Here is a 234,182-nt window from a genome sequence, read left to right as displayed (position 1 = left end):
CATAATAATGAAGATCTTGCGAGCTGCTATGTAGATATAATAAAATATTGACAAAAATGTGAGGGGTGTACTCACATTTGTGAGATACTGTATATATATATATATATATATATATATATATATATATATATATATATATATATATATATATTTATATACAGTATCTCACAAATGTGAGTACACTCCTCACATTTTTGTCAATATTTTATTATATCTTTTCATGTGACAACACTGAAGAAAGGACACTTTGCTACAATGTAAAGTAGTGAGTGTATAGCTTGTATAACAGGGTACACTTTCTGTCCCCTCAAAATAACTCAACACAGCCATTAAAGTCTAAACCACTGGCAACAAAACTGAGTACACCCCTAAGTGACAATGTATAAATTGGGCCCAAAGTGTCAATATTCTGCATGGCCACCATTATTTTCCAGCACTATCTTAACCCTCTTGGGCATGGAGTTCATCAGAGCTTCACATGCTGCCACTGGAGTCCTCTTCTACTCCTGCATGACGACATCACAGAGCTGGTGGATGTTAGAGACCTTGCACTCCTCCACCTTCTGCTTGTGAATCCTCCGCAGATGCTCATAAGGGTTTAGGTCTGAAGATATGCTTGGCCAGTCCATCACCCTTACCTTCAGCTTCTTTAGCAAGGCAATGGTCATCTTGGAGGTGTGTTTGGGGTCATTATCTTGTTGGAATACTGCCCTGCGGCCCAGTCTCCGAAGGGAGGGGATCATGCTCTGCTTCAGTATGTCACAGTACATGTTGGCATTCATGGTTCCTTCAATGAACTGTAGCTCCCCAGTGCCAGCAGCACTCATGCAGTTCCAGACCATGACACTCCCAGCACCATGCTTGACTGTAGACAAGACACACACACGCTTGACACCATCTGAATCAAATAAATTTATCTTGGTCTCATCTGACCACAGGACATGGCTCCAGTAATCCATGTCCCTAGTCTGCTTGTCTTCAGCAAACTGTTTGCGTGCGGGCTTTCTTGTGCATCATCTTCCTTCTGAGACAACAGTCATGCAGACCAATTTAATGCAGTGTGTGGCGTATGGTCTGAGCACTGACAGGCTGATCCCCCACCCCTTCAACCTCTGCAGCAATGCTGGCAGCACTCGTACGTCTATTTCCCAAAGGCAACCTCTGGATATGATGCTGAGCACGTGCACTCGACTCCTTTAACCTGTCCTGTTAAACAGCTCTATGGTCTTGGCCATCGTGCTGCAGCTCAGTTTCAGGGTCTTGGCAATCTTCTTATAGCCTAGGCCATCTTTATGTAGAGCAACAATTCTTTTTTTTAGATCCTCAGAGAGTTCTATGCCATGAGGTGCCATGTTGAACTTCCAGTAACGAGCATGAGAGAGTGAGAGCGATAACACCAAATTTAACACACCTGCTCCCCATTCACACCTGAGACCTTGTAACACTAACAAGTCACATGACACCAGGGAGGGAAAATGGCTAATTGGGCCCAATTTTGACACTGTCACATGGGGGTGTACTCACTTTTGTTGCCAGCAGTTTAGACATTAATGTCTGTGTGTTGAGTAATTTTGAGGGGACATCAAATTTACACTGTCATACAAGCTGTACACTCACTACTTTACATTGTAGCAAAGTGTCAAAAAATATTTACAAAAATGTGAGGGGTGTACGTATATATGTATATATATATATATATATATATATATACATACATACAGTATCTCACAAAAGTGAGTACACCCCTCACATTTTTGTAAATATTTCATTATATCTTTTTTATATCTTTTCATGTGACAACAAGGAATTGCACTTCGCTACAATGTAAAGTAGTGAGTGTACAGCTTGTATAACAGTGTAAATTTGCTGTCCCCTCAAAATAACTCAACACACAGCCATTAATGTCTAAACCGCTGGCAACAAAAGTGACTATACCCCTAAGTGAAAAAACATTTTTTTTTTATATCTTTTCATGTGACAACAAGGAATTGCACTTCGCTACAATGTAAAGTAGTGAGTGTACAGCTTGTATAACAGTGTAAATTTGCTGTCCCCTCAAAATAACTCAACACACAGCCATTAATGTCTAAACCGCTGGCAACAAAAGTGACTATACCCCTAAGTGAAAAAACATTTTTCCCTCCCCGGTGTCATGTAACTGGTTAGTGTTACAAGGTCTCAGGTGTGAAGGGGGAGCAGGTATGTTAAATTGGGTGTTATCACTCTCACTCTCTCATACTCGTCATCGGAAGTTCAACATGACACCTCATGGTAAAGAACTCTCTGAGGAAATGAAAAAAAGAATTGTTATTCTACATAAAGATGGCCTAGGCTATAAGAAGATTGCCAAGACCCTGAAACTGAGCTGCAGCACGGTGGCCAAGACCTTACAAAAGTATAACAGGACAGGTTCCACTCAGAACAGGTCTCACCATGGTCAACCAAAGAAGTTGAGTGCCCGTGCTCAGCGTCATATCCACAGGTTGTCTTTGGGAAATAGACGTATGAGTGCTGCCAGCATTGCTGCAGAGCTTGAAAGGATAGGGGGGTCAGCCTGTCAGTGCTCAGACCAAAGGTCGCACACTGCATCAAATTGGTCTGCATGGCTGTTGTCCCAGAAGGAAGCCTCTTCTAAAGATGAAGCACAAGAAAGCCCGAAAACAGTTTGCTGAAGACAAGCAGACTAAGGACATGGATTACTGGAACCATGTCCTGTAGTCTGATGAGACCAAAATAAACGTATTTGGTTCAGATGGTTTCAAGCGTGTGTGGTGGCAATCAGGTGAGGAGTAGGGATGATCGAACGGTTCGGGTCGACCATCAGTTCGGCCCGAACATTGGGTGTTCGAGGTTCGGCCGAATTTAGAACTTTTTGCCCAAAAAGTTCGGAATTCGGCAACCAGAACCGACCAAAATGCAATGGTTCAGGAAATGGGCTTTAAAAGCCTGTGATTGGACCAGAACCATTAGCAAAAGCCAATTGAGGGGGCAGAAGAATGCTAGGAATGTGATTGGAGTGACTAGGGGGTCCATAGTCCAATCATTAGTGAATACGCCCCCCAGTATATAAGATAGCCCCCGCCAAATTCCTAGCATTGTTATACTGGACATGGAAGAGAGTGGAAGCAGTTCTGTTAATTTTACTTTAAAAGTGTCATTTAGCATTTATTAGTGTGAGGAAAGGCATATCTAGTGTAGTTAGAGTGCTCCTTTACACTTTAGTTAGCTTCAAAAATTTAGTTTCTGTAGGGAAAGTATGAAGTGTCAGGGTGACCATAATGTAGTGTAGGGTTAACTGACTGCTATGGCAGGATGACCGACTGACCAAACCCTTCCATACCAGGGTGACCGTAATGTAGTGTAGGGTGAACTGACAGTGACTGCTATGGCAGGGTGACCGAACCCTTCCATAGCAGGGTGACCGCTATAGAGAAAAGCTAGTTTCTCTGAAGTCACTTTCGTTTCCGTAATATGGCTTCGCCGCCGCCAGCATTTTTGGCTGCAGGCGTTGCTAGTGCTTTTTTGAGCACATGTTTGGAGTCAGACATGACATCTGAACATGTGTATAGGGGGTATATATATACACACACATGTCTGTATATATACACCTGCACATATATAGGTGTGAAAGGAGCAGAAAAAACGACTTGCGCTAATCAAATAATTAACACCAATATATTTCTGCTCCTATCACACCTATATATGTCTAGGTGTGTATATACATATAAGTATGTGTGTATATACACCACTATACACAAGTTCAGATGTTTTGTCTGCCTCCAAAGAACCCAAAAAAATGCCCAAAAAACGCTAGCGTCAAAAAAAAAAAAAAAACGCCCAGGTGTGATGTTGCAGGCATTTTTTGGGGGGTTTTTGGAGGCAGGCAAAACATCTGAACTTGTGTATAGTGTACCTGTGAAGTTTCAGCTCTGTAGCATGTCCAGAACCAGAAAAAAAGATTTTTCAGTAGAGCAGGGATGGTGGGACCATACTTTTACACCTATATGATCTTTTTTTTATGGTTCTGGACATGCTACAGAGCTAAAACTTCACAGGTACACCTTTTAGACCCCCAGACACAAAATCACACAAAAAAAGTTCTTAAAAATTGTCATTTTTGATAGATTTTTGATAGAGAGCCAATTATTGAAAAAATAAAGAAAAAATAAAAAATTAAAAAAAAAAAAAATTCTTTGGATTTAGTATCTGGGGCGTCTAAAAGTGTACCTGTGAAGTTTCAGCTCTGTAGCATGTCCAGAACCATAAAAAAAAGATTGTTTGTATTAGAACACTTTCAGCACAGGAGGTTGGCTTCTCGCTTTTCACACCTTGCCGGTTTAATAGCAGGCGTTTTTTTTGGGCATTTTTTTGGGTTCTTTTGAGGCAGAAAAACATCTGAACTTGTGTATAGTGCTATATATACCACTATACACAAGTTCAGATGTTTTGCCTGCCTCCAAAGAACCCAAAAAACTGCCCAAAAATGCGCTAGCGCCAAGAAAAAACGCCCAGGTGTGTTGTTGCAGGCATTTTTTGGGGATTTTTGGAGGCAGGCAAAACATCTGAACTTGTGTATATAGTACCACTATACACAAGTTCAGATGTTTTTCCTGACTCCAAAGAACCCAAAAAAATGCCCAAAAAAAACCGCCTGCTATTAAACCGGCAAGGTGTGAAAAGCGAGAAGCCATATTCCAGATCTATAATTGTACTAATACAAACAATCTTTTTTTTATGGTTCTGGACATGCTACAGAGCTGAAACTTCACAGGTACACTTTTTAGACCCCCCCAGATACTAAATCCAAAGAAATTTTTTTTTTTTTTCAATTTTTTTATTTTTTTTTATTTTTTCAATAATTGGCTCTCTATCAAAAATCTATCAAAAATGACAATTTTTAAGAACTTTTTTTTTTTTTTTGTGTGTGTGATTTTGTGTCTGGGGGGTCTAAAAGGTGTACCTGTGAAGTTTCAGCTCTGTAGCATGTCCAGAACCCCCAAAAAAGATCATATAGATGTAAAAGTGGGGTCCCACCATCCCTGCTCTAATGAAAAATTATCTTTTTTTCTGGTTCTGGACATGCTACAGAGCTGAAACTTCACAGGTACACTTTTTTAGACTCCCCAGATACTAAATCCAAAGTCAAAATAAAAAAATATCTTTTTTTTTTTTTTTAATTTTTCAATAATTGGCTTTTTTATCAAAAATTAAAATTTTTAAGAACTTTTTTTTGTGTGATTAATAGTCCCTGGGGCATGACCCAGAACCCTAGGCACTTTTTAGGGGCATTTCTTGGGTTTTAGGGCTTTAAAATTGTGTTTTTCGATTACCGAAGTTCGGGTCCATTGATTTCAATGCGGTTCTGAAATCCGGGCCGAACTTTCGGGTAGTTCGGATGTTCTGGCCTAACCGAACTTTTCAAAAGTTCGATCATCCCTAGTGAGGAGTACAAAGACAAGTGTGTCTTGCCTACAGTCAAGCAAGGTGGCGGGAGTGTCATGGCCTGGGGCTGCATGAGTGTTGCCGGCACTGCGAGCTACAGTTCATTGAGGGAACCATGAATGCCAACAAGTACTGTGACATACTGAAGCAGAGCATGATCCCCTCCCTTCGGAGACTGGGCCGCAGGGCAGTATTCCAACATTCCAACAACCCCAAACAGACCTCCAAGATGACCACTGCCTTGCTAAAGAAGCTGAGGGTAAAGGTGATGGACTGGCCAAGCATATTTTCAAACCTAAACCCTATTGAGCATCTGTGGGGCATCCTCAAATGAAAGGTAGAGGAGCGCAAGGTCTCTAACATCCACCAGCTCCGTGATGTCACCATGCAGGAGTGGAAAAGGGTTCCGGTGGAATCCTGTGAAGCTCTGGTAAACTCCATGCCCAAGAGGGTTAAGGCAGTGCTGGAAAATAATGGTGGCCACACAAAATATTGACACTGTGGGCCCAATTTGGACATTTTAATTTATGGGTGTACTCACTTTTCTTGCCAGCGGTTTAGACATTAATGGCTTTGTGTTGAGTTATTTTGAGGGGATAGAAAGTGTACACTGTTATACAGGCTGTACACTCACTACTTTACATTATAGCAAAGTGTCATTTCTTCAGTGTTTTCACATGAAAAGATATAATAAAATATTTACAAAAATGTGAGGGATGCACTCACTTTTGTGAGATACTGTGTGTATGTATATATATATATATATATATATATATATGTATATATATATATATATATATATATATATATATATATATATATATATATATATATATATATATATATATAGGTCTTTATGGACCTTGCTTTGTGCACTGGTGATTTTGGTGATAGGGAACTCTAAAGGTAAAGCGTACCAAGACATTTTGGACAATTTCATGCCCCCAACTTTGTGGGAACAGCTTGGGGTTGGCCATTCCTGTTTCAACATGACTGCATACCAGTATACAAATCAAATATATATACAGTATATGTATATCCACAGTATTACCCTCTCAAATAATGCAATGCGATTATTAGGGCTGGGGCTTTTAGCAGCTCTCTTCTCAGTGCTCAAGGCTGCTCAGCTGTCATTTAATTGAGTACCAGAGACTCATTGTTTCCATAGTAACTCACCTAGTTACCGTTACCTGCCTCATTAGTCCAGCCTACAGCCAGTCCCTTTTTTGCTAACTTACATCAATTAATTACTTTGAATTTGTTTTTCATGTAAGAACAGTACATAATCGAGCACACACCCCAATGTCACTAAAGGTAAATGTAAAAAAACAGTACCTTTTACTGTTTTACTTACGGTCTTTGAATCTGAGTGTGGGGAGCAAAGCCCTTTAAATCACAACCAATCGAATATCTAAGCTATATTAAAGAAGAAGTATAGCCAAAGCTTATTTGGTGGCGCTACCTCTGAAATAAAAATAAATATAAAGAATGCCCCTTGTGAAGTGTAAGGGGAAGTGTACTGGTAGACAATACCCACAAATGGTGCAATATCTAAAAATAATAATAAATGGATAACGAAGATATATTCAAATCAAATAATACATGCGAAGAAATTTTATATATATATATATAAACCGATGTTGTGACAAAAGACCCACAACCGAAGATATGTGAGTGATTTCCAAATGAATGTGCCACTTGGTCTGTGACAACGTGAGTGAAAGAAAACATATAAATTAAAATAAAAAAGTGGATAAGTGAAATTCCACGAGTGGCCACTAGGTGGCGCAAATAGCTTGGTACAACCTGTATGTTGATGTATGGAGATGTTCCTTTTCGAGATGAACGAGCAGTCAGAGTAGTCAGCGGCGGGTGCCCTGAGTGCTCACATGAAAGGAAAAAACCCCATGGTGAATAAAAGTAACATACAGTGGTAAATAAGCGGCGTAGTAGACTCACTCGTACAGTAGATCAGGGTCAGAATAGTCGTGTTTGCCGGGAGGCTTCCGCGTTCCACGGCCGACAACCGGAAGTGACGTTTGACGTCGGAGACTCCGCCCTACGCGTTTCGTCACAATGACGTCAACTGGAGCGGCGTCAACATAGCGTACTCCCGGAATATTTATAGCCGCCCGTATCCAGGTAACGGAGGGGACGGAACAAAACACCGCCATATTGCTACTCCCTCTCCGGAAGCCATATTACTCAGCCACTAGCTTCATTATGGATGTGCAGGGGAACGGCCATACTTCATCATATCTGATCTCATTAATTTGTCCGAGTGTGCTACGAGCCTTTAACTTACTAAAAACATAACTTTATTGTGATCATATAAAACATGCTAAAAAAGCCCGGATTATAAAAAGTGAAGAATAGATAAAAGAATATACATAAAAAAGAGGGCCATATCTACGTATATATCATACAAAGAATAAAAAAATATATATAAGTGTGAAGAAAAATTGTGAGATATATATACAAATATAAAAAATAAAAATACAAAATATAAAATATAAGAGAGTGTGAATACAGAAATCCTCGAACTATACAAGACAGGTCTTATGCAGTCTATGTAAACACGCAAGGGGCAACAAAAGTGGGGATGGTTCAGTGCGGATAAAAACTATATATTTTTGTGATACCTGTGCCTAGGATTCAGGACATGGAACAGTATGTGCATATATATGTGTCAATATTACTAGGTGAGGAGGAGAAACAAAAGAGGGTGGTGCACACCAATGTGTCAGCGATCGATGATGCTGGATGAGAAGGTCAGGTGCCATGAAAAAAGGAAACAAAAAAAGGGGACGAAAAGTCCACATGTATATCCAAAGGTGGATGCTGATGTAAAAGAAAATTGTAATAGATACATGAAAAAGAATACGTACAGTGCGGAGCAAGAAAAAAATTTTTTTTAAAAAAATATATAAATTTATTTCGATGAAACTGATAAGCTAAAAGAAGTAAAAAATATATATAGTATAAAATCAAATATAAAAAGGTAATTCATATAACTGTATCAAGGAGGGCATGCCCTCCTTGATACAGTTATATGAATTACCTTTTTATATTTGATTTTATACTATATATATTTTTTACTTCTTTTAGCTTATCAGTTTCATCGAAATAAATTTATATATTTTTTAAAAAAAATTTTTTTCTTGCTCCGCACTGTACGTATTCTTTTTCATGTATCTATTACAATTTTCTTTTACATCAGCATCCACCTTTGGATATACATGTGGACTTTTCGTCCCCTTTTTTTGTTTCCTTTTTTCATGGCACCTGACCTTCTCATCCAGCATCATCGATCGCTGACACATTGGTGTGCACCACCCTCTTTTGTTTCTCCTCCTCACCTAGTAATATTGACACATATATATGCACATACTGTTCCATGTCCTGAATCCTAGGCACAGGTATCACAAAAATATATAGTTTTTATCCGCACTGAACCATCCCCACTTTTGTTGCCCCTTGCGTGTTTACATAGACTGCATAAGACCTGTCTTGTATAGTTCGAGGATTTCTGTATTCACACTCTCTTATATTTTATATTTTGTATTTTTATTTTTTATATTTGTATATATATCTCACAATTTTTCTTCACACTTATATATATTTTTTTATTCTTTGTATGATATATACGTAGATATGGCCCTCTTTTTTATGTATATTCTTTTATCTATTCTTCACTTTTTATAATCCGGGCTTTTTTAGCATGTTTTATATGATCACAATAAAGTTATGTTTTTAGTAAGTTAAAGGCTCGTAGCACACTCGGACAAATTAATGAGATCAGATATGATGAAGTATGGCCGTTCCCCTGCACATCCATAATGAAGCTAGTGGCTGAGTAATATGGCTTCCGGAGAGGGAGTAGCAATATGGCGGTGTTTTGTTCCGTCCCCTCCGTTACCTGGATACGGGCGGCTATAAATATTCCGGGAGTACGCTATGTTGACGCCGCTCCAGTTGACGTCATTGTGACGAAACGCGTAGGGCGGAGTCTCCGACGTCAAACGTCACTTCCGGTTGTCGGCCGTGGAACGCGGAAGCCTCCCGGCAAACACGACTATTCTGACCCTGATCTACTGTACGAGTGAGTCTACTACGCCGCTTATTTACCACTGTATGTTACTTTTATTCACCATGGGGTTTTTTCCTTTCATGTGAGCACTCAGGGCACCCGCCGCTGACTACTCTGACTGCTCGTTCATCTCGAAAAGGAACATCTCCATACATCAACATACAGGTTGTACCAAGCTATTTGCGCCACCTAGTGGCCACTCGTGGAATTTCACTTATCCACTTTTTTATTTTAATTTATATGTTTTCTTTCACTCACGTTGTCACAGACCAAGTGGCACATTCATTTGGAAATCACTCACATATCTTCGGTTGTGGGTCTTTTGTCACAACATCGGTTTATATATATATATATAAAATTTCTTCGCATGTATTATTTGATTTGAATATATCTTCGTTATCCATTTATTATTATTTTTAGATATTGCACCATTTGTGGGTATTGTCTACCAGTACACTTCCCCTTACACTTCACAAGGGGCATTCTTTATATTTATTTTTATTTCAGAGGTAGCGCCACCACCAATCTTCACACTTCTTCTATAACACTTGCACCTTAACCCCAAGGTCTGATTGGGGCAGCTTACACCTCTATCTAATATATTTCTCTCCCAAACATCTAGTCCGTAGCGCTGGTCATATTTCTTTATTAAAGCTTATTTGGCTATACTTCTCCTATGGATCACAGGAGTGAAATTAGTTTTGCACTGAAGTCTGCTCTCTGCTGATGTCACAGAAGTCGGTCCAGGCATCAAGTCATCACGACAATGGAGTCTGGATCCGCCAAGTGCCTGGACTGACAGCCAGCTTAGTCGCTCAGGGAGCCGCTGAGCGCCTGAGCTGGCTGCTCCCTGCCCCTTCACAGCTCAGCGCTCCAATGAGTGAAGAGGGAGCAGAGCAGGGAGCTGCTGACTGACAGTCAGCAGCTCTCTGCTCCAGGAGCTGTGAGAACCGAGCGATTGGCGCTGTTAGATCGCTCAGTTTTCAGTACAGAGGCACCAGGGGACAGATGCAGCATCGGACCAATGCTGCAACCACCTAGGTAAGTATATTTTGAATTGTAGCACCCTCCTAGGTAGGTGCTAGTGAGAAAGTATAGTTTTGAGCCTTGTCTGCTTACCAGAGGGGCTGCAGGTAAATCTATATTGTTCTCTGCCTACCAGAGAGCAGGATCGGTTAGTAAGGTCTGCTCATTGTGCTTAACATGTGATTCATTGTGTCTAGAGAGAGTTTCACACTGGTCCAATAGGGAGGCATGTTGGATAGTAGGAAGAAACTTGATGAATAGATGCATAGGCTTTGATATAGTCCTGGTGATTGGCAGAGGGCAGGTCGCCTCAGTGCATTCTGGGATACTGTATAAAAGCCAGGAGCACATGTGCTTCTGGGTCTTTGGCTGGAGAGCAGAGTCCCGGAGGGAAGGGGCGGCTGCCTCCTCCTCTGTAGCAGTGGCATGTGGAAGCAGGAGGTTGTCCTTAGGACCAGAGGAACAGGTGAGAGGAGCTGAATCCAGAGGAACAGATGAGAGGAGCTGAATCCAGAAGTCCAGGAAAAGCTGACTGCGGGGGAGACACTGGAGACCCTGGGACCACAGTATCATGAGTACCTGCCGAGGGGCCTGACCTGAGGGGGGTCACCCCGAGTGTAGGATTGTCAGTGGATGGGTGTCGGCGGTGGATAGAAAGAGGATGCTAGAGAGGATTATAGAGAGAATATCCTAAAGGATAATTACAAGCTCACCAAGTCCTCTTAGGAAAGAGACTTACATAGTTACATAGTTCCCAAATTCACCTAGTGGCAGGGAGAATCAATAGCCTGATTGGCACTTTAATATTGCATACTATACACTGTTTGATATACGGAGTACAGTTTATGATTATATATTTGCGCAGCACTATTTATTTATTTAAGTTATATACACTGTTATGAGAAGTGGAGTGTCTGCAGCAGATAGCCTATTAATCTAGGACCTCAAGGTTGCTTGCAGGATTCATTTTTCTAGTAAAACAAAATGTCCTCATATCTAATCTATTTAATACCTTTGCAAAAAATATTAATATATGGTAATAATATGGGACTCAAATACCATACAATGATTAATTAAAACACATATAGTTGCCACCAATGAGTGTTAAGCAACAAGCCATCACTTATTGTGTATGTAAAACAACCTACGGTGAATAAAGCCACCACGGGGATCACCTAAATATGACCGAAGTACACCTCGTACACACATAAATCACAAAAATGTAATAAAAAAATTTAAATAAAAAAACGAAAAAAAAAAAAAAACCCCAAAAAACATATATATTCACATAATCATAAAACTTTAAAAATCATGTATCAGAAATAAAACAATTTACATTAAAATCCACATTAAGTCCTAGTGGAGTTAAGCTTTTGTTTTGTATATCCAAAAGGACTCTCTGCAGCTCAACTGGCGGATAAAGTTGCCACCCCTCCAATGGTGGGTCACCTTTTCTATTCCCCAGAATTTAAGTCCGCTTGGATTCTTCTGATGACACAATTTAAATTGCCTAGATACACTATGAGTAATCAAAGCTTTTTGGATATTATTGACATGCTCGCCTACTCATACATGCAGAGCGCGGGATGTCAGTCCAATATTTTGTGATCCGCACTTGCACTCGAGCATGTATACAACTCCTTGTGTGGTACATGTAATGAGGTTCTCTATTTTATAGGCTTTATTGGCTACTGTAGAGACAAACTCTTTTCTTTTCTTAATGTTTTTCCTGCAACCTTTGCATGTGGCACACTTGTAACAGGCATAAAAGCCTGCTAGAAAGGAAAAGAGATGAATTTGCTTCACCTTGGGAGGGTCAACGACCCCTGGGGTGATTTTATCCTGTAAGGAGGGAGCTTTTTTAGAAACAAACCTTGGGTACTCTGGCAGAGATGGACCCAGGATCCTATTCTGCCTAAGGATTTCCCAGTGTCTCTTAATGATCCATTCAACTATTTTATATTGAATGCTATAGTCTAAGATGATACGAAACTCATTGTTGACTTGTAATGACTTTTCCTTATTAAGTATTGATTGCCTAACCTGCTCTCTCACTCTTTTCAATTCCCTATCAATATCCTCCCTTTGAAATCCCTTTTGGAGAAACCTCTTGGCTAACTCCGCAGACTGTGAGGCAAAGTCAGCATCAGTGGTGCAGTTGCGTCTTATGCGCATGAACTGGCCCCGAGGAATGTTACACAGCCATAGTCTGTGGTGGCAGCTTTCTAGGGGGATATAAGCATTTCTATCTGTTGGTTTAAAGTGGTTGCGTGTCTTAAAAACACCCATCCTGCTTATAGCTCTCTAAATCGAGGAATACAATCTTCTCCATATTGATGTTTCATGTAAGGGAAATGTTCTTGTTGTTATCCATCCTACTCATAAAAGCCTGAAGGCTAGTCATATCTCCCTCCCAGATCATAAGCGGATCTTCAATGTAGCGCCTATAGCATATCAGCTGAGGGGGTGGGTCACAGAAGATGGTGTCTTCCTCCCAATGAGCCATAAACAAGTTGGCCACACTGGGAGCAAACCTTGTCCCCATTGCTACCCCTTTTGACTGCAGATAGAAAGTGCGGTCCTACCAAAAATAATTTCTACACAAGCAGAAATTAAGACCTCTATATAGGAACTTTTAATGTCTCCCAAAAAGGTCAGAATCAGCCAAGGCCCACTTCACAGCTTCAAGGGTGTCTGCGTATCCAATGATCGTGTATAAAGATCCGACATCTGCCGTGATCAATATACTTGAGGGAGAGCTGGACAAGGTATTCAAAATGTGGATAACATGTTTCGTGTCTTTAACCGCTTGCCGACTGCTCACAGTATATTTACTGCGGCAGTCAGCCCCTCACAGGCAGAGCGACGTAGGTCTACGTCGCTAGCCTGTGAGGCTCTGGGGAGCGAGCGCGCGCCGCCGGAGGCGCACTCCCGCGTGGTCACGGACCCCCCCCCGCGCGTGTGACCGGCGGACCCATTGGTACGAAGCATTTCCAGAATGGAGGTGTCGTGGATCCATAGGGTCAGAACTTATACCCCATATGGACTTAACGTTGATACTGATGTTAATGCATTCATTGACACGGCTTAAGGATATGTTCATGTTATTAATTTTAAGGATGGTGTTTTTTGTTCCTTGAAGAGGCTTTATGTGTTTAGGCATTGTATAAACTCTCTTAGGTTACGCAATTTTCCCTTTCTTGCTCCTCCCTATACGGTTCCAATTTAAGCGTGCTCGTTATTATTAATATTATTTTAATTATGTGATATCATCATTAGGCATGCATAATGTAACAATATTTTTACATTAATATGTATATATATATATCTGTTTTAACTGTTCAAGTGGCACTACACCCTATGTGGCCTGTGATCTATAAAATTAGATGGGATTTTAGTTTATATTTAGTAGCTATTTAGGTTACCGGTAGATGGCACTATTATTCAGTCGGTTTTGATCACTAATTCAATCAGGCCTTTAGAATTCATTACACTTCAAATGTGCCCATATTTGATTTTATATAAGAATATACACTTATGATGTTTTTTTAGTTAGTTATGGGGATTTTGCCTGTAATAGGGCATTATCGCTGTTTTACCTCACCTAAGATGGCAGTTTGATCCGCCCTGATGGTCACATGGGGCGCGAGTCCTATTGTTGGTGTTATTTAAGCGGTGTCGTCAGCACGCCGCCCGTACCTTGAGAACGTCACATCTGACGAAACGTACGTCGGTCTCGGCGTGCTGACGTCACCTTTCTGTGTCTGAGGACGGGCGGAGGAGCCGACCGGCCGGTGGCTCATTACAAACCCACGCTCTCAAACTTTTATGCTTGTAAGTTGCTTTCTTTTTTAAACTTATTAAATTGTTGGTTTTACACTATCGAGCGCTTTTGTCTTCTTATTGGTCTGTTGGAACTCGGAGATATCGATCGGTATCGGGATACCTTTGAAGACCATATGAGACTGTTTGGCATACAAATTATTAGTGTCTGGTAAGCGGCAGTGTTTTTGGTGGTGGGTTCCGCTTGCTCTTTGGTTTTTCCCCTTCACTTTGCACTGTATGCTTGATATCTGAGGCTGTCCTGGTACACTCTGAAGACATCCGTACTGTTTGACTTGCACAACATCAGTGTCTGGTAAGCAGCAGTGTTATCGGTGGTGGTCTCTTATCCATCTTGGTGGCTATTTGGCTGTCTCTCATCACTTTTTGCACTGTATATTTTGTCATCTGGTAAGCAGATTATATATAGGTGTGGTGGTCCTCTCTCCACCTATATCTATTGTTTGTCCGCTGGTGGCTCACACTTTGGGTGATCTAAATATTGGTAAAACAGTATTATGCTATGGAAGTTTATTTTTTCTTCACATGCATTTGATAGACATCACTGAGATACCACGCAAGTTCGTTGAACCTGAGGCTATAGGATCCAACACATCCTGGTGTCATTTGGGCGAACTTCCTTCCTTTGTCTGGTAAGGAGATTATATATCTGATGGTTCATTTTCCATTTGATGATTCCGGATTTCTAGATCAATTCTTGATATTTGGACATTTTTTTGGATACTTGGACAGTACATGTGGACATTTATTCACGATTTGATCACATATCAACAATATATGTTTATATCTGTCATCATCACGTGTTAGCGCAACTTACGTATCCCACCACAAATATATAATGGGTGTTCTGCAGAATAAAAGATCTAAATATAATGCATCCTTATGACTAAGAACACAATTTAGCTCTATTTTAGTGATCAGAGAATGTAGCACTTCTTTATAGCCCAACATGGGATCCCTTGGAAGGATTTGGTAGGTATCCCGATCACTAAGGAGCCTAGACATCTCCTCTCTATAATAGGTCCCACTAAGGACCACTAGGCCCCCACCCTTATCCGCAGGATGGATGACAATGTCACTGCGTTTTTCTAGAGATAGTACACCTCTCTTAATTTGTTGGGAATCAAAAGCTTTTTTGATCTTAAGCTTCTCTAAGTCATTACACACCATATTCTTAAACACCTCAAGATGCTTCACATCCAGACCTGGAGGGTTGAAGGTTGACCTATTTCTAAGATTTGAATGGTTACCCGAGGTGGGACCAGAGTTTCTAATAATGGGATTCGACAAAAAATATTTTATGATACTAAGTTGTCTAGTGAACTTCTGGATGTTCACATATGTATAGGACGGACATCCCGCACTCTGCATGTAAGAGTAGGCGAGCATGTCAATAATATCCGAAAAGCTTTGATTACTCATCGTGTATCTCGGCATTTTAAATTGTGTCATCAGAAGAATCCAAGCAGACTTAAATTCTGGGAAATAGAAAAGGTGATCCACCATTGGAGGGGTGGCAACTTTATCCGCCAGTTAAGCCACAGAGAGTCCTTTTGGATATACGAAACAAAAGTTTTGACTCCACTAGGACTCAACGTGGATTTTAATTTAAATTGTTTTATTTCTGAAAAATGATTTTTAAAGTTTTATGATTATGTAAATATATATATATGTTTTTTTTTTGTTTTTGTTTTTGTATTTAATTTTTGTGATTCATGTGTGTAAGAGGTGTATTTCAGTCATATTTAGGTGATCCCCATGGTGGCTTTAGTCACAGTATGTTATATTACATACACAATAAGTGATGGCTTGTTGCTTAACACTAATTGGTGGCAACTATATGTATTTTAATTAATCATTGAAAGGTATTTGAGTCCCATATTATTACCATATATTAATATTTTTTGTAAAGATATTAAATATATTAGATATGAGGACATTTTGTTTTACTGTTGTATTGATTTTGCATAATGAGTAGGTGTTATGGCCATAGCGTTACTTAGAACCTATCTGCCCGGTTTATTTACTTCCTGAAAGGAAGGGGGGAAGAGTATGAATCCTAGGTGCCCAGGGATGCTATTGCCAGTGTTTGTTGAATATAGGCGTGTCCTGGGAGGAGGAGCGCTCCCCGAAGGGCATGGCGATGTCTTTACTGCTTTGCTTGGAAGGCGCAATCTCAGCGCTTATAAGCCGTGTCTTCGTTTTGGTTCCTTATCCCCGCTGATGAAGTCCACGCCCACTACCAGACGTAACGTGTACGGGGAACCACGTGACTTGCGGCCATCTTGCTACACCTTTCTATGCTGAAGTACACCCAACCAGCTGATTTTATTTGCTCTGAAAACGCCTGCTGAAATGTAAGTTTTATATTGTCTAATCCCTTTTTAATAAATGGTCAAACCGGGAGCACAAGATTCTGCTTCCTTTTATTCATTTATGTACCATGGAGGATGTTTAAAGCAGCCTTTTCTGAGGTTTTGAAGATTGCAGTTTGAGTGATCATATAAGCTGTCTGACCCTGTGGGGTCTTGTTTCTGAGGTGAGCGCATATGCATGCCTTGGTGATGGGTTCATAACAGCACTCTGAACATCACTCATTTGATTCCAGGCACCTAGACTGCACTCCACAGAATATCTTCTTTGCATCTGACTGCATACCTCTATTAGGATTTACCTATGGACTGATATTTATTTGTTTTATATATATTATCCTATTGATCCATTTATACTGATTGGGGTTCATCTCTGACATACGTGTTAATGCATGTCACCCGCCATTATCCCATTGTTTGCACTTGTATGTTTGATGTTTCTGGAGGCTTTTTTGAGATTGACCTTTAGCTAGCAATCTAACACATCTGTTGAGAGTTCAGCGCTGAGTATATCTGCTTACTTGTATTTCTATACAAACCTACATATTATACATTTACAGGTAATTCTTTGGCTTTAAGCTCCTGATTAGTGTTGAGCGAACACGGACTGTATTATTCGTGTTCGTACCGAATAATTGGATTTTTGTTACCCGAACACGGACACGGACACTTTACTGTATGTTCGGGTAAAAAATCCGTGTTCGGTCGTTTTATTTCCGGGTTTTGCATGTTTTGGCGCTCTTTTCATGGCGGGCTTTCAACAGCCAATCAACAATCCTTTAACTGGTGTGCCTTAAGCTATCCCAGCCATGCCTGCAAATGTATGAGTAGCTGTGATTGGCTGTCTGAAGCATGTGACCAAGTCTTTATAAGTTCGAGGCAGCCGCAGCGGCGTCATTCTGCTGCTTAGCTCAGGGACAGAGCACACATACGTGCTGGCTGCTGATTAGGGAAAGACAGGCAGGGAAAACGAATTGGTGTCCGGATAGAATTTAGGGTCAGGTCGGAGTGTTTAGGCAGGGCGAGTTGTAGGCATTTTAGGGATAGAGTCTGCTGAATTATAGGGTCAGTGTGTTCTACAAACTACAATTGATATTGCTGTGTGGTGTGGGATAGGAGATAGGCAGGTGTCAGTGATCCACATCCATTTTTCTGTGTGTGGGCTGCAGTGAACACAATCTTTTTGGGGTGCAGTGAACACAATCCTTTTGGGGTGCAGTGAACAAAATCTTTGTGGGGTACAGTGAACACAATCTTTGTGGGGTGCAGTGAAGACAATCCTTGTGGGGTGCAGTGAAGACAATCCTTGTGGGGTACAGTGAACACAATCTTTGTGGGGTGCAGTGAAGACAATCCTTTTGGGGTGCAGTGAACACAATCTTTGTGGGGTGCAGTGAACAAAATCTTTGTGGGGTACAGTGAACACAATCTTTGTGGGGTACAGTGAACAAAATCTTTGTGGGGTACAGTGAACACAATCTTTGTGGGGTGCAGTGAAGACAATCCTTGTGGGGTGCAGTGAAGACAATCCTTGTGGGGTGCAGTGAACAAAATCTTTGGGGGGTACAGTGAACACAATCTTTGTGGGGTACAGTGAACACAATCTTTGTGGGGTGCAGTGAAGACAATCCTTGTGGGGTGCAGTGAAGACAATCCTTGTGGGGTGCAGTGAACAAAATCTTTGGGGGGTACAGTGAACACAATCTTTGTGGGGTACAGTGAACACAATCTTTGTGGGGTGCAGTGAAGACAATCCTTTTGGGGTGCAGTGAACACAATCTTTGTGGGGTACAGTGAACACAATCTTTGTGGGGTGCAGTGAAGACAATCCTTGTGGGGTGCAGTGAAGACAATCCTTGTGGGGTACAGTGAACACAATCTTTGTGGGGTGCAGTGAAGACAATCCTTTTGGGGTGCAGTGAACACAATCTTTGTGGGGTGCAGTGAACACAATCTTTGTGGGGTACAGTGAACACAATCTTTGTGGGGTGCAGTGAAGACAATCCTTGTGGGGTGCAGTGAACAAAATCTTTGGGGGTACAGTGAACACAATCTTTGTGGGGTGCAGTGAAGACAATCCTTGTGGGGTGCAGTGAAGACAATCCTTGTGGGGTACAGTGAACACAATCTTTGTGGGGTGCAGTGAAGACAATCCTTTTGGGGTGCAGTGAACACAATCTTTGTGGGGTGCAGTGAACAAAATATTTGTGGGGTACAGTGAACACAATCTTTGTGGGGTGCAGTGAAGACAATCCTTTTGTGGTGCAGTGAACACAATCTTTGTGGGGTACAGTGAACACAATCTTTGTGGGGTGCAGTGAAGACAATCCTTGTGGGGTACAGTGAACACAATCTTTGTGGGGTGCAGTGAAGACAATCCTTTTGGGGTGCAGTGAACACAATCTTTGTGGGGTACAGTGAACAAAATCTTTGTGGGGTACAGTGAACACAATCTTTGTGGGGTGCAGTGAAGACAATCCTTGTGGGGTGCAGTGAACAAAATCTTTGGGGGGTACAGTGAACACAATCTTTGTGGGGTACAGTGAACACAATCTTTGTGGGGTGCAGTGAAGAAAATCCTTTTGGGGTGCAGTGCACACAATCTTTGTGGGGTACAGTGAACACAATCTTTGTGGGGTGCAGTGAAGACAATCCTTGTGGGGTGCAGTGAACAAAATCTTTGTGGGGTACAGTGAACACAATCTTTGTGGATTACAGTGAACACAATCTTTGTGGGGTGCAGTGAAGACAATCCTTTTGGGGTGCAGTGAACACAATCTTTGTGGGGTACAGTGAACACATTCTTTGTGGGGTGCAGTGAAGACAATCCTTGTGGGGTGCAGTGAAGACAATCCTTGTGGGGTGCAGTGATCAAAATCTTTGTGGGGTACAGTGAACACAATCTTTGTGGGGTACAGTGAACACAATCTTTGTGGGGTGCAGTGAACAAAATCTTTGTGGGGTACAGTGAACACAATCTTTGTGGGGTACAGTGAACACAATCTTTGTGGGGTGCAGTGAAGACAATCCTTGTGGGGTGCAGTGAACACAATCCTTGTGGGGTACAGTGAACACAATCTTTGTGGGGTGCAGTGAAGACAATCCTTTTGGGGTGCAGTGAACACAATCTTTGTGGGGTGCAGTGAACAAAATCTTTGTGGGGTACAGTGAACACAATCTTTGTGGGGTACAGTGAACACAATCTTTGTGGGGTGCAGTGAAGACAATCCTTTTGTGGTGCAGTGAACACAATCTTTGTGGGGTACAGTGAACACAATCTTTGTGGGGTGCAGTGAAGACAATCCTTGTGGGGTGCAGTGAAGACAATCCTTGTGGGGTACAGTGAACACAATCTTTGTGGGGTGCAGTGAAGACAATCCTTTTGGGGTGCAGTGAACACAATCTTTGTGGGGTACAGTGAACACAATCTTTGTGGGGTACAGTGAACAAAATCTTTGTGGGGTACAGTGAACACAATCTTTGTGGGGTGCAGTGAAGACAATCCTTGTGGGGTGCAGTGAACAAAATCTTTGGGGGGTACAGTGAACACAATCTTTGTGGGGTACAGTGAACACAATCTTTGTGGGGTGCAGTGAAGAAAATCCTTTTGGGGTGCAGTGAACACAATCTTTGTGGGGTACAGTGAACACAATCTTTGTGGGGTGCAGTGAAGACAATCCTTGTGGGGTGCAGTGAAGACAATCCTTGTGGGGTGCAGTAAACAAAATCTTTGTGGGGTACAGTGAACACAATCTTTGTGGATTACAGTGAACACAATCTTTGTGGGGTGCAGTGAAGACAATCCTTTTGGGGTGCAGTGAACACAATCTTTGTGGGGTACAGTGAACACAATCTTTGTGGGGTGCAGTGAAGACAATCCTTGTGGGGTGCAGTGATCAAAATCTTTGTGGGGTACAGTGAACACAATCTTTGTGGGGTACAGTGAACACAATCTTTGTGGGGTGCAGTGAACAAAATCTTTGTGGGGTACAGTGAACACAATCTTTGTGGGGTGCAGTGAAGACAATCCTTTTGGGGTGCAGTGAACACAATCTTTGTGGGGTACAGTGAACACAATCTTTGTGGGGTGCAGTGAACAAAATCTTTGTGGGGTACAGTGAACACAATCTTTGTGGGGTGCAGTGAAGACAATCCTTTTGTGGTGCAGTGAACACAATCTTTGTGGGGTACAGTGAACACAATCTTTGTGGGGTGCAGTGAAGACAATCCTTGTGGGGTGCAGTGAAGACAATCCTTGTGGGGTACAGTGAACACAATCTTTGTGGGGTGCAGTGAAGACAATCCTTTTGGGGTGCAGTGAACACAATCTTTGTGGGGTGCAGTGAAGACAATCCTTGTGGGGTGCAGTGAAGACAATACTTGTGGGGTGCAGTGAACAAAATCTTTGGGGGGTACAGTGAGCACAATCTTTGTGGGGTACAGTGAACACAATCTTTGTGGGGTGCAGTGAAGACAATCCTTTTGGGGTGCAGTGAACACAATCTTTGTGGGGTACAGTGAACACAATCTTTGTGGGGTGCAGTGAAGACAATCCTTGTGGGGTGCAGTGAAGACAATCCTTGTGGGGTGCAGTGAACAAAATCTTTGTGGGGTACAGTGAACACAATCTTTGTGGGGTGCAGTGAACAAAATCTTTGGGGGGTACAGTGAACACAATCTTTGTGGATTACAGTGAACACAATCTTTGTGGGGTGCAGTGAAGACAATCCTTTTGGGGTGCAGTGAACACAATCTTTGTGGGGTACAGTGAACACAATCTCATACTTCTGAAGATTTGAGGGTGCTGCCTGTTTCATCCTCCTCCTCCTCATCCATCCTTTTAGGTGTACAAACAATAGTAATTGGGGCCTAGTGTGCTTCTGTACGTGTGAGATACATACACTTTTTTTGATCATATTTCCTATTCCGCTATTCAATAAAAACCTTTGGGGATCAATTAAATTGCGGAATAGTCTGTGTCGGTACGTGTGAGATCCACCTTTCCAAGTTTTTGGGGTTCATCTCATACTTCTGAAGCTTTGAGGGTGCTGCCTGTTCCATACTCCTCCTCCTCCTCCTCCATCCTTTTAGGTGTACAAACAATAGTAATTGGGGCCTAGTGTGCTTCTGTACGTGTGAGATACATACACTTTTTTTGATCATATTTCCTATTCCGCTATTCAATAAAAACCTTTGGGGAACAATTAAATTGCGGAATAGTCTGTGTTGGTATGTGTGAGATCCACCTTTCCAAGTTTTTGGGGTTCATCTCATACTTCTGAAGCTTTGAGGGTGCTGCCTGTTCCATACTCCTCCTCCTCCATCCTTTTAGGTGTACAAACAATAGTAATTGGGGCCTAGTGTGCTTCTGTACGTGTGAGATACATACACTTTTTTTGATCATATTTCCTATTCCGCTATTCAATAAAAACCTTTGGGGATCAATTAAATTGCGGAATAGTCTGTGTCGGTACGTGTGAGATCCACCTTTCCAAGTTTTTGGGGTTCATCTCATACTTCTGAAGCTTTGAGGGTGCTGCCTGTTCCATACTCCTCCTCCTCCTCCATCCTTTTAGGTGTACAAACAATAGTAATTGGGGCCTAGTGTGCTTCTGTACGTGTGAGATACATACACTTTTTTTGATCATATTTCCTATTCTGCTATTCAATAAAAACCTTTGGGGATCAATTAAATTGGGGAATAGTCTGTGTCGGTACGTGTGAGATCCACCTTTCCAAGTTTTTGAGGTTCATCTCATACTTCTGAAGATTTGAGGGTGCTGCCTGTTCCATACTCCTCCTCCTCCTCATCCATCCTTTTAGGTGTACAAACAATAGTAATTGGGGCCTAGTGTGCTTCTGTACGTGTGAGATACATACACTTTTTTTGATCATATTTCCCATTCCGCTATTCAATAAAAACCTTTGGGGATCAATTAAATTGCGGAATAGTCTGTGTCGGTACGTGTGAGATCCACCTTTCCAAGTTTTTGAGGTTCATCTCATACTTCTGAAGATTTGAGGGTGCTGCCTGTTCCATACTCCTCTTCCTCATCCTCCCTTTAGGGTAGGAAAAAATTTAATCGGGCCTAGTCTGTGTTTGTACGTGTGAGATACACAGTTTTTTATCCTATTCCGCTATTCAATACACACCCTTTTGGTGTAAAAAACATTAAATTGCGGCATAGTTTGCATATTTGACTGTGAGATACACCCGTGCGATACTGTTGTTCTTTTGTTCTGCTATTCAATAAAGACCTTTCTAGGGAAAGATCTTAAATTTCAGAAATATGAGGAGAGCGTCAAATAGGGGCCGTGGCGCTGCTGCTAGAGCTCCTGTTGCAAGGAGAGGACGTGGTCGATCTGTGCCAGCTACACGCACAAGTGAAACACCTTCCTCAAGTGTGAGTAGGCGACAGAACCTGCAGCAGTATTTGGTAGGGCATCATACGCCTCTAGAAGTGATGAGGCCAGAACACAGAGAGGCGATAGTAGATTGGTTTGCTGCTGACAGTGCCTCCAGTTCCTTCACATTGTCTCCCACCCAGTCTACTGCAGAAAAGTCAGAGTTGGCACCTGCAGCCAATGTCCAACCGTCTTTCACCTCACCCCCTTGCAAATCAGGCAAGCAGTCTGAGCCCCAAGCCATACAGCAGTCTCTTATTCTTTTTGAGGACTCTGTCAGCAGGGTTTCCCAGGGCCATCCACCTAGCCCTGCCCCAGAAGTGGAAGAGATTGAGTGCAGCGATGCCCAACCACTTATTTCTCAAGATGAGTACATGGAAGGACCATCACAGCACGTCTCCGATGATGACGAAACGCAGGTGCCAACTGCTGCGGCGTTCAGCATTGTGGAGACCGACAGGGAGGGCAGGGGTGAAGACTGGGTGGAAGATGATGTGGAGGACGATGAGGTCCTCGACCCCACATGGAATGAAGGTCATGCAGGTGACCTGAGTATTTTGGAGGAAGAGGCGGTGGTCGCACAGAGCCACCAGCACAGCAGAAGAGGGAGCAGGGTGCAGAAGCGGAGCGGCCGTGCCCTAGACACTACGCCTGCTACTGCCCAACGCAGCAAGGGAACGAGCGCACCAAAGTCAGCTCAAAAGAGTTCTCTAGCGTGGAAGTTCTTTAGAAAATGTGCTGATGACAGGACACGAGTGGTTTGCACCCTGTGCAATCAGAGCCTGAAGCGAGGCATAAACCTTCTCAACCTGAGCACAACCTGCATGATCAGGCATCTAAGTGCAAAGCACGAGCTGCAGTGGAGTACACACCTTCAAAACCAAGAAACGTCTCTGGCTCATCCTGCTTCCTCTTCTGCTGCAGTCTCGGCCGCTCCAGCCACCTCTGTAGTCATACCGGCACCTGCCACCCCGCAAACAGACGATCTGTCAGCAACACCACCACCTGGGTCACCAACAACCATCTCCACAATGTCCCGTGGAAGTGTTCAGCTTTCCATCTCCCAAACACTTGAGAGGAAGAGGAAGTACCCCCCTACCCACCCGCGATCCCTGGCCCTGAATGTCAGCATTTCACAATTATTGGCCTTTGAAATGCTGTCATTCCGTCTGGTGGAGACGCCCAGTTTTAAAAAGCTTATGTCAGTGGCTGTCCCACAGTACGTCGTGCCCAGCCGCCACTACTTTTCCAGGCAAGCCATCCCTTCCCTGCACAACCAAGTGGGGGAAAAAATCAGGTGTGCACTGCGCAACGCCATCTGTGCCAAGGTCCACCTAACTACCGATACGTGGACCAGTAAGCACGGTCAGGGGCGTTATATCTTCCTAACGGCACACTGGGTAAATGCAGTGGCGGATGGGCCTGAGGCGGATAGCAATTTGGCGCATGTCCTTCCACCACCGAGGATTGCAGGGCGCTTCAGTTTGCCTCCTGTTCCTAACTCATCCTACTCCGCTACCTCATCCTCTACCGCCTCCTCATCCGGACAGCGTAATACCTTCACCACCAACTTCAGCACGGCCAGGGCTAAACAACAGCAGGCAGTTTTACAACTTGCCTGTTTGGGGGACAAACCACACACCGCGCAGGAGTTGTGGAGGAGCATGGAACAGCAGACAAATGAGTGGTTGCTGCCAGCGAGCCTCAAGCCCGGCCTGGTGGTGTGCGATAATGGGCGAAATCTCATAGCAGCTCTGGGCCTAGCTGGTTTGACGCACATCCCTTGCCTGGCGCATGTGCTGAATTTGGTGGTGCAGAGGTTCCTTAAAAACTACCCCGATATGTCAGAGCTGCTGCAGAAAGTGCGGGCCGTCTGTGCGCACTTTCGGCGTTCTCACCCTGCTGCTGCTCGCCTGGCAGCGCTGCAGCGTAACTTCGGCCTTCCTGCTCACCGCCTCATATGTGACGTGCCCACAAGGTGGAACTCCACCTTGCACATGCTGCAAAGACTGTGCGAGCAGCAGCAGGCCATAGTGGAGTTTCAGCTGCAGCACGCACGCGTGAGTCGCTCTGCGGAACAGCACCACTTCACCACCAATAACTGGGCCTCCATGCGAGACCTGTGTGCCTTGTTATGCTGTTTTGAGTACTCCACCAACATGGCCAGTGGCAATGACGCCGTTCTCAGCTTAACTATCCCACTTCTATGCCTCCTTGAAAAAACAATTCGGGCGATGATGGAAGAGGATGTGGCACAGGATGAGGAGGAGGAGGAGGAGGATGAAGAGGTAACATTTCAAAGGCTTTCAGGGCAGTCATTCGCAAGGGGCTCCGAGGGTGGGTTCCTGCACACACAAATGCCAGGGACACAATTGTCCAGCAGGGGCACAGTTCTGGAGGATGAGGAGGAGGAGGAGCTGGAGGAGGAGCTGGAGGAGGAGATGGAACCATGTTCACAGCAGGGTGGCACCCAGGCCAGCTCATGGCCATCACTGGTGCGTGGCTGGGGGGATACAGAGGACACGGACGATACACCTCCCACAGAGGACAGCCTTTCGTCGCCTCTGGGCAGCCTGGCACACATGAGCGATTACATGCTGCAGTGTCTCCACAACGACCGCCGAGTTGCCCACATTCTAACTTGTGCTGATTACTGGGTGGCCACGCTGCTGGATCCCCGTTACAAGGACAACGTACCGTCCTTAATTCACTCACTGGAGCGCGATCGCAAGATGCGCGAGTACAAGAGCACGCTGGTAGATGCGATGCTGCTGGCATTCCCATCTGACAGCGGGGCCACAGTGGAAGCACAAGGCAGAGGAGGAGGAGGAGGAGGAGGAGGTCGCCAACGCAACCAGGGCACCGCCAGCACCTCAGAAGGCAGGGTTAGCATGGCCGAAATGTGGAAAAGCTTTTTCAGCACGCCACAACAAACAGCAGCACCAGCAGCTCAGATGGAACGTCTTAGCAGGAGGCAGCATTTTACCAACATGGTGGAGCAGTATGTGTGCACACGCCTACATGTAGTGAATGAGGGGTCTGCCCCCTTCAACTTCTGGGTCTCCAAATTGGGCACATGGCCTGAGCTTGCCCTTTACGCCTTGGAGGTGCTGGCGTGCCCTGCAGCCAGTGTATTATCTGAACGGGTATTTAGCACGGCTGGGGGCGTTATAACAGACAAGCGCAGCCGCCTGTCCATAGACAATGTGGACAAGCTCACGTTCATTAAAATGAACCAGGCATGGATCCCACGGGACTTTTCCGTACCTTGTGCAGAATAGCAATGGATACCGACCTTACCCACCCATTGTTCCATTTTTGCTCTTTCTCACTCTTTTGGGGTGTACCCTCATTTAAAATTTGTGAAAAGAAGCAGTGTTGGCTACCTCGTCCTCCTCCTCAGGGCCAGATTAACGTAGGGGCTATTGGAGCTGCAGCTCCAGGCCCCTAACTTTTATATAGGCCCCGGGTTGGCCATATTCACTGTGACCGCTCTTCTGTCACTTGTAAACACAGAAGTCTGGCTTCTATGCTCGCTTCCCCAGGCAGCACCCTCAGAACCTCCCCACACAGCGCGAAGGCCTGACAAGGAGGGACAGTTGCCGATGCATGGATGTGTTTATGGGCTTCAGAGACAGCATCCCATGTTGAATTAGGCATGCATGGCTGCACCCTTCCTCCTCTGGGTGCATGCCAAGGCACGGCCCTTAAGGCCCTTCAAAATCCTCAGCACCAAGACCATGATGCTCTTAATCCGGCCCTGGTCCTCCTCCACCGCCGCTTCCACCTACACCGCCCATAGGTGTGCACAGCCTATTGCATTAGGGTGTGCACCCCAAAGTTGAAATACACATGCATGTGTTTGCCTACATGTACATGGCCCCGATACATTACTCTCCCTGCTGGCAAAGAGAAATAGAGCAGAGCAGGTCCGAGGGAGATCTTTCCCATCTCCTCACTGGCAAACAGAGCGATAATGCTATGTGCCCTAGGTGATTAGGGTGTGCCCAGGTACACCCGGCACACCCTGTGCACACGCCTATGACACCGCCACATCCACCACCACCTCAACCTCCCTCCTACTCCATATGGGCCTCGTCCTTCAGAGATGAAGAACATTGTTTTATTTTTCTGTTTTTTTTTTTGTTGTTTTAAGTTATTTCCCTATCCACATTTGTTTGCAGAGCACTTGCCATGCTCTTAACTACGTTTTGCTGCCATTTGCAGCACTCTAGCCCTTTCCATTGGTGTTTTAGAGCCATTTTAGTGCCTTAAAGTTCGGGTCCCCATTGACTTCAATGGGGTTCGGTGTCCGGGAAAAGTTCGGTAAAAGTCCGGGACACGGACCCGGACTTTTTTTTAAAGTTCGGCCGAACCCGTCGAACACGGACATCTAGGTGTCCGCTCAACCCTACTCCTGATGAGTGGACAGGGATCCACAAAATGCGTAGAGCTACTTAGACCCATAGATGCAACATTTAGCGACGACCATGCACTTTTTTACTGAATATATCTTACTATTATAACAATGTTTTTACTATATGCATTTTTTTGTGTCAGCATTTTTTGTATACATGTCTGCATCATATTTTTAACTGATGTCAACATTTGTATCAATTGCTCTATGTATAATAAATTATTACGTTTATATTCTAATTTTATATACTGTATCTTAGTTCGTGACCTGCCTCATTTAAAGTCCCATGACCTCTGTGTTCTGTTTGCAAGTACAGATGAAGAGGGCAGATCTGTGTGTGTGCCGGTGAACAGTCTGCCACTAGGGATAAGCTTCGAGTTCGAGTCGAAGCTAAGTTTGACTCGAACATCGTTCGTTCGTCGAAATGACGAACGAATGTGCTTCTTCCCGGGAAATTCGAGATCCCATAATGCACTGTGTGCACGCGACGTGTGCAGCACTTTATGTGATTGGCCAAAGCATACACCCTGACCTCATGCTTTGGCCAATCAAATGATCTCTGCCATGATTGGACAAAAGGCAGGGAGAGAATAGTTTCTTTGCAGTTTGTCAGACAGTGTAGTGAGACATTCCTAGCAGGGAGGGAGAGGAACGTGTTTGAGGCAGGAAGAGAATCGTTTCTTTGCAGTTTGTCAGATAGTGCAGTGAGACATTCCTAGCAGTTTCGGGAGAAGAACGTGTTTGAGGCAGGGAGAGAATTGTTTTTTTGCAGTTTGTTAGACAGTGCAGTGAGACATTTGCTAGCAGTGTAGGGAGGGAGAGAGATTTGTGCTTTTTACAAGTTCAGAGATCAGATAGTGAAGTATATTCCATACCATACACCATATACCATACATAGATCTCTATCTATATATAGGGCTATCTATTACATCATATCAGGTCAATTACGGATTTTATCGGTCACTTGCGTATACTGTATATCCATCACATTTCTATCTATATATAGGGCTATCGATTACATCATATCAGGTGATTAAGTACTTTAACGGTCACTTGTGTATACCCTATATCCATCACATCTCTATCTATATATAGGGCTATCGATTACATCATATCAGGTGATAGAGTATTTTATCGGTCATTAGCGTATACTGTGTATACATCACATCTCCATCTATATATAGGGCTATCGATTACATTATATCAGGTGATTGAGTATTTTATCGGTCACTTGCATATACCCTATATCCATCTGATCTATATCTGTATGTAGGGCCAACGAATACATCATATCAGGTCATTGAGTATCTGTCGGTCAGTTGTGTATACCCTATATTGATCTCTATAAACATCATGTCCGAAAGGCCGACAAGGTGCAGTAGATGCTCACAGGCCCCGAAAAGAGGGCAAGCAGCCTCTGTGTCCACTGTGAAAAGTGGTGGTCACAGTCGACTTGGTGCATCCTCTGTAGGCGGGGCACGCCCGTCCTTTACTTTCGGTGTTGCCCATGTTATTCAGCCACAACATGTGGAAGAGTTGGAGGAGTGGATAAATAAGCCGTCCTCATCCTCTGACACCCATGCTCATAGTAGTTTGCCTTCCACCGCAGCTGCCAAAGTGGCCCGTTCCACAGGCTCCTTCTCCACAGCTACTCCTTCTGTCACCCCACCATCATGCACAGAGGAGTCACCTGTGCTATTCAATCATAGTGTCAGTGACATGCTGCTGGAGGATGCGCAGCAATTTGAAAGCTGTGTTGGTTCGCAGGTTGATGAAGGGAATAACATGAGCTTAGAGAGAGGGGGTGACAATGACGGAAAAGTGACAATGATGGACCAAGAAGAGAATCATTTGCCCACCAAAAAGACTGACATATGATGCTCTGGGTGAAAGTTCTGAAGAAGTCATTCTCACCTCTCAAAGAATTCTTGACACACCCAACCTTCCCACTACAGTTTTGGTGAGGGCGACCCCAACTCACCCCCTGGCACATCTAGCTGGGCCATCCCAAGGTGGCTTGTAGACAGAACAACCTCCCCTTTTCTGACCATTGGTGGAAGGTTCCTCTGTCAACTCAGTCATAATATGAGCTGTTTAAACCTAAGATCTAGTTAAAGAAATATTCTATGTGTATATGTATGAAAATGTCTTGCTTGTATTAACCTGTTTTGCATCCTGTTGTATTTTAAAAAGCATGTACAAGGTCATGGACTCTTAATATCCTTCAGAGGACTAAAGGTTCTTTGGGGGGGAGAGTAGATCCCGCCGCTGTTGCCAGACACTAGGCAGTGGTGCTGACAGGCATTAGGGCACAGAGCCTGTCAAAGCTGCAAGGAATTTCTCCCCCTCCCCTCTTATCTTTGTGCTGTTACAGTAGGCGAGTGGTGCTCACATGGATACCAGGCTGCTCTGCTCCCTCCCTGGCTTCCTCATTGGCAGGGGGAGCGAGCCAATCTCAGAGGAAGGACTGCAGAAGCAGAGCATTCTGGGACATGTACTCCAAGAGACAAGTGGCCCCATAGCAATCCCTGGGGGAAGACTACATACCCCAACATGCCCAGGGAGAGCTGGGAAAGTCAAGGAGAGGAGGAAACCAGTAAAACATCACAAGTCTGCTTGGAAACAAGGAGGGGAGACCACAAGACAACGGGACTGGATGCAGGAGAAGGAAGCTGTTATTCCAGGATGGCAGTGGCGGCCCGCCCATAGAGGGCGCAGGGGCGCCGCCCCCTCAAACAAGGCAGTAAAAAAAAAGATTAAATAAAAAAAGTCAATTTTTCGCCCACTAGGGGCGCCGGACTGTGTGCTGGGTATGGGGGGGGGTTTTGACCCCACCCTCACCCGGCAGAGGCGCCGATTGGCGCTCTTCTGGGGGTGTGTCGAGGCGCAGAGCATTGCGCCTTGACACACCCCACTTTCACGATGTCCGGGCTGTGATTGGTCCAGAGTCCAGCCTGGACCAATCACAGGAGGACATCGGACCTGGTGACGTGACGCCTGGGGGTGGTGCACCGCCCCGGCGTCACGTTCACCTTAAGTTCCTGCCCGCCGGTGAAGAGGAGACAGAGGAGCCGCATCCTGTCGCCGCCAGAAGAAGAAGTTTGCGTCACCGCACCGCATCCCGCCGCCGGAAGAAGAAGTTCGTGTCACCGCACCGCATCCTGCCGCCGCCCCGGGCCGACTCAGAGCAGCACGCCGTCCGTGACTAGTGAGGTAAGTGTCTGCTTTGAAGGGGGCACGCACGCTGATATCTGCATTGGGGACATAGCACTGGTCACTGACTGCATTGGAGGTACGAACGCTGATCTCTGCATTGGGGACATCGCACTGGTCACTGGCTGCATTGGGGGCACGCACGCTAATCTCTGCATTGGGGACATCGCATTGGTCACTGGCTGCATTGGAGGCACAAATGCTAATCTCTGCATTGGGGACATCGCACTGGTCACTGGCTGCATTGGGGGCATGCACGCTAATCTCTGCATTGGGGACATCGCACTGGTCACTGGCTGCATTGGGGGCATGCACGCTGATCTCTGCATTGGGGACATCGCACTGGTCACTGGCTGCATTGGGGGCACGCACGCTAATCTCTGCATTGGGGACATCGCATTGGTCACTGGCTGCATTGGAGGCACGCATGCTAATCTCTGCATTGGGGACATCGCACTGGTCACTGGCTGCATTGGGGGCATGCACGCTAATCTCTGCATTGGGGACATCGCACTGGTCACTGGCTGCCTTGGGGGCACGCACGCTAATCTCTGCATTGGGGACATTGCACTGGTTACTGGCTGCATTGGGGTCACGCACTCTAATCTCTGCATTGGGGACATTGCACTGGTCACTGGCTGCATTGGAGGCACGCACGCTGATCTCTGCATTGGGGACATCGCACTGGTCACTGGCTGCATTGGGGGCACGCACGCTTATCTCTGCATTCGGGACATGTATGCTGGTCACTGCATTGGAAGCACGCACACTGATCTCTGCATTGGGGACATGTACGCTGGTCACTGCATTGGGGACATGTACACTGGTCACTGGCTGCATTGGGGACATGTACGCTGGTCACTGCATTGGGGACATGTATGCTGGTCACTGCATTGGGGACATGTAAGCTGGTCACTGCATTGGGGACATGTATGCTGTTCACTGCATTGGGGGCATGTATGCTGGTCACTGCATTGGGGACATGTACGCTGATCTCTGCATTCGGGACATGTACACTGGCCACTGGCTGCATTGGGGACATGTACACTGGTCACTGCATTGGGGACATGTATGCTGGTCACTGCATTGGGGACATGTATGCTGGTCACTGCATTAGGGACATGTATGCTGGTCACTGCATTGGAAGCACGCATGCTGATCTCTGCATTAGGGACATGTACGCTGATCTCTACATTGGGGACATGTACACTGGTCACTGGCTGCATTGGGGACATGTACACTGGTCACTGCATTGGGGACATGTATGCTGGTCACTGCATTGGGGACATGTATGCTGGTCACTGCATTGGAAGCACGCATGTTGATCTCTGCATTAGGGACATGTACGCTGATCTCTGCATTGGGGACATGTACACTGGTCACTGGCTGCATTGGAGAAATGTACGCTGGTCACTGCATTGGGGACATGTATGCTGGTCACTGCATTGAAAGGGGGCATGTATACTGGTCACTACATTGAAGGGGGCATGTACTGTGCGGTTTGTGCTAGGGGGTCTGTACTGTGGGGTTTGTGCTAGGGGGTCTGTACTGTGGGGTTTGTGCTAGGGGGTCTGTACTGTGGGGTTTGTGCTAGGGGGGTTTGTGCTAGGGGGTCTGTACTGTGGGATTTGTGCCACTCTCAGTCAGTGTATCCCATAATAGGGTGTCTCTCACAGTATATCCCATAATAGGGCCCCTGCTCCCTATCATGGGATATACTAGTACTGATGGACCCCTTAATATGTGATATATTGGGAGAATTTTTTCACCCTCCTTTTAGGTAGGACACTGCATGCAGACACCTTTACTTTACTCACTTCATCAAGCCCTGTAAAAGGACATCTTGGCATCAGCTCTTTCATCTTGCTAAAAGAATTAACACATTTGTCAAGACATATTGGGCCCTTTTTAAGATCTAGCTGAAGATTCAAAGCCTCATCTCCAAGGACTCTTCTGTGTTGTTCAGACCTGCAGTGACTCAAGGACACACACTTATAACTCACTAAGGAGGAACTCTAACTTTTAGCAGTAAGTGGATATTGCAGATTGCTGCGTGTTTTAGCATACATTTGATATCCAGGGCCTGTGATTTCAGGGTTTTAGGGAAATAGACTAATCTACAACAAGTCATCCCTGTTTCCTTTTATGTCTGAGTACATAGGTCACATTTAATATATAATAAAAATTGCAAAAATATCATAAACCAATATTGTGATCTCCAAACAATTCAAAAGTAAATAAACATCCAATGTGTATATACACAAAAATATAAATGAAAATTAAGCAATAGATAATGTTAATATAACGATGTGAACAAAAATAGAATATATAGTGTGCCCAATGTGTAAATCAATAAATCACACATTAATAAATGAAAAATTGTCCATGCCAAATCTCACCAGACAAGTGCCGGTATATAGTAAACTCTTATAAAGTGCCTATAGTGCTAAATGAATACGACCACTACTGATAAATTAATGCAAAGTTCATTATGTGCAAAAAAGTCCTTGTTGAATCAGTGCAAATAAAAGAAATTCGGATTCTTCAAAGTGCCAATAGTGCTAAATAGTGCAGATGAGAGGGTCACATAAAAGTGACCAGTGCTTCCAAAGTGACGCGGTAATGAAGTGCCACAGCAAACCGTGCACCCCCTTGTGAGTGGGCGCTCACGTTATGACATGCGACTATGCGATTAAGCTATAGTCAGATATTGCTTAATGGGATCTCCTTAGTATTCACAGGTAAGGATTCTTCACAAACACCGGATCCTTCCACAAGCCCTCGGATGTATGCCATATGTAAGGAAGAAACTCAACCTCTTTCCTTATTACTTCCAGGTAAGGGTCCTCCACAACCATCAGCTCCTCCCACAAGTCATCAGATGTGTATCATATGCAAAGGAAGAAACTCACATAGTGCTGACATCCTTTAAACATATTTATTATGGAAAATAAAAATATTCACTCACATTTAAAAGGTGCTATCAAGTGCACCACTCTGTAAAAAGCCTTAGTCAGCCTCCCTTCCAGAAACGAATCGTGGTGGTGTGGGGAGAAACCGCCGCCCGATCCACTGGATAGCAGCCGGCAGCCTAACTGAGTAATTCAGTGTAGCGTTCCGTCCGTCCTTGCCCCTCCCCTATGCGTGACGACAAAAGGGACCACGTGTCTTCATCAGGGACATGTCGGCCGTGTTACCGGTGAGCGGACGGCACTTTGTCTAAGGTAAGTATTTCATAATAAGCTAGTATGCAATGCATATTAGCTCATTATGCCTTTGGCTTGCAGTTTTTTTTTTCTGAGATTTACAACCTCTTTAAGACTGCAGTCCTCTATTTGCGTGGTGTACGTGTACCTTATATGTGATTAAATTCTTCCTGAATGTTGCCTACATCTGCCCCACCATACCTACATTTTCTCTCTGTATCTCAGATCTGCAGAGAGATTAAATTAATGCACTTTTCAAATTAGCCTGATTTGAAATTTTTGTACTATTGTTTAGTACTACCCCCAAAGGAGCAGCTTGGTAATTTGGGTTCTCTGTTCTGTGCCTTGACTTTTAGAACAACCTTAGCTTCTCTGATACACCTAGTTATATGAAAGTTACTACAAGTACTTATAGGAACACAAGTGTAGATACCTTTTAACTTAGCTGGGAATTAGCACCAGGAAATTGACACAAGACCGTTTACTGGTAAATTTATTTAATGCACTGGTATGGGTTAGAATGAATGGTGGTTTCAGCATACATAAACACACAAAAAGATGGTTCAGATACAATATGGTAAACATTATAATCTCTATGCCAAGGCAACTAAGAATAAAGTTCTGTACCACTAGACTGGGATTAGTTCACAATTCAACAAAGTCAACAATAAACAATGCAAATAAGCATAAGTGTAATGTGAATAATAATACTATAACTAGTGTAGAGTGAAGTCTAGAAGAATAGCTAGGATATGGTGCCATGTCTCCAGAGAGGTACCTCTTAGCATACTGTTGGTGCACATGAGAATTGTCCCAGTCAGGCCTGCAAGCAGCAATAAAGCTACTAGATAGATGTATGGTTAGTTCTTAAATGTCTCAGTCTCTCTAGCAGCAGATCACAAACCCCTACAGCAGCAGCTCACCAGTCCCAGTGATATTGCAGCTCACCGTCCTGTCACACACAGTCCACTCTCTGCTCTACACCCAGGGGACTATGGCTGTCAGCACCTCTGAACTCAGTGCTCTGGATTCCACTCTGGCCAATAATATAAAGCAGTTACAGTGCACATGGGACAGCGATGTGCACTCTCCAGGCTCCCTCAGAGCAAGAGGAAGCTGTATCCTCTAGAGCTTGAGAAAAGGCAGCTTTTTCCCCTCCTCCTACTTCAAGTGTTTCTAAGGGCAGAAGATTTATACCTTAATTCATTCTATTCATGAAGGTTTGGGATTCAGCTCCTCCCCCCAGCCCACCCCTATACTTACCTGAGCCCCATCTCAATCCAGCGATGTTCATAAGAGCAGTGGCTCTCTGGTGTCTCTGTCTTTTCATTGGCTCACACAGGAGTGGGAACCATTGGCTCCTGCTACTGTCAAGAAAAAGCTAGTGAGAGAACAGGAAGCGGGGCCAAGCCAGGCTCCATGTGTAAATAGACAATGTCCATACCCAGGAGCATGGCTCAGGAGCGAGCCTGCTTGACTGTCCCCATGACAAGCGGCTTTCTATTGGGGGCACTCAGCTCAGAAGAGGGGAGGAGCCAGGATCACTGGAGGGGGACCCAAAAATAAGGGCTGCTCTGTGCCTCATCTTTGCACAGAGCAGGTAGATATAACATGTTTGTTATTTTTTTAAAAATACAATTTAAACCTTTAGAACCACTTTTAGGTCTGGTGGGGGCTGTAGTTCAGGCCCCATTACTTTCAGTGGGCAGACAAAGAGGACTACATGTCCCATGCTCCTAATCCATCCATTCCTAATTGGTTACTTTGCTGCTTGCCAGAAGTGAGGGGTAGCGAGTGGGGGATCACAGAGCAGCTCAAAGCTGCATAGCAGGGAAGCTGAGGGTAAGAGGCAGCGTCTGCACAAAGCCCGCTGTTTACACAGATCCCAGCAGCAGTGGAGGAAAGAGTGGGGCATTACGACAAGGCACCTGGCAACAGTAGTAAAAATACAGGAGTTAGAGGGGTGTTAGTGGGAGGGGTGTAAATAGGATTAATATTTCCAAGGCCATTTTATTTAAGTTTTAGGGGAAGGTTTAAAATCTATGTCAAGTTTTGTATTGATATCTGTCTTCCCACTAGGGAGATTAACTCTTATTATTTGTCCTGGTGATCACTTTCACTAGGACAGAGAGTGAGGGACAATCTGGAAATTTAAGCTGTCTCCATAACAATAGACGGCTAATCAATGAAGCACAGATGTTAAAAAAAAAAAGAAGAAAATTGAGAGAGATAAAAACAGGTGGCGCCAAACTAAGTGCAATACTGAATAAAGGAATACACATTTATAGAGGAATAGAGGCCTGAGGAAGGGGTATGCATGCTCCGAATGCACGCCATCCTGACTACTTCCATCGCTGCCTCCTAATCCTCCTGATGACGTTAGATTGATTAGTTCTCTGCCCACTACCCCAGAGCCCCAGTCTCAACCGACGTGGCCGGCAACTTGGGATGCCACAGGTGACAGCCCTAGACCTGGATCCTTGGCACACGGCGTGACTTATCTTTATAAGCCCTTTTACCTATCCACAAAGTGAGTGTAAATGTGTATTCTTTTATTCAATACTGTACTTAGATCGGCACCTCTTGTTTTTCACTGGGTATATGTAAAGGTGTTTTACCAATTTGCCACTTTTAGGCTTTGAAAATGAAAGCTAGAAGCTGATTGGATGTCATGAGCAGCTGCTCCAGATTCTGGCTGCTCTAGTTTTAATAATTTCCCCTCATTATGTATGTCTAAATTTGTATCAGAAAACACTTCAATGGTGCATGTGGGATTGATGGAGTGAGGAGATTTTTTTTACCTTTGCTAAATATTCTCTGGGGTTTTCTTCACCTTCCTCTGGATCTACAGAGCAATGATTTTTAAAAGGTGTTGTAAAGTCAGAGGGTTTTTTTTTTTTTATCTTAATGCATTAAGATAAAAAAAACCTACTGTGTGCAGCAGCCAACCTCAGCCACTCCCCCCCCCCCCCAATTTTTACCTGAGCCCATCTCGATTCAGCGATGTCCACGACTGTCTCAGCCATCCACAACTTTCTTCCTTATTGGCTAAGACACAGCAACGGTGCCATTGGCTCCGGCTGCTGTCAATCAAAGTCAGTTAGCCAATGAGGGGAGAGAGGGGGCGGGTCCAAACCACAGCTCTGTGTCTGAATGGATATACAGAGCTGTGTCTTGGCTCAGGTGCCCCTCTAGCAAGCTGCTTGTTGTGGGGGCACTGAAAAGGAGGGAAGGACCAGGAGAGCGGAAGAGAGACCCGGGAAGAGGAGGATCCAGGCTGCTCTGTGCAAAACCAACTGCACAGAGCAGGTAAGTATAACATTATTTTTATTGAAAAAAAAACAAGACTTTACAATCACTTTAAGGCTGGGTTCACATATGTGCGGCAGCGTGTTCGCGCCTGGGCTTCGGTGCATGTCTGTTCACCGGTTCAGGTCCGAATTTTTGCCTGATCTCACACCTGAACCAGACCCAAACACGCACAAGACCATTTTGCAATCTGGACCACGGCCACCCCGGAGCTGTGTAAACCGGCTCCATTGAGAGCCGGTCACACTCGCCTGTCATGCAAATTGGATGTGGGTTCACCATATATGTGAACCAAGCCTCGAGTGGTTGTAAACCGCAGAATTGAAAATCCCCTTTCTGCTATCTGCATGAGTCCCAAACAGAACTTTAAGCTAACACCTCAGCATTGCGGGAGATGGCTCCCCCCCAGCACATATTAGATTACTCATAAACTTTCTCTGCGAGCCTGTTTGAGGTAGGTGTGTCCCTTCACACCAATACGCTATCAGATTTCATGGAACTGTGTACTTCAGCTCTGCACTGTGTGTGATGATCCCCCCCCCCCACCCCCTCCCACTGAGGTATGCTGTGTTAAATGTGTGTTTTGAAAGACTGTACAGAAGATATGGCTGCAGATAAACAGGTACAATTTATGTAGGGAGATTTATTTCTTCTCTGTGTATCACCTGAGGCTAGTCACTTCACTGGATATTTTACAACAACTTTACAGCAGATCTCAAGGAAGCTCACTTATTGGTGAATTTGTTCATATGACTGCACCTCACTTGGAATGCACAGGTTCCCGTTAAAGGGGTATTTGAATCTCCCTGCCTTCCTATGTTGTCGCTGGGTTACAAAGTGATTGTCCCAGCAGGACAATTAAATGACTGATACACAAGGAAAGAGAAGATGGTATTCTTTTTCTCCCTTGATCTGAAGGGGTCTGCTCCTATTTACAAACTTGTGCTTCTGCAGCTTTAAAGACCTGTGATCCTGGCTGCAGTGTTTAGACAACAAGAGGGCACACTGGAGGATCTTCCGATGGGCCCAGGGCAGCTGCCCCTTTAAAAGGTCCATTCAGTGCAGAGGGTCTGAGCAGCCTGGGGTACAGCCAGTTGCAGGGTGCCATGCAATTGAAAGCAAAGTGGGGTAGATTGATATTCCTTCCAATGGTGCCTGCACAGAGCAGGATTTGCTAGGCTCCAACAGATGGCCTTCACATTCTATGAACTGCAATACCATTGTTTTCAACTCGATCATTATTACTTAGTTACATAGTAGTTGAGGTTGAATAAAGACAATAATCCATCAGTTCAACCTGTGTAGGTGTGTGTGACCGTAATCATCCCTCATACCCCCTTATGTTCTGATCCTTAAGATGTATGTCCAAAAGTCTTTTGAAAGTAGCCATACTTCCTGCAGAAACTACCTCTTGTGGTAGAGAATTCCACAATTTTGTAGCACTAACAGTAAAGAACCCCCTGCGTTGCCTGAAGTTAAAACACTTCTCCTCTAATCGCATTGTATGTCCTCGCGTCCTCATGCCATCCTTGCTACTAACTAGCTTTTTTTCTATGCTAAGATCACTATTGAGGTATTTGTAAATTGCTATCATGTCCCCTCTCAGGCGTCTCTTCTCCAGGGAGAATAAATTAAGCGATTGTAGACGCTCTTCATAATTAAGGTCCTCCAAACCCCTAATTAGTTTAGTTGCCCTTCTCTGGACTCTCTCCAGCTCCAACTCTCTCCATTACTCACTATTTACTGTTTAGTACATGTATACACTGATGGTGGTACACATAGTTACATAGTTAGTGAGGTTGAAAAAAGACATAAGTCCATCTGGCTCAACCAATTAAAAACAGAACTGTTTAATTTAATGAAATCAGCTTTATGTAATCACTTAAGATGTAGCGCGGCATTATTATCCTATTTGCATGTTCAATTACAGACAGACTGAGGTTCAGCAGCATGAAAACTGAGAAAAAAAAGTAATATCACAGATATCCAAGAAAGCTAAGGTGAGGGGTGTGTGTGTCTGTGAGATTTTCCGTACACCTATCAGTGTAGTACTATACATTTTTTGTTCATCACTGTGTAGTCATGGCTGCCATTGTCTGGTAGCGATTGCTCCACTGTTGCCTGCATATTGTCAAGATTGCCCATATATTGGAACAATTGCCTGTTTCCTACCTACATATTATGCTTTGTACACCACTGGACCAGTTTACTCTTTTTTGCTAGTTTGGATTTTGTTGCTTTCTCTTGCTTTGTGATGTGTACAGTTGAATAGTATACAGTATCTGGGCATAAAGCATACAGCAAGTCTATACAAATATTTCCGTGTAGTTTAGGCCCTTACCCCTATGAGAGAACAACAAAAAATAGGATAGAAAAAGATGGGGCTTTGCAGGCCAGTGGGAGTAGAAGGATCAGACGCAAAACCAATTTATATAAAACCAAAATACATTTTATTGATGGTTACAGGATAAAACTACGCATGGACAACCATGCATCAGACTGACATACAATACTAAAATCAAACATTTGAGAGTCACTAGCAATATAGAAACAAATCCCCTAAGGGGATATGACCAGAAAAAAAGCCTGTGTAGGATGGAAAGTGGGTCTCAAGCTGGATTCGGTCAAGGTAGGTCCCCAGCAAGCCCACGCGTTTCGCTCAAGGCTTCCTCAGGGCCTGAGAGACCATAACAGACCGGTATTTCCTTCTTGGTAGTGACTCATGCTAGACGACAAGGTTGTAGCGATACTAGATGCTGCTTGGAAGATGTTTCTTCCGTATTTCCAATATAAATTCTATACAAACGTCATAGACAGATTTATTGCACTGGATCCAATACTTAAAATCCAAACTGTGTCACCAAACGCAGGGCTTCTAGGTTTACCCTCACTGTAGCCTCCTGAACAGGGATCGCAGCCAGAAAGGGTAGGGGTCCTCTCCTTGGTATATTTCCAAATTATATGTATATATTCACCATAAGTATGATGGATCTAATATTATATAGAAGTGGCTTTGAGTAGGGACGAGAAGCAGCCTTTTCTGTGCGTTCCAGGAGATGCTATATTCCCAGCCTTTGGGCCCTGGATGGTAACAATGAATGACCTCTCCTTAGTATATGAAGTGCTTCAGGCAGGAAAGGGGGGCATATATGCGTATATATTTCAATTATAAGGACAGTCGGTCCTGGGCTACATAAGCCCTCCGTGATCAGTTCACAAAAACAACCTGCCCATACAGCAAGCTTCCTCCAAAAGAGAATTCTAATCACATGACGCTAAGTGCATGGGTTTTGTAGAAAAGAAAGTCATGATTCAAGTGTGCTTAGGACACATAATATATGTACAAGGAAATGCTATTATCAGACAAAAGGGCAATTTTAATACTTACAGTACATTTGTTAAGTGGTTGTAATAAAAATGCATTTATTGTTTTATTAAATGCTTTTTTTCTTTTTTTTTTTTTTTTTGCAAAAGGTTGCCTTGAGACCAGGAAACGGATACTGTTAGATAGATAGATAGATAGATCACATCAGTTTGAAAAGGAAGTCACACATTTCTCAAAGAAGTTGGAACTTCTGCTAAATGAGGACATAAAGATAAACCTAATTTTAGAACTACTTTATTAAATCTTCACTAATTTCATTTACTGGCATTGTATATACATTGATACCTGTAAGCATACAATTATTGTGTACTTTTTCACTTCTTCACAGTAGCAGCTAATGGGTATTTTGAAATCCCACAAATATTTTTTCCAAGAAAAATGTTAAAATACCCCTGTGAATTAAAAAATTAACATGTTATACTTTGAAATAAATGTACTACAAAAAATGTTATATTCACTTAAAACAGTTAGATGAGTGTATTGGGATTTTCAGCAAAAAGTAAAATGCATGATGGCAAGTCTGTGTTGCAGCTTTTGTTCCACCTGTGTAGTAATCCCTGAAGCAAAATAGTGAGGCATGCTCACTTTTTGTCACACTTTTGTGGGTATTTTTGACCTTTATGTGATGTTTATTGCTGTATAAATATTGATTTTATTTTTTAATAGGGGCTTCTGATATATTTCAAGTTGACAGTACAAAAAATTTGCTCTGTCAGTACATTTCCCACATTTTGCCATTAAAGGTTGTGGGAGTTGGGCAACCCTGGATCCCATGTCCATATACAAATCTTTTTTTTATTAGAATAACAAACATGTTATACTTACTTGCTCTTTGCAATGGTATCGCACAGAGCGGCCCCAAACCTCCTTTTTCTTCACCAGTGCTGTCCTCTCATCCTCTTCAGTGTCTGCCCCCATAGCAAGCACTTGATATAGGGGCAGACATGCAGGCTTGCTCCCGAGCTGGGCTCTGTGTGTCTAAAGACACATATAGCATGTCAGCCCCACCCCGTCCCCTCCCACCTCACTGAATTTTATTGACAACAGGAGGCAATGGTGAATATGGAGGAAGATATCACTAATGGAGCTAGGGAAGAGGTGGAATCCTTATCGGTAGAGTTTTAAAGGGAGGAAACTAAGGGGATAGTAATACTGGGTGTATGCTACAGGCCCCCTAACCTGAAGGTGGACCTCCTATCACAGCTTGGAATGGTGGTAAGGATGTGAAATGTCTTTATAATGGGGGATTTTAGTTATCCAGATATAGACTGGGCAGAAGGAAACACGCATTCGTCTAAGATTCGCCATTTCCTAAATGTCTTGCAGGAAAATTTCATGGGTCAGATGGTGAATGCACCAACAAGAAACAATGCATCACTAGGCCTACTCGTTATGAACAAGACAGACCTGATCGAGGACGTAGAAATGCGGGGCAACTTAGGAAACAGTGACCACAGGTCAATTTGTTTCAGTATAAATCACAGAAATAGGAAACACAAAGGGTAATACAAGAACACTGAATTTCAAAAGAGCCAACTTCCCTAAACTGTGCTCTTTGCTAGATTATATTACATGGGATAGAATCCTAGGAACAAAGAACACTGTGGAAAAATGGGAGTGCTTTAAGAGCATACAAATAAAGGTATTGGCCAGGGCATTCCAACAGGTAATAATTAAAAAAAAAAACCTAAAATAAATCCTGGGTGGCTAAACTCCAACATAAAAATGTATATAAAAACAAAAGAAAAGGCCTTTAAAAAATACAAGGCTGAGGGGTCATTGGCAGCATTCAAACATTACAAAGAATGGAATAAGAAACGTAAGAGCGCATTTAAGACGGTTAAGATAGAACATGAAAGGCACATAGCGGAAGAGAGTAAAAAAAAAACCCAAGAAATTCTTTAAGTATATAAATAGTAAGAAAGTGAGGCCAGAACATATTGGCCCCATAAAGGGTGATAAAGGGATTTTGGTTACAAAGGACAGAGAAGGCAAAGGTTTTGAATAAATTCTTCTCCTCGGTCTTCACAAAAGAACTGGGGGATACAGTACCCTAGACTGTAATGTTAATGTTAATAACATGCCACAGGAAGCACCCTCATGGTTACAAGAAGACAGACTCAGAAAAAGACTTGAAAAACTTAACATAAATAAGTCATCGGAACCAGATGCCTTACACCCGAGGGTCCCCAAGGAACTCAGCTAGGTAATAGCCAGACTATTGTTCCTAATTTTTATGGACAGTTTACTGACTGGAATGGTACCAGCTGATTGGAGAAAAGCCAACATGGCATCAATATTTAAAAAAGGGCCTAGATCAGTGGCGGCAGGTGCTCCATGGGCCGGGGGCGACAGATGGACCGCACCATAACCCCCCCCGGACCACACCAGGCCATGCATCATACCCCCCCCCCCGGACCACAGCAGGACAGGGGACAGGACACAGGGGACAGGAAAGAGGACAGGACCCCCCTTCCCCACTCACTCACCCTGCCTGGATATCTGCAGCAGCAGGCGGCAGCAGCTTCGGCTCCTTCCTCCTGTCTTCTGCATCTCCTCCCTCCTCCTCCATGCCCAATGGCATGGCTTCTCCTTTTGGCCAATCGGGAAACGGGTCTCAAGACCCGCTTCCTGATTGGCCAAGAGGAGGATCCATGTGACAATAGCAAATTTTCATTTACTATTGTCACACAACTGGGTGGGCTCGGGACGCAGTCCTCTGTGCCCCGAGACCACCCTTTTTTTAGCCTATTAGAGCCTCTGGCTCTAATCACATTGCTAAAAAAAAAAAAAAAGCCCCATTGAAGTCCATGCGTCCGGCACCCCGCATGTAGATTAGGGGGCCGGACACATGGATAGGGGGGCGGCGCCCCTGCGCCCCCAATGCACCAGCCACCACTGGCCTAGATATATCCCTGGGAACTACAAGCTGGTTAGCCTAACATCAATAGTCTGCAAGCTATTGGAGGGGATGATAAGGAACTATATACAAGATTTTATTAATGAATGAAAAAGGTATTATTAGTAGTAATCAGCATGGATTCATGAAGAATTGTTTTTGCTAGACCAATCTATTAACCTATCTATGAAGAAGTGAGCTGCCATCTAGATAAAGGAAGACCTGTAGATGTGGTGTATCTGGATTTTGAAAAGGCATTTGATACAGTTCTCCACAAATCTTTAATGTACAAACTAGGGTATGTAGGCATGGACCATAGGGTACCTGGATTGAAAACTGGCTTCAGGGGCGGGTCTAAAGGGTGGTGATAAATAGCGAGTACTCGGAATGGTCTGGTGTGGAAAGTAGGGTCCCCCAAGGATGGGACGAATCTTGTTTAACCACTTGCCGACCGCCCACCGTCAAATGACGGCGGGACGGTGCGGCCATTGTTCTGGGCGGACGTCATATGACGTCGGCCCATTCAGGCAGGGCGTCCGTGTGCATGCCGCCCTGCACTGTCGGTGGCGGCGTGTCCCCGGGACACAGCGCGTCACCGGCAGGGGGGAAACAGCCAATGGGCATGGCTGTTTCCCACGTGATCGGCTGTGTTCCAATCACACAGCCGATCACAATAGGAAAGCCCGGAAGAAGACCGCGCATGCACGATCGGGAGCGCGCAGCGCGGTCATGTCGGTGGCTCTGTGTTCCCTAGGAACACAACTAGTCACCGGCAGTAGTAAACAGTCACTGACAGTGGCTGTTTACTATGTGATCGGCTGTGAATCCATTCACAGCCGATCACAAATGTAAATACAGAGCAGTAACTCACTGTTACTAGATCTTCTCTCCTCACACAGTTTCCAGTGTGACGAGAGCAGAGCCAGAAACAGTGAGTTACTGCTCTGTATACCTGTCAAAGTAAAAGCACACCAATAAATGTCCCCACACAGTCCTCAGCCCCCCCCCCCAATTGCACCTGTCACCCAACAGTCACCTCATCAGTGCCCAGAAATTGCCACCCATAAGGCTACGTTTACATGTGAGCGTAGCGATCGCGGGCAGAATCACAGCGATTCTGCCCGTGATCCGGAAATCATTGCAAATCGCAGGACGCCTGTGCGTTGCCCGTGATTTGCAATAGCACCCCAAGCGCTGTGCGATGTTGCCGCGATTTCCACCTGCCGAATCGTGGTAACATCGCGCAAACAACGCATGACACCAAAAAAAGGTACAAGAGCTTCTTTGGGGCATCATGCGTTGTTTGTACGATGTTACCGCGATTCGGCAGGCGGAAATGGCGGCAACATTGCACAGCGTTTGGGGCTCTATTGCAAATCACGGGCAACGCACAGGCGTCCCGCAATTTGCAATGATTTCTGGATCGCGGGCAGAATCGCGGTGATTCTTCCCGCGATCGCTACGCTCACATGTGAACATAGCCTAAAGTGCACCTGTCACCCATCGGTGACCATCGCCCGTCACCTGTCACCCCATCAATCACCGTCACCTGTCACCCCATCAGTCATCGTCACCTGTCACCCCATCAATCATCGTCACTTGTCACCCCATCAGTGATCGTCACTTGTCACCCCATCAATCATCGTCACTTGTCACCCCATCAGTGATAGTCATCTGTCACCCCATCAATCATTGTCACTTGGCTGTCACCCCATCAGTGATCATCACCTGTCACCCCATCAATCATCATCACCTGTCACCCCATCAGTGATCGTCATCTGTCACCCCATCAATCATCGTCACCTGTCGCCCCATCAGTCATTGTCACCTGTCACCCCATCAGTCATTGTCATCTGTCACCCCATCAGTCATCATCACCTGTCACCCCATCAGTCATTGTCATCTGTCACCCCATCAGTCATCGTCACCTGTTACCCCATCAGTGATCGTCATCTGTCACCCCATCAGTGACCGTCACCTGCCACCCATCAGTGATCGTCACTTGCCACCCATCAGTGATCATCCGCAGTCAACCGTCACCCGCCGTCGCACAGCCCATCACAGCCAGCATGTCAAAAAGGATGTACAGCAGCGAGGAGGCCCTTCAGGTCCTCTCCATGACTGATGAGAGCACCGGGGAGCTCTCATCAGTATCTGAATCCGATTCGGAATTTGAAATCGCTAATAGTAGCGGATCGGAGATGGACTCGGACTATTCCTGTACACTTTCCTTTATAGAATGTATTTTGGGGTGCAATTTTTGCTATATACATGCAACCGCCTAACGACTATATACATCGGCCATTAAAAGCTAAATACTGGGGTTATGGCAGCAGATAGCTGCCATAACCCCGGTATTTTTTTAAACGGCGGGCAGTCACCTTTCAGATAAGGGTGGTCCCATTGTCAGATTCGCAGCGAAATTACCCTTATGGTGCAGGGGAAGAGGTGCCCCCGCCTCCCGCCGTGTCCCAGATGTTTTCCCAGCTTCACGGACCTTCCAGTAGCGGGGAAAACTATCCGGTCCCGGATCCTCAGAGACAGCAATTTGAGTGAGGGCAAGATGGCCCTCACTCGACTCTATGGTCTTGGAGGACCGGAGCTACGTCAAAAGTCGTTGCCTAGCAACCGGTTTAAAGGGCCAATTTTTTTTTTTTTTCTTTTTCAACAATATTTTTTTTTCTTTTTTAGTGTAGTTGTGAGGTGTGAGGTCTTTTTGACCCCAGATCTCACAATAAAGAGGACCTGTCATGCCTATTTCTATTACAAGGGATGTTTACATTCCTTGTAATAGGAATAAAAATGATCAAGACATTTTTTTTTTTTTTAAAACTGTGTAAAAATAAAAAATGAATAAATAAAATAAATAGGAAAAAAAATTAAAGCGTCCTGTCCCCGTTAGCTCGCACGCAGAAGCGAACGCATACGCAAGTCCCGCCCACATATGTAAACGGTATTCAAACCATACATGTGAGGTATCACCGCGATCGTTAGAGCAAGAGCAATAATTTGAGTCCTAGACCTCCTCTAGGAGCTGGTAACCTGAAGACATTTTTAAAAGGTTGCCTATGGGGATTTTTAAGTACCAATGTTTGGCGCCATTCTGTGAGTGTGCGCAATTTTAAAGCATGACATGTTGGGTATCTAATTACTCGGCGTAACATTATCTTTCACATTATGGAAAAAAATTGGGCTAAATTTACTGTTTTCTTATTTTTTTATTCAAAAAAGTACATTTTTTTCAAAAAAATTGCATGTGGAAGACTGCTGCGCAAATATGGTGTGATAAAAAATATTGCAACGATCTCCATTCTATTCTCTAGGGTCTCTGCTAAAAAATGTATATATATAATGTTTGGGGGTTCTAAGTAGTTTTCTAGCAAAAAAAAATATTTTAGCCTGTAAACACCAAGTGTCAAAAATAGGCCCAGTCTTAAAGTGGATAAATGGACAACTTTGTGAAAAGTGCTACTTGGATGTTAGGCATCTGTATGTGGCTAGGCTGTGTAAAAGTGTTACACATGTGGTATCGCCATACTCAGGTGGAATAGCAGAATGTATTTTGGGGTGCAATTTTTGCTATGTACATGCTATGTGTTAGAAATATTGCATAAATGGACAGCTTTATGTAAAAAAAATGTGTTTTCATTTTCTTTCCACATTTTCCAAAAACTTGTGGGAAAAAAATGACATATTCAATAGACTTATTATGCTTCAAAAATTATACGTTGGGCTGTTTGCTTTCCAAATTTGGGTGATTTTATGGGCGTTTCCATTGTCCTGGTGCTCCAGGGCCTTCAAAAGTGCAATAGGTTGTCAGGAAATTATATGTGTAATTTATGCTCCTAGAATGACGGACGGTGCTACTTGGATGTTAGGTCTTTGTATGTGGCTAGGCTGTGAAAAAGTCTCACACATGTGGTATCGCCATACTCAGGAGGAGTAGTAGAATGTGTTTTGGGGTGTAGTTGCAAGTATACATATGCTGTGTGAGAGAAATAACCCGTTAATACGTCAATTTGTAAAACAAAAAAAACAAAAAAAATCTTCATTTTGCAAAGAATTGTGGGAAAAAATTACAACTTCAAAAAACTCACCATGCCCCTTATTAAATACCTTGGAATGTCTACTTTCCAAAAAGGGGTCATTTGGGGGGTATTTGTACTTTCCTGACTTTTTAGTGTCTCAAGAAATGAGATAGGCCTTCAGTACATCGGGTGTGATCAAGTGTGATCAATTTTCAATGATTAGCGCCAAACTTGTGGACTCTATAACTTTCACAAAGACCAAATAATATACACTTATTTTGGGTATTTTTACCAAAGATAAGTAGCAGTATAAATTTTGGCCAAAATTTGTGAAGAAAAATGACTAATTTGCTAAATTTTATGACAGAAACAAAGAAAAATTCGTTTTTTCACAATATTTTCAGTCTTTTTTTATTTATAGCACAAAAAATAAAAAAGCCAGTAGTGATTAAATACCATCAAAAGAAAGCTCTATTTGTGTGGAAAAAAGGACATGATTTTTTTATGGGTACAGTGTTGCATGACTGAGTAATTGTCATTCAAAGTGTGAGAGCGCTGAAAGCTGAAAATCGGTCTGGGCAGGAAGGGGGTGAAAGTGCACTGTAGGCAAGTGGTTAATTTCTACATAAATGATCTAGAGCAGGGCTTCCCAAACTTTTTTGGGCCGAGACCCACTTTGGAATACAGTTATTTTTTGGGACCCACTTGCTTATAATTGAATATTGTAAAGTGCTACAGAATTTGTTGGCGCTATATAAATGCAAATAATAATAAAGATATAATATTAAATAAAAATAATACATAAAGTATTTACTTATGTGTGGCCACCATGTTCTAAGTGAGGGGGTCAGAAACCTGTGTCATGTGTGGCATATAAGCAGAGTTGTAAGTAATCAGCACCCTCATAGACAGTATAAGGCAGGCAGAGGACAGAAATCAACCACCCCAGGACAGTGATCAGCAGGCTATATGGCACTCACCCTCCTTCCTCTCCTAGTGGTCCACAGTGAAGGTGAAGCCCCTGTTTGCCCTTTCCAGGGCCCCAGCACACCTCACCCAGAGTCTCCATGCTGAGGAGCTCTAGGCTGGTCTTGGTGTTCTGACTCTTCTCCTTCAGATCCTCTACTGGGGGTCACAGAAGCTGCCACGAACTCCTGACACCGCCGGGCCACCTGGTTCTCCTATGAAACCGAGGCTGGGTCTCTGCCCCCTAGAGCTGAGAGAATCCCGCCGCCAGTCTAGCCACCACTGCTGCCGCCAGCAGGACCGAGGAGCTGGCTCTGCACCCCATGAACATATCCTACCTTCTACATAACAGCCCACATACATACTCACTGATGCAAGTATCCTCCTCGTGGGAAATGCAGACCAGCCTCCGTAAACTGCATGGGCAGGGTCCTAAATCCATCGCCATTTGACTGCTGTGGCTCTCCGTAATTTACACGGGCTTACACAGCACAATTTAAGGGGGACCTGCCCTCAGTGATTTCCGGCTCAGCGTGCCCCACTCAAACGCAGCTCGCAACCCACAAGTGGGTCCCGACCCACAGTTTGGGAACTCCTGATCTAGAGGATAGGATAAACAGCTCAATCTCAGTATTTGCGGACGATACTAAGCTAAGCAGGGCAATAACTTCTATGCAGGATGTGGAAACCTTACAAGAAGGCCTGAACAAAATAATGGGGTGGGCAACTACAAGAAATGAGGTTCAATGTTGGAAAATGTAAGGTAATGCATTTGGGTGCCAAAAATACTCACTTGGGGGAGAACCTCTGGGGGAATCTAGGATGGAAAAGGACCTGGGGGGTCCTAGTAGATGACAAGCAAAGCCAACAGAATACTGGCATGTATTAAAAAGGGGATTCACTCCAGAGATAAAACAGTAATTCTTAGCAACAAAGCTAATAAAGGGACTGGAGGATTTCAGCTATGAGGAACGATTACAAGCATTGAACTTATTCTCTCTGGAGAGGAGACACTTGAGAGGGGATAGGATATCAATATACAAATACCGTACTGGCGACCCTAGTATAAGGAACAAACTTTTTAGTGAAAGGGAATTTAAAAAGGCATGTGGCCATTTACTAAAATTAGAAGAGAAGCGGTTTAACCTTAAACTGCGTAAAGGGTTCTTTACTGTCAGAGCAGTAAGGATGCAGAATTCTCTTCCACAAGCAGTGGTATCAGCAGGGAGCATCGATAGTTTAAAAAAATGATTAGATAGGCACCATAACGTCCACAACCTACAGGGCTATGAAAAAACTGAAAGCAGGCAGGCTGTTTGTTGCAGAAAGGACATGCAATAAAATAAACCTACCTGTCTGCTCACAGTCTTCCTTGAATGTACACTGAGCTGCATTTGAATTCCAACACATAGCTTGTGTGTCGGGATAACTGCACCCCTGAACATGCACAGGCATGACATCATCCCACACCAGCCAATGAAGATGGCCGCTGTCAAACACCCAGCAAGGAACATTAGATCGTTAAAGGGAGGTAAGTATTGTGTAGTTTAGCTTTAAGCTTAGAACATTCATATATCCTACTGCCACTTCCCCAAACTATTAAACTGACAGTTCAGCCCAGCAGATTATTACAGAATTGCTTTCACTGTGTAATCTGCAGGACTGCAGTGTGATCAGTGCCATCTTAAGAGCATTAATGGGCCCCGGGCAATGCAGTGCACTGGGGCCCTGCCTACACAATCACCCAATAATAATAAAAATAATAATAAAAATGCACATTATCGATAAGGCGATATTTATTGGACCAGCAGTGCCAGGTTAATGACAGCTACAAAGTTTGGTGGCTGATTCCGGAAAACACACGAACGGGAGTCAGACTCGACTGTCCTGTGTGTGCCTGTTCCCGTGGAGGCGGACAGGCATTCCTGCAGTTGTGGGCTCCCCCTCCATGGTCTAAGAGGTCTGACAGCAGCGCAGGACCTACAGGCGCTTGCCAGCTGATAAGTTTGGCGGCGGGATGCACACGGGAATCGGGACTAATGCTTAACTAGGGCTGCGTCATTGGGCAGGTGAGGGCCCTCGGACAAGTGGGGCCCCTGGGCAAATGTCCAGCATGCCCATTCGATAAGATGGCACTGGTGTGACCTGTTGTATAATTTTTGGTGCGATTAAAAGTAGATGTGAAAGTATATCCTTATGACACAGAACTTCGGATACAGGCTTATTCTGATACCAATGCAGAGGGCTAGTAAACATAAAGAGGAAAGGACGGCTGCTTTGTGTCAGTGATCAGCAGTTCCCTGGTGCCATGCAGGTTTCCAGTAGATCTGCCAGTATCTGTGTGACAGTGCATTCCTTATGGGCTAGCAGATACAATCTGACAGGAAGAGATAATGAACTTCCACTGCACTCCACAGCGCCATGGTAATTCTTTGAAAACTACAAGCCAACAGGCACAAAGGCTGGCGGACCTTGTCGTTTTCTATACACTGGACACTGTAGGAGTGATGCGGCTGGGCTGTTTTTTTTTATATCTTTTTTTATTGTGACTGCTAGCGGGGGGTGGGGGAGGATGGGGGTGGAAGAAGATCCTCCGCTAGCTGTCAGATCGGGGTTCGGGAAGGTGCGGGAAAAATGAAGGCTTTACATTTTAATAAGTATAAGAACATCAGGTGAATGCAGTGTTTACCTTTTCTCCCCAGTTAGGACCATAGCTGTTCTTCACAATCCAGTAAGGAATATGTTTCTCTAAATGTAAAATATAGGTCTTGTTATGTCATGACAAAAGAAAATGTACATACATGTTAAAGCGGAGTTCCACTCATTTTTTGTGTATATTAAAAGTCCTTACAGTCCAGCGATGTCCTAAGCCTCGCTTCTCACCTTCTCCTCCCTGAGGCGCCAGCATTGCAAGGGCAGGCACCCGGCTGTGACAGCTTGCGGCTTCGCAGCCGGGTGTGCACTGTGCATGTGCAAGCCTCCCCATTGGTCGGCAATCTTTTGGGACTTGTGACGTGTTCCAGAAGATTTCAAGGAGAAAGGGGAAGAGGAGCAGCTCGAGCGGAACTAGGTACATGCCCCACCCCAAAAAAAATTATAATGCCAAATGTGGCATATTTGGGGGGGGGGAGTACATAATTAAATATGCTTATTTATGCTTATAACAAAATAATACAAAGACAAATTCCCATCCTCTGATAAAGTCCGTGACGATACGCATAAGGGCGTTACCACGCGGCTCTGTTAAGCAACTACGGACTATCATTACCATCTATCGCTTAGTTCTACTGCTGGTCGGTGATTGGGGGAGGATGTGTGATGCAGGTCCTGCTGTTCCTACGGCTTGATATATGCTTTTGTTTTATGATATTGCTGTAAGTGTAATAAGTGAGGGAGGTTTATATGGGAAAATAAAGTTAATATCTTACAACACTATGAGCGGCTCCCTCCCCTCTTTACATATCTTTCATGTCCTATGATTGGAATTGGTTCTGGAATTTTGGGTGGAGAGTGTGGCTAAGAATCCTGGTGATCCCCCTCTGTTTTTGGATTGAAGAGGAATGGTGGGGAGAGATTTGCTGATTCCAGGATAGCTGATCCTATCTGCCTAAGGATATCCAGTTTGGGGTGGCCAGTGAGGTCCCAGCTGCACCTGAGGGAAATGTTATGCCTTTGACCCATTGATTTCTGGTGAGTGCGGTACCATTGGGAGAGGCTGCACGTGGTGTGGTGGAGGATTATCTATATAGTTTATAAGAATCCCCTCACATGGTGTACTTCAGGATCATCCCATATTAAATGGACTGCATTTATCGAGCTTTGTTTTTTTATATATCATTGTATTTTATATATATATATATCTATATCTATATATATATATATATATATATATATATATTTTTTTTTTTTATTGTTGCATTATAAGTAGTCCTATTTACTGCATATTTTGTTTATTTCATTTATTTATTATTTGTGGCCTTTAATTATAGGTCATATCATTGTTGATCATTCTTTATGTATGATTGATCAGCGCCGCCTGGTGCTTTGGGTTATTTAATCTAATTCACCCTTTAGTTTATGTGTACATAATAGTTTCACCTTTAAAGGTTAGTCCACCAAAAAATGTCATTCCAGTTTCTGGTAGATGTGATAGTTTAGTTGTTGGGTCTGCTCACATGCTGTGCCCATTATTGGGTTTTTAATTTATTTTATAGCATTAAAAATGCAACAGGAGATGCTGGATTGTGGAAGGGAGAGCTTGCTGTTTAAGTATCTAAAACATAAAGGGAGACAGGGCCCAAATAAGTCTAAAATGATTTATCATAGTGTCATTTTTGGGTGGACTTACTCTTGAAGCCAATTGTATGTACAGCTGTCATGTTTCCCAAAGTCCTAATATTTTATAAAACAGTATATAATGTCCTTTAATGAGGAAAGGTATAGGCTGTCTTTTTTTTTTTATAGTTTTTTAAGCTAAATTGTGAACAGATATACAGTATATTAGTCTGCAGCTCTTTCATTGTCCAATCACAGGTTGAGGGGCAGAGATAAATCCTGGCAATTTTGGAAATAGATAGGGAAGTATATCAAATTAACTTTAAAACTTTTTTTTTTTTTTTTTACTTTTTCAGTTACTTTCTTGTTTCCATGCCTAGGCAAATTATGTCATACATCCCAGGAGTCTTCAGGAGAGGAGGGAGGGATCTCAGCTCAGCCTATGCCAGAGCTAAGAGCAGATGGAGTCCAGGAAGTAAATGATAAAGGACTTATCTGCCCTTACTCAAGATGGCCATGACCAGAAATGCTAGGGGGTGTTTTTCAAAATGATTTCTCAGCAAAATAAAGCATGAAGACATGGATGGATTGGGGAGATTTCTTTGAATAATACAAATTAATTAAATAGTATTTTTGGTTTGTGGTGCTCAGATGCAGTGCAATTCCACTGCTGTACAAAAAAGTCAGATAATTAGGTCCCTTTCAAATGGGTGGACATAGCACACCCAATCGGATCATCCATTGCCCTCTATGGATTGGCGGATGTAAATGGACATGTATCTGTTTACAACCACTGACATCCGATCTGATCCTATCCACTAAAAACACATGGATTGGGGATCGGTTCCCAATCTGTCTGATGGATCGGATCAGATTACAGTCAGAAACTGGAAAGAATTCCCCTGGAATGGGACTTTGAGGGTAATGACCAAACCTTGAGTAGTGAAATCAATACATAGTTTTATTAATTGTACAAAATATATATGGAAAAACATACAGAAAGAAAAAGACACAAAACAAAAAAGGACTTTAAAAGCATGTGGCCATGTGTTACATCACTTGGACTTGAGGTGACTGAGGGTTCCAAAGATGACCAGACGCGTTTCGGACAGTCGCCTTTTTCAAGGGTCAAGTGGAAATATATCTCAGACACAGGAGGTAGTCCATTGGATGTATATAGCCACAAATTTTAAAAGAAATAAGCAGAAATAAGTCTGCATCCAGAGGGACTGCTGTAGCCCTGACAGGCTCCAATATGGCTCAGTCAGAGAAAAAATGGAATGCTACAGCTAAACAAGAAAATCTATAGAAGTGACAGGACGTCATTTCAAAGCGGAAATAACCGCACTCCACCAGTAGTTCCCACGAGGATACCAGTGATCAATCCAAACAAAAAGGCGTTGTATTGTATATATAGATATGTCATAGTCCAGAAAATATGTAGAACTTGGAGTATTATTAGAGTAGCTGGTTTGCGAATCCTCTGGGTTTCTGGTGAAAAAGATTCCTATGGCGGTGCGCAGATTACAGTCAGATGTAAACAGACAAGCGGTCCATTTACATCCGACCGCCCATAGAGCATAAGGAGAGTAGACAAAGACCTGTCATCTGCCTGCTCAGCGGCGATCAGTGAACAGATACTCTGCTGAGCAGGCAGAGCTGCTGCCTGAGTCCACCTGTGTGAAAGAGCCCTTGTCCCAACTTGTTTACCAGGGTTATATAAATCTCAGTAATGGACAGACAGAAGAGCAAATAATTTGACGGTCAAAACCACTCCAAAATATGCCTTTAATGGTGTATTAATTTTAGTTTAAACATGCAAATGCTGACTTATCTTGTTTAGATCTGGTGTATAAGCTACTCTTATCTATATTATATACTCTATTTTAGTATACTCTAAAAAAGAATGTATTCAAATGTGTTTTTTCTGATGTGTCTAAGTAGACAATATTTATAATATGCTTTTACTTACTGTTAACATATCCTACTATTAAGACTACGTGATCGACATAATCTGGATTGCAGTTCTGGTGGATATTATGTATAATTCCATTTTTGTAATGCTGAGGGAAGAAAAATTAGGAGATCATGTGAACAACTTAGTTCCACAACCTTGATTCAATGCTTACTATATCATTGTCCACTAACCTGCAGCAGGACCTTGTTGATAATTACTGTCAGTGTTCCATGGTTTCCGACATAAGAGGTCATTTCTAGAAAAGAGTATCAAAAGATGGTACAAAGGTATAGTGGAAACCATATATATTACACCTGTTCAAGCTTTTTCATTATTTTTAGATTAGCAAAAGTGTGTTCATTCATGAAAGTGTTAGGAGTAATTCATAATGCACTGGTATGAGACCCTTGTCAATCAGGCAATTTTTTATCTGGACACAGGTTATTTTAGCCAAGTGTGTAAGCGGGGCCTAAGAAGAATGTACCCAACCCAGGAGAAACTATCACGTGGATACTGTATTTATCTTGTATTGGTTTAAACAGAGTTACAAACAGTTTAAGTAATGTACTGATGAGAGAGGAGCAACAGCACAGCAGTAACAATACTCAGCTCAGAAAAGACTGTCCCACGAATACAAGTACCGGAGGAGTGCTTCCACAGGGGAGGTGGTAATATTGTGCTATGTAACTGATCACAAAGCTCCCTGCTGTAAGAGGCAGTCCAATTTTTCTGTACTAGATACCAGAGTGTAATATACACAATGAGAGGACCCTGACCCTGTCCAGAACATTTCCCTGCTTTATTTATCCTGACCCTAGTCAGCAATCTGTCCCTGTTAACACACATGCTCCAGGCACACATAAATAATGTGGGATTTCAGTGTCAAAATCAGACAACTATCCTTTTCAAGATTGCTGCTGGAGCCCACAAGAGAAAACACTTTTCCTTTTAGAACTCCTCTCTACCTGGAGAAGTGGCATGCTGCCACTTACGGGCTGGTAGAATATGCAGCCTGCACCTGCCTCCCTTAACAGATGTAGTTCTTGGCATGACAAAAAAAATCAACACATAGGAAAACATTATACAGAAAAATATAGACAACCAGAATATTTCACAAAACATAGTCTGAATATTTAGCAGACCTGAGTTCCCTTTTAGCACTGGCAAGGAGGCATTTTTGATAGTGGGAGCTTGTTCTCAGTGGGCATTCTCCTAAGGTAGGGCTTCCTGGACCTGGGCAGCAAAATGTCCAGAGGCGGCTCCTGTTGAACCCCCAAACTGGTCTCTATTGGAGGTAAAAACCACTCTAGAGGACCCTTGCTGATCGGGGCAAGTCCCCATCTGGTGACCATAATGAACTGTAAGGGGTGAAGCAGAAGAGTGATCCGAATACACAAGGTCAGAGCAAATTTTGATGCAAGCATTCCGTAGTGTTCCACAACAACATTTCATACAGGCAACCATTCAAATGGTTGATTTTCAATGCAGTAGGGGCAAGGCTGCCAGCAGGACTTCAATTTCCAGGTTCCGCTGCATCCAAATGCAGATCTACAGGTACTGGACCACACCATCCAAACATCAGGAAAAGGGGTGTGTATCCTGTGGCTCTATGCACTGAGTGATTGTAGGCCTAAACCAAAACAACATATACTGAGGCCAGCACTCTTGATGGGCTTGTTCCAAAGTGCAAATCATCCCTAACAGAATTCAGTTAAAACACTCACACACCCCATTCCTTTGTGGATGCTAAAGTCACATACCACTTACCAATTCACACTCAACCAACACAACTCCAAAAAACTTGTGATTTAAAAGACCCTGATCGGAGGATCTGCTCTGGGCAACAATATAGCTGCACGTCATGTGTCCAGAAGAGCTTGGCTGTGGCGACAGCTGCTTTCTCCTGAACCTTTCTTTCTTACATGCATTTGCCAATAGCCACGAGCCACGCCCAGTTTCGAGAAGTAACAGGCTTGTCCTAGGGTTATCAAAGACTTCTTTTCCATCTGAATGGGTACATGTGTTTAACTTTTGATAACCAACACAGAAGTGTAAACTCCCATCTTTCTTCCTGACAAGAACTATGGGGGCAGTAGTCCAATTGAATACTGAAATCTTGTAAGATCTTTGGTGGCCATCTTAGTGTCGGACCTGATTAATAGGGTGCCTCATGTCATTTGGGTGTGCCTGGAGTGTGTTTGTGGACAGCTCGGAAGAAGAAGGGACAGATTAGGGTCCTTTCATTGCAGCAAATACTAGCATGTGTTTTTCCAATAACTGATGTAAGAGCTGTAGCTGATTAAATGAAAACTCATGCATTGGCAGAAACTGTTCCAACAAATACTGGTATTGAAAGTCCCCTAATATGGTAATGGCAGCTGTTAAAGAGGCACATGCAGCCTCTACCCCAGAACAGGAAATTTAAATACTTTTTTGGAAAGGTATACACATCAGCAATAACCAGCTGGGCCAACAACTGATTAGGAGTGGTAACCATATTGATCATTTGGACAAGCACCTTGCCACAATGCACTTTGGTTAGAGTCCTGGCTATCAACCTCTCACTTCTGGGTTCAGTGGATCCTTTTCTTAACCTCCCACAGGGAGTGGGCACATCATCTTCTGTCATGGTAGTCAGTGCCGAGGCAGTAATTGCACTATTCCCACCTTCTCTGGCTGACGGCTATCCTCTGTTAAGCTTGATAGGCATTGATTAGACTTTGAAGTCGAACTGCTCTCTAGGGTGCATGTTCAACTCGTGGCATTTCTAAGCATTTGCGTTAAATACAAATCCCATAGGGCTTTAATGTCCAGCTCATCTGGGCCGTTTGCTAAGGCTTATCCGCAGCATACCACCACCCCTATTTGATTTATTGTTTGATCAAACATCTTGAATGGACATCCAGCTGACTTCCTCTACTGGTATGGGGATATTCTTGGCAGCCTCCAGAGTCAGCCAGGATGAATCCAGGGTTGAGGCATGTCCCAATTGTTGCTAGCAGAAGGAAGAGTCCATGGTGGTCACTTTGAATGTGGTCACATTCAACATCGTGGGTACCAGGGGGTATGAATATATAATCTTTAAATCAAGCCCTGGGACTTGTTGAGGTAGTTCTTGCACATTGTTCCCCCACTCCCCACCCCCTATTCTCCTCCCTCCCATAATTCTTTGCTATTTGCTTCACTGGCTGCAACACCTCCAGGACTTGCCCAGGTCCTGCTGAAGGGGATTACTGAATGGAGTTGCCTGGCCCATTTCCCGTTTTACAGCAGAGACTTCTTGTCGGAAGAAAGCAAGGGACTCAATCAAATTTTTAATGGCAGTATCTAATGCAGAGAGAACATTTTCCATGGCTCCTAGTAACCTAGTAAGGACAATTGTATTGTGCATATATGAAAAAAGTTCCAGGGTGGATTAGCCAGTGGGAATGAGCTTCAAGTTTGGCTTGACCATTAGTTCAACTGAATTCCAAGTCATGTGTAGTTCAAGAAAATTTCAAACAAATGCAGCTGTAAATGTCTAGCGCATCCAATTACCGCATCCATTTACCAAAAATGAAGAGCCCCTCTTTATAAAAACCAGGGTTTCTAGCAGCCTATTGTCAGTTTGTGTGGAGGCAATAGGGACAGCTCATAGAATATTTCTATGGAAAGATAGTTATTGCTTCTGTATTTCAATACAGTATTGCTGCTGAATACTGATATATTATCAGTCAGTCACATACACACAGTCAGTTTGCGCTAAATACTTCAAGTAAACAGGGAAAGATCACAGTTTTAGTGGGGAGAGTTTATTGCTGTTATACTATACAGTTCTGCTGAAAAATGATGCACCCAGTTGTACCACATTACAATGAATTGCAGATTGGTGGGCTGCCTACAAAGTGTGTATTCTCCCCTTTGTTCACTGTGCTGTATGGTGCTCTAGCTTTTAAATATATTGTGGTTTCTGCTTCCATTGGTCAATTCAGGCCTAAAACAGGGAAACAGGTGCAGTGAATCACATTGGGCTGCTACTGATGCTGTATTTAAGCCCAGCAATAATGTAAAAGTAAAACAAAAATCAATTGTACATGCTAAATATGTGATGCCAGAATAAGGTGTCTCTGACACTCTCCAAGGGAATCATCCTGTTCTGTATCACCACATACAGCTTATAGGTGTTTTCTAAGCATGTGATTGAAAGAAATATTTTTTTCTCCCTGTTGCATATCCCCATTGCATGTTTGACAATCCCCTGCCTATTACCCTTGCAAATGGCCAGATTTGTTTTTTAGGATTTAACCCTATATAAACATTAATTAAATTTGGATTTAAGATCTAAGTTTTGCAACTTTCAGATGGATTTTAGAAGGGCTGACAAACACATTAAAAAGGTTTCTTCTATCCGGTTGTGGAGTATTGATCTACGGTATATTACGTACTTTTGTATGTGTTTCTAACTTTGTGCACCGTCAGTGTTTTCTGTGGATCTATAATCTTTGTCTTATGTTGCACAATGTTTAATTTTGGAACATGTGGGGTATTGGTTTGGGTAATTTCAGTGTTATCCTAGCACATCCCTTGCTGTTTCATTATTTTTTCATGGTACTAATTATGGGTGGTCCATGTTTCCCATGTGCAATGGCAGCCATCTTGTCAGTGTTTATAACATGCTTTGTTTTTTTCCACTTTTTCTGCATTTTGCCATTTATATGTAGGAGCTATTTTTGATTTAGGCTAGAATGTTGTTATTTTGCTTTTTTGAGGAACTATTGTGATGCATACTAGCACATTATGACATTACCTTTCAGGTAAGAAAAAAAAAAGTCCAGCAGTTTACAACCGCTTTAACCACTTAAGCCCCGGAGGATTTGGCTGCTAAAGGACCAGGGTTTTTTTTGCGATTTTTTACTGCGTGACTTTAACGGACAATTGCGCGGTCGTGCGACGCTGTACCTAAACAAATTTGACGTCCTTTTTTTCCCACAACCAGAGCTTTCTTTTGGTGGTATTTGATCACCTGTGCGATTTTTTGATCACGCGCTATAAACAAAAAAAGAGCGTAAATTTTGCAAAAATAACAATATTTTTCACATTTTTTTATATGAAATTCCCCAAAAAAAAAGTAAAAATCAAAATTTTTTAACATTTTTCGGCCAATTTGTTTTATGCTACCTATGTTTGGTAAAAAAAAATCGCAAAAAGCGTATTTTGATTGGTTTGCGCAAAAGTTATCGCGTTTACTAACAAAGGGAAAGATTTTTGTCATTTTTGGTGTTTTTTTTTTTAACGCGTAATGGCGGCGATCTGCGATTTTTTTTTTCGGTACTGCGACATTGCGGCGGACAGATCGGACCCTTGACTGACATTTTTGACACTTTTGGGGGTACCAGTGACATTACTGCAGTAATCAGTGCTATACATATGCACTGTTACTGCAAAAATGACACTGGCAGGGAAGGGGTTAACTTTATTGGACAGGGAGGGGTTAAGTGTGTCCTAGGGGCGTGATTCTAACTGTGTAGGGACATTCCTATTGGTGTAAAAGCAAAGATCAACCGTTCTACATAGTAGAACGGACAGATCTTCACTTTTACACAGGGAGAACTGACAGGCAGCTTGTTTACACAAGCTGCTCTGTCTTTCTCCCTTCACAGGAGCGATCGCAGTGTGACTGGCGGACATCGAGTCCGCCGGTCACACGCACTGACTTGTCTGTGAACGAGCCGCGGCGGGCGCGCGCCTCGGCGTGCGCGCGCCGGGCCGCGATAGGCTCGCAAGTCAGTGACAGGCGAGTGACGTACCGATACGTCACTCTGCCTGGCCGGGGCTGACCGCCGCAGTATATAGTCGTGCGGCGGTCGGCAACCGGTTAACTTATGCTTGGAACATAACTAACATGAATGAGCAGGTGTAGGTAAAGATAACAAAGCTCATGTGAACAAAAGAATTACCAAGTAAGAGGTCTTGAATATCTTTTTATTTGTTATAAATACTATCAGATTTAGATAGAAGAAAGTTAATGCCTTAATAGGACCATCCTCACCTGTCTCATTCTTTGCGAGCATCTGGAAATCATGGATCCATGCTATAGGTGAAAGACCTTTTCTACAGACCTGTCTTACAGCAGAATATGGGTATTCTTTCTCACTAACTAATCCTCCTTCAAAAAAAAGAAATGTATGTCAATCAGTACCAAAGGAATGCACAAAGAACTTAAAGCATATCTAAATCCAAAAACAATACATTGCAGTTTACCAATTCTTGGTTGCTGTGTTATTTTTTTTCCCTTCATTTTCAACTGGCAAACTAATACACTTCCTGTCCCTGGCTATGCGTGGATATGCTGACTGTATCCATGAAGGAAAGACATGGTAATGTTGCCATTCATTCCTGTGTAGCGGACTGTCATTCTTTAATAATGCAGATTTACCCCTTGTTTCTTCAGGCTGTGTGTGTGTGGACCTTTAAGACTGCTTCAGGGATTGTGTGAAATGTAGTTCTGAAGTGTGAGCAGGATTGCAGAAGAAACTACAATCTCAGGATGCAACCGGTAAAGGGAGGATCAGAGCAGGGCTAGACACTTGTCTGCTTCACAGCGTGTCGCTCTCTTCTCCTGGGGAACTCAGCAAGGACAGACCAGTCTGGAAGCTGTGCTGGGACACAGTTTATCGCTGCTCCTGATGACGTCATTGATGATGAAACGCGTAGAGCGTGGTCACGTCAGTTCCGCTGCCTTGTGAAGGAGACGCACATCCGGTCGGTGGAGCGCATTGCGTCCCGGAAGACACCGCTACACCGCTACACGAGGGATTTGCGGTCCCTAAGCACATACATGCATGTTTTCTTATTCCAAATGTGAGTACCATGTATTCTTTTAACCAATAAAGTGAAAAGTTACCAGCAATACTTCACTATTGGAGTTTCTCTCTTCTTTACATTTCCTGGATACTGTTCCCTTATACTATTGAATCGGTATACTAGTGAGGATTCACTGCCTAATATTTCTAATGGTGGAGAGAGTGTGAACGATTTATCTGGGATTGAGTGGATATCTGGCTGGCCATTGGAGGGACCCTCAGGAGAGACATAACACGCTGGTTACCCCTGTAGGGGTATTGCCCTCTGGTGAATGCGGGATCAATAGGAGGGGAGCACTTATTCCTTCATTGAGCACCCCCATCTTTACAGATCACCGGGTTTTCCTCACCCTCTCTGGATTTAAATATATCTGGTGTATGGACTCAATTGCGTTAATATTTCCATATATTTATTGTTGCTGACTTTTTATGGACTCTTTTAAGTTTTTTATCTGAGGCTATTTGATTTATACACGTTTTCTAAGTTGTTCTTTTGGAGCACTATAATGCACTTTATTTGATCACACCTGCTTTTGATACATGCACTTTATATTATTATTTATAGTCACCTTGAGTGGGTGTAGGATTGATTAATTTGATCACTTCTTTTATTGTGCATTTTAATATTTGTATATTTTTATGTTTTTGATATCACATACCCACATATATTTATCACCAATTTATTGATTATATCCACATAGCCATCAATTTTATGATCACTTAATTATTGCATTATACATATTTCCATTGCACGCACACTATTATTGTTTTTAGTCCACTAAATGCATTTTATTCTGTATATTTTGCACTAAACCCATTTATTGGCCCCAGATTTTAAACATATGTGTATCCCTTACCCATTTTTTTACTATCTAACTTGTGGCAGCGCCACTTACCTCCACGCTTACTTTTATATACTTGATATAGCTTCGCTATATTTTGAGGTTGGCTGCAGCCAGCTCTATTAACTTTAACCATAAGCGCGGAAATCTTTCACTCCTTCAACACAGTTTATGTTGGAGGCCTATGCATGCGGCCTGGAGAGAGAGCAGAGCCCGTCCTCAGCAGAGCGGATGCCGATGATCATACAGCGGTGACAGAGTCAGTGAAGCTGGATGGACTGTCTGAGGCAGCAGAGCATCAGAGGATTTGGTGAGAGACATCCAGTTACATTAACTATAGTTGTTCAATTGTCACAATAAGAAAGTCCTGTGACGCAGTATAGATCCTGAGGAGACGTTGCTGTGATATAGAGGCTGTCATAGGACACTTCAATATTATAAGTAGTTTGTGGCAGCTGAAGAGGCCTGAGTCATATACATACACAGACCTTTATTCTGCATATATGCTATACAGCGCCTGGATGTTAATACCTGCACTACTCTTGGCGGATCATAAATAGTTCATATCCATCTTGGAATACAAATATCACTTACCCAAGTGATTAAGAGCTCCGACCTGCCGGCGAAGAACCGTAAGACCTTGCAAAGGAGTGACTGCACCAGCTAATTCTTAAAGGGGGCTTCTGATCCTGTGTTTTGCCAATTGTTAAAATAGAGAGGTTATTACAGTAATTGCCTGAGTGTATTTGATTTCGGGTTGCTTAATAAGGGGATTATACCACATTGTTTATTAATCAATCTCACTAATTACAGCTTTGATATTTATAACTATATACTACCTTTTATGCATTGCTGAGTATCTTGTTTGAGTAATGTTGGCTTTCTAAGTCCTACATTCATTATTGGGACTTAGACGATCAAACTCCTTTTAATCTTTGATCCCATTTTCTGTTGTGCGGATTTGTATCTTTTTGCAATATTAATAGTTCCAGTAAATAATTAAACTGGTGCTTAATTGTGTCAAAGTGTATTCTTAAAGGTGCATACACCCAGAAAATCACCAGGTGTGTTAGAGGGGTGGAGCTTGATCTTGGGGGTTGAAAGGCGGAGCAAGGGACCCGGTTTACTTAAGCGGCTCCTGAGGGGGTAGCGCTACACTTGTTTCCCAGAGACAGTCCCCATTGTGAGTTTTTTTCTCGGGAGCTAGGCACTGTAAAGTTTGAAGCGCACAGGCTCTAACTCATTAGCTGCTTATGTGGCAATTCAAAAATAGAACCACTAGAACGACCTGCTTGCAATTCATGTTGCCACACATGCACAGACTTCTCCAGCTGTGCAGTTTTGGATTGATGCTTGCAATGTGATGAGTTGGACCCTGCGACTTGGAAAATTTACACTACAATATCTGGATCCCAGGGACGATGCTTGATCTCAACAGATGACATCCGCAATCTGTGAGCAACTGCTGACCTGATCACTTACTCCTGACCTCTGAACTCTCTGCATTATTTAACCCTGCCACGCCCCCCACAGTTAGAATCACTCCCCTAGGCTCACATTTAACCCATTGATCATCCACAGTGTTAACCCCTTCCCTGCCAGTGTCATTATTACAGTAACAGTGCATATTTTGAGCACTGATTACTGTAGTAATGTCACTGGTCCCCCCAAAAGTGTCAAAAATGTCAGTTAGGGGTCTGATCGGTCCGCTGCAATGCCGCAGTCCCGCTAAAAATCGCATATCGCCGCCATTACTAGTAAAAAAAAAAACTATAAAAATGACATAAATATTTCCCGTAGTTAGTAGACACAATAACTTTTGCAAAAAAACAGATGTGACCAGCGCTATGGAGAACCTAGGTGAGAAGGTCAGGTGTAAGCTGCCACCAACCTACCCCTAAGGGACTTAGGGTACAATGAATAAATGCAGTAAAGTGTTGGTATATGGCACTACCTGCTAAAGGGGAATGAAAATATAGTGACTTGGTGCACAGTGTGTGTATGTGTGCAAACAAAAATCTTTTAAACCGTAATATCCAAAACCATCCAAAAAATCAAAGACTACACCCCCTGCAAATTAGTTAGAATATAATAAATTAAATAATTATACAAAGGTGCACCGTGCTAAGTGAAAGAAGTTTGTATGCTTGCTGGGTGTCTGATTTTATTTTGCGCCTGCCAGACCCAGTGGATTTCCAGGAGGGGAATCATAGCTATTGTAGCCATGGACACCCCGGACATCCAGGACCCTGTGCAAGCAAGCCAAAAGATGGAATAGACATAGCCAGCACCCCTGTTGTAAGGGGAATTCCGTGGGGTGAGTGCAATACCTAGTGGGGGGCCACGGGTAAATGCACTGAAGCACCTGCACGGGACCCGGTTTGTTATCACCAGGATTAAATGCATACCCCACTGCCTGACACCAAGCGCAAGAGAACATTTATTCCACAATTCTCTATGCGAACATTTTACCTGGTCTGCACTACTGCACTTTTTATTTAATCATCACAACACCCCTTAGGAAGGGGGTATCACCCAGCACTGGTGGTATATTACTAAACATTTGACCTAATACATCTCAGCACAGCGAGCACGTGCAATATTAATTTCAATAAAGCTGTATATATTAGCACATTATCTGAGCACCAGTACAAATTTCTTTATCAGTTGAGCAGCTGCACTTGCACTAAGCATGTAGCACTTTTATAAGGGGTATCATCAGACACCCAGGAAGCATACAACCTTTTTTCACTTAGCACTAGGGATGCACCGAAATTTCGGCTACCGAAATTTTCGGCCGAAAATGGGTTAAAAATGCCGAAATTAATGGCCGCCGTGAGGAAGGAGGAGGGCGCAGCGCAGGTTTGAAAAGTCCCGCCTCTGACCGGCCGCCCGCCTCTCATTGATGTCCCTACTACTACGATCTGTGCATGAATGAACTAACACACCGGGCGGGAGGGCGGGTGAGCGACCGCTAATAGCTGTATCTATGTGAGCGCTTCACTTCCCTGTCAGCGGGACGATGTGCATGAATGAACTGACACACCAAGCGGGAGGGCGGGCGAGCGGCCGCTAATAGCTATAACTATGTGAGCGCTTCACTTCCTTGTCATGCGGGTATCTCCTCTGACAGGGAAGTGAAGCACTCACATAGTTATAGCTATTAGCTGCCGCTCGCCCGCACTCCCGCCCGGTGTGTCAGTTCATTCATACACAATTACACAGATCGTAGTAGTAGTGACATAACAGGGAGGCGGGCAGCCGGCCAGAGGCGTGTCTTTTGAAAGGAAGGACAGAGACCGGAGGAGCTGAGTGAGTAGGAGATTTTGCATCCTTGGCATGGGGAGGGATGCTGAGGCAGGGGGGGAAGGGTGTACTGACGAGAGGGACGCTGAGGCGTGGGAGGGGGGGGAGCTGAGGCGAGCTTACCAATGGTATTAGTATTATGCAGCATGAGGGGGTTAATGAGGGGGTTAATATGTTAATTAACACTGATACTGGTTGCACTAATGCAGCACAAAGGGGTTAATTACCTGCCACTGGTCGGTCACTAATGCATCAGTGACCAGCAGTGACAATATATTAACCCCCTCATGCTGCATAATACTAATACCATTGGTAATTAAGTTAACCACTTGCCAATCCGTCACAGTACATATACTGTGACAGGGTGGCAGCGACAGGTGTACGTCACTGCCTGCTTTTGGTGTATGCCCCTCTTCTATCTATTTTAAAATTATTTGGGGGAAAAAGTCATTTTCGGTTTCGGTTTTCGGCCAAGGGCATCCTGCATTTTCAGTTTCGGCCCAGAATTTTCATTTCGGTGCATCTCTACTTAGCACGATGCACCTTTGTATAATTATTTAATTTATTATATTCTAACTAATTTTCAGGGGGTGTATTCTTTGATTTTTTGGATGGTTTTGGATATTACGGTTTAAAAGATTTTCATTTGTACACATACACACACTGTGCACCAAGTCACTTTATTTTATTTATTTTTATTTTTTAATTTTTTTGGGAATGTTATATAGCAGAAAGTGAAAAATATATATATATTTTTTTTTTTCAGAATTGTCTCTTTTTTTTTTTGTTTATAGCGCAAAAAATAAAAATCGCAGAGGTGATCAAATAAGACCAAAAGAAAGCTCTATTTGTGGGGAAAAAAAGAACATCAATTTTATTTGGGTACAGCGTCGCCCGACCACGCAATTGTCCAGGTAGATTGACGCAGCTTAGTCATTAAGGGGGAAAATCTTCCGGTCCAGAAGTGTTTAATCATGGCCTCTGAACATTGTGCAATACTTAAGCTGGATACACACTATACATCTTTTGTTTGTAGCACCCCCCTAGGTAGGTGCTAGGAAAAAGCATTTATATGGCCCTGTCTGCTTATCAGGGGGACCTGATCATTCAGCTAGGCTGTCATGTGTTTCCAGGTGTGTCTGTTGAGTCTGGGGAGCCTCCCCACTGTGTCCAATGAGCACTCTTGTTGGGCAGTGGAGGAAACCTGGCCAATAGCACTCCAGGGTTTGTATCTATCTCAGTGGGCGGAGTCTGCCGCAATGTATTGCACATGACAGAGCGTCTTTGGCGGGAAGCAGAGTCCCAGGAGGAGGCTGACGGCTGTCACTCCTCCTGTCAGAGGAAGCAAGATGTCCTGGACGGTCGGCTTGGAGGACAGAGGATTGAGCTGGCCTGCAGAGAGGGATCCAGAGTGCTGTGGACCGAGTGGAGCTGCTGGGCAGAAGTTTCCAGGAAAACAGTGTTGTGAGTACTTGAAACTGCCCAGGGGTCTGCCTAGGAGAGGGGACCACTCCAGAAGGTCAAAGGGATCCGGGAGCCAGCTTAGAAAGGGGGTGCCAGTGTCTAAGCCCTGAAGATAAGAGAGTGAAAGGGGGCGCCGGTGCGGGCCCTGAAGTGTTAAGCAGTGCAGCAGTGTATACAAGTAGCTACTTCAGCAAGGAGTACTTAAGGAAGCTTAAAGAGGACTTCTTTATTCAGGAAAGCAGTCCAGAGTCAGTTCAACGTTAACAGGCATCAGTCCAGCGTTAACCAGCGTTAACCGGCATTGACCGGCATCCAGCCAGCGTCAAGTCAGCGCCAATCGGCATTTTTCGAGTGTCCCTAGCAATTTGTGCATAGTTGAGCCAAAGGAGTATCCCACTTATCCCTTTTCCTATCCAAGTTACAAAATAAATACAAAAACCCAAAGATACTGGACTGGTCATTGTTTCTGTGCTCACACTTGGAGAACATGCTTAAATGTGCTGTTACTAGCGGTAACCATAGGGGACCCATACCCCACAAAACAGCTGGGAATTTTTGCTACATGTTAGATTTCCTTTAGATTTACCTTCAACTATGTTGTGCAGGGGCCTGACTGATTGCATACAAATTGAAAGTGTTTAGGTGTGACCTCATATTATTTGGTTTTGGTAAATCTAAAGGAAAAAATCTAAAGATAATTGTGTATGGCCCATTACTCCTGGCCCCTGTACTCTGTGTGATACTTAATCCTGACCTCTGTACATTACCTAATTCTGACCCCTGAGCTGTGTGTATTACTTAATCCTGGCCCTTGCACTCTATGCTTTACACTCTCTTGACCCATAGCAGCAAAGGTTTAGGTTTTATTTAATGTGTAATTCCAGTCAAATTCTAACTAAGGTTACTCCCACCCCTATTCTAAGACTATTTTATCTCTAGACCCTACTCCCCCTCCCCCTAGCTTGAGCTTCCTTTAGCGCCATTTAGCTCTTTCTATTTCCACTTTTAATCCCTTTCTATGTTGTATTGCTATCCACAGGACACCTATATCAATATACCCCTTCATAGTTGGTAAGGCTGACAGCGACTGTTTCGACTGTTCCAACCTAAGAACCTAATTTCATTGTAATAGGGCCTTGCTCCAAATAGTGATATGCTTCTTTCCAGTATTTTATGTCCTGTGTTGCCTACAATTGAAACTTTACTACACAATTTTTTCAAAAATGTTCTTAGCATGGAAAAAGCAAAATACTAAAAAGGTGAAAACGAAAGCAGGTTTGATGAGCTGTAATTTCAGACATTTTTTGTTGTGTTTAGATGCCTGTTAAAGTGGTTTTAAAGGCAAAGGGTTTTGCATTAAGGTAAAAAGTATTTTAAAAGCTTCTCCCCCCACCTCCCCCCCACCCTTCTCCTTAAACACATACCTGAGCCTGATCTCGATCTAGCTCTGTGCCCATCTGCAGCAGCTCTTCTATAGTAGCAGAGGGGGTTGTTAATCAGTTTCAGCTACTTTAATGTTAATAAAATTAACAACAGCTGCACTAGATGGGCAACAATGAGAAAAACTCCAAAACAGAATGGTTTTACAGGTGGAGGGCACTGACATTTTTGTTCCCTGCTCATCTTTTCTGACTGTTTTTCACTAGTTTTGCATTTGGCTAGGGTCAGTGTCACTACTGGTAACACGAGGCGATACTTGGGCCCTATAGAGGTTGCACAGGCAGGCCAACTCCTCCAGGAAGTAACATCAATTCATGCCATTGCCAAAAGGTTTGCTGTGTCTCCCAGCACAGTCTCATGAGCATGGAGGAGATTCCAGGAGACAGGCAGTTACTCTAGGAGAGCTGGACAGGGTCACTGAAGGTCCTTAACCCATCAGTAGGATCGGCATCTGCTCCTTTGTGCAAGGAGGAACAGGATGAGCACTGCCAGACCCTTACAACTAACCAAACAATCAGAAACAAACTTTATGTTGGTGGCCTGAGGGCTCAATGTCTTCTAGTGCTCACTGCCCAGCACCGTGAAGCTCGATTGGTATTTGCCACTGAACATCAGAATTGGCAGGTCCGCCACTGGTGCCCTGTGCTTTTCACAGATGAGAGCAGATTTACCCTGAGCACATGTGACAGACATGAAAGGGTCTGGAGAAGCCCTGGAGAACTTTTTGCTGCCTGTAACATCATTCAGCATGACCAGTTTGGTGGTGGGTCAGTGATGGTCTGGGGAGGTATATCCATGGAGGGACACACAGACCTCTACAGGCTAGGCAATGGCACCCTGACTGCCATTAGGTATCCAGATAAAATCCTTGGGCTCATTGTTAAACCCTACGCCGGTGCAGTGGGTCCTGGGTTCCTCCTGGTGCACGATAATGCCCGGCCTCATGTGGCGAGAGTATGCAGCCAGTTCCTGGAGCATGAAGGAATTAATACCACTGAATGGCCCCCATGCTTGCCTGACCTAAATCCAATAGAATACCCTCTGGAAAATATATTTCGGTCCATCTGATGCTGCCAGGTTGCACCTCAGTCTGTTCAGGAGCTCAGTAATGCCCTTGTCCAGATGTGGAAGAAAATACCCAAGGACAACATCCGTCGTCTTATTATGAGCATGCCTCAACATTGTCAGGCATGCATTCAAGCACGTGGGGGCCAAACAAACTACTGAGTACCATTTTGAGTTGCTGCAATGAAATTTTAGCAATATGGATTGCCTGCTGCATCTTTTTTTCACTTTGATTTTCGGGGTATCTTTGAATTCAGCCCTCTGTAGGTTGATAATTTTCATCTCCATAAAACAATGTAGCATCCTTTCATTACTAACTTATTACTCAGTCCATTTCAGTATAGATATCCAGCATTATATTTTTCCCCATTGAGATCTGATGTGTTTTCAAAGTGTTCCTTTAATTTTTTTGAGCAGTGTATATTATAAGGGGGGGGCAGGCTCAACTGGTTTTGGCAATGGAAAGCCATGAATGTGACATGGAACCCAAGTAATAGTTCAAGCAGATTTGTCCTGCACTTTTAATCAGCAAGGCAGTAGACAAACACAGTTTTAATGCAGAACTTTGCATAGGATATTACAAACAAAGTTTCTGCTTGCCTGAGCCACTAATTCAACTTGTGACCGTTCCTGACTAACAGGGTGCCTCTTAATGGGTTCCCTAAAACAAACAAGCAGCTTTGTACTTTTTATTGTTCTGTCAGTAGTCAGCCTTTTCCCCCAGCAGCAGGTTCTCACGGCAAAAAAAGTGAGAGAGAGCAGTGAGCACCAGCCATCTTACTGACTGGACATAAATGCCTAATCTACAAACTGAGTTCTGTAGGCATGGACCATAGAGTTTGTTCATGGATAGAAAACTTGTTGCAGGATGTGTCCAAGGGGTGGTGATAAATAACGTGTGCTCAGACTGGTCTAGAATGGTAAGGGGGGTACCCCAAGGCTCTGCCCTGGGACCAATTCTGTTTCATTTATTCCTAAATGATACAGAGGTTGGTATAAATAGCTCAATCTTAATTTTTGCGGATGACACAAAAATAAGCAGGGCATTATATTTACATCAGGATATAGAAACTTTACAGAAAGACCTAAATAAAATAATGGGGTGGGCAACTACATGGCAAATGAGGTTTAATGTTGAAAAATGGTAGCTAAAAATATAAATGCAAACTACTCACTGTGACGGGAGTGACTTTGGGTGCGGGGCTTGTGGAACCCAACTTACCTTAGAGAGGTTGGGAAACCATGGTCTCAGCCCCACAGGCCCCTCTTATGTGTAAGTCACCCTGTGTCTATTAGTGGCACAGGGTGACAGAGAAAATGATGGACAACTACTTAATGGACACTGAGACTGTGGTTTGGACTACTTCAAATGGGACAATAATATTTATCATCAATATCCCTCAAGAATCCATGATACATTAGTTCCACTGTATCAGAATGTTGGAACATTGTGCTTTGCCTCATAAACTATTGTAGGTAGGAGCCGGACAGCCTGCTACTGGGGTCTCCTTTTACTGTCTGAAGCTGTGATGTGTTTTTTGCTCAAAACTCATGGTAGATAGTAATATCATCAACTCAACCACCTGTCTTCCACACATTGTTAATTGTGCTAATTAACACACCAATTGACTGCTAGCAAACTACTGTGGGGATGTGTTTATACTTGTAATAATTTGTATTGTATTTTGGGAGCTCGATGCCAGACAGTCTGACCTGGAATGAGATCCCTGATTGTTCAGGTGGCTAATTTAATTAACTTAATGATCAGGAGGGGGATGTCCTCCTGTGGGGTATATATTCTGTGTTGAGTTTGTTCAATAAAAAGTTCCAGTTTTGTAGCTAAAATGAGTTCTGCCTTGTTCATGGTTGCAATATGTGGCTATAATATCTAAATATCTATGTTTGAGACTGGAGAAAGTGGTATACTGACGGAAGCACTCAAGCACAGTGTGGGTGGGATTCCGTCAGACACTCATTAGGGGGAGAATCTCTGGGGGAATTAAGGGTGGAGAAAGATCTGGGGGTCCTGCTAGAAGACAGACTGGGCAATAGCAGGCAATACCCAGCTGCAACAAGCAAAACCAGCAAACTATTAGCATGCATAAAAAAGGGAATTTACTCCAGAGATAAAACGATAATCCCGCCACTTATAAAACTCTGGAAAGGCCACATCAGTCCAGTTCTTGTCACCATTCCTCAGGAAGGATGTGCTGGAGTTGGAAAGAGTCCAGAGAAGGGCATCAAAATTAAAGAGGAGTTTCAATACTGTTACCAGGGGTGTCAAACTCAATTTAATTGTGGGCCACATCAGCATTAGGGTTGCCCTCAATGGGCCGGTTGTATCTGTAAGACTATGTATCTACTTAGATACATAGGAGTACGCAGTGTACAGAGTGTAGAGTTCACAAGTGCGCTACATACAGATTGCAGAGTTCAGGGGTGCGCTGTGTACAGACTGCAGGGTTGAGGAGTGTATGATATACAGAGTAAAGGTTTTATGGGTGCACTACGTACAGAATGCAGAGATAAGAAGTACAGGACATGCAGAGTTCAGGAGTGTGCGGAGTACAGAGTGCCCCCCTACCCTCAAAACGCTTCCTCACATCTCATCAGCCTGGCTTTAGTAACTCCCAGCAGCATAGGTGGCTCCGCGTCTCTCTCTCTCACACTTTCAGGGGGGTCATTGGTTGGCACTGCTGTGCCCCACCATCAGTGCATGCAGGGATTTGCAAGAGCCAAAAGGTGGCAGCCTGGATTTCCACCCTATTCCACCTGAAAAAAAGCCCTGGTACGAGGGCCACATTAAATGGCCTGGCGGGCCGGATTCGGCCCGTGGGTCTTGTGTTTGATACCTGTACTGTAGCTGCTGACTTTTAATATAAGGACACTTAACTTAACCAGGGAGTCCACGATGTCGGCACCTCAAGCCGATCCGTCCATTGGCTCCGGGTGCAGGCGAAGGCATCTTCACAGCCTGTTTCCTACTGTGCATGCGCGAGTCCCTCTACTCTTTCTGACTGGCCCCGCTGTTTTCTGGGGCTTGTGTGTCTCCTAGAGGGCAGCTGGGAGGAAGGAAGAGGGGCCGGAAATTATGTAGATTGCTGCACGATTGCCAGGATTCTATCTGAAAATGGGAGAGGGTAGCTGGCTTCTCGACAGGTATCTGCTTCCCCATCCCCCTCCCCCCAAAAAGGTGCCAAATGTGGCAGTGGAGGGAAGCTAACAAGCAGAGCTTCCCCTTTTGCCTGCTTTATTTAGTAGGCCGGAAGACCTCAATTACGAGGATAGCATGCAGGTACTGAACTGATTCTCTCTGGAGAGGAGACGTAGGAGATATGATAGCAGTATATAAATAGGTCAATGGTAATCCCAGTGTAGGAAGAAAACTTTTCAGTCTCGGGGAGTGTAAGAGAACACATGGCCACACAAGGAGATTGGAGGAGAAGCTGTTTAACCTTAAGCTGTGTAGTGGGTTTTTCTCTGTTTTTCACTGTCAGGGCGATAAGAGTGTGGAACTCTCTTCCACAATTGGTGGTGTCAGTGAGGAATATTGATATTTTTTAAAAGACTCTTGGACGTGCATCTTAACCACTTTAAGACCGGAGGATTTGGCTGCTCAAAGACCAGGCCCTATTTTGTGATTCGGCACTGCGTGAATTTAACGGACAATTGTACGGTCATGCGACACTGTACCCAAACGAAATTTACGTTCTTTTTTCCCCACAAACAGAGCTTTCTTTTGGTGGTATTTGATCACCTGTGCGATTTTTATTTTTTGCGCTATATACAAAAAAAGAGCGACAATTTTGAAAAAATAACAATATTTTTCACATTTTTTATATGAAATTCTCAAAAATGAAAATGAAAAAATCTAAATTTTTTAACATTTTAGGCCAATTTGTCTTCTGCTACATATTTTTGGTAAAAAAAAAAAAAATCGCAATAAGCGTATTTTTCTTGGTTTGTGCAAAAGTTATTGCGTTTACTAACTACGGTAAAAATTTATGTCATTTTTATTGTTTTTTTTTTTAACTAGTAAAGGCGGCGATCTGCAATTTTTTTTTTTTGCAGGACTGCGACATTGCAACGGACAGATCGGACCCCTAACTGACATTTTTGACACTTTTGGGGGTACCAGTGACATTACTACAGTAATCAGTGCTATAAATATGCACTGTTCCTGTAAAAATGACACTGGCAGGGAAGGAGTTAACTTTACTGGTGATCAAGGGGTTAAGTGTGTCCCTAGGGGCGTGATTCTAACTTTCAGGAGGCGTGGCTTGTGAAGTAATCACAGAGACATGCAATCCTACACAGCAGGATCACATAGCCTCTGTCATTACTTCAGGGAGAATGACAGACGGCTGTGTTTACATGCTTACATGCTGCGGGAGATCGTGAGTGGCCGGCGGCCATCAGAGCCGCCAGTCACACGCGCTGGCTCCCCAGGAAACGAGCGAGGGCGGGAGCGCGCCGCCGGCGGAGCGTGCTCCCCCCTAGAGTCTCCTGAGCGAGCGGGGTAGTGCTACGTCGCTTTGCCCAGGAGCGGCTGCCTGCCACAGTAAAACTGCGGCGGGCAGTCGTTATGTGGTTAGTAAACACAACATACACAGATTTGGGAAACGACTATCAACAATTCACACACACATACGCCTACACAGGTTGAACTGGATGGACTATCGTCCTTATTCAACCTTACCCACTATGAAACTTTGAAATCCTGGAGCTCCTCACCATGTGTGGGTGAAAAACCTAGGTGACACATATATGCCGCCCACAACTTTACTAGCCAGTGCCTCATAGTATATATATGTTTAACTTTTACCTTCACTTAGAACAGTGATGTATGCATCCCATGTGTATCCTCCTCTACAGCCATCATCACATGGACCACAGTCTATAACCTCTGGGAACAGAACACAGAGTAAAACAGTGTCAGAGAGAAGAAGCAAAGACATGATCAGTTTTGATATTATACATATATAAACCAAGTTCATCCTGTTTTCTTAACAAACAGTGTTAATAGCATTAAAGTGTTTACAAAGGACAAATACACTATCTCACGTACAGCTCCATGTCAGGAGCTACTCGTCAACTTTTTGAAGTCGTAAAATCACTTCATGAAATAATAAATTGCAGTAATATCCTATTTGCAAGTGGAGGTAAAATACATTTTGAAAAAAAATTAAAAAATGTTATTTATCAATTGAATTGGATGAAGGTGCCCTATTATTTATCTAAATTATCAGCCATATGCAGTATTTTTTTCTATATATTTATATATATATATATATATATATATATATATATATATATACACAGTGCTTTGCGAAAGTATTCGGCCCCCTTGAACTTTTCGACCTTTTGCCACATTTCAGGCTTCAAACATAAAGATATAAAACTGTAATTTTTTGTGAAGAATCAACAACAAGTGGGACACAATCATGAAGTGGAACGAAATTTATTGGATATTTCAAACTTTTTAAACAAATAACTGAAAAATTGGGCGTGCAAAATTATTCAGCCCCCTTAAGTTCATACTTTGTAGCGCTACCTTTTGCTGCGATTACAGCTGTAAGTCGCTTGGGGTATGTCTCATCAGTTTTGCACATCGAGAGACTGAAATTTTTGCCCATTCCTCCTTGCAAAACAGCTCAAGCTCAGTGAGGTTGGATGGAGAGCGTTTGTGAACAGCAGTTTTCAGTTCTTTCCACAGATTCTCGATTGGATTCAGGTCTGGACTTTGACTTGGCCATTCTAACACCTGGATATGTTTATTTGTGAACCATTCCATTGTAGATTTTGCTTTATGTTTTGGATCATTGTCTTGTTGGAAGACAAATCTCCGTCCCAGTCTCAGGTCTCTTCCCATCAATTTTAACCATCTTCCCTGTCCCTGTTGAAGAAAAGCAGGCCCAAACCATGATGCTGCCACCACCATGTTTGACAGTGGGGATGGTGTGTTCAGGGTGATGAGCTGTGTTGCTTTTACGCCAAACATAAGGTTTTGCATTGTTGCCAAAAAGTTCGATTTTGGTTTCATCTGACCAGAGCACCTTCTTCCACAGTATACGACTGATTGTTGTCCTATGGACAGAGTCTCCCACCTCAGCTGTAGATCTCTGCAGTTCATCCAGAGTGATCATGGGCCTCTTGGCTGCATCTCTGATCAGTCTTCTCCTTGTATGAGCTGAAAGTTTAGAGGGACGGCCAGGTCTTCGTAGATTTGCAGTGGTCTGATACTCCTTCCATTTCAATATTATCTTAAAAGGTCTTATATAGACAGGTGTGTGGCTTTCCTAATCAAGTCCAATCAGTATAATCAAACACAGCTGGACTCAAATGAAGGTGTAGAACCATCTCAAGGATGATCAGAAGAAATGGAAAGCACCTGAGTTAAATATATGAGTGTCACAGCAAAGGGTCTGAATACTTAGGACCATGTGATATTTCAGTTTTTCTTTTTTAATAAATCTGCAACAATGTCAACAATTCTGTGTTTTTCTGTCAGTATGGGGTGCTATGTGTACATTCATGAGGAAGAAGAATGAACCTAAATGATTTTAGCAAATGGCTGCAATTGTCAACTTCTCACGTACCTGACTGATGAGCCCGATAGTGCAGAGGAAGGCCTCCCTTACGTATCTGACTCGCGGCCCCTGGTAGAGCAGACAGGTGGCACGGGAGAGCAGAATGGTATGAGGGCCTGGCGGGTCAGCTGTTGGACGGGTAGCTCCAAGGTCCCAGATGCTTTAAGAGGAGACAACCAGCAGGTAGAAGGATCCCAACAGCAGGCAGGCAGAAGGACGGAACATCCGAGTCCACACTCACTCAGGGGGTTCACAGGCAAACGGATCAGTTCACAGGCCGGGTCAACAACAGGCGGGCAGCGTGGAATCCAAAGGAGCATGCAGGTACAAGGTCAGAGGGGAGCCGAGGTCAGGTGCAGGCAGAAAGCAAGGGAAGTCCAAAGTCAAGCTGGGTCGTACAGGAGATCAATCACAGAAGCAGGTAAACAGGAGCAGGGGTCACAGGAAGCTGCAGATCAGACAGCAAGGACATAATGCTGCTGCAGAGTTTAAATAGAGCAGCCTGTTGCCAATCACTGCAATTAGGCTGCAGACTCTACACTAAGTTAACCCCTTAGGTAGCAGACCCATGACATTGCCCCCCCCTAAAGGGCAGCCTCCGGATGCCCAATTGAGCCAACTTCTCGGCATGGGATCTCTTGAAGGATTGCATTAGTTCCTTAGCATGAATATTGCTTTCAGGCTCCCAAGAGTTATCTTCTGGTCCATACCCCTTCCATTTAATTAGGTACTGAACCTGATTGTACCTCCTTCTACAATCCAAGATTGTTTCCACCTCAAATTCCTCCTCTCCATTGACCATTACAGGCTCTGGTGGACCAGTATTTCGTTCAGGAAAAGGATTCGGAACCACAGGTTTCAACAGAGTCACATGGAAGACGGGGTGAACTTTAAGTGAATCGGGTAATTCCAGCTCATAGGCTACATCATTGATCTTCCTCTTAACAGGGAAGGGACCCAAAAACTTAGGGCCCAATTTTTTTGAGGGGCAAGCCATTTTCAAGTTTACTGTAGACAACCATACCTGGTTGCCAGGTTCCAGAATTAGTTCTCCTCGCTTCTTCCTGTCAAAGATCTTTTTATTATACTCCTGTGTCTTGGCCATAGTCTCTTGTAAAAGTTTGTTTTCAGAGAAGAAATTCATTGTTTCAGAGACTGCAGGGATTGAGCATTCAGGTATAATACTAGGCAGGAAGGACGGGTGAAAGCCGTAATTAGCAAAAAACGGAGTTTGTTTGATGGCAGAATGAAAAGAGTTATTATAAGCAAACTCGGCAATGGGGAGTAAAGAGACCCAGTCATCTTGGGAGAAGGAAGAGAAGCAACGGAGGTACTGCTCCAGAGTCTGATTGGTTCTTTCTGTTTGTCCGTTCGTCTGAGGGTGGTATGCGGAGGAAAAAGCCAATTCAATCTCTAGAGAACCACACAGAGCTTTCCAGAACCTGGAGGTGAACTGGACACCCTGGTCGGACACGATGTTGGCTGGAACACCATGGAGCCTTACAATTTCTTTGACGAAAATTTTTGCAGTTTCCACAGCCGAGGGTGTACCTTTCATGGGCAAAAAATGGGCCATTTTGGACAGTCTGTCCACCACCACGAAGATGGTAGAAAAACCCTCTGCTGGGGGGAGTTCCACAATGAAGTCCATTGAGATCATTTTCCAGGGTCTCTCTGGAACGGGCAATGGCTTCAGTAAACCCCAGGCCTTTACCCTGCTGTTCTTGCTTCGGGAGCAAGTAGTACAAGACTCCACATAGCTCTTACAGTCGCCTACCACCTGAGGCCACCAGAACGTGCGTTGTACCAGTTCGGCCGTCTTCAGGGCACCGAAGTGTCCGGCCAGCTTGTGGTCATGACAGAGCTCTAACACCGTCATTCTTAAGTCCTTAGGTACAACAATTTTACCTTCATGCCACAGTAGGCCATCCTGTGCCTGTAAGCTGGTTTCAGAGGACGAAGCAATCTCAGCAGAAGCCTGTTTGAGTCGGGATAGGAGATTCTCCTGTAATACAAGAAAGTTTCCTGAGGGAAGGATGGTGTCTGGGAGTGTGGACCTTTCAGGGTCGTTGAACATACGTGAAAGTGCATCAGGTTTTGTATTCTTTGACCCTGGCCTGTACGTTATATGGAATGAGAATCTAGAGAAAAAAAGTGACCACCTTGCCTGCCGAGGTTTTAATCTCTTAGCCGTTCTCAGATATTCTAGATTCTTGTGGTCTGTATAGATAAGAATGGGATGTGCTGCACCTTCAAGTAAGTAACGCCATTCTTCCAATGCGGCCTTGATGGCCAAAAGCTCGCAGTCTCCCACATCATAATTTCTTTCTGCTATTGATAATTTGCGGGAAAAGAAAGCAACCGGGTAAAGTAGGGCTTTAGCTCCTTGCCGTTGAGACAGCACAGCCCCCACTGCAACTTCCGAGGCATCAACTTCAAGAACAAACGGTAAGGCAGGGTCAGGGTGCTTCAAGATGGGTGCTGACGTGAACAGCTTCTTGAGGGCTTCAAAAGCAGATTGCGCTTTGGGAGACCAGAGGAATCGGGTTCCTTGCTTAGTTAGTTCGGTAATGGGGGCGATAATAGCAGAGAACCCCCTAATAAACTTCCGGTAAAAGTTGGCAAACCCAATGAAGCGTTGAACCCCCTTTCTGTCCATAGGAGCTGGCCAATCTAAGATGGCGGTGACTTTCTGAGGGTCCATCTTAATGCCTTCAACAGAGATGATCAGACCTAAGAACTGGATACACTGAAGTTCAAAGTCGCACTTCTCCGGTTTGGCGTAGAGGCCATGTTGCCGTAGTCGGGTTAGCACATTTCGGACATGTCTACGGTGGTCATCAACAGAGGAGGAGAAAATCAGGATGTCATCCAGGTACACGATGACGTACAAGTCCAGATAGTCACGGAAAATGTCATTGACAAAGTGCTGAAAGGTGGCCGGTGCATTGCATAACCCAAAAGGCATGACTAGGTACTCAAAGTGCCCGAATCGAGTACGAAATGCCGTTTTCCATTCATCTCCTTCTCGAATACGGATTAGATTGTATGCTCCCCGCAGATCCAGTTTAGTGAAGATGACTGCAGCTCCCAGTCTTTGAAACAGTTCGGGCACAAGAGGCAGAGGATAACGGTTCTTTACAGTTATCTTGTTCAATTCTCTGTAGTCTATGCAGGGTCGCAGTGAATGGTCCTTCTTTTCAACAAAGAAGATGCCTGCACCAGCCGGAGAGGTAGATGGGCGAATAAACCCTTTTTTTAAGTTGTCATCAATATAGTCCTTTAGCGTGCCCAATTCAAGCTCAGTTAAAGGGTAAATCCTTCCGAAAGGGACCTCAGCCCCTGGTAACAGTTCAATAGGGCAGTCATAGGACCTATGAGGAGGGAGAGTCTCCGCACCCTTCTTACTGAATACGTCCAGAAAATCGTGGTATGCCACTGGGATTGATTTTTGTAATTCAAGGTCTGAGTCAAGGCAGAGTAAGGCTGAGGGGTTGACTGAAGGTTCTTGCAGGCAATGTTGCTGGCAATAGCTTGAAGGAAATGTGATTTCTCCAGTGGCCCAGTTGATTTGGGGGTTATGGGCCTGTAGCCAGGGCATACCTAGGATGATGGGGAACAGAGGTGATGAAATGGCATCCAGGCGTAAAAACTCTTGGTGATGGGAAGCAATGATAGTAAGCAAAGGGACCGTCTCTTGTGTGACTGGACCGGATTTAATGACGGAGCCATCAGCAAGATGTACAGCTAGTCCCCGGGCCTTTGGCTGAAGTGGAATGAGGTGTTTGGCTGCAAACGTCAAGTCTATGAAGCAGCTGCAGGCTCCGGAATCAATTATGACGGATACCTGGATACTCCTTCCTAGGAGCTGTAACATAATGGGGAGAGTAAGATGAGAGGCTTGGTTAGGTGAAACAGGAACATGCACTGAGGAGATTGAAAGGCACTTACGCATCTTTGCAGGGCAGGACCTCACATAATGCCCAGGGTTCCCCACAGTACATACAGAGGTTATTGATTCGTCTGCGCTGTCGTTCCTCCATGGTGAGAGAGGGACTAAGCAATCCCAACTGCATGGGTTCGGAGCTGTCCGGGCCCGGAGCGACTGGAGCAGAAGGAGTCTGGCTGGAGAAACTGGGAACTTTAGGTAGCATCCAAGTTGGCCGATATTGGCCTGAGGATCTTTCGGAGCGACGTTCCCTTAGACGTCGGTCAATCTGAATTGACAAGTTAATAAGTGCGTCCAGGGATTGGGGTATCCCAACTCATGCCAGTTCATCTTTTAAAGGATCAGATAGTCCCATCCGAAATTGGTAACGAAGGGCCGCATCGTTCCAATTGGTATCAGAACTCCAACGCCTGAACTCGGCCACGTAGTCTTCGGCGGCTCTGCGACCTTGTTGAAGTGCATGTATTGCGGCCTCAGCGGTCGCAGTCTGCTGGGGGTCCTCATAAAGTTGGGACATCGCTTCAAAGAACGTGGTGAGGTTGCTTAGCGATTCGGCCTTTTGTTCCAGAAGGCGATGTGCCCAGGCTTGGGGTTCTCCGGTCAACAGGGAGATAACGAAGCCCACTTTGGTTGCTTTCAAAGAAAAGGTGCGGGGTTGCAGGGCAAAATAGAGTTCGCAAGCATTATGAAAGGCTCTGTATTTGCTACGTTCACCCGCAAATCTTTCGGGTGTGGGTACCCTTGGTTCTGGTGGTAACATCACTACCGCAGGTGCGGATGAGGTAGCACCTGTGGTGTTGGCGGGAGATGACAGAATTTGAACTCGTTCTTCCAGCCGAGTATATCCCTCTTGTAAATCCTTAACAGCTTGTGTCAGACCCGCCAGATGTCGGCACAGTTCTTCCATGGGGGAGGTTCCTCGCTCAGGCTCAGACATGGCTGTCTGATACTGTCAACTTCTCACGTACCTGACTGATGAGCCCGATAGTGCAGAGGAAGGCCTCCCTTACGTATCTGACTCGCGGCCCCTGGTAGAGCAGACAGGTGGCACGGGAGAGCAGAATGGTATGAGGGCCTGGCGGGTCAGCTGTTGGACGGGTAGCTCCAAGGTCCCAGATGCTTTAAGAGGAGACAACCAGCAGGTAGAAGGATCCCAACAGCAGGCAGGCAGAAGGACGGAACATCCGAGTCCACACTCACTCAGGGGGTTCACAGGCAAACGGATCAGTTCACAGGCCGGGTCAACAACAGGCGGGCAGCGTGGAATCCAAACGAGCATGCAGGTACAAGGTCAGAGGGGAGCCGAGGTCAGGTGCAGGCAGAAAGCAAGGGAAGTCCAAAGTCAAGCCGGGTCGTACAGGAGATCAATCACAGAAGCAGGTAAACAGGAGCAGGGGTCACAGGAAGCTGCAGATCAGACAGCAAGGACATAATGCTGCTGCAGAGTTTAAATAGAGCAGCCTGTTGCCAATCACTGCAATTAGGCTGCAGACTCTACACTAAGTTAACCCCTTAGGTAGCAGACCCATGACAGCAATATAACAAAGAGTGAAAAATTTAAGGGGGTCTGAATACTTTCCGTACCCACTGTATGTAGCACACTCCTAGATAGGTGCTAGGCAAAGCATATGTGTGGCCCTGTTCTGCTTATCAGAGGGGTCTGATCTGTTAGTTAGCCTGTCACATGTTTCCAGGTGTGACCTGTTGAGTTTTGGGAGTCTCCCCACTGTATCCAATGAGAGACCTTGTTGGACAGTGGAGGAAACCTAGCCAATAGCACACCAGGGTTTATGACTGTCCTGATGGGTGGACATTGCTGTAATGCATCCTGGGATTGGGAATAAATCCCGAGGGAGCATGTGACAGGGTGTCTTTTGGCGGGAGCAAAGTCCCAGGAGGAGGTGGGCGGCTGTATCTCCTCCTGCTGAAGTGAGGAAGGTGGTCCAGGCAGTTGGCCTAGGGACCAGGGGTTGAGCTGTGCTGCAGAGGATCCAGTGTGCTGACCAAGTGAAGCTGCTGGGCAGAATACTTCTGCAAAAACAGTATCGTGAGTGCTCAAGAATCTGCCCAGGGGTCTGCATAGGAAAGGGGACGACTCCAGAGAGGTCAAGGAGATCAAGGAGCCAGCTAACCCAGTGTGTTACTGTAAAGGGGGTGCCAAGTTGTAAAGCCCTGAAGTTTAGGGATAAAGGGGGTGCCAGGAAAGGCCCTGAAGTTGCTCAGCAGTGCAGTCTACAATACAAGTCAGCTACCTCAGGAAAGGAGTACCTTAGGAAGCTAACAGGACTCTTTCACAGTCAAAGGTGAAGTAAAGTAAGCGGCCTAGCCGTGACTAGCTCAATCAGCGTTAACCAGCGCCAGTCAGCGTTAACCAGCGTCAGTCAGCGTTAACCAGCGTCAGTCAGCGTTAACCAGCGTTAATCAGCATTTTCTGTACAGTCCCTGCCTTTTTGTGCGTAGTTCAGTTCCAATGGAGTATCCCACTCATCCCTTCTCCTATCCAAGTTCCTAATAAAACAAAAAAAAAAAAACAAAGAAACTGGACTGGTCCTTGTTTGAGGTAAAAACACTTGGAAACATGTCTGAATGTTCTACTGTTGCTAATGGAAACCCAGGGGAACCCACACTCAGCAGCTCCCATGGGAGAAGTGCTACACATATACACACACACACACACACACACACACACTATATCTATATATATTTTTAGTTAAAGGTGAAAACTAGTAATTGATAGTGATACGTAATTACAACAACTTCGCTTCTGTTCACCTAAAGGTGTTGGTTGTCCCTACCCCTACTGCATTCTGCATAACATAAATGTGTACATCCTTTTGCATTAGGTTGTGCACCCCAAAGCTTTGTGTTCTAGACCCCATTACACCCTTTAGCCAGAGGTTGTCCCCTACAGCAGCCTGACCAGCTGGTACAGGCAATATGATTAAGGACTTTTGGTTATATGTTCTATTCTAGGTAATCTATGCTTAGACCCAGCTGGGGGGAAGTCAAGAGCAGGGAGGGGGGAGGGAGTTGTTTTTATTGGTTTTATATGCTTTATAGTAGTGATTGACCAATATAATTTTTTTAAAGCCGATACTGATACTGATATTTTGGCCATTGAATATTGGTATAGGCTGATATTTTTGTACATTTAAAACATTTTATTTCTTTTTCTTGACAGGTACTGATGTGGAATGATCTTGGGGTCTAAAAGACCCCAAGCAATTCCTTTGCACTTAAAAGCATTCAAAACGCCAAGTTTGGCTGTTTTGAATGCTGTCATTTTTTTTAATTTGGCGCAGAGTACCCGGAAGTGATGTCATGACATCACTTCCGGGTTTTTACATGGAGACCTGATCAGAGCCGAATGCGGCTTTGATCGGGTCTTCAGCGGCCATGTGGGATGGTTGCCCGGGTCTCCCGTTGGGACGGGAGACCCAGGCGAGCCGTGGAAGGCAGCAGGAGGGGGGGGGATGTCCCCTCCCGCTCCTTATAATGACAGCCGAGCTGCTTCTCAGCCGCATCGGTTTTATTACAAGACAGCCGACCGTCGGCTATGGACGCCAGTACCGGGGTGATGCCTCTAGCTGCAGGCATCAATCCGGTACAAGAACTTTCCGAAATATCAGCAATATCGGTAACCTCAGGGGCCGATTCCGATATATCGGGGAAAGAGTATTGTTAATCGGTCACTTGCGTACATACTATAACCACGACAGCTCGACATCTATAGGGCTATCGATTACATCACATCAGTGAGAGTATTGTTAATCGGTCACTTGCGTACATCCTATAAGCAGCACAGCTCATCTATAGGGCTATAGATCACATCATATCAGTGAGAGCATTGTTAATCAGTCACTTGTGTACATCTATAACCACCACAGCTCAACTATAGGGCTATCGATTACATCATATCAGGTCATTGAGTATCTATTGGTTAGTTGCGTATACCCTATATTGATCTGTATCAACATCATGTCCGAAAGGTTGACAAGGAGAGGCTGATGCTCACAGGCCACGAAAAGAGGGCAAGCAGCCTCTGTGTCCATTATGAAAAGTGGTGGTCACAGTCGAAATAGTGCATCCTCTGCAGGCGGGGCACGCCTGTCCTTTATTTTCGGTGCTGCCGGTGCTATTCAGCCAGAACATGTGGAAGAGTTGGTGGAGTGGATCAATAAGCCGTCCTCATCCTCCTCGTTCTCTGACACCCACGCTCACAGTAGTTTGCCTTCCACCACAACTGCCAAAGTGGCCCGTTCCACAGGCTTCTGTCGCCCCACCATCATGCACGGAGGAGTCACCTGAACTATTCGATCATAGTGTCAGTGACATGCTGCTGGAGGATGCACAGCAATTTGAAAGCTGTGATGTTGGTTCGAAGGTTAATGAAGGGAATAATGTGAGCCTAGAGAGAGGGGGTGACAATGACGGACAAGAAACCAGCAGTCGTGTTGCCACAGCTGAAGCATATTGCCAAGTTGGGGGACTTTAATAAGGTGTTAAACCCTAACCTGGACCATCTACCTCAGGGATCAAATTGAGCTTCCACAAAACACCCCACTAGATTAAGTCATCTCCTAACCAACTTTGCTCTCCCGGATTTATGGTCATATATGTAGCACCCTTGTCCTACACAGGGTTGCTAATAAATTTAGCTGTGCTAGGTGATACTTAGCCTGGCTGATTTGTAGTCTTTGTGATCATTGGATTTCCTTCTAATCCTGATTTAGCTGTGTTTCTCCCTTTTGTCAATAGGTGGCACTGTTACCTTTGGCATTAGTGTGATGAATTACAGTGAGTCAGGATATTAATATGTATACTTCTCTCAGCCAATTATACTGGTAGCTGTACAAGTATGTAGGTAATTTCCAGATAATGTGTTACCATAATCCCTTGGGAAATGTAAAGAAAGGAAACCCCCTAAAGCCTGTATACCACATATATCCCAGAATGGGAGGCTTCCAGGGAGATGGGTGGGAGGAGTTAATGTCAGACATTGAAAGCAAATTCCAACAAAAAGAACAGATAGAATCGGACATTTTTACTTTATTTTCTACTTTAAAACGTTTCTTAGAAAAAAAGTCAGCACTACACTGGCATATAAAATCTTTTGATAAATATGTGAAGGAAGGTCTGAATCCTTTGGGATTAAGGATTCAGATCTTCCCTACCCTTGAGAATATCTCGTCAGAACTTAAACAGGATTGGGAGAGAATTCTAAATGAATGCTCTAAGAATCTCATGATTCTCCTTCAAGCTGAATATCTAAAACAACTAAAACTTATTGAAACAGAAGTTTCTGCCATCAATAAACAATTAGCCCCAATAAAAACCTCTCCTCTATACATAGAACAAGAGAGCAAATTAAAAACATACTTAGAAGACTATAACAAAGTAATATTACAAAGGAAAGAGAAAAAATATTGGAGGGACATAACAGCTTTCAATGAAGGCAAAGCATATAGATGGAACCAAGGACAACGAGGCGTAGGAGTGAGTACAACAGGAGTGATAATCACTCCTCTGACTCCTCTGCCTCCAACTCTTCCCAAACAAACCCACGGGGACGCCCTAGAGGTGAATACCCACAATGGGGAAAAAACAAGGATAAAACTAAGAAAAAAACTAACATCCCTCAGGGATCAACATCCACACCCAAAAATAACGAGGGTACTAGCAGTGAAGCTGGGGTGGTTCCATTGAGAACCAAGACTCCACTCTTACACAATCTGATGGGGCGACAATCAATAAATCCCAAGGCACCAACAGTAAGGGTCCTTTTTTAGGAAGACCCCATACGAGACAGGCAGTCAAAACGCAAGTCAGTATGGATTCTTTCGCAGTCCGGGTAACCGAGAAAGTGGACTAACCATTATTAATTTATCATCTCATAATCTGACTAAAGGGGAGGAGGAATTATTAAGATTGGGTTTATCCTTTTGTCCCAGTCAACCTACAGATAGGTTTAGTGTCATTAAAGACATAAATCTATTTGCAAGGGACATTTTCTTTTAAAGCAAATACTTTAAACATACAGATAAAATGCAAAGACCAGACACTCAACTTAAAGCAGCAGAATATCGAGCCCTTCGGGACTTGAATCAGCTTCTGCAGGAGAGTGGCTATGACAATGAAGAAATTTGGGAAAATCTTAATAGCTCCTCAGATGAGGAATCTACACAAACACAGAATAAGGATAAAGTTCCTACCAAACGATTTAGGAGAAAATCTCCAAAATTTCCTCAATTTAATCAGAATCCAACAATAGCCCTCTTCGTTAGACAAGTCTCGAAGGACATTGATAAACTCAATATCCACTCTACCAAAGATAACCTCCCCCCTGACCAACGTAAAGCCTTAAAAACCCTCCAAAAAAATAACAATATCACTATTAAACCTAGTGATAAGGGAGGGAACATTGTTCTGATGGACAATGTAAATTATGAAAAAATGAGTTATCAATTTTTAGATAACAAAACATGTTATCAGAAAATATCAGCCCACACAATTTCAACATTTAATGATGAATATTATGCCATCATTGATGGAGCCAGGGAAATAGGTACAATAACGACAGAATTGTGGGAGTACATGAGGACACCATACCTCCGTACCCCCACTTTCTACTGTCTACCTAAGGTCCACAAAGACCTGGAGAATCCACCGGGCCGTCCTATAGTATCGGGTAATGGCAGCATCACGGAAACAGCAAGCCGTGTGGTGGATGCCCATCTAAGACCCCATGTCACTGGTCTAACCTTGTATACTAAGGACACCATCCACATGCTCCAAATTTTAGAAGATGTGACTATACCACCTAATGCTTTTCTTGCAACTATAGATGAGGAATGTCTATACAATTCTATACCACATGAGAAGGGTCTTCTGGCCATAACTAATATCCTGAAACAGCGAGGCCATCAGGAACAAAACTATGACAACTTCATCCTGGAAATCTTGAAATTTATTTTGGAACACAATGTGTTCTCTTTCCAAGGTTCCCACTACCTCCAGGTACAGGGTGTAGCGATGGGGACCTGCTGTGCCCCATCCTACGCAAACCTGTACCTGGGGGAGTGGGAACACAATATCATTACCAGTGAAGACTTGTCGATGTACTTCTGCCACATAGTCATGTGGCAGAGGTACATCGACGACATCTTCCTGGTATGGGACGGTCCGGTGGAACTTCTGGAAGAATGGCTTAGAAGACTAAACAATAACAACATGAACCTGTTTTTTACCATGCACTATGATTCAAAATCTGTGGACTTCCTAGATATTACTATCAACAAAAGTGACGAGGGTCAGATATCAACAACCCTATTTAGGAAATCCACAGCAGGGAACACCCTGCTACATGCAGCTAGTTTTCACCCCGAGCCTCTCAAGAGATCAATTCCGTATTCGCAATATCTAAGAATTAAGAGAAACTGTTCCTCAGAAGGGGACTTCAAGGAAAGGGCAGGAGAATTAACGCAGAGACTCCTTGAAAGAGGATACTCTAAGACCTGTCTTAGGAAAAACTTTAACAGAGTACAAACTATGAATAGACAGGATTTACTCTTTAAAATCCCCAAAAAAAGTGAAGCACCTCAAAAGAACCCACCAAGGATAATTCTTAACTACTCTAATGAACACGATAAAATCTATGGGATTCTTAAAAAGCACTGGGCAATACTTAGGGAGGACCCTATTCTCCAACAGATAGTAACACCTTCCCCTGCTATCACCTATAGAAGAGCCACTTCCATGAAGGACGATTTAGTCCAAAGTGAATATAAGGGCTCAGATAGAGGAGATCCTTGCCGGGACAAAGGGACATTTCCCTGCGGCAACTGTGACCAATGTAAAGTGATAGTCAGATGTAAAACCACAAGACTCCCTAATGGTGAATTATTTCACCCAAGACACTTTGTTAACTGCAAAACCAAGGGGGTCGTGTATCTGATGCGGTGCGAATGTAAGGCTTTTTATGTTGGGAAGACCAAACAAGAACTTGGCAAACGTATCAGCAAACATATGCAAAGCCTAAACATCGGTAATTTATATCTACCACTTGGCCAAAATATGGCCATCACCCACAGATACAGGACCCCCAAGGTTACTTTTTATGCCCTGGAAAGGGTGCACATTCCGGCCAGGGGGGGCGATTGGAACAAGCAGCTTCTCCAGCACGAAATGCGCTGGATTGCTAGACTTGGGGCAACGACCCCCCCTGGCCTGAATGAAATGGAAAGTTATAGACCCTTTTTGGAAGGATTCTTTTCAGGAAAGACGGACTAAAGGTCCTCTTACATACTTTTTTCACATCTATGTTTAAACGTTGATTTTCCTCTATTTTTCTGTTCCCCTTTCCCTCTGTCTGTTCTACATGCTTTGGATGTCTTCCCTGGTAATTCAGGGTTTACATCAAACATTCCCCCTTTCCCCCCCCCCTACCTCTTTGGAGGGTTTTCTTTTAAGTATTCTGAAGATATATAATACCAAGTATCTAACCTTTTTTAGGAAAACACATTTCTCTAAGTGGGTCTATTATTATTGATTCATTTGTAACACTAATGACACATTATATTTACTTTTATGGCACAAATTATGTGATTGCAGGGTGCGACTAACATTTTTTCCTCCAATACATAAAATCAATCAATTATCCCTATATACAACCAAATTCCCCCCCCCCCGTTTTTTTTTTTTTTTTTTTTTTCCCCCCACTTGGTGGGTCCGCTAGCCAGCAGTCCTGAAGTCACAACCATGCCAGTCTGCATGGCTATACATTTTTTCATGGGGAGATTACCCGCAGGTTAGGAGCCTGGCACGGGTGAGACATTTCTCCTAGGGACCCCCAATTCTTCCGGGTGTCCCACTTACATCTGGAGAAATATGCGTTATACAGCTGGATAAATCCCCTACTAGGTTTGTGGGATTTCCATGTCTGAACCCCGGGTGTTCCAGGGGGTAAAACGCTACCACCCGTGCCGGGGCGATATCTGATATGATTTCCCTTTGTTTTAACCGGCATCAGTATTTCCCCTACAATAGGGAATTTGAATATTCTTTAGGTTTCTTTTTAGAATCCTTATATTTTTGAACCTTTTGTTCATATATACACTGCTGGATCTGATCGTTTATTCAGAAATGTCCAATTGCCCTATTGTTCTATGCTTCTCTTGTGTGATACCTACGGACCACCAGAACTATGGGCGGATATGAATCCACACCCATCGGTGAGTTAGGGCGGAAGTCTATCACCGACGGTTGTCCCGTGGAGCGCTCTATGATATACCCAAACCGGATGTGATGTCACCGTCAAAACTCGCGGTATCTCCCGCGATATGAAAAGACGGAAATGACGACATCACAAAATGCCGATCATTAAATTATACGAAATCTCGCGATATTTGATGGGAAGTCACAAGCCTCGGTTTGTTACTCAAGGGAACGCCGAGAGTCAGTCCGGTGAGTGATCTCTCCGTGACAGGATAGGACCGATGTTCCTCTAAGCCTCCCTACAATTCAGTAAGTACATCTCGGGGGATTCTAACTGCTAAAGAGCTGATTGCACTGTAACTAAGGAGGACTTGTTTTCTGTTCCTCACATATTTTAGTGGGTGGATACTATTGGATGCACCAACAGCCCTAGGACCTTAGACCATCTATGCTGGCGGACAGTGCTATTAGATGTTTGTCGCTCTTCTTCCATCAAACGGTATTTATACTCTGCTTTACTGGGGATACCCATTGATGCCATAACACCATGGATGGGCAATTAGATGGACATACTATCTTTATATTTTAGGCGAAGTGAGGTATTGATACCGGAATTATTCTGGAACAGAAGTGCATTCCCCGGTGGACATTGCATCTTCTGAATTTGTCTGGATATTGTGGCTAATTCACCTTAATACTGAGGTAAGGCAATTAAATTGAAACAAACTCACTATTCAGTGGGGATATGCCTTTACTCCATTGATATACACATGAAGGTATACATATATATATATATGATATCCCTATATGTATTCTAGGCTAATGACATCAACCTGAAACTTTGGAATATATACTATATTCTTTCATATATATCCTTGTGGACATTCTATCCATCAAAGTCGCCTGAGACACCATGGTTGTTTCACTTCAATACGGAGGTAAGATACCCTAAATGATAAGGGTTTACTACATACTCCATTTGAGGTTTTTGGACACATTTACTCTGTCTGCTTTTTTAGTGTTTTTCTGTTTCTGTTTTTTCATCTTTTATCAGGGGTCACGACTCATTAAGTCCCAATAGGCACCCCCACTTGAGGACAACTACTGGAAAGGTGTTTGGAATCCTTTCCTTTATTTTAGTCTCGGACAGTACGGACTTATCTCCTCCCTGTTCCTACACACAATTTATAATTTTTTTGGATCATCACAACAGGTGAAGTGATCTGAAATATTTGATATATAGGGAATTTAATCCATCGAACCTGTCTCCCTGATATTGAATTATTATTTGTAGGTAAAGAAGATTTATGACCAAAAATATCTGACTCTAGCTCTTACCTTGCGGGATTTCATTATATCCCCCTTTGGACAATATGTGTGGCTCCGAGCTTCTGCGGGTATGTGAACCTTCACCGAGTGGTATTTTGTGTGTTTTGTGCTTTTTATTTATTTTTATTTATTTTTCTATTTATTTTATTTTATTTTCCCTTCTTTTCCTCTCCTCTTGATTTCTGCTCTTTTAATGGGGTGGAAAACTATGTTTTTGGTATATTTACTGTTAACCAACTAAATGTCATATTCTTGCAATAAGGTGGAATAATATGTTGTCGCAACTGCAAAAAAGTATTGATATGGATGACTTGATATACAATATGTATGTTATTATATTTTGTTTTTGTTTTCTTGGACTTATTTTTGGCATGTGATTATGCTTTCCAGGAAGACATGCAGACTCCCTGAGGAAGATTCTTGTACTACACAATCTCGAAACACGTTGGACTCTGCTATGTATCTGTAACTGTATTGTACCAGTATTTAGATTGTATCACAATTTATTTGGTTGATCCCTTTTACAATCACACTTGTTCTAATAAACTGTATATTTTATTCAATTCTATCTTTCTAATGAGAGATCTTTACTAGTTACCCTTAAAGTCCCACCCTTTTTAGGGGGTTTCCTTTCTTTTCATTATACTGGTAGCTAAGCATGCAGAGAGAAGCTATTTATTTAGAGGAAGTCAGGTGATCTGTGTCCTTTTTCTGGGTGGGTGTGTGAGGAAAAACAAGAAGAGAAAAGACCGGGCGCCGATCTAAGTGTAGCAATAAAAACTTTTAATAGCAATAGCAAGAGTACTACTCACAGGAGTATGTTAAAAACAGGCATCTCAATAGTGGGTGTGCAGAGTTCGTCCGGGGGGTCCTCCAAAAGTCCTGTTGGAACTGGTGCTGCGAGGGATATGCAGCGGCTTCCTGGTGCGGGACGCGCTGATCTCTCTGTGTTGATCCGGCAGCGTGGGTCCGTAGGATGGAGGGCCTATGGAGGGACACCACGGCCCTCCATCCTACGGACCCACGCTGCCGGATCAACACAGAGAGATCAGCGCGTCCCGCACCAGGAAGCCGCTGCATATCCCTCGCAGCACCAGTTCCAACAGGACTTTTGGAGGACCCCCCGGACGAACTCTGCACACCCACTATTGAGATGCCTGTTTTTAACATACTCCTGTGAGTAGTACTCTTGCTATTGCTATTAAAAGTTTTTATTGCTACACTTAGATCGGCGCCCGGTCTTTTCTCTTCTTGTTTTGGCTCATACAGGGTTACTTCACCCTTTACTGGAGGCGGCCATCGAAGTGTTCAGCAAGCCACACCGGACTTTGTACACTGAAGCCCACCTTGCCATACCTAGCTATATGCATAGAAACTGTTTACAGTTCTGATCATCTGATTGCGCCAATCTCTCCTCTCCTCCTGGGTGTGTGAGGAACAGCTGCTGCTGGGTAGGCCTGAAGCCTGAGGCCTAACCATGTGCTCAGGGCTCTGTAAGGGAGAGCCTGCGCACTTTGTGACAACAAGTCCTGAACAGCTTCAAAAAGGCCTTGAAGGCGATCCTTGGACAACCGCAAATTGGAAGGGAAGAACCTTGGCGGGGGCAAGGACCGAAACTCGATCTTGTAACCGGACCTAACCAACTCGAGAACCCATTTGTCTTGGATGAACGAGATCCATGGATCCTGAAAGAAACAAAGATGTCCCCCCACCCGAGAACAGGTGAGGGCGTCCCTTCAGGCAGAGGAGGGCTTCTCCGTGAGGTCGGAGGAACCTGTCTTGGACTTACCACCCCAGGGTCACTTGGGACCCCCTGAAGAAGGTCGAGATGGTTTAGACCCTTTGTCCTGCAACCCCGTGGGACGAAAGGGCCGCTTGTGAGCAGAAAAGACCGGACCACGTTTGCGGCGAAACTCTTTATTCTTAGCAACCTGAGGAAGCAAGGTACTCTTGCCTCCCGTGAGACCCTTAATGATCTGCTCCATGGAGGCTCCAAACAGACAGTCACCCACAAAGGAAAGATCCATCAGAACCTGTTTGGAAGCCTGGTCCGCAGACCAGCATTTCAACCAGATCATGTGGCGTAAAGTCACCGCCATCACCGATGCCCTGCAGGCTAATGGAGCTGCATCCAGGGAGGCATTGCAGATATATTGCAATCCCTGAATTTTTTGCTCCGCCATTTCCTGAGGATGCTGACACTCCTTTAAATCTTGGCGTAATAGCTTTGCTTACTCCGTCAAGGTCTGGGAGACCAAGGTAATGGCAAAAAGATGGCGTACCAGTGCTTCAGCCTTCCTATCTGCAGGGTCCTTAAAGGACGGAGCATCCTCCACAGGCAATAAAGTGGCTTTATTCAATCTAGAAACCTGGGAAGTCCACCACCGGTGGTATCGTCAGTTTCTTTACCAGAGACTCTTCAAAGGGATATCTCCTAGCGAAACGCTTAGGTATCCCAGCCATACGTTTCGGGGAGCCCCATTGACTAGAAACAATCTTGTCGAAATAGGCAGGGAAAGGAAACTCTTTAGTCACTCTGAAAGGTCTGCGGGTGCCATACTTGCACCGGCCTGTCCAACGCAGCATTAGCTGCGTCCTCCATTTTTAAAGTTTCCCACACTGACACAATCAGTGCCTCTACCAGCACTTTTTCCTGCACCGAGTTGGAGGAAAAGGAATCATCCTCACTGTCAGAACCACTCGAGATGCTTGGGATGTGGACCCTGTGGGGTGACTATCGTCCATGGTGGGCACATCCGCCTCAGATTCTGAGGAGGCAGATAAAACAGGAGAGGACAGCAGGCGCTTTTTGGCAGGTCTCTTTTGCAAAACCATGTCCACTTTTGACACTAAAGATTGTAGGACCGCCATCATAGAGTGGGACCCCAAAGATCCCCCTCGGAGAGTGGGTCTGGTGGTGAGACATGTTCGGCCGGCTCCATCCTGGTGCCGCAATGGGAACACAGTGAAAAGTTTCAACAGAGCTGTATTAATATTAAAACCCAAGCAATATTGATGCCTGTGGGACTACAGGTCCCAGAACACTGCAAATAGCCTGACCAGACAGAGAGATACTGCCCCAGGACTCACCACCACCCGCGTCTCCGCCATACAAGGAGCGTGGAGAAAAGGCGATAATTCTCTTGCAGCACGCTGCTCTGACTGAGGAGCGTCTGTGCTGCCACCAGAGGCCGCCTGCTGTCTATAGCGAAATGCAGTTACTAGAAAATGGCTGCTGCGCATGCGCATTAGTTCCGGCCACACCGGTCTTTGGGAAAATGGACCGAGCCACTACCAGTCTACAAGAAAGAGGCCGCCAAGCTGCCGCACATGCCAGACAATGGTGGCACCTGCAGGCATGAGGAATGCCCACCCAAACCCCTCAAAAGACCCACCTGGGACCCCCACAGTACAGTATGCACACCCAGCCCCCTAAAAACCACAGTGACTAGCCGTAGACTACCCACCGCACCCCATCACAGAAAAGAACACCCCTGGATGCCCCCCTTGGGGGGGGGGGATGGGGAAAATGCGAAGGGGGATAGGATGGGGGTGGGAGGGGGGTTGGTAAGGGATGGAAAAACCCCCATTGAGGTCAGATAAAAAAACTAGGGGAGGGCAGCTCACCTGTAAGACCACTGACCCCGGGAGGACCCACACTAGCCCCTAACGTCTCGAGGGAGAAAAGGGGGGGTTACTCACCATACCATTGGAGACTGGGTGGGATTCACTCCATGCAGGTCACCTCCTCATCTTGGAGGGGTGCTGCTGGCCCGAGAAACGCTGCAACTCCGGTCGTGACTAGGTTGTGTGCATCCATGCGAGGTGTCCCACTCGCAAGCCAGTCCCTCCAATGGGGGCATGTCGTGGCCGACCTAGCGTGGAGCTGAGATCTGCACGTGCTCACTGGTCGGACTGGAGTGACCATCAGGATCTAGAATATCCAGTCTGACAGTTGATTGTAGTTCTCACAGGAACAATTAAAAACTAGAAAATAACAAAAGAGAAAAACATCTAGTTGAAAAATGGCAAAAAATGCCAGGAGCAGAGATCCCAGCAAGAAGCTAGGTCCTTACTCCTGACTAGGCAGAAAAAAACGGAATCCTAGAGCAGGAAGTGGGGGTATACCACCTGGGACTGCCCCATGAGCGTAGTTAAAAGTTTTGTAAAATTTGATAACCCTTTTCCGCTTAGTGTCTTACTCCTAGGAAGCGCAGCATAACCCATTCGACTAATGAAGATATGTCGCTGTGTCTGTCAATGAATGAAAGAGAAACATAATTTCCTGCTTGTGTGATTGGCTCACCAATTTTCCTAGAAGTCTACATTAAGGTAAAAGTCAGATTTCTGGCATCCCCTGTAACAAAAATATAATTTTTGGTGAGATTCTCCCAATAGGAACACGTCTAAAGGGATGCAGGCCCAACAGATTTCCTCATTAGTGCTCTGCAGGTAACACAATTGATTGATAATTATGAAACCACTCCCATTAGACCCACTCAGCACAGAGGAACAAACAGTGATTTCTCCAGAATAACAAAATCTGCAACAAAGGTTTTTATAATCCTTGCAATGTTCATCACTCAGAGGGGAATGTTTTTTTTCTCATCAAAAGGTGGAGTTACCCTTTAACTTGTTCAAAAACAATATAGAGGTTGGAAATAGTTCAATCTCAGTGTTTGCTGATGATACAAAGCCAAGCAGGGCAATACCATCACAACAGGATATAGCAACATATTAAAAAGACCTAGCTAAAATAGAGAGGATGGCAGATGAGGATTATTATTGAAAAATATGAAGTATTACATTTGAGTTCTAAAAATATACATACAAGATACTCATTAGTGGGAGAACCTGTGGAGATGGAAAAGGATCTGGGGATCCTAGTAGATCATGCTGCAGGAAGCAAGGCTAGCAGACTACTAGCATGCAGACATGGGAGTAAGTCACACATGTGCAAGTCACAAGCAAGTCTCAAGTCTCAAGCAAGTCCCAAGTTACTGTGGCGAAAAGCAAACAAGTCAAGTCAAGTCCCTGCTAGAAGTCAAGCAAGTCAAGTCATTTATTTTGGTCAAGTCACAAATCAAGTTAAAATACTGATCTACCCCAATTTTCACCTTTAAATCAGTTAAAAGTCAGTGGTCAGGAAAGGTTTTGTTTTATTTTCAACATTAACAAAACTGCTTAGTGCTTTTTTCTTGGCATATTAGAGAAACACTTTGAATGCCCAAACAGCTCAAAATCCTTAGTCTGGTCATGTTTAAACACCACAGTCACTAAAACCATGTTAAGTATTTCCATTGTTAAACAGCCAGTGTCCTTAAAATCAGAACACACTAAGGTGTTTTAAGTGACTGTGGTGTCAGAAACATAACAGACACATTAGTTTTGCTTTAACACATCTTGCTAAAATGCAAATATTTAAAGCGGAGTTCAAGCCATTTCACTCACCTGTCCAACGGTCCAGCGATGCGGCCGCCCGAAGTCTCGATCCTCTCACCCTCGGCGCCGGCATCACTGCTGTGGGCACCCGGCTGTGACAGTTTGCGGCTTCACAGCCGTGTACGCACTGCGCATGCGCGAGTTGCGCTACGCACCGTGATTGGCCGGCAATCTTCTGGGACCTTTGACATGTCCCAGAAGATTGCAGGGAGGGAGGGGGGGAGGAGAACTTCCGCTCAGGGCGCCGCGGCGCTCCGAGCGGAAGTGGGACCGGGTACCTGTCAAAACTAGGTTCCTGCTCCCCCCCCCCAAAAAATGACATGCCAAATGTGGCATGTCAGGGGGTTAGGACCACCTAAAGCGGAAGTTCCACTTTTGGGTGGAACTCCGCTTTAATAACTTACAAAAGTAAAGTCATTTCGAGTCATATGTCTCAAGTCAAAGTCAAGTCTCAAGTCATGAATACCAAGTCAAAGTCAAGTCGAGTCTTTTATTCATTTTAGTCAAGCAAGTCTCAAGTCCTCAAACTGGTGACTTAAGTCTGACTTAAGTAAAGTCATGTGACTCAAGTCCCCCACCTCTGCTAGCATGCATTAAAAAGGGTATTTAGGTATAAAACTATAATTCTACCACTTTACAAAACTCTGGTTTGGCCACATCTTGAGTATGTGGTCCAGTTCTGGTCACCAATCCTGAGGAAGGATGTGTCTGAACTGGAGATAGTCCAGAGTAGGGCAACAAAGCTAATAAGGGGGCTATAGGACCTCACTTATGAAGAACAATTACAAACATTAAACTTATCCATCCCTGGAGAAGAGACACTCAGGAGTGAAAGCTATTGCAATATACCAATTTTTGAATGGTAACTCTAGCATTGGGAGGAAACTATTTAATTTAAGGTCTCTAAAAGAGACACACAGCCACACAATGAAGTTGGATGAGAAGCGGTTCAATCCTAAACTGTGTAAGGGGTTCTTTACTAAAGAGCAGTAAGGATGTGGAGCTCCCTTTCACAGCCGGTGGTGTCAGAGTGTAGAATAATTCAATAAACATTTAGATGTGTTTCTTAGCAAACACAATGTACAGGGATATGGAAAATGGTAGTGGCGTAACTACATACACACACGCACTCTCAAGTTGAACTGGATGGACTGTCGTTATTTAATCCTACCACCTATACTTGCACAACAATAGTTATGATGTAAGTGAGACCCTCCATAAAATAATAAAGGGGCCTGTAGCAGATTTTTATTCTTTCGCTAGTCTGGAAAATATTAAAATATTTGGAAAAGCACAGAGTAAAGAAGCATTGAAATATGCTCTAATTACCATGTTTAGATTCTACCTATAGAGAATATCTGAGTACAGAGGATGATGGTGATCTGTAGGATAAATTAAAAAAGTTTACGTTGTACTGAGAGGTTCCTGGGATATCCTTGAATTCCCCACTGTGCCTCAATGTTGCCAACTGCTGCAAATGCCCAACAGGATCCACACTGCCCCTGTTAATGAAATGGAAGCATTTATGATAAACAGAAAACTATTGCAAATCTTTGAACTTGTGATCAATAGCATTATAACAGCACTTTTTTTTTCTGTCTGAATGAACCCTATTGCATCGGTTTATTACCTGTCTATCCTGCCTGAAAATGTGTTATTTTTCCATGTTCTGTAACAGGCCAAGCTGTCCAGCAAAATTATCAGTTATAGTTATAGGACGTCCTAGTCTCAGCTGCTAAATGGCCAGAGCAGATGTTAATCAACTAGCAAGGTGCACATACTTCAGCCAAATAGATGAAAGAACAGCTTTAAAATGTTTGTAAAGGAATTTTTTTTTTTTAAATAGTAAACAGGTCATACGTACCCGCTCTGTGCGATGGTTTTGCACAGAACAGCCCCGATCCTCCTCTTCTTGGGTCCCCCGCTGGTGCACTGAGCCCCTCTCCCTTGCCAAGTGCCCCAAAAGCAAGTCGCTTGCTTTGGGGGCACTCATGTGTGCTCACTCCTAAGCTGGCTCTCTGTCTCCATAAGGCTGGGTTCACATATGTGCGAACTGAATGCGGGTTTCCTTTTATCCAATACGCATGACCAACTCTCAATGGAGCCAATTCACACAGGTCTGGGGCAGTTACAAAGCAGATTTCAGAAGGGTCCTGTGTGTGTGTTTGGGTCTGCTTCAGGTGTGAATTCAGGCAAAAATTCGGACCTGAATCACACCTGTGGCTGCAAATATGTGAACCCAGCCTAATGCCTCGTACACACACATCGATTATTGGCCGTGAATTTTCGGCCAACGTCCGATCGGCCGATTTTCGGCTTGTTAGTATGATGCTTTCGACAACCGACTCCGAATTTTCGGCCGAATAAAATCTGGTGTGCAGGCTATAAAATTTTTGTTGGCCGTCAACACAATGGCCGATTTTCGTGCAGTCAGTACAGATTTCGGCAGACAAAAATCTGATGAGCAAGACTGGGCATGCTCAGAGAAGAAAAAACACACAGAAAGTAAACCAGCACATGACATCACTTCTGAAGTTGATTTTTGTTGGCCGAGAAAATTCGTGTGCAGTCTAGAGCACATTCCAACCAACAAAACACAACTTGGACAAAAGACGGCCGATCGGTCGGCCGATAATCGTTGCGTGTGTACGAGGCATTAGACACACAGTACGGCTCAGCCCCGGCCACTACACCCGCCTCACTGGCTGTGATTGATGGTAGCGAGAACCAATTGCTCCTGCATCTCAGCAAATGAAGCGAGGGACACCCGGGACTCCTACCTCTAGGTGCCTAACAAATGGCCTGAACTTGAACCGTTTAATGGATATTAGCATTGGTCCCAGACAATGATGTCACTGGCTAATGTGCAGTACTCTCTGTATTTTTAGAACACTGAGTGTGTCATGACTGCAGAGAGCGCCAATGCCGCGACGATGACTCCAATGGCCAGAGATCGTGAATTTGGAGAGAAAACTGGGTGAAGATGGAATCGCCAGGAGCAGTGACAGCTCAGTGCTGGAGACCTCTGATTCAAAGGTAACTCTGTCATAATGTGCTAGTATGGGGTGCATACTAGGACATTGTGGCAAAAACCTGCAGGGTAGCCAATTAAAATGTTGAATATTTATATATTTTTTTATTATTTATATTTTTACATTCTTTATTTATAGACATCAACAAGTTTGCATGAGTGTGAGAAACAGGTTATGATGCAGCTTACGCCAAAGGCATTCCGTGTTGACAAAAGACATATACAGTATCTCACAAAACTTAGTACCCCTCACATTTTTGTAAATACAGTATTTTATTATATCTGTTCATGTGACAACACTGAAAAAATGACACTTTGCTACAATGTAAAGAAGTGAGTGTTTAGCTTTACAGTGTAAATTTTCTGTCCTCTCAAAATAGGGCTACTAAATCTCTCTCTATGATTCTAGGCTAGCTCTCTAGGTACTCTGTGCCATGAGATTGGTCCCAGTATGTGGGGAACTGGTCACTAGTGAAGGGGCCAAGCATAACCCCCCTTCACTACCAGAGCATTCATTGCCCATGACAAGTCATCCATTTCCTGGCTGTTTGGCTGTATTAACAATTGACACTAATATGGTAGTTGTTAATGATGACAGTATAACCTCCTTAGGACAACTTCTCTGCTCATTAGACTTCTGTACTTTATCTTCTCTAAACTCCCTAGTCCCCTGTTGTAAGCCCTGTTCTTTTTATATACCTAAAATGCACCCCTTTAATGACTTCAGACCAGGCAATTTAAATAAACAACAAAGGTTCTTTACTGAGGTAGTTAAATTAGACATTTGAGCAGTACTTTGAACAGTGGAAACCCTGACTGGGCTCTCCCCAATGGATGGGTCAGACCAACAGCATACCAGGTAGATTTTTTAGTCTTTGCCCAGCTATCCCTCTAGGGCACTCACGAGTCCCTAATTATAAGGTAGGACCTGCAGGGGGCAGTAACCTTCCTAAAAAGAGCAGGAAAACCTGGCGGCAGTGTTAACCATTCCTTCCCAGGAGTGGACCCTCCAGCTCAACAGGTCAACCAAGGACACGATGCAATAAACCTACATTGTAGTAATGGTTCCTATACCCCAATACAACTGAAATAACCAACCCCAGAGCAGATAATACAACACAAGAATACCTTTGACATAGACAGAACATTTTGAAAGTACCTGCTTACAAGCTGGCCATAGATGATTTGTTTTTTTTTTGTTCAGCCAGAAGGCTGAACAAATATAAAAAGGACAGATTTCTCTACCCACACAAGCAAATGATAGACCACAACTAGAGCACTGTATTCTGATAGCAGATTCTAAGGATCAACTTCTCTCAAACAAAAATGGCTACAGATGGATCAAAAATTGACTGGTGCCTGCTGAACGGACCAAATTTCGATCCATGTATGGCCAACTTAAGAGTTAAGCCTCGTACACACGCAACGAATTTCCGCTGACCGCTCGTCCGTCTTTTGTCCAGAGTGGTGTCTGTTGGTTGGAATGTGCTCTAGACTGCACACGAATTTTCCCGCACCACAGAATTCTACTTCAGAAGTGATGTCATGTGTTGGATTGCTTTGTATGTGTTCTTTCATCTCTGAGCATGCCTAGTCTTGCTCATAAGATTTTTCCCCATCGAAATCTGTACTAATGAGGCGAAAATCGGACGTGTTTTGACAGAGGACAAAAATTTTATAGCCTGCACACCAGGATTTTTTCGGCCGAAAAGTCGGAGTCGGTTGTCGAGAGCACCATACCAACAAGCTGAAAATCGGCGGACGAAAATTCCCGGCCGAATTTCCACTCGTGTGTACGGGCCTTTCTGCTCTAGAGAAACTTTCCCCTTGAATAATGGGAGAATAAAATTGGGAAGAGGGGTGAGAAGGTTAGACCTTTCAATTAGTTACATTTAAAAAAAAAAAAAGGTATCAAAATATATTAAAAAAAAAAAAAAACCTTGCCCCAACTACAATGAAAAGGCAAAATTTGGAAGGGGGTTGTGGGCAGGTTTAAGCTTACTTAGGAATAGGCTGGACTTTAGAAGTATATTTATAAACCATTAAATATCCGAGTTACAAAACATTCCCTGCAGATGAATCAGATGCACCAGGAAGATACATCTGCAGGGAAGGTTTTATGAAGGTCACATTTTATAAATATACCCCTAAGTCTTCGGTCACACTAAATCTAACTTTTAAATTTTGTGACTTGAAGCCGCATGATTTCAAAGTCTCATGTCAGTGCAATTTTAGGTGGGACTTGGAAGAAATCTGTGTGACTTCATTCACAGGTGTCTATGCAAGTTGTACCTGAACTTGCAAAAAATTAGTGCAGGAACTACTTTTAAAATCGCACCGATTTGACGGCTTCCATTGCGGACAATAAGGTGCGACTTGTCATGAAATTTGAAACTTTCAAATCGCATGACAAGTCGCATCGGTGTGACCGGGGATTAATCTGTTTTGTTGTTTATATCTTTCAGGTTAACGGCTGATAATCTCCAGCAGAAGGCACAGAATGGAGATGTCTCCAGACTTTTCTCAGAGCCTGCTCCAAGCACAGCCTAACAAATGTCTTCACTGTTGAAAGGAGCGTTGGCACAAGTTGGGCTTTAACAGCATCAGTAAAGTATGTTTTATTCCATTTCCTTAAACTAACAGACATTTCTTACCTGATCTTTCACTTCTGAAATAACTCCCATTTTCCTCCAATCACGACTGAATGGAAATGTAGCTCTTGTTACTGCTTGCTTTAGATTGGATAAATCCATACCAATACTGGCTTTTTTCCCATGACTCTTAAATTCTTCAGCTATGGAAAAAGTACAAATTACAATCAGTTTCCTGGAACTAGGGCTCTTTCACACACTGAGTCCGTTGGACGGACTCCGCTTTTCTCAGCGGGGGATTGATTCGCTGATCCCCAGCTGAGCAGGAGGATGACAGCTGTGTCTCTGCGCTGTGTGCGGAGACACAGCTGTCAGTTCCCCATGCATCTATATGGGGGAAATTGGATGGGAACGGACCGTCGGTCTGTTCTCATCCGATCCCATCCGATCCGATCCGCTGGACGGATGGAAAATATGGTTTCCATCCGTCCAGATTTGACAGATCGGATCGGATGTCAGAGGACATGTCTCTGCTGACATCCGATGGCCCATAGGGATGCATTGGGGGACCGTTCAGATCCGCCAAAAAAAACGTGTGAAAGGGGCCTAAGAGTCTTAACTGGTAAATCTACACTGAGCAAGGTAATAAATGGTATTACTTTCTTACAACATCCTTCTTTCATTGATGGATATAAACATGGGCTACTAGTCAGATTACTAGAAATGCAATGAACAAAAAGACTATGTCAAGAGTAATTTATCACTATGAATACAGAATTGTTTGTTACTAGCTATATCCCATATGCTATTCATAAATAGTGTTGAGCGAACACGGACTGTATTATTCGTGTTCGTACCGAATAATTGGATTTTTTGGACACGGACACTTTACTGTATGTTCGGGTAAAAATCCGTGTTCGGTCGTTTTATTTCCGGGTTTTGCATGCTTTGGCGCTCTTTTCATGGCGGGCTTTCAACAGCCAATCAACAATCGTTTAACTGGTGTGCCTTAAGCCATCCCAGCCATGCCTGCAAATGTCTTAGTAGCTGTGATTGGCCGTCTGAAGCATGTGACCAAGTCTTTATAAGTTCGAGGCAGCCGCAGCGGCGTCATTATGCTGCTTATATCAGGGACAGAGCACACATCAACGTGCTGGCTGCTGATTAGGGAAAGATAGGCAGGAAAAAACCATTTGTGTCCGGATAGAATTGAGGGACAGGTCGGAGTGTTTAGGCAGGGCGAGTTGTAGGCATTTTAGGGATAGAGTCTGCTGAATTATAGGGTCAGTGTCTTCTACAAACTACAATCGATATTGCTGTGTGGGGGGTGGGGTGAATCTGCACTCAATCCTGATCTACGATCTCTTCTCAATCCTGTTAGGGACAGAGTCTGCTGAATTTTAGGGAAACTGTGTTCTACAAACTACAATCGATATTGCTGTGTGGTGTGGGATTGGAGATAGGCAGGTGTCAGTGATCCACATCCATTTTTCTGTGTGTGAGCTGCAGTGAACACAATCTTTTTGGGCTGCAGTGAACACAATCTTTTTGGGCTGCAGTGAACACAATCTTTTTGGGCTGCAGTGAACACAATCTTTTTGGGCTGCAGTGAACACAATCTTTTTGGGCTGCAGTGAACACAATCTTTTTGGGGTGCAGTGAACAAAATCTTTTTGGGGTGCAGTGAACACAATCCTTTTTGGTGTGCAGTGAACACAATCTTTGTGGGGTGCAGTGAACAAAATCCTTTGTGGGGTGCAGTGAACACAATCTTTTTGGGGTGCAGTGAACAAAATCCTTTTTGGGGTGCAGTGAACAACATCCTTTTTGGGGTGCAGTGAACACAATCTTTTTGGGGTGCAGTGAACAAAATCCTTTGTGGGGTGCAGTGAACACAATCTTTTTGGGGTGCAGTGAACACAATCTTTTTGGGGTGGAGTGAACAACATCCTTTTTGGGGTGCAGTGAACAAAATCCTTTTTGGGGTGCAGTGAACAAAATCATTTTTGGGGTGCAGTGAACACAATCTTTTTGGGGTGCAGTGAACACAATCTTTGTGGGGTGCAGTGAACACAATCTTTTTGGGGTGGAGTGAACAACATCCTTTTTGGGGTGCAGTGAACAACATCCTTTTTGGGGTGCAGTGAACACAATCTTTTTGGGGTGCAGTGAACACAATCTTTGTGGGGTACAGTGAACAGAATCTTTGTGGGGTGCAGTGAACACAATCTTTGGGGGGTACAGTGAACACAATCTTTTTGGGGTGCAGTGAACACAATCTTTGTGGGGTGCAGTGAACACAATCTTTTTGGGGTGGAGTGAACAAAATCATTTTTGGGGTGCAGTGAACAACATCCTTTTTGGGGTGCAGTGATCAAAATCCTTTTTGGGGTGCAGTGAACACAATCTTTTTGGGGTGCAGTGAACAAAATCCTTTGTGGGGTGCAGTGAACAGAATCTTTGTGGGGTGCAGTGAACACAATCTTTGGGGGGGTACAGTGAACACAATCTTTTTGGGGTGCAGTGAACACAATCTTTGTGGGGTACAGTGAACAGAATCTTTGTGGGGTGCAGTGAACACAATCTTTGGGGGGTACAGTGAACACAATCTTTTTGGGGTGCAGTGAACACAATCTTTGGGGGGTACAGTGAACACAATCTTTTTGGGGTGCAGTGAACACAATCTTTGTGGGGTGCAGTGAACACAATCTTTGGGGGGGTACAGTGAACACAATCTTTTTGGGGTGCAGTGAACAACATCCTTTTAGGGTGCAGTGAACACAATCTTTGTGGGGTGCAGTGAACAACATCCTTTTAGGGTGCAGTGAACACAATCTTTGTGGGGTACAGTGAACAGAATCTTTGTGGGGTGCAGTGAACACAATCTTTGGGGGGTACAGTGAACACAATCTTTGTGAGGTGCAGTGAACACAATCTTTGTGGGGTGCAGTGAACACAATCATTGTGGGGTGCAGTGAACTCAATCTTTGTGGGGTACAGTGAACACAATCTCATACTTCTGAAGATTTGAGGGTGCTGCCTGTTCCATACTCCCCCTACTCCTCATCTAGCCTTTTAGGGGTACAAACAATAGTAATTGGGGCCTAGTGTGGTTGTGTACGTGTGATATACATACACTTTTTTTGGATCATATTTTCTATTCCGCTATTTAATCAAAAACCTTTGGGGATCAGTTAAATTGGGGGATAGTCTGTGTTGGTACGTGTGAGAGAGATCCACCTTTCCAAGTTGTTGGGGTTCATCTCATACTTCTGAAGGTTTGAGGGTGCTGCCTGTTCCATACTCCCCCTACTCCTAGCCTTTTAGGGGTACAAACAATAGTAATTGGGGCCTAGTGTGGTTGTGTACGTGTGATATACATACACTTTTTTTGGATCATATTTTCTATTCCGCTATTTAATCAAAAACCTTTGGGGATCAGTTAAATTGGGGGATAGTCTGTGTTGGTACGTGTGAGAGAGATCCACCTTTCCAAGTTGTTGGGGTTCATCTCATACTTCTGAAGGTTTGAGGGTGCTGCCTGTTCCATACCCCCCCTACTCCTCATCTAGCCTTTTAGGGGTACAAACAATAGTAATTGGGGCCTAGTGTGGTTGTGTACGTGTGATATACATACACTTTTTTTGGATCATATTTTCTATTCCGCTATTTAATCAAAAACCTTTGGGGATCAGTTAAATTGGGGGATAGTCTGTGTTGGTACGTGTGAGAGAGATCCACCTTTCCAAGTTGTTGGGGTTCATCTCATACTTCTGAAGGTTTGAGGGTGCTGCCTGTTCCATACCCCCCCTACTCCTCATCTAGCCTTTTAGGGGTACAAACAATAGTAATTGGGGCCTAGTGTGGTTGTGTACGTGTGATATACATACACTTTTTTTGGATCATATTTTCTATTCCGCTATTTAATCAAAAACCTTTGGGGATCAGTTAAATTGGGGGATAGTCTGTGTTGGTACGTGTGAGAGAGATCCACCTTTCCAAGTTGTTGGGGTTCATCTCATACTTCTGAAGGTTTGAGGGTGCTGCCTGTTCCATACCCCCCCTACTCCTCATCTAGCCTTTTAGGGGTACAAACAATAGTAATTGGGGCCTAGTGTGGTTGTGTACGTGTGATATACATACACTTTTTTTGGATCATATTTTCTATTCCGCTATTTAATCAAAAACCTTTGGGGATCAGTTAAATTGGGGGATAGTCTGTGTTGGTACGTGTGAGAGAGATCCACCTTTCCAAGTTTTTGGGGTTCATCTCATACTTCTGAAGATTTGAGGGTGCTGCCTGTTCCATACCCCCCCTACTCCTCATCTAGCCTTTTAGGGGTACAAACAATAGTAATTGGGGCCTAGTGTGGTTGTGTACGTGTGATATACATACACTTTTTTTGGATCATATTTTCTATTCCGCTATTTAATCAAAAACCTTTGGGGATCAGTTAAATTGGGGGATAGTCTGTGTTGGTACGTGTGAGAGAGATCCACCTTTCCAAGTTTTTGGGGTTCATCTCATACTTCTGAAGATTTGAGGGTGCTGCCTGTTCCATACCCCCCCTACTCCTCATCTAGCCTTTTAGGGGTACAAACAATAGTAATTGGGGCCTAGTGTGGTTGTGTACGTGTGATATACATACACTTTTTTTGGATCATATTTTCTATTCCGCTATTTAATCAAAAACCTTTGGGGATCAGTTAAATTGGGGGATAGTCTGTGTTGGTACGTGTGAGAGAGATCCACCTTTCCAAGTTGTTGGGGTTCATCTCATACTTCTGAAGGTTTGAGGGTGCTGCCTGTTCCATACTCCCCCTACTCCTAGCCTTTTAGGGGTACAAACAATAGTAATTGGGGCCTAGTGTGGTTGTGTACGTGTGATATACATACACTTTTTTTGGATCATATTTTCTATTCCGCTATTTAATCAAAAACCTTTGGGGATCAGTTAAATTGGGGGATAGTCTGTGTTGGTACGTGTGAGAGAGATCCACCTTTCCAAGTTGTTGGGGTTCATCTCATACTTCTGAAGGTTTGAGGGTGCTGCCTGTTCCATACTCCCCCTACTCCTAGCCTTTTAGGGGTACAAACAATAGTAATTGGGGCCTAGTGTGGTTGTGTACGTGTGATATACATACACTTTTTTTGGATCATATTTTCTATTCCGCTATTTAATCAAAAACCTTTGGGGATCAGTTAAATTGGGGGATAGTCTGTGTTGGTACGTGTGAGAGAGATCCACCTTTCCAAGTTGTTGGGGTTCATCTCATACTTCTGAAGGTTTGAGGGTGCTGCCTGTTCCATACCCCCCCTACTCCTCATCTAGCCTTTTAGGGGTACAAACAATAGTAATTGGGGCCTAGTGTGGTTGTGTACGTGTGATATACATACACTTTTTTTGGATCATATTTTCTATTCCGCTATTTAATCAAAAACCTTTGGGGATCAGTTAAATTGGGGGATAGTCTGTGTTGGTACGTGTGAGAGAGATCCACCTTTCCAAGTTGTTGGGGTTCATCTCATACTTCTGAAGGTTTGAGGGTGCTGCCTGTTCCATACCCCCCCTACTCCTCATCTAGCCTTTTAGGGGTACAAACAATAGTAATTGGGGCCTAGTGTGGTTGTGTACGTGTGATATACATACACTTTTTTTGGATCATATTTTCTATTCCGCTATTTAATCAAAAACCTTTGGGGATCAGTTAAATTGGGGGATAGTCTGTGTTGGTACGTGTGAGAGAGATCCACCTTTCCAAGTTTTTGGGGTTCATCTCATACTTCTGAAGATTTGAGGGTGCTGCCTGTTCCATACCCCCCTACTCCTCATCTAGCCTTTTAGGGGTACAAACAATAGTAATTGGGGCCTAGTGTGGTTGTGTACGTGTGATATACATACACTTTTTTTGGATCATATTTTCTATTCCGCTATTTAATCAAAAACCTTTGGGGATCAGTTAAATTGGGGGATAGTCTGTGTTGGTACGTGTGAGAGAGATCCACCTTTCCAAGTTGTTGGGGTTCATCTCATACTTCTGAAGGTTTGAGGGTGCTGCCTGTTCCATACCCCCCCTACTCCTCATCTAGCCTTTTAGGGGTACAAACAATAGTAATTGGGGCCTAGTGTGGTTGTGTACGTGTGATATACATACACTTTTTTTGGATCATATTTTCTATTCCGCTATTTAATCAAAAACCTTTGGGGATCAGTTAAATTGGGGGATAGTCTGTGTTGGTACGTGTGAGAGAGATCCACCTTTCCAAGTTTTTGGGGTTCATCTCATACTTCTGAAGATTTGAGGGTGCTGCCTGTTCCATACCCCCCTACTCCTCATCTAGCCTTTTAGGGGTACAAACAATAGTAATTGGGGCCTAGTGTGGTTGTGTACGTGTGATATACATACACTTTTTTTGGATCATATTTTCTATTCCGCTATTTAATCAAAAACCTTTGGGGATCAGTTAAATTGGGGGATAGTCTGTGTTGGTACGTGTGAGAGAGATCCACCTTTCCAAGTTTTTGGGGTTCATCTCATACTTCTGAAGATTTGAGGGTGCTGCCTGTTCCATACCCCCCCTACTCCTCATCTAGCCTTTTAGGGGTACAAACAATAGTAATTGGGGCCTAGTGTGGTTGTGTACGTGTGATATACATACACTTTTTTTGGATCATATTTTCTATTCCGCTATTTAATCAAAAACCTTTGGGGATCAGTTAAATTGGGGGATAGTCTGTGTTGGTACGTGTGAGAGAGATCCACCTTTCCAAGTTGTTGGGGTTCATCTCATACTTCTGAAGGTTTGAGGGTGCTGCCTGTTCCATACTCCCCCTACTCCTAGCCTTTTAGGGGTACAAACAATAGTAATTGGGGCCTAGTGTGGTTGTGTACGTGTGATATACATACACTTTTTTTGGATCATATTTTCTATTCCGCTATTTAATCAAAAACCTTTGGGGATCAGTTAAATTGGGGGATAGTCTGTGTTGGTACGTGTGAGAGAGATCCACCTTTCCAAGTTGTTGGGGTTCATCTCATACTTCTGAAGGTTTGAGGGTGCTGCCTGTTCCATACTCCCCCTACTCCTAGCCTTTTAGGGGTACAAACAATAGTAATTGGGGCCTAGTGTGGTTGTGTACGTGTGATATACATACACTTTTTTTGGATCATATTTTCTATTCCGCTATTTAATCAAAAACCTTTGGGGATCAGTTAAATTGGGGGATAGTCTGTGTTGGTACGTGTGAGAGAGATCCACCTTTCCAAGTTGTTGGGGTTCATCTCATACTTCTGAAGGTTTGAGGGTGCTGCCTGTTCCATACCCCCCCTACTCCTCATCTAGCCTTTTAGGGGTACAAACAATAGTAATTGGGGCCTAGTGTGGTTGTGTACGTGTGATATACATACACTTTTTTTGGATCATATTTTCTATTCCGCTATTTAATCAAAAACCTTTGGGGATCAGTTAAATTGGGGGATAGTCTGTGTTGGTACGTGTGAGAGAGATCCACCTTTCCAAGTTGTTGGGGTTCATCTCATACTTCTGAAGGTTTGAGGGTGCTGCCTGTTCCATACCCCCCCTACTCCTCATCTAGCCTTTTAGGGGTACAAACAATAGTAATTGGGGCCTAGTGTGGTTGTGTACGTGTGATATACATACACTTTTTTTGGATCATATTTTCTATTCCGCTATTTAATCAAAAACCTTTGGGGATCAGTTAAATTGGGGGATAGTCTGTGTTGGTACGTGTGAGAGAGATCCACCTTTCCAAGTTTTTGGGGTTCATCTCATACTTCTGAAGATTTGAGGGTGCTGCCTGTTCCATACCCCCCCTACTCCTCATCTAGCCTTTTAGGGGTACAAACAATAGTAATTGGGGCCTAGTGTGGTTGTGTACGTGTGATATACATACACTTTTTTTGGATCATATTTTCTATTCCGCTATTTAATCAAAAACCTTTGGGGATCAGTTAAATTGGGGGATAGTCTGTGTTGGTACGTGTGAGAGAGATCCACCTTTCCAAGTTTTTGGGGTTCATCTCATACTTCTGAAGATTTGAGGGTGCTGCCTGTTCCATACCCCCCCTACTCCTCATCTAGCCTTTTAGGGGTACAAACAATAGTAATTGGGGCCTAGTGTGGTTGTGTACGTGTGATATACATACACTTTTTTTGGATCATATTTTCTATTCCGCTATTTAATCAAAAACCTTTGGGGATCAGTTAAATTGGGGGATAGTCTGTGTTGGTACGTGTGAGAGAGATCCACCTTTCCAAGTTGTTGGGGTTCATCTCATACTTCTGAAGGTTTGAGGGTGCTGCCTGTTCCATACTCCCCCTACTCCTAGCCTTTTAGGGGTACAAACAATAGTAATTGGGGCCTAGTGTGGTTGTGTACGTGTGATATACATACACTTTTTTTGGATCATATTTTCTATTCCGCTATTTAATCAAAAACCTTTGGGGATCAGTTAAATTGGGGGATAGTCTGTGTTGGTACGTGTGAGAGAGATCCACCTTTCCAAGTTGTTGGGGTTCATCTCATACTTCTGAAGGTTTGAGGGTGCTGCCTGTTCCATACTCCCCCTACTCCTAGCCTTTTAGGGGTACAAACAATAGTAATTGGGGCCTAGTGTGGTTGTGTACGTGTGATATACATACACTTTTTTTGGATCATATTTTCTATTCCGCTATTTAATCAAAAACCTTTGGGGATCAGTTAAATTGGGGGATAGTCTGTGTTGGTACGTGTGAGAGAGATCCACCTTTCCAAGTTGTTGGGGTTCATCTCATACTTCTGAAGGTTTGAGGGTGCTGCCTGTTCCATACCCCCCCTACTCCTCATCTAGCCTTTTAGGGGTACAAACAATAGTAATTGGGGCCTAGTGTGGTTGTGTACGTGTGATATACATACACTTTTTTTGGATCATATTTTCTATTCCGCTATTTAATCAAAAACCTTTGGGGATCAGTTAAATTGGGGGATAGTCTGTGTTGGTACGTGTGAGAGAGATCCACCTTTCCAAGTTGTTGGGGTTCATCTCATACTTCTGAAGGTTTGAGGGTGCTGCCTGTTCCATACCCCCCCTACTCCTCATCTAGCCTTTTAGGGGTACAAACAATAGTAATTGGGGCCTAGTGTGGTTGTGTACGTGTGATATACATACACTTTTTTTGGATCATATTTTCTATTCCGCTATTTAATCAAAAACCTTTGGGGATCAGTTAAATTGGGGGATAGTCTGTGTTGGTACGTGTGAGAGAGATCCACCTTTCCAAGTTGTTGGGGTTCATCTCATACTTCTGAAGGTTTGAGGGTGCTGCCTGTTCCATACCCCCCCTACTCCTCATCTAGCCTTTTAGGGGTACAAACAATAGTAATTGGGGCCTAGTGTGGTTGTGTACGTGTGATATACATACACTTTTTTTGGATCATATTTTCTATTCCGCTATTTAATCAAAAACCTTTGGGGATCAGTTAAATTGGGGGATAGTCTGTGTTGGTACGTGTGAGAGAGATCCACCTTTCCAAGTTTTTGGGGTTCATCTCATACTTCTGAAGATTTGAGGGTGCTGCCTGTTCCATACCCCCCTACTCCTCATCTAGCCTTTTAGGGGTACAAACAATAGTAATTGGGGCCTAGTGTGGTTGTGTACGTGTGATATACATACACTTTTTTTGGATCATATTTTCTATTCCGCTATTTAATCAAAAACCTTTGGGGATCAGTTAAATTGGGGGATAGTCTGTGTTGGTACGTGTGAGAGAGATCCACCTTTCCAAGTTTTTGGGGTTCATCTCATACTTCTGAAGATTTGAGGGTGCTGCCTGTTCCATACCCCCCCTACTCCTCATCTAGCCTTTTAGGGGTACAAACAATAGTAATTGGGGCCTAGTGTGGTTGTGTACGTGTGATATACATACACTTTTTTTGGATCATATTTTCTATTCCGCTATTTAATCAAAAACCTTTGGGGATCAGTTAAATTGGGGGATAGTTTGTGTTGGTACGTGTGAGAGAGATCCACCTTTCCAAGTTGTTGGGGTTCATCTCATACTTCTGAAGGTTTGAGGGTGCTGCCTGTTCCATACTCCCCCTACTCCTAGCCTTTTAGGGGTACAAACAATAGTAATTGGGGCCTAGTGTGGTTGTGTACGTGTGATATACATACACTTTTTTTGGATCATATTTTCTATTCCGCTATTTAATCAAAAACCTTTGGGGATCAGTTAAATTGGGGGATAGTCTGTGTTGGTACGTGTGAGAGAGATCCACCTTTCCAAGTTGTTGGGGTTCATCTCATACTTCTGAAGGTTTGAGGGTGCTGCCTGTTCCATACTCCCCCTACTCCTAGCCTTTTAGGGGTACAAACAATAGTAATTGGGGCCTAGTGTGGTTGTGTACGTGTGATATACATACACTTTTTTTGGATCATATTTTCTATTCCGCTATTTAATCAAAAACCTTTGGGGATCAGTTAAATTGGGGGATAGTCTGTGTTGGTACGTGTGAGAGAGATCCACCTTTCCAAGTTTTTGGGGTTCATCTCATACTTCTGAAGATTTGAGGGTGCTGCCTGTTCCATACCCCCCCTACTCCTCATCTAGCCTTTTAGGGGTACAAACAATAGTAATTGGGGCCTAGTGTGGTTGTGTACGTGTGATATACATACACTTTTTTTGGATCATATTTTCTATTCCGCTATTTAATCAAAAACCTTTGGGGATCAGTTAAATTGGGGGATAGTCTGTGTTGGTACGTGTGAGAGAGATCCACCTTTCCAAGTTTTTGGGGTTCATCTCATACTTCTGAAGATTTGAGGGTGCTGCCTGTTCCATACCCCCCCTACTCCTCATCTAGCCTTTTAGGGGTACAAACAATAGTAATTGGGGCCTAGTGTGGTTGTGTACGTGTGATATACATACACTTTTTTTGGATCATATTTTCTATTCCGCTATTTAATCAAAAACCTTTGGGGATCAGTTAAATTGGGGGATAGTCTGTGTTGGTACGTGTGAGAGAGATCCACCTTTCCAAGTTGTTGGGGTTCATCTCATACTTCTGAAGGTTTGAGGGTGCTGCCTGTTCCATACTCCCCCTACTCCTAGCCTTTTAGGGGTACAAACAATAGTAATTGGGGCCTAGTGTGGTTGTGTACGTGTGATATACATACACTTTTTTTGGATCATATTTTCTATTCCGCTATTTAATCAAAAACCTTTGGGGATCAGTTAAATTGGGGGATAGTCTGTGTTGGTACGTGTGAGAGAGATCCACCTTTCCAAGTTGTTGGGGTTCATCTCATACTTCTGAAGGTTTGAGGGTGCTGCCTGTTCCATACTCCCCCTACTCCTAGCCTTTTAGGGGTACAAACAATAGTAATTGGGGCCTAGTGTGGTTGTGTACGTGTGATATACATACACTTTTTTTGGATCATATTTTCTATTCCGCTATTTAATCAAAAACCTTTGGGGATCAGTTAAATTGGGGGATAGTCTGTGTTGGTACGTGTGAGAGAGATCCACCTTTCCAAGTTTTTGGGGTTCATCTCATACTTCTGAAGATTTGAGGGTGCTGCCTGTTCCATACCCCCCCTACTCCTCATCTAGCCTTTTAGGGGTACAAACAATAGTAATTGGGGCCTAGTGTGGTTGTGTACGTGTGATATACATACACTTTTTTTGGATCATATTTTCTATTCCGCTATTTAATCAAAAACCTTTGGGGATCAGTTAAATTGGGGGATAGTCTGTGTTGGTACGTGTGAGAGAGATCCACCTTTCCAAGTTGTTGGGGTTCATCTCATACTTCTGAAGGTTTGAGGGTGCTGCCTGTTCCATACTCCCCCTACTCCTCATCTAGCCTTTTAGGGGTACAAACAATAGTAATTGGGGCCTAGTGTGGTTGTGTACGTGTGATATACATACACTTTTTTTGGATCATATTTTCTATTCCGCTATTTAATCAAAAACCTTTGGGGATCAGTTAAATTGGGGGATAGTCTGTGTTGGTACGTGTGAGAGAGATCCACCTTTCCAAGTTGTTGGGGTTCATCTCATACTTCTGAAGGTTTGAGGGTGCTGCCTGTTCCATACTCCCCCTACTCCTAGCCTTTTAGGGGTACAAACAATAGTAATTGGGGCCTAGTGTGGTTGTGTACGTGTGATATACATACACTTTTTTTGGATCATATTTTCTATTCCGCTATTTAATCAAAAACCTTTGGGGATCAGTTAAATTGGGGGATAGTCTGTGTTGGTACGTGTGAGAGAGATCCACCTTTCCAAGTTGTTGGGGTTCATCTCATACTTCTGAAGGTTTGAGGGTGCTGCCTGTTCCATACCCCCCCTACTCCTAGCCTTTTAGGGGTACAAACAATAGTAATTGGGGCCTAGTGTGGTTGTGTACGTGTGATATACATACACTTTTTTTGGATCATATTTTCTATTCCGCTATTTAATCAAAAACCTTTGGGGATCAGTTAAATTGGGGGATAGTCTGTGTTGGTACGTGTGAGAGAGATCCACCTTTCCAAGTTGTTGGGGTTCATCTCATACTTCTGAAGGTTTGAGGGTGCTGCCTGTTCCATACTCCCCCTACTCCTCATCTAGCCTTTTAGGGGTACAAACAATAGTAATTGGGGCCCAGTGTGGTTGTGTACGTGTGATATACATACACTTTTTTTGGATCATATTTTCTATTCCGCTATTTAATCAAAAACCTTTGGGGATCAGTTAAATTGGGGGATAGTCTGTGTTGGTACGTGTGAGAGAGATCCACCTTTCCAAGTTGTTGGGGTTCATCTCATACTTCTGAAGGTTTGAGGGTGCTGCCTGTTCCATACCCCCCCTACTCCTCATCTAGCCTTTTAGGGGTACAAACAATAGTAATTGGGGCCTAGTGTGGTTGTGTACGTGTGATATACATACACTTTTTTTGGATCATATTTTCTATTCCGCTATTTAATCAAAAACCTTTGGGGATCAGTTAAATTGGGGGATAGTCTGTGTTGGTACGTGTGAGAGAGATCCACCTTTCCAAGTTGTTGGGGTTCATCTCATACTTCTGAAGGTTTGAGGGTGCTGCCTGTTCCATACTCCCCCTACTCCTCATCTAGCCTTTTAGGGGTACAAACAATAGTAATTGGGGCCTAGTGTGGTTGTGTACGTGTGATATACATACACTTTTTTTGGATCATATTTTCTATTCCGCTATTTAATCAAAAACCTTTGGGGATCAGTTAAATTGGGGGATAGTCTGTGTTGGTACGTGTGAGAGAGATCCACCTTTCCAAGTTGTTGGGGTTCATCTCATACTTCTGAAGGTTTGAGGGTGCTGCCTGTTCCATACTCCCCCTACTCCTCATCTAGCCTTTTAGGGGTACAAACAATAGTAATTGGGGCCCAGTGTGGTTGTGTACGTGTGATATACATACACTTTTTTTGGATCATATTTTCTATTCCGCTATTTAATCAAAAACCTTTGGGGATCAGTTAAATTGGGGGATAGTCTGTGTTGGTACGTGTGAGAGAGATCCACCTTTCCAAGTTGTTGGGGTTCATCTCATACTTCTGAAGGTTTGAGGGTGCTGCCTGTTCCATACCCCCCCTACTCCTCATCTAGCCTTTTAGGGGTACAAACAATAGTAATTGGGGCCTAGTGTGGTTGTGTACGTGTGATATACATACACTTTTTTTGGATCATATTTTCTATTCCGCTATTTAATCAAAAACCTTTGGGGATCAGTTAAATTGGGGGATAGTCTGTGTTGGTACGTGTGAGAGAGATCCACCTTTCCAAGTTGTTGGGGTTCATCTCATACTTCTGAAGATTTGAGGGTGCTGCCTGTTCCATACCCCCCCTACTCCTCATCTAGCCTTTTAGGGGTACAAACAATAGTAATTGGGGCCTAGTGTGGTTGTGTACGTGTGATATACATACACTTTTTTTGGATCATATTTTCTATTCCGCTATTTAATCAAAAACCTTTGGGGATCAGTTAAATTGGGGGATAGTCTGTGTTGGTACGTGTGAGAGAGATCCACCTTTCCAAGTTTTTGGGGTTCATCTCATACTTCTGAAGATTTGAGGGTGCTGCCTGTTCCATACCCCCCCTACTCCTCATCTAGCCTTTTAGGGGTACAAACAATAGTAATTGGGGCCTAGTGTGGTTGTGTACGTGTGATATACATACACTTTTTTTGGATCATATTTTCTATTCCGCTATTTAATCAAAAACCTTTGGGGATCAGTTAAATTGGGGGATAGTCTGTGTTGGTACGTGTGAGAGAGATCCACCTTTCCAAGTTTTTGGGGTTCATCTCATACTTCTGAAGATTTGAGGGTGCTGCCTGTTCCATACCCCCCCTACTCCTCATCTAGCCTTTTAGGGGTACAAACAATAGTAATTGGGGCCTAGTGTGGTTGTGTACGTGTGATATACATACACTTTTTTTGGATCATATTTTCTATTCCGCTATTTAATCAAAAACCTTTGGGGATCAGTTAAATTGGGGGATAGTCTGTGTTGGTACGTGTGAGAGAGATCCACCTTTCCAAGTTTTTGGGGTTCATCTCATACTTCTGAAGATTTGAGGGTGCTGCCTGTTCCATACTCCTCCTCCTACTGCTCAACCATCCTTTTAGGGGTACAAACAATAGTAGTTGGGGCCTAGTGTGGTGGTGTACGTGCGAGATACATACACTTTCTTTTTGATCATATTTTCTATTCCGCTATTCAATTAAAACCTTTGGGGATCAATTCAATTGCGAGATAGTCTGTGTCGGTACGTGTGAGATCCACCTTTCCAAGTTGTTGGGGTTCATCTCATACTTCTGAAGATTTGAGGGTGCTGCCTGTTCCATACTCCTGCTCCTACTGCTCAACCATCCTTTTAGGGGTACAAACAATAGTAATTGGGGCCTAGTGTGGTTGTGTACGTGCGAGATACATACACTTTTTTTGATCATATTTCCTATTCCGCTATTCAATAAAAACCTTTGAGGATCAATTGAATTGCGGGATAGTCTGTGTCGGTACGTGTGAGATCCACCTTTCCAAGTTTTTGGGGTTCATCTCATACTTCTGAAGATTTGAGGGTGCTGCCTGTTCCATACTCCTCCTCCTACTCCTCATCCATCCTTTTAGGGGTACAAACAATAGTAATTGGGGCCTAGTGTGGTTGTGTACGTGCGAGATACATACACTTTTTTTGATCATATTTCCTATTCCGCTATTCAATAAAAACCTTTGAGGATCAATTGAATTGCGGGATAGTCTGTGTCGGTACGTGTGAGATCCACCTTTCCAAGTTTTTGGGGTTCATCTCATACTTCTGAAGATTTGAGGGTGCTGCCTGTTCCATACTCCTCCTCCTACTCCTCATCCATCCTTTTAGGGGTACAAACAATAGTAATTGGGGCCTAGTGTGGTTGTGTACGTGCGAGATACATACACTTTTTTTGATCATATTTCCTATTCCGCTATTCAATAAAAACCTTTGAGGATCAATTGAATTGCGGGATAGTCTGTGTCGGTACGTGTGAGATCCACCTTTCCAAGTTTTTGGGGTTCATCTCATACTTCTGAAGATTTGAGGGTGCTGTCTGTTCCATACTCCTCCTACTCCTCATCCATCCTTTTAGGGGTAGAAACAATAGTAATTGGGGCCTAGTGTGGTTTTGTACGTGCGAGATACATACACTTTTTTGGATCATATTTCCTATTCCGCTATTCAATAAAAACCTTTCTAGGGCAAGATCTTAAATTACAGAAATATGAGGAGACCGTCAAATAAGGGCCGTGGCCTGGGTCGTGGTGCTGCTGGTAGAGCTCCTGTTGCAAGGAGAGGACGTGGTCGATCTGTGCCAGCTACACGCACAAGTGAAACACCTTCCTCAAGTGTGAGTAGGCGACAGAACCTGCATCAGTATTTGGTAGGGCATCAAACGCCCCTAGAAGTGATGAGGCCAGAACAAGTTGAGGCGATAGTAGATTGGTTTGCTGCTGACAGTGCCTCCAGTTCCTTCACATTGTCTCCCACCCAGTCTACTGCAGAAAGGTCAGAGTTGGCACCTGCAGCCAATGTCCAACCGTCTTTCACCTCACCCCCTTACAAATCAGGCCAGCAGTCTGAGCCCCAAGCCATACAGCAGTCTCTTATTCTTTTTGAGGACTCTGTCAGCAGGGTTTCCCAGGGCCATCCACCTAGCCCTGCCCCAGAAGTGGAAGAGATTGAGTGCAGCGATGCCCAACCACTTATTTCTCAAGATGAGTACATGCAAGGATCATCGCAGCACGTCTCCGATGATGACGAAACGCAGGTGCCAACTGCTGCGGCGTTCAGCATTGTGGAGACCGACAAGGAGGGCAGGGGTGAAGACTGGGTGGAAGATGATGTGGAGGACGATGAGGTCCTCGACCCCACATGGAATGAACGTCATGCAGGTGACCTGAGTAGTTTGGAGGAAGAGGCGGTGGTCGCACAGAGCCACCAGCACAGCAGAAGAGGGAGCAGGGTGCAGAAGCGGAGCGGCCGTGCCCTAGACACTACGCCCGCTACTGCCCAACGCAGCAAGGGAACGAGCGCACCAAAGTCAGCTCAAAGGAGTTCTCTAGCGTGGAAGTTCTTTAGAAAATGTGCTGATGACAGGACACGAGTGGTTTGCACCCTGTGCAATCAGAGCTTGAAGCGAGGCATAAACCTTCTCAACCTGAGCACAACCTGCATGATCAGGCATCTAAGTGCAAAGCACGAGCTGCAGTGGAGTACACACCTTCAAAACCAAGAAACGTCTCTGGCTCATCCTGCTTCCTCTTCTGCTGCAGTCTCGGCCGCTCCAGCCACATCTGTAGTGATACCGGCACCTGCCACCCCGCAAACAGACGATCTGTCAGCAACACCACCACCTGGGTCACCAACAACCATCTCCACAATGTCCCGTGGAAGCGTTCAGCTTTCCATCTCCCAAACACTTGAGAGGAAGAGGAAGTACCCCCCTACCCACCCGCGATCCCTGGCCCTGAATGCCAGCATTTCAAAATTATTGGCCTTTGAAATGCTGTCATTCCGTCTGGTGGAGACGCACAGTTTTAAAAACCTTATGTCGGTGGCTGTCCCACAGTACGTCGTGCCCAGCCGCCACTACTTTTCCAGGCAAGCCATCCCTTCCCTGCACAACCAAGTGGGGGAAAATATCAGGTGTGCACTGCGCAACGCCATCTGTGCCAAGGTCCACCTAACTACGGATACGTGGACCAGTAAGCACGGTCAGGGGCGTTATATCTCCCTAACGGCACACTGGGTAAATGCAGTGGCGGATGGGCCTGAGGCGGATAGCAATTTGGCGCATGTCCTTCCACCACCGAGGATTGCAGGGCGCTTCAGTTTGCCTCCTGTTCCTAACTCCTCCTACTCCGCTTCCTCATCCTCTACCGCCTCCTCATCCGGACAGCGTAACACCTTCACCACCAACTTCAGCACGGCCAGGGGTAAACGACAGCAGGCAGTTTTACAACTTGCCTGTTTGGGGGACAAACCACACACCGCGCAGGAGTTGTGGAGGAGCATGGAACAGCAGACAAATGAGTGGTTGCTGCCAGCGAGCCTCAAGCCCGGCCTGGTGGTGTGCGATAACGGGCGAAATCTCATAGCAGCTCTGGGCCTAGCCGGTTTGACGCACATCCCTTGCCTGGCGCATGTGCTGAATTTGGTGGTGCAGAGGTTCCTTAAAAACTACCCCGATATGTCAGAGCTGCTGCAGAAAGTGCGGGCCGTTTGTGCGCACTTTCGGCGTTCTCACCCTGCTGCTGCTCGCCTGGCAGCGCTGCAGCGTAACTTCGGCCTTCCCGCTCACCGCCTCATATGTGACGTGCCCACAAGGTGGAACTCCACCTTGCACATGCTGGAAAGACTGTGCGAGCAGCAGCAGGCCATAGTGGAGTTTCAGCTGCAGCACGCACGCGTGAGTCGCTCTGCGGAACAGCACCACTTCACCACCAATAACTGGGCCTCCATGCGAGACCTGTGTGCCTTGTTGCGCTGTTTTGAGTACTCCACCAACATGGCCAGTGGCAATGACGCCGTTCTCAGCTTAACTATCCCACTTCTATGCCTCCTTGAAAAAACAATTCGGGCGATGATGGAAGAGGATGTGGCACAGGATGAGGAGGAGGAGGAGGATGAAGAGGTAACATTTCCAAGGCTTTCAGGGCAGTCATTCGCAAGGGGCTCCGAGGGTGGGTTCCTGCACACGCAAACGCCAGGGACGCAATTGTCCAGCAGGGGCACAGTTCTGGAGGATGAGGAGGATGAGGAGGAGGAGGAGCTGGAGGAGGAGATGGAACCATGTTCACAGCAGGGTGGCACCCAGGCCAGCTCATGGCCATCACTGGTGCGTGGCTGGGGGGATACAGAGGACACGGACGATACACCTCCCACAGAGGACAGCCTTTCGTCGCCTCTGGGCAGCCTGGCACACATGAGCGATTACATGCTGCAGTGTCTCCACAACGACCGCCGAGTTGCCCACATTCTAACTTGTGCTGATTACTGGGTGGCCACGCTGCTGGATCCCCGTTACAAGGACAACGTACCGTCCTTAATTCACTCACTGGAGCGCGATCGCAAGATGCGCGAGTACAAGCGCACGCTGGTAGACGCCATGCTGCTGGCATTCCCATCTGACAGCGGGGCCACAGTGGAAGCACAAGGCAGAGGAGGAGGAGGAGGAGGTCGCCAACGCAACCAGGGCACCGCCAGCACCTCAGAAGGCAGGGTTAGCATGGCCGAAATGTGGAAAAGCTTTGTCAGCACGCCACAACAAACAGCAGCACCAGCAGCTCAGATGGAACGTCTTAGCAGGAGGCAGCATTTTACCAACATGGTGGAGCAGTATGTGTGCACACGCCTACATGTAGTGAATGACGGGTCTGCCCCCTTCAACTTCTGGGTCTCCAAATTGGGCACATGGCCTGAGCTTGCCCTTTACGCCTTGGAGGTGCTGGCGTGCCCTGCAGCCAGTGTATTATCTGAACGGGTATTTAGCACGGCTGGGGGCGTTATAACAGACAAGCGCAGCCGCCTGTCCAGAGACAATGTGGACAAGCTCACGTTCATTAAAATGAACCAGGCATGGATCCCACGGGACTTTTCCGTACCTTATGCAGAATAGCAATGGATACCGACCTTACCCACCCATTGTTCCATTTTTGCTCTTTCTCACTCTTTTGGGGTGTACCCTCATTTAAAATTTTTGAAAAGAAGCAGTGTTGGCTACCTCGTCCTCCTCCTCAGGGCCAGATTAATGTAGGGGCTATTGGAGCTGCAGCTCCAGGCCCCTACCTTTTATATAGGCCCCGGGTTGGCCATATTCACTGTTACCGCTCTTCTGTCACTTGTAAACACAGAAGTCTGGCTTCTATGCTCGCTTCCCCAGGCAGCACCCTCAGAACCTCCCCACACAGCGTGAAGGCCGGACAAGGAGGGACAGTTGGCGATGCATGGATGTGTTTATGGGCTTCAGAGACAGCATCCCATGTTGAATTAGGCATGCATGGCTGCACCCTTCCTCCTCTGGGTGCATGGCAAGGCACGGCCCTTAAGGCCCTTCAAAATCCTCAGCACCAAGCCCATGATGCTGTTAATCCGGCCCTGGTCCTCCTCCACCGCCGCTTCCACCTACACCGCCCATAGGTGTGCGCAGCCTATTGCATTAAGGTGTGCACCCCAAAGTTGAAATACACATGCATGTGTTTGCCAGCAGGGAGAGTAATGTATCGGGGCCATGTACCTGTAGGCAAGGAGAAATAGAGCAGAGCAGGTCCCAGGGAGATCTTTCCCATCTCCTCACTGGCAATGCTATGTGCCCTAGGTGATTAGGGTGTGCCCAGGCACACCCAGCACACCCTGTGCGCACGCCTATGTCACCGCCACATCCACCACCACCTCAACCTCCCTCCTACTCCATATGGGCCTCGTCCTTCAGAGATGAAGAAGAACATTGTTTTATTTTTCTGTTTTTTTTTGTTGTTTTAAGTTATTTCCCTATCCACATTTGTTTGCAGAGCACTTGCCATGCTCTTAATTACGTTTTGCTGCCATTTGCAGCACTCTAGCCCTTTCCTTTGGTGTTTTAGAGCCATTTTAGTGCCTTAAAGTTCGGGTCCCCATTGACTTCAATGGGGTTCGGTGTCCGGGAAAAGTTCGGTAAAAGTCCGGGACACGGACCCGGACTTTTTTTTAAAGTTCGGCCGAACCCGTCGAACACGGACATCTAGGTGTCCGCTCAACCCTATTCATAAATTCCAGCCGAAACATTTTTTTTTTCATTTTGGATAGAGTATAGAAGGGTAAAGCTGTCAAGAGATGGATGGAAATTCAGCTGGTTCAGCCGGGACTGGCTGAATTTTGATCCATCTATGACTGTTCCCGTTTGGCTGCAATGCTGATCAGTGTATTCTGATGGCAGGGGAGTCCCTACTGTCAGAATACAAAAGCGCAGGGGGGAGGATTACCTCATCCACCTCGAATGTGTTGATGGGGCAACCGGTTTGGATTTTTTTGATTAGCCAGGATGGCTGACCAAAAATAAAAAAAAAATCCATCTATGGCCAGCTTTAAAACCTCTACCAGGTTGTATTGCTGTCTATGTCAACATTGGGAAGATTTGCTTTCCTGGCAGGACAGGCATATTAATGCAAAAACACATTTTAGTAGACAGAGAAAGGGTTAAAAATGAAGATATATTTGAGAGCACTGTACATTAAGGCCCATTTCACACGGCTCCGTTCCATCGATGGAGCCGTTCTGCTCAGCGGGGGATCAATCCGCTGATCCCCACTGAGCAGGCGGATGACAGCTCTGTCTCTGCTCTGTGTGTGGAGACGGAGGTGTCAGGTCCCCGCTGTCCTCTATGGATACTAGCACCTTATGACATTATAATAGTGAAAAAAAAATCTGCGCTATCCCTGTGTATAAACGTATTACTCAACTCTTTATACTATAGGAAGCAGCTAGCACAACTATGCATCCAACTACCTGTACAAAATGCAATAAATATATATAGTCACAAAAAAGTGCAGCGCTCTCCTTCAATAAAGTGCTTTCAAATTATAGTGCATAAATACATATCTGAAAACAGTGTAAAAATCATCTATATATAATAAATTTATGTGAGTCCAGCTTTTCTTTTAAATATACAGTATATCCAGTCCATCAATAAATGATTCAACGTCAGTAAAAAAAAAGTGCAGTCCCATACACTAGAAACTCTTCAGTGATTGCCTCTGATCACTACAGTGCCCTTCACCCCACCTATGGGTGTCTTCTCACCTGCTTAAATGTTCTTCACTAATTAACTACTTGCCGACCAGCCACCACTAGTAGTGCACGCTCCCATTCGCCACAGGGGAAGCTGATGAGCGGGTCTGGTGGCACCTGCGATCGCTCACTTTGGAGACAGAACGGCGGTCTGCCGCTGTAAACACGGCAGACTACTGTTCTGTCAGTTATGAACACAGGGATCCTGTGTTTCTCTTATTCAGGAACAAAGATCTCTGTCTTCATGCAGCAAGCCCATACCCCCCACAGTTAGAAAGCACCCCCTAGGGACACATTTAACCCTGTGATCGTCCCTGGTGTTAACCCCTTCCCTGCCAGTGTCATTAGTACAGTAATAGTGCATATTTTTAGCACTGATTACTGTAGTAATGTCACTGGTACCCCCAAAAGTGTCAAAAATGTCAGTTAGGTGTCCAATCTGTCCACCGCAATGTCACAGTTCCGCGAAAAATCGCTGATTGCCGCCATTACTAGTAAAAAAAATTAAATAAATGAAAAGGACAAATCTTTCCCCTAGTTTTTAGACGCGATAACTTTTGCGCAAGCCAATCAATATACACTTATTGAGATTTTTTTTTTACCAAAAATATGTAGCAAAATACAAAATACTAAAATTATGAAAAAAAATTGATTTTTACTTTTTTTTATTGGGAATGTTATATAGCAGAAAGTAAAAAATATTGTTTCTTTCTTCAGAATTGTCGCTCTTTTTTTGTTTATAGCACAAAAAATAAAAATCACACAGGTCATCAAATACCACCAAAAGAAAGCTCTATTTGTGGGGTAAAAAAAGAACATCAATTTTATTTGGGTACATCGTCGCACGACCGCATAATTGTCAGGTAAAATAACACAGTGCCGTATTGCAAAAAATGGCCTGGTCATTAAGGGGGTAAATCCTTCCGGTCCAGAAGTGGTTAAAGGAGATCTATATGTGCTTTGCAGTGTTATTAGTGGCCCTGCTCTCACTTGGCTGTACACTCCAAATCCGTGGTGTCAATTATATAGGAGGCAAGAGGAAAGAACCATAGTGCAAATCGCTAATAAAAAAGTATTTATTTCTATATACAAATCAACTCACATTTCAGAATAAAAAAACAAGCATTTCGCAATACAATCCTTGGCATACACAGCTCCACCCTGTCCCAGCGTGATTACGTCACCGCCCACCTCACACATAGAGAAAGAAAAGCCCATTGGGCGCTATGCCTGAGGTGGGGGGTGAAGTAAAAGTGCATATAGACCTCCTTTAATTAGTGAGGTCCATTTAAGCAGGTGAGAAGACACCTTAGGTGGGGTGAAGGGCGCTGTAGTGATCAGAGGGAGTTACTGAAGAGTTTCTGGTGTATGGGATTGCACTATTTTTTTTCATGGACATTGAATCATTTACTAATGACTAGTGTTGAGCGAACACGGACTGTATTATTCGTGTTCGTACCGAATAATTGGATTTTTTGTACCCGAACACGGACACGGACACTTTACTGTATGTTCGGGTAAAAATCCGTGTTCGGTCGTTTTATTTCCGGGTTTTGCATGCTTTGGCGCTCTTTTCATGGCGGGCTTTCAACAGCCAATCAACAATCGTTTAACTGGTGTGCCTTAAGCCATCCCAGCCATGCCTGCAAATGTCTCAGTAGCTGTGATTGGCCGTCTGAAGCATGTGACCAAGTCTTTATAAGTTCGAGGCAGCCGCAGCGGCGTCATTATGCTGCTTAGATTCAGGGACAGAGCACACATCAACGTGCTGGCTGCTGATTAGGGAAAGATAGGCAGGAAAAAACCATTTGTGTCCGGATAGAATTGAGGGACAGGTCGGAGTGTTTAGGCAGGGCGAGTTGTAGGCATTTTAGGGATAGAGTCTGCTGAATTATATAGGGTCAGTGTCTTCTACAAACTACAATCGATATTGCTGTGTGGGGGGTGGGGTGAATCTGCACTCAATCCTGATCTACGATCTCTTCTCAATCCTGTTAGGGACAGAGTCTGCTGAATTTTAGGGAAACTGTGTTCTACAAACTACAATCGATATTGCTGTGTGGGGGGTGGGGTGAATCTGCACTCAATCCTGATCTACGATCTCTTCTCAATCCTGTTAGGGACAGAGTCTGCTGAATTTTAGGGAAACTGTGTTCTACAAACTACAATCGATATTGCTGTGTGGGGGGTGGGGTGAATCTGCACTCAATCCTGATCTACGATCTCTTCTCAATCCTGTTAGGGACAGAGTCTGCTGAATTTTAGGGAAACTGTGTTCTACAAACTACAATCGATATTGCTGTGTGGTGTGGGATTGGAGATAGGCAGGTGTCAGTGATCCACATCCATTTTTCTGTGTGTGAGCTGCAGTGAACACAATCTTTTTGGGCTGCAGTGAACACAATCTTTTTGGGCTGCAGTGAACACAATCTTTTTGGGCTGCAGTGAACACAATCTTTTTGGGCTGCAGTGAACACAATCTTTTTGGGGTGCAGTGAACAAAATCTTTTTGGGGTGCAGTGAACACAATCCTTTTTGGTGTGCAGTGAACACAATCTTTGTGGGGTGCAGTGAACAAAATCCTTTGTGGGGTGCAGTGAACACAATCTTTTTGGGGTGCAGTGAACAAAATCCTTTTTGGGGTGCAGTGAACAACATCCTTTTTGGGGTGCAGTGAACACAATCTTTTTGGGGTGCAGTGAACAAAATCCTTTGTGGGGTGCAGTGAACACAATCTTTTTGGGGTGCAGTGAACACAATCTTTTTGGGGTGGAGTGAACAACATCCTTTTTGGGGTGCAGTGAACAAAATCCTTTTTGGGGTGCAGTGAACAAAATCATTTTTGGGGTGCAGTGAACACAATCTTTTTGGGGTGCAGTGAACACAATCTTTGTGGGGTGCAGTGAACACAATCTTTTTGGGGTGGAGTGAACAACATCCTTTTTGGGGTGCAGTGAACAACATCCTTTTTGGGGTGCAGTGAACACAATCTTTTTGGGGTGCAGTGAACACAATCTTTGTGGGGTACAGTGAACAGAATCTTTGTGGGGTGCAGTGAACACAATCTTTGGGGGGTACAGTGAACACAATCTTTGTGAGGTGCAGTGAACACAATCTTTGTGGGGTGCAGTGAACACAATCATTGTGGGGTGCAGTGAACTCAATCTTTGTGGGGTACAGTGAACACAATCTCATACTGAAGGTTTGAGGGTGCTGCCTGTTCCATACTCCCCCTACTCCTCATCTAGCCTTTTAGGGGTACAAACAATAGTAATTGGGGCCTAGTGTGGTTGTGTACGTGTGATATACATACACTTTTTTGGGATCATATTTTCTATTCCGCTATTTAATCAAAAACCTTTGGGGATCAGTTAAATTGGGGGATAGTCTGTGTTGGTACGTGTGAGAGAGATCCACCTTTCCAAGTTGTTGGGGTTCATCTCATACTTCTGAAGGTTTGAGGGTGCTGCCTGTTCCATACTCCCCCTACTCCTAGCCTTTTAGGGGTACAAACAATAGTAATTGGGGCCTAGTGTGGTTGTGTACGTGTGATATACATACACTTTTTTGGGATCATATTTTCTATTCCGCTATTTAATCAAAAACCTTTGGGGATCAGTTAAATTGGGGGATAGTCTGTGTTGGTACGTGTGAGAGAGATCCACCTTTCCAAGTTGTTGGGGTTCATCTCATACTTCTGAAGGTTTGAGGGTGCTGCCTGTTCCATACTCCCCCTACTCCTAGCCTTTTAGGGGTACAAACAATAGTAATTGGGGCCTAGTGTGGTTGTGTACGTGTGATATACATACACTTTTTTGGGATCATATTTTCTATTCCGCTATTTAATCAAAAACCTTTGGGGATCAGTTAAATTGGGGGATAGTCTGTGTTGGTACGTGTGAGAGAGATCCACCTTTCCAAGTTGTTGGGGTTCATCTCATACTTCTGAAGGTTTGAGGGTGCTGCCTGTTCCATACTCCCCCTACTCCTAGCCTTTTAGGGGTACAAACAATAGTAATTGGGGCCTAGTGTGGTTGTGTACGTGTGATATACATACACTTTTTTGGGATCATATTTTCTATTCCGCTATTTAATCAAAAACCTTTGGGGATCAGTTAAATTGGGGGATAGTCTGTGTTGGTACGTGTGAGAGAGATCCACCTTTCCAAGTTGTTGGGGTTCATCTCATACTTCTGAAGGTTTGAGGGTGCTGCCTGTTCCATACTCCCCCTACTCCTAGCCTTTTAGGGGTACAAACAATAGTAATTGGGGCCTAGTGTGGTTGTGTACGTGTGATATACATACACTTTTTTGGGATCATATTTTCTATTCCGCTATTTAATCAAAAACCTTTGGGGATCAGTTAAATTGGGGGATAGTCTGTGTTGGTACGTGTGAGAGAGATCCACCTTTCCAAGTTGTTGGGGTTCATCTCATACTTCTGAAGGTTTGAGGGTGCTGCCTGTTCCATACTCCCCCTACTCCTAGCCTTTTAGGGGTACAAACAATAGTAATTGGGGCCTAGTGTGGTTGTGTACGTGTGATATACATACACTTTTTTGGGATCATATTTTCTATTCCGCTATTTAATCAAAAACCTTTGGGGATCAGTTAAATTGGGGGATAGTCTGTGTTGGTACGTGTGAGAGAGATCCACCTTTCCAAGTTGTTGGGGTTCATCTCATACTTCTGAAGGTTTGAGGGTGCTGCCTGTTCCATACTCCCCCTACTCCTAGCCTTTTAGGGGTACAAACAATAGTAATTGGGGCCTAGTGTGGTTGTGTACGTGTGATATACATACACTTTTTTGGGATCATATTTTCTATTCCGCTATTTAATCAAAAACCTTTGGGGATCAGTTAAATTGGGGGATAGTCTGTGTTGGTACGTGTGAGAGAGATCCACCTTTCCAAGTTGTTGGGGTTCATCTCATACTTCTGAAGGTTTGAGGGTGCTGCCTGTTCCATACTCCCCCTACTCCTAGCCTTTTAGGGGTACAAACAATAGTAATTGGGGCCTAGTGTGGTTGTGTACGTGTGATATACATACACTTTTTTGGGATCATATTTTCTATTCCGCTATTTAATCAAAAACCTTTGGGGATCAGTTAAATTGGGGGATAGTCTGTGTTGGTACGTGTGAGAGAGATCCACCTTTCCAAGTTGTTGGGGTTCATCTCATACTTCTGAAGGTTTGAGGGTGCTGCCTGTTCCATACTCCCCCTACTCCTAGCCTTTTAGGGGTACAAACAATAGTAATTGGGGCCTAGTGTGGTTGTGTACGTGCGAGATACATACACTTTTTTTGATCATATTTCCTATTCCGCTATTCAATAAAAACCTTTGAGGATCAATTGAATTGCGGGATAGTCTGTGTCGGTACGTGTGAGAGAGATCCACCTTTCCAAGTTGTTGGGGTTCATCTCATACTTCTGAAGGTTTGAGGGTGCTGCCTGTTCCATACCCCCCCTACTCCTCATCTAGCCTTTTAGGGGTACAAACAATAGTAATTGGGGCCTAGTGTGGTTGTGTACGTGCGAGATACATACACTTTTTTTGATCATATTTCCTATTCCGCTATTCAATAAAAACCTTTGAGGATCAATTGAATTGCGGGATAGTCTGTGTCGGTACGTGTGAGAGAGATCCACCTTTCCAAGTTGTTGGGGTTCATCTCATACTTCTGAAGGTTTGAGGGTGCTGCCTGTTCCATACCCCCCCTACTCCTCATCTAGCCTTTTAGGGGTACAAACAATAGTAATTGGGGCCTAGTGTGGTTGTGTACGTGTGATATACATACACTTTTTTTGGATCATATTTTCTATTCCGCTATTTAATCAAAAACCTTTGGGGATCAGTTAAATTGGGGGATAGTCTGTGTCGGTACGTGTGAGAGAGATCCACCTTTCCAAGTTGTTGGGGTTCATCTCATACTTCTGAAGGTTTGAGGGTGCTGCCTGTTCCATACCCCCCCTACTCCTCATCTAGCCTTTTAGGGGTACAAACAATAGTAATTGGGGCCTAGTGTGGTTGTGTACGTGCGAGATACATACACTTTTTTTGATCATATTTCCTATTCCGCTATTCAATAAAAACCTTTGAGGATCAATTGAATTGCGGGATAGTCTGTGTCGGTACGTGTGAGAGAGATCCACCTTTCCAAGTTGTTGGGGTTCATCTCATACTTCTGAAGGTTTGAGGGTGCTGCCTGTTCCATACTCCCCCTACTCCTCATCTAGCCTTTTAGGGGTACAAACAATAGTAATTGGGGCCCAGTGTGGTTGTGTACGTGTGATATACATACACTTTTTTTGGATCATATTTTCTATTCCGCTATTTAATTTAACTGGGCCTCCATGCGAGACCTGTGTGCCTTGTTGCGCTGTTTTGAGTACTCCACCAACATGGCCAGTGGCAATGACGCCGTTCTCAGCTTAACTATCCCACTTCTATGCCTCCTTGAAAAAACAATTCGGGCGATGATGGAAGAGGATGTGGCACAGGATGAGGAGGAGGAGGAGGATGAAGAGGTAACATTTCCAAGGCTTTCAGGGCAGTCATTCGCAAGGGGCTCCGAGGGTGGGTTCCTGCACACGCAAACGCCAGGGACGCAATTGTCCAGCAGGGGCACAGTTCTGGAGGATGAGGAGGATGAGGAGGAGGAGGAGCTGGAGGAGGAGATGGAACCATGTTCACAGCAGGGTGGCACCCAGGCCAGCTCATGGCCATCACTGGTGCGTGGCTGGGGGGATACAGAGGACACGGACGATACACCTCCCACAGAGGACAGCCTTTCGTTGCCTCTGGGCAGCCTGGCACACATGAGCGATTACATGCTGCAGTGTCTCCACAACGACCGCCGAGTTGCCCACATTCTAACTTGTGCTGATTACTGGGTGGCCACGCTGCTGGATCCCCGTTACAAGGACAACGTACCGTCCTTAATTCACTCACTGGAGCGCGATCGCAAGATGCGCGAGTACAAGCGCACGCTGGTAGACGCCATGCTGCTGGCATTCCCATCTGACAGCGGGGCCACAGTGGAAGCACAAGGCAGAGGAGGAGGAGGTCGCCAACGCAACCAGGGCACCGCCAGCACCTCAGAAGGCAGGGTTAGCATGGCCGAAATGTGGAAAAGCTTTGTCAGCACGCCACAACAAACAGCAGCACCAGCAGCTCAGATGGAACGTCTTAGCAGGAGGCAGCATTTTACCAACATGGTGGAGCAGTATGTGTGCACACGCCTACATGTAGTGAATGACGGGTCTGCCCCCTTCAACTTCTGGGTCTCCAAATTGGGCACATGGCTTGAGCTTGCCCTTTACGCCTTGGAGGTGCTGGCGTGCCCTGCAGCCAGTGTATTATCTGAACGGGTATTTAGCACGGCTGGGGGCGTTATAACAGACAAGCGCAGCCGCCTGTCCAGAGACAATGTGGACAAGCTCACGTTCATTAAAATGAACCAGGCATGGATCCCACGGGACTTTTCCGTACCTTATGCAGAATAGCAATGGATACCGACCTTACCCACCCATTGTTCCATTTTTGCTCTTTCTCACTCTTTTGGGGTGTACCCTCATTTAAAATTTTTGAAAAGAAGCAGTGTTGGCTACCTCGTCCTCCTCCTCAGGGCCAGATTAATGTAGGGGCTATTGGAGCTGCAGCTCCAGGCCCCTACCTTTTATATAGGCCCCGGGTTGGCCATATTCACTGTTACCGCTCTTCTGTCACTTGTAAACACAGAAGTCTGGCTTCTATGCTCGCTTCCCCAGGCAGCACCCTCAGAACCTCCCCACACAGCGTGAAGGCCGGACAAGGAGGGACAGTTGGCGATGCATGGATGTGTTTATGGGCTTCAGAGACAGCATCCCATGTTGAATTAGGCATGCATGGCTGCACCCTTCCTCCTCTGGGTGCATGGCAAGGCACGGCCCTTAAGGCCCTTCAAAATCCTCAGCACCAAGCCCATGATGCTGTTAATCCGGCCCTGGTCCTCCTCCACCGCCGCTTCCACCTACACCGCCCATAGGTGTGCGCAGCCTATTGCATTAAGGTGTGCACCCCAAAGTTGAAATACACATGCATGTGTTTGCCAGCAGGGAGAGTAATGTATCGGGGCCATGTACCTGTAGGCAAGGAGAAATAGAGCAGAGCAGGTCCCAGGGAGATCTTTCCCATCTCCTCACTGGCAATGCTATGTGCCCTAGGTGATTAGGGTGTGCCCAGGCACACCCAGCACACCCTGTGCGCACGCCTATGTCACCGCTAGGCTTGTGACGGTATCAGATTTTCATGCTGCGATTAATTGATTAAGGTTTTGCCACGGTATACGGTATTATCACGGTATTCTATTATTAAATTTAAATTATTAAATTTCCACCTCACTTCAATTTCATTGCTGAATTTAGGGGCTTTGGTTCACTTATGCACATTATTATATAGTCAGTCAGTACAGACTCTGTGAACCAGGCCTAAAATAGGTCATCAAGCAGTGTCTGGCCTAACTGGTGATAACTGGTTCTGGCGCTCGGCTCCGATCCGATGGCCTGGTCATTAAGAGGGCAAATCCTTGTGGTCAAGAAGTGGTTAAACCTGAAGGAGGTGTTGTTTATAAATTACTTTACTATTGCTTTAGGCCTGGTTCACATGTATGCGGGTTGGTGGTTCACATTTGCACAGGCATAGCAGCCCATTGATTTGAATGGGCTGCTATGCCCTCATTTTCCGCAGAAAAAAGGTGCATGCAGCATTTTTTTAAAATTCAGTGGCCTTGAAATCCATCCTGCTTTTGCACCATGCGACTAACCTGCAGTTCCTGCTCTGGCAAGCTTTCTGCATTTTTTGTATACGTGGGCACGGCATTTAAAAATAAACAGTTTGCGTGTGCAGCAACGGCAGGTAAGTCGCATGGTGCAAAAGAAGGATGGATTTCATGGCCACTGCATTTTTTTAAATTCTGCATGCACCTTTTTTCAGCTGAAAACGCAGGCATAGCAGCTCAAGCCCATTCACATCAATGGGCTGCTATGCCTGTGCAAATGTGGGCCCCCAACCCGCATACATGTGAACCAGGCCTAAAGCAATAGTAAAGTCATTAATTGGTTAAACCTGCAGGAGGACCGGTGTTTTTATCTATTAATGACTTTACTATTGCTTTAGGCCTGGTTCACATGTATGCGGGTTGGGGGCCCACATTTGCACAGGCATAGCAGCCCATTGATGTGAATGGGCTTGAGCTGCTATGCCTGCGTTTTCAGCTGAAAAAAGGTGCATGCAGAATTTAAAAAAATGCAGTGGCCATGAAATCCATCCTTCTTTTGCACCATGCGACTTACCTGCCGTTGCTGCACACGCAAACTGTTTATTTTTAAATGCCGTGCCCACGTATACAAAAAATGCAGAAAGCTTGCCAGAGCAGGAACTGCAGGTTAGTCGCATGGTGCAAAAGCAGGATGGATTTCAAGGCCACTGAATTTAAAAAAAATGCTGCATGCACCTTTTTTCTGCGGAAAATGAGGGCATAGCAGCCCGTTCAAATCAATGGGCTGCTATGCCTGTGCAAATGTGGGCCGCCAACCCGCATACATGTGAACCGCCAACCCGCATACATGTGAACCACCAACCCGCATACATGTGAACCAGGCCTAAAGCAATAGTAAAGTCATTAATAGATAAAAACACCGGTCCTCCTGCAGGTTTAACCACTTCTGGATCGCAAGGATTTGCCCCTTTAAAGACCAGGCCATCGGATCAGAGCGCCAGGACCAGTCATCACCAGGTAGGCCAGACACTGCTTGATGGCTATATAATAATGTAATGTGGGCTGCTAGGCGTGTGTGTGTGTATATATATATTTATTAGAGCTGCACGATTCTGGCCAAAATGAAAATCACGATTTTTTAGCTTGGAATAAAGATCACGATTCTCTCACGATTCTCTGTGTAACAAAAAAAAAAAAAAATTGGGATAACTTTACTGTTACGTTTTTTTTTTTTTTTTTATTCATTAAAGTCTAATCATTGCGTTTGAAAGACTGCTGCGCAAATACAGTGTGACATAAAATATTACAACAATCGCCATTTTATTCTGTAGGGTCTCTGCTAAAAAAATATATAAAATGTTTGGGGGTTCTAAGTACTTTTCTAGCAAAAAAAAAACTGATTTTAACTTGCAAGCAGCAAGTGTCAGAAAAAGATCCAGTCTTTAAGAGGTTAAACTTCCTTTCTCCCTGGCAGAGGGAAGGAAAAGATACAAATGTAATCATTTTTGTTTATAGTTAGGAGACTTAATGCTGAAAGGTGTTAGCTGAGTGAGTGAATGAGTCATCCAGCTCACTGAAATGTATCAATTCACAAGTCAGGCAGACTTGACAGAGAAACTCGGTATTTTAAAAATGCCACAATAACAATACCGTGGCTATGCAATACCGCGATATATCGAATTACCGAAAACCGGCATATGTCTAGTCACCGCCACATCCACCACCACCTCAACCTCCCTCCTACTCCATATGGGCCTCGTCCTTCAGAGATGAAGAAGAACATTGTTTTATTTTTCTGTTTTTTTTTGTTGTTTTAAGTTATTTCCCTATCCACATTTGTTTGCAGAGCACTTGCCATGCTCTTAATTACGTTTTTGCAGCACTCTAGCCCTTTCCTTTGGTGTTTTAGAGCCATTTTAGTGCCTTAAAGTTCGGGTCCCCATTGACTTCAATGGGGTTCGGTGTCCGGGAAAAGTTCGGTAAAAGTCCGGGACACGGACCCGGACTTTTTTTTAAAGTTCGGCCGAACCCGTCGAACACGGACATCTAGGTGTTCGCTCAACCCTACTAATGACCTCCAATTTTTGTAAATATTTTATTTTATCTTTTCATGTGACAACGCTGAAGAAATGACACTTTGCTACAATGTAAAGTAGTGAGTGTACAGCTTGTATAACAGTGTAAATTTGCTGTCCCCTCAAAATAACTCAACACACAGCCATTAATGTTCAAACCGCTGGCAACAAAAGTGAGTACACCCCTAAGTTTAAAACCCCGTTCACATTAGGTCGCTCCAACTTAGGGGGTGACCTGTGAAGTCCCGTGCAGCGCGTCTTCGGCGCGACTTGCATGGACTTCATAATATGAATGTCTATGCAAGTCGCCCCAAAGTAGTACAGGACCCTTTTTCTAAGTCGGAGCGACTTGTGTCGCTCCTATTACAACGGCTCCTGTTCTACACAGTGGGAGCGTGAGGACTGCGACTTGTCAGGCTGACAAGTCGCCTGACAAGTCGGATCAATGTGAATGGACACAAAATGTCCAAATTGGGCCTAAAGTGTCAATATTTTGTGTGACCACCATTATTTTCCAGCACTGCCTTAACCCTTTTGGGCATGGAGTTCACAAGAGCATCACAGGTTGCCACTGGAGTCCTCTTCCACTCCTGGTGGATGTTAAAGACTTTGCACTCCTCCACCTCCCATTTGAGGATGTCCCACAGATGCTCAATAGGGTTTAGGTCTAGAGACATGCTTGGCCAGTCCGTCACCTTTACCCTCAGCTTCTTTAGCAAAGCAGTGGTAATCTTGGAAATGTGTTTGGGGTCGTTATCATGATGGAATACTGCCCTGCAGCCCAGTCTCCGAAGGGAGGGGATCATGTTCTGCCTCAGTATGTCCCAGTACATGTTGGCATTCATGGTTCCCTCAATGAACTGTAGCTCCCCAGTGCCAGCAGCACTCATGCAGCTCCAGGCCGTGACACTCCCACCACCATGCTTCACTATAGGCAGACTTGTATAAAGTACTCAAAATTTCTACTTGAGTAAAAGTACAAGTGCTTGATCAAAAAGTGACTTGAGTAGAAGTGGAAGTGCTCGCAGAAAAAGTTACTTAAGTAGAAGTACTAAAGTATTCAACATTTTTTTTACTTAAGTATTGCAAGTAGTTTTTTCAAAAAATTTGCTACTTAAGTACTAAAAGTAAAAAGTACCAGTAGTTTTGAAAAAAAATTTCTACTCAAGTACTGAAAGTAGAAGTACAAGTACTGTGTTATGTAGTTATTAAAGAAAGAAGTCAAAAGTTTGAACATCATATTGTTTTTTATTATTTCAAATGATTTATTCAAATGATTAACCTAAAGGGCAATCACAATTCCTTAGGCTGTAACTTTTTGTAAACAAAAAACAGATAAAGTATGTCCCTCCCTTCCCCTTTTAAAGCATCCACCTTTTAAAGCCAGGGGTGGTCTCCTTCCTGAGCTTCCTCACTCTCACAGCCAGGCAGATCACTTGAAGTTGAAGGGCCAGGGGTGGAAGGTGGTGTTTTTGGTACGTCCATCTTTTCAGCTGATCAAAAGGCAGAACAGGAGCATGCGCAGTCTTCTTAATCGCGGTTTGATTTGATTTGCTCAAATGATGATGTGCCAGGCCAGCTTCATCAAACCTACAACGCTTAAAGTGAAAAATGCATCAAAAACTACTAACAAAGTGGCTGTGCTAAAAATGCTAATAAAGTGCCTGCAATTATATATATATTCTTCTTGTATTCAAAATCATCGCCCACAGTATCAAAAATAAAGTGACATGTCTGTGCTAAATGCAGTGCAAATTATTCCTACAATGTAAATGTAATTCATATAAAATATATATGACAATACCGCAATAAAATAAGTTGTGATTGTGAATAAGTTAGGTGCAAGTTTAAGTGTGTAAACTAAACTTTATAAGGAAAAGTCCATAACTGAATTCCAGTGTGCAATCTAAGAAGTGCTTGTCACTTGCTGTCAGATGCTTCCACCTTTCTTCTGTGATCTGCTCAATAAAGTGGTGGACTGGATAGCCTCTCTCTCTGCCTCTCACCTTAGTAGCACTGGCACTGCACTGGTTCAAAAAGCTGTCTATATTATTTTCATTATAAGAACTTGTCAGAACATGCTTCCACCACCTGTCCTTCACACTAGTAGTGCTCATTTGCTTTGCTCAAGTCAAGTTCCACTGCCAGTGGCCACTGCAGTGCAGGCACAGCCGCACAGGCAGAGGCAGGCCGCAGGAAGCACAGGCACCACCAACACAACACTTATGGTCCATGGACCATGGATGGTCGGATAATCATCATAGCCGTCAGTCTCACTCTTCTTGGTTCAAAAAAGCCACCCATGATCCGTGTGTATATAATATATTAATATTTTATATTGATTATTTGATTCTCAAATGGCACATTTGCCATGGCAAGGATTAGGCCCTCTCCACGGTCCACCTCACTCACCTCATAGAGAAGAAGATGAGATAACGAAGAAAATGCTCCGAGTCCTGCTCCCGCGTCCGGCCGCCCGCGTCACAACTCCTCTCAGTAAGGGCCCTAAGGGGTGGAGTCTGAGTGACACACAACACGTCTAGAGGCAGAGACCTCGAGCGGGAAGACGGCAGCATGGCTCCTCCTGTGCGGTCTTAACTTGATGATCATGACAGTGATTCCGCAGGCCGCGGCGCGAGCGAGGCTGTGGGATTGATTGAATTGAGTTGTGCTGCCTACTGCTACACGCTATCTACTACTACTAAATTGTGAGTCAGTATATTTTATTTCATTTTTATATATAAAAGCGGTATTGTTGAGCACTACTAGCCACTAGATCTCCTGGCTGTCACTTTGTCACATGTTGGGGAATCACAGCGGCTCGGCTCCAGAAGTGGCGGGTGTCCCCGTCCTCCTGCCAGGGCCGCCAAGAAGTTCATCAACTAATCTTAAGTTATTAATATCTTATGAGGAGAGGACCAATGAGATTGAGAATTGAAATAATTAAATATATATGGCTTTTTGAACCAGTGCAGTCAGTGCCAGTGCCACAGTGCCACCCAGACGCTATCCACCAGTGCCACCACCATTAAGTGTGTTGGTCGGTCACTCGAGCACTGAAGGAGGTGGAAGCATCTGACAAGTGAAGTGACACTTTAGATTTGCACACTGGAATTCATTCATGGACTTTTCGTTATAGATAGGTTTACACACTTCAACTTGTTGCACGCACCTGACCTAACTTATTTCATAACTTATTTTATTGTGATTTATTGTCATATTTTATATGAATTGAATTTACTGTTACATTGTGGGAATAATTATTTTCATTGCATTTAGGCTTTAGCACATTCATGTCACTTTATTTTTGATACTGTGTGGAGTGTGGGCAGGGCACTGGGGGCAACGATGATATATCGATTGCACAGGCACTTTATTCGCACAGCCAAGTTGTGTTTGTTAGTAGTTTCTTGATGCACTTTAAGCGCTGTAGCACCATTTATTTGTTTGTTTCATATTTTCTTTTTATTGGAAAGATTTGGTATAGCAGCTTTTATTATACACAGCCTTTATTTTCGTATGCGCTGATTTACAAATTACATTATACACATTTTTTTGAGCTTTATGCAACCTGCCATCTACTGTTCTGGCAGTGGTAATTTTTTTAAAAGTAACGAGTAACTATGCAGCACAAAAAAAAAATACTTGAGTAGAAGTATCGAAATCATCAAAAAAATGTAGTGAAGTAAAAGTAGAAGTAGGAGAAAAAAATTCTACTCTAGGAAAGTACAGATACCGCATTTCGGTACTTAAGTATAGTACTTAAGTAGTTCTACTTCGTTACTATACATCTCTGACTATAGGCAAGACACATTTGTCTTTGTATTCCTCACCTGGTTGCCGCCACACATGCTTGATACCATCTGAACCAAATAAATTTATCTGCTTGTCTTCAGCAAACTGTTTGCTGGCTTTCTTGTGCATCATCTTTAGAGGAGGCTTCCTTCTGGGACAACAGCCATGCAGACCAATTTGATGCAGTGTGCGGCATATGGTCTGAGTACTGAAAGGCTGACCCCCCCACCACTTCAACCACTGGCAGCACTCATACCTCTATTCCCCAAAGACAACCTCTGGATATGACGCTGAGCACATGCACTCAACTTCTTTGTTCTGAGTGGAACCTGTCCTGTTAAACCACTGTATGGTCTTGGCCACCATGCTGCAGCTCAGTTTCAGGGTCTTGGCAATCTTCTTATAGCCTAGGCCAGTGATGGCGAACCTTGGCACCCCAGATGTTTTGGAACTACATTTCCCATGATGCTCATGCACTCTGTAGTGTAGTAGAGCATCATGGGAAATGAAGTTCCAAAGCATCTGGGGTGCCAAGGTTTGCCATCACTGTCCTAGGCCATCTTTATGTAGAGCAACAATTCTTTTTGTTTCAGATCCTCAGAGAATTCTTTGCCATGAGGTGCCATGTTGAACTTCCAGTGACCAGTATGAGAGAGTGAGAGCGATAACACCAAATTTAACACACCTGCTCCCCATTCACACTTGAGACTTTGTAACACTAACGAGTCACATGACACCAGGGAGGGAAAATGGCAAATTGGGCCCAATTTGGACATTTTAAATTAGGGGTGTACTCACTTTTAATGCCAGCGGTGTAGACATTAATGGCTGTGTTTGAGTTATTTTGTTATTTTGAGGGGACAGCAAATTGATACTGTTATACAAGCTGTACATTGTAGCAAAGTGTCATATCTTCAGTGTTGTCCCATTAAAAGATATAATAAAATATTAACAAAAATGTGAGGGGTGTACTCACTTTTGTGAGATAATATATATATATATATATATATATATATATTCAAAAGAAGAGATGGACTCACGTAAATGTAATATATATATATATATATATATATATATATATATATATATATATATGATTTTTACACTGTTTTCAGATATTTATTCACTATAATTGAATGCACTTTATTAAAAGGAGAGCGCTGCACTTTTTTGTGACAAATTATGACATTACCTTGCAGAGTGTTGCCTTATGAGTTTATGTGTAATCTCCATTACTGTGTTGCCAGCAGAGTTATGTATAAATCTCCATTAGTGACTGTATATAGATGGGTGTAAATATATATATATGAGTTTTGATTTTACATTTAGTTGATATATGATTATCAATTATATGAAGTTGTGTGACTTCAGTCTGCAGGCAATAGTAACTTGATTAACAAGTCCGTTTGAAATGCCAGCCCTGCTATTTGCACTAGAAAACAAACTGATATGCAGAATAGTACCATCCTGTACTTAAGTTCCTGTTAGCCAGACATTACGGGGGCCAGAAAATAATTGATGATCGTCCATGACAGGTCATTCCTTTATCTCGCCCTCTACTTCAAAGACTGTCCGTTTTAGATATGCAATGAAGATGGACTATCTGTTGTAGGGTTGGACAATGTGCTCCGGAGATGAACCTTGCATATCTTAATTTTCAATTTCAGAGCAAACCAACAGGTATAAATAAATTCTCCCTCCAACAGAGAGGAGGGGTTAGCAAGGGGCTGAATTATGCTAAACTAGGCGAGGAGGAAGTTGTCCAATCCTGAACGAGATACGCCCAGAGGGAGGAACAGGGCAGGATAGCTGAACCAATCAGAATAGCCCTATACAAGTCTATGCGATATAGATCTATAAGAGTGAAGGTAAAGGGAGAGGAACTTGCTCTTGCATTATGGAACTCCGATAGGGAGGGTAACTATAGACTTTTAAGGTATACATTGCTTGTCCTCTTTGTGTTGGTAGTGCTGTGTTTGTATATGAGTATCAGACTCTATATTTGTTTAGTTAAACTAGTAATATTTTCCATTTTTATATCTACTATAGATAGATTGTTATAAATTAATTTAGGCTTTCAGGCTATATACCAATAAAACTAATATTGCTGTTTTGAAACTTTCACTCATGGTCAAAGAACTCTCATTTAACCCGAATATTGTCTGAGGTAAATTACATCTCATATCTTCTGGGTAACATAATTGGCGATCATGAAGCGTTGACCAGACTTAGAGTATTTAATACAGCAATACCGAGATTTGTGTTATACAAATTACAGTTATTGGGTTGGGTTAAAACTGTTACAGTTTACCGGTAGTTTGAAGGCCACAGCAATTTAATCTAGGAAAAACAATAAAAATTTGTTTTTAGTGGGTATTAGAAGAACTCTAAAGAAAGAGGGAGGATACACCACAGAGTTTTTTTTTAAATATATCCCGTAATTATTGTTACATAGTATGTTGGATGAACCCTTTCAAAACCGGTAAATGTAAAGGGAGAGGATATACTGAGCGGGAAAATTATTCTTTGCTTTTTTTGTTGCTGTTGTGCTTATCAAGCCTCATGTCTTGAGGTTGCTTGAGGGTGACTACACATGTGTTTTATTTGAAAGACACTGAAAAAGTGTCATTTGTATTGTTGGTTGGAAAATTTTACAATTTACTTTTTTTTCTTTTTGTTTTTAAAGACTCAAAAGAATAACTTGATAAGCTTGTTTTCTTTTTGTATTCTGTGTTTAAAAAGGTTCAACAAGTCTTGTTTTTTTTTTTTTTTTTATTTTAATTTTTTTTTTTTTTCTCTGTTTGTTTTTAAAGACTCAAAAGAATAACTTGATAAGCTTGTTTTCTTTTTGTGTTCTTTGTTGGAAAAGTTCAACAAATCTTGGTTGGGCGTTAGATTCTGTGTCCGCTAGAGGCATTGTATTAAAACTAAGTCACAGAGAGTTTTGAGGAATGTACAAGTTGTAATATTTCCCTTTTGGTCAAAGTGGAAATTTAGAGCAGTAACTTGCAAGAAGATAGGTTCTGATGTTTTAGTTAAATGATCAAAGGTTCTAGAGGTATGTAAATGTGGATCAGATAAATATTATCTGAACTGTACAATTGATTTAATATTTTCTAAATCAGTCACACTGAGTATACTGTACTTCGTATGTGGTTTAGACTATTGCTTTTTTTTTTATTTTTATATGGCAGTGCATGCTGCTTAAAGTTTTGAAGCCAAAATTTTTTTTGTGTGTTTGTAGATTTTTTTTGTTCTCTCCACTTAGTATAAATGGAATTGGGGGTAGTCCATTGGTATAAACACCACATTGTTTACCCTTCTATTGTCTACCTAGAGCAGTGATGGAGAACCTTGGCACCCCAGATGTTTTGGAAATACATTTCCCATGATGCTCAACTACACTGCAGAGTGCATGAGCATGATGGGAAATGTAGTTCCAAAACATCTGGGGTGCCAAGGTTCGCCATCACTGACCTAGAGGCTTGTCCACTCTATTGTTTCTGGTGAACTCGCTATTGTTTGTATTTGTCTACCTGGTCTATTGTGTTTTGGGAGGAGATTCAGCCTAGCCAAGAAGATACTATTGTTATCTTAATTTTTGTGTCTCCACCCCGTTGCATATTCTAGTTTTAAACATCTGTGGTGTTACAGTAGCACAGTTTGGCCAAGAACTACACACATTTAATGTTGCAAAATACATCCTTAAAAGAGGATCTGGAATTAGCCAAAAATACCATTAGTAACTTACAAGTTGCTATAACAAATTCTAATGTTAGCCACCAGCAAACAACCATAGACAACAATAAAGGCCTGGGAGAGGTTGACCAGCTAGCACATAGCCATTTAAATGGTTGTCTGCACCTTCATGTCAGGAGCAGCTAGTACAATTTCCCCATACCAGGGATTGCAATGCAACTGGTTTGGATATTCCTAGAGGCAACAGAAAATTATCCTCATCTGGAACTTGTGCTAGATTGAGCAACTCATTTGAAGGGGTGAGCTCTTCTGAGAGTGCCCCACTATCTGGTACACTGCCAGAAAGAGTTGCTACCGTAATCCAGTTTTAGGCATCGAGTGTTCACAGTCTATAACTACACCAGTGGTTAAGAGATGCTTTAAAACTTTACAACAGATAAAATGCTACACATGTGGATTATTTGGCCACATTGCCAATTTTTGTTTGTCTCCTGGTGAAGAGATAGTGACACCCAATTAATATAGAACCCAGAGGTGGGACGTTGAAGTGTATTCACCACACTGGGGAACTTGGCCTAGAAGTACTAAATATGAAAAGATCAGATCAGGCATTCCTTCCTCAACTATTCACGCCGAGAATGAGTTTTTACGGTATGAAATTCAACAACTAAAAGTGGAAAGAGATGATTTTGTCAGAGAATTCCACACTTTTAAAAAAACATTTATTGAATCCTTGAATTTGAAAGATAAGGAAGGAGGAATTTGCACAGTGGGAAGATCCCAAACAGGAATAGGGAAACAGAGAATATAATGCCTATTTCGGTGGTCTAGAATGTTGTATGGTTTGATTTCAGTATGTTTTATGGAAAATGGCTAGATTACTAACTTTCATCTATAAGTTTATATTTTATAGGTTCAGTGAACTCATAAAAAAAATACTTACATATAAAGCAGGTGTGCGTATATAGATGTGTATATATATACCTAAAAACACACACCTAACAAAGGTAATGTATTCTAGGCTAGGTACTCGGGTTTCATTGTTTTATTTTTTTTTTTGTTTCTCTTTCTTTCAGAAAAGTTAAAATCTGGCAAAACAACAGACTAGCTGGGTCTGTGTTGTTTTATGCCATAGTTAAATTACATTTAAGTTTTTTTCCATGTTTATTTCTTAATTTATGGTTCTTTTCTCTACTCTCTTAGTCTCCTGTTGCAGGAAACCCATAACAATACATTAATAAATACATGCGTTTTACCTATCCATAACGTATTGGATTCAATCTCAATGAATGGGTGTGTCTGTGTGATGTAATGGATATGTATGAACTGTCTATGGGTAAACAAACATTTTTTTTTTCCCAGGGGTCTGAACATACCATGGGTCAATGGCCATTAATAAGAATTGTGATCACAATAACGCTAATGCTTTTAACTTATAATTTTATTTTATAATGAGCTCAGTACTGGTACCAAAAGGTTTTTAAATTTTCAAAAAAAATAACCTGCGCACAGATAGGAGATCTCAATCATTATAACATGCAGTAACTGTAGGAATTTTTTTGTTTCTCCTTTGTCTTTTCCTGGGGCTCGGAGTGAAGTTTCATTCACTCTGATACTCAGAAACTACATAACACATCATTTTGTACCTTATGGCATCTTATGGATTCAGTATGTTGTGTTTTGTTTTTTGTTCTCTTCCAAATTGTCGCATGTCCTTTTATCAACAGAGTGTAGGTATGTGGGTTTGTCTTAACATTGTTTTTTTTAAATGAATGTACTGTCGAGACTGACTCATTACCTCTGCTGGAAGTCTGTTCCAAGCATCCACTACTATTTTAGTACATTAGGAACCTCTCAGAGAGGTTGAGTGAGGTGTTATTAATCATTTCTTAGTCTTGTATTTTAGGAACAATGCACAAACAAACATTGGTGGACAAGGCAGATATGTCCCAGACATGGCAATATACTTTAGGGAAAAAAATAACACAGGGGACCGTATAGCATGGTTTTTTATGCTTGCTTTAAGGAGAAGCCTCTGAATTGGAGTAATTACAGTCAGGCCTACCTAAATTCTAAAATAATTTTTTTGTCTCTTTCATTAACCAGAGTTTCTCTCTGTATGTTTTTTTTTTTTTTGTTCAAAGCCTGACTTACACAGTTGTGTTTTGTCTCTTTCATTAACTAGAGTTTCTCTCTGTATGTTTTTTTTTTTTTTGCTCAAAGTCTGACTTACACAGTCGTGTTAAAAGAGGACCAATTGGTATGGTAATACCTACCATACAGAGAGTGTCTTTTGGATAGCTGCAAAGTTTGCAAGCATTTTGATTTTTTTTTAACTAACATACAGCTTCAATTCTCTTTAAAAAGAGAAAGGTGTAGGGCAAATGTAATGTTGAGCCAGCACCAAATCTGTACTTTTTTTTTTTTTTATTAATCTTAATTTAAATTTTTTTAATTTTTAATCTTTATTTTTTTATTATTATTTTTTTATTTTTTTTTCTTATTTTTATCTTTTTCTTTTCTTTATCACCTTAAATTTGGGGTGATTCCCAAGTTTGGTTTTGCTAAAAAAAAAAAAAAGAGGGGAGTATGGGGAACATTATAGTGAGAACATTTAAAAATATTGGTATAGAATATTAAAGCTCCCATAGAGCATTTTGTGTATGGGCCAATTCCCAACAGTTTTGTATCCCTTCCACCATTGAATAATTGCTTTATATACATTGATTGAAGCTTCCTCTTGTCATTTAGCTATTACCAACTATGGCAATAGTAACAATAACACCAGGTTTTGGCAACAGTCATTCAACAATTGTTTGTTTTTTACATGTTACACATAGTCCGCTCTACAGCCCAGATATGTGGTCAGTGTTTTTTTTTTTCTCTCCAAGTTAAAATCATTGGTCAATTCTTTTTTTTGGGTGCCATGATTAAGTTCAAAGAGCAACCTTGAATATCATATAGATATACTGGGACTTGTGAGACTCATAGTGATTGGCAAATAGCTGGCCTGGTATAGTACAATTGTACTTAAATTTAATTTAATTTAGTTTAGTTATTCCTGAAGCCACGAGTAACTGGGGACATCACACTTCTCCGCATTCTGACATTACGTTATTTTGTCTGCTTGGTTGACACTGCCTACTCTGTTCGGAGCCTACTAAAGGAATGACCTCTGTCTCACAGCCTGCAAAAGGCATGACTCCTACAGTAGCTACATACGGTAGCAAAGGACGAAACTACGTGCACAATTGTGTGGCACCAGTCAAGGTTAGCCCATCAGGGTTTGGATAACTGAACACAGTTTCAGTAAACGGAGTCAGTGGTGAGTCGTGGATAGCAACCAAACCCCCCTGTAGACTTGAAAGGTCACACACAACACAGTGGTAACCAGCAGAAGGCATGGCAGAGTTATCTGCAGGCATATGACAATGGATGAATAAAGGGGGTGATGAAAATCTAGAAGCACCTGGCTGAAGGGTCAACTATTCAAATTGTTAAACATTTCAATAGGAGAGGGTCTCATTATTATGTTGCAGTAAATCTATAGCAAGACTAAACAAAGGTCCTTACTACTCAGAATTACAAGATAAGCAGTAATTTGAATGCATATGTCTTAAAAGTACACGTGTTTCTTTCCCTACCTGTGTCCACATTAATAAAGTATAATCACAGAAAGCCAGGAAAGCTGGTCCAAAGTCTGTTGCGGAATACGCTGTATCCAGTTGGAATCCCCATGGAAGGCTGTCCCAGAAGCAAGAGCAACAGGACTAGATTTGCATTATGGACTTTCGTACTATTATTATTGGACTATTGAGAACTAAGATCCTCATTTTTTTTTTGTAGTTTGGTCTCTTATTATTCTTTTTTTTATGGAGTTATTACATCCAGAACAAGTAATGAACTGCTGATACGGAGATCCAGGAATGTGGGCTGTAGAGACGGAGAGTTTATTGAGTTTTTTTTTTTCTCAACTAGTTTTATTTCAGATAGCACTGACAAAAACTCAAAAGGAGATTACACCTAAACCATTATTTTATGTGGGGCCTTTGCTTTCTGCAGGCCCCAAGCGGGCATCTGTTGCCTTTTGAGTTTATGTGTAATCTCCATTACTGTGTTGCCGATGAGGAGTTATGTATAAATCTCCATTAGTGACTGTATATAGATGGGTTTAAATATATATATGTACGAGATATTGAGTTTTGATTTTACATTTAGTTGATATATGATTATCAATTATACGAAGTTGTGTGACTTCAGTCTGCAGGCAATAGTAACTTGATTAACAAGTCTTTTTGAAATGCCAGCCCTGCTATTTGCACTAGAAAACAAACTGATATGCAGAATAGTACCATAGTGTACTTAAGTTCCTGTTAGCCAGACATTACGGGCCAGAAAATAATTGATAATCGTCCATGACAGGTCATTCCTTTATCTCGCCCTCTACTTCAAAGACTGTCCCTTTAGATATGCAATGAAGATGGACTATCTGTTGTAGGGTTGGACAATGTGCACCGGAGATTAACCTTGCATATCTTAATTTTCAATTCCAATGCAAACCAACAGGTATAATTAAATTCTCCCTCCAACAGAGAGGAGGGGTTAGCAAGGGGCTGAATTATGCTAAACTAGGCGAGGAGGAAGTTGTCCAATCCTGAACGAGATACGCCCAGAGGGAGAAACAGGGCAGGATAGCTGAACCAATCAGAATAGCCCTATACAAGTCTATGCGATATTGATCTATAAGAGTGAAGGTAAAGGGAGAGGAACTTCCTCTTGCATTATGGAACTCCGATAGGAAGGGTAACTATAGACTTTTAAGGTATACATTGCTTGTCCTCCTTGTGCTGGTAGTGCTGTGTTTGTATATGAGTATCATACTCTATATTTGTTCAGTTAAACTAGGAATATTTTCCATTTTTGTATGTACTATTGATAGATTGTTGTAAATTAATTTAGTCTTTCAGGCTATATACCAATAAAACTAATATTGCTGTTTTGAAACTTTCACTCATGGTCAAAGAACTCTCATTTAACCCGAATATTGTCTGAGGTAAATTACATCTCATATCTTCTGGGTAACACAGAGTAAGAACAAAAAAAAATGTCCAGCGGTTTACAGCTACTTTAAGGCAACTGTATGTGAATGGGTGGTGCTACAGCTACAGCTTAAAAACATTTTCACTTATGTGGTAAACCTTCCCCGACGCACTGTTCCACACAGACTATTTAAGATACATACAGAAACCATTAGCATAGTCACAACAAAATGTAATAAAAAATAGAATTAACAGGAAACCATCAAATGAAATGAATTTTCATGCAGTAACTGGTATTTGTATCTTATACACATTAAATATTACACAGGTGACAGGTTCAAAAGGTGGTAAGTATTTCCGCCAGTGTGAAAGAACACTAAGGGCATATAGACATTTCCACAGGTAAACCTTTCTTGTTGAATAATGGTCTTTTTTTTATACATCAATGAGAAGAATATCCCCAATCATGTTTCTGCCCCTTTAGGGCACAACAATTAAAGCGGCCCTATACAGTCGGAGTCCTGAACTGTTAGTTGGTGATGTTACTGATACTGAAATGAACAAAAGACCATTACTCTACAAAAAAGGTTTACTGGTGGAAATGTCTATATGCCCTTAGTGTTCTTTACAAGAAAGGTGTCTAGGTGAGGGGAGGGAAATATATGTCCGTAAAGAAGAAAGCACCATCACTCCAGTCTTCTACAGTACCCTGAAATTATTGAGCATTTATCTCTATGCAGTGGATAGTACTCGCATGCTTACCTGTGAGATCACTAAATTTGGTCACACCATACTCTGCTGTTCCCATCTCATCTCTCTGTAAACGAGCTGCCTCCTCCATGTTCTTGGAAAATACAGATAGGCGGTACGAGAATTCTGTGATAAAGAAAATCACAAGCTGGAGTTGGTTAGTATGTGGTTAGACATACTTGAACATATGGATAATCCAGGCTATTCTACTGACAGAAAATGCAACCCCAGGGAGGGCCAAGAAAAAACACTGAAAGACCAGGTGCTGCTACAAGAAAAATATTTAATAATATGACAAAGCTGAGGACAAAACTGAAGCTCCTATTAGGTTATATTGAGATGACCTCACATCCAGTTTATAGTGTTTAATTAAGGTATTTGGAGAACTCCAGCTCACCGCCTTACAGACCACAACATCCCACACCTTGGACCAAGCTGCCCAGGAGGACAAAACCATCCTTGTGGAGTGCCCCCGGGTCTCCTGAGTGGGGGGGGGGGTGTGGGTGGGGAGGCCTTGCATGGAGTAGGCTGCCCAGATTGTCTTCGCTATCAATGTAGGAATGGTAGAAATGTCTCTCAAGGGGCCACTGTGCCCATTCTGGGACCTTGTGTAAATACAAAGAGAGCATCAGTCCTCCGGAGTGATTCAGTCCTTGCTAAGTACGTTTGAAGTATCAATTTAAGGTCTAATCCCTCCAGACAGAAGGTGGAAAGAATGGAAAGACTGATTACCAATTAAAATGTAATTCCATTGAAACCTTGGGTAGAAAACTCAGCGTGGTGTTAAGGCCCTCCCTATCTGGAAGGAAAGTACAGTATGGCTCTTTGCAGCAGAATGCTGCGATGTCGAAGAGCCGCCTTGCTAAGACTATGACCGTGAGCAATACTGTCTTCAGAGTGAGATACCATAATGGACTATTCAAATCTGGGAAGAAGAGTGTCTTCAACAATCATCTCAAAACTAATGGCAGTAGAAGAAAGGACGTATAGGAGGGCGAATCTTGATTACTGCTTTGAGAAATCGGATCGCCAGAAATTTCTTAGACCACAATGAATCTGTAAGAGCCGAAAGTGCTGACACCTGAACCTTAAGGGTGTTGTGGCCACACCCCATGTCCAGCCCAGTTTGTATAAAGTCCAGCACATTAGGCACCATGGGGAAGCGAAAGGCAAATTCACGTTAAACACGTTTAATTCAAGTTATTCTATAATAAGTTATCTTGATACAAACCAGCCGACAGGAGGGTGGACATTAATGACTCACAGAAATTCAGACCTGGAAGTTTGGTTCTTTCAAATTCCACAGTAAAAACCAGACGGGCTGGGTTGGGGTGACTTGGTTGTTAAAAAGGAGTTAATCTCAGGCTTGAGGCAGCCTGATAGAATGGCAAACCATGGCCTCCTCGGCCAGAAGGGAACAATCATGATAACAAACACTTCTTCCTCCATTATCTTGATCAAGGATTTGAAAATTGGAGCCGCTGGGGGAAACAGGTAGACCTGCCTGAAGTTCCAACTCTGAGAGAGGGCATCCAGGGCTAGAACTTATGAAAAGAAGTAGCGGGAGAAAAATAGAGGTACCTGGCATTTGAATGGCGTTGCAATCAAATCTACCGTATACTGGGTACTTCCTACTGAGTGAACACTTTCAATAAAATACTTTGGATTCAGGATCCATTTCTTTTGGAGTGAAAACCTGCTCAACTGATCCACCAGAGAGTTCTGAGGACCCGGTAGACACGATGCAGAAAGGTCCTATAAATTGGCTTCCGCTAACACAAAAATCTCAGTTGTGACCTGGAGAAGCTGCAAACTCTTTGTGCCCTCTTGCCTCAATATGTATGATACTGCCAACACATTGTCTGCCAACACATTATCCATCAGAAGTCTGACCCTCATGCCCCGAATGATGGGCAAAAATGTCCATGCTTCCCTGGCCACTCTCAGTTCCAGGAGATTGGAGGAACATGGCAGAAATGGAAGCTCTCAAATCTAGACAATGATCCCCCCAACCATGGAGACTGGCATCTGACATAATCGTCATCCAGTCTCCAGAGTTAAAGGCAACAATATCTCTCCTGCGCTCGAGTGGTATGCAGAAGGTGAATGTTCTAGGTGGTTTTATGACACAAATGAAGTGGTCTTGCTGCCCCCATCAGGACCAAGGGTATCCAAAAGGCACTACAAGAAAACAACAAGAGAAGGGCGCACCGACCTTGTGCATTACCACTTAAAAGTTTATTAGAATCAAAGAAGGGTAGCGTACCATATACTCAAAAACGTAGCATATGAACAAGCATATAGGAAATGGGCACCGCTCGCTTCCAGGACACTTCTCTACTGCTGGATAGCTTGATGGCGTCCTCAAAACCTGGCGATTTTGGCTCTGAGGAAGAGGGTCCTCCCTCGAAACACGTAAGCCACATCAGGTTTTGAGGACGCCATCACGCTATCCAGCAGTAGAGAAGTGTCCTGGAAGCGAGCGGTGCCCATTTCCTATATGCTTGTTCATATGCTACGTTTGTGAGTATATTGTACGCTACCCTTCTTTGATTCTTATTAACTTTTAAGTGGTAATGCACAAGGTCGGTGCGCCCTTCTCTTGTTGTTTTCTTCCAGGGATAAAGGGCCTGCCCGGAGAGAGACTGCTCCTCTTGGTCCAACATAGAAGGTCTTCGCAGCTGAAGCAAGGAATCGGCAACTTCTAAATCAAGGGGCCTTGATGCCACTTAACAGGCAGAACTAAAACCTCTTTGCGTGCCATTGTGCCCAAGGGATCGCAGCGATACCTGCTGTCAGGTCTTGGTAAAAACTCATCCCTTGATGCACCATTATCAGGAATAAAGATATACTGTATAATCTTCATGGATTCTGAACAAACTCGATCGATCTTGTCCTCTGGAAGGTAAATCCTGGAGCAAACCGCGTTGAAGGCCATACCCAGGTATGTAAGGTTCTGAGAAGGAATGAGCTGGCTTTTTTCTGAGTTCCCCATCCAACCGAATTCTGCCAGGGTGCACAGCACTTGATCTCGGTGTTGCATGAGTAGCTTCTTTGACTGGGCCAGGACAAGGACATTGTGCATACAATGGTATATACCAATGTGCTTTCCCACAGGTAGGCAACAACTGTTACTAGAACTTTTGAAAAGGTTCTTGGGGCTGAACAGAGGCCAAACGGTAGGCACCTAAACTGAAAGTGGCTGCCTTTGAAGTGGAACCTTGGATATTGCTGATGATTCTTTGCCATTGGAATATGGAAATAAGCATTTTCTAGATTTATGGATATCATCCAGTCATTTCTCTGAATCACATCAGTTATGGTCTTGAGACACTCAATGCGAAATGATTGCTGCTTGAGGAATGAATTCAGGTACTTGAGGTCCAAAACAGGCCGCCACTTGCCCGATGCTTTCCGCACGAGAAATAGACGGAAATACATGCTTTTCCCTTTCTCTAACCTTGAAAGAGGAGTCATGGCCTGCTATCTTAGCAACTCTTATGTAAAGATCTAGTTTTGCCTTCTTTGAAGACCTAGGGATCTTTGTTGAAACAAAGAAATGTACTGAAGGCGTGTTTTCAAATTTGAAGGCGAAGCCCCCTGTAAACTACCTTCAGTAATCACTCATCCCTAATCCTTTCCATCCAAACCTCGCCAAAGAGAGCAAGCCTTGCTGCTGCAGGCTAACTCCGTATGGGCAAACCTTCAGAAAGACTTAGCTGCTGTCTTGGAGGATTGGGTGGACTTCTCTTCCTATGCAGTAAGATCTAGCATCATTGAATTGATCCTGACTTTTCCTATTTGATTGAAAGGACTGCATCCGTCATCTCTGATCCTGGGGAAGAAGGCCAGATTTCTCCCCAGTCATCGGTGGATCGCATCCTCCAATATTTTACCAAACAATGTCCCACCTGTGAATAGGATAGAACAAAGATCTTGCTTGGAAGCCGAATCTACCCACCAGTGTCAGGCATGATCACGCATGAACATGAATGCAACATTAACAGACAGAGTAGAATTGACAGGGTGTGCATAGATCATACCATCTAAAAGTAATTCCCCTATTTGTGCCTATAGAGTTGCGAACATGGACATGAGTACACAATTTGGAGTCACGCATGGACATGAGTGCAATGTATGTTGATGCAATTGGGAAGGAAAAGGGGTACGTAGGCACAAAAACCAACAATCGATATCTAACAACTGTTTACGTACATACACTATTTTATAAGTATGGAGGGGTTTCATATGACCAGAGAAATAAGTGCTAGTGCATATTCCACGGATTGGGGCATGTTATGCACGTGCAATGATAAAATATGATTGCAAAGGGGAACATTTTGTTGTAAGACAGTGCTGGGTTTCACAAACAGCATTTTTAAGGGACATTACACCCTTTATTCTTGCAGCAGTCTATAGCTTTACAATTAAAATAATAGCCACACCGTAGTGCCGGAACACCAATGCCAGAAAAACAAAGTATAGTCCACCTGGTTGCACTAGGTAGCTGCGATGTTATATACAGTTTTACTAACACAAGTTGCAAAATTGTGTACAGACGTTAGGATTAGTTTTACCCTCCATCATGAAGGGGTTACTAAAGGACTTTGCAAATGTGTTGTGTGCTTACCTATTACCTAATTTTTTTGTTAAATGAGTAACTAGGAATGCTATATACCCCATAATCATTCATGTGAAGGAGGCATATATCTAGGTTCACCTGTTATTTTAAGGGGGTTCCATATTTTAACCCCCCCCATTTAGAACTCGCTTGCCCCCCATCAATCTGCATTAAGTTCCCACCTTAAAGGTTCAAAGTTTGGATATCAGGACCTGGAGATGTCTTCTCTTTTTTTTCTAAGTATGACTAAAGGCAAAACTTTTTTTTTTAGTTTTGGCTGGAGTGGAGAGGGATGAGAATACCTGTCAGGTTTATATTTCTGTTTGTGTCCCTGTTAGGGAGATCACCCTCTCTATTTGTTCTGTTTACCATTATCATTGAAAGTGAAAGGAAAAAAAAATCCCAAATTTTGGGTTGTTCCAAGAAAAGAAATAGAGAAAAAGAAATCCTCCAATGGAGACATTCGTTTTGCTGACCTGGGGGTCCCCCAAGGAATTTTCTTAATTTGAAGGGATTTCCTCTAACTTCCTGTTTGGCTATGGGACAGGAAGTGAAGGGAAATCTCTGCAATGGGACACAGATGGCAAAATAAATCTGATCCTCCCTTGCTCTATCCAAAATTTAAAAAAAATGTTGCCTATAGTTTTACTTTAACTTATGTGTATGAACATTTTGCTGTGTACACGGTATGTCTTTATGATGTTCACATGAAAAACTTTATTATTTATGTGGCAATGGAGATTATACATTTATTATGATCTATAATACAGATAAGAACTTCCTGAAGAAGGGGTTGATGCCCAAGAAACGCATTGAAATTCCACAACCCCACAGTTATTTTTCCTGCAACAATGGAACATCTAATGTGGTTCATGTCCATCTTTATTTATTTGGGGTATCTGAGGTATATGTACTAAGATTGTTATATACAAACCCGATTCCAAAAAAGTTGGGAGGCTGGGACACTGTACAAATTGTGAGTAAAAAAGAAATGGACTAATTTACAAATCTCATAAACTTATATTTTATTTACAATATAATATAGATAACATATCAAATGTTGAAAGTGAGACATTTTGAAATGGCATGCCAAATATTGGCTCATTTTGGATTTCATGAGAGCTACACATTCCAAATAAGTTGGGACAGGTAGCAATAGGAGGCTGGAAAAGTTAAATGTACATAAAAGGAACAGCTGGAGGACCAATTTGCAACTTATTAGGTCAATTGGCAACATGATTGGGTATAAAAAGAGCCTCTCAGAGTGGCAATGTCTCTCAGAAGTCAAGATGGGCAAAGGATCACCAATTCCCCCAATGCTGCGGCGAAAAATAGTGGAGCAATATCAGAAAGGAGTTTTTCAGAGAAAAATTGCAAAGAGTTTGAAATTATCATCATCTACAGTGCATAATATCATCCAAAGATTCAGAGAATCTGGAACAATCTCTGTGCGTAAGGGTCAAGGCCAGAAAACCATACTGGATGCCCGTGATCTTTGGGCTCTAGACGGCACTGCATCACATACAGGAATGCTACTGTAATGGAAATCACAACATGGGCTCAGGAATACTTCTAGAAAACATTGTCGGTGAACACAATACACCGTGCCATTCGCTGTTCCCGCTAAAACTCTATAGGCCAAAAAAGAAGCCATATCTAAACATGATCCAGAAGCGCAGGCGTTTTCTCTGGGCCAAGGCTAGTTTAAAATGGACTGTGGCAAAGTGGAGAACTGTTCTGCGGTGAGACAAATCAAAATTTGAAGTTCTTTTTGGAAAACTAGAACGCCATGTCATCCCTACTAAAGAGGACAAGGACAACCCAAGTTGTTATCAGCGCTCAGTTCAGAAGCCTGCATCTCTGATGGTATGGGGTTGCATGAGTGTGTGTGACATGGGCAGCTTACACATCCGGAAAGGGACCATCAATGCTGAAAGGTATATCCAAGTTCTAGAACAACATATGCTCCCATCCAGACATCGTCTCTTTCAGGGAAGACCTTGCATTTTCCAACATGACAATGCCAGACCACATGCTGCATCAATTACAACATCATGGCTGTGTAGAGGAAGGATCCGGGTACTGAAATGGCCAGCCTGCAGTCCAGATCTTTCACCCATAGAAAACATTTGGCACATCATAAAGAGGAAGATGCGACAAAGAAGACCTAAGACAGTTGAGCAACTAGAAGCCTGTATTAGACAAGAATGGGACAACATTCCTATTCCTAAACTTGAGCAACTTGTCTCCTCAGTCCCCAGACGTTTGCAGACTGTTATAAAAAGAAGAGGGGATGCCACAGTGGTAAACATGGCCTTGTCCCAACTTTTTTGAGATGTGTTGATGCCATGAAATTTAAAATCAACTTATTTTTCCCTTAAAATTATACATTTGATATGTCATCTATGTTGTATTCTGAATAAAATATTGAAATTTGAAACTTCCACATCATTGCATTCTGTTTTTATTAACAATCTGTACAGTGTCCCAACTTTTTCGGAATCTGGTTTGTACATTTTCAGCAACATGACCATAGTAATATTTTTTAATGTAACTTTTTACTGAACTGAATAAAAATTGTTTATTTTATGAAACCTTGTTATATATTGATACCTTGAAAGTCCTGTAGTTTTTTTTTTTATATACTGTATAAGTTTGAGCACATGGTACCTTTTAGGATTGAATGTAAAAGCCCTCCTGTCCCTTCTGCATTGTACTGTAATTATACTGTCCCCCCTCTACATTGTAAAGCACTGCACAAACAGTTGGCACTATATAAATCCTGTATTATAATAATAATAATAAAGATGGTATTTCTACCCAATTTCTTTGGTTGAGTTTGATCTTAATTGTTTTTTTTTTTTTTGTCTTTGTAGAAGCATGAAAAGAAAGAATTGAAAGAATCAGAAATTTCTTCAAGAGGTGAAAATATTTTTTTTTAATTCAGGCTCCATTCACAACTAGGCATTTTTGGTTGATTTTCCTGATGCCAACATGGCATACTTATGATATAGCTCCACTCCTATATCCACCCACAGGACCTGTTTAACTCTATAAAAGTCGGACTGAGAGCAACCTCCCCCATTCTCCTTTTTGTCCTCAAAGATCAACACCTACAGACCGTTCCACTCAGGTTAAGCTCTTACCTGCCGACTACGTCGGAGTCCGTCTGGGTTCAGCCTTTCCCAGACGCAGTCCCACATCTTAGGCTTCTAAATGCACCAACAAGGTGGGGAGTGCCTTCTGGTGGTCTTCTGGGGCCGAGGTGTTCTCTATTCAGAGACAGTATTCCTCTTGTGGCATGCCTGCTGTGAAGTCTGGATCCAGCAGCTGTGAAATCCGGATCCAGCAGCTGGGACCGCATGTCGTCTGTGTTCCTGTGTATGCCCCTTACAGTGTCCTTGTGGCTACTGCCGGGTCTTTCAGGTCTACTTTTTTGCGATCCCGCTCCTCCACGCATGCGCGGTAGTCTCCGGCGGCCATGTTTTTGGGGCCTAGAGACCCCGGCGCATGCATGATGCGCTACAAGGATGCAGCAGCCATCTTGGATGAGGGAAAAGTCTTCCCTCAATTGACGTGGCCTTCCTGGATAGGAGGGAAGAAGAAAGAGGGAGAGGTGGAGCCTTTTATGAAGCGCCCTCTTTAAAGGGCACACAGATTTAGTAATGGATGCCTTTTCAGTCAGGCATCCAGACCAGCGGGTACTAGCAGTAGCAAGCAGAGTTCAAGTAAGGCTTGCTGGAAGAATAATGATTGGGGGGGGGGTGACTGTTGTTGAGGGGGTTCTGTGCAGATTCCTCCTTGGAAATAAATATAAAAAAAAGAGTTAAAAAGGTGTGTGTAAAGGAGTGTGGGTGTATAAACTGTGTGTATATATATATATATGTAGCACCCTACAGGTAGGTGCTAGGTAAATGCATAATGGGCCTTGTCTGCCTAACAGCAGGGCCATGATTTCTTTTGGTAGGGTGTCATGGTTTGCAGGTGTGTCTGCTGAAGGGGGAGTCACCCCACTGGCTCTGTGAGAGACTTCTCATAGGGCAGTGGAGGAAACCCAATCAGGGATACATTTAGGCTTGTAACTACCCCAGAAGGCAGATTCTGCTGCAAAGGATTCTGGGAGTGGGTATAAGTTTGAGGGAGAGCATGACTCATTGTCTTTGGCGGGAAGCAGAGTCCCAGGAGGGAGAGGACGGCTGTCTATCCTCTTGTCAGAGGAGGCAGATGTCTCGGGTGCTGCCTGAGAATCCAGAGAGCACTGAGTTGAGCTGAGGGGATCTCGTGTGCCGAGAACCAGCGGAGAGTGAGAGGGGTCCAGTCCCAGGAAAGCCTACACAGGTTGTGAGTACTGAGGATTGCCCCTGGGGGTCTGCCTAGAGTCAGTGGGGACCACTCCGGTGAAGTTTCTAGGATCCAAGTGTCAGCTAGCTGTAAAGGGGGCACCTAGTCAGAGGACCCTAAAGTGATAGAGGGAGTACCTAGGTTGAGGACCCTGAAGTGGCAAAGGGGGCGTCTGCAGTTGGGCCCTGAAGAGTTATTGCACAGTGTGAGTGCATCAGTTGAGAGTTGCAGCCATACAGGAATACACGGCAAGCTACCTCAAGCCAGGGCAAGGCTGGAGAGAGTAGTCAGTGACTTTGCAGTGCAAGCAGTGTCAGATGTTCAAGGTTCTACAGTACAGTCCTGGATCTGCTAGACTTAAGTCGGGGTTCCAGCACAGCTTTCAGAGATACAGTGTGTTCAAAGCATTAGTAAGCGTTGGCTAGCGTCGGCTGGCGTCAAGACAGTGCTAATGGGCATTTTTGCTACAAAAGTCCCAGAATTGTACATAGTCGAGCCAAAGGAGTATCGCACTCATTCCCTTCTCCCATCCCCTAAAACTACAATAAAACAACCAAACAAAGATGCCGGAGTTGTCAATGTCTCAGTTCTCACACCCAGGGTTGCAGCTCACAAGGGCTGGAGAGGTATATATATATATATATATATATATATATATATATATATATATATATGTGTGTGTGTGTCTTTTCCTCTCTTATTTTCATTTCTATTGCTATACAGTCCCCTTTGTACATTTTGGTTCTTCTGCCAGCATGAGCCTACCGCCACATAGCCAGGACCAGCGCAATATCAGATAAGTACCGCCTTTGGGTAAGTAAGCAGATGAGGGACAAAAGAGTGCATTATGTCCTGATGAGCGTGCCTTCTTTTATTTATTTCAGCCCCGGCCACTCACACTCCTGCTCTAGGAGGTCAAGAGGTTCTCTGGATTATCAGGACTTTCCCAGGGCAGAGAGTGACTCTTGCAGTCCTGGCAGATCCCAGTATAAAGGGCGCAAATGTACGCGAGAAAGCACACGGCTTAACCTCCAAGGGGCTCAACGGCCAAGAGGCAAATGTTGGTCATGTGGAGATGGCCTGTTTCCAGGAAAGCTGGTTTGTAGCCACTGCTTCAAGAAGCTTGCTAGAGACCAGGAGTACGAGAGTCATCAGGTGTCAACACTGTTTAAAAGATTAGTCTCCCTGGCGGAATTTTCCCGGTCGTCTTGGACAACCAGGGACAGAAACGGACGGACAGAATATCGACCCTGTACCAGCTCTAGGCCAAACCACTGAACCCTCTCTAACCAGAGAGGTACCAGGCACTTCGGGGGTGACTACAGCTCAGCGTACTAGCCAGGCTGATTCGCCAGGTCCAGCAATTCAACCAACCTTCCAGGACGAGGGAGAAGATACAGCTTCCTCCTCGCCTGAGGAGCCGGAGGGTTCAGGCTTTGAATTTGCTATGGTGCCACCATAACCATCCGCTGCACTGGAATGGGAGGATCCTGAGCCTCCTCCAAAGAAAGAAAATACTTAATATCCCCACCTAAAGAAACAGGTAGCTACCTTTCCTCTTATGACAGAAATAAGAGGCCTGTTTTAAGAGGATTGGGAGAAAGGAGAGAGAAAATCCTGCTCGACCAATAGGTTACAGAAATTATACCCTTTATCAGAGGAGGATGGAGCACCTTTATCTAACCCCTCAATGGTGGATGCGGCAGTCACTAGACTGGCCAAGAATGAAATGTAACACTTCCAATGGAAGACTCTTCTTCTTTTCGCGATGTCCTGAACAGACGTATTGATACGGACTTGAGAAAGTCCTATCTCACAGCAGGCAGCCATAGACATCATTCGATGGTCGGTGACAGCCAAAAGAGCTTTGTGGCTAAAACCCTGGGTGGCGGATCCTTCCTCACAGCAGAATTGCTGCAAATTGCCTTTTGATGGGAAGGCCCTGTTTGACCAAAAGCTGGAGACAGCCATCTCCAGGGTTACAGGAGGAAGATCAGGTCTTCTACCCCAAGATTGAAGGTCTAGATGCAAGAGAGGGCGACCAACCAGAGGAGCCCCTAACAGGTAGCAGGATTTTGGAAGTTTTCACCCTAGAAGAAACTGGAGGGGTACACAATCAACCTTCATACGGTCAGAGAGAGCTAAGGTAGGTACCCAGAAGTCCTTTTGACGTCAGGCCAGGGGGGGTGGGGGGGGGGGTGTGCAGTTGGAGCGAGGCTGCTCAGATTTGCCCAGTTCTGGCAAGATCACTGCCAAGATCGCTGAGTTCAGTCCACAGTAATGCAAGGCCATTATTGGCCATTCAAACGACAACCCCCAGAAGACTCCTTTACCTCCACCTAGACAACCTAGTCGACCCTAAAGTTATCTGCTCTTCAAGAGTACATCAATATCTTGCTGGGTCAAGGGGCGATCATAGCAGTTCTGGCCTGTCAAAGGTTTACAGACTTCTACTTGCCTCTATTTCTGGTACAGAAAAAGACGGGGGGCTTCAGACCAGTAATCGATCTCAAGAAATGTAATTGATTTATTCAGATAGAGAGATTCAAAATGGAGTCCCTCAATACTTTAATCCAGGTAATTCAACCAGGGGGCTGGATGATTTTGGTGGACTTGTATGATGCCTACCTGCATGTCCTGATCATCAATCATAACATAGGTTCCTCAGGTTTGCACTAGGAGACAGACATTACCAATTTTTCTGCTTGCCCTTTGGGCTATCCACTTCTCCTTAAACCTTCACCAAGGTTCTGATTGCGGTTTTAGCCCCTCTGAGGGAGAAGGGGCTCAGAGTCCATCATTTCTTGGATGATATCATCCTCATGGCCCAGAACCAAGAACTCTTGCGGAGAGAGCTCCTACTGTACACCTTACTGGCATTTGGTTGGATAGTCAATCTTCAAAAGAGCTAACTGGAGCCAACACAGAGTATGATCTATCTGGGGGCCCAGTTCAATACTTGGGAGGCCACAGTTTCCTCGCCTCTTCGAAAGCTCCCCAAGATCAGGGAGAAATTCCAGCAAGCATTGGTAGCACCAGTATATATATACGTGTAGCCATAAGTGATAGGTAAACTATAATAGTTCACTGTAAACAATCAAAGTGACAAATAAACCATATCAGTTCATTTATAAGCAATCAGAATGAGTGATAGAAAAATATAAATGAGTGAGTCCCATGTGTATAGGTGAAATATTAACATCCAAGGTGATAAAGGTGGTCACAGTGTTTGGCAGATCCCGACACCATTAGGGGGAATTAAATATGCACTCACCAGATAATGTGGACCCAAAATACCATACAGTATATGGGTCAAATGAGGCTCACAAAATAGATCCTGGATTCCTCTGGATAAGACTGTAACCACGGATGCTCCAAGGGTGAGTATCAGGTAGAATGAAGGGAGAATGAAGCTCTCAATCAGCCGATGACATGAAGATACAAACCAAAGGAGACAGACATAGTGTAAAACCGCTAAAACCAATTTATTATAAAAACGGAAATGCACTTACAAACATCCAGCGGCAAACAGTAAGCAAGCAAATCAAGCTGTCTATGGCGAGATCCTGACATTCTCAAAGGATATTGCCGGCACCAGTATTGTCAGCATCCCAGTGCATGAGTCCTTGGAATGATGGCCTCGTGTATCTCGATGATCCCCTGAGTGAACTGGAAACTCTGAGTTTTTCAACAAGGATTCCTGAGGCAGTGGAAGAAAGTGCATCAATCCCAGCCAATCAGGATCAACAACCAGATACGCCAGAGTCTCTGGTGGTGGATAAATCAAAAACACTATTACAGCATCGTCCTTCGGGGTCACAACAATGAATCATTGTTACCACAGACGCCAGCGCAGCGCCACCTGCGAACACCACAAGATCTAGAGCAGATGGGAATTTTCTTTTCAGGGCCTAGTCTCCAACATCCTGGAACCTGGAGCAGCCTTTATGGTGTTAGCCACCTTACTGCTTTACATACAAGGTCAACCAGTCCTGCTCCATATGGACAACACAGCAGCAGTATCTTACATACAGAGTCAAGGACACACAGTCTATTTCTTGAGAGAGGTGGAGCCGATCATGTCATTGGCACAACAACATCTACCTGATTTGAGGGCCATATATCTTCCAGGCTGTCAGAACCTGGAAGCAGATTGCCTATCCAGGCAATTCAATGACCCCACCGAGTGGGCCCTTCACCTCGAAGGGTTCAAGCAGATTGTCCACCAGTGGGGACATCCGTAAATTGATCTTTTTGCCTCTTCAACCAACTGCAAGGTGAGCCGATTGCTCTCATGCTATCCACATCAAATGGCAGAGGGGACAGACGTCTTGACCCATCCTTGGGTGTCACAACTGGCATATGCCTTCCCTCCAATTTCTTTGATATTGAAATTTCTAAAGAGATTGTTGGCAGATAATCTGACAGTCATTGCGATATTGCCCTACTGGTTCGCAGACCATGGTTCTCACTGGCAATGGATCTCAGCAGGTGCCCTCAGATCATGCTGCCAGTGACTCCTCATCTTCTGTTGCAGGGAGAAATCCTGCATCCACATCCATCAAGGCTGGGTCTAGTGACCTGGAAATTGAAAGGCAGGGGTTTCAAGTATTAGGATGTTTCCCTGAGGTTATCAGAACCTGACAGAGCTCCAGAAAAGGGTCTACCAATTCCATATATTCCAGGATATGGGATAGGTTTGCGAGCTTTGCGGTCAGATGTCTGTTTGACCCCAATAACCCTAATGTGTCCCAAGTCCTTTCTTTTCTGCAATCCGTACTGGAATTAGGACTTAGCCTGAGTTCGCTGTAGATCTCGGCCATCTCAGCATTTATCCTATGGAAATGAGCAGAAAGCCCACTTGTGGAGTGCTTCATGAGAGACTCAGACTACGCCCTCAAAAAATAAATAGGTTCCCTCAATGGGACCTGGCAATAGTCCTCAATTTTCTGGGAAACCCTCCTTGTGCTCCTACGGAGAATTGTTCACTATGGGACATCACCTTGAAAACAACTTTTCTAATAGCCATAACCTCATGGGGAGGAGTGTCGGAACTCCAAGCACTGGAAGCTACTGAGCCTTATACTGTGTTCTTCCCAGACAGGGTTGTGCTGAGACCATTGGATCACTTTATCCCAAAATTAGTTTTAATATTTCACCTTTCCAGTGAATGGGTGCTTCCAGCCTTCCCAGAAGAATCAGGAGCTGACCAGCATGAACTGGACATTCCAAAAGTCCTCGAGTCCTATCTCCAGGCTACTTCTGCATTCAGATGTTCTGACAGGCTTTTCATCCTACCTACTGGAAAATTGAAAGGTAAGGAACCTTCGGCCAGAACCATTTTTTCTGGATAGTTAAAACTATTCATCGAGTATAAAGAGCAGCCAGGAAGGATCCTCCAGAGGAGGTTAGAGCTCACTCAACCAGGGTGATGTCTTCTTCTTGGGCAGCACGCTCAGGAGTGTCTCTGGAGACAGTCTGCAGAGCGGCAAGCTGGTCTTCACATCATACGTTCTTAAAACACTACAAAGTGGATCCAGCAGCTCTCACTACAGTAGAGTTTGGGAGGAAAACTATTTACGCTCATATGTCCATTGTCGAATAAAGACTAAGTTTGCAACATTAAACCCTCCCTCTCAAATACTCATTATTTATCATATGTATGCTGCCATGTTGGCATCAGGAAAAAGGAAAATTATATCAAATGCTTGCTGTAATTTTCCTTTCCTTATGCCAATGCGTGGCAGCATATCAACCCTCCCTCTGATCTTTCTGCTTAATTTGGAAAATAGGGGAGGTTGCTCTCAATCAGACTTTTATAGATTTAAACAGGTCCTGTGGGTGGATATAGGGGCAGAGCTATATCATATGTATGCTGCAATGTACAGTATCTCACAAATGTACATTTGCTGTCGACCTCAAAATAACTCAACACACAGACATTACTTTCTAAACCGCTGGCAACAAAAGTAAGTACACCGCTAAGTAAAAATGTCTAAATTGAGTCCAATTAGCCTTTTTCCCTCCCTTGTGACTCATTAGTGTTACAAGGTCTCAGGTGTGAATGGGGAGCAGATGTGTTAAATTTTGTGTTATCACTCTCACTCTCTCATACTGGTCACTGGAACTCTCTGAGGAACTGAAAAAAAGAATTGTTGCTCTACATAAAAATGGCCTAGGATATAAGAAGATTGCCAAGACCCTGAAACTGAGCTTCAGCACGGTGGCCAAGGCCATACAGCGGCTTAGCAGGACAGGTTCCACTCAGAACAGGCCTCGCTATGGTTGACCAAGGAAGATGAGTGCACATGCTCAGCATCATATCCAGAGGTTGTCTTTGGGAAATAGATGTATGAGTGCTGCCAGCATTGCTGAAGAGGTTAAAGGGGTGTGGGGGGGGTGGGTCAGCCTGTCAGTGCTCAGACCATATGCCGCACACTGCACCAAATTGGTCTGCATTGCTGTTGTCCTAGAAGGAAGCCTCTTCTAAAGATGATGCACAAGAAAGCCTGCAAACAGTTTGCTGAAGACAAGCAAACTAAGGACATGGATTCCTGGAACCATGTCCTGTGCTCTTATAAGACCAAGATAAACTTATTTGGTTTAAAGGGTGTCAAGGGTGTGTGGCGGCAAACAGGTGAGGAGTACAAAGACAAGTGCATCTTTCCTGCAGTCAAGCATGGTGGTGGGAGTGTCATGGTCTGGGGCTGCATACGTGCTGCCGGCACTGGGAAGCTACAGTTTAATGAGGGAACCATGAATGCCAATATGTACTGTGACATACTGAAGCAGAGCATGAACCTCTCCCTTTGGAGACTGGGCCACAGGGCAGAATTCCAACATGATAACGACCCCAAACACTCCTCCAAGACGACCATTGCCTTGCTAAAGAAGCTGACGGTAAAGGTGATGGACTGGCCAAGCATGTCTCCAGACCTAAACCCTATTGAGCATCTGTGGGGCATAATCAAACGGAAGGTGGAGGAGCGCAAAGTCTCTAACATCCACCAGCTCCGTGATGTCATCATGGAGGAGTGGAAGAGGACTCCAGTGACAACCTGTACAGCTCTGGTGAACTCCATGCCCAAGAGGGTTAAGGCAGTGCTGGAAAATAATGGTGGCAACACAAAATATTGACACTTTGGGCCCAATTTGGACATTTTCACTTCGGGGTGTACTCACTTTTGTTGCCTACGGTTTAGACATTAATGGCTGTGTGTTGAGTTTTTTTGAAGGGACAGCAAATTTACACTGTTATACAAGCTGTACACTCACTACTTTACATTGTAGCAAAGTGCCATTATTTCAGTGTTGTCACATTTTGTGAGATACTGTACTGGCATCAGGAAAGGAAAATTACGGTAAGTATTTGATACAATTTTTGCAAAAACACCAGAAAAACGCCTGTAAAATAGAAACCCCTAGATGTGAATGGAGCCTAAATGTGGCGATATTGCTTTGCAAAAAATGCTTCTGTTTTGGGTTCCGAATGGCTTCAGTCAGCACTTGCTAAGAGCATACATTACTGCTTTACATTTACTTCTATTTGTTGCTTTTTAATCCAGCACAAAATACTTAAATCAATTTTTTACTTGGAGAAACTAAAAATAAGGTCATAGAAATGTAAATAATCATTGTGTGCTACAGCATTGTATTTGCTCTCTCATTTTTTTTTTTTTTATTGGTTGAACTGAATAGATTTGTGTCTTTTTTAACCTAACTATGTAACAACATACTTGAAAGCAGCATTTTGTACTGTATATAACAATATATAATATAACAAAAAAACACAGAGCTAAAGACAGTGCATAATTTTATGTAATACATATTTATGAAATATTTTATTAAAAACATATTTATGCATCATTTATATTGACTTGGTCTGTGCGCAGTATTATCATCGTTTTCTCAGCATATCCTCTGCTTGATTATTAAACTTTTTTTAGTTATTAGCTAATTTTTTAAACACTTTATAGGATTGTAACAAAGTTTATGTAACATATTTTTTAGGATTATATATATATTTTAGGATTGTAATAAGTATATATGCACTTTATTTTTCATTTATGGAGAAATAATTTTATAAGATGCTAAGGTTGTTAAACAGGAAGTGAAGGTGTATTTGAAGCTAGTAGACACCAAACAGGAAATCAGCCCTGGGGTCATGTGATCGCCACAGGTAGTATAAATTACTTGCTGAGAAGCTGGTCTGATATGTCTTTGAAAACGCCCACTGGGAGGGGCGTAATGCGTCAATGTAATTCCGGTCTTGTCAGCAACATCATACGTCACTTCCGGTAAGGTGGAATGCAAGCGGAAGCGCGGTGAAACACACGCTGCTTGTCACTGCACAGACAGCGAGAGCAGTATGCTGTGGCCACTTCATGGACACCTTGGAGGTTAGCCGTGCTATACATGATGAGCCCATGAATATTGATAACATTGTAAGTGTATATCTGCACGTTTTTATCAATAAAACCGTATTGGAACGTATTACACTATTTGGAGTTTTTTTTATCTGTCTTCCCATATCGAGGAGAGAATACTTAAAGGGAGTCCCTACCTACAATTGCTTACCAGTACCAAGCCTTTTAGACCCCTATGCTGTACAGCCTAGGGGTCCACACTTTCTGGTAAGTGAATTCACTGTTGGGGGAGGAGTGAACACGGGATCCACGATCCACAAGAAGTCACTTGGATGTTCCCATTTTTTGAGCACCAGTCACGTTTAATCACTGGATGATCACTGGACACATATATATCTATTTTTGATTTACTGGAATACCTATTTATACTCATTAACATTTTATATATTTTTTTTCTGTCACTGGGGTCTTATTAGTGAAATATATATTCATATTATTATTATTTCAGGTACTGTATTTTCTGGCGTATAAGACTACTTTTGAACCTCAAAAAAATCGCCCAAAAATGGGGGGTCGTCTTATACGCTGGGTATAATATCTCCAAGGTAACCTAAGTATAAGTATTACTGGTAGATGAAAATTAGGGGGGTCGTCTTATACGCCCAGTCGTCTTATACGCCGGAAAATACGGTACTTATATAGCGCTGTCAATTTACGCAGCGCTTTACATATACATTGTACATTCACATGAGTTATAAATCACTTATTTATTAGCACTGGGATTGTTTAATAATTTATTCACCATTGCCCACACTGGGTTTTATTGCACTCATTCACGAGAAGTAAGGTACAGTGTTCGAATTCACTGGATTAAGTTCTTTTTCGGTTATTTGATGTGAGATTATGCACTGTCTTTAGCGCTGTGTTTTTTTTTTTGTTATATTATTTTTTCATTTTTTTGATGAGCAGCAGCGGCAGTATTGTATTTTCTTTTTGATTATTTGTTGCCTAGCGCAGGGTGGACTCGGAATTTAGAGTCATTATCACAGCATTTTGTATATACTTTAATAAAAAAGAATGCATATGAAAAACTTTTAATGTTGCCAGCATTAATTAGTGGATATTAATACAACAGCAAGTTATTAACTACTACAACTACTTATTTGTTTTTTTTGTTTTTATGGAAATCTCAAGACAATAATAAACTATTTCCAACATATATAAATCATTTTTAAATGTGTATTTTTTTTTATATACACAAAATTAAAAAATAAAAAGGAATGAAAATAAAAAAAATGATTGTAAAATACAATTAAAATAAAATTGCAAAAACTATCAAAAAATGCTAAAGGGGGAGGGGTTAGTTTTAATTAAAGTTATTTAGGATAACTAAGGTTTACTTAGAAACCTCTTTATTAAAACTTATTAAATCTGCTGGGCTACTTGAAGCCAAGCAGCCTAAAGAAGTTTTGAATTAGCGTATTATCAATTACATGTCTTTACATTTGGAAGCACTGCTATTACTGCATTTGTACAAGTTTTTTAATAACCATATGGAAAGATTTAGTAAATCACTAACTGCAGTTTACTTTCATTCATTGTCATCATTAAGTTTATTTGATTTTTTTACATGTATTCTATTTATTAACACCTTCGAAAATAGTGACACATGATGACTATGACTGTTCTATAAATCATGATATTATGGCCCCATTCTTATATATGTAACCCACTTGCATATTGGACACCATGTTAAACTAAAATAATTGAAGGTGAAGTTTGTACCTAAGCATATTCAACTTTATTCTTAAGTGTAGTAACCCAAAGCAACAAATTAGACCCCCCCCCCTTGTATTTACCCAAAAAGTGAATTCCAATAGTTTTTGGACTTTAGAGTTAAAACATAAGAATTAAAGACTATTTTTTAAATAAAACAGACTGTGTGGGTTTGACTTTGGTGTTTGTAGGCCTAAAAGCTCAGACACTAATTGAATGGGAACACACAACAAACAAATAGTGGATGATTTTTCTCAAAAATTTGACTGTAAAAGTGGATATACGCTTCAAAGTGGTATTAAACCCGAAAACAAACATTTATTATATTACAGTCTACCAATTATTTCTTTCCTTTATATTTCCCTGGTGATCTTACCAGCAAGTCTGTTATTTTTCAACAGAAGAAGCTCCTCTGCAAATGTAGTATTTAGAGGGCTGAGAGAAACCATTTACCACTGACAGAGGTGCTTACTATATTCAGCTTTTAATTATTTACATAAACTGTTTGCTGTAACTGATTGTGTAACTGCAGTTTGACCTGGAGTTTGGCTTCCATTTGTTAGTGTATCTAAATCTGCTAGTACATCCAACACTCCCCCCCCCCAGACTGACAATGCTGCAGTCCAAAGATGTTCCTAAGCTCATTCATCCAGAGTAGGAGCCCTCTAATACAGGAGGTGTGTTACTGGCCAGATCACGCCATGAAAACAGAGGGAAAAAGCCTAAAAAAAGAAAAAGTAATGCAGCCACCACATCTAAGAAGGAAAGAAAATGGCTTCTGCCCCCACCTATAACTGGCCTTCATAGCAAAGAACACATGGAAGGGCAACGCACATGAGACAAATACAGATAAAAATTTCCCAGTTCAATTTGCTAACCAGTTTGCTTACCAGCTGTTATAAGGCAGGTGGAAGCCTGTCGTGCAGAGAAGGCTTACCGTTGCCGGTGGGCGGAGCTTGGTTGGAAACCCGAGGAGAGTAGCACAGGCTAACCTGAGGTGCGGGGTCTAAGCATCCACCGGTCTTCACCAGAGCCTCTGAAGGTGAGGATGGATTTGGCTGCAGGTGGATACCAGGTCGCGGTCCCCAGGGTCGCCCCACCAGGGGGTAACCGGTCAAGGTCCGAAGGTGGATGAGCCGACAAGGAGAATCCAGAAGAGTAGTCAAAACGAGCCGGGATCAGGACAGGCAGCAAACAAGCGAAGTCAGGGACGAGCCAAAGGTCAACAGGTATCAGACAGGAAATCAACAGGAAGCAGGTTCAGAACACAGGAAGCTGAAGACAACACAGCAATGTGCAGTGCTGTTGAGCTGTTTAAATAAGGCAGCCTGTTTGCCAATCACTGCAATTAGTCTGCTCTGGATTAACCCTTTAGGTTGCAGACAGCACATCATGACACACATCAGTGTGCTCAGGAAGCGTTCCTAACATTGCCCCCCCCTTAAGGGCAACCTCCGGGTGCCCAACAAACTGCTTTTTTGAGGATGGGCAAGAAAAAACGCCTGGATTAAATCTGCAGCATGGATGTTCCTCTCCGGTTCCCAGGAATTTTCTTCCGGCCCATAGCCTTTCCACTTGATCAGGTACTGGAGCTGGTTACCTCTCTTCCGACAGTCAAGTATGGCCTCCACTTCATACTCCACGTCTCCATCAATAATCACAGGTTCGGGAGGTCCAGAATTTCTGCCAGGGAAGGCATCAGGAACCACGGGCTTTAAGAGGGTGACATGGAATACAGGATGGATCCGCAGGGTATCAGGTAAGGATAGTTCGTAAGCAACGGCATTGAGTCTCCTTTTAACTGAAAATGGGCCGATAAATTTGGGAGCCAACTTCTTGGACGGGCAGGCCAAGCGGAGGTTAGCTGTGGACAGCAAAACCCGATCACCGGGCTGGAGGATTAACTCTCCCCTCTTTTTCTCGTCAAAGGTTTTCTTGGACGCTGCCTGAGCCTTGCTCAACGTTTCCCGCAGAAGTTTGTTATTGCTGGTGACAAAGTTGAAAATGTCCTGGACTGCGGGAACTCCAGATTCAGAGGAGATGTCAGGCAGGAAGGAGGGATGGAACCCGTAATTGGCGAAGAAGGGGGATTGCCCGGTGACGGAATGTTTGGAATTATTATATGCGAATTCCGCAAATGGCAATAAGGTTACCCAGTCATCCTGGACAAATGTAGTGAAGCAACGGAGGTATTGCTCCAGGGTCTGGTTAGTCCTCTCGGTTTGACCGTTAGTCTGTGGATGGTAGGATGAGGACATAGCCAGGTCGATCTTCAGGAGCCCACATAATGCCTTCCAGAAACGGGACGTGAATTGCACCCCTCTGTCAGAGATGATACTGGTAGGTACACCATGTAGTCTTACTACCTCCTTGAGAAAGATGTCTGCGGTCTCTTTCGTGGTGGGAGTACCCTTGAGGGGTAAAAAGTGGGCCATCTTGGAAAGCCGGTCTACGACCACAAAGATGGCAGAGCACCCTCCTGAAAGAGGCAGTTCCACAATGAAGTCCATGGCGATTGTCTGCCAGGGCCGGTCAGGAACTGGGAGTGGTCTGAGAAGCCCCCAAGCCTTGCTTCTTGCGGTCTTACTCCGGGAACAAGTGGTGCAGGAAAGGACATAGTGTCTGCAGTTCTTTTCCATCTCGGGCCACCAAAAGGTGCGCTGCAGAAGGTCAAGAGTTCTTTGGATGCCAAAATGACCGGCTAGAAGATGATCATGACAGGCACCCAGAACTGCCACTCGGACGTCCTCTGGAACAAAAATCTTGTCCCCGGCCCATAACAAGCCATCCCTGCGTGACAGGAGAGTTCCCGGTGGGTCAGAAATTTTAGCCGAGGCTTGTTCGAGACGGGACCTCAGACCTGTGAGAAGAAGCAGAAAGTTCTTTTCAGACAGAATGGTGTCAGGTACTGGGACCTCTTTAGGGTTGTCAAACATCCTAGACAGGGCGTCTGGTTTGACATTTTTGGATCCAGGTCGGTAGGTAATGTGGAACGAAAACCTAGAGAAGAACAGTGCCCATCGTGCCTGACGGGGTCGCAGACGTTTGGCAGATCTCAGGTACTCAAGGTTTTTATGGTCCGTGAAAATGAGAATAGGGTGTGCCGCACCCTCAAGCAGATATCGCCATTCTTCCAGGGCGGCTTTAATAGCCAAAAGTTCCCGGTCTCCCACATCATAATTCCTCTCCGCCGTGGAGAGTTTTCGGGAAAAGAAAGCTATTGGGTGCATCAGGTCCTTGACCCCCTGTCTTTGGGAGATGACTGCCCCAATAGCGACTTCTGAGGCATCTACCTCAAGGAGGTAGGGTAAGGTGGGATCTGGATGGCTCAGGATAGGAGCAGATGTAAAGAGCTTCTTTAAAATCATGAAAGCGGACTGGGCCTCAGGAGTCCAAGAATAACGGACATCTTTCTTGGTGAGCTGGGTGATAGGGGAAATGATGTTGGAGAATCCCCTTATGAACCTCCTATAAAAATTGGCAAAGCCGACAAAGCGCTGCACTCCTTTCTTATCAGATGGCGGAGGCCAATCCAGAATAGCAGAAACTTTCTGGGGGTCCATCTTTATTCCTTCCGTGGAAATTATTAGCCCCAAAAATGAAATGCTGCTTTGCTCGAAGTCGCATTTTTCAGCCTTGGCATATAGACCATGCTGGCGGAGGCGGCTGAGAACATTTCGGACATGCTCGCGGTGTTGTTCCAGGGATGCGGAAAAAATCAAAATGTCATCCAGGTATACAATGACAAAGATGTCCAACCAATCCCTGAAGATGTCGTTCACGAAATGTTGGAACGTAGCCGGAGCATTACATAGGCCGAACGGCATCACTAGATACTCAAAATGTCCGAACCGGGTGCGGAAAGCCGTCTTCCACTCGTCCCCCTCTCGGATGCGGACTAGGTTATAGGCCCCACGAAGGTCCAATTTTGTAAACAGGGCAGCGGACCTGAGTCTCTGAAAAAGCTCGGGAACCAGAGGAAGGGGGTAGCGGTTCTTAATAGTGATCTTGTTTAGATCCCTGTAGTCAATACAAGGTCGGAGAGAGTGATCTTTTTTTTCCACGAAGAAAATACCTGCTCCCGCCGGAGAAGTGGATGGGCGGATGAACCCTTTCTTTAGGTTTTCGTCCACATAATCCTTCAGCACGTCCAGTTCCCGTTCAGATAAGGGATAGATCCGGCCGAACGGAATCGCAGCCCCAGGCAGCAGTTCGATGGGACAGTCATACGGACGATGCGGGGGCAAGGTCTCTGCGCCCCGTTTACTAAACACATCCAGAAAGTCGTGGTAGGCCTGGGGCACGACGGAGCGTAGTTCAGGCTCAGACTCGAGACAGAGTAGGGCTTTGGAAGCTTGGAGCGGCATGGGTAGGCAGGAGTTTCTGCAATATGATGACGGGAATTGGATGGCTCCTGTGGTCCAATCGATCTGCGGGTTGTGGGCCTGCAACCACGGCAACCCCAGGATAACGGGAAATAAGGGAGATGCAATAATGTCCAGACTTATCATCTCCTTGTGGCCAGACGAGGAGACCATGGGAAGAGGAGGGGTTTCCTGGGTCACAGGTCCGGATTTAATGTGGGATCCGTCAGCCAGAAAGATGGTGAGGCCTTGGGTCTTCGGCTGGAGAGGTATGCCGTGTTGAGCAGCGAAGGTGCGATCAATAAAGCAGCTGCAGGCTCCTGAATCAATGATCGCTGTAACCGGGACGGGACCTTCCGAGAGCTGCAATGACACAGGGAAAGCTAGGTGAGAGGTATTGGTAACAGATGCCACACAACTGGGTGGAGGAACAGAACGAAACTTGCAGAGTTTTACAGGGCAGGAACGCACATAATGGCCGGCTTCTCCACAATAGAGACAGAGGTTACCCATTTGCCGACGACACCTCTCTTCTGGAGACAGGGCTGGTCGCATGATCCTGAGTTGCATGGGTTCAGGCATATCTGGAGTGGCACCGGTAGGAGCAGGACAGACAGGGACTGGTCCAGTCGGGGAAAAACGTGCGGGAGTAGTCACCCGTGGCAGCATCCAGGTTGGCCGAAACTGTTGTGGAGGCCGCTCTGCCCGGCGCTCCCGGAGCCGGCGGTCGATCCGAATGACCTGGGAAATCAGATCTTCCAGGGTGTCAGGTATACCCACTCGGGCTAGTTCATCCTTCAGTCCTTCAGATAAGCCCAGGCGGAACTGGTAGCGCAGTGCCGCCTCGTTCCAGGAGGTATCGGAACTCAGGCGGCGGAAGTCGGTGACGTAGTCCTCGACGGGCCTGCGACCCTGCTGGAGAACGTGAAGTGCAGCTTCTGCGGTGGAGGACCGCTGCGGATCATCATAAAGTTGAGCCATGGCCGTAAAAAATGATGATAATGAGTCCAGATGGGGACTGCTCTCCTCTAGAAGCCGATGGGCCCAGGATTGAGGCTCGCCTAGGAGCAAAGAAACAACAAACCCCACCTTGGTGACCTCCAGGGAAAAGGTCCGGGGCTGCAAGGAGAAGTACAATTGGCAGGCATTACGGAAGGCTCGGAATTTACCCCGGTCTCCGGAGAATTTTTCGGGGTTCGGAACACGGGGTTCCGGTGGCAACATCACTACCGTGGGACTAGGAGCAGATCCTGTGGACGCTGCAGAGGTGGACGGAGCTGATAACACTGGAGGGTTCCCCGGGAGAGTGGCGGATTGTAATCGTCCCTCTAGCTGTGTGTAACCATCCCGGAGGGTCTTCACGGCTTGTGACAGGACTGCGAGGTGCTGGCAAATTTCCTCCAACGGTGAGGCCTCTCTTGCAGGCTCCGACATGGCTGTGTTGTACTGTTATAAGGCAGGTGGAAGCCTGTCGTGCAGAGAAGGCTTACCGTTGCCGGTGGGCGGAGCTTGGTTGGAAACCCGAGGAGAGTAGCACAGGCTAACCTGAGGTGCGGGGTCTAAGCATCCACCGGTCTTCACCAGAGCCTCTGAAGGTGAGGATGGATTTGGCTGCAGGTGGATACCAGGTCGCGGTCCCCAGGGTCGCCCCACCAGGGGGTAACCGGTCAAGGTCCGAAGGTGGATGAGCCGACAAGGAGAATCCAGAAGAGTAGTCAAAACGAGCCGGGATCAGGACAGGCAGCAAACAAGCGAAGTCAGGGACGAGCCAAAGGTCAACAGGTATCAGACAGGAAATCAACAGGAAGCAGGTTCAGAACACAGGAAGCTGAAGACAACACAGCAATGTGCAGTGCTGTTGAGCTGTTTAAATAAGGCAGCCTGTTTGCCAATCACTGCAATTAGTCTGCTCTGGATTAACCCTTTAGGTTGCAGACAGCACATCATGACACACATCAGTGTGCTCAGGAAGCGTTCCTAACACCAGCCAAATTAACCTGTCTAACAGTTTGCGTCAAAACAGGGGTTTAGTTAGCACACATTTGCAAACGCATGTGTAAGCTGCAGGGACACTCCACGGCACCCTGTATTACCTGCAGTCCTAACTCTTGTACATTTATGAGAGTCTTCACAGTGGAAGCACATGCAAGCTAATGGATAGATAGGGGGCAGGTGAGCCTGGAGGTGGCCCAACCCTCCTAAAGGTACTTGGGGGCACAATAGATGCCCAGCCAATAGCACAACAGCAAAGGCATCTAGTGTGTCCACTCACCAGTATACATGAACAACAAAGAAAATGGCCTCTGCCCCCACCTATAACTGCCCTTCATAGCAAAGGACACATGGAAGGACAACGCACATGAGACAAATACAGATAAAATTTTTCCAGTTCAATTTGCTAACCAGTTTGCATACCAACCAAATTAACATTTCTAACAGTTTGCATCAAAACAGGGGTTTAGTTAGCAAACATTTACAAACACATGTGTAAGCTGCAGGGCCACTCCACAGCACCCTGTATTACCTGCAGTCCTAACTTTTGTAAATTCATCAGAGTCTCCACAGTGGAAGCACATGCAATCTAATGGATAGATAGGGGGCAGGTGAGCCTGGAGCTGGCCTTCATAGCAAAGGACACACGGAAGGCCAAGGCACATGAGACAAATACAGATAAAAATTTCCCAGTTCAACTGGGAAATGGGAAATTTTTATCTGTATTTGTCTCAGCCACCACATCTAACAATTAGTAAGCTGCAATATATTACATTTTTTGGTATTGGGTTTAATACCACTTTAAGCATGTTTTATTATAATACAGACATTTTTGGACTGACTGATTATTATCCTGACCCATTGTTTTTAAGTTACAGTTATTTAAAAGTGCCCCAAATTATTAAGGAAAAACAATCTAAGTTAAAAGTATGATTTAAAATTTAACAAAATAATAGTTAACAAGCAAAACTATAGTTTTGAACCTAAGACCAACTTAAGAACTGTTACTGCATCTCAGAGACAAATCTTCCCTATGGTTTTACCTTCAGGACTTCTGTAGCTCTTGTTAAACTGCTGTATGAAGTTTGCAAATTGAACCTAAAACAAATGAACAATAAACCGTAACCAGCAAAAATCACAATATTAATTATTTCAGTTGCCATTTATTCACTGAATTTAATGGGCACTCACCATTTCGGAGCTTGTACAGGATGGGTCTGGGAAAAGGACCATGACAGCACTGATAGCACAAAGCAGTAGCATACTGATACTTTCATGCAAAAGACCTAAATGCTGGAGTGAATAATTGAATATTCAAGGTAAGATAAAGAATAGGTGCTTAGTAAAAGTGAAAGTGAGGTGATTATCAACAAAGGAAACCAAGCATAAAAACCACAAAATAAATGGAAACAACTGAGCAAAAATCAAACTAAAAACAGAGGTGCTACATCTTCTATTACTGGTATCCGGTGTTGTTAAAGACCATCCTATTGATCAAGCTATTTTCATTTGGTCAGATTTCCCGCATATATTAGAAAAAACACTTACAGGAGGGGGGGTCTTCAGACACATACAACTATACAGGAAAGGTCTGAGATTCCAAACTTATGTTTTATTATGCCCAAGGCAGAAGATTGCTACATAGTACACATTTATTGTTGCTTTTAAATAGAGTCCATCCACACTTAGGCTGCATTAAAAATGGAGCTGAACGTCTTTAGTCATTTATAAAGCCTTGTTTTTAATGTTTGTACAGGCTTTTTTGAGCATTTTTAAGGCGTTTTTGTTTAGGTGATTTTTTTTGGTCTCCTAATTCATTTTAGCCAATGGAAAGCTAGTTACTAAGGAGAAAAAAAAAACTGTAATGCAAAAGCTTTTATGCATCTTTCAGGCTTTCGCATTGTTGTCTGTTGGGGTAAAAAATTCTTATCGCTAGTAGCTCAAAAGAAGCTCATGCACTTTTTCAAGGTACAACCTTCAAGAGACACTATGCTCAAGTGTGAAAAGGCACAACAGAAAACTATGGGATTTTGGATGTTGAATGTTTTGGAGCTTTGAACTTCTAGTTTCAAAATGCTCAGGTGTAAATGGGGCCATACAGATTTTACAATACACAACTGCTGATGAATAAGTGCCTCTCAGCCTGGTGCTGTCACTTTGCAGATCCTCCTCTCCTGTCTGACTCAGACATGAAAGTCAATTATTACAAAATAATCTGGAGTGGGTGACTGGGGACAAAGAGAAGGCAAATTTATTAAATACTTTCTTCAGCTCTGTGTATACAAAGGAGCATGGGGGAGCTCATGACCATAATGGGAATGGTATTGACACCTAAATGATCCACAATGGTTTAAAATTGATGTGGTCCAAAAATATTTAGACAGAATAAAGGTGGATAAAGCACCTGGACCGGAGGGCATGCACCCATGGATACTAAAATAATTGAGCTCTGTCGTGTCGAAGCTAATTTCTAATTTTTATGGCCTCTTTAATGACTGGAATAGTACCATTGGATTGGCGTAGGGTCAATGTCTTTACCAAGTAACTATAGACCTGTTAGTTTAACTTCTATAGTCAGGAAGATACTGGAGAGTTTATTAAAAGACCACATAGATGAGTTCTTGCTGGAAAAAAAATATTTTAAGCAATAGACAGCATGGATTATTTTTATGAGGAGGTAAGTAAAACCTTAGACAGAGGGGTGGCTGTGGACGTAGTATACTTGGATTTTGTAAAAGCATTTGACACAGTTCCCCACACACACAGCTAATGTGTAGGCTAATGTCTACAGGCTTGGAAAAATCCGTTTGTAAATTGATAGAAAACTGGCTAAAAGACCGTATTCAGAAAGTAGTGGTTAATAATTCATACTCTAAATGGTCTAAGGTTATCAGTGGTGTACCCCAAGGTTCAGCGTTGGGACCCTTCATTTTTAATATTTTTATAAATGATATACAGTCTGGGATTGAAAGTACCATTTCAGTCTTTGCAGATGACACCAAGCTATGCAGTGGGATCACTTCCTTACAGGATGTCTCCAACTTCCAAGCCAACCTCAGTACACTGTTTTATTGGGCAACAATGTGGCAAATGAGGTTTAATGTAAAGTTATGCACTTTGGGGGGAAAATATGAGAGAGAGAGCGAGAGAGATCAAGAATAGACTGCCTCCAGAGGTGATTCTGGCCAGCTTAGTAGATTGCTTTAAAAAAGATCTGGATTCTTTCCTCAGTGTACATAACATACAGTGCCTTGTGAAAGTATTCGGCCCCCTTGAAATTGCAACCTTTTGGCACATTTCAGGCTTCAAACCTAAAGATATAAAACTGTAATTTTTTGTGAAGAATCAACAACAAGTGGGACACAATCATGAAGTGGAACGAAATTTATTGGATATTTCAAACTTTGTTAACAAATAAAAAACTGAAAAATTGGCCGTGCAAAATTATTCAGCCCCTTTACTTTCAGTGCAGCAAACTCTCTCCAGAAGTTCAATGAGGATCTCTGAATGATCCAATGTTGACCTAAATGACTAATGATGATAAATAGAATCCACCTCTGTGTAATCAAGTCTCCGTATAAATGCACCTGCACTGTGATAGTCTCAGAGGTCCGTTTAAAGTTCAGAGAGCATCATGAAGAACAAGGAACACACCAGGCAGGTCTGAGATACTGTTGTGGAGAAATTTAAAGCCGGATTTGGATACAAAAAGATTTCCCAAGCTTTAAACATCCCAAGGAGCACTGTGCGAGCGATAATATTGAAATGGAAGGAGTATCAGACCACTGCAAATCTACGAAGACCTGGCCGTCCCTCTAAACTTTCAGCTCATACAAGGAGAAGACTGATCAGAGATGCAGCCAAGAGGCCTATGATCACTCTGGATGAACTGCAGAGATCTACAGCTGAGGTGGGAGACTCTGTCCATAGGACAACAATCAGTCGTATACTGCACAAATCTGGCCTTTATGGAAGATTGGCAAGAAGAAAGCCATTTCTTAAAGATATCCATAAAAAGTGTCATTTAAAGTTTGCCACAATCCACCTGGGAGACACACCAAACATGTGGAAGAATGTGCTCTGGTCAGATGGAACTCAAACTTTTTGGCAACAATGCAAAACATTATGTTTGGCGTAAAAACAACACAGCTCATCACCCTGAACACACCATCCCCACTGTCAGACATGGTGGTGGCAGCATCATGGTTTGGGTCTGCTTTTCTTCAGCAGGGACAGGGAAGATGGTTAAAATTGATGGGAAGATGGATGGCGCATCAAACCATTCTTGAAGAAAACCTGATGGAGTCTGCAAAAGACCTGAGACTGGGACGGAGATTTGTCTTCCAACAAGACAATGATCCAAAACATAAAGCAAAATCTACAATGGAATGGTTCACAAATAAACATATCCAGGTGCTAGAATGGCCAAGTCAAAGTCCAGACCTGAATCCAATCGAGAATCTGTGGAAAGAACTGAAAACTGCTGTTCCCAAACGCTCTCCATCCAATCTCACTGAGCTCGAGCTGTTTTGCAAGGAGGAATGGGCAAAAATTTCAGTCTCTCCATGTGCGAAACTGATAGAGACATACCCCAAGCGACTACAGCTGTAATTGCAGCAAAAGGTGGCGCTACAAAGTATTAACTTAAGGGGGCTGAATAATTTTACACGCCCAATTTTTCCGTTTTTTATTTGTTAATTAAGTTTGAAATATCCAATAAATTTCGTTCCACTTCATGATTGTGTCCCACTTGTTGTTGATTCTTCAAAAATAAAAATTACAGTTTTATATCTTCATGTTTGAAGCCTGAAATGTGGAAAAAGGTTGCAAAGTTCAAGGGGGCCGAATACTTTCGCAAGGCACTGTAACTGGATACTAACATGTATAGGTAAAGTTGATCCAGGGAATATCCGATTGACTCTGGGGGGATCAGGAAATAATTCCCCCCCCCCCCCCTCACTGGAGCAAATTGGATCATGCTTTGTTGAGTTTTTTTCTGCCTTACTATGGATAAACTGTGTCCATAGGATTGTATATATAAGATTGCATCTTCTTTTTTTTCCCTTTTATTGATTGAACTAGATGGACTTTTTTCAACCAGACTGACTATGTAACTATATGTAACTATAAATTGTCTATATGTAGTGTTGAGCGAACACGGACTGCATTATTCCTGTTCGTACCGAATAATTGGATTTTTGTTACCCAAACACGGACCCGAAAACTTTACTGTATGTTCGGGTTTAAAATCCGTATTCGGTCATTTTATTTCCTGTTTTGTATGTAATGGCGCGCTTTTAATGGCGGGCTTTCAACAGCCAATCAGCAAGCGTTTAACTGGTGTGCCTAAAGCCATCCCAGCCATGCCTACTAATGTATTAGTAGCTGTGATTGACCATCTGAAGCATGCTCTGCGTCATTCTGCTGTAGTTTAGGGAGAGAGCACACATCATACGTGCTGGCTGCTGATTAGGGACAGACAGTGAAAAATTGTGTCCAAAAAGAATGCAGGGACAGGTCGGAGTGTAGGCAGGGACAGTTATTTGAGCATTTTAGGGATAGGCTGCAGAGATTAGGCAGGGTCAGTCTACATCGATTTTGCTGTGTGGGGGGTGGTGCAGTGAACAATCTTTTTGAGCATTTTAGGGACAGGCTGGAGAGTGGAGAGATTAGGCAGGGACAGTCTACATCGATTTTGCTGTGTGGGGGGTGGTGCAGTGAACAATCTTTTTGAGCATTTTAGGGACAGGCTGGAGAGTGGAGAGATTAGGCAGGGACAGTCTACATCGATTTTGCTGTGTGGGGGGTGGTGCAGTGAACAATATTTTTGCCCTCATTTGAGCCCACTGAGGAGGAGGGAGAAAAAAATCTATTTTTATCAGTCAGTTGTGTGCAGCGTTCATCAGCTATATTTTACTACAAGTTAACCACTTAAGCCCCGGAGGATTTGGCTGCTAAACGACCAGAGGGTATTTTGCGATTCGGCACTGCGTGACTTTAACGGACAATTGCGCGGTCGTGCGACGCTGTACCTAAACGAATTTGGCGTCCTTTTTTTCCCACAAACAGAGCTTTCTTTTGGCGGTATTTGATCACCTGTGCGATTTTTTGATCACGCGCTATAAACAAAAAAAGAGCGTAAATTTTGCAAAAATAGCAATATTTTTCCCTTTTTTTTATATGAAATTCCCCCCAAAAAAAATGTTAAAATCAAACTTTTTTAATATTTTCGGCCAATTTGTTTTATGCTACCTATGTTTGGTAAAAAAAATCGCAAAAAGCGTATTTTGATTGGTTTGCGCAAAAGTTATTGCGTTTACTAACAAAGGGAAAGATTTTTGTCATTTTTGTTGTTTTTTTTTTTAACGCGTAATGGCGGCGATCTGCGATTTTTTTGCGGTACTGTGACATTGCGGCGGACAGATCGGACCCTTGACTGACATTTTTGACACTTTTGGGGTTACCAGTGACATTTCTACAGTAATCAGTGCTATATATATGCACTGTTACTGTAAAAATACACTGGTAGTGAAGGGGTTAACTTTATTTGAGAGGGAGGGGCTGTGTGTGTCCCTAGGGGCGTGATTCTAACTGTGATTGGCTGTGGCTTCAACTGTATGCAGAGTGATCAATGGATCTACATAGTAGATCCATGTGATCATCTCTCATACAGAGAGGAGAATGACAGGCAGCTTGTTTACACAAGCTGCCTGACTTTCTCCCTCTCCCCCGCCGATCGCAGAGTGGCCGGCGGCGATCGGGTCCGCCGGTCACACGCGCGGGGGGGTCCGTGACCACGCGGGAGCGGGAGCGCGCCTCCGGCGGCGCGCGCTCGCTCCCTAAACCCTCACAGGCGAGCGACGTAGACCTACGTCACTTTGCCTGTGAGGGGCTGACCGCCGCCGTAGATAGTCGTGCGGCGGTCGGCAAGTGGTTAAAGGGGAATTTTTTTTTTCCCCCCTTTATAGCCTGCTTGCTGCTGACTCTGAGCTGACCGTGACATTAGACACTGCTGTGTTGTTCACATGTGCTATTGAGTGATTTTCAATTTTATACACTTTTTTCTATTCCACTATTCAATATACACCCTTTTGGGTTAAAAAAAATTTAATTGTGGCATAGTCTGTACTAATCTATTTAAAAATTACAAACTTAAAGGGGAATTTTCTTTTTTATTCCCTTCATAGCCTGCTGCAGAACTGACCGTGACATAAAACATAAGACACTGCTGTGTTCACATGTGCTATTGAAAAATCACCAATTTTATATCATATTTTCTATTCCGCTATTCAATCTACACCCTTTGGGGTAAAAATAATTAAATTGCGGCATAGTCTGTTTCGGTACGTGTGAGATACACCTTCCAAAGTTTTGGGGTGCATCTTCCACCGCCGAGGATTGCAGGGTGCTTCAGTTTGCCTCCTGCCTGTTCCGAACTCCTCCTACTCCTCATCCTGCCTTTAGGGTACAAAAAATAGTAATCGGGGCCTAGTCTGGATCTGTACGTGTGAGATAGATACACCTTTTGATATCATATTTTCTATTCCGCTATTCAATCTACACCCTTTGGGGTAAAAAGAATTAAATTGCTGCATAGTCTGTATCGGTACGTGTGAGATACACCTTCCAAATTTTTGGGGAGCATCTTCCACCGCCGAGGATTGCAGGGTGCTTCAGTTTGCCTCCTGCCTGTTCCGAACTCCTCCTACTCCTCATCCTGCCTTTAGGGTACAAAAAATAGTAATCGGGGCCTAGTCTGGGTCTGTACGTGTGAGATAGATACACCTTTTGATATCATATTTTCTATTCCGCTATTCAATCTACACCCTTTGGGGTAAAAAGAATTAAATTGCAGCATAGTCTGTATCGGTACGTGTGAGATACACCTTTCCAATTTTTTGGGCGCATCTTACACCGCCGAGGATTGCAGGGTGCTTCAGTTTGCCTCCTGCCTGTTCCGAACTCCTCCTACTCCTCATCCTGCCTTTAGGGTACAAAAAATAGTAATCGGGGCCTAGTCTGGGTCTGTACGTGTGAGATAGACACACCTTTTGACATCATATTTTCTATTCCGCTATTCAATCTACACCCTTTGGGGTAAAAAGAATTAAATTGCGGCATAGTCTGTATCGGTACGTGTGAGATACACCTTTCCAATTTTTGGGGCGTATCTTCCACCGCCGAGGATTGCAGGGTGCTTCAGTTTGCCTCCTGTTCCGAACTCCTCCTACTCCTCATCCTGCCTTTAGGGTACAAAAAATTGTAATCGGGGCCTAGTCTGTGTTTGTACGTGTGAGATACAACGTTTTATAAAATTTTTCCTATTCCGCTATTCAATATACACCCTTTTGGAGTGTAAAAAATTAAATTACGGCATAGTCTGTATCGGTACATGTGAGATACACCTTTTAAATTTGTTTGGCGCATCTCCTTCCACCGCCGAGGATTGCAGGACGCTTCAGTTTGCCTCCTGTTCCGAACTCCTCCTACTCCTCTTCCTCATCCTCATCCTCCCTTTAGGGTACAAAAAATGGTAATTGGGGCCTAGTCTGTGTTTGTACGTGTGAGATACAATGTTTTATAAATTTTTTTCTATTCCGCTATTCAATATACACCCTTTTGGGGTGAAAAAAATTAAATTACGGCATAGTGTGTATCGGTACGTGTGAGATACACCTTTTAAATTTGTTTGGCGCATCTCCTTCCACCGCCAAGGATTGCAGGGCACTTCAGTTTGCCTCCTGTTCCGAGCTCCTCCTACTCCTCTTCCTCATCCTCCCTTTAGGGTACAAAAAATTGTAATCGGGGCCTAGTCTGTGTTTGTATGTGTGAGATACACCGTTTTATAAAATATTTCCTAATCCGCTATTCAATATACACCCTTTTGGAGTGTAAAAAATTAAATTACGGCATAGTCTGTATCGGTACGTGTGAGATACACCTTTTAAATTTGTTTGGCGCATCTTGTTCCACCGCCGAGGATTGCAGGGCGCTTCAGTTTGCCTCCTGTTCCGAACTCCTCCTACTCCTCTTCCTCATCCTCATCCTCCCTTTAGGGTACAAAAAAATTGTAATCGGGGCCTAGTCTGTGTTTGTACGTGTGAGATACAACGTTTTATAAAATTTTTCCTATTCCGCTATTCAATATACACCCTTTTGGAGTGTAAAAAATTAAATTACGGCATAGTCTGTATCGGTACATGTGAGATACACCTTTTAAATTTGTTTGGCGCATCTCCTTCCACCGCCGAGGATTGCAGGGCGCTTCAGTTTGCCTCCTGTTCCGAACTCCTCCTACTCCTCTTCCTCATCCTCATCCTCCCTTTAGGGTACAAAAAATGGTAATTGGGGCCTAGTCTGTGTTTGTACGTGTGAGATACAACGTTTTATAAATTTTTTTCTATTCCGCTATTCAATATACACCCTTTTGGGGTGAAAAAAATTAAATTACGGCATAGTCTGTATCGGTACATGTGAGATACACCATTTAAATTTGTTTGGTGCATCTCCTTCCACCGCCGAGGATTGCAGGGCACTTCAATTTGCCTCCTGTTCCGAGCTCCTCCTACTCCTCTTCCTCATCCTCCCTTTAGGGTACAAAAAATTGTAATCGGGGCCTAGTCTGTGTTTGTATGTGTGAGATACACCGTTTTATAAAATTTTTCCTATTCCGCTATTCAATATACACCCTTTTGGAGTGTAAAAAATTAAATTACGGCATAGTCTGTATCGGTACGTGTGAGATACACCTTTTAAATTTGTTTGGCGCATCTCGTTCCACCGCCGAGGATTGCAGGGCGCTTCAGTTTGCCTCCTGCTCCGAACTCCTCCTACTCCTCTTCCTCATCCTCATCATCCCTTTAGGGTACAAAAAATTGTAATCGGGGCCTAGTCTGTGTTTGTACGTGTGAGATACAACGTTTTATAAAAATTTTCCTATTCCGCTATTCAATATACACCCTTTTGGAGTGTAAAAAATTAAATTACGGCATAGTCTGTATCGGTACATGTGAGATACACCTTTTAAATTTGTTTGGCACATCTCCTTCCACCGCCGAGGATTGCAGGGCGCTTCAGTTTGCCTCCTGTTCCGAACTCCTCCTACTCCTCTTCCTCATCCTCATCCTCCCTTTAGGGTACAAAAAATGGTAATTGGGGCCTAGTCTGTGTTTGTACGTGTGAGATACAACGTTTTATAAATTTTTTTCTATTCCGCTATTCAATATACACCCTTTTGGGGTGAAAAAAATTAAATTACGGCATAGTCTGTATCGGTACGTGTGAGATACACCTTTTAAATTTGTTTGGCGCATCTCCTTCCACCGCCAAGGATTGCAGGGCACTTCAGTTTGCCTCCTGTTCCGAGCTCCTCCTACTCCTCTTCCTCATCCTCCCTTTAGGGTACAAAAAATTGTAATCGGGGCCTAGTCTGTGTTTGTATGTGTGAGATACACCGTTTTATATCCTTTTTTCTATTCCACTATTCAATATACACCCTTTTGGGGTGAAAAAATAAAATTGCGGCATACTTTGCATATTTGACTGTGAGATACACCTGTTGTATTTGTATACTGTTTTTCTATTCCGCTAATTAATAAACACCCTTTTGGGGTAAAAAAAATTAAATTGCGGCATAGTTTGCATATTTGACTGTGAGATACACCCGTGCAATACTGTTGTTGTTTTGTTCCGCTATTCAATAAACACCTTTCTAGGGCAAGATCATAAATTACAGAAATATAAGGAGCCTATCAAATAGGGGCCGTGGCCTGGGTCGTGGTGCTGCTGGTAGAGCTCCTGTTGCAAGGAGAGGACGTGGTCGATCTGTGCCAGCTACACGCACAAGTGAAACACCTTCCTCAAGTGTGAGTAGGTGACAGAATCTGCAGCAGTATTTGTTAGGGCATCATGCGCCTCTAGAAGTGATGAGGCCGGAACAAGTAGAGGCGATAGTAGATTGGTTTGCTGCTGACAGTGCCTCCAGTTCCTTCACATTGTCTCCCACCCAGTCTACTGCAGAAAGGTCAGAGTTGGCACCTGCAGCCGATGTCCAACCGTCTTTCACCTCACCCCCTTGCAAATCAGGCAAGCAGTCTGAGCCCCAAGTCATGCAGCAGTCTCTTCTTCTTTTTGATGACTCTGTCAGCAGGGTTTCCCAGGGCCATCCACCTAGCCCTGCCCCAGAAGTGGAAGAGATTGAGTGCAGCGATGCCCAACCACTTATTTCTCAAGATGAGTACATGGAAGGACCATCGCAGCACGTCTCCGATGATGACGAAACGCAGGTGCCAACTGCTGCGGCACTCAGAATTGTGGAGACCGACAAGGAGGGCAGGGGTGAAGACTGGGTGGAAGATGATGTGGAGGACGATGAGGTCCTCGACCCCACATGGAATGAAGGTCATGAGTAGTTTGGAGGAAGAGGCGGTGGTCACACAGAGCCACCAGCACAGCAGAAGAGGGAGCAGGGTGCAGAAGCGGAGCGGCCGTGCCCTAAACACTACGCCTGCTACTGCCCAACGCAGCAAGGGACCGAGCGCACCAAAGCCAGCTCAAAGGAGTTCTCTAGCTTGGAAGTTCTTCAGAAAATGTGCTGATGACAGGACACGAGTGGTTTGCACCCTGTGCAATCAGAGCCTGAAGCGAGGCATAAACCTTCTCAACCTGAGCACAACCTGTATGATCAGGCATCTAAGTGCAAAGCACGAGCTGCAGTGGAGTAGACACCTTCCAAACCAAGAAAGGTCTCTGGCTCCTCCTGCTTCCTCTTCTGCTGCAGTCTCGGCCTCTTCATCCACCCCTGTAGTGATACTGGCACCTGCCACCCCGCAAACAGACGATCTGTCAGCAACACCACCACCTGAGTCACCAACCATCTCCACAATGTCCCGTGGAAGCGTTCAGCTTTCCATCTCCCAAACACTTGAGAGGAAGAGGAAGTACCCCCCTACCCACCCGCGATCCCTGGCCCTGAATGCCAGCATTTCAAAATTCTTGGCCTTTGAAATGCTATCATTCCGTCTGGTGGAGACCATTCCGTTTTAAAAGCCTTATGTCGGTGGCTGTCCCACAGTACGTCGTGCCCAGCCGCCACTACTTTTCCAGGCAAGCCATCCCTTCCCTGCACAACCAAGTGGGGGAAAAAATCAGGTGTGCACTGCGCAACGCCATCTGTGCCAAGGTCCACCTAACTACCGATACGTGGACCAGTAAGCACGGTCAGGGGCGTTATATCTCCCTAACGGCACACTGGGTAAATGCAGTGGCGGATGGGCCTGAGGCGGATAGCAATTTGGCGCATGTACTTCCACCACCGAGGATTGCAGGGCGCTTCAGTTTGCCTCCTGTTCCTAACTCCTCCTACTCCGCTTCCTCATCCTCTACCGCCTCCTCATCCGGTCAGCGTAACACCTTCACCACCAACTTCAGCACAGCCAGGGGTAAACGACAGCAGGCAGTTTTAAAACTTGCCTGTTTGGGGGAAAAACCACACACCGCGCAGGAGTTGTGGAGGAGCATGGAACAGCAGACAAATGAGTGGTTGCTGCCAGCGAGCCTCAAGCCCGGCCTAGTGGTGTGCGATAACGGGCGAAATCTCATAGCAGCTCTGGGCCTAGCCGGTTTGACGCACATCCCTTGCCTGGCGCATGTGCTGAATTTGGTGGTGCAGAGGTTCCTTAAAAATTACCCCGATATATCAGAGCTGCTGCAGAAAGTGCGGGCCGTCTGTGCGCACTTTCGGCGTTCTCACCCTGCTGCTGCTCGCCTGTCCGCGCTGCAGCATAACTTCGGCCTTCCCGCTCACCGCCTCATATGTGACGTGCCCACAAGATGGAACTCCACCTTGCACATGCTGGAAAGACTGCGAGCAGCAGCAGGCCATAGTGGAGTTTCAGCTGCAGCACGCACGCGTGAGTCGCTCTGCGGAACAGCACCACTTCACCACCAATAATTGGGCCACCATGCGAGACCTGTGTGCCTTGTTGCGCTGTTTTGAGTACTCCACCAACATGGCCAGTGCCAATGACGCCGTTGTCAGCTTAACTATACCACTTCTATGCCTCCTTCAAAAAACGATTCGGGCGATGATGGAAGAGGATGTGGCACAGGATGAGGAGGAGGAGGAGGAGGATGAAGAGGTAACATTTCCAAGGCTTTCAGGGCAGTCATTCGCAAGTGGCTCCGAGGGTGGGTTCCTGCACACACAAACGCCAGGGACACAATTGTCCAGCAGGGGCACAGTTCTGGAGGATGAGGAGGATGAGGAGGAGGAGATGAAGGAGGAGATGGAACCATGTTCACAGCAGGGTGGCACCCAGGCCAGCTCATGGCCATCACTGGTGCGTGGCTGGAGGGATACAGAGGACACAGACGATACACCTCCCAAAAAGGACAGCCTTTCGTTGCCTCTGGGCAGCCTGGCACACATGAGCGATTACATGCTGCAGTGTCTCCACAACGACCGCCGAGTTGCCCACCTTCTAACTTGTGCTGATTACTGGATGGCCACGCTGCTGGATCCCCGTTACAAGGACAACATACCGTCCTTAATTCACTCACTGGAGTGCGATCGCAAGATGCGCGAGTACAAGCGCACGCTGGTAGACGCGATGCTGCTGGCATTCCCACCTGACAGCGGGGCCAAAGTGGAAGCACAAGGCCAAGGCAGAGGAGGCGGAGGAAGAGGTCGCCAACGCAACCAGGGCACCGTCAGCACCTCAGAAGGCAGGGTTAGCATGGCCGAAATGTGGAAAAGCTTTGTCAGCATGCCACAACAAACAGCAGCACCAGCAGCTCATATGGAACGTCTTAGCAGGAGGCAGCATTTCACCAACATGGTGGAGCAGTATGTGTGCACACGCCTACATGTAGTGAATGACGGGTCTGCCCCCTTCAACTTCTGGGTCTCCAAATTGGGCACATGGCCTGAGCTTGCCCTTTACGCCTTGGAGGTGCTGGCGTGCCCTGCAGCCAGTGTATTATCTGAACGTGTATTTAGCGCGGCTGGGGGCGTTATCACAGACAAGCGCAGCCGCCTTTCCAGAGACAATGTGGACAAGCTCACGTTCATTAAAATGAACCAGGCATGGATCCCACGGGACTTTTCCGTACCTTGTGCAGAATAGAGATGGATACCGACCTTACCCAGCCATTGTTATATTTTTGATCTTTCTCACTCTTTTTGGGTGTACCCTCATTTAAAATGACTGAAAAAAAGCAGTGTTGACTACCTCGTCCTCCTCCACCGCCGCTTCCACCTACACCACCACATCCACCACCACCTCAACCTCCCTCCTACTCCATATGGGCCTCGTCCTTCACAGATGAAGAAAATTGTTTTATTTTTCTGTGTTTTTTTTTGTTGTTTTAAGTTATTTCCCTATCCACATTTGTTTGCAGAGCACTTGCCATGCTCTTAACTACGTTTTGCTGCCATTTGCAGCACTCTAGCCCTTTCCATTGGTGTTTTAGAGCCATTTTAGTGCCTGAAAGTTTGGGTCCCCATTGACTTGGGGTTCGGTGTCCGGGTAAAGTTCGGAAAAAGTCCGGGACACGGACCCGGACTTTTTTTTCAAGTTCGGGTGAACCCGCCGAACACGGACATCCAGGTGTCCGCTCAACTCTATCTATATGTACATTTGTCCATCTGTACGGATATATACACTTTATTTTGTTTATTTTTATTTTAGATTGAGGGTGACTTATTTAATAATACGTATGCTATACTGCACTATTGTATCTATATTAAATATTTTTTGTTTTTCATTATTTATTTTTTCATGTACTGTAGATTGTATTCATTAACCACTTAAGGACCAGAAGGTTTTACCCCCTTTATGACCAGGCCATTTTTTGCGATACCGTACTGCGTTATTTTAACTGACAATTGCGCGTCGTGCGACATGGATGCGGTTGTGCACGTAGCACGCCGCACATGCGCAGTAACAAGCGCAAATGGCGTGGCTTTTAAGGAAGTGTCCCCAGAGTGTGAGCTTCTGTGGGAGGCTGGAGGGGGTGCAGAGCAACAGCAGCTGGGTGCGTGAGTCACTGTGGTTGCATGTTTACAGATACAGAGGTATCATTCTCTGCCTCTCTATTCCAAAGATTGTCAATTCAGTCTTTTAGTACTTATCTTCAGGGCACACACCAAGTATGCCCTTTCTATCCACCAGCTGACACCCGTCCACTGACTATTCTACTCTGGAGTGGCCCCCTTCCTGGTCAGGCCCTTAGGCTCGATCCTCTGTACTCACGATACTGCTTTCCAGGTTCTGCAGTGCCTCAACTCCTTCAGTCAGCTCTCCTGGACCTCTGGGTTCAGCTCCACACTTCTGGATCACCAGGACGACTGCCTGTGACCATACACCAACTGCTGCAGAAGAGGAGGCAGCCGCCACCCTCCTTCTGGGACTCTGCTCACCAGCCAAAGACCTTGAGCACATGTGCCCCTGGCTTTATATACTAAACCCCACAATGCACAGAGACAGCAGTCTTGTGCCAATCACTGGGGCTGTATCAAAGCCTGTGTGTCCATTGGTCAGGTTTCCTCCACTGTGCAATATACCTCACTATTGGACCAGTGGGGACACTCCCTCAGACCACATGAATCACACACTGAGCACACTGAGCAGACCTAACTTACAGATTCTGCTCCCTGTTAAGCAGAGAGGATATAGAATGTACCTGCTGCTCCTCTGATAGGCAGACAGAGCCAAAAACTATACTCACTCGCTAGTACTTATCTAGGAAGGTGCTACAAATTAATTTCTTTGAGTACATCACGGGACACAGAGGTCCCTCCCCTCTTGTCTGGCTGTTTATTGCTTACTACAAAACTGAGGTACTTCTTGTATAGAAGGGGTTATGTAGAGGGGGACTTCCTGTCCTAATTGATTGCCAGTGTCCATTTACCTAAAGGTGGTGTATAACTCAGATAGTAATGAATATGGCTGCTCTGTGTCCTGTGATGTACTCCAAGAAATGGATTTTACAGGTAAGCTGTAGGAAGAATCTACGTTTTAGTCTCATCTGACCGGATCACCTTCTTCCATGTTTGCTGTGTCCCCCACATGGCTTCTTGCAAAATGCAAATGGCATTTCTTATGGCTTTCTTTCAGCAATGGCTTTCTTCTTGCCATTCTTTCATAAAGGCCAGATCTGTGGAGTGCATGACTAATAGTTGTCCTGTGGACAGATTCTCCCACCTGAGCTGTGGATGTCTGTAGCTCCTCCAGAGTTACCATGGGCCTCTTAGCTGATTCTCTGATTAATGCTCTCCATGCGTGGCTTGTCAGTTTAGGTGGATGGCCATGTCTTGGTAGGTTCGCAGTTGTGCCATACTCTTTCCATTTTCAGATGATGGATTGAACAGTGCTCCGTAAGATGTTCAAAGCTTGGGATTTTTTTTTTATAACCTAACCCTGCTTTAACCACAGCTTTTTTCCTGACCTGTCTAGTGAGTTTCTTGGCCTTCATGATGCTGTTTGTTCACTTAGGTTCTCTAACAAATCTCTGAGGTCTTCACAGAACAGCTGTATTTATACAGAGACTAAATTACATACAGGTGGACTCTCTTTGGTAATTAAGTGACCTCTGAAGGCAATTGGTTCCACTAGATTTTAGTTAGAGGTATCAGAATAAAGATGCTGAATAACAATGCACACCACACTTTTAACATATTTATTTGTAAAAAAAAAATGTAAAAACCATTTATCATTTTCCTTCCACTTTACAATAATGTGCCACTTTGTGTTGGTCTATCACATAAAATCCCAATAAAATACATTTGCATTTTTGGTTGTAGCATGACAAAATGTGAAAAATTTCAAGGGGTATAAATACTTTTTCAAGGCACTGTAGTTTAGATTAGTCTCTACCCTCTGCACCTTCTTGGCGCTATGCACCTGACCTCCTCTGAGCCCTAGGTGAATCATCTGCTGCTCCCATAGTGTTGACAGCCAGGAAACAGTTCTGAATTTTGCTCTGGTTGATGTTCAAAACCCCTCCACCCCTAAGATTTGATACCCAGAGATCTTGTAATGATATAACAAACATGTTACAATGGGATTATGTAAATATTCTAATATTATATGTTTTCAATCCAGATGTCCTCATTCCCTGAGGAAGATTCTGATTATTGGAATTGAAACGCGTTGGGATTCTTTTTTTGGGCAGGTGTACAATTTTTTTTTTAAGAAGTTTGTTTCCTGCCTTTTGCTTATAGGACATAATTTATTGCAATTGGGTATGCTAGAGCTCATATTTTAAACCATGTGTGCATTTGAATTTTAATGTTTGTACCAATAAAAACTACTACATTAAATATTGTTGTGCTTCTATTTGATTTATCTTTGCTGCACAAATGGGAGAAACTTCACTGTAATTATATTAACCCATTATTGTATGCAATGTGAATGAGCATGCGACTGCAGCCTGAAGCGAGGGACCAAAGTGATCGCACAGAGCCTGCCGGAGCAAGAAGTAAGGTAAGTATTTCTCTTTCTCTGTGCACCCCAAGACATAATGAGCATTTAACCCCTGCAGTGATGGAGAGAGTGATAGAGATTAGTAGTTCTGACATTTTAAGTGATCACTCACTTTTAGTGGCTAATCTTCAAGTCTCTATATTTAATACTGTAACAATTACTCAAAATATATGCTCAATAAATTATATTCTCTCTTTAAAGTGGAAGTCTAGTTTAAACATAACTAAGGTAAACCTGCTCCCTCCCCCATTCTAATCTGTATACTAACTACCCTGTAAAGGAAAGATGTTTATACCTAACTAGTCAATGGGTGCTCTGGTCTAGTCACGTGATCTTCCCAGCGGCCAGCGTCAGGGGAGAGGAGAGCGCAGCGTAAACGGCTGCAGTGCCGATGTTACCCATACAGTTACTGTGCGCAACACATAGTGCATGGAGATTGTTACTGCAACTTGTGGCCAAATATACAGTACATAACATTCAGAGCAGTGGTACACAATACAGTCCCAAAATCAGAGGGAAAAACGAAAGAAAGAGGACTAATTTGGCTCCAGACTCTACGGGACATAGGGAGGACTCCCCACATACTTGCGATTACACACAGAGTCCCCGTACCAGAGTAACTTAAACAGAAGCAATGGTAATAAATGCAACGTGAGAAAATAGAGGATATGTCTAGATGCACGTCTCCAGGGCCTGAACCCACCTATCCCAGATTTTATTGTATTTGGACGGACAGCCTCGGTGAGCGTAGATCAGCTTCTTATAGGGCAGGGTGGTATTGACTTCCCGAAGCCAGTCAGTAAGGGAGGGAGGGGTGGCCCGCATCCATTGTCGTGCAATGCACTTCCTGGCTAGGAACAATGTCTCATGCAGAAATTGGGCAGTAAATTTGTTGATGCTGACATCTGGGAAAATTCCAAGCAGACAGGGCTTAGGGGCCAGCTGCAAGGGGGAGCCCATGTTGTCATGTAGGAACCCCACCACTTGTTTCCAGAAACCCTGCAACTTTGGGCAGCTTCAAAGTAGATGGTAAAATGTGCCCGACTCCCCACCACACAGAGGACACGTTCCCGAGGCGTCCCGATGGTATTTAGCCATCATGATTGGCGTCAAATAGGCCCTATGTATCACAAACAGCTCAGTCAAGCGATCCGACAACTTCGGGGACACCAATTTGCAATTATCAAGGGCATCTTCCCACTCCTCATCCTCCAAGGGACCCACATCTCCCTCCCACTTAGATTTGACAGCATAGGCTAACACCGTTGAAGATGGGAGGAGGAGAGCATTGTAGAGATGTGAAATGAGTTGCTTAGACTCGGACCCCCTGACTACCTCAATAATAGAGATCGGAGCTATGTCTGGCACAGGCTGAGGGAATTGGGAGAAGAAGGGGTGGCGGACCTGCAGGAACCTGAAAAACATGATTGGGAAGATTAAACTGTCGCTTTAGGACATCAAATTGTTTGAGTCTGCCATCCGTTAGAATTTGCGCGAGAAAGAGAACTCCGTGCTAGGTCCAGGCGTGCGCGTCAGGGATAGCTGCCAGCTCAGGGAGGTTGGCATTACGCCAAAGTGGCCTGTGTTCATGGAGCAAGGGGAGGTCCAGCTTTGCGGATACCACATCCCAAACTCGTCGGTACTGAAATAGCATAGACGACCTATCTCCCCGAGATGCAGCCCCCCGGACACCAGTGAGAATCAATGACAAGGGGTCAGCGGACGCGTGGTCCAAGGACGGAGTCAGAAGGTCCAAGAACCTGTCTCTATCTGAGTTATGGAGGTGGAAAAAATTAGACAACTGTGATGCCAGATAATACATATTAAAGTCTGGGAGTGCCAGACCGCCCAGGTCCGTGAGATTCTTAAGTTTCCGCCAAGCAAGCTTGTGGCGGCTGGACCCCCAGATAAAAGGTTTTAGGATAGAGTCAAATTGTAGGAAATACTTGAGGGGTATATAAATCGGGGTGTGCCACAGAACGTAGAGGAGCTTGGGCAATAAAACCATCTTAACCAAGTTGACCCTACCCCTGACCCCCAATGGAAGACGCGCCCACGTCTGAGTTTTAGATTTAAGCAATGCAAAAAGAGGCTGCAGATTATCCGGCAGGTACGCTTTGGGGGAGCTAGCTACTTGTATCCCAAGGTATTTAATACGCTCTACCTTTTGCAGTGGGAACCTGGGGTCCACAGAGCAGGGGGAAACATCATCTATGGGCAGGATTTGGGACGTGTCCCAATTAATTGTTAGACCTGAGAAGCGGCCGAAGTGTTCAATGAGGGCCAGAGCATTGTGTAGGGACTCATCCGGATCAAGGCTGGGTTCACACTTATGTAAATTGGATGCAGGTTTCCCGGCATCCAATTCGCATGTCAGGAGCCTGTGACTGGCTCTCAATGGAGTCGGTTCACACAGCTCCAGGAGGGCGGCAGAGTGAATTGTGCAGGGGTCCTTTGCATCTTCTGGTCCATTTCAGGTCCAAATTCAGGAAATTTGGACAGAAATCACACCTAAAACGGTGAACAGGGACACACCCGACCCCTGCTGTGAACTACTCTGCACGGAGATGTGAACCCAGCCTTACAAGGTAGTTAGTATAGGGTTTAGAATGGGGGTGGGAGCAAGTGTAGACTTAGGTTTTGACCAGACTTCTACTTTAAGTAGTACAGCTTCTCTATGATAGAATGGGCTATTAGTTACAGTGTATAAATCATTCACAATTCATTTTCTCCATTTACTGTAATCAATTGCTGTTTCAAGACAATATTGGACACTTGCCTTTATTTTCTCTTCATGTTACATAGTTAGTCAGGTTGAAAAAAGTCCACAAAGTCCATCTGGTTCAACCAATAAAAAACAAAAAACAGTAAAGAAAACCCAACCATAAAGTCCCATATACACACAATCCTATACCCGCAGTTGAACCAGAGGAAGGCGAAAAAACCCCAGTAAAGCATGGTTCATTTGCTACAGCAGGGGAAAAAAAATCCTTCCTGATCCCCCCAGAGGCAATCAGATATTCCCTGTATCAACTTTACCTCTAAATATTAGTACCCATTTAGATTATGTACACCTAGGAAAGAAACCAGGCCTTTTTTAAAGCAATCTAGTGAGCTAGCCAAAACCACCTCTGGAGGGAGTCTATTCCACATTTTCCCAGCTCTTATGGTGAAGAAACCTTTCCGTATTTGGAGACGAAATCTGTTTTCCTCTAGATGTAGAGTGCCCCCTTGTCCTCTGTGTTGACCTTAAAGTGAATAACTCAACAACAAGTTCACTATATAGACCCCTTATGTATTTATACATGTTGATCATATCCCCCCATAATCTCCTCTTCTCAAGAGAGAATACATTCAGTTCCTCTAATCTTTCCTCATAGCTGATCTCCTCCATGCCTCTTATCGGTTTGTTTGCCCTTCTCTGCACTTTCTCCAGTTCCCCAATATCCTTTTTGAGAACTGGTGCCCAAAACTGAACTGCATGTTCCAGATGAGGTCTTACTAATGATTTGTACAGGGGCAAGATTATATCACTCTCTGGAGTCCATGCCTCTGTTAATACAAGAAAGGACTTTGCTTGCTTTGGAAACCACAGCTTGGCATTGCATGCTATTATTAGGCTTAGGATCTACCAGAACACCCAGATCCTTCTCCGCTATGGATTCCCCCAGTTCTACTCCCCCTAGTTTGTATGATGCATGCATCTTCTTAGTCCCCAAGTGCATAACTTTACATTTATCAACATTATACCTCATTTGCCACATAGTTGCCCAATGAAACAGTGCATTGAGGTCAGCTTGTAACTTGGAGACCTCCTGTAAGGAAGTTATTCCACTGCAAAGCTTGGTGTCATCTGCAAAGACTGGAATGGTACTTTTTTTTTTTTTTTTTTTTATATTTATAATTTTATTTAGAATTTTCAGAGGAAAAAAGAAAGAACATTACAGAATATATAACTCCTTAATAAGTAAATAGCTTACAAAGACATCAACCACATCATTTTTCTCATCACCTAGGTCTAATAAAGACCTCTGGAGATTCCGGACTCATTAATATATAATCATTTGTCAAATATTCAGCTAGGACAAGATATTGTTAGGTCATCAAGTCTCCGTCTCTATTCCCACTCATTTAATCCTTACCTCTCTTTACTTCCTTATACTTTAACTTGAATAACCTAGCCTTTAATCTTGTCTTAGTTTCCCCTTCTTCTTCTGTCTGTTCATTCCCTTCCTTTTCTATATTACCCCCCCCCCTCTCTCTCCTCATTCATACCCACTGTCCACACCACCCATACACAAAAAAAAAAAAAAAAAAAGTTCTCCTTCCCTCTCTCCCCTCTCCCCCCCCTCTCAAGGAGTGGCAAAGAACCCCTCCCCTCTCATACATCTCCTACACTCTGAGATGGGGGCCCCAGCAATTGTTTGCCCGCATCTGAGGATATAAACAAATTCCATGTTCTCCATGTTTTTTTGTATTGTTCCTGTTTGTGTTGTGAGGAAAGCACGAGATCCTCCATTTTATTAATATGTTCTAATTTTCTAGCCCAATCGAACACCATTGGCGCTTGTCTATTTCTCCAATGTTGGGGTATACATGCTCTTGCGGCATTCATCATGTGCGGTAGTACTGATCTTGCATATTTCCTCTCTGACTGATCTGATATTTGCAGGAGGCAGAAGGCAGCTTCTTCCTTGATTTTATAGTCTGTTACTTTTTGGACTATATCACCAATCTCTGACCAAAATTTCTTTATCTCTGGACAGTTCCAGAAAATATGATATATTGTGCCTTCCCCTTCTCCGCATCTCCAGCACCTATCCGATTCTTGAATGTACCACTTATGCAATTTATCTGGTGTGTTATACCACCTAGTCAGGATTTTATAATTTATTTCCTGCATTTTCGTGCATTTAGTTGGTCTAAATATTGCCCTAAACATTCTTTGCTTCTGTGTGTCCGTTATGTCTATATTTAGATCCACTTTCCATTTTTCCAACCATTTCAGATTCGGTTGGACCAATGGGGTGTTCAACATTCTATATAGAATCGACAATGGGCGGTATACACCTCCTGTTTTCTTACATAGTTTTTCAAAGTGTGTCAGTGGTTTCTTAAATTTTTCCGGCTCCGGCAGCGACTCTAAAAAGTGTCGCAGTTGCAATGCCTCCCATAAAAGTAGCCTATATGGACCCTCCTCATCTATTAGTCTACCGATTGAAGGCCATATCTGCTGGCTTGTAAAATTTTTGATGCCATCTTGTCCTGTTTCCCACAATTTTTTAAAATGCTGTCTCTCTAAACCTGGGGTAAATTTAGGGTTTCCCAAGATCGGATATAATGGGGATTCCATTGAGGTTAAATTTTGTCTCAGGGTCTGATGAAACCCTATTCTTATTGTATTTCCCAGCAAGGGATGTAACTTCAAGGGTTTAGGAAGCGTCTTATAGCACCAGATTGCCCTCTTTAATGAGACCGCTGTTTGTGCTTGTTCCATTTGAACCCATCTTTTCGATTCCCAATGGTGCCACCAGTCCAATATTCTATTTAAATGGATGGCGTGGTAGTATCTACGCAGGTCGGGTATAGCCAACCCCCCCATGTTTTTGGGGAGTGTTAGCGTATTGCATGCTATACGTGGTTTTTTACCCACCCAGATGTATCCACCAATCACACCCTGGATAGTTTTGAAGAAACTATTAGGAATTTTGACTGGGAGCGCTCTCATGATATATAAGTATTTTGGCAGGATGTTCATTTTGATTAAATTTCCTCTTCCAAACCATGACTGGAGGCCTCCCCTCCATTGTTCCAGAGTTTTCTTTGTCTCTCCAATCAAAGGGGTGAAGTTTAGTTCATAGATCTGGGCTAAATTAGCGGATATATACGTCCCTAGATATTTCACTGCTTTCTCTACCCATGAGAATCCGAAGTTGCTCTTTATTCTGTCTTTATTTGTTTGTGATATTCCCACTCCCATTGCTTCAGATTTCCTATAGTTTATTTTGAAATTTGATAACTCTCCATATTGTTTAATTTCCTCTAAGAGTACTGGTAGGGAAATTTCTGGTTCTGTCAGAGTAAACAGTAAGTCGTCTGCATACGCTGCAGTCTTGTATTGTTCCTTACCTACTGTGATTCCCTTTATGTCCTGATTCAATCGAACTTTATTCAAGAAGGGCTCTAATGTCAGCACGAACAACAGGGGAGATAGTGGGCAACCTTGTCTTGTGCCATTTTTTATACTAAGAGGTTTCGACAACACACCATTTGCCTTCACTCTTGCGGTTGGGTTGGAATAAACCCTAGTTATTCTTTCCCGCATTATTTCGCCTACTCCTATATACTTGAGCACCGACTGCATAAAGGTCCATTCAACTCTGTCAAAAGCCTTTTCTGCGTCGGTGTTCAGTATGATGCATGGTAGTTCTTCTTTGGTGGCTATATGAATTAAGTTGAGAACTCTTGTAGTGCTGTCCTTTGCTTCCCTCGCCACCATGAAACCCACTTGGTCTAAGTGTATTATTTTAGGGAGTACCTTTGCCATCCTTGCCGCTAAGATTTTTGTGAAAATTTTTAGGTCCGTATTTAAAAGCGAAATGGGCCTATAACTTCCGCACTTTGAGGGATCTTTACCCTCTTTTAAGATTAGCGTTATATACGCCATTAACGTATCCCTAGGTAGCGTCCCCTCTATTCCTCTCTCATTAAACAGTCTCTCCATGTATGGTCCCAAGATGGGGGCCAATACATGGAAATACTGTATTGTCAAGCCATCAGGGCCTGGCGCTTTACCACTTTTCATACTTTTTATGGCCTGATCTATTTCCATCTGTGAGATGTGCCTTTCCAAGTCATCCTTATCTTCTTCAGAAAGTTTCGGTAGACCTGATTGTGCCATATAGTCGTCCATTTCCTTTTGCGATTTTCCTATTTCCGGTAAATTATATAGTAATGAGTAGAAATTCCTAAATTCTTCCGTTATTTGATCAGGCAATATTTTTTTAACTCCTTCTGGGGATAGAACTTGTGGTATATATGATCTTACTTTTTGATTGTGGACAGATCTTGCTAATACTTTACCGCATTTATTCCCTGATTCGTATGTGATTTTCTTTGATATTTGTATCGCGACTTTCGCTTTATAGTGCAACAAATCCAGTATCTGCTTTCTTACTAGTGTCAGTTCACCTATTGCTATATTTGCCTTTTTCTTTTTGTGTTCTGTTTCCATTATTTTGAGCTTATCTAGTAATCCTAGCAATTGTTTATTTCTTTCCCTTTTTATTCTTGCACCATGCTTAATTAGAATTCCCCTTATTACTGACTTATGTGCCTCCCACAGCGTGCCTATCGCACAGCCAGGTAGATCGTTAAGATCAAAGTAATCCTTAAGTTCTTTTTGTACCTCTGACCTTACTTCCTCTATCTGTAGCAGACTTTCATTTAATTTCCAAAATCTTTGTTTAGTTGATTTAATTGTGGAAATATTGTAAACCATTGACACCATTGCATGGTCTGACCATGAGATGTTGTCAATGTCGGTGTGTACCACCGCCCGGAGATGCGCATGTGGCACTAGAAAGAAATCTATTCTCGAGTAGGTCTCATGCGGATGTGAAAAAAATGTGAACTCTTTTTCGGTTGGGTGCTGGAGACGCCATACATCTATCAATTGTTCCTTATATATATTCTTCCTCATCCGCCGACACATCGCTTCTGAGGAAGTATATTTAGTTTTAGAGGTATCAGCCACGGGAGACAGCGGTATATTGAAATCTCCTCCCACTATCAATTGTCCTTGAGTGAATTCTCTGAGTATATTTAATGTTCTGGCGACAAATCTATCTTGTTGCTTGTTAGGGGAGTATAAGGTTGCCAATGTCATCTGTGTTTCTCCTATTATACCTTTTAGGAAGAGATATCTACCGCTGTCATCGCATAGCTTCTCCTCCATCTGCCATGGTGTCTTACTGTCAATTAATATTGATACCCCTCTTGATTTTGATTGTGTGTAAGTTGAATGATATATATATGGAAATGCATTATTTTTTAAGTATGGTAAATTCCCTGATCTAAAATGCGTCTCTTGTATAAACGCTATATTCGCCTTAACTCTTTTGAGTTCTGATAATAATATTCGCCTTTTTTCAGGCGTATTTAGGCCCTTTGCATTAATTGAAACAATCTTTATATTCTGCATTTTAAACTTATCAGATTATATAAGTAAGTGGAGACTACAGATCGTGGGAGAAGGAGAAGAAGAGAAGAAAAAAAAAAAAAAAGAAAAACCCCCCCCAAAAATCTCACAACCTACTATCGACAGTCACTCACTCGATCTCTTGTCCACACACCTCACACTAATCCAATCACTCCTATGCCCTTCCCTGTGGATCCTACCCTGCCGGTTGGAGCAAAAAAGCTCTTCCCGGTCGGATCCCCAGGTCGGATTTTTAAATCCTTCCAACACACGGCATTTTACTGCCACCTGTGTGTTCTAAACTTTTTACAGGGAATTACCTGAGGTCATACCCTCTGTCCCCGCATTCTCCCTCCCTATTCTTACTTATATGCTTTTATTTCTCTATCTCCACTGCCCATCCTTTCTTCCTCTACCCCTCTAGCCTCTGGTTTTCTGTGCCCTTGAGAGACTCCCCTCCTAGAGCTCTATGAGTATTTTAAGAGCCTTGATATCTAACAATAGCTTCCACTTTACAACACACCGATAAAGACAGGGGAAAAAAAAAAAAAAAAAAAAAAACTCAGCTTGCCCCACTAACGTATAGGATTCCCATTCCCCTTAAAACTTAGTTAACTCTATTTAATAGGGGCTATTGTGCCCCACATTAACACCGTACCATATATATAAAAAAAAAAACAAAAAAATTAAAATTTGTGATCCCTTGTATGGGGTATTACACCCTTTAATTTCCTTGTGCCAAGAAAAAAAAAAAAAATTAAAAAAGTTTGGGGCCGCCAGTTACGACCCACTTTGTGATCCCTTGTATGGGGTATTACACCCTTTAATTTCCTTGTGCCAAGAAAAAAAAAAAAATTAAAAAAGTTTGGGGCCGCCAGTTACGACCTACTTTGTGATCCCTTGTATGGGGTATTTAAACCCTTTAATTTCATTGTACACCCAAAAAAAAAAAAAAAAAAGGAAAAAAAAAAAGGGGGGGTAAATATTGAAAACTGGAGGAGTGGGGGGGGCAGTGCAGAGAATGACATATCCCCTATGTGGTTTTCACCTTTAGCCTTACTGGCCCACTCTTATTTCCTCATAGTAATACTGGGTTTCTCTGACCCCCCTTCCCTGCTAAGTTCTACTGATCTTCCGGGGTCTATAGCTGAGGGGAGGGGGTTTGGAGGCTCAGGTCTCTAATGCATCCTTCAATTTCTATTGGTATGTTCTATATTTAATTCAATACTTCCCACCAGAGAAAAAAAAATTCTTCCCTTCTCTTTTTCTTTTTCCCCTTCTCTTCCCCTTCCCCTTTCCTTTAAAACCTAAATACATCCTTCAAATGTCAGTGTATATTACACCCAAACTTAACCGTGAAAAAAAAAAAAAAAAAAAACAAAACAAAACAGTGCAAGAGATACCCTTAACACTTTAACACTTCTACTAAGACTCCAGTGCCTTATTTCAGTCGGGTAAGTTAAACCCCTGCGTTCCACTGTAGTCTTCGTGGAAGGGGAGAAAAAAAAAAAGATAAAAATTACAACCTCCTTTCTATTAATACCCCGATAAGTGACTTCATTCAGTAGGGGAGATTATGCCCCTAATTTCCACTGTGCTTTTAGTGTAAGAAAAAAAAAAAAAAAAAGGGGAACCCACCACCTCTCCGCAGGTTATGCAGAGAGGGGCTTAGATGTGGAGGTCTTATCCCCTCATCCCCGGCCCCTCCCATATACCAACAGGATTGCATCTTTCTTCATCTTTATTAGCCTCCAAATCCCCTCGGAAAACTCAATCCCCCCCATCCCCAATGTGATGCCCCTAGACTTTAATCCCTACCCTCCCTCCTCCCTCCTATCTCCCGAGGTTGTGTTAGCTCTCTGCGTGTATTTCCCTCGATTTCCCCCAACCAGTTTGGGGTCTCTATCGCCGGTACCCCCAGAAAGTCAAAAAAAGCCACCCTGTCTTGAAAATTACGCATCGTGAAGAAACGGCCATCCCTGTTAAATGTTACTGTAAAGGGGAACCCCCATCTATAAGTACATCCCTTTTGCTTAGCCAATTCCAAAATGGGTTTCAGCATGGCTCTTCTCTTTAGGGTCCCTTTGGAGATGTCTGAAAAAACCTGTATGGTCATTCCTTCCATTTTCCACTCTCTGGTGTCCCTGGCCGATCTTAGTATCAGTTCTTTTTGGGTGTAATAATGCAGTTTGCAGATTACATCCCTTGGCCTTTCCTGGTCTCTCTTCATTTGGCCGGGAACCCTATGTATTCTGTCAAACTCGATTTTACCCGGATAACTTGCCCCTAAGATAACCTTAAATAGATTATTTACTGATTCTTCCAACTGTGTATTTTTGAGTGTTTCTGTTAGGCCTCGGATTCTTAAATTATTGCGACAGCTTCGATTTTCCATGTCTTCAATCTGTAGCTGTAGCCTAGCCTCTTTTTCTCCCTGTTGTTCTGCATTCCTCTCCAGGACTGTTAGCCGCTCCTTTATTGCAACAATTTCTGCATCCTCTTTTCTTTGATTAGTGGATAGTGCTTGGATCTCATTTTTAATAAGCTGAATTTCCTTTTTATGTGTCTCCTCTACCCGGTTCACTAGCTGTTCCATGTCCTTTTTAGTTGGGAGCGAACTAATCATGGCTCTGAATTCCGCCATTTGCGCTGCCCATTCAGCATTCGGGGAGGGTGTAGTCTGTTCTTTCTGGGATTTAAAGTTGAGAATCGGGGCTCTGTCCTCTAGGGGTGATGTGGCCCTTGATTCTGTGATATCACTAGAGTCCCAATCTGTCTGGGTGTCTCCTGGCTCCGCCATGCTGTTCACTGTTGTAGTTGTAAGGCTGGTAGAGAGGAATTTCCTTATCTCTCCTTCTGATTTTCCTTCTGTTTTCCCGGTGTTTTTTTTGACCTTCCGTTTTTTTGTGAGAGTCATACTAACTCCCTATCCTGTGAGAGCCAGTGGTGTGGTTTGGAGTTAACTGGGTCCTTCGGTCTTCTGGGGTACTCTATCCAGTCCTATATACCTCCAGGCTCCATATGTTAAAGTCCCAACTCCACTTTATCACTCCTCCACCTCTCTGATAACCTTCCTCCTTTGCTCTCCCACAATCTTCTGCTGGTAGGGGGACTTGATTTATGTTTCCTATTTCACCATTTACCTCCTCATCTGTCCCCTTCCATCTTATATCCCCAATATGACCATATGCCTGTGTGATACTAATATGTCTCTAACAGTCAATTATTGCTGGTACATATGGGTGAAATAGGAAAAATAGAAGGTATTCACTCACGCTTTGCGCTGGCAGTCTCTTCTCCGTTATTGCTTTTCTGGGGATCCGGTGCTTATATGTATGCGTTCCTCGCCGGCTCCCTTTTCCATGCCGTGTGGTCGGGAGATTTGGGAGTGCGGGCAGGCTCCTGCGACTACCCCCCTCCTTCACTTTCACCAACCTGCCGGCAAACTTCCTCGTGGGGCCCGTTCCGGACTTCCTGCTAAGGGCCACTGTGTAGGTTCCCTTCCAGGTTCCTGTTGCTCTCGGCTGGTATCCGTAACACCAGTGCGGGGGCGGGGAGAGTGTTAGCACCCCAACTCTGCTGACCGTGTACCCGGTCGTCAGACGGGAAACCCCATAGACACCGGCAGGGGCCGCCGCTGTATCTTAGTCTGCCTGGTGCTGCCTCTCCTTGGTCACACCTTCGGGAGGCGTCCGCTGCCGGCCCTCCTCTCATAGCCCCGGTCTCAATCTGGCCGCTGGCGTGTGGTCTGCAGCGGGAGCAGGTATCTTTCTGGTTCTCTGCAGTCTTACCCGGTCATTCAGTTCAGCTGTCGGGGGTGATAAGAAGCGGGTCCGCGGCTTTCCTATCTCACCGCCGCCCAGCGTGCAGTTCTCCCGCTCGGTTCTCGGATGGGCTCCATGTTAGGGAGGGAGTTTTCCCGCGAGGCACCCAGAGCACAACCTCACATGATCACTTCCGGGTCCGCCCTGGAATGGTACTTTTAATCACAGACCCTATATCATTTATAAAGATTTTCAAAAGTAAGAGTCCCAACACTGAGCCTTTCGATACACCACTGAAAACCTTAGACCATTCAGATTAAGAATCATTACCCATTACTCTCTGAATTCTATCTTTTAGCAAATCTTCTATCCATTTACAAATTGATCTTTCCAGGCCTGTAGACTTTACCTTACACATTATCCGTGTTTGGGGAACTGTGGCAAATGCTTTTGCAAAATCCAAGTATACTATGTCCACAGCCGGTAAAATCCCCCATTATTATCACTGTCCCAGCCCTTGCAGCCCTTTCTATCTGTGCCAGGAGCTGAGTCTCCATCTCCTCATTAATACGGGGAGGTCTATAACAAACTCCAATGATAGTTTTAGTATTACGCACACCCATGTACACTTCCACCCATACTACTTCAGACTCATCACCCTCTCCATCAACTAGGTTCTCTTTCACACTCACTTTGAGATCACTTTTCACATAGAGACAGACATCACCACCCCTCCGTTTTACCCTGTCTTTCCGGAAGAGAGCATAGCCAGGAATATTAATTGCCCAGTCATGTGAAGAATGAAGCTAAGATTCAGCAATACCAATTAAATCATAGTTCTCCTCGTGCACCAAGCTTTTAACCCACCTATGTTGCTTGGCAGACTTTTGCCATTGGTGAACAAATACTTACACTCATTGTCACATTTTGCACACTTATTTTGCATATTTTTCATTTTGGTACAAATAGTGCTATTTCCAATTATTGTTTTTAACTTGGGAGCCTTCTTATCCTCTGCCATAACTCCCCCCCCCCCCATCTTTCCCCATTCCACCCACTAATAGGGGCTGACCCCTGTCTGATCAGTCTGCCCCATTATAATCTAATTCACCCTCCCCCCTCAATCCTAGTTTAAAATCCTAGTTTAAAAACTCCTCCAGCCTTCCCATAAACCTCTCCCCTAGAACAAAAGGCCCCCTTCCATTTAAGTGCAAACCATCTTTAGCATACACCCTAATGAAACGTGAGCCCAGTGCTCTAAAAAAAAAAAAACAATTCCCTCCTTCTTACACCAGGTCTTTAGCCATGCATTCAGCTCTCTAATCTCCCCCATTCTTTGTGTCCCTGTGTTGCGCATGGTACAGGCAATATTTCAGAGAATATCACCTTGGAGGTCCTTCCCTTTAACTTGCAGCCTAGTTCATTAAATTGGTTCTTAAGGAGCCTCTGCCTTCCATATATTCTGTCATTGGTTCCAATGTGGACCAAGACAGCTGGGTTATGCCCTGCCCCTCCTAGTTATTTTTTCAACCCGGTCCACCACATGCTGAACCCTGGCACCAGGGAGACAGCAAACCATTCGGTTGAGGTGATCCTGGTAAAAAATTATTCTATCAGCCCTTCTGATTTAGAATGCCAAATTACCACAAACTGTCTAGGCTTCCTAGCTCTCCCGGCTGTTAGGGATATCAGTGACCTCTACGGCTGCTACCTCTGAGCTTGCCACCTCCACATCTTCACCCAACATGGCAAATCTGTTAGGGTGCTCTAACCTAGGGCTGGCCTTCCTGTTCTGTGAGCCCCTACCACTCCCTCTGACTGTATTAACCTATCTTCCTACCTGATAATCCTGACTTAACCCTCCATCCTCCCCATTAACCCCCCTAACCACCTGCTCAGCGAGCAGAGGATCCCTTTCAAGGTTGTCAGTTCTGCCGAGTGTTGCAATTTGCTCCTCCAGATCTCTAATGTGAGCTTTCAAAAGGGCAACCCGCTGTCTCAGAGGTATCCATCCTGGAGCGGTTGCTCCGTTATTGTATACATGCGGCACACTGCACTGCACAAAACCTTCAATCGTGCTAGCACACATTTTCCCAGTTACAACAATAATACCACTAATAAAAAACTTCAGATGTTACTTACTAGTCTGAAGACTCCTATTATAAACTCTGTTTTTTAACTCACCACTTAGTCAAGGTCCACTTACTCAGAGATCCAGCAAGCAAAAAAGTGGCAAGCTCAAGAAAGAGAAAGCTCAGAAATGAGTCCTGCAGAAATTTATATAGGACCTGAAGCACCTGTGGACAATTAACCACTCCCCTTAATTAGTTGTCTGAAAAGAAGAAAAAAAGAAAAAAAAAGGCAATTTAAAAAGTGACAGAATAGGAGTACAAAAAAAAGGAAAGGAAAAACCCCCTAAAAATGCAAACAACAATCACCAGCAGTCTAAAACAAAACTGTTTATCACTCTCCACTCAAATTTCCCACTCTTCAGCCTTCAAACAGCAAATCTGGCAAGTGATTTGTGATACCACCATTAGTCATGCAGTACAACTAAATGCTCCTGCATGACAGTCTAAACAATTTCTAAATGCAGATCATTTATTAACCTCTTCATGCCTACAGTATACAAATATGCGGCCCTACCAAACTGGACTTTTTTCCGTGGGGCCACATATTTGCGTATCTCCCTTTGTGCTAGGAGCGCACCGCACCGCCAGTAGCCCGGGGCCCCATTCTAACTATCGGGACCCAGAACATCCGGTTCTGGGTCACCTGATCGCTGTGATAGCTGACTGGCTTTAACTGTGATCAGTCATTGTGAAGCCCGTCCACGTATTTTCTGTCTCTGTGAATGGATGGGAGAGACACATTGTATTATGCCTCGTACACACGTGCAGATCGTCGGCCGAACGATCGGCCGTCTTTTGTCCCCGGGCTGTCGTGTCTGTTGAAAAGTGCAAAAGACTGCACAAGAATTTTGTCCGCCGACTACAGCCGACTGCAGAAGTGATGTCATGTGATGGTTAACTTTCCCTGTGTTTTTTCTTTTCTGAGCATGCCCAGTCTTGCAAATCTGCTGTCTGTCGGCCGAATTCTATATTGACTGGCGAACAATCGGCCGCTCTGGTGTCGGCATACAAAAATTTTAATGCTTGCACGACAGATTCTTTTCGGCCGAGAGTGTGCTGTCGGCTGTCGAAAGCATCATACTAACAAGCCTACAATCGGCGGATTGGTCGTCGGCCGAATCTTTTCGGCCGACAATCTGCACGTGTGTACGGGGCATTACTCTCTGTCCTTGCAGAGATAGAAAAAAAAAATTTAAAAAATAAAAGAAAATACAAAAACAATACCTAGATTAAGGTTTGATCTAGGTCAGTGGCAGAGTTAATATTTGGGTCAAGGTCAGGGTCAGAGGGTAAAGGGCAGGGTCAAAGCTCAGTATTATTTTGGACAGGATTTTTTTTTTTTTAATTAGTATTCGTGTCAGTGTGTTTTAGGTAGGATTTAAAAAAGCAAAATGTGCACTGTTGATTCCGGGCTGTACTACGGGTAGAAACAGCAACTAACATACACATATGTGGTATCGCTGCGATTGTCAGAAGCAGGAGAATATATATATATATTTTTAAAGGTGTTTATTTTTGAAATTTGCAGTAAAACAAATACAGCACAACCCAGACAGCAAACATTGTCAAGGTGATTACAGTGCAGGAATTAGAAAACAAATCAACACAGTACCAAACTCAGTGGTAGGCCAACCGTGGCCAGCAGGAGAAGGGAGGGAGGAGCTCCTCTACAGAGTGGCCCGCCCTGGAGCCCAACAGGGCAGTCCATAGGATAAAGTCTATCAGAGCTTCAACAGGGTTCCAAAGGTAAAAAAGACGAAAGACAACCAACCAGTCACAGGCGTCCGACATGCACACATTCACACACAAGCACACGCCATCCCCCACCATCCACAATCCCAGCCCCTGGGGGGCAAGTGACACAACACGGTACCCTGCCCATACTAGCTGGACGAGAGAGGGGGATAACCCCCGCCCCAATCAGCCTACAAGCTCTGAGACAAAGGAGTGTCCGCCTAGAATGAAGCATCGATATCCAGCCAGGGCTGCCAGAGTTTAGTAAACTTATTGGGGCATGCCCTACTCTTATATATCAATTTATACAGTGGTATATCTCCATTTACTATACCATAGAATTTCTGTACTGTGGACGGCTCAAGACTTTTCCAGTGCAGCAAGACCAATTTCCTAGCATAGAACAGGATTAGGGCTCTAGCATGGACACGGTGCACAAAGTCATTTAGTATAACCAGCAGACCAACCTCCGGAGTATGAGGCACCGGCAGATGTAAAGTGTCAGCAAAAAATGCAAAAATTGACGTCCAGTAATCCTTAATACGGGGACAGGACCAGAACATATGGATAAGATCCGCTGCAGGACAAGCACGTCTGGGGCACGCAGCACCAGGGGCAACACCCATACAGACCAACTTTTGAGGAATATAATGTAGATGATGAATATATTAAACTGTATAAATCTGTTATTTGAGCTAATAGGGTCTTGAAAGGTCTCCTCCGAGGCTTCTTCCCACCCCTCATTGGACAACTCAGGAAGCATTGCGATCCACTTTCGCGAAGCCTGCTGGAAAGGGTCAGCACCAGCTGCTTGTAATCTTAAGTAGAAAGTAGTTACCAGTTTAGTGATATCAGGGATGGACAGTAGTTTCTCAACAGGGGATTCTGAAAGCTCCAGGGTCAACCCATCAAACTGTGCCCGGGCGGCGTGGCGTAACAATAGGTATTTGAAAAAAAATCGGTTACTCATGTCATGACGGGCCCTCAGGTCATCAAAAGATACAAAAAAGTTGGATGTAAAGACATGGGAGACGTGAGTTACCCCGAATCCGGACCACCAACGGGAATCCGGGTGACCCTGAAGCCTGGGGAAATTGGGATTATCCCACAACCGGGCACCAGGAGACACCATAGGTTTATCTGTTAACAACATATTGCTGGAATGCCAAGCCAAATACCCCACGTTAGTGGGCTAGACACGGGAACAGCGTCTGTGCGATGACCTACCATGTTTCCCCGAAAGTAAGACCTACCCTGAAAGTAAGACCTAGTGTTATTTTTGGGGAGGGCTGCAATATAAGCCCTACCCCGAAAATAAGCCCTAGTTTAGTGTATGAAAAATCCTAGGATGCACTTTATTAGTGTTTTAAATAATGTCCAATGTGTGTTTTTGTAATATAATACTGTGAAATACATTCCTTGCATCACCGCTCTGCACTCAGCTGATTCTGTCTCCTCTCATACCTTAGCTGTCCTGTCAGAGGGGGATCTCAGCCCCTCCTCTCTGCAGTGTAACACAGAAGCGCAGGGTGTTCGATTAGAATTGTGGGAAATACCTTTACATCGGCACTTCCGTGACCCCCAGCTGTCAGCGGGGGAGAAGAGGGCGGCAGATCAGCTGAGCCCGGAGCAGCGATAAAGAAGGTATTTCACACTATTGTAATCGAATCTACCCTGCGCTTCTGTGTGAACTGCAGAGGGGAGGGGCTGATATCCCCGTCTGAGTCTGACAGCCACGGTATGAGAGAAGAAAGACAGGAGAGAGTGGGAGATTACTGTAGCTGAGCACAGAGCAGTAATGAAGGTATTTAAAACGATTGTATTACAAAAACACACACTGGACATATAAAAAACAAATAATAAAGCGCATCCTAGGATTTTATATTCACTAAACTAGGTTCACACAGGATTCTTGGCACACAGAGAGGGAAGAGAGGGACAGCACATGAAAGTAAGACCTTCCCCGAAAATAAGCCCTACTGTGTCTTTTGGTGCCAAAATTAATATAAGACCTGGGCTTATTTTCGGGGAAACACGGTATGTATGGCATCAATAACTGCCGGTCTCAAGGGTGGTGGAGGAGTTCCCCGGAGATTCCCGGAGCCAGTCGTATATATAAGCAAGCTGTGAAGCAAGGAAGTATTTATATAGATCAGGACAGGCCAAACCCCCCTGAAACTTCGTTGCCTGGAGAGAGGTTTTGGCTATGCGGGGGCGTCCGCCCTGCCAAAAAAAGTAGGTCAGAACAGACTCGATCTTACGAAACAGAGATTTGGGCAAAAACACAGGTGATGCACGGAAGACATAAAGGAATTTAGGTAAGTATATCATCTTGAAAATGTTGATCCTGCCTATCAGATTCAGGGGCAGGGTAGACCAGGTGCGCAGCTTGGCTTCCATATGAGAAATGATAGGCTGTACATTGAGGGAGCAGTAGGCCGAAAGGTCAGAGTGCACCTGTACACCCAGATATATAAAGGAGGGCGACACCTGCATCTTGGACCTATGCAGGTAACTAAAATCCGAGGCGGGGCCAATCGGGAAAGCAACAGACTTATCCCAACCCACCCGAAGGCCCAATACCCCCCAAACTCCTCCACCACAGTCAGCAGGGCCTCAAAGGACGACTCCAGACCATCCAGGTAAAGCAATGCGTCATCCGCGTACACTGATATTTTTTCTACTATATCAATATGGAGAATGAATGAGACATACTGAGGGTACCACTCTTGCCACATCCCTAAAAATGTGTATAAAAAGAGTGTCGGCGTGCACACCACGTGGAGAGGTTGTTGGTCATATCGGTAGTGACCGGGTTCATTTCTCTGGCAACCTAATTTTGGCTTCTGATAAGCACTCCTTCCTAAAGTGGGGGATGCACCGTTTTGATTCCTTATGGAACATTCGAGATATTGAGCATTAATTTGTGCTGGGCAGCCAACAAGGGCCAAACCTGTGGGAGTTACATGTGACACGCCTCTACCTGGACCAGTTATCTTTTTCTGGCATAAAGATTTCGCTTACTTAAGCATGTCTTTTCAATGGACAAGGGTAAAAGGAATCGTCTGAGGAAGCGACATGAGCGAAACGCGTCGCGATTCCATAGTTTCCACTGATGTATCCCATACCATTATGTACTGGTATCATGATTATATCATGACTCATTAGATGTTTCACATCAATTGCCTTTGCTCTAAGAGGATTGTTGGGATCCAGTGGTTTACCTGTATTGTCTTATGTACATGCATTATTTGCCATTTGAATTTATGCTTTTTTGATATTTATAAAAAAGAATTTTTTTATGCCTATACAAATAAATGCTATATTTTTTATATATTATTGGTGTATTTATTTTCATCAGGATCAATACCCACTCCTAGCCTCTAAAGTCCCATTTCTATGTGAGAGACTGTAGAGACCCCAGTTTGTTGTGGGACTCTCTCATCCCTCTCTCTTTGTCTTTTTCTACTATATCCCCACAGGTGATGCCACCCACCATCGCCGTCTGCCGCACTGCCAGAGCCAATGGCTCAATGGCAAGAGCAAACAAGAGCGGCGAGAGAGGGCAGCCTTGTCTGTTGCCCCGTTGGAGGTCAAATGGCTCAGAAATGTCTTTATTCTTACACACCCTAGCCAATGGTTTGGAGTATAGAAGTGGGAACCCAGTTAATGAAGGAGAGGCCGAAGCCCATTTTAGACATAACCTGCCAAAGGAAGGTCCACCATACAGTGTTGAAGGTCTTCCTGACATCTAGGGATAACACGAGTCAAGTACAATCCTCTCTGTCCGCCCTATGCAGGTGTAAATAAAGTTGGCGGATGTTATCATGCGTACTCTTTCCAGGCATGAACCCATTCTGGTCCAGGTGAATGAGGTGGCATATGACCTTACTGAGGCAGGTAGCCAAAAGTTTTGCAAGAACCTTTACGTCGCTTTTAAGCAAGGAAATGGAGCGGTAGGATTCGCATAGCAACCTGTCCTTGTCGGGTTTGGGCTATACAACTATAAGAGCCTCTGGCATTGAGGCAGGGAGCTCACCATCCGCCAAGGCCGCGTCGAAGAGTCCCTGCAGTCTCGTGGCCAGGTCCCTGGAATATGCTTGGTACCATTCTAAAGGTAGACCATCCAGTCCAGGGGTTTTGTTAGAGGGGAGAGAGCCTATAGCTGTCTCAATTTCCTCAGAGGTCAGGGGACCCTCCCGCAGTTGCCTATGGGCGTCAGACAGCTTCGGGAACCGAAGAGATTTCAGAAAGCCAATAAGCTCGGCCTCTTCCGGCTCATGTCGTTCAGAGTACAGGTCAGCATAAAAGGACCGGAACTCTGCATTAATAAGTAAGGAGCCTGAGGTAACCGATCCGTCCGCCAGTCGAATTTGAGCAAAAGAACGATCCACATAGTCCGCCCTGAGGAGGAACGCAAGCAGTTTGCCATTCTTTCCTCTATGCTCATGAAGTCGAGCAGCCAAATATAGCTGATGTTTACGCCTCATGTCCAATTGGTGGAACTGAAGGGCATTATGTGCCCCGACCAGGGCACAACGAGAGTCAGGAGTAGGGTCCGCAGCATACCAAGTACGGCGTCGTCCAAAGAAGTCTCCAGCCTGCACAGAGTGGCGCGGTTAGAGCGGCAATGGTTAGCAATGCGCGAGATGTAGGAACCCCGCATGGAAGCCTTAAAGGCATCCCACAAAGTACCCGAAGAGGCAGACTGGTCGTTGATTACCCAATAGCCAGTCATGTCCTGTAGGACAGGCTCCTTCAGATCAGAGGCGGAGACCCAAAGAGGGCTGAGTCTCTACATCCAAAAAGCAGCCCTGTGGCCCACCCTCAGGTCAACCCTAAGGGCGGAGTGGTTGGAGAGTGTCTGGGCAATATACAATGCCTTGCGAAAGTATTCGGCCCCCTTGAACTTTGCGACCTTTTGCCACATTTCAGGCTTCAAACATAAAGATATAAAACGGTAATTTTTTGTGAAGAATCAACAAGTGGGACACAATCATGAAGTGGAACGAAATGTATTGGATATTTCAAACTTAAGTTAATACTTTGTAGCGCCACCTTTTGCTGCAATTACAGCTGTAAGTCGCTTAGGGTATGTCTCTATCAGTTTTGCACATCGAGAGACTGAAATTTTTGCACATTCCTCCTTGCAAAACAGCTCGAGCTCAGTGAGGTTGGATGGAGAGCGTTTGTGAACAGCAGTTTTTAGTTCTTTCCACAGATTCTCGATTGGATTCAGGTCTGGACTTTGACTTGGTGTGCAGAGTCAGTTGGCAGGGCCCACCTAGGACAGAACCCACGGTAAAACAAAAAGTCAGGAAAAACAATGGTTATAGGAACAAAAAGGCTTAAGCAAAACAAAGGCAGCCCTGAGAGCATAGGAAAGGAGCTCTCCTCGTAGCAGGGCCGCGTGCCAACCAGACATCCCGAGAGGGTCAAGGAATTACAAGACCACCACTGTGACATTGGGAAACATCAGTGAAGCAGGCAGGAGAATATATTTTAGATTGTTCTTTGGTGGTAGGTTATGGTAGTAGCAGGAAATATACAGTTCGATAAAAAAAAATGATTTTTTTTTTTAACTATTTTGGGTCAGATTTCCTTTCATAATAAAAAAAATAATAAAAAAAAAAAAACACAGGAGATGTCCATTACGATTTTCCTCCAAATGAAAGCCCAATTGTCCTAAAAAACAAGGTATAATCCATTTGGATGCACAAAGTAGTTGTGATGATATGTACGGTTTTACTAACACATGTCAAAATTACAAAATTGGGCTTAGGCATTTCGATTTGTTTTAACCTTAGGGATAAAGGCGTTAAGTTAACAAAAAACTTAATTTATCTTCACTGTTTGAGTCACATCCTTTAACACTGTATACTTATAATTAGGTGCTGCAGCACATATTTTTTATGGAAGGCCATAGGTCTGCTTTAAATTATAACAAAGGTAAAAACTTTTTTTATCTATTTTGCATAGCATAGGGAATTGTTAAAACCCCATCAGTTTATCAAAAATAATTTTAAAATACCCCCAATTTTTTTTTAAAAGCTTCAATGTGTGTGCACATACAAATGCAAACATGCAATTAGATGCGCACACATTGGTGCTACACACATTAGGTGTTGCTGTTCATTAGAGATGGCCTTGCGGTTCGCCCGGCGGTCGGTTCGCAGCGAATTTTGCTTGTTTGCTACCCGCCAATTTTGCGAACACATGGCGTTGTTCACGGCGGCCATATTAGTTTACATTGGGGAGAACTTTGACCCATGACACAGCCGTCAGGTGGAACGGGACAGCCAATTGAAACATTTCAGCACATGGACATGAAACCCTACCTTATAAATAGACCAGAGCAGGCTGCCATTTCGTCATTTTTTGTCAGCGTAGGGAGAGGTCTGCTGTGTTAATCAGCGAGAGATTGCCAGACAAAAATAGCTCTGTTAAGATCCACAAAAGTCCTTTTCAGGGCTGGTATTTCGTTATAGGTCTACTACAATCTCTTTTCAGTTTAGGGACAGGTATCCAGTCTGTGCTTTAGGGATAGTTAGAGATCGGCAGTGACACAAATCGCTCAGTTAATGTCCACAAAAGTCATTTAACCACTTTACCACCGGAGGATTTTGCTGTCTTACGTCAAGGCCACTTTTTGTGATTCGGCGCTGTGCGACTTTAACTGACAATTGCGCGGTCTTGCGACGCCGTACCCAAACGAAATTTACGTCCTTTTTTCCCACAAACAGAGCTTTCTTTTGGTGGTATTTGATCACCTGTGCGCTTTTTACTTTTTGCGCTATAAACAAAAAAAGAGCGTTTATTTTGAAAAAATAACAATATTTTTAACATTTTTTTACATGAAATTCCCCCCCCAAAAAATGTAAAAATCAAATTTTTTTAAAATGTTTGGCCAATTTGTTTTCTGCTACCTATGTTTGGTAAAAAAAATCACAATAAGCGTATTTTGATTGGTTTGCGCAAAAGTTATTGCGTTTACTAACTACAGGAAAGATTTCTGTCATTTTTGGTGTTTTTTTTTTAACGCGTAATGGCGGCGATCTGCGATTTTTTTTGCGGGACTGCGACATTGCGGCGGACAGATCGGACCCTTGACTGACATTTTTGACACTTTTGGGGGTACCAGTGACATTACTGCAGTAATCAGTGCTATATATATGCACTGTTACTGTAAAAATGACACTGGCAGTGAAGGGGTTAATTTTATTGGAGAGGGAGGGGTTAATGTATGCCTGGTGCTTACTGACGTGTGGGGGGGAGGTGACTGAGTGACAGAAGGACAGATCGGATGTTCAGCTATGCTGAACACTCCGATCTGTCAGTCCCTGTCACTTAGGAGATCCGCCCGCTCTGTTTACACAGGCGGGCGGATCTCCTCACTCGATTCCCCGACGATCTGGGAAGAGCGGTGGCGATCGCCGCTGCTCCTCCCCTGGCCCGACTCCCGCTGTGACTGAAAACAGGGGGAGGAGTCCAGCAACGTAGGTCTACGTCGCTGGATGGGAACGAGCCACTGTGCCGCAGTAGCAGCACAGTGGCTGGGGGTAAAGTGGTTAAAGGGCTGCAATTTTTTTGGTATTGGTGTGCAGTTTCTGTTCAGTTTAGGGACAGGTATTCAGTGTGCTTTAGGGACAGATCTGCAGTGACACAAATCGCTCTGTAAATGTCCACAAAAGTCACTTAAAGGGCTGCATTTTTTTTGTTATTGGTGTGCAGTGCACTATATATGGGTGTAATCCATGGTTTAATATACTTTGTAATATAGAAAGCATATTATAGTGGATTCGTATTGTGCACTGTGCAGCATTGTGACTGGTGTGGTGACTGAGCGTTGCTGCAGCAATACTACAAACAGTGACAAAAGCACTTTTAATGTACTATAACTAGTGTGATAGACCAGTGCCCCCCCCCCCCCCCCAATACCACATATTGAAGTGGGGTGTTATCTGAATATACTTTTACAAGTGTATTTGTGTCCTGCAACAATATTGCCTCTTTTGCTGTGTTAAGTCTGATACACACAGTGCCAAACTCACTGGCCAATTTTTTGAACAACTGGTGTGATAAACCAGTGGCCCCCCAATACCACGTATTGAAGTGGGGTGTTATTTAACATTATACTTTTCTAACAGTGTATTTTAGTCCTTCAAAAATGTGGCCTCTTTTGCTGTACTAACTGTGCTACACACAGTGACAACAGTTACTGCCCAATTATTTGTAGAACTGGTGTGATAAACCTGTGGCCCCCCAATACCACAGATTGAAGTGGGGTGTTATATACCTTTTTCCAGATATACTGCGATTCTCTAGAGACTTTTGTCACAGGGTAATTTAAAAACATGACAGGCAGAGGAAGAGGCAGACACTTACGCAGGGGTGGTAGGGGTAGGGCAGGCGCAGTAGGCCGGAAGCCAAAGTGTGAAGTTTCAGAAGGCGCATTCGATTACGTCAAAGGACGCACCAGACTTGGTTGAGTGGCTCACTCAGCCTTCCTCTTCTGCACCCTCCTCATCCTCTCTATCTGCACCCTCTTCACTCTCTGCTGTGTGCACCCCCAAAGACACCACCACAAACACCACCACCACCACCGCATACCTTCTACTTGAGTCACTGGAATTATTTTCCGATCCATCACAAGACATTTGCGATGCGCAGCCATTGTTGGCATCGGATCAGGAAGAGGGGGTAGCAACAGCCGCCACTCAGCAGTCTGATGACAGTACCCAGATCAGCCCAAGGAGGTTGGTCCACGCTGTTGCTGCCTACTCCGAGATCTCGAATGTTAGTGGTGGGGAAGGTGACGTGTCTATGGACGTCATGTGGGTGGCCACAAGAAAGGAAGAGGAGGGGAGTTCAGAGGGAGAGACGGACCGGCAGATAGGGAGGAGAGGCAGGCAGAACTTGCATTGCACAAGAGGTACAAAGCAGACTGCAAATGTCTCAGGAGCGAGCCATCAACCATGTACAGTCACATCTGGCGCTCCCAGGACGCCGGCACATGGCTCTGCAGTGTGGGCTTTTTTTAATGTGTCCGTTGCCATCAGTGTTGACAGTGTTGCCATCTGCAGCCTTTGCAGTCAACGCATAAGTCGCGGTAAGCCCAACACTCACCTAGGGACGACCGCCTTAAGAAGGCACCTGAACTCCTATCACCGAGCCCAGTGGGAGCAACACCGTCAGAACCTGACGCTGTGCCTGTTGTGCCTGGAAGCCAAGAGCCACACTGGTCCTGCACTCCTTTCAGCTTTGCGTTCACAGGCAGATAAGTGGCTGACACCGCTGAATTTGACAGTTGGTAAAGTGGTGTGCGACAACGGTGCCAATCTGCTTAGCGTGCTGAAACAGGGCAAAATAACACATGTGCCATGCATGGCACAGGTCCTGAACTTGGTCATGCAGCGATTCGTTGGCGAATACCCTGGGGTCCAGTACGTCTTGCGGCAGGCAAGGAAAATCTCGGGCCATTTCAGAAGATCTTACACAGCCATGGCTCGCCTTGCTGACATTCAGCGGCGACACAACCTGCCCATCAGGCGTCTTATTTGTGACTGCCCGACGTGATGGAACTCAACGTTGCATATGCTTGATAGGCTGCTCCAGCAGAAACAGGCAGTTAACGGCTACCTGTACGAACTCTGCGGTAGGACAGGTTCTGGGGAGCTTGGGTTTTTTTCACCTCACCAGTGGCTGCTCATGCGGGACGCATGCAGACTTCTGCGGCCATTCGATGAGATCACCAAACTGGTCAGTCATGGCCAGGGTGCCATCAGTGACATCGTACCCCTTACACCTTCTTTCTGGAGCATGCATTGCGTTGTGTCATTGATCAAGCCGCCGAGGAGCAGGAGCAGGAAGATGAGGAAGTCGCAATGTTGGATGAATTCCCAGTGGGTGCTACTCCATCTGAGACAAGTAAACAGCAGGAGTCTGAAGAGGAGTCAGAGGAGAATGGTGCCTCAAAGAGGCATGCTTTAAACCTTTCTGGGATCCCTGGTGTTATCAGTGGATGGGGGGGAGGAGAACGAGGATGACATTATCCTGGATGATGAGCTGGAAGCAGGCCACTACACCGCTTCCACTGTAGTGCGAATGGGGGCCTTCATGCTCCAGTGTTTTAAGGGGGACCCCCGTATAAACAGCATAAAGGCCAAGGACCAGAACTGGGTGGCAACGTAGAAACAAAAAATGGCGGAAATGTTACCACAATCACAGAGGGCAGTCAGAATGCAACACTTCCAGGCCTTGCTGCGGGAAATGCGGGAAATGCTGCATTCTGCTTTTGCGTGCGCTGGCAGAGGAATTTCCAATTACAGAGAGACAGTTGTGGGTAGCAATCCAACAGCGCCTGCAAGAAGAGGGCGGTTTGAAGATGTCTTGGTGACTTCAGATATGAGATTCTTCTTTCAGCCGACCCAACGACAGCTGTACTCCGGATCCAGCATCAGGGAACGCCTAGACCGACAGGTGTCCGACTACATCAGGTTAACGGCCGATGTGGACGCTCTGAGGAGTGATGAACCCCTGGACTACTGGGTGGGCAGGCTTGACCTCTGGCCAGAGCTTGCACAATTTGCAATGGAAATGTTGGCTTGCCAGTGTCCTGTCCGAATGTCCCGACGTTCAGCACAGCAGGGGGGATCGTGACCGATAAGCGCACTCGCCTAGCTCATGACAGTGTAGACTACCTCACATTTATAAAAATGAATGAGGCATAGATCTCTGAGGAATTCAACACATGTGACCAGTAGACCATGTTTCATTGAAATTCCTCATGCCAGGCCACAAATATCCACCAGACCGCCATCCACCCACAACAATTCCTGTGGGCTAAATTTTGGGGCCTATACTGGCCGACACTTACTTCTGTATCCTGTGAATGCCTAATTTACCTTCAGCCACAGAATACAACATTCTTAGCTGTCAGGTAAACCCATGTGGGCTAATTTTTGGGGCCAATACTGGCCGACACTTACTTCTGTATCCTATGAATGCCTAATGTACCTCCAGCCACCAAATACTACGTTCTTAGCTGTTAGGTAAACCCATGTGGGCTAATTTTTGGGGCCTATACTGGCCGACACTTACTTCTGTATCCTGTGAATGCCTAATGTACCTCCAGCCACCAAATACTACGTTCTTAGCTGTCAAGTAAACCCATGTGGGCTAATTTTTGGGGCCAATACTGGCCGACACTTACTTCTGTATCCTGTGAATGCCTAATGTACCTCCAGCCACAGAATACAACATTCTTAGCTGTCAGATAAACCCATGTGGGCTAATTTTTGGGGCCTGGAATGGCCGACACTTACTTCTGTATCCTGTGAATGCCTAATGTACCTTCAGCCACGGAATACAACGTTCTTAGCTGTCAGGTAAACGCATGTGGGCTAATTTTTGGGGCCTGGAATGGCCGACACTTACTTCTTTATCCTATGAATGCCTAATTTTTCAGACTGAAATTGAAAATCAATGGGTCTGTAAAGGTTCCGCCAAATTGTGAAATGGATGAAGACCCATTTTACAGATGTGTGAGAGTCAGGAGTAGGGTCCGCAGCATACCAAGTACGGCGTCGTCCAAAGAAGTCTCCAGCCTGCACAGAGTGGCGCGGTTAGAGCGGCAATGGTTAGCAATGCGCGAGATGTAGGAACCCCGCATGGAAGCCTTAAAGGCATCCCACAAAGTACCCGAAGAGGCAGACTGGTCGTTGATTACCCAATAGCCAGTCATGTCCTGTAGGACAGGCTCCTTCAGATCAGAGGCGGAGACCCAAAGAGGGCTGAGTCTCTACATCCAAAAAGCAGCCCTGTGGCCCACCCTCAGGTCAACCCTAAGGGCGGAGTGGTTGGAGAGTGTCTGGGCAATATACAATGCCTTGCGAAAGTATTCGGCCCCCTTGAACTTTGCGACCTTTTGCCACATTTCAGGCTTCAAACATAAAGATATAAAACGGTAATTTTTTGTGAAGAATCAACAAGTGGGACACAATCATGAAGTGGAACGAAATGTATTGGATATTTCAAACTTTTTTAACAAATAAAAAACTGAAAAATTGGGCGTGCAAAATTATACAGCCCCCTTAAGTTAATACTTTGTAGCGCCACCTTTTGCTGCAATTACAGCTGTAAGTCGCTTAGGGTATGTCTCTATCAGTTTTGCACATCGAGAGACTGAAATTTTTGCACATTCCTCCTTGCAAAACAGCTCGAGCTCAGTGAGGTTGGATGGAGAGCGTTTGTGAACAGCAGTTTTTAGTTCTTTCCACAGATTCTCGATTGGATTCAGGTCTGGACTTTGACTTGGTGTGCAGAGTCAGTTGGCAGGGCCCACCTAGGACAGAACCCACGGTAAAACAAAAAGTCAGGAAAAACAATGGTTATAGGAACAAAAAGGCTTAAGCAAAACAAAGGCAGCCCTGAGAGCATAGGAAAGGAGCTCTCCTCGTAGCAGGGCCGCGTGCCAACCAGACATCCCGAGAGGGTCAAGGAATTACAAGACCACCACTGTGACATTGGGAAACATCAGTGAAGCAGGCAGGAGAATATATTTTAGATTGTTCTTTGGTGGTAGGTTATGGTAGTAGCAGGAAATATACAGTTCGATAAATAAAAATGATTTTTTTTTTAACTATTTTGGGTCAGATTTCCTTTCATAATAAAAAAAATAATAAAAAAAAAAAAACACAGGAGATGTCCATTACGATTTTCCTCCAAATGAAAGCCCAATTGTCCTAAAAAACAAGGTATAATCCATTTGGATGCACAAAGTAGTTGTGATGATATGTACGGTTTTACTAACACATGTCAAAATTACAAAATTGGGCTTAGGCATTTCGATTTGTTTTAACCTTAGGGATAAAGGCGTTAAGTTAACAAAAAACTTAATTTATCTTCACTGTTTGAGTCACATCCTTTAACACTGTATACTTATAATTAGGTGCTGCAGCACATATTTTTTATGGAAGGCCATAGGTCTGCTTTAAATTATAACAAAGGTAAAAACTTTTTTTATCTATTTTGCATAGCATAGGGAATTGTTAAAACCCCATCAGTTTATCAAAAATAATTTTAAAATACCCCCAATTTTTTTTTTAAAGCTTCAATGTGTGTGCACATACAAATGCAAACATGCAATTAGATGCGCACACATTGGTGCTACACACATTAGGTGTTGCTGTTCATTAGAGATGGCCTTGCGGTTCGCCCGGCGGTCGGTTCGCAGCGAATTTTGCTTGTTTGCTACCCGCCAATTTTGCGAACACATGGCGTTGTTCACGGCGGCCATATTAGTTTACATTGGGGAGAACTTTGACCCATGACACAGCCGTCAGGTGGAACGGGACAGCCAATTGAAACATTTCAGCACATGGACATGAAACCCTACCTTATAAATAGACCAGAGCAGGCTGCCATTTCACATTCTGCTTTTTGTCAGCGTAGGGAGAGGTCTGCTGTGTTAATCAGCGAGAGATTGCCAGACAAAAATAGCTCTGTTAAGATCCACAAAAGTCCTTTTCAGGGCTGGTATTTCATTATAGGTCTACTACAATCTCTTTTCAGTTTAGGGACAGGTATCCAGTCTGTGCTTTAGGGATAGTTAGAGATCGGCAGTGACACAAATCGCTCAGTTAATGTCCACAAAAGTAATTTAACCACTTTACCACCGGAGGATTTTGCTGTCTTACGTCAAGGCCACTTTTTGTGATTCGGCGCTGTGCGACTTTAACTGACAATTGCGCGGTCTTGCGACGCCGTACCCAAACGAAATTTACGTCCTTTTTTCCCACAAACAGAGCTTTCTTTTGGTGGTATTTGATCACCTATGCGCTTTTTACTTTTTGCGCTATAAACAAAAAAAGAGCGTTTATTTTGAAAAAATAACAATATTTTTAACATTTTTTTACATGAAATTCCCCCCCCCAAAAAATGTAAAAATCAAATTTTTTTAAAATGTTTGGCCAATTTGTTTTCTGCTACCTATGTTTGGTAAAAAAAATCACAATAAGCGTATTTTGATTGGTTTGCGCAAAAGTTATTGCGTTTACTAACTACAGGAAAGATTTCTGTCATTTTTGGTGTTTTTTTTTTAACGCGTAATGGCGGCGATCTGCGATTTTTTTTGCGGGACTGCGACATTGCGGCGGACAGATCGGACCCTTGACTGACATTTTTGACACTTTTGGGGGTACCAGTGACATTACTGCAGTAATCAGTGCTATATATATGCACTGTTACTGTAAAAATGACACTGGCAGTGAAGGGGTTAATTTTATTGGAGAGGGAGGGGTTAATGTATGCCTGGTGCTTACTGACGTGTGGGGGGGAGGTGACTGAGTGACAGAAGGACAGATCGGATGTTCAGCTATGCTGAACACTCCGATCTGTCAGTCCCTGTCACTTAGGAGATCCGCCCGCTCTGTTTACACAGGCGGGCGGATCTCCTCACTCGATTCCCCGACGATCTGGGAAGAGCGGTGGCGATCGCCGATGCTCCTCCCCTGGCCCGACTCCCGCTGTGACTGAAAACAGGGGGAGGAGTCCAGCGACGTAGGTCTACGTCGCTGGATGGGAACGAGCCACTGTGCCGCAGTAGCAGCACAGTGGCTGGGGGTAAAGTGGTTAAAGGGCTGCAATTTTTTTGGTATTGGTGTGCAGTTTCTGTTCAGTTTAGGGACAGGTATTCAGTGTGCTTTAGGGACAGATCTGCAGTGACACAAATCGCTCTGTTAATGTCCACAAAAGTCACTTAAAGGGCTGCATTTTTTTTGTTATTGGTGTGCAGTGCACTATATATGGGTGTAATCCATGGTTTAATATACTTTGTAATATAGAAAGCATATTATAGTGGATTCGTATTGTGCACTGTGCAGCATTGTGACTGGTGTGGTGACTGAGCGTTGCTGCAGCAATACTACAAACAGTGACAAAAGCACTTTTAATGTACTATAACTAGTGTGATAGACCAGTGCCCCCCCCCCAATACCACATATTGAAGTGGGGTGTTATCTGAATATACTTTTACAAGTGTATTTGTGTCCTGCAACAATATTGCCTCTTTTGCTGTGTTAAGTCTGATACACACAGTGCCAAACTCACTGGCCAATTTTTTGAACAACTGGTGTGATAAACCAGTGGCCCCCCAATACCACGTATTGAAGTGGGGTGTTATTTAACATTATACTTTTCTAACAGTGTATTTTAGTCCTTCAAAAATGTGGCCTCTTTTGCTGTACTAACTGTGCTACACACAGTGACAACAGTTACTGGCCAATTATTTGTAGAACTGGTGTGATAAACCTGTGGCCCCCCAATACCACAGATTGAAGTGGGGTGTTATATACCTTTTTCCAGATATACTGCGATTCTCTAGAGACTTTTGTCACAGGGTAATTTAAAAACATGACAGGCAGAGGAAGAGGCAGACACTTACGCAGGGGTGGTAGGGGTAGGGCAGGCGCAGTAGGCCGGAAGCCAAAGTGTGAAGTTTCAGAAGGCGCATTCGATTACGTCAAAGGACGCACCAGACTTGGTTGAGTGGCTCACTCAGCCTTCCTCTTCTGCACCCTCCTCATCCTCTCTATCTGCACCCTCTTCACTCTCTGCTGTGTGCACCCCCAAAGACACCACCACAAACACCACCACCACCACCGCATACCTTCTACTTGAGTCACTGGAATTATTTTCCGATCCATCACAAGACATTTGCGATGCGCAGCCATTGTTGGCATCGGATCAGGAAGAGGGGGTAGCAACAGCCGCCACTCAGCAGTCTGATGACAGTACCCAGATCAGCCCAAGGAGGTTGGTCCACGCTGTTGCTGCCTACTCCGAGATCTCGAATGTTAGTGGTGGGGAAGGTGACGTGTCTATGGACGTCATGTGGGTGGCCACAAGAAAGGAAGAGGAGGGGAGTTCAGAGGGAGAGACGGACCGGCAGATAGGGAGGAGAGGCAGGCAGAACTTGCATTGCACAAGAGGTACAAAGCAGACTGCAAATGTCTCAGGAGCGAGCCATCAACCATGTACAGTCACATCTGGCGCTCCCAGGACGCCGGCACATGGCTCTGCAGTGTGGGCTTTTTTTAATGTGTCCGTTGCCATCAGTGTTGACAGTGTTGCCATCTGCAGCCTTTGCAGTCAACGCATAAGTCGCGGTAAGCCCAACACTAACCTAGGGACGACCGCCTTAAGAAGGCACCTGAACTCCTATCACCGAGCCCAGTGGGAGCAACACCGTCAGAACCCACAAAGCCACATCCCAGGCTCTCACCGTCCAGCCTCTTCTCCTTCTACTCACATTTGTCCTCCATTCCACCTTCCATGATGCCGTCACCACGTTGTTCTGGAAAAAGGCAAGCTTCTGTGGCCCAAATGATGGAGTAAGATCGCTGCGCTGTATTCATATAAAATAATATGACAATAATATGGCAAACAGTATAATCCTTTGTGAGAAAAGCAGCTGACACAAAAAGACAGTAAAACTTTATCCTCGATAAAATGGTAGAAAATGGTGTCGCGCTAATCAACATATAAAATTAGAGCTGACAATAAGAAGCGAACAAGTCCCAAGTGCAAATGTCGAATCCACATAAATCCCAGATAGATGGAAGGGTGCAAGCAGGAGAGTCCACCACCAATCAAAATACCAAGGTACTCTTACCAACTTTAAAGACCCCGCAGGGTCAAACACGCTCTGAATGTGGATAGGCAGGTGACAAAGGGTAACCAATCACATGGGTTTGTCTCCTCCTAAAACGACCAGATCGAACTCCCAACCATTCCTTCAGACACTCAGGAGACATAAAAGAATAATCCCCTCATGGTGTAGTATCATCAACAATTTATTAGATAAGAAGAAAGCAGCTTACATTCGTGGAGATGACATCCAGCGTGTAGTGTAAGAAATCGTGTGGGTTTCCCACCAGCAAGATGGCCACCGCGTCCCTCGTCTGCGCATGCGTCAAGGTTTCAGCCAATCATCTTTTTCATCTGCAGCCTTTGCAGTCAATGCATAAGTCGCGGTAAGCCCAACACTCACCTAGGGATGACCGCCTTAAGAAGGCACCTGAACTCCCATCACCGAGCCCAGTGGGAGCAACACCGTCAGAACCCACAAAGCCACACTCCAGGCTCTCACCTTCCAGCCTCTTCTCCTTCTCCTTCTACTCACATTTGTCCTCCATTCCACCTTCCATGATGCCGTCGCCACGTTGTTCTGGAAAAAGGCAAGCTTCTGTGGCCCAAATGTTGGAGCGGAAAAAAATTATGACGCCGGATAACCCTCTTGCCCAACGTTTGACTGCTGGCTTGTCGGAAATGATAGCCTGCCAACTACTGCCCTATCAACTGGTGGACTCCGAGGCCTTTCGTAAATTTGTGGCCATTGGAACACCACAATGGAAGGTCCCAGGCAGGAAATATTTCTCGCAGTAGGGCATTCCAGAGCTGTAGCCATGTTCAGTGGCAAGTGAATATATCTCTGGCACACAGTGTTGGTGCCAAGATACATCTGACCACAGACACATGGTCTAGCAAACACGGGCAGGGAAGGTATATCACTTTTACTGCCCACTGGGTGAACCTTCTGACGGCCGTCAAGCATGTAACCAGTGGCACCCGTGTAGATTTGGTTGTACCGCCACGGATTGCATGCAGGCCTGCCTCTTCTTCTCCTCCTCCTCCTCCATCCTCCCTCTCCTCCTCGGCTGACTCCTCCTTTTCCGCTGCTACCGTCTCTTCTGCTGCGCCGCCCAAGATCCCCAGAACCTATTCCACATTGCCATGCTGTGCTGTGCCTGTTGTGCCTGGAAGCCAAGAGCCACACTGGTCCTGCACTCCTTTCAGCTTTGCGTTCACAGGCAGATAAGTGGCTGACACCGCTGAATTTGACAGTTGGTAAAGTGGTGTGCGACAACGGTGCCAATCTGCTTAGCGTGCTGAAACAGGGCAAAATAACACATGTGCCATGCATGGCACAGGTCCTGAACTTGGTCATGCAGCGATTCGTTGGCGAATACCCTGGGGTCCAGTACGTCTTGCGGCAGGCAAGGAAAATCTCGGGCCATTTCAGAAGATCTTACACAGCCATGGCTCGCCTTGCTGACATTCAGCGGCGACACAACCTGCCCATCAGGCGTCTTATTTGTGACTGCCCGACGTGATGGAACTCAACGTTGCATATGCTTGATAGGCTGCTCCAGCAGAAACAGGCAGTTAACGGCTACCTGTACGAACTCTGCGGTAGGACAGGTTCTGGGGAGCTTGGGTTTTTTTCACCTCACCAGTGGCTGCTCATGCGGGACGCATGCAGACTTCTGCGGCCATTCGATGAGATCACCAAACTGGTCAGTCATGGCCAGGGTGCCATCAGTGACATCGTACCCCTTACACCTTCTTTCTGGAGCATGCATTGCGTTGTGTCATTGATCAAGCCGCCGAGGAGCAGGAGCAGGAAGATGAGGAAGTCGCAATGTTGGATGAATTCCCAGTGGGTGCTACTCCATCTGAGACAAGTAAACAGCAGGAGTCTGAAGAGGAGTCAGAGGAGAATGGTGCCTCAAAGAGGCATGCTTTAAACCTTTCTGGGATCCCTGGTGTTATCAGTGGATGGGGGGGAGGAGAACGAGGATGACATTATCCTGGATGATGAGCTGGAAGCAGGCCACTACACCGCTTCCACTGTAGTGCGAATGGGGGCCTTCATGCTCCAGTGTTTTAAGGGGGACCCCCGTATAAACAGCATAAAGGCCAAGGACCAGAACTGGGTGGCAACGTAGAAACAAAAAATGGCGGAAATGTTACCACAATCACAGAGGGCAGTCAGAATGCAACACTTCCAGGCCTTGCTGCGGGAAATGCGGGAAATGCTGCATTCTGCTTTTGCGTGCGCTGGCAGAGGAATTTCCAATTACAGAGAGACAGTTGTGGGTAGCAATCCAACAGTGCCTGCAAGAAGAGGGCGGTTTGAAGATGTCTTGGTGACTTCAGATATGAGATCCTTCTTTCAGCCGACCCAACGACAGCTGTACTCCGGATCCAGCATCAGGGAACGCCTAGACCGACAGGTGTCCGACTACATCAGGTTAACGGCCGATGTGGACGCTCTGAGGAGTGATGAACCCCTGGACTACTGGGTGGGCAGGCTTGACCTCTGGCCAGAGCTTGCACAATTTGCAATGGAAATGTTGGCTTGCCAGTGTCCTGTCCGAATGTCCCGACATTCAGCACAGCAGGGGGGATCGTGACCGATAAGCGCACTCGCCTAGCTCATGACAGTGTAGACTACCTCACATTTATAAAAATGAATGAGGCATAGATCTCTGAGGAATTCAACACATGTGACCAGTAGACCATGTTTCATTGAAATTCCTCATGCCAGGCCACAAATATCCACCAGACCGCCATCCACCCACAACAATTCCTGGTCCTTGTCTTCGCTAAATACAGCGGCATTTCATGTCCATGTACCTCCAGCCACAGAATACAACTTTCTTTGCTGTCAGGTAAACACATGTGGGCTAATTTGTGGGGCATATACTGGCCGACACTTACTTCTGTATCCTGTGAATGCCTAATGTACCTCCAGCCACCAAATACTACGTTCTTAGCTGTCAAGTAAACCCATGTGGGCTAAATTTTGGGGCCTATACTGGCCGACACTTACTTCTGTATCCTGTGAATGCCTAATGTACCTTCAGCCACAGAATACAACATTCTTAGCTGTCAGGTAAACCCATGTGGGCTAATTTTTGGGGCCAATACTGGCCGACACTTACTTCTGTATCCTATGAATGCCTAATGTACCTCCAGCCACCAAATACTACGTTCTTAGCTGTTAGGTAAACCCATGTGGGCTAATTTTTGGGGCCTATACTGGCCGACACTTACTTCTGTATCCTGTGAATGCCTAATGTACCTCCAGCCACCAAATACTACGTTCTTAGCTGTCAAGTAAACCCATGTGGGCTAATTTTTGGGGCCAATACTGGCCGACACTTACTTCTGTATCCTGTGAATGCCTAATGTACCTCCAGCCACAGAATACAACATTCTTAGCTGTCAGATAAACCCATGTGGGCTAATTTTTGGGGCCTGGAATGGCCGACACTTACTTCTGTATCCTGTGAATGCCTAATGTACCTTCAGCCACGGAATACAACGTTCTTAGCTGTCAGGTAAACGCATGTGGGCTAATTTTTGGGGCCTGGAATGGCCGACACTTACTTCTTTATCCTATGAATGCCTAATTTTTCAGACTGAAATTGAAAATCAATGGGTCTGTAAAGGTTCCGCCAAATTGTGAAATGGATGAAGACCCATTTTACAGATGTGTGAATAGACCCTATATGTATTTGACATGTATTTACCGGCTGCTGTCAGTTTTGGCTGATTTATGGAAAAAAAAAAATCTTTTGCTTTAAAAAAAAAGATAAAAAAATTTAGGGCAACTTTTCCACTTGCAATACTTCTGTTATGACATTGTCCATGTGCTGGGACTATTTGTGCACAGCTAGTACATCTTTTGTGGCTGCAAATATGACCTAAAGTTTTTTAAAGTTCGCCTCCCATTAAAGTCATTGGGGCCCGCCACGAACTCGCGATTCGCTGACTTTTGAGAAAATTTGCGGCTGACGTTCACCCATCACTACTGTTAATGCCGGACTGAGACTAATAACTCTAGTGCCTTCATTCACTGTTAACTTTAAACTGCTAAAATGATGATAACACTTTGCTTCTTGACAACTTTAAGTGCTGTAGTTTTTCTCCATTTAATAGGTACACACTATTTTGAGGCTTTACATAATTGGTATCTATTTTCTTGATGCAACCATATCATTTACTGTATATTTAACTAAAGAAGAATTGACTGTTATATTGTCTTTTTGTGCACTACAATTAATTTGCATGTATTACTTTACTGATAAGAAAGATTTTATATGCAGTAGTGCGGTCTTCACGTGACATAAAAAAAAAAATGGCTGCCATTTCATTCTACAGAATCTCTGCTTTTAGAATATATGGATATATATGTATACCAGACCAAAACAGTACATTTTAACATGTGCAAAAAAAAAAAAAAAAAAAAGAATGCATCAGTAAAAGGGTTAAGCAACTACATATGTATACATGGTGAGCAGTAGAATGGCACGTCTTTGCAGCTCTGGAGTAAAGCCCACAGGAAACAGTGTATTTCACAGTTTTGCAAATTGTTTATTGACATGAAATTCTTTAACTGGAAATGGTAAATCTAAAAATATCCCTTGTAAAAAAAAAAAGATCACCTGTAGAATTGTCACATCATTTACTACAGAAGAGAAAAGATGGCAAATACACATTATCAAATGATACTAAAGGCTTCATTTACACCTGAGTGTATCGATTTACTGGTGTCATACTGGTGTTTTTCGGGTGTTTTTTAAGCTTTTTTGCAACTTTTTACAAGGTTTTTTAGAAGTGTATTACAAGCATTTTACAGCTTCAGGCCTTTTGTTTAGCCAATAGAAAGCACTAGGGGTAGGAGAGGGAGAAGAAATTAGGGGTGGAGAGCTGCTATATGAGCATTTTAAGAGCGTTTTTCTGCTAAAGTCAGGCATTTCTATTGAAGTCTATGGAGCCAAAAATGCTTAAAATCTGCCAAAAAGAAGCTCATGAGCTTCAGGCATATTGCTTCAGGCGACAGAATGATCATATGTGAACTGGGGCTATTGAAATGAGTAGAATTTTACTTGTTAGGCTTTTCAATCCTCAGAGCTGAGCGTTATACAAGCTGAAAATCGCTAAGGTGTCAAGGGGGCCTAAAGATACTGAATCTTTAAATAATCGACAATTCTACAAATGATGGGTACATACTGTACAAGTTGAATTTTGAAAAAAAAATGATTTTTGTTTTTGTTTGCGAAAAATCGCACATGTTGTAATGAAACCTGTTTAATACATCTAGGATTCCATTCATTATAGCAGGTCTTAATGAAATTTTAATGCTTTTGAACAAATCAGTGACCCGATGATGGCAAGAAATACAGTAATGCTCTGACAAATTATTTCTGTGCAAACAATCAAACAAAGTTCTATTTATGTTTACAACAGTTCACTCTCATCATTGCTGGATGTACTTGCAAATTCAACTACACGCAGAATCAGGCCCCGACCATTGCAACCCTGGCAAACAGTAAAAATCTCAAGAGACATTGCCGTGCTCTTGAATGACTGTGGTGTAAAACCAAATGCCTGCAGGACTTCACCCTATATATATATATATATATATCTGAAATGAAAAAAATCTGCGCTTAGGATAATTATTGTTGATACTGGCTGCAGCCTACCTGTACACTATATTCCTAGAAATATAGTAAGAATAAAAATGCAAGAAAAGGTTGATGGCGCTGCCAGTGTATACCTGCTAATCCGTGTACTTTAAAATGATGCTAAAATAAATGTTGAATATGGAATTAATAAAGTGTCTTGTGCTCCATAAATAAATATTGAATATGAAATTAATAAAGTGTCATGTGCTTCATACTGATGAAAAAATCTGTGGTAAGTGCAAAAAATAGGTGATCCGGCTCTGTAAAAAATGCACAATCTTACTGGTGCAAACTCCAAATATAAATAGATAAATTAATTCCTAAATGAGTGAACCGTAAAAATGAGTAAAGTCAACCTAAAAAGATTAATAAAACTCTGGTGAATCAACCTAAAATCATATATTAATACATATGTGAACTGTGAAATCCTTAAAAAGTGCAAACTCTACAATAAGAAGCATCAAATGTTGGCATAAACTGTGAAAACGCAGGTATATAAATAAGACACTAAAGATATAACATCAGAATTCCAGGTACTGGTTAGTCCGTAATGGCTATAGTCCTAGAGGAAAGGTGAGTCCCACTATGGTAAAACACTCCCTAAATTAGGGGTGCAAAAAGTGACTGGTGCAGGTGCTCTGGCAGAAATTATGGTGATGCTCGAGTGCCGGTGACCATTCAGTGCTCCCCGCACCCCTTGGACCGCACTCACCAGATTTGATCACCCCTGCAGGGGTATCAAGCCTTGGATAAATGATCCTGGGGGTCCCCTTGTTACTGTATCGCTAGTATGGTCCAATGTCCTGCCCGAGTCCTCCGTATTGGGATCCTTGAAATTAGGGTCCACGGGTATATATGTGGGGGAAGAAGGCTTCACATAGAGTAGTACCGTTTTTTAAAAGGCTTTATTAAATCAAGAAATGGGTACTTACAAACGTAAGGAATGAATAGGCAGGTAAAAACAATGATCGTTGCGCACTTCCGGGACGCCGTGCGGGCCACGGTCCGGATATGCGTTCCACTTGGGCGGATGTGGCGTGATGACGCTCTACGTACGTTTCCTCTTGACTCCTGAAGACGTCAATCTGCAGGGGTGATCAAATCTGGTGAGTGCGGTCCAAGGGGTGCGGGGAGCACTGAATGGTCACCGGCACTCGAGCATCACCATAATTTCTGCCAGAGCACCTGCACCAGTCACTTTTTGCACCCCTAATTTAGGGAGTGTTTTACCATAGTGGGACTCACCTTTCCTCTAGGACTATAGCCATTACGGACTAACCAGTACCTGGAATTCTGATGTTATATCTTTAGTGTCTTATTTATATACCTGCGTTTTCACAGTTTATGCCAACATTTGATGCTTCTTATTGTAGAGTTTGCACTTTTTAAGGATTTCACAGTTCACATATGTATTAATATATGATTTTAGGTTGATTCACCAGAGTTTTATTAATCTTTTTAGGTTGACTTTACTCATTTTTACGGTTCCCTCATTTAGGAATTCATTTATCTATTTATATTTGGAGTTTGCACCAGTAAGATTGTGCATTTTTTACAGAGTCGGATCACCTATTTTTTGCACTTACCACAGATTTTTTTCATCAGTATGAAGCACGTGACACTTTATTAATTTCATATTCAATATTTATTTATGGAGCACAAGACACTTTATTAATTCCATATTCAACATTTATTTTAGCATCATTATAAAGTACACGGATTAGCAGGTATACACTGGCAGCGCCATCAACCTTTTCTTGCATTTTTATATATATATATCTGCCCCCCTAAAATACAATTTCTGCCTCCATGCTGCCAAACAAGCCTACTTTGTCTCTCTCATTAATACCTTGTCATCCAGTCCCTGTCAGCTCTTCTCAACCTTTAACTCTCTGCTTCGTCCTCCACCCCCTCTACCCACTAACTCTCTCCCTGCCCATGAGATTGCCAGTCACTTCAAAGACAAGATTGATGCAATCCGTGAGGACACCTGCACTGTGCGTACATCTTCCCCACTCAACATACCTTGCCTAACAGCACAGTCAACACTCTCCTCTTTTGAATTGGCTACTACTGAAGAGATTACAAAACTTTTCTTCAGATGCCCTGGATCCTGTTCCCTCACAACTACTACGGCCACCCTCTTATTCTATCCTATGCTCCTTCACTCACATCTTCAATCTCTCCCTCTCTAGTGGCACCTTCCCCTTTCCTCTAAAACATGCGCAGATCACTACCATACTTAAAAAGCTCCTATTGGACTCCACAAACCTGAAAAACGTAAGACCCATCTCACTGCTCCCATTCACCTCTAAACTCCTAGAATGCTTAGTCTACAAACGTCTTAGTTCGTACCTCAGTGAAAATAACCTTCTTGATCCCTTACAGTCTGGCTTTCGCTCACAGCACTCCACAGAAACTGCCTTACTAAAACTCACTAACGATTTACTAACTGACAAACCAATGGCCACTACTCTTTACTCCTATTACTTGACCTCTCTGCGGCCTTTAATACTGTTGACCACCTGCTCCTTCCTAATAAACTCTGTTCCCTTGGCCTCCAATATTCTGCTCTATCTTGTTTCTCCTCCTACCTATCACAGCGCTCCTTCAGTGTTTCCTACAACTCTGTCTCCTCCTCTCCATTGCCCCTTTTTGTAGGGGTTCCCCAAGGCTGTATTCTTGGACCCCCCTCTCTTCTCTATCTAAACCGACTCCCTGGGTCACTTGATAACTGCCCATGGTTTCCGATACCATCTATATGTCGATGACACCCAAATCTATCTGTCTACTCCTCACCTCACTTCTTCAGTCTCCTCTGGCATTACTAACTTACTTACTGACATATATATCAGCATGAATGTCGCACCACTTCCTCAAACAAAATCTCTTCAAAACTGAGCTGGTAATATTTCCTTCCCCCCCCCCCCCCCCCAACCCGTGCCCCCCTCCATGATTTTTCCATCAAAATCAGTAATGCAACCATCAATCCCTTCCCTCATGCCAGGATACTAGGTGTATTCCTAGACTCTGGCCTGTCCTTTCAGCCCCAAACCCAATCGTTGTCAAAAGCTTGTAGATTTCACCTCCGTAACATTTCTAAAATTTGCCCCTTTTTACCAACTGAAACCACCAAGCTACTCATTCACTCCCTTGTTATCTTTTGCCTTGACTATTGCAACTCCCTTCTCATAGGCCTACCTCTCCATAGGCTATCCCCTCTTCAGACTATCATGAATGCTGCTGCCAGGCTTATTCACCTTACCAACTGCTCAGTGTCTACCACCCCTCTCCACCGATCCCTACACTGGCTCCCGATTGCACAGCAAATTAAATTCAAAATACTAACCACAACATAAAAAGTCATCCACAACTCTGCCCCAAGCTACATTACCAATCTTGTCTCCAAATATCCCCCAAACCGTCCTCTCCGCTCCTCTCAAGACCACCTACTCTCAAGCTCCCTTGTTTTCAGAGCCTCTTCCATCCTCTGGATTGCTCTACCTCAACCTTTCCGTCTATCTCCTTCTCTAGCTGCCTTTAGGCAATCCCTGAAAACTCACCTCTTCAGGGAAGCCTATCACACCTCCATCTAATCTTTGACTTCTTCCATCAGCTCATTCCCCACAGCTACAACCTTTTGTAGCACCTGCCCCACCAAATTAGATTGTAAGCTCTTCTATCCTAATCCTCTTGTATTTTATTGTATTGTAACTGTATTGCCTCCCTTTAATATTGTAAAGCACTGCGTAAACTGTTGGCGCTATATAAATCATGTATATTATAATAATAATAATAATAATAATAATGTGAACCCTGAGGACTTAGCTGGAAATGCATGAGCTCCTGGAAAGTGACTTGTTGTGAAACTGACTCGAACTGATAATGAACAAAGGTGTCCATGACCATTGTAGACAATATGGGGCCCAATGCCAGTGCTGAAACACACTCTTCTGTTATTCTGTTGTAAAATGGCCCTAGTACTGGAGTCCCATTTCAGAACAAAGAGGTCCCATGTTATGAACATCTGGGTGACACCATGTTGCAGGAGTAGTGCACTGTTACCGGAACCAAGCTGATATCATGTTGACATAGTTGTACCAGGGTAAACTGGACAACAAAGATTTTGCTTCCTGAACATTTTTGGGTTTATCTTATAGATTTATGACTGCTAATCAAAAAGATAGTCTGCAATTTACATACAGGTTTTTAGAAATCTTCTGTTTTTGGCAACAGAAAAAAAAGAGAAAGAAAATGATTATGTTCACCACTTCTCACTGTATATTGACAGTATACAGGGCTGCTGATAGGTGGGTACCACCAGTCTTCCTGTAGGGGGCATGGGCACACAGGGGGGCCTGGACAGCAGAGGGAATCAGATGTGGGCTGGACTAGGGCATTACTTAGCTCCTGAACAGAACGAGGTGCAACCTGGCGGCGTCACATGGACCGAAACATAATGTCCCAGAGGTGTTCTATTGGATTTAGGATAGGCAAGCATGGGGACCATTTAATGGTATAAATGCCTTCCTCCTCCAGGAACTGGCTGCATATTCTCACCAGATTAGGCAAGGCATTGTCGTGCATCAGGAGGAACCCAGGACCCACTGCACCAGCGTAGGGTCTGACAATGGATTCAAGGACTTCATCCTGATACCTAATGGCAGTCAGGGTGCCATTGTCTAGCCTGTAGAGGTCTGTGCTTCCCTCCATGGATATGCCTGAATGATGTTACAGCATAACGCATAATGTTCTCCACGGCTTCTCCAGACCCTTTTACATCTGTCACATGTGCTCAGGATGAACTTGCTCTTACCTGTGAAAAGCACAAGGCGCCAGTGGCGGACCTGCCAATTCTGGTGTTCAATGGCAAATGCCAATCGAGCTCCATGGTGCCGGGCATGGGTGGCAGTGCCAAACAGTGAGTTTACTCCACACCAGAAGTACATTTCAGGGCTTTTTCTGCCCTCTTTTATTTAAAAGTAAATACAAAAAATTCACGTCTTCCCATGCAGGAGGCTCTCACCATCAACACGATAAAGAAAAAACAACATTCAGTCTTGTGACTCTTTGTGTAGCTCTACTGCTCAACGTAGGCGTTTTGGTTTTCCTGACCATCAAACACATCCAGTGCTCGTGCACACATGCTGTACCTCAGCTCTGTGCCCTTTAATTCAGCGCCCCAGCTTCTCTGTCTGTCCCGGACTGTCTCTCTCTCAGGCTCGCGTTTCAATCTGTCCTGTTCTGGACAATATGGTGCAATGTGCACCTCTCAAGGATCCCTTGCAATCACTGGGCCCCAAGCACTAACCCTGGCTCTAAGATGAATACACACCTGCATCATTAGTGTGCCTGCTTCCAAGAAAAGCTGGCCCAGACCGCCATATTTAACAGTGGCACTGGCTAGCCCTGCCACAAATTACGTATATATATATATATATATATATATATATACTGTATATATATATATATATACTGTATATAGTAGGGATTCGCATCAAATGTTAAGGACACCGCCACTCGCGGTTTCTTCTTTTTAAGGGCTAGGTTTGCCCATTTTTATTAAAAGAAAATTCAGTAAACAAAACTTTCCCTCGCAGGGGTTTTCAGCATTCCTTTGCTCATCAACATAAACATCATTCAGCCCTTTTGGCTCTCACTTGCAGCACTGTTGCTCTGGCTCTGTGTAACGCTCCGGCGTTTGTTTAG

At 44.0% G+C, this 234,182-nt stretch overlaps 1 protein-coding gene across 1 annotated transcript; it reads right to left on the bottom strand.

Annotated features, from left to right (window-relative positions):
* Positions 1 to 40,856: 40,856 nt before the first annotated feature.
* Positions 40,857 to 174,139, bottom strand: CTSW (cathepsin W). The gene is made up of 11 exons (XM_082269650.1): positions 174,033 to 174,139; positions 173,885 to 173,939; positions 147,394 to 147,507; positions 102,001 to 102,140; positions 97,724 to 97,817; positions 74,618 to 74,698; positions 60,862 to 60,978; positions 55,025 to 55,089; positions 54,849 to 54,939; positions 51,291 to 51,349; positions 40,857 to 41,100 (listed from the first exon to the last, which is right to left on the bottom strand). The coding sequence occupies exons 1-11, from the start codon at positions 174,102 to 174,104 to the stop codon at positions 41,023 to 41,025; spliced, it is 966 nt and encodes a 321-aa protein (XP_082125776.1). The 5' UTR covers positions 174,105 to 174,139; the 3' UTR covers positions 40,857 to 41,022.
* Between the last annotated feature and the right edge of the window lie 60,043 nt (positions 174,140 to 234,182).

The sequence above is a fragment of the Pelophylax lessonae genome, assembly GCF_965119305.1.
Source record: "Pelophylax lessonae genome assembly, chromosome: 10".
NCBI lineage: Eukaryota > Metazoa > Chordata > Amphibia > Anura > Ranidae > Pelophylax > Pelophylax lessonae.
This window is presented reverse-complemented; position numbering and strand designations above follow the sequence as displayed.

Bases quoted from the DNA above. Each gene is read 5' to 3' on its own strand.
- CTSW (XM_082269650.1), bottom strand. From the start codon at position 174,104: ATGCTACTGCTTTGTGCTATCAGTGCTGTCATGGTCCTTTTCCCAGAC. The intron at 60,979-74,617 runs GTAAAAGTTAAA...TTTTTTTTGAAG, and splicing joins CATCACTGTTCTAAGTGAAG to GAGGATTAGTTAGTGAGAAA. The intron at 55,090-60,861 runs GTGAGGATGGTC...ACTCTTTTCTAG, and splicing joins GCTCGCAAAGAATGAGACAG to AAATGACCTCTTATGTCGGA.